Raw genomic sequence first — 220,131 nt, 5'->3', positions numbered from 1 at the left:
AATCCACGACGGTTGTGATGTGTAGTATAAAGCACGAGATTGAGGAGTTTATCTTGCTTATAAACCGTCTATGTTTACATATACGTAAAATGAGAATATCCAAGAATTCCAGTAAGAAAACCACCCTCATATCATGTTTTCTTATGAAAAAAAAACTACCATAGAAGAATAACCCGTTAAAGGTTTAAAGACAAACTTTCAGAAGAATAATCCCAAATTCCCCTGTATATATCCAAAGCCGCCCCTGACTTTCAGAACGCAAGTTATTCTGGGCATAGAATATACCCAAAAGATCAAAGAGATTTACCGTTATAGGTATATAAGTTATTGTAAAGTTCACTCCCCACCCTATAAATTCTGGGGGATTTCAGAAAAGTCCAAACGTGAAGCGTTGAGCATATGAGCATACACAGAATATGGGTTTCGCACAGTCTTGATCTTTTACATACATACCTGTGTGTGGATTATTCCAATGTCTCGGATTTTAAACTAGCGATGCATTAGAGATGCGGATTGATTGATAAAAAGCTGCCCCTGAGTGTCCCTTGTAGAAAGGATTCATTCATACAAACTAAACTATGAAATGCGTCTTTGGTTTCTGAAAACCTGACGTCTCATTTGCATAACTACCATACACTGCGTTCTACGATTAAATGAATCCTATCTTACAACATGCGCGTGCACGTTAAGCGTGCTGCTTAGAACGTTGTGCACCACTCCAGCACGTAACGTTATGCAGACCGGAATAGGGAGTTCCCCAGGAGTTTTCATTAAACAATATCCCGCAGAGTCATTAAAAGCGCCACAGGATTATTTTCCTGTTAAAGATTACACCAAGGAACTTAGTCTTATCCTTGATCTGGACAACCTACCGGACCACTGAGGCGTCCGGTCAACTTCACAGTTCTTGCATCCTGCAAACTAATATACCCACCGTATTTGCAACAGAGATTTCGAAGCCCATTGGTACACATGGTGGACACATTTAACCCTCAATGCGTCACACACGTGTGTAAAACCGGGCCAGTGGTATACTGTATTCATGGCCAACGTTATTCCGTGGCTGATGAAGTACACTTTGGTGTCATTTACTACCATACTGCAAAGAGGAGTGCTATTGCCGAACCAGTGTTCCGTATTTTTATTATTGTTCTTAATGACTGCAATGTATAATATTGTGCCATCAATGTAATGTATATTTTCTATACTTATACGCCGTAAGGCATTTGGTCTTGAATAAGATAATTACTCCTAACTGAAACTCAAACTCGGTATTCAGTTGTACTTGCTGCCATATGTAGGCCTACTACGATCAAGGAGCGTTTGTACATTACTGTCCGTCCTACCGGAAGAAGACCAGACGCGTTCGGGAGATCTATAACATTATATATGGATAGTTGCCATTCATCAGCCGTCTTCATTACCCCAGTCGGAGCGGAACAGTAGGACGTTAAACCCCATTTCATTTCATTTCACCATTCATCAGAGTTGATAACATACCATACTGTAGACTCTGGTTGCTCTCTAGATAATATCGTATATCGTTCAGCAGAGTCACTAGTGTTTTGCAGTTTTGAAATGGGGCGTAACGGAAGGTAAGAATCTTTCAATATCGGTCACATATAATTTGCCATTCAGCAAGTGATTCAGCAATCTCACAAAAACATCAGATAAACTTAACGGTGTTAGCCTTGCGTTCTCGTAGCTAGAATCGGTCCAGTGTCATTACAACTCAACACAGCGGTGTCCGTAACACGGGGAAGCAGAGGCAACTTCCCCCGTTGTACTAACAATATGGTGACAACATGACCTTTAAACTCACTGTTCATCATTGGAGGGATTTTGAATCCATTCCAAACTACAGTATTTTGAAAGTTGGGTCACTAACCTTAATATCAGTCTAAAAAGGGTGTTCAGTATTTTGATATTGTCCGAAAAATGACGAACGGCGAATTTAACTGAGTTTAAGTTACAACGTGATTCCCTAGGCCTATAGTTGACTATATCTATTTCCTTTTTATATTAGGGAATTTGCGTTCGTATAGTTTAATCTGAATTATGATTGCCGATTCATGCTGTTGTCCCCAATTACCTAGAATTTGAGTTTAGATTACTTCCTCAATTTCGACATAATATTCCAACGCATATCCGGAAAGCTACATCCTTTTGCAATGTAATCATACTATTTCTACATCCGTCAGGTTTGTGGGCAGTCAGTTGCCTAGAAGGCTGCATCTTTGGATCGTTAGACATGGTATATGTACAGTCTCTAGATGTGCTGGTGGGTTCAGGGTATCGTTTTTGGTATGTTTGCCTACCATCCAGATTAGGGATTTTGAATATAGGCAGGGCGATCTTTAACAAAATCAGTGCACTGGCCCCAATCTACACAACCACTTACAGGAATAAAAATATAAATTAAACACATATTTATTGTATTGTTATAACTTCCAACAAAATCAGTGTTTGAACATTAAAGGAGCTAAATCGCTAACATTTGGGACCTAGAAATTGACAAAAGTGGGTCGCAACGCATATAATACTGTAATATGAATGTATATAAACTGATTTACATTCAATGGTTTCCGTTTTTACTCCAATTTCAAATCGGCGAAATAAGCCAGCAGTCTCAATCGATTGCAAATTTCTAGCGTCTGGTTATTCCAGTCTACATACCCCGTTTGATTTGATGCAATGTGTCTAGCCTCGTCCCTCGAGTCTCTTGTTACAACTGGGGCTGAAGCGCGTTATGGTACACGATTCGTGTACCAATGGTAAAATGTTTATTTTGTCTTACATATTGGATATCAAAAGCCCATCTTTTTCTGGTAAGATCTCAACATCAATGTTGATTTAATTTGACAAATAAATCGTGTTTTCAATGTTGAAGATTTTGGATGATACTGAGTTAAAGACTTAGCTACTTTAAGAACAAAGATACTGTATAGCAAAATTAGTCAACACAAACGTTTGAGCGTGAGTCTTGAAAAACATAACAAGCAGTTGCCATGCAAGATACATTTTGTAAGAGATTGGCGGGGAACAGGGAAAATCTATAGGGTCTTGTCCGGAATTGTTTCACATCGAATTTTTTTAAAAATAACTTGTGATTTGATGCACACCAAACCTTACTCAAGGTCTTTTGATTCTTAACATTTGTTAAATTTCATCTGAATCGGATAACAATATTATTGTAGCCTCTGGAGAATCCGCAAACGTCATACATATTTCACGTTTTGCGTAAAAAGCAGGGATTATAACTCTAGAATGGAAGATCTGATGCGTACCAATATTGCACTCATCCAAGAACATGGAAAAAAACCCCAAAAAACACATGCAATTGAAATCTTTTTGTAATATTTCTATGGAATTATGACAAGCATTGGTAAGTTGTATGTGTCTATGCTGTGTTCGGAGAGTCTCAATTGTTATCCATCGTTCATCCAAATACATGGGGCAAACTAACAAGTAATGATAGCTGCCTTCAAATTAATGCTCACAACTACAAGAAGGATTTTGATGAATATGTCTGAGAAATTTGTGACCCTTTAAATCGGTCATATTAAGGCAGGGTTTTGAATGAATTATTTGATATTTTCTAGAGCCATGTTAAAAATAGTATGGAGGTAAAATATCAAATTTAGAGAGATCATTTTTGAAAATACTAAGATAGGGCAACTGCTCGACAGCATCGGGTAAAGAATTCCAGAGTCTGACTGCAGAGGGAAACAACGAATTATTAAAGAGCGCAGTTCGCTTATAGAATTCAGGAATATTGTTATTACGAAGATTATAAAAAATAGTTCTAGAGGGCATTACATTCTTTTACACTATTTGCGCAAAGGGGAAAGGCCATTTTCACGAAACTCGAACTAAACCCTAATTATGATATATATGAAAAAGGAAACAATTCCAACTGTTCCTAATTTGGTCACAGTCGCGTGAAAACTTAAATAGTTGCAGACTACCCATAGATTTCCCAATTGATGTCAATGTTAATTCTCTTGTCTTTGACCAACTCGAACTTTTACTATAAGGGCTATAAATAAAGGGTAATTAATGGTGGTCTTGATCCAAATGAATGTTCATTACAGATTGAAATTTATCGTGTGTTATACCTTGCATCGACCTTATAATGAACGATAAATCAACCACCGTTTACAGTTTAGAAGCCCTACTCCGCCGACCCGACCTTCAAGGCAATAGGGCCTAAACATTCGGAACCTTCCTCCTTAGCCGACAGGTGCATCAAAAAAAATCTAACAGAGGTCCGGGAGACGTCAGCAGTTTCGGAATCTCCGGTTGCCAATTTGCTTCAGATCTTATTGCCATGCCTTTCTCAGATATTCATGGAAACAAATAACATATTCCACTGCCTAAATCACTTATTTAAACCTGATAACAGCTAACAAAAGTGCAACTTCCCAGCTTAGTTTTTTCCCCTTAAAATGTAGTAAATTTAAAGATGGTGTTAGAATGAATTGAAAGGCCATATGCTATAATAATGTATGTATGTGTGGGTGAAGAAGGATGCTCACTAATGGGTTACTGAAAACTTTCAAAATGCATTAGACTAAAAGCACGGTTGCATTTCAAGCAAAAATCAACTTTTCATCTGAAAGATCACTCTAACCATAGAAACCACGCACATTAATCAAATCACACAAGATAGATACTATAATGCGATATGAAAAAAAGGTCCTCATATAACTAACTACATGGGAATCTGTGCTCGTGAAATAGAAATATAAACGCATATCAAAATGATTCAGACACCAATTTAGCAATTATGTAAGATAAAAATCAAACAAATCAATGGGCCAAAATGAAGTTCTACATCTAATTGTAAAGGATATTACGCCACTTCACTCAATGGCAAATCTTATGATTTAGAGCGGACAAGCGGTTTTAAAATGCGTAGTGAATGTCGACGTGGTACTTTACTTAAAAGAAATCTGGATAAGCACAATTATAACTATATGACAAAATTTCACTTTAAACGTGGTCTTACCCCAGCCCCATGGAAGGTAAGGGCGTTGATTTATCATAACTTATTTTTAGGGGGGGGGGGGCGAACCCTGGAACCTGGAACATTTTATTACCAAACGAAATAAATAATTACGAACAGTTTACTGTACCAGTGTTATTTCGATGAAGGCTGTAACTACTATACATGTATATATATAGGTAATATGATGACAATATGGAAAAATTGACTACCTACATCAAAGCTGCGCGTTCATTCTACGATCTGGACTGTTCTCTTTGAATGTCTTTGTGACATGAAAGGGGTCATTATGCACCGCACACGCCATCAAGTGGTTCAGTCGCTTTTGCGTCATGGAGTTGGGAGGCAAGTTTTGATACGGCGCAGAGTGGTGAAGGATCGGTCGGCTGAGCAGGAACTAGCGGGATTCAGCAGTGTGAGACGGAGAAGAGCTTTGGCAGAAGAGAATATCTGCCTCGCTTCAGGTGACATACTGAGGAACGCTTCGTGCACAAGTGAAATAGATTTGGCCGAAAACTGCCGCTTGAAGAATTGCAATTCTTGTTCCAAGTCCCGATTCAGTTCCAGATACGTAGAAACAAGCTCACCATCATGTGGATATAAACCTGAAATTCTATCCTGGCGATCCAAGTCATGTGGGGGAGCAGAGACCTATTTGTCCCCCCCCCCCAAATCCACGCCCATGGAAGAAGGCAACAACACCCCGTTTGAACAAATCTGAATTCAGTAACGCCATAATAACCCCATCAACATTCGATAGTTTTTTTTCTAAGAATGTTGACTGCGTAATGGTTAGTCAACAGCTGCTTCTCGAGGACTATCAGAGTGATCCGCGTGATTTCTAGTCACATTGTTACTCGGGGTGAAACCTGGGTTCATGACTTTGACCAAGGGACAGAAGTCAAAGTTTGCAATGGAAGCCCAAGTTCAAAAGAACATCTTCCATTGGCAAATATATATAACAATTTTTATATATATGGCATACAACTAAGGGGGCCAGAAACTTTTGGGAGACCCCTCGTATAACAACAATTGGGGCCTTTGGAAGGTCCAAGATTTTACACATCCCCAATCATCTCAAGTGCAGTATAAAAAAAAATCCTTTATAATCCATTTACTACAAAGAGTCGAACGTATAACAAGTATCATATACTATTTCTGACAAAGTGGCGAAAATGTGGCGAATAAGGAAATAGTTACTATCGGTAAAGAATATAATAATCCCTGTTTAACGACAATATCAGATTTTAAATTCATTTGCATGAATTGGGTGAAAAAATATTCAAAATTTTTAATAAAAGAGTCCAATGAAAGTGAATATATTGTGACTGTAATATGTCTCTTTGGAAATTATGGTTTGAATGGAATTTTTATTTTGCATGTTGTAATATTTTATACCCGACAGTTATGTACATTCTAACTATAGCTTGATACTATTAGCTATTCGTGTTTTGGTTTTAGGGGTGTTTGTTTTGTGAGTTTTGGTTTTGTACTCGCCGCTTTTGGGTGGGAGGGGGGTTGGATGGCTGAATGGTTAGCGTGTGCGCGCTGTATCATAAAGTCTGTCATTCAGTCAACTGGCATAGTTTCGATTCCCCGGTTGTACGTAACAAGGAGTGGGGTCGCCTGTCCAACTTCGTGGGCTTACTCCGGGTCCTCCGATTTCCTCCCACTGCTAAAGACCCCTACGCGCAAGCGAATTATTGAAATATAATTGTACCATGTGTTAGTCTCGAAATGACCTAGTTTGTGTCGAGTGGACTTTAAACCCCATCTCTCTCTCTCTCTCTCTCTCTCTTTTGGGTGACTATTGTTTGTGGCGTGACATGTTTTATAATGTGTATAGCCAGACATATGACGTATTAGACTATTTAACTACTTTTAATACAAATATTAGCACAAATTTAGCACACTAAAACACCGATCTTGGTTATCCAGAAAAAAGAGGGCTAGGAAATTACTCTCTGTGATTAGATATAAATAATTTTTAAAAGAAACACGTTAGACACCCAGATTCTTAATATACGTATCGCCTTCTAATGAGCAAATATTCTTTAGAAATATTAGCATAAATGTCGCACATTAAAACATCCACCTTAGTTATCCAGCACAAAGAGGATAGGATTTAACTCTGTGATATTCTTAACAAAATACTATATATTTAAATATAAATTGAAAAAAAACACGTTATACCTCCAGAATCTTAATATACCTATCGCCTTATTAATGAGCAAATGTTCTTTAGAATTGGATGTTTTTTAAAACAAACAAGTACATCCTTAATTAAAAGAAATCTATGAAAGAGACATTGCAACAATAAAGAACTAAGTTAGTCACAAATAGTTATCATTCAAATCTTATTCTATTGTTAATATAAAATCGCTAATGGCTATAACCTGTTAACTTATAATAATATATATCTCCTTTCTCTATTTTCATTTTTTTTTTTTTTTTTTTTTTTTTTGAAAGGCAGTTAATTTCTAGCAACTAGCCCAATCGTACTTAAGCTGGCCACCTCATATATATTCTTACTTACCTCAAACAAAGTCAAACGCCGAAGCGATTGAAACTTTTCAGCACCAAACCGGCTAATGGAAGTTCGGTGTTTTTTTACGTGAACTACTAGACGCCAAATGGCGTTCCAGAATCGTTCCACCGATTTTAACCAAAACTCAATGGTCACTGCACGTGCAATACGGAGATGAATGATGGACAGATTGTTGCGTCTGGAATTTCTATTCGGCCGAATGATTCGCCCGAATCAAACAGGTTTGATATATTCGGCCGAATTATATTCGCCTGGTGTGTCCGCTTCGCCGAAGCATTCGGCCGAATATAGAATTCATTAGCCAATCACCACTCATATCGAGAAGTCACGTGATAGATTGAAGACATAGACGCCGCCATGTTTAATCATGTGATGTGAAAGGTGATGCAATCGACAGGTTGAATCGGGCGAAGCATTCGGCTAGTGTGTCCACCCATTCGGCCGAATAAAATTCGGCGCCGATTGATTCGGCCGAACGATTCGGCTAATGTGTCCACTGCTTTAGGTTGTCAATAATTGTCAAAACTGATTTCAAAATAGTTTAAACAAACTATACAAACATGTTATTTGAAGCAAAAACTTTAGAGGTACGGGCACTAGAGGTAAACATTGTTCGCTTTGCATAAGTTTGGCCTTGCTCCGAACGAATGAAAACATGTCGACTGAGATTCTAAACAACTAACTTAAAAACATAGATAGACAGAGATGGGGTTTACAGTCCACTCGACACAAACTAGGTCATTTCGGGACTAACACATGGTTCAATTTTATTTCAATAATTCGCTTGCGCGTAGGGGTCTTTAGCAGTGGGAGGAAACCAAAGGAACCGTAGAAAACCCACGAGGTACTTAAAAATAGTCTCCGGCGGAAACATTTAAAGCCAGTGATAGTAAAATATTATTATATATAAGACAAATCTCAACAACAGTTTTTGCTATATATAAAATGATTTATTGACTGGAGACATGCGAGTATAGAATGATATAATCAACAATTTCTGTGTTTACATCACATAAATAATACAACTGTATAGATTCTGCTATTTATTGGTATCTAGATATATATAAATACTGTAGTTCTAATCTATAAAACACGATAGTTAAAGGCTTTAGTTTCTCGTTAACTCCTGAGACTCGCAACAGAACAGCGAATTTTTGTCTATAATCAATGATCTGACAAAAAGTTGACGCAATTGATCTTGAATGTTTTATTTTTTTTTCCTCGGTGCATTGCATTCACTGTTGTGGAGTCTCCACAGTTTAACATAGTGAATAAATACCGCCGTAGACGTTCTAATAATCGCTGAACCATTAGTTTCACCCTATTGATACGCCCATGTGGAAATGTGGTCGTATATTGCTGTCACCCCTGATCGTCCATCCGTCTGTCCGTCGTACACAAGTTCTCATGAACACTCTACAAACTACATTTATCATCTGATTGTTTTGAAATTGATATATTATATATGTTGTATGTTATTTACATTAGTGAAATGAAGAAGTCTATTTAATTTCAATAATTTCCGTTAATTTCTTCTGGAGTTATGACCCTTGTTTCACTTTGTTGCACCTTGTGAACGCTCTAATGACAAACGTTATCATCCGATCTGTATGAAATTTATTTTCATCATTTAAATTAGTGAAACGAAGAATCCTATTTCAGTCATTTCCGTTGATTTCTTCTAGAGTTATGGCCCTTGTTTCACTTTGTTGAACCTTGTGAATGTTCTAACACCAAAGTTATCATCTGATCTGTATGAAATTTGTATTCATCATTTAAATTACTGGAACGAAGAAGCCTATCGAATATCAACAATTTTTTTGAAAATTACTTTAAGAGTTAAGGCCCTTGTTTCAGTTTGTAGCCCCTTGTGAACCCTCAAACGACGAAAATTATAATCTGATGAGATGAAATTGTCTTGTAAATACCTCCTTCCCACCCCCATTACCTACAAAAGATTAAATATGCAACAGTCCTTGTTGACCGCTCTGACGATTTAGCTGCTGTGGGCATATGTTTCGTTGCCTGGCAATCTATCTTTAATATACCAGGGGTAGAGGTATAGTAATAGCTATAGTAATGAACTAAGGCAGAATGATCGTATACGAAATATGATTATAAAACACTTGTTATATATATATAGTTTATAGGTCTACCCTAACCCCACGTCCATTAGATATATAACACGCTGATATTAATTTAAAATAAGTGTATAAATAGTATAACATGATATAGGTCAATATATTTGTGCGGTTTACTGTCAATTAATGATGATATGGAACATATTTATTCTTTCTCATTCTAGATATGTTGCTATGATTTGTCTGAACGATGACTTATCTGCCCATCCTATCTGGTCACTGGTAATCCTTCTGTCAAACCAAGTTTCTCAGAATCCAGGTCCGCTGTCAAAGATCTCATGCTTCAAAAATCGGCTAATCTTTCATCTCAATACCCTAACGTAATGGACCATATAATTCATTGCCAGCGAATATCATAAAAGATAAATAACCGATAAAGTATAATTCATCTCTTTTTTAAACGCACGAAGGAATATCAATTTTACTTATACAGTTTAAAACTCGTTACGATAAGCCTAACCATCGTGACCAGTTATATGGAGGTTTGAATAATCAAAAATTGAAATTAGTTCTAGTTTGCGCTTGATCCCGCTTTAACTCTCCGTACATCTTTACTAAACTCTTCAAAAAAAGAACGCATAGCCTATTTTTCATACTTTTTAAAAAGGTATCATTGTTTCCATAAATCTTACTTGTTTTTAATGCCATTATGTAAGGATAAAAGAAATTCATTATTGGTTTTAAATGTGGGGTCACTAAATTGTGACTGGTCATACTTTTTATCGAAATTTGTTTTCGTTTGATTGCACCATGACACACAACTTTATCAACTTCGCACGCTTTTCGCATGAAACCCGAAACAAAGCCTTTAGAATCCTGGGGTTCTCGCTTTCAAGATGTAGACACTCAACGAGACAGGTGGTGCCACGTTTAAACGAAGACCAACGCAACAACGCTATCGGTCGGTTATAAGTAGGAGAATCCCATCCAGATGTAGAAAGGCTGCTGAATGTTTCCCAGAATACCGACAGCGAGGTTAAACACGTGACCGCAAATGCTCAGGAACCTGTTTCACGAAATTTTAACTAAGATAAAATCCAAATTTTAGTACTTTGATTGGATATTATTAGATTGATTTTAGTGCTTAGCCAATCAAAATTGAAGTATCTACTAAAATTGGATTTTATCTTTAGTTAAGATTTCGAGAAACAGGGCCCAGGCCTTCCAAGAGTGACCCCACCTGCCCGGGATAATCACATTCGGTTATACGTCATTTGCGGGAACGGTTCACAACAGCGACCTCTACTGCAGCAGAAATTCCTAGATAGCATAGGACCTCAGACCAGACAGTCGGTAACCGCCTACGTGAAGCCGGATTACTAGCCAGACGTCCCGTTAGAGTCGACACGCCGACACCGTCAAATCCATCTTCAATGGGTTCAGACACACAAGTTATGGCCACAGCAACGCTGGAGAACAGTTTGGTTCAACGACGAGTTGCGGTTCCTGTTGCAACGAGGCGATAGTAGAGCGAGGGTATACCAAATTTCACTATGCGTTTCTTTTATCTTTTTTTTTTTTTTTTTTTTTTTGAAAAGTATAGAAGGCTTGATCTCGTTTTAACTCCGTACATCTTATCAAGCTAGATGTGGTAAAACTCGTCAGACCAAGCTCGTGCATTTATATTTTTCAAAAGTGCTACAGGTGAAGACTATCAATATTTCTATTCCCGCATATTCCTGAAGCAATGGCCAGAGAAATCCCTCTCTGGCCATTGCTGGATTAGCTTCTGATACTTGCGCTTTTAAGGGAGTGTGCCTATTCTTCCCGTTCAATCAAATCTATCCCCAAGCACAGCAACATGACAGCCCTTCTTTTAATCAGGGGCCATCCCCTAAAACTTTGGTCAGTGAATAACACTTCCACCGTTTTTAATACCTTAGTATTAAAAACGATGAAAGTGTTGTTCGTCTCAAAACAGTATTGTTTACATAATATCCGTGTTGATGGCCTCGTTTGACACACAATTAGTTTTTCTGCAATATTCTGCTATGCACTGGTTAATTCATCCTCGGTTACCCAGTGTACTCATTCCGTTCTACTCCACTATACCCTGGGTTAATCCATAGGGTTTCCACGATTTCAAATTATCTGCCCTGGCCTGGAATGTAGCTACAGTCTACGAACCAATCAGAAAACAGTTTACAAACCAATCGTTTCGCCTTCGTTTTTATAAGGGTAGATAACCATATTCATGTCCATTTACTGAATGATTTATGTAAATAATGTATATATTTATAATTTATTTATATTTAATTGTATTATCAAAATCTGTAGTATGTGTTGTTGATTTCAAATATGTATAACATCTACATGTTTGACTTTTGTTATCATTATTAATATTCGTTCTTTGTCTGAAATATGTCATTCTATTATGTTTATTATTATTGAACTTATACTTGACAATTTGATTCAAAATAACTTGTCTACGATATCACGTGGACATAAAATTCCGGGAACGAACGAACGATTCTAAATAAAACTAATGGCCCTACATTATTATATGAACGTCCGGTCTTCATTAACATAATATATAATTGGTTAACTTCCCTTTGCCAACTTCCTTTCCAAATAACAATTTATGGGATTGGTCGATAAAAATAGCACAATCATCAAGGGCGGATAACTTGAAAACGTGTCTCCCCCATAGATTAACCCAGGGTATAGTGGATTAGAACGGAATGAGTACACTGGGTAACCGAGGATGTGGTTAATTGGGCATAATAAAATCGTGAGTCATGACGTAACGTTATGTAAACATATTTGCTCCAATTTGGAGCTCTATTTGGTATTGTTACGCAGTTAGCTATTGGTTGTTAATCGGACTATTGACCAGTCATAATTTAGAACAAGAATTTGCTTTCTTTACAGCAGTGAGTAGTGGGATTAGCTCTAATCAAACGAAACACTGCGAGGAGTATGCTATTCCCGGTGCATTTTCAATGACTGCACATCAACTTGACACTGACTTATACAATACCAAGATTATTAAATACTATATTTGAACAAGTAGATGTACTCTAAAATTGGTAATAAAAAGAAGCGAAACTTTCAAATTGTTTGCCCTATAGCAATCTCCCATCCCCTGCTCATCCAACGTTTTAGCCACTCCCAGGCTAGGTCACTGTCTGTAACAAACAATATATTACCAGAAATGACTTGAGGAGCTGTTAATTGATTCAATTAGACTTGTACGAGGATATTAAAAACAATAAACTGGTACGTCTCGTTAGTGTAATCCGATTTCCAGAAGTCCCGTTTCTCTTGTTTGACATAAAGATCATAGTTTCCATGTCTAGACACACTTGCTGACAAATCGGTAGTTATCAAATAGGTTATAACGTACGCATATTTGTAGTATTGCGAGTAGAGAATAACTTGACCGATCGGGAAATTTACGGACATGGCGTGTTTTTTTTTCAGGAACTTCACCAACTTGTTACTGAAAGAATTGAAAAAGAAATATGGAAACAAATTGACTAGTTCCAGATAAATTTCCATGTGTTCTGCATCCTACTGTAAAGTAAATCGCACTGATTCGAGAATTGGACAAAGATCGTATGAACTGTACTGCACGTATATTACAATCACAAGATTAGTATTTTTATTCGCCGTTGTCAATATAACCTTGCGACAGCATTAAATACTATTTACTCAAGCTAATTAGTCACAACAGGATGTCATATAGCATGACATATGCCACATGTCGGATTACATTCGCCCCTGTGGCCATTGAGTCTTAATACGGCCATGGAATATTTGACCTCTGAGAATTGTTGCCAAATAAGGAATGCTTACTTTTCAATTGTAGCCTTGTTAACATTTACCCAATGTTTATAGATACCGTGTGGGCTTTTACACTCATCCTTATATTTTTCTCGCAGTATGCGGTGGTGCCTTCGGGAAACATTGCGTAAATACACGTACACTAAATCATTTGCTTAATAAACACTTTTATAATTAGATATTACCGCTATTAAACAGAATGATGATAACAAAATTAAATGAACAGACACACCTCAAGAGATTAAAGACTGCCAATGGCTTTATTTTTCTTTACGTGAAATATTAGATAACGTCATTGTTTTGTAGCTAGGGGATAAAATTCGAGAAAATAAATGTGGAGATTTTGTGAAGATGTTTTAGTGGGAATATACGTGTTTATTTTAAGAGATCTGATTAAACAGTCTATTTAATAACCTGTGTAATTAATTTAGATAATGCATCAAAACGTACAAACACATTTATCGTATTAAAGTGTAATATCTGTCACTAAATCAGCTGGCGTGGTTTCGATTCCCCGGTTGAACGTGACAAGGAGTAGGGTCGCCTGTCCAACCTCGTGGGTTTTCTCCGGGTCCTCTGGTTTCCCCCCACTGCTAAAAAAAACCCTACGCGCAAGCAAATTTTTGAAATAAAATTGGACCATATGTTAGTCCCGTAATGACTTAGTTTGTGTCGAGTGAACGTTAACACCCCCGCCCGCCCGCTCTCTCTCTCTCTCTCTCTCTCTCTCTCTCTCTCTCATATATATAATAGACAAGATTTATCAGTTACATTATTAGGTGTTTAGTATGTATCACCAGAACTCCAGTTTGTGTTAAAGGATCAAAACCTCTTACACCTAGAACAAAATTGAATTGAGTTGATCTGATGAGTTATTTTCAATTAGGGGTGGGTTGGTTAGAATCCACACGTTTAAAATCTGTTTCCAAAGATTAAACGGCGTAGTGTGTCTACATTACACACACAATCTGTCAAATGTCAACACTGATTTTATCGAAAGGCATACCATTATCAGAAATGGATTTCCATTTTACAAAAAATTCAATGAAATTTACATTCCATTTTTATACGCCCACATTTTCATGTGGACGTATATTGTCGTCGCCCCTGTCCGTCCGGACGTCCGGACCGTCCACAATTTGTTTGTGGACACTCTACAGGTCACAAATCTTATCCGATTTTGACGAAACTTGAAATATAGGTTATCCCCAAAAGATTGTACGAAAAATCGCGTTTTTAGCTTGTGGACCCTATAGAGGTCATAATTTTTATCTGATTTAAAAAAAACTTATTATTATATCACCGTTACACCCTAAGAACGGCTGAGTTCGAATTTCGTGAAAATCGGCCCAAAATTGACAGACTAAATGGCCGCCGTTCGTTCTCAAATAGCGTAAAAATATGGTATATCAAGGTTGTGGACCCTATAGAGGTCACAATTTTTATCAGATTATGTTGAAACTTGAAATGTAAGTTTATAACCCAAAGATCTCGGTTCCTTTTGATATTCGCGCATATCGGACCATAACTTCCTGAATTATGGCCCCTGATTGTACGAAAAATCGCGATTTTAGCTTGTGGACCCTATAGAGGTCATAATGTTTATCCGATTTACACAAAAACGTATTATTATATCACCGTTACACCCTAAGGATTTCATGTTCAAATTTCATGTAAATCGGTCCAAAATTGACAAACAAAATGGCCGCTGTTTGTTCTCAAATAACGTAAAAATATGGTATATCAAGGTTGTGGACCATATATATATATATATAGAGGTCACAATTTTTATCCGATTTTGTTGAAACTCGAAATGTAAGTTTATAACACAAAGATCTCGGTTCCTTTCGATATTTGCGCATATTGAATTGTAATTCCCTGAATTATGGCCCTTGATTGTAGGAAAAATCACTTTCTTTTTAGCTTGTTCTCTATCCATCTCTCGAAAATGTGGGCGTATCCTGCCTGGCAGCCGCTGGTTTGACTCAAATGTAGCCATTTTAGATTTGTCAATTCACAAAGGTAAACGACAGTTATTAGCAATGTATATTTCTTGCATGTCAGAACTACAATAGAAATGATCTTAAACCTTCTTCTCGATTTACAGACTTAACGGGAATTTCTGGGCGCGATATAGGAGACGGTTTGAACGTAATAAAATATCACTCAACTCTAACCTTTACTAGCTGCTGCAATTTATTTACATCTGATGCTTAGACGAGAAGCATGTTATTACCTATAAGTCTCTAAATAGGATGATATCATGAGCAGTTTCAGAAATGGCCGCGGATAGACGAGAAAAAACAAGTGACTAAGAAAATCGGCTCACCATCGTCGAGACCCAGTGAGGCGATACGGCAAACGAATCCTGGCAAACAACTCGAACAGGCACCTGTTAATGTTTTGGTAGTGGTACCCCATATTTGTCTGCTGCTAGAAGGCGAACGAACTACTTGCTGGAGAGTTTTATTTATAATAATGTACTATCTGTCCCACAGTATAATGCAATCTGATTAAACTACAGATCCTATTTCGTTTCGTTTTTTATAGTTAAAAATTTCGTTTTACTTGTCTTTGCTACACTAGAAACATCAACGCCGATTGGTGAATCAAATGCCTGACGTCATTGGGTCAAAAGCCGCACGTATGACCCCTGACACGACCTTCCACTACAACCGGTCAGATCTTCATGTAGTAGAGGCCATCGAAAGTATAAAAAAACGAAACGAAATATAGATCTGTATTTTAATCAGATTGAGTATATAGAGGATATTTGTTGTTTTAGAGTGAATAACATATTTTATTTCATTGAGAAGCAAGAAAACTTATATTTTCACGAATGCGTAGCATGAGTGAAAATATAAACGTTTTCTTGCTTATAGATGAAATAAAAAATGTTATTCACGACAAAACGACAAATGTTCTATTTATTTTATGATTTTACAATCATTTTAGGTAAAAAAACAACTAGCCAGTGGAATAACACTTTTATTTCACTGATAAAAGGCGGTAATCCACTACTGATCATAAAATAAAATGCTGTATTATACATATTTTACCGTGTTTTATTATTCTACAGTTCATGGTTATTATCACATTGCTTAATTATGGGAGATTAGATAAAGAGCTAAAAACTAGTTAAAAACTAGATAATGTAAAGGCAATTTGCTGAAAATTTCAGTCAAATTGATCCATTCTTAACCGAGATTTTAGCAATTGAATATCGGGGCTAGGCTCCATCATCATTACTAAAGTTGCCAGGATAAAAAACATAGTCTCGATTATCCATTTTTAATTTAATTATGAATGGAAGTCGAACAGCAAATCGGAAGCTAATCCAATAAACATCGCAGGCTAGCAATGCCATCAAGAGTTATGATTATGGTCTGGATAGGTTAATTAATGTCTAATTAATAATTTAGATAACATTTCACGCCTAAAGAAAGACCTGCAATAGGCTATTTAGCTCTTGCATAATGTATGTTTTATCAATGACGATATTTAGCCATTTAGCCAATATATAGAACTCGTACAAATAAATTATCTTCACGAAAATTTGTACAAACATGATAGTGTCTTTAATATTTCTTTTAATAACGATTTAAGAAAATTTTATAACTGGTGTGCGCCCATCCCCATTTGGCATGCATCAGTTTGGTCAAAACAGAAATATGAACGTTTAAGATTTGTTTGCACAGCAGCTCCAAGCAAGACAAGAAATGAGAATACATTATATCATTTTATCACCCAATAATACATTCTACAGTAGATATCGCTTATGTGATATATTTCATATTTCATCCTCAGGAGATATCGCTTTACATGAATTTGATTGGTCAGGTGAAAAGGAACTACTTTTTTTTTATTTTCAAAGAACAGTTCATTTCTTATTAAAAGTAACTTTTTTTTAATTAAAAATGAACTATTGTTATTCAATTGACCTTGATGGAAAAACTGGGTCAATATAAAGGACTTTGCAATGGTTGAATTGCTGTCAAAAAATGATGTATCACTACGCCGTAATGTTCAGTAAAAGTGAAATCTACAGCAAAGAATTATATTTATCTATTTGTGCATGTAAGAAGGGATTGGGTGATCAATAAAATCTCCTACTCGTCTTTTTTGATATCAAAAAATATCAACACTCGTTAATAAAGTAAAAAAAAACTCGGCAAAGCCTCGTTTTTTAGTTACTTTATCAACTTGTGTTGATATTTTTTCATATCAAAAAAGACTGGTAGGAGATTCTCTATATATACCATACCAAATATTTGTATGATCACGTATTATGTACTATTATAACCCCTCTCTTCCACGTGAAATTGGTCTCGTTGAAAGTTACCCTAATGAGTACTTTAATTCCGTATAAACGTAGACTAATTATGACTTGAAATACAGCCAGTTTCCTAGACAACTGCCATAAACAGATCGAAAAACATGGTAATAAAATAAAAATTAAGATATTTTGTATATACCATTAGATGGAAAGCAAGCTTTTTATCTATTTATATCAAAAGAATATGAAATATATGTGTCTGGAAAAAATATATTGGTGATTTTAAAATGTCAAGAGTTGAATATTAAAGCAAAACACAATAATGCAACTTTAAAAAAAACCCAAAAACGGTCAGACATTTTAGAATTCAGAAAGCCCGTATACATAGTGGAAAAAGACTAGCATATTATTATAATGTCAGTTCAGCCAGCCAAAAACATTGAAAGCAATGAATGGTTTACAATGATCATTAATATCCAATGCATATTAAAATATGTTGTCGGGCTGTTACTACGTTTTCCTTTATGGGTTTCATAATTTTGCCAAAAGCCCCAATCTAATTAAAATATAGATCTATATTTCGTTTCGTTTTTTATACTTTCGATGGCCTACACTACGAGTGTGGTAAAGACAAGTAAAATCGAAATTTTGAACTATAAAAACGAAACGAAATTGGATCTGTGTTTTAATCAGATTGCCAAAAGCCCTTTATTAAAACACTGAGAGTTGCAGAATTCCAATTTTGTATAATCATTTTCTGAGTAGACTCCATTTCGGCTTCGACAGAGTACTGGCAGACGACGTATGCTACTGTGTCACGCGCTATGACGTACCGGTAGTAAAGAAAAACGAGTAAACTAAAGGGCATGCAAATAAAAAGTTTTATTCATCAAATGACAGTAAAATTTTGGCGTATAATGTAGCACCATAGGTCTTTTGTCTGACGTGGAGAGCGGGTAATGGGAACCGGTCGCCACATCCTACATACGACCCATGCATCTTTTCTTACTACATATTTCTGTAGCCTTGTGATCGTCTAGAATTTGTCCCTAGCTGTCTTTACTTCTGTTTCACGTTGTGTATTTACTTCTTACAGTTCTCTTACTGATTTCATAAGACGTTTGTCTTACCAGGAATAACAATGCAACAGTTCGCTTCTACATTTTATATAGCATAGCCGAATACATATATGGATACAAGCATAATAACAATACTAGCTAAAACCATTTCTCCACCCTAGCCAGCCTCGCGACTGTCTAAGAACTCAGATGGAAGCTCTCTGGAATCTAATGGAAGTCTGACTTAAAACTTTACTATGATTTAATTTATAAGACCCCTGCATATCACGCACAGAAAGCCTGTTCATGGCCCTGAACCTGTGCAATTAACGATATGATTGGTTACTTTAAGCTAAATGATGCAATTAGAATAATTCCACTCACGTGTAATTCTGGTGGTAAATTGTGACACCTGTTTTGGTTAAAAAGCTCTTTTTATGTAACAATATGTCAATTAAAGACTAAGTTGATTTAGTACAATTCCACATATGTGAATATGTTTGAAATTACTATAAACTTGCCAAAGATATTAATTAATGAAATATAAAGCCATCTTATTTCTCTATTCCTTGTCTATAAATTTAAAAACAATGTCGCAACGACGATAGTGCTACAATAAGGGATATTGAATTTTCATCGCTAACGTCCATAGAGGTAATGATAAAATCAAATATAAGGGCTATAAATGCAGACATTGTCAAAATTCAGACCGTGGGAATGTTTACAGCAGTATGCATAGTAAGTGTGTGGAACAATTCGTGACAAACAAAGTTAAGAAAAAAACTTACGTCGGCTTTGTGAAACCGGCGTAAATAAATCCTATCATTTTTCTTTCAGTTATGAACTGTCCGTCCCCTGCTCATTTACTAACAAGCATTTTATTAACATTTGATAGTCCTGCAATTAACCATTTTTCGAATCTCCCGTTGCACACGTTTGCTTGTATTCGACAAAGAATCTAATACTATGGTTTCAATCATGAATCTATTTCTCATTTTAAAATATACCCTTGTGCAAACAGGTTGTACGAAAAACCTTGTTGTCGGAAACAATGGTTAATCCAAAACCCCAACCATAGAAAGGTTATTGTATGCTCAATTTTATTCAAATGCGATCAATATAGTGTTTTATATAAAGGTTGAAGAATAATCTATCCAATAAGGAAAATATCCTATGTAAAAACAGGTTAGCGGTGAATTATAAGGTATTTTTTAAATCTGCAAATCACTTTTGTCATTTCCGTGTAGAATCGTCTTTTGTCTTGGTTGGTGGAGTCTTCGATTTGTGTTTACAGTTCTAGAATACTACAATGATCAACACAATAAAATCAGAAAGAGCGAGTCTAAGTTCAGAGCTTGCACCGGGCATAAAACAATTTAGGCAGGGAATTTAATAAGTGTTTGAAGGGTGGGGGGGGGCGTGTACATGGTAACCCATTGTTTCCGTTGTATCCGCACAAGGGTTAAGAGATTCACATATCTTACAGATATTTGGTTTTTATGTTTGGGTGGAACGTACATTTAAAAGAACCCTTGACGGTTGGAAATCGAAGAAGAGTAGGCGGGAAAACCGCTGTCCGCGGGCAAAATTCTATGTCGAGACATTAAAACTTTAATTCATCCCATCCCATTCCTATCATAAACACTACCTATTTCAATGAATTGTCTGTTTTTGCGTTGTTTGTTAATGATGTTGAGGAAGTAAAGAACAGACGACACTGATACTAATTCTACATTAATGAATTCCTCGCACAGAAGGTGCACATTATTTTACCGATAAATATTGGCATTTCACTTTAGCTAATAAGCTACCTTAATCCTAATGAGTATTATTGTCTTTTTTTACGATCTTTAGTACCATGAATTTCCCATAACATGACATGAAGACTTGTATCCGGAATCATATATATTTAACATAGAAATTACAGGCCATAAAATAACCCATGACGTTGATAATCTCAATGTAAACGACACGCCCATTTCTAATCAAAGACTGGGTGGGATTCCTAGAAAATTCGTAAATCAAAGTCGTATTAAGATCGATATTTTGCCCGGTTGATTTCCTGTATCCGTGTATTTTTTTTAACAAAATAGATGAAATCTAAAATATGAAAAGTTGGCAAAGTGTTTTAATAATATTATTACCTGTACTTAGAGGTAAGCACGAAAACAATGTCTGGTAAAGATAAAAAAAACGAAACTAAGGGAGAGAGAGAGAAATGGGGTTTAACGTCCACTCGACACAAACTAGGTCATTTCGGGACTCACGCATGGTTCAATTTTATTTCAATAATTCGCTTGCGCGTAGGGGTCTTTAGCAGTGGGAGGATCCGGAGAAAACCCACGAGGTTGGACAGGTGACCCTACTCCTTGTCACGTACAACCGGGGAATCGAAACCCCGCCAGTTGACTCAATGACAGGCCCCCCCCCCCCCAAGTCCAAACTAAGGGGGATGCAGAGAAATATTAAATATTTTGGCAATAACCATATGATTGTACTTGACAAAACAGTTTATCATTAGAAAATTTGACATTATTTTAGATTCATTTAAGGATGCCGAACATACATGTTGTCTAAGATTTTCCAAAATAATAGTTAAAAAAAACCCACATATATTGTACCATCAATTCTTACGATGTTGCTATAGCTTTTGTTCCATTAGCTGTTTTTCTAACTGCATTCAGAGCTGGTGCTCGATTTCAAAGTGAGGAGAGATGTACCAAATTATATTTGATTGGTGTGTTCAAACAGTAACTGATGAGATGACAATGTGGCAAGAATCATTTTGAAACATTGGGTATGAAAAAACAGTATATTTATATTATCCGAGAAATATTATTCAAATTCTGAAAAGATAAGTAAGGAAGACATTTTTTTTTCTGTTTTGATCCTGGAAAACAATTTTAAGCTGTTTAGGAAATTGTATGCTTATTGTCGCGATCGTGTTAATTGTTAAAGGGATGTCTATGACGTTTCCTAATTAAAGTGTCAGCATTAATAACAGCGGAACTCTCCGATATTTTAATAAACGGCAGATGTATTTATCTCTTAAACAATTTATTAAGATGAGATCATTTATTAGCAAAATGCGTGTTCACCGTGTCGCTACATTTTATAGCTGTGTGGGAGCCGCGGTGGCTCAGTGAGTAAGACGTGGGCCCGCTGACTTGGAGGTCCCGTGTTCCATCCCGGTGTTGTCCGAGATAGTTCATGGTGATTTTCCGCGTGGTACCCTCGTTGTTAGTGGTATATGACGGGGGCCTGTACACATTGGCTGGCACGTAAAAGAATTCGAAATAAGAATAGGCAGTAGCGCCGCTGTCCTGGAAAAATTTCCTTTTCTTAGATTCTATTAGCTGCTTTCATAATGTAAAGGTAACGCCTGACTGGTGCTATTTCCGAAACTTCCATATAAGCATATCAGCCCTGTTGGTCGTTCGTTTTATACTCTGCAAACTGATAATAATATGACTGATGAAGATTATAGTATAATAAAGCTAAGAGGTTCTTCGAAACCCCTTTACTGATGCTAGTTTAGCTGCTATATTGTCAAGCAGTTATCAGAAGAGGGTTTCTCAAAAGAAAAGTAAACATTGAAGTACAGATCCATACAAAATAGATCTTCGACGGAAAGCTATCAGTTTGGTATATTGACTAAGCGATAATTTAATGAATTTAAAGATTTTCAACAGTTTTGAGTGATGGTATCAGAGCAGTATAGTAGGTTAAATCCCCACCCACATAGCACACACAATAATATTATCTCCTTCCTTTATCGAATATCACTTTGATTACCGTGTGATTAAACCTACTTGGACACTGCCATTTTCTCAAGTTATCGATTCTGAAGAATACACATGGAGCTCAGGGGCTTTTCCTATTAAATACTTTAAACACTTAATGCCAGGTGTAGCGATAGTACACCCACATAACCAACAATGGCCAACTACTTCATGCGTTAATTAATACGTTTAATATAATAGTCAAATATCTCTATCAAGATTAGTTTCGATCAATATTACGAAATATTAAGTGCTAAATTTCATATATACTTCCGGCTTTGGAGATATCTTGTGACCGAATTTAAATGTGCGATTGCAATGTTTTTCCCACCAGACAAAACATATGGTTTTACGAATACGAGGGCTGACTGAAGAGTTCTAAGCCTATCCGTATAAATAAAACCATGTACAAAGTGGATGGTTTCCATTTATTTTTCTACATAGTCCCCTTCCAGGTGAACACACTTAAGCCAACGATGTTGCAAGGCCGGGATGCCGGTAAGGAAAAACATTTTCTTCAGTCACCCTAAAAAAAAGTCGTTCACAGCTGGCATGATGTCATCTTTCCACGGAAAATAACTGAATATTTTTGGATTCTGGTTGAATCCAAGTCTCATCCATTGTTCAATAAAATTGAACCATATGTTAGTCCCGAAATGACCTAGTTTATGTCGAGTGGACGTTAAACCCCATCTCTCTCCCTCTCTCTCTCTCTCAATCGGTTGACAGTAAACTGAGGTAAACGCAATTTAAGCTGCATTCGATGGTATAATGCAAGTATTTTGTGCGTAAATACCATGTTCTGTAAGCAAAAGCCTTTCAGCTATAATATATGACCTCAGCGGTAATAGAAAGATATTTAAATTACTATAGAGTGTAGAAACCTGGAATATAATCAAAATGAAATTGTAATCTCGTTTTGATTAGTTTGTCCATGAAACGTAAACTGTGGACTAACATTTACGGCATTAAGTAAACCCGTTAGAGTCTCCCATCGTCATTTGAAGGATTTTTAATCTGTTGCAAATTAATGCTAGGTTCCCACTGCCGTGCAATGCGTTACGATAGGATTGTCCTTATGGAGTCCACGATCTGGTACGTACAGATAGGTTCGGATATGTGTCGATACGATCAACACAATTGCTACGACTGACCTCAATAAATATATAAGTCCTGATAGGATCACTACGATTACTCCGCTATTAAAGCCTTAATTTCAATCGTAGCACGAATCGTGATAGTGGGAACCCAGCAAAAACTATTATGACAGCTGAATCTCTTAAGAGGAAATCCATTCTGTCCAAAAGTGGTTTAATTCCGTTCATTATTTGCAAAGATATTGTAAATTTAAAATTTATCAACAATTGACACCCTCTGCAGAAGACATAATGGGATATGGTCACAACAAGCCAGCGCTACATCTTACCATCAATAAAATCATTGATCGGCCTCTTTTTAATCCGACTGATATTTTGACTCTCAATCAAATATTATATAATAAATTTGTGTTTGCTTATAGGTGGAATAAGCCGTGGAAAATCGGATAAATCCGTAAGAGGGATCAACTAGTGTAGATTCCTGACGATTTGGATACACCAGATGATCCAGACTGGCAGAGTCTACACCAGATATTAAGTTTGGACAACATTAAATGAAATCAGCTGAACTGTAGGATTTCCTATTAGCCTGTACCAGCCATGGTTGTTTGGACTTGGTTTTACGATTTTTCCGCCTCTATTTTTGAAATCAACATAATTACATTAAAAGTCTACTTAAAGATACATTATGTAAGATTTATATAAAGAGCTGACCGTTCTTGCTATAATGGTTCAAAAATCATTAATATTAAATGAATATTTTGAAAATTGTATTCAAATTGCTTTATTCTAAGCCAAGTTATCACTGTTTGTAGTTATGATGTGTGCATTGATTGTTTATTGTCGTAACCAGAGTACTGGTTCATTCGAAACTTAGCCTTGCTTCTCCATTTTTAAATTTTATCATTTAATGACCGGACCGTTCTAATCCAGTTAGAATCTCGAGCCTTATGGTCTTGTTATGTTAAAAAATGTCTAATTAATAATTTATATAACATTTAATACCTAAAGAAAGACCTCCAATACGCAGATTTATTTCTTGAATAATATATCTTTAATAATCAGTTTTTGTCTTGCTTTGCTGGTTCAGTGTTTCCTCGAGGCAGTCCAGAAAGATTGAATATCTTCCAGGACGTAAAAGAGCTAACATACCGGATCTTTTTGTATACTTTCACAGGTGGTCATAATTATACAGATATGTTTTCACTTCAAACAACATGAACTTCATAAATGTTTTCTTTTAATTCAGACTGAAAAATATTTTAATAAAACGCATTTATTATACACGCCAACGCGAAATATTTATGGTGTTATGAGCCAAAAACTAATATCCGTTGTCTTAGCTCTAAATAAATTGTGTCTTTTAACTAATGGTTTTCACGCTAATACTTGTACCTAATAATAGAATTTATAGACTATAGAAACAAAACAATAAACTTGGGGTAAGGATTCTTTCCTGTGGCAGATCATGTTGTACGTATTAAGTAGCACAATAAAATTATGGAAATTGTTTTCCTTTCCCTTCTTCCGCTGTTTCTTTACCTACGCTTATTACAAATAGCCCAAAACATTGTAGTTGTTGACGATGAATAATAATTAACTATTATATTTTGGGAGGTTCTTTAAATTCAATTTGAGTTTGAAAATTGATTTTCTTGTCATTAGAAATATCAGATTTTCAGAATGGAAAAGGTTTTATTTTTATATTTGACTAAACATATCTTTAATTCATTAAGGTAGGTGACTGGGTCGGGCCTCAGTTCCAAATAAGGTATTCTTTTTTTTAAGTAGCGGTGAATAATTGTCACTAACGTGCGATTTAAAACAAGATTCTGTTCATATTTTATAGCGTAAATGGGATTTACGGGGTCTCTGAAACGTCCATTAAATTTTCTAAATTAACGTTAAAGCAACTGGGCCCTGTTTCTCGAAATCTTAACTAAAGATAAAATCCAAATTTTAGTAGATACTTCAATTTTGATTGGCTAAGCACTAAAATCAATCTAATATTATCCAATAAAATTACTCAAATTTGGATTTTATCTTAGTTAAAATTTCGTGAAACAGGCCCCTGATCTAAAAAAGCGGGATATAGGTCTACCTTCATATTTGTATGCCAGGAACGGCTGAAATAAATGTGTCGAGATTGGTGGAAAAGATATTTTTTGATATTCTCCCATAGATTGCCCCTCTTGGGCGATCATCACTGATAAAAAAAAAAATTAGTGGATATAAAAGGGAAATGTGCAGAACATTATTCCATCCCGAAAAATGAAGTGTCCGAAATCCGGGACTTTTACTGACCATTTTGCGGGGTGGTGCAATTTTCAATCGGAGTTCCGAGTTTCAGAAAATCACATAATTCTGATTCGGGGTGTATAGTTGTCAAACTTAAACTGCAGTAATTGTAGAAAATTCGCTCCGCTACTTGCCGTTAATTTTCGAGATGTTACTACGGTTATTTTGTGGTAAAATCATGTAGGTTCATTTTTCGGGCAAAAATGATATTCTCCCTGCCCCACAAGGACAATAGACCCGTATACGCCTATGTAATCTCTGCAATAGGGTCCCCGTCCTCAGACCTTAGTTTTTAGTCTCTTCATTTTTGGGTAAATTACGGAAATTAACTTTCCTGAAGTATAGTGTATGTCACGTGGTTATTTATCTTTTGACTACTCGAAATTTGAACACCGTGTTACAAACGTATAACATTCCCAACTCAACAGGACACCCTCGCCAACCTGGTACTACGGTTATTTGAGACTAAGATTTTAGGGTGTCGGAACGCGGCGTGGCTTTTTAAATTCAAAATTCCGATTGCCAATTGATATTTTTCGTGGCTTAATGTTCCGTAACAGTGTAACGACTATACAGTTTCCTTGTTAGCAGCACCACAAACGTTATCCCCAACAATTCGAAAAGCTGGGATTGACACGATCTCCCAGCCGATTTAAAAAAAAAACCCAGATAACCAGATACATACATTTATATGGTATATATAATGTAGAAGCGTTTGCTTGAAGTGACTATTTACATTATTGTTGATTCCTATATTTAACAAATTGACAAGGTTTGCTACAATCAGAACACAATTTTGGTGATGATGAAGAGATAGTCGAACTCTATATCAACACAAGGAACCGTGTGCAGGGATTCTGACAATGAAATAGATGACTTGCATACAACCCCGGATTAACCACGGGGCACAGTGGGGCACAGTGGGGCACAGTGGAACCCAGTCTCCACCACCCCCCCCCCCCCCCGCCCCCCCAAAGAAAATCTCATTTGCGCAAAAGGCAGTGGTAGCGACGGGGTCCTCCATCGGATTTTGAAAAGTCCTGGACTATGTCGTAACGTTACGGACTTCGGGGATATGGCATCAAGGTCTACCCGTTATACATCACTGACCAACTTTAAATTAGGTTGGATGAAGTTACATTCATATGTAGAATAATACTGCCTAAGTTCTGAAATCAACGAGATAAATATAGTTGTTTGGGGGGGGGGGCGGGGGGTGAATTTTGCTAAATCTAATTGTTACACTTAAAATGTTTGTAACGGCACGGCATTTCAAATACTTTTATTTTTGAATGTTGCAACCAGTAGGCTACTGTATCCAAATGTATGAGGGTTTGGTTCGTCTTTACTTGGCTGGTAGTTATGGTTTACTGCGCTGGAAAAATTAAGACACACAAAGTGTGGACACCGTCAACCGTCAACCCTCAGGTGCGTCCCGCCAAACAAAGACAGTGTGGAAACTGCCTACCCTCAGCTGTGTCCCGCAAAAAAAGATAGCCAATGACAGCAGCTGATCTGAAAGCAAAACCTGGATGTTGACCTAATTTAATAAGGATCCTTTATGCTTCAAGATATATTATCTCGATCATGTTCACCTGTTTTTCCGGACATGTTATGTTCCGGAATCCGGACATATCATATCTCTGGAACAGAGATTCCAAGGTTGTTGGAAATCAATATGATTCATCCTCCGGCTGAATAAATATATTCTCTCACAACAAATGAAGAAATGAGTATGAATCAAATCTGATCTGGACGTACGCGATGAGAGAAAGAGAGAGAGAGAGAGAGTATGTGAGAGAGAGAGAGAGAGAGAGACAGAGAGAGAGATGGGGTTTAACGTCCACTCAACACAAACTAGGTCATTTCGGGACTAACACATGGTTCAATTTTATTCAATAATTTGCTTGCGCGTTGGGGATCTTAAGCAGTGGGAGGAAACCGGACCCCACGAGGTTGGACAGTCGACCATACTCCTTGTCATGTACAACCGGGGATTCGAAACCACGCAAGTTGACTCAATGACAGGCCTTATGATACAGCACGCACGTGCTAACCATTCGGCGATCCAATCCCCCAACGCGATGACAATAAATGCGTATAAACTAATCAAGAACAAAACATCTTATAACATGCTATATATTTATCATTTGAGTGAAGTTAAAATAGAAAGAAATAATTATTAATATTAACTAATTATCAACAATCCAGTCTATAATAAAATACATAATCATACACAGTAGATATAAATTGCTTCCCTTGTAAATACCAATTACATATATGAATATATTTAAATATCAAAAAATGAATACTTATGTACCCCATTTATTACTGAAGGCAAAAGAGCTGGGTTTTCCGAAAAGCCTTATGGCAACCCCAACTAAGAAATCGTCCAGCAATGACCCTGGTCCAAATAGTATCGATAAAACATTACACTTGAAAAGGGTTTGCTTTGTCAAAAGCATTTCATGGGGGGGGGGGGGAGAAGAGCACTTAATCATGGACTCAATGATGTGTCTTATACAAGAACAGGCTTGTGGAATCAATACTTGAAACTTGTCAAACTTTTAATATTAAAATCCATATCAAGTACATACTAACAACAACTACGTCGGATTTGTATAATAATACTTAAACATACATTATGTAAGATTTAGTTAAAGAGCTGACCATTCTTCTTATAATAGCTCAAAAATAGATAATGCAAAATGAAAATATTGAAATTTTCATTAAAATTACTTCATCCTGAGCTAAGTTGTCACTGTTTGTAGTTTTGACAAGATGTGTTCATAATGGTAACCAGGGCACTGGTATATTCGAGGCTTTAATCTAGTTAAAATCTTGAGTATCGATGCCATCGAGAGTTGATTCTGGTCTTGTTTTGTTAATAAATGTCTAATAAATAGTTTATATAACATTTCATGCCTAAAGAAAGACCTTCAACAGGCAGATTTACCTCTTGCATAATGTATGTTTAACTTTCATTTTGAAAAAGATCATTAGTGTATAGTTCATAACTATTGAATTACATTGATACAACAAATAATTGTATAGTTTGTGACTATTGTATTACATTGATACCATATATGATACATATATATATACATGTATATGGGTATAATTGAGTGTTAAGTTCATTTGTATCTTAATACAAAACTCTGCTTCAAAGTTGAAAGATGGTGTTTTATAGATGAGGTCAGAAATCAATGGAAGAGTTCAAGAGAAAACAAGGCAGCTAGTTAAAATTATATACTATACTATTTTACTGTAAAAACTGACATTTATAATCTGATCAAGTATATACGAATACCCAAAGAACAATTATTACCATTTTCATCACCTCAGTGCAAAGAGATGGCCATGTGAAATCAAAGGAAATGAATGTAAACTTCAAATGGTCAGAATTGATTGATTTGAATATGGTTTGGTACTTCTGATTAGTTGTGGCCCTTTAGTCTATATTTAACTTTTAGTGTGCCTTGTTGTCCTTTACTTAATAATAATGCCAGCAGTAACTAGATTTAATATGGAATACTGAAGAATTTCTCAAAAGAGTCCTAAGCTCTGTATTAATACAACAGCCTTCAAGAACAGCAGCATAACTTTCACATACCTTCTTGACTTAAAATTCAAATTACAAATCGAACATTACCACAAAAATGGAAAATATTATTCCAAATGACATGATACCATGAATTCTAATAGACACAATTACAGGAATTGTTTTTGATTTGAAAAAGAATATTTTAATATAAAAAAAACCTACCTAGAAATTATATGATGTAGTAAGAAAATAGACAATTAAAATAGATATATTATGTAGATTATTGTATATATATTGTGAGCAAAATGATAGATATGTTTAACATAAACAATATACATATATTAAATTCATACATTGTAAAGCAATCAATGTTTATATTAAGATATAATTTTGAAATTGTCATGATAAAGGTAGTTAGAAAGCAGACCTTTCATTAAATTTAGACTGCTAGGTTTCTAACAAATCTTTCATTAAATTTAGACTGCTAGGTTCCTAACAAATCTTTCAAAGATCTCAATAACATTAAGTGTTGAATTGGGTCTTCTGGAGTGTTATTCTCCTTGCTTGGAAGCAAGATCTATACATTTTTGTTTTTAATGATTAAGTGGAAGTCAATTCGTGTATTAATTTTAATTTTGTTCTCAGCTTAAAATGTTGACTATCTCAGCACTGGCTTTATCTACAGGGGTAATTTTTTCTTATTCTTGCCTGAACTCAATAGTCATTCAGTGTGTGCGGACCTTGAGTGTTGAATAACCCACCATTTGAGATACAGAGTTGACAACCATTAGCTGTGTTAAATCCAAACTCATGTGTTTACAATCTAATTAAAACAGATCCTATTTTGTTTCATTTTTTTATAGTTCAAATTTTTGTTTTACTTGTCTTTACTACACTAGGATCAAGAAGAGCTGTTTTATTACCCGCATTTTGGTTGAAGTGAGGGATTAGCCAATGAAACGCTCTGTTACGGCGACTTCTTGGTGAGCCATGCACGGAACTGTGGGTAAACCACTAGAAACGTCAACGCTGATTGATTAATCAATGTCTGATGTCATAGGGTCAAAAGCCTCTCGTACAACCCCTGACACGACCTTTCAGTACGACTTGTCAGATCTTCATGTAGTGTAGGCCATCGAAAGTATAAAAAAATGAAACGAAATATAGATCTGTATTTTAATCAGGTTGATGTGTTTGTTACTTATTATCACTATTAGCTATCATCTTCCATGTGCTTAGAGCATGCAATATGGATGGAGTAAGCACATTCATAAATGTACATTATGATATTATCATATTATTTGACTATCAATGTACATTACCCTAATGGAGCAATGTCTATTTTTATAGATCTTATGTTACATATATAGCATAGTTATTAACAAAGATCTCTCTTCAAAATGCTACCAGCCATCCAATTTGTTTTGAGGAAATGACTATATTTTTTAGCATTATCTCTATGTAAATAAACTAAATTTTATGTATGTTTACACATAAAACTACAAATATTGCGTTTCTGAAAATATGTAATTATTGGTATGTAAATTGGCTGTCAGCTTAGTAACTGAAACGCTTTCAATGCCAGCCAGTCAAGAGCCCCAGGTATGATATATGGTAATTGATATAATTTATGTAGAAAAGTATAAAGTAACAATTTAAAAATGGAGATGTAATTTAATAAAATAATATGGTATACATAAATATATTAAGTGTAATTCAACTATGTGATCTTTCATAACAATAATCAATATCATTATTCAAATTTCATAATTTAATCAAAAACATTACAAATACACAGAATATGGGCTATCAGGATAAAAAGGTTTATACTTAAAGGTCAAACAAACATCATGTAAATATCATGAATTCCTGGAACAAAGACTATATCTACGGACCAAAAGTTAACATTACAGTATAGTTCAGTACAACATTATTAATAAAAAGTTAACATTACAGTAAACTGCACAAAAAAATTAAGGAGAGTTTAGTAATATAAATTCTCCATATATATATTATTTTATTTAAACAAATATAGCACTTGTCTATACACCAAATCCGATATTTTTGATACCAACACATTGTACAATTTATGGTTATATAATTACTGAATTTATTACTCTGCAACATTTGACGATACACTATTTAATCAAAAGAGCACCTGTTCAGCTTTCACGTTTGTATGTCAGTGTAATGAATTCATCTCACAGATCTATTAGGTAAATTCCACATACAACAGAATAGAGAATTTGGTGAGTTTATCATTTGGTTAATTTTGTTCAAGCGAAAAACATTAGGTATACACAGATTACAACATGACTATGAAAATCAAACAAAAAAATACTGACTACAGCCAGCTATCTTTGACTTTAAAATTTGCAGAACTGAAAACAAAAACTAGGTGCTTCATATAAAAGATATAAATTACTAATACAGTTTTGAAACCTAATATAATACTATATCATTCTGAGACTAAAAACTGTTTAGATTCCATATTGAAATATTAATCACAAAACACCATAATACTAACAATATAATAGAAACAAGTAGTTAAATCATAAATTTTATGCATAGATATTAATACATAGCAAGATTGCCTGATAACTTATATTAAGCCTATAAGCATTATATGATAAAAGGTTCTTTTCCTTTAATTAATTATACTATTCATCTATGGAATCTATTACCATACATAGCACAAAAATGCCTTAATATCCTTTATCATTAACGTATATCATCTCTCGACTACTTTAATTCAACGATCTCTACAGAAAGAATTTCTGAAAAAAAGAATCTGAAAATCTCCACTAAAAACTTGTGTTCCAAAATTATCTTTTTGATTTAACCATTTTCTACCAAAAAAATACATCAATTGTTAATAATAATTATTTCTTGCCAGAATTCTCATCAAAACAGAATCATTATTTTAACTTTTTTATATGATTTAATAGACTTTCTGCTGTTATTCATTAGTTACAGAGATTGGTCGTACAATAATGGATCTAATTTTGATCTCTGATTACAGGTTTAATTAAAGTTCACCTTCTATAATATAGTACACAAAGGAAATTATGCTTTTAGGTCATTGGTCTCAAAAATAGAAATGTTGCAAATATATGTAAGCCCTAAGAACCTGTGTATATACATTATATAACACAGGTTGCAATATTATAATTTGGCATATTTTATTTGATCTATAAGACTATAAATTAAGTAAAATTTAACATATTTCTGTTGTATGTTTTAATCTGCAAGCCGTATTGGTGTCTGAGTAGTCTTAATATTAATGTAATTTGCTAACTAACTGTAATTTAAACTACATGTACATACAACTTATAAATCACTGAGATGCTTTGCTTAAATATAATGTAAGTAATAACAATAATATAAAGAAAGCAGATAAGATTATACATATATTATTATGTTTAAGGAATACCACCAACTAATGCCATTAGAATTTTTCTATAATCCCCAGACACATCATCCTAAAAATACAAATAACAAAAAACAATGTATTATAATCATGTAGTAATATCACTATCACTATAAGTAAAAGAATTATTTTCTATTTCTGCATTGGCTGAGAAAGTTCATCTGGATTTTCCAGCATGATTCCCTCTTGTCAGTGATGCAGGATAGAGGATCTGACAATGACAGCTTTCTAGTCATTCGGATGGGCCAAAAAACCGAGGTCCCATGTACACATTGGCTTGCACGTAAAAGATTCCTAGACAGTTGGAATTCGATAAAAGAGTAGGCCGTAGTGCCACTGTCCAGGCAAAATTTCCCTCATAGCACACTGTATGCCGTATGCCAGACTTCATTAGCCCAGTTCGGAGCAGAACAGTGGGACGTTAAACCCCATTTCATTTCATTTCATTTATTTTCTATTTTACTAATTTCATTTCGTATCATTTATATTTTACTTGTTTACATGCATTTCATTCTTCGCACATTTAGCCAATTCTCAACACAATTTGGAAAACATGAACCGAAGTATGCTACAATAGCAGTACACTTGCAGATTGGATGCTTTGCACATTATCTGCCAATGATTGCAGTGATAATTCAGTATCATAAAAAAAATCCAGACTTCTAAAGCTTATACAACCATTGTGTAATCCAGATCACTATAGAAATCTGTTGATTCCAGATTATTGTAGATCTCAGTTGACTCAAGACCACTATAGAACTCAATCTATTCAAGATCACTATAGAACTCCATCTATTCAAGATCACTATAGAACTCAATCTATTCAAGATCACTACAGAAATCAATTTATTCAAGTTCACTATAAACCTCTCTTCAACTCTGTTCAACCAAGAAATAAACAGACTTCTTACTTACCCTAATAAATGACTCTAATGTCTTTCCATAACGTCTTTGGAATTCCTCTTTAATTTGCTTCATATCCACCTCACAGCGAGTTACTACAATACGGATTAATGTTCTATCATCAGTTCCTGCTCCCTATAAAATATAAAATTGCGTTCAGTTCACTATAGTAATCTATTAACAACAAATGACTAGGTATTGAAAATACGTTGACACAAAATACAACCAATATTCGTAAAGCAATGGTAACAGGCATTATCATCTCCTTAATCACTGCCACATTTGATAACAATAATAAGCCATTATTTTCATTGGTTTGATGTGAAACAGAAATTTTTTTTTACGCTAAGCAAAATTGATAAAAGAAATGGACACCGAGAAGAATCTGATTAAAAGACAAATCCTATTTCATTTCGTTTTTTTTTTTTTTCTAGTTCAAAAGTTTGTTTTATGTATCTGGTAGAGTTGTTAAATAACCCACGTTGTGGTGATGTGAAGGATTAGCCAATCAAATGGTCTGTTGAGTTTTGAATTTTGCTGTGTGCCTCACAGAACTAGTGGCAGACATAAACAGTGGTAAAAACAAATTGTAACATTGATGGGAAATCTTCCTTTGTTCTTTTCGTTGAATAGGCAAATTGTTTTCCTTCTAGTAGATTGAGTGGAGCTTAACCGCGCAATAACTAGATTTGTTCAATGTTACTGCACACTTTTGCTGGTTTACACTAGTTTTAGTAGAAATCATATAGAGAAGTGGGGTGGGTTTTCTGTGCAATAACAACAAGCATGTTGAGCAGGTGTCAATGTTACAAGTCATTTATAGCACGCTTCATTCGTTAACTCATGAAAGCCGCACTATAAATATAACATAAAGCAAAAGTTGTCCTTCCAAATAACCACTTGAAACACTAACTCTGATTGGTTAATCGAATGACTAACGGCATATGGTCAAATGAGCCCTATCGTATGAGCCCTGATGCACATTCCCACTACAACCGGTCAAATCTGCGTGAAGTGGAGGCTATTGAAAGTGTAAAAAACGGAACGAAATGTGGATCGGTATTTTCATCAAATTGGGATGATAATTAAATAGAAACACCACTTAGTAATTAAGTGTAGCAATAGTTAATGAGCTGATCATCCCTGTAACCATTGCTTCATGAACATTTGTCGGAACTTACTATAGAATGTTTTGAATTATGCATACCCAGTAATTATAATACTAGAATTACTAACCTTCATAGAATGATAGAGATTAAAACACTAAAATTACTAACCTTCATAGAATGATAGAGACGGTCAGCAAAATAACCAGATTTATTTCTTACAACACGTACTGTAAATAAACAGTTTTACATTACATATCTTACATATATCAACTAAATACATCTAGTTTAATTACACACTCCTGGCAGTGTTTCGTCTGATTATACCTAATCCCACTAAACACTGCTTTAACGAAAGCAAATTTGAGTTCCAAATGGTCTGATTAACAACCAATAGTTAACTGTGTTACAAAAGCATCACACTTAAAACAGAGCTCCAAATTGGACCAAATATGTTTACATAATGTTAGGTCATGACTCATGATTTAATTATGCCCAATTAACCAGTGCATAGCAGAACATTGCAGAAAAACTAATTGCGTGACAAACGAGGCTATTAAATGTAAACAATACTGTTTAGAGACGAACAATACTTTCACCGTTTTTAATATCACTGTCCAAAGACCTGGACCCAGATTAAATGAAGGGCTGTTATGTTGCTGTACTTGGGATAGATTTGATTGAACGAGAAGTATCAGTAGTCAATCCAGCAATGGCCAGAGAGGGATTTCTTGGGCCATTGCTTCAGGAATATGATTTAATTAGAGAGAGAACCAGAGAAAACCCACAAGATTGGACAGGCGACCCTACTCCTTGTCACGTACAACCAGGAAATCGAAACCACACCTGTTGACTCAAAGACAGACCTTGTGATACAGCCCACACATGCTAACCATTCGGCCAACCACCCCCCACCATTTAATTACAGTGCAAGGGAGATTACCACTATTATATACATGATTACATGATAAGAGTTCACCTAGAACAATCTAATCTGATGGAATTGCAATCAAGTGAACTAGAATTGAGTCAAGTACCAAAAACAGATGTGGTGTGAGCAGAATCGTGATATAATTAGACATTTCACCTACAGTGATTTGTCAAGATATTATCATATTCATTTAACACATGCCATCTTTACAGAATTCTCCAACTTGTGATTACTGACACCTTTGGAGAGAGAGAGAGAGAGAGATGGGATTTAATGTCCAATTGTCCATTCGACACAAACTTGGTCATTTCGGGACTAATATATGGTTTAATTTTATTTCAATAATTCGCTTGCGCGTAGGGGTCTTTAGCAGTGGGAGGATACCGGAAAACCCGGAGAAAACCCACAAGGTTGGACAGTGGACCATACTCCTTGTCACGTATAACCGGGGATTCGAAACCACGCCAGTTGACTCAATGACAAGCCTTATGATTGATCGCCCACATGCTAACCCTTTTGGGGGATTGAGAGAATTCATTTCCTGAAAGTTCAATCAAGTATGTATCCTCTACATGCCGAAACAATTTGAGAAAAACATGTAATCACTTTGCTTTGGTTGTATGTTAGAATGTAGCATAGCATAATAAAACAATAATCCATATTTTACTAGATATGTACAACTAAATCCAATTTAATTGATTAACGGATATGCTATAACTTGAAAGGATAAGGGATATAATATTTAAAAAAAATTTCCACAATATTTTTTTATGTATTACTATTCCTGTATTTTAACTTATTAGTATAATTTTAAATATACGGTCTGTTTAGTACAAGGGTTCTGTACAGGTCTTCCACTTCACAATTTTCGGTCATTTGTGATACGGCACATGTGTGTGAAATAGCTTTATTTAATGTCTGCTTCCACAAAAGTGATATCGCAGACAAGATAAGGCATGCAACCTTTGGAAATTAAATTCATATTTCAAGGGGGGGGGGGGGTTATTTATGGTAGGGTATCGTGAATCCATGTGTCTATACCACTTTGTCAGCATGGTGTACACAAAATAAATAAAATATTAGTATGTTTTAACAACTTTTTTCCATTATAATTTGGGTTTTTTCAATCAGAAGTTGATGTTTTATTTTGGCAGAAGTGTCCACTCAATTTCTAAATCAAACATAAATAAGACTGAGAACCCCCACCCGCTTTAGCCTTTACCAATGTTCGTTAACATGAAAGTAAATAACTTACTGATGGTTGACATTCCTCTAGCAAGATCACCAGACATCTCGCTACTAATAGCTCTCTCTATGTCATTGTTAGCTATTCTAGAATAGGCATCAAATACTGCACGTAATTGTGGATAACTCTGTGATGCCAACACCATATTGAATGTATTCTCATCTGTTCCCCATCTCTTAGCACCAGCTTGATATAATTTCTACAAATATATTAATTAAAACATAGTTAGGATGTCCCACCATAGCCCAAAAATTGGATCTAATCAAATTTGAAATGAAATGAAATGGGGTTTAACGTCCTACTGTTCTGCTCTGAACTGGGCTAATGAAGACGGGAATCCACCATAAAGTGTGCTATGAGGGAAATTTTGCCCGGCCAGCAGCACTACAGCCTACTCTTATATCGAATTCCAACTGTCAACAGATCTTTTACGTGCATGCCAATGTGTACACGGTACCTCGGTTTTTCTTCCCATCTGAACAACTAGACAGCTGTCCTTGTCAGGGCCTCCGTCCTGCATGACTGACAAGGGGGGAACTACGCCGGAAAATCCCAATGAATTTTCTCAGCCAATGCAGGAATGGAACACCCAACCTCCAGGCTAGTGAGCCAGCGTCTTACTCACTTAGCCACAGTGATCCCCCTAATAAAAATTGAAGTTATTCCTGTGAATGTTCACCCTCAAATGTCAATTTGAGGTGAAGCATCTTCATTGTTAGGCAGGCGCTTCAATGAACCTATAAACAGCCAGTAAACGTGATATCGTCTCACATATACCAAATAATAAAGCCCTAAAAAATCTAAATATTAAACAATTCTGATTATTATTTATTAGAACAGAAAAGGAATGAAATTTAACAAAATTAGTGTAACCGAAAAAATAAGTGGAGATAACAGATTATAATTTGAACTACCACAGCTATTTCTTTGGAAAGTTTGTTGAACAGTTGAATATAAAGCCAGATTCCGACAGGCATCAATCAAGTCAAATATCAGTACATTGAGTCAATCTGAGAATCTTAATCCTTACATTGAACAACCCAATCTTCTTAAAATATCCCAGAATTGGTCTATCCACGATGTAACACGTCAATCGACAATTCAAATGTTCGATTCATATGGAAATATCATGTAGCTTATTTGGTGATGGAACGAAATACATCTGTTATCGAACATAATAAATGATGCTAATGGAAATTGCACCCTAGATTAATAACTAAAGAGTAATAAAAGAAAAGATAGATAGTTACCTGTGCATCTGCATTAGCTTTATTCTGATCTACAGTTTGATTCTCCATTCTACCGCCCTACAAAAAACATATAAACATCTTACAATTAAAAGTATATTATGCAAGAGCTAAATCTGCCTATTGCAGGCCTGAAATGTTATCTAAATTTTTGATTAGACATTAATCAACTTATCCAGACTATAATTAACTCTCGATGCCATCGCTAGCCTGCGATATTTAGCAGACTGGAATACATTTTGTGAAGGATAATTAAACATAAAAATGGATAATCGAGACTTTGTTTTTTATGTACTGACTTTAGTAGTGATGATCGAGGCTAGCCTAAAATCCAAAAGCTAATATCTCGGTTCAGAGTGGAGCAAGTTTTTGGCATATTCTATTTACGTTAACTAATCTTTAACTATTATAGAGCGAACCATCAACTCTCTATCTAATCTCCCATAATGCCCCTTTAACATATCATATCTTTAACTCAAATAATATAATTATTAAATATATTTAATTAAAAAATTAGTTATATATTTTATTTACTATAAATGAATGGGAGATCGGAGAACAGGCAAAATGCTTATGTCAGACCCCTATCCCAATATATTAGTTTTATGCATTAACAGTATTTTACAGTATTTCGAGTTACTTTACTTACAACTGACATAGAAACTAAAAGTTTTTTAAAATGACCAGATGTTTCACTGATGATATCGTCCTCAAGTTTACGTCCATGCACTGAAAAACACAAAAAAATTAAACAAAGTGAAAATTGGAATATAATAAATGAAATGTTGTGAAATTGGAATATCATAAATACAATCTTGTGAATTTTTGGAATGTTGTAAATGAAGAGGTTAGTAATCTAATTAAACCTTTGAGAGTTGATTTCAATGAAGACAATAAAGGCAAACTTCTCCTAAGCACTGTATATGTAACTAGAAAGTTATAAACTTCAGTTAAAAATGATGATGTTGTACAATACTTACTGAGTTTATAAGCAGCATTAATAGCATGTATATCAGCATTGGTACGTGTACACATAATTTCAATAAGAGCACTTTCATCTGTACCAGCACCCTATATGAAAAAAAGACACTGATTTATTTGAAACGGTTCACAGAAAAAGATATTTCATCTAAGGTGAAGAGAGGGAAAAAGAGAGAAATGGGGTTTAACGTACACTAGATACAAATTAGGTCACTTCAGGACTAGCATATGGGTCTATTTTATTTCAATAATTTGCTTGTGTGTGGGAGGAAACCGGAGGACCGGGAGAAAACCCACAAGGTTGGACATGCAACCCTACTCTGTCACGTACAACTGGGGAATCGACACCACGCAAGTTGACTCAATGACAGACCTTATGATAAAACGCGCACACGCTAACAATTCGGCCATCCAACCCCACCCCAAAGAGGAGAAATGGGGTTTTAACAATTTTTTTTCGATTATTGAAGAGTCGAGGACCCGGAGAAAACCCACGAGGTTGGACTGCCGACCCTACTTCCTGTCACAAACATAAGAATATCATTTATAAACAAAACAATAGAAATTGTTTGAATTATATAATAGTTACTGATATATACTACAAACTTACCCTCATAGCTCTTCGTAATTCATAAGCATCATATTCATCTTTTTTGAATAATAAGGCAATCATTACATTTTCAAATCTACTACTTAACTCACTTCTCAAATCATTCATTAAATCCTGAAAAGAAATGAAAAAAATTAGTTTAACATTCCAATTTGGTTAGTTTAGTTCAGTGGACATTTAAGGGATTACCAGAAAGTAAACAAATCCAATTCTATTGCTCCCAATCAGTTCTAGGGTACTAAGTATTGTTTAATGGTCGAAAGCGAGACATTTAAGTAATATATTGTGACAACAAAAGGGACGTAGGACCAAGTGTTTTTACAATATATTACTAAGCAATGTCTTAAGCTCGAGACCATTAAACAACTTAAAATACAGATACTCTGCACATGCTTTTACAGTGAAATACGTCACGCGAGTCCAATATTTTACTAGTATAAATAATGTACAATTGGCAAGTTGCCCGTACGATTATTTGAAATAATGGTACGCCAAATCTGTATTTTAATTAGAAATAAGACATACCATGGAATATTTAGAGCATAATTGAGTCATCTGTTCAACCCTAAAACTTATTTTTTGAAAGTATTTATAATAACCAGGACAAAGCCAATTAGAGATTCAAATCAGTACAGAGTGTCAACTTCTAGTTTGACTAGTTAACACCCTGCGCTTGTTCATTCAGTGTAGTACATAAAGGCAATTACCTTAAAATTTCTACATTGTCAAATAAGTTTCACTTTAAGTTATATACTTGGTAACAAATATATTTCATCTGGTAAATACAATATGATCAATATTTCCAATGAACTGTGAAATATTTAGGATATTGATTGTTGAGAAAATATATCTTTTAAATATGAAAAATGCATGATTTTAAAATATTTCAGTATCTAAGATATATGAAAACAAATATAAATCTTACAAATTACATTCAAATTTTATTATAAAATAACACCAATGAAACAACAGAAAGAAACTTACTCTTCCAAAACATGTCTTATACATCAGCTTAATATTCTGTCTCTGATCACAACTTCTATAACCCAATACATCAATTATAGCTTTTTCATCAGTTCCTATAGTATAAAATATATATATCTGTATACAATAGAGAAACTTGATCAAGACAAGTTCCATGAATCGCTTAAAGATGCATTATGTAAGATTGAGATGAAGAGATGGCCATTCTTGCTATAATAGTTTAAAAATAGATAATGGAAAATGAATATATTGAAAATTTCATTCAAGTTACTTTATTTTGAGCAAAGTTATTAGGTAGTGTACAATTGCTTTCATTGTAGCAACTGTAGTGAATAAACAAGACTAAGTCTTGATTTTCCATTTTATTGTTAAATTTTTAAATCCTGCGGCTGTTCTAATCCATTTAAATCTCTGCCATCTGATAATCTAGAGAGTTGATTATGGGCTTGTCATGAGAATAAATATCTAAATAATAGTTTATATAACATTGAAGCCAAACTAAAGACTTGTGATGGACAGATTTAGCTCTTACAGAAGACATCTTTAAGCAACCTAGAACTTAGAAGTGATCATTAATTAAATCAAATGTACAAATTGTAATTGAATATTTTTTCCATGTATACAGCTATCCAACACTTTATATAAAAAAACAAAACTATTCAATGTGTATTTCAAAAACTTTCGATAGAAATCATTTTTCTTACCAAAACCCTTCATGGCTTTTCTCAGTACTTGACAGTCTGTTTCTGCATTAAAATTTGGCTGTGGCCTTAGTGTGCCTTCATCCTAAAAAATAAAATATAAAGTCTTCTATCTAAACTATTTACACTAATGTTAAGAAAGCTTGTGAACAGAACACAATTTGTTAAAATCTGATGCAGAATTGCTTATTGAATAACTTGGACTACCAGTAAACCTACCTTAATGGTATAAGAAGTAGCATTAGGTGTTCCATAACCCGGTTGACTGGCAGGCACTGAAGAATAACCAGGTTGTTGCCCAGGTAAACCTCCAGGTGCACCTGGTTGACCACCATAGCTTTGTCCACCAGGCTGTCCATAACTCTGTCCACCGGGTTGTCCATAACTCTGTCCACCAGGCTGTCCATATCCTGGTGCTCCTGGTTGTCCATATCCTTGTGCAGGAGCTCCTTGTTGTCCATAACCTGGAGCACCACCTGGAGGGGGTTGTCCATATCCAGCGGGTGGCTGGTTGTATCCTGGTGCTCCACCGGCAGGCTGCTGGGGATAACCTGGAGCTCCACCTGCTGGTTGTTGGGGATAACCTGGTGCACCACCACCTGGTTGCTGTGGGTAACCACCTGAAGGAAAGCCTCCTCCTGAGGGATATCCAGGAGCACCACCAAATCCCTAAAAGAAAGATATGCCAATCACTATTAAAGCTCAATATTATATATACCTGTGTATATTTATATACAGTATACCATATGGGGGGGGGGGATGATTGAATGAGTCAACTGGCGTGGTTTCGATTCCACGGTTGTGTGTGACAAGGAGTAGTATCGCCTGTCCAATCTTGTGGGTTTTCACGGAGTTGTCCGGTTTTCTCCCACAGCTAAAGACATCTACCAAAATGACCTAATTTTATGTATGTGGAGTCAACGTTAAACCCACTTCTCTCTCTCTCCATATACTATATGACTACTGTATGTCAATATTTTTTGATATTACAAAGAGTATATACACATTTTACCAACAGATTTTATCCTGTGACTATTACTTATAGTTTTATTTCATATTTCAGATGCATCTTAAGGATTCTAAAACATCAAGGTTTCCATACTATATAATGTCAATGGATTCTAAAACCACAAGGTTTAGATAATAATGTCAATGCAACACTACTGTAAGTTTGGTTTTTTTTACTCACACATTAATATGCTTTTAAACTACCATTGTAGAATAAAGTTATAGATTGATCTATATATAAAAGTGAAAGTTGGCTTGTTTATTTGTTCGTTAAAGGAAACTCAAGAGTTTAACTTAACAATTTTAAAATAACTTCATAATAACAAGAAAATTATAAATGGTGCTATTTATTTTGTAATTGGTGCAGTATTTAATGATGGAAGTGGCAATAAATGATTACTGACGATCTTGATGGACATGACCACGAAATCCAAGGGAGAAAACTCCATATTGCAACATTGGTTTGTGGAAGTTATTAAGCTTGCACAAGATGTTTGCACCCTTGAAAATTAATAAGAACCAGATTTATAAAGGTGGTATTATTTTTGTATTAGGTACAGTATCTAATCATGAAATTTATAGTTTTAATACTCTGGGAACAGTAGACTACATATTTGGAAAACAAGAACCTTATTCTTGCTGATTTACAACACTTGGAACTTTTCCTATTTTAATTAAGACTAAATTTAAGAAAATCTTTAATTTTTATTTTCATATCACATTTTATTTGTTATCATTCTTCATATAATTAATACATTTTTTTATAATGCATTCAAGTATTTATAATCTAGTCTAAAATTGTAACCACCTTGATTACTCTAATTGTTTGATTCTGTTAATTTTAATAATCATCTGTTTTAAAAAAACATGATGATGCCAGCAGAGATCTACCGGCCTGTTCAGCCTCTGCTACTCTTTTAAGGGAGTGTTGCTGTTCGCCCAGTTATTCATTGTGTTATTGTAGATGATACAACCGTGGAAATAAACTACATGTAAATGCGTGAAATACTGAGTAAGACATCATGTAGTATAAAGTTTATACTATAAACATAAGTCACATATACCACGGATTACTTAGATTTGAGTTAGTAAAAAACATATTTGAATGTCATTAAGGATTAATGTATACTTACTGCATTATAGGTAGCTTGACCACCTCCTGGAGCTGCAGGCATGGCTACTCCAGGGGGTTGTGGGTATCCTCCTGGTGCTGAACCATATCCTCCAGGACCCCCCATCTATAAATAAACAAAAACATGAAATATGGATTAATATATTTATAGTATGAAAGAGAGAAAATCTCCATGATGTTTATAGTTTATTTATATGACAATGAAAATATAGCCCAATCATAATCAAGACTGGCTGTACAGGTGTAACGTCCACTTGACACAAACTAGGTCATTTCAGGACTAACACATGGTCCAATTTTATTTCAACATTGGGGTCTTTAGCAGTGGGAGGAAACCGGAGGCCCGGAGAAAACCCACGAGGTTGGAAATGTGACCCTACTCCTTGTCACGTACAACTGGGTAATCGAAACCCCATCAGTTTGCCCAATGACAGTCTGTATGATACAGAGCGCGCGTGCTAACCATTTGGCCATCCCCCCCCCCCCCCCCTGGATGTATAGAAGAAAGCTATATTTTTGTTGAGATTTACTTTATTGGGTTCACTGACAATTAAAGACGCATTATTGAAGAAGAGCTGAATCTGTCTATTAGAGAGCTTTCTTTAGGTCTTAAATGTTATATTAATTATTAGTAAGACATTTATTATGATCATAATCAACTCTCTAGGTCTTCAGATTCTGATTTTCATTTGTTTTAAAAATGATTGACAGTTAATGATTTAATTAAAAAATGGAAAATCAAGACTGTTTACTATCGTAAAAATGATAGCAATGACAATCCTGACTCTGCTATTCACCAAACTGCCCTAATCTAGCGCAAAATGAAGTAATTTGATTGAAATTTTCGACATATACCCATTTCATTATCTATTTTTCAACTATCATAGCAAGAACTGTCAGCCTTTATCTAAATCTTACATAAAGCATCTTTAATAAGTCATATATATACATGTAACACACTATTTTTGTTTATTATTATACAGTGCTAGTATGACCTATATTCTGTATTAATATACAAGGCAGGTCTACATCGAGTAAACCAATGCCTATGTGGAGTTTTCAAGATTAAATTAATACGCTGAGATAGGTACTTTTTTCTTTATCCTATATCAATTTTAGACCCTATTATCCCTATCATTTGTCCTATATCAATTCTAGACCCTCATGATCCAAATGGGGTGTTACTCCTAAACAGAAGGTTTCCGGAAAAATGAGTTCATGCAACGCATTAACAGGCCAATTGGTGATACAACAGACTACAGCAGTGACAAAATAATACGTCCACATAGAAATTTGGGCAAATACCCAATTCAATACTTTTTTCGACTCGTTTAGCTCTTTTAAGCGTCTTATCACAACTTGACCAATATATGTTTAGTAACTTACATCAAACCCAATACCACCTCCTGGTTGTGATGGGTAGGGCATTCCACCTGGATTTCCTCCATAAGCTGCTGAAGAGGCTGACTCTGGTGTTGGCATGGATACACCACCTGGATAGCCAGGTTGTGAAAATCCTCCTGGTTGTTGTGGATAACCACCAGGTGGGCCTCCATATGGTGGATAACTCATAATTTATTGATTAGGTTGTTTTTTTATTGTTCAGTGATTAAAAGACGTCTCCTAAAACATATCAAAAGTAAGAAGTTTTCTGATATTGTAGTAAGTAAGTAAGTAAGTAAGTAAGTAAGTAGTAAGTAAATAAATAAAATAAAAAAAAAAAATAAAAAAAGCTGTCATCTCAAGAATCCATCCGGATCACTAAAGTAAATAATTACTGTAAGTCTCCTAAACATGCCAAAAGTAAGTTTTCTGACTGGGGGTAAAATAAGAATGATTATCTGATTAAGCTACATAATTACTGTCTCCTAAAACATATCAGAAGTAAGTTTTTTGATAATTGAAATTAAAAAGGCTATTCTGACATCTGAAGAATCCATATGATCAGTAAGCTAGATAATTACCGGTGGTACTTTTTACCGCCGACTACCGCCGATCAAATGTTTCTTACCGCCGACCGTCGTGTAATTACCGCCGACCGTCGTGTAATTACCGCCGACCAAATACTTTTTACCGCCGACCGCATTGTAATGACTTTCGACCGTAATATAATTACCGCTGACCAAATACTTGTTACCGCCGACCAAATGCTTAATGATTCCTTGTTACCGCCGACTATTTTACGGTTGTTTTTTGTTTTTTTATAAAAAAGAATACAACAAGAATGTTATTTTTTATTTGAGGTGTAATCACGTACAACTGTCGGAAAACATTCATATATATTTCAAAGAATATGGAAGGACAAAACTAAAATTTAGATATTGAAGGGCAAATATATCAAGATTGTTTCAGCTACTGGTTATAAATAAATAACATTTTAGGCCTATCTTTTATTAGTGCGAGGGTTAGGGTTAGGGTTGTCGACCATATTTATATATAATAAAATCTATATTTTTATCAAACTCTGTGTATTTAACCAAATCTATTTATTTGTCACTAATAATTTAATTAATTTTATTTAGTCGGTGGTAAAAAGGAATCATTAAGCCTTTAGTCGGCGGTAACAAGTAGTTGGTCGGCGGTAATTATATTACGATCGAAAGTCATTACAATGCGGTCGGCGGTAAAAAGTATTTGGTCGGCGGTAATTTCACGACGGTAAAAGTATTGGTCGGCGGTGGTCGGCGGTAAAAAGTACCACCCGATAATTACTGTAAGTCTCCTGAAATGTATATCAAAAGTAAGTTTTCTGATTTTGATATGGTAAAATAAAAAAGCTCATCTGACCACTAAGACTCTAATAAATCCATCGGATCGCTAGATTAGATAATTACTCAAATTCCTGTACAAGCGTACTCACTGTTATAATGGATGAATTTTAGTTTATTTCACACTTACCGGTACCGTAAGTGTTCTTGTGAACGATTTACCTACATAGATATATGGTGAACAAATCGGTGAAAATAATGCAGTTTTATTATGCCTATCGTTTTTTTTTTTTTTTGCTTACTTCCCTGTAACAAAGTACAAAGCCGTCAAAGTCAATGTTTTGTGTCTTCTTTAATCTTTAACTTGACTTTGAATAGGCCTTCGTATAACATAATATAATTGCTTACTATAACGTCTTATCTCGTTACTTCTGTCTACTACTACTACTTGGCTGAGTAGTTCCTTTCACAAACATTCGGTTATGCGTCAGCGTACTTACAGTTGTAGTCAGCTTAGTTTCAGTCAGAATTAACTTGTTGAATGTTACGCAAATCAAAAATTGACAAATTCTGAGCGGCCTACGATCATCAGATACCAATTAATCACGTCATGGACGGTATAATCTATATTATATTATTGTAATTATACGACCTCGCCCCTTATAATCATGATGTTGCAACAACTATTGTTTACTTTTATAATGTGGTAGATAGATTGCCAATTTTATCTCTTACTTACCCAACAATTTGCTATTTATGGAATTCCGGAAACAAAAATTGTGAAATAGTGCGTGTATTTAGAGTAGTCTACCCCTCCCCGAACGTCATTTGGTCTTCATCAACCAGCCCATTATGGTCTGAATTCAGTTTCGGGCTACCTCTCGAGCATATTGAACAACCACTTTTTACATTTTCTTTTTGAAAAAATAATAATAGAAATGTTTCAGATTTCTTCATCAAAATATATTAGTTGGTACTAAACTAAAATAGTTAGTAATAGCCTCATTTTTTTCCACAAACAAGTTCCACGTACATGATACGGAACCTTTCATTTTTTTCAGCATTGAAATATCAAGGGGTAGACTCATAGAGATATATAAATTGACTAGAATGGCCACGTGCTCTGGATGATAGAGACTATAATAGCTCATGAAAGTTAGTTGAAGGAATGAAAAATGTTTCGACTGCCAAGAACTTTAATCATAGCAGGAACAAAACAAATCTTTAGTAACAACCACACAAAAACATTTCAACAGCTAGCTCTTGGATATAAGAGTCAATATAACGTAGATAACATCTATACCAAAAGTAATACAGATTTTCTTTCTGGCTTGTCAAAGGTAAAGAACTAGAAGAGTTGAAGAAACCACGCTAGTAAAAATAAATGCAAGTGAAATAACGTACACAAAGTGCAAAATTCATCAAAAGAAGAGGGCAAAATGATGAATATATCAGATATATATCTAGAGTGATCATATGGCCTGTCATTGGCAACTGGCATGGTTTTGATTCCTCAGTTGTAAGTGACAAGGAGTAGGGTACTAGGGACGCCTGTTCATCCTATGGGTTTTCTCCGGGTCCTCCGATTTCCTCCCACTGCTAAAGACCCCTATTGAAATTAATTGAACCATGCGATTGTCCCGAAATGACCTAAATTGTGTCGAGTGAATGTTAAACCCCATTTCTCTCTCTAATTAAGAGACAACTACCAAAACAGAACAGCACTAGCTGGACAGCGCCAAAGTAGACGGGAAAATCTGGATGAACTTTCTCGGCCAATGCAGGGATCGAACACCCGACCTCCAGGCTAGTGAGCCAGCGTCTTACCCACTTAGCCACGTGATCCCCAGCTGTGAATGTATTACTATTATGAAGCACAAATCTGAGTTATTAAAGGCAAACAATACATTGGTTCATGGAATGACGTGTCATAATTTAATTGATTAATTTTATTATAATTGTTCTAGATATTTCATTACTAAAAATTTCTCTTATTTCCAGCATGTAACAAAATTCAGTTCAGCAAATAATGAAGAATTCTCCGGCTATATACCCACAGGTAAAGTATGTTGATGTAGCCTAAGCTGAGATGGTTGAATATCATCAAAGACATTTATTTATCTCTCAACATGCCAATTCTAGTATAGGCCTATAAATGCTTGTGGGTTAGAAAAATTGGTGAACAGATTCTTAAATTGCCCCCATATACATGTAATGCTATAGGCCTACCCTTGAAGTATCCTGCGCATGCTCAATAATTAGTTGATTATGAACTCACTTCAGTGATAAGGGTCCTTCCTTACAAAATTACAAAAATATCTGCACGAGAAGACATCTTGAAAATGTGCATCAATTTTCTGTAAGACTCGTCACGTTTGGATTGGGATTACAATAAATTAATGGGGTTTTTTATGTTAGAATTTAGATGAAAGAGAAAGTTATATTTTTTAAATATTTTAGAATTCATAATTTTTTTAGATCAACTTACTATATCATATTCAAGAAGCAGTGGACCAGGTGGTCAACATGTAAATAAAGGTGAGAAGTAATTTTATTTGTGTGAATGTGTATAAATAGATTCACAGTGAATACATACAAATCGGGGGTGGGTGGGGGGACCTGATATAAGTTGGACATAGCCCCGATTGTATGACAGTTAAAGTCTACATTATTTCTCTGTAAACTTTCAGTTAATTTTGAAGCCACATTTGTGTGATATAAGGTTATCTAATGTACTATAAGTTGGAGAAAAAATCTTACATTTATTTAAAATTATACACTTTTACATAGTTCTGCTTCCCATTTTATCTGTTTAATTTTATGAAGTTTATGATAAACTTTAAAGCCTATATATATATGGCACATGTCACTGACAATGTCAGTCAGAATTTCAGTCTTTATCAGGTACAATTACTCTGGTACCTGTCACGTTGTCCGTCACCAATTTGTATTTTTCTGTGTTTTTGTTAATCTTAAACTTAAATATGTCCTGTACAACAGACTGACTGCGTTGCGTGAATGCCACTCAGAGTGTTGGGTAAAGCTTTTAGTTTGATCCACAGCAAGATTGATCCATTCAATCGAGGGGAGAGGGGGAACTGCTTTTTATCTGATTACACTGATATTAATCATGGAAACCATTATGTTGGCAGCATAATAAACTTCAAAAGTTTTAAAAATTAAGTTTTAAATACTTATATAATTGTAATTTTTGTTATTTTTAGTCAATACAAAAGTTGAAATTCGATTCCATGTTGAAAGTGCTGAATGGATACCACAATGGGTCAGAGATAAACTTGTACAAAAGGTAACATAAAAAAAAATGAAACGTGCTTGACAGCTAATTTACAAAATAAATATTATGATCATTCAAGCTAAATGGTTAGAAATACTAAAAGTTGCATTATGTAAGATTTAGATAAAGAGCTGGCTGTTCTTGCTATAGTAGTAAAAAAAAATAGAAAATTTCATTCAAATTACTTTATTCTGAGCGAAATTATCCCAGTTTGAAGTTTTGACAAGATGTGGTGGTGGCATACATTGTTTATTATCATAACAACAGTACTTGTTATTTGAGACTTAGCCTTGGTTTGCTATGTTTAAATTATTAAATGGCGACTGTCTTTTAATCAGCTTAAATCTCCGACATGCGATGATCTAGAGAGTTGATTATAGGCTTGTCATCTGAATAAATGTCTAAATAATCATTTATATAACATTTGAAGCCAAAATAAAGACCTGCAATAGGCAGATTTAGCTCTTACAGAATGCGCCTTTAAGTTGACTGTTCATAAGTTCTGAAAAAGATTTGCTTAGTCTCAATTAAATATTTATGTTAAATAAGTATTGGTCTCCAACTTCTGGAAATCAGATCATTTCAGTGGCACGGTTGTTGTGATACCATATCAGTCCGTTAATGTTAAAATTAGTTTATTATGTTACGAATTATTGTTTGGTGGCTCTCATGAAATTATTTAGTTAGATCAGTTCAAGGGGAAAATATGATCATCCAGGCTGTTATACTATGGGTTACACAGCTAAATAACAGTACAAAAATGTATCATGTTTTTGGGTGTTTTTTTTCTTTCAGGAACAAAATAATATAAATAAAGAAGGATTTTTGATTATCACATCAGACAGATCTCGTAAACAAATGTTAAATCAAGCTGACTGTCTAGATAAACTTCGTACTATGATATTTAACAGTTGTCAGAAACCTTATGAACCAACAGAAGAAGAGATCAGGATAAAAAATAAAAGGTATGATACAAATACTTATTCCACCATGGTAATCCTTTCTCCTAAACATTAGCACTGTATTCACAGTATCGCAATTCGAAGTATGAAGTTGGTATTGCCAGGCAAGTATTTTGTGGGGTGGCTTTCACATTTTGGCACTAATTACAGTGCATAAAATGGGCAACTTTCGGCACTACACTTATCCGAAAAATTCAGGCAAGTTTGAAAATAAACTCTAATCTAGACTGTTCCTTCCATACAATACACAAACAAATTTATGATCAGAAAATGCTTTATTTTAGCAGGAATAACAGTGTGATGACAGACAAAGTAAATATCTGTGTATAATGTTGATAAGAAGTCAATCCCTGGTTTGTATGTGACAAGGGCCAGGCTCATGGGGTTTCTTCCAAACTGACCTGGTTGGTGTGCACATTAAACCCCATTTCTGCCCTCTTAAAAATTTTATGTAAGTTATATTGATTGATCGATGATGTTTAATATGATTCTTCTTTCTTTTACAGAATAGCAAAAGCACAAAGAGAAATATTAAGGAAAAAAAGAGAACATTCATTAAAGAAACAAAATCGAAGTTCACCTTCCTTTGGTGATAGCTGATAATGTTTGTGATTGAGTAGAAAAACTAAACAAATAAATATAAACATAGTGATGTTTTTATTAATAGTGTGGAAAAATGGATGATGTTTTAAGCTCTAGTGCTTTTATAAATTGAACAGAGTGAAATCTTGTATGATAAATATGAATAAGTTTTGAATAAAAGTTTAAATAGCAGGGAAAAAACTGGTGTTTAGCAAATGAAACCTTACTGACGGTAATCCGTGTCCATTGAAGAATTAAATAACATAATAGTATACAGCACCATGTGTAGTCCTTTTCCCAAGTAAATTATGTCCCAGAACCCGTCTTCATTAGCCCAGTTTGGAGCAAAACATGAGTAGGACGTTAAACCCCATTTCATTTCATGTCCAAGAACGTCAGTCCTGTAATGGGCACAATGTCAATGAAATCGGCTATATTTATGTTGTCCGTTAATGGTGACACAAAAAGGAATATTCTCTCAAATTTACGTAAGCATTGCAGTGTCATGGTTTGCTAAAAGCTTATTGAGTGTCGGTGATCATTGAATTAAAGGCAGGTTTGGTTTTAGACTTATCCTTTCCCCAACAGTAACCGATTAAGGGGCTAGATTGGCCACTGCCGTTATAATATAACAGGTCCTAAACTTTACCATCGGTCGTTCAAATGAAAATTATGAATGTGTTAAACAAACACTGTAATAGTAAGTGCAGGGGGATTGCACCGCACATAATTTACACAAAAACAAATCTACGGACCGGACTAGACACAATACCAGAAATCACAAAGAAACGTACATATCAAATTAAGTGAATGGATCCGGGGGCTAGCCGTAAGCGCCCACTGCGCTGTACAGTCTCGGGCCTGTAGTGATACGGACTTCACTCAAAATTGAAAACAATCAGGAATATAACCAAGAGAAAACTATTGTGTATTACCAGCATGAGTCATGATCTGCTATATGTCACATGAAAGTAAACATTATCTATACAAGTAGTTTTTTTTATTAAAACACAGGAGTGTTAACTAAATAAAACGATCTTAACGAAGTATGTTTGGGTTTTTAGGTATACAAATTTTAATTTCCCCGAATTATTTCTAACGGTCATATTTTTGTGTGAAGGATGTCGAACCCTGTCCATTTTCAGTGTCTGTGACCTCCAAGAAACATGTTAACGCGGTAGAGACCGTAGTCTTTAGCGGAGGTTTTCCAGATTTGGTTTGAAGCACTGGCTACATTCGAGGACGAAGTCTATAGATGTTCATCGTTCCGCGACCTCTCGCACCGAAGTTACTCCCCCTTTTCCGAAAACACTGTAAATGAACGTGTTAGAGGCAACAGTTTTGAATGATTTTTTAAATGTGTAAGAAGCATTAGGGCTGTGAGAGGATGAACTCTATTGATTTTAAAATTTGGTGTGAAGCATGGGATAGACACTGTTGAATTTCATTATCTTGGATTTTCGGTTTCAGAGATATAATATTAGGTGTGTGGAAAAGCTTTAGTACATGATAGAGATCGGATGTCTTTAAGACATCTTATCAAATCTGATCAACGTCAAAGTTTTCCTGCATTGGTCGAGAAAGTTAATCCAGTTCCCCCCCCCCCTTGTCAGTGATGCAGGACGAAGGGCCTGACAAGCAAAGCTGTCTAGTCGTTCGGATGGGACAAAAAACCGAGGTCCAATGTACACATTGGCGTGCACGTAAACGATCTCTTGATAGTTGGAATTCGATATAAGAGTAGGCCGTAGTGCCGCTGTCCGGGAAAAAGTTCCCTCATAGCACACTGTATGGCGTATGCCCGTCTTCATTAGCCCAGTCGGAGCAGAACAGTAGGACGTTAAACCCCATTTTATTTCCAAGTTTTCCTTTCAAATAAGTTACTGTCTGGCAGTGGGTTTCTGTTGTTTTTTGGGTTGTTTTTTTTGGGGGGGGGGGGGGTCCGAGATATATATTTTACTTTGTCTGGCTGTCGCCTTTGCCGTTGGGTACTTATAGTATAGCTAGCGCGTCATTGTCCAACAATGTTATGATGTCATAACACATAATAATCGCCACCATGGAGGAAGAGAGATATGTGGCTAATATTATCGAGTTTACGGGTGGATTTACAGTCCACGTTGACGAAGATGCAATCAAACCACAAAAGAGAACAAAGAAATCTATTCAAAAGTTCGGATACGTGTTGGGCGCAACCATTGGTACTGGCTCTTATTCAAAAATTAAAATTTGTCACTCAAAGAAATTAAACGACAAAGTTGCCGTCAAGATCGTGCACAAGAAGAGACTTCCTCCAGAATACATCGACAAATTTGTTCCCAGAGAAATAGCAATCCTTCAAAAATTGGAGCATCCCGGAGTTGTAAGTAAAGTTGGTTTAAAATTTCTATTTCGGTTTTTAAAGCGATCTTTTGAGATATAATTCTACAATTCTACGTCATTTGGCAGACAGTCGTGTGTGGGTTACTTCAGCATGCTAGTTTTACCCGTAGAATCATGATATAGATAATGATCTTGTACGCACTGCATCCGACGGCTTTCCGACGTGGTTTCTTCTTGTCAGTGTTGCAGGACGGAGAGCCTGACAAGGACAGTTGTCTAGTCGTTCGGATGGAACGAAAAACCGAGATCCCGTGTATACATTGGCGTGCACGTAAAAGGTTCCCTTGGCAGTTGGAATTCGATATAAGAGTAGGCCATACGCCCATAGTGACGCTGTCCGGGCAAAATTTCCCTCATAGCACACTGTATGACGTATGCCCGTCTTCATTAGCCCAGTATAGGAGCAGAATAGAAGGACGTCAAACCCCATTTCATTTCATTTCATTCGCATCCGACGGATTTAATAATGGCCTCCAGTTGTTAGATTTAGTAGTTTTGGAATTCGTTGGCAACTCACACCGGACCTTCTTTCCCCATGCATCATCCATCATTGCGCTACCTGAAATTAACAAAGTTTTTTATTACTGGGGAAATAATTATTTCAGAACTATTTTTGTCTCTCAAGGTTGTATTATATTTATAGATGCAACTAATAGAGGTTTTTGAGACGGAGAATACTATGTATTTAGTAATGGAGTATATGTCACGTGGAGATTTGTTAGATTATGTTAATAGTGTAGGTAATCTACATGAAGCTGATGCTAGACGACTGTTCCGACAGTTAGTCGATGTTGTAGCCTATCTCCATGGAAACCAAATTTACCACCGTGACATCAAACTTGACAACATTCTGTTGGATCAAAATTATAATATACGCCTATCAGGTAAAATATTTTATTCACAAATTTTCAGAATTAAATACCAGCCGCCGTCTGTTATGTTTTATGTTCATAAGCTTCTTTTAATTATTTGGTTTTAATATTTATATAATTTCTGAAGGTCACAAAACAGATTGAACCCAAACTTCACAGTCTCTGAATAAAGTTGATACGCATACATTTGGGATTTGTTTTTTAATTAAGATTTTGGCTTCTCAAGATTTAACCCACAACGTGAAGAACTACAGACATTTTGTGGATCTTATTCTTACGCAGCTCCTGAAATTCTTGATGGTGAAAAGTACAATGGTGCTAAAATAGATATATGGAGTATGGGTAGGTGAACATAGTTGTGCAGAACACAAATTTAACTTTTATTGTGTTTTCCCCATCTTGTGACATTTTACTTATATTACGATCTATTCCGCTTTTTCAATATGATTGAGAATGGGAGAAAATTTGACCTAATCTCTCACGTAGCATTTGTTCGATTATAGTCAATCGTCGGATGAGGAAAAACAAAACCATACTCACAAACCAGGAATGATTTTTTTTAAAAAAAAGATTTAAAGTAGATGACCACAATATAGAAGAATATGCGATAATAATGCTGCCCTGGCAGTTTTCCAGCAATTTTTTTTTTTTTTTTGATGGAATGTTATACGGCACTGTACAATAATTTCGTGTTTTTTTTACAAAATTGGGTACAATGCCCACTCGATACAAACTAGGTCATTTCGCGACTAACACATGGTTCAATTTTATTTCAATAATTCGCTTGCGCGTAGGGGTCTTTAGCAATGGGAGGAAACCGGATGACCCGGAGAAAACCCACGAGGTGGGAAAGGCGACCCTACTCCTTGTCACGGACAGACCTTATGATACAGCGCACACAGGGCTCACACTGCGCTTTCGATTTTTTTCCGCCAAAAATGATGATAATTTTAATAAAAAAAACAACCACACGTGTTAACCAATCGGCCATCCAACCCCGCTATAATTATAAAATATATGACATAGTGTAGTAATTTGCTTGTTATTATAAGGTGTATGTTTATATGGTATGTTAAATGGCAAACTACCATTTCGTGATACTGATGTCGATGTGCTGAGGGAAGGTATGAAAGAAAAGATCAAATTCTACAAATTTGTATCAAGAGGTATGTTTAATCTTTAAATCGCCCCAATATTACCCCACCCCACCCTCCGACTCAACCAAATGTTCTCTCTACACGGTCTAGGTTATATGTGAGCTGCTCCCACAAAATCAGGCTCTTGGTCATTTTTATAAAAATCGAGCTGGCAGCATATTTGAATAGTCCACAGCCTAAGCTTTCCAAAAATGCAATGCAATTCTTTTTTAATTTGTCATATACATTGTATATATATCATCTGGAGTTGGGTTCGGCTCATTCACAGCAACAAGAAGGCACACAGTTTATGTTTGTTTGCCCGTAGTACAAAATGAAGTTGTACGACAAGCACCTGGTTTCGTGGGAGCGGGTCACATATGATTCCATTTTATCTCAATTGCGTCCGTACTTTGTAACGTACACGCACACAGTTTTTACGCAATACACACCTCTCTCGATCTTCACACCCCTCTCACACTGTACACCCATCTTCCACAGCATACCTTTCTCTCAATGCTGCTGATTACAAATTTTATGTCTGGTCTTAATTAGAAAATCAGCTGATAGCAACATATTTTGCCCTAAAAATAAGCCCTAATTAGGAGTTACAAGGTCCTAATTAGGGGTATCAATATCTCCTTATATTATAACGTAGTATCTCCTAATTAGCACTGTATTTTGCCCAAATACGCTTCTGTGTGTAAGTATAGCTTATATAATATTGTACGTTTTGCTGTTTCTGCATTTTTCAGATGGACGTGATTTAGTACGTGCTATATTAGAGCCTAATGTTAAAAAACGTTATAGTATAAAAGATATAACACATAGTAATTGGATGTGTCGTCCTATTAAAACTGGCGGCACCATGTCAATGTCATCACTGGCCGTAGCAGCAGGTTAGTAATTACATTCAAAAATATCATCAACTTTATTCGCTGTGTGAAATTCAAAATAAATGACGTGGCATCGGATGTTTTTAAAAGAGTAAGCATCCCCTGTCTCGTGAACAAACCCCAACAGTCCTTACAGCTGAATGAAGTAGATCGCGTTATATTCTTCGAGAAGAATTATAGAATTCAATAGAGGGGGTTCAAAGTTGCCCGGTTGATACTATGAATTCGTGCAGGATCAGGGTCTGCCAAGGAACAGCGTCTTGTCGTAGGGATGGGACTAAAACCCATCGTGTACATACAGGCATGCAAGTAAAAGAACCCTTGAAGGTTGGATGGGGATCACGTGGCTAAGTGGGTAAGACGCTGGCTCGCTAGCCTGGAGGTCGGGTGTTCGATCCCTGCATTGGCCGAGAAAGTTCATCCCGATTTTCCGGCGTGGTTTCCCCCTGTCCGTCGTTCGGATGGGACGAAAAACCGAGGTCCCGTGTACACATTGGTGTGTACGTAAAAGATCACTTGGCAGTTGGAATTCGATATAAGAGTAGGCCGTTGCGCCGCTACCCGGGCAAAATTTCCCTCATAGCACACTGTATGGCTTATGCCCGTCTTCATTAGCCCAGGTTAGGAGCAGAACAGTAGGACGTTAAACCCCATTTCATTTCATTTCATTTCATTTTTGAAGGTTGGAATTCGAAATAAAGAGTAGGCCGTAGTGCCGCTATCCGGGGAAAAATTCGCCCCAACGCATACTGTATGGCGTAAGCCCGTATTATATAAAATATTCCCATAATATATTCGTCTGTTATTGTTTATGCACGATAATCAGAAGCATCCTGTTATATGGATGGTGCTTTTAATAAAAACTAGCGGAGTTGTATTCTTTATTTACAGTAACGAGTGAAACCTCCAATCAAGCTAGCTTAGATCTCAATGCCGAGCATGGATTTTCGTGTGCACAGAATACGAAGGAACAAAAACCAAATAAAGTATCTGGTGTACTCAGATCTGTTGCTATCAACCATTCGTAAGTTTTAACATTTTGTTTTCAAATATCATACCAATCCATGCATATCGGGGACTTTTGGTGATATGTGGGTTTACAATGAATGGACGAAGACGGACATACACCGTACAGTGTGTGTTTTACCAGGGAAATTTTGATCGAACAATGGTCAAGGGTTCTATTACGAGCACACAAACGAATACATTGGACCTCGGTTTTTCGTCCTATCCGAACGACCGGGCGCCGTTTCTTGACAGACCTTCCGTCCTGCACCACCGGCCATGGGCGTCACACATGGGGGGGGGGGGGTCCGGGGGGGGGGTCTGAATATACTTGGACCCCCCCCCCCCCCCAAATTTAAATAGTAGGCCGAAACTCCTATTTATTTACAACAATTATTAGGATTAGTTAAGATTCTATCTGTATAAAACCTGTACATATCCCAATATGGTTTACATTGCTATAAACACAGAGATAATCATCCTGGAAACATGTGTGAAGTGAAAAGTACCTGTGTTCCATAAAATTGTGTCTAGTTAGCCTGTCAGTAATATTTTGTTAATTTTTTTCTGCCACTTATCAGAGTGAATCGCATGTAGGTACCCAAAAACATAACCGCCTAAACCAAATATTTATCGCCCGCTCAGCCAGCAACGTAACCATAATGCTTTTGCACGCGGTGTCTTGATAGACAGCATGGCCACATGGTGTTTGTTTATATTTTTTAGGGGTTTTAAAAAATGGGTTAGGGGTTAGGGTTGCGGACCCCCCAATATATATTTCACGGCTACGCCTCTGCCACCGGCAATGCGAAACCACGTTTGAAGATCCAGAGAACTTTCTCTCCTGGTTAGTGACTCAGTTCCTGGCTCTTACACACTGAGCTTCCTTAGCTCTCTTAGGTCAGCAAATTAAAATCCGGGGTCCGTCTTCTGAAAGATGTTGTATTTGGACTCTTAGTGCATACAGGAACAATCGAATAACTATTTTAACATTCATAAATATTTTACACCAGAACTGGTGCGAGCAGTGTGAATTTGGAGAATGTAAAAATGCCGTTAAAGAAAGCTTCATCAATTGAAATGACTACTGGTGTTAGTGGACCTGCAGGAAGACGTATAAGTGTTCAACTCGGAATAATGCCAGGTTTAAATTTTAACTTATTTCACTAAGCCAACTGTTACCGAATATATTTCAGTAATATAATGCAAAGTTAGTAACGCGAATTTATCGTTGTGCTGTTCTGGCTTAGAGGTCATTTCTCCGCTACATCCAAAAATGTACTCAATTTCACTTCAAAACCTATACTATCGTACTTGAATAAAATGTTTAATTCAAGGACACACGGATCCCAAACCAAGTAAAGTGATGATCGAACATGCAACTCTATAAACTGCAAATCGAGATCTAACTGGCTGTTCTGTTTCTCTCCATATTTATAGAATAGAGAGAGAAAGGGGTTTAATGTCCACTTGACACAAACTAGGTCATTTCGGGACTAACATATGGTTCAATTTTCTTTCAACAATTCGCGTGCGTGTAGGGGTCTTTAGCAGTGGGAGGAAACCGGAGGAAACCCACGAGGTTGGACAGGTGACATTACTCCTTGTCACATACAGTGGGGGAATCGAAACCACGCCAGTTGACTCAATGACAGACCTTATGATACAGAGCACACACGCTAACTATTCGGCCATCCAACCCCCCTGTATATAGAATAATATCTACATTATATATGTATATGCATTGAGTGAAGGGTCAGTTGATCAAGATACATAGCTAGGGATATATGACAATTGTGTCAAACCCGCAAAACTGATTAGATCGAATGCCAGGGTTGGAGCAGAAGAGTTGGACGTTAAACCCCATTTTATTTCATAATAGCCCAGGCTATTAAAATGCGAAATTCAATGAAAATTTGATAAATTACGATTATATTATACAATGTAATTTCAGATGTTGCCCCTGAAGTCGTAAAAGCGGAGTCAACATTGACACCGGCTTTGGCACCTATTGCCGAAAAACCAAGTCGTGGATTAGTATCGAAGTGGGGAGCCGCAATGGGGGGAGAAGAGACTAATAAATCGGGAAATGGAAAAGCTAATTTTAAGAAAGCTCTTAAGGCACTGACTAAATTCAAGTGTGTGGTTCAAGTGGTAACCGCAACCAAAAGATTTAAAAGAGGTCCTCTAACTACCATTCTCACTATCCCGCAAGAAAAAGCAATGGAGAGGATGATAGAAAAAAGACACAGTCTACAGTTACAGGATTTCAAGCACCTGGCTCACACAGATGGTGCCAAAGTAGCCAACTTGTGCTCAGCGGACGTTCGCAAAGAAAGTTTACTGAAGAAAAAAAGTTCCCAATTTATGGAAGAGTCGGAGAGACTACGCCAAGAGAAAGTTGAAAAAATGGAAAATACCTTCAATATACTAGGTTCCAGTGTTTAAATAAATGATTATAAGTAAATTTCTATAGGTCTTAGATTTTTCAGAAATAGTGTATTTCGTGTTACTATGAGGGAAGAATTTAAAAGTATGTTTATGATGAAATAATCACTATTATAATCATTACTGAAAATTTTAATTGTGTAACAATTTTTGTTATTTTAATTAATGGTCATGTTTTAATCAATTTTTAATTTAACTAAATTTTTTCAGATGTAAACAGAGGCTAAAGAGGGAGGGGACCCTTCGGGACTAAATCTTATGAATTATCTTTCCATTTCAAAAGTTCTTAAAATGTGAATCCATTTTGATTCAAATACTTTCCAAGTGACATAACATTTTTGTCACAATCCGAATCATTCTTGAAAACCTCAATTATTTGTATGTAACATTACTACTCAAGTGTTTTTCGAGATTAAAATGCTTTCTCCCACGTTGTGTTTCTAACATAGGGAGTAACTCATTTTACGGTGTGTAAATGAATGATGGACATAATCAGCATATATGACCGAACTAGAACCCATGGCAGCAATTTAGTAGGACTTCTAATGTGCCCTGGTCCCCAATAACTATGTCTGGGACGCCTACCCGCTACTTATAGATTTCCATTTTAAAGATCCATTATGGGACATTAGATAAAGAGCTGCCAGTTCTCACTATTATAGTTAAAAACTATCCAAATTGATCCACTCTGAACCGAGATTTTAGCTTTTGAATTTTAGGCCTAGCCTCTCATCATTACTAAAGTCGGTACGATAAAATAAACATAGTCTTGATCATCCATTTTTGGATTAAACCATCAATGAGCGCTGAGCAGCAAATCGGATTCAAATCCAGTAAATATCACAGGCTAGCGATGACATCGAGAGTTGATTATGGTCTTGATATTAATTTAATAAATGTCTAATTAATAATTTAGATAACATTTCAGGCCTAAAGAAAGACCTGAAATAGGCAGATTTAGCTCTTGCATACTATATGTATAAGTTATTTTAGGACAAACATATGGTAAATCTTTATTCAGTATTTTTTCTGCTTTTTCTAGCCTGTGTAAAGGATGCTGTACATTCAAATAGGGGCAAATTGAGACATTAGGGGGAGGGGGTATTTATTGTTCTTTTATCGATTCTATCGGTTTTCAGCTTATTTGCTGTGCACATTTTAGAAAAGAACTGTCCTTAGTTATAGAAGATATCAAAAGGTCTAACAATGGTTCAAATGGATGCTAATGCCTTAATGCTTGGATATGCAGTAAGCTCATGTAAATGTAGTTGTACTGTGAATGATAAATAGAAGGGGAGAGAGAGAGAGAGAAATGGGGTTTAATGTCCACTCGACACAAACTAGATCATTTCGGGACTAACACATGGTTCAATTTTATTTCAATAATTTGCTTGCGCGTAGGGGTCTTTGGCAGTGGGAGGAAACAGGAGAACCCGAAGAAAACTCACGAGGTTGGACAGGCGACCCTACTCCTTGTCACGTACAACCGAGGAATCGAAACCCAGCCAGTTGACACAATGACAGACCTTATGATAGAGCGCACATACTAACCATTCTGCCATCCAACCCCCCATAAATAGAAGGGTTCTATCTGAAGTCTGAAACTCATCGGTATGCCTGATAGATAAATGAAATGAAATAAAACAACTTGTCATATACTTTTTTTATTAAAATTTGAGTAACATAAAATTTTGCAGCACAAATGACCAGAAGGACTTTAATTTCATGACCCCTGAGAACCAACTTACAATAAATTCACAGGGCATGTCCACCATGCATTAATACTGGCACAACAAGTTTAATTCTAAAATTATTGCAATGGATTTCTGATAAAACAAATTCTGTAAACAATAAAAAATGGCACAATATAAGATATCATCTACTACTTCTGTTCACCAGTATCAACTTCAGTATTCTCCTTTCTCTTAGAGCAATAATCTTTGATTTCTGGAGAAGACAAACAGACAAAAATTGGTAAATAAAAAAGGAACACAAGAAACCAAATCAAGTCAAAGAGAGAGAGAGAATTGGGGTGTAATGGCCACTCAACACAAACTAAACTAGGTCATTTCGGGACTAACACATGGTTCAATTTTATTTCAATAATTTGCTTGCAAGTAGGGCTCTTTAGCAGTGGGAGGAAACCGGAGAAAACCCAGGCGACCCTACTCCCTGTCACGTACAACCAGGGAATCAAAATCATGCCAGTTGAATCAATGACAGACCTTATGATACAACACACACAAGCTAACTATTCTGCCATCCAACCTCCTAAATCAGGTCAATGGTCTGATTGTAAATTCTTCCAGGGCGTACTTCATGTTATGAATCACTACACCATTCTCTTGGATTTACTTACTACAAAATTTTTAATAAGTTTGTTAAAATAAAGTGAAATAAATCATTTATTGATCAGAACTATTATAATGCTCAAGATCCGTATAGTCTAATATATTTTGTCAGGGCAGCAGGATAATCTGCCCATGTCTAAATAGACACTATTAAAGAGACATTATCACTCTCACTAAATCAACTGATTATAACAAATCGAGACACAGACTTACTATATCTAGGGGTTGACACGATAGATTTTGCATACAATCTCTGATGTAACTGTATCATCAAAACATGTTTACTTGGCAAAGACATCAAAAGCACTGTGCCTCTTTAAAAGGCATTAGGAACATGATTTTTTTTTTTTTTTTCTTAAAGGACAATACAGATGTCACAGTCTCATATAATAACTTTTGATCTTCGAAGGAATTATCCATGTGTAGAAATTCGCCCATGTATCCGTTATCGCTTGTTACTTCAGTGAGTAGAAGGATAACTCGTGTTTTCCTTTCGTCACTTTTGTTTCTTCAAATCTTCGTTACACATCTCTCTCTGTGTTAAAATTATATTTGAAATGTGTTTAACCAATTCTATCACATATGTGATAGTGACTGGCACCAATATTGTCCTTTAAATAAAACTCATTCCGCCTGTGTCAAAATGTTACTGTTGAAATACCTGGGCCCTTATTCACGAAAACTTAAACTAAGATACAATCGAAATTTTAAGAAATACTGCAATTCGATTGGCTGACCAGTAAAATCAATTTGCATATATCCAATGAAGTTGCAGTATTTCTTAAAATTTCGGTTGTAACTTAGTTTAGGTTTTCGTGAATAAGGGCCCTGATACATTAAAAATAATTTGAGCTTACAACATGCGACTTACTTTCTATAATATCTTTAAATGCTTGTGTTGCTGGTGAATCTTTTACTTCATCAAAGAATGACTTGCCTTCATCACAACATTTACCTAAAACATATAGATATCATTCAATAATAACATCATTATTTATCATATTGTAACTATGAGCTACTATGAAGATGATGTCACAAATTGATAGAAAATTAATTTCATGAAATGAACTCCGGGTTCACATCATCCACCATGATTATTAACATTGTATTCAATCGTGACTTCTGGTGCATATTGAGTTGCAGTTTTTGTCAATCTGGTTAAAGAACACATCTCAATTTTTAAATATTTTTTAAAAATTTCATACTTTCGATTGCTTCCACTTCCACGTTAGTAAAAACAGTTGAAACAAAATTTGTAGAATAAAAATTTAAACAAAACAGGATCCGAATGAGTTTTATGAATAAAAAACAGCATTTTGCTCAATAAATATGATCTTTATTTTGATCAACGAATGAATAAGTTCATATCTCACGGTATAATTACATCATATTTGCCAGCAAAGCCAATACCTGTCACATTTTATATAGCAAAAGTATTAACATCATACACATATTTAAATTTTGAATAAGACACAACAGCTATTTAAAACAATGATTGTACTATTAGTTTTCAGTCCTACCTATTCTAGGGTCTAGAGGTAATTTGCCTAAAAATGTAATATTAGCATCTGCTGCCATTTTCTCTCCTCCACCAGTTGTTGGTGGAAATATCACAGACTCTTTCTGTAAAACATAATAATAATAAAAATATTATAACCCAATACATCCAATAAAATAAGTTTTGTATACTTCAATAAAATGTTCTTGAGATACTTCTTTAGTCATGGAGTACTTCCTATTTGTTATTGCAACACAAGTTTGTAAGAAAACAGCAGAAACAGAGCCCACTTATTATTTTACTGCATATCTTAAGAATTTACTCAACTTTCAATCATTTTTTATGAGAAATATCTTTGATCCAGAAACACAAAACTTTGCACATAGTTTCTTATTGATGTATTTAATACATTAAAACAACAAAAGTTTTATAAAGGGCTATATTTTTAGTAAAAATAAGGCGAATAATTTTGATTAAATTCTTAACTTAAGTCTGAGAATGCTTTGAGAACTCAGAGCCAGATGTCTTAGTAAAAATTTATATAACATTTGAAGCCAGAAAAAAAAAAAAAGATGCAATAGCCAGATTTAGCTCTTGCATAATGCATCGGAGTAATCAACCCTGTTGAATATGTTTTCTACTTACAGTACAGTGAGGACAAACGAAACCACTCATATTCTCTACTACACCAATAATCGGTAAATTCACTTTACGACAAAAGTTGATTTCTTTTCGGACATCTTGTATAGCTACTTCCTGAAAATATTAATAATTTATTTTTTTTCTGGCCACAGTGGTGAAACAAGTCAAAAGACAGTGGGGGTACTCGCATGAAAGTTCTGGAATTGAATTCTCTCAATCCCAAAAATAGTGACAATTGAGTGAAAAGGTGGATTTCGGGCTACAACGCATACGTCGATTGAATAAGTAAATATCTCAACCAACCATGCAGCTGAAACATATTCGTTGTGTTTAATTACGTCACGATTCTACCCACACCACCTCCGTAGTCAGGACTGACAGAACTGTGACAGAACTAAATTCTGCGTCACTTGATTGTAATTCTGTCAATTCGGGATGCTCTGGACTGTGAATCGAGCATCCCCAGTAGTTTGAAAGAAGGGAAATAACTCTTGTCATAAATAGCCTCTGCTCATCAATGCATCAGTTGTAAAATTTGTTCCGATTCCTTTTGAATGTACACATATACTTATATGAATGTATTTGCAAATGAACTACATTATAGAACTTATTTTTGTTTAACTGTACATGCAGGATTAAATCAAATGAATGAGGCTTAAAACTTGGTAAACTAAGTTATCACAAACTGTCATTAGCAGTAGACTTACAATTTTACAAGAACAATAATCTAAGAAATGAAATAAAATGAAATGGGGTTTAACGTCCTACTGTTCGGCTCCGACTGGGCTAATGAAGATGGGCAATACGCCATACAGTGTGCTATGAGGGAATTTTTTTCCAGGCCGCGGCACTATGGCCTTCTCATATATCGAATTCCAACTTTCAAGTGCACACCAAAGTATACATGGGACCTCAGTCTTTCCTTCCATCTGAACAACTAGACAGCTGTCCTTGTCAGACACTCTGTCCTGCACCACTGACAAGGGGAAACCACGTCAGAAAATCCCCAATAACTTTATCAGCAGGGATCGAACACCGGACCTCCAGGCTAGCGCGCCAGTGTCTTACTCACTTAGACACCATGGCTCCCAAATAATCTGAGAAGAATCTCATGATCTGTATCCAGGAAATTGAGTGGATTATACATAGAACTAGATGATAAAATTGTACCTGAGGAGTTGTTAATAATACAGCACCATCTACATGTGTTTGACTAAGATATTGTGTTGTTGATATATGTTCATCACTAGTACCAGGTGGCGTGTCTATAACTAGGTAATCTATATCACCCCAATCTACATCCCGTAAAAACTGTTTGATCATACCTGAAAAATCATAATATAAATTAAGAACACAAAAACATATTCCGGGACTTCAATAAAAGGTGGCTTGCTATAAGTCGAGGAAGTCAGCATAGCTTCCAGCAGACTGTCCTAACCAATCCATTTCATAAGTACAACATGATTGTGAGAAATTCTCTATAGACAGTTCAGTTATTTTTTTTTTTCAAATAAAAATTGAGGTATTTCAATCCAGGTAGAGATTTATAAAATAAAGTGTTATTTTCAGATATTTTTTTGCATTGAGTCTACACCACTGTAACCACCCCAATATTTCCTGAGCAGTTATTATAAAAACCATTTATTTTTTATATGGAATAAATTATGCAATGGAGTGAACCCCTATCTAATTATAAATAAATTTTTACCATTTTTCTTTGGTCCTCTCCATATAACAGCATCATCAGGTCCCGATAAAAGAAAACCAACTGACATTACAGCAAGGTTATCTGTAACATACTATAAATCATGTGTCTGTTTAAAATTTATTTCAATATAAGTCATTATTGTCATCATTGATTCAGATTTCATTTTACGTTTCTGGTAACAAATTTTATTGACCACTACTGTTATATACAATTTACTGGGAAACAATCAGAAGCAAATAAATTTCAGTTACAGGCCTTTATCAGGCTTGTCGCTTAATGATAATCAATGATAGTATTTGTTAAACATACATTATGCAAGAGCTGAATCTGCCTATTGCAGGTCTTTCTTTATGCCTGAAATGTTACCTAAATTATTAATTAGACATTAATTAACTTATCCAGACCATAATCAACTCTCGATGTCATCACTAGCCTGCGATATTTACTGGATTTGAATCCAATCTGCTGCTAAATGCCCATTGATGATTAAATCCAAAAATGGATAATCGAGACTGTTTTTTATCATATATCATCATACTGCCTTAGTAATGATGATCGAGGCTAGGCCTCAAATTCAAAAGCTAAGATCTTGGTTCAGAGTGGATCAATTTGACTGAAATTTTCAGCAAATTCCCTTTACATTATCTAGTTTTTAACTGTTATAGTGAGAACTGCCAACTCTTTACCTAATCTCCCATAATTTCCCTTTGACTCTATCCAAAATTGTTTTCTTGCGTCCAAAAATAACTCTTAATTTCCAGTAGCTTGATTAAAAAAAAAAAAAATAGCTGGAGGCTAAAGAAAACTGAATTCAAAATTGGCTGTATATCTTAATTTTTAATAAGATTCTTCAGTGGCGTGCAAAAGTTTAGTGGTGCCTGTGGCCATTTCCTTGATTGTCTGACCCCCAAATTCAAGCATTGGGTCTAGTACTCAAAAATATGAGAAAAGAAGACATTTTAAATATGTAAAAACAGATGAAATAAGCTTTTTATTAAATTAAATACAAATTAGCCACATTACCACTACTTTTTATTATCTTATTAATCAGCATTAAAAAGAGAGATAGGGAGGGAAATTGGCTTTAACATCCACTCAACACTAACTAGGTCACATACGGGACATAATACAAACTTTGAGGTCTTTAGCAACTAGAGGAAAACTGTTGGACAGAAGACCCTACTCCTTGCCATGTAGAAGCGTGGTATCTAAACCACAATACGTACAAGCTTGGTATCTAACCCATACAGCTTGACTCAATGACAGACCTTATATTCTAAAATGCATGTTTGATCATTATACCAGCTAACACCTCTTAATCAGCATTAGTCAGTATTCAATCTAGGTGGTATAAGCATTACATGCATACCAACAATGAAATAATTCTAAAAGTTTATCTATAAATAATTTAAGAAGGAATCAAGTCTGGTAACCATGGAGGGTGGGGTAAATAGGTGTATAAAAGTGTTAAATTAGATATATATCATGTAACTATAACAAAGTAATCAACGACATCTCATCTACAAATCAACTACTTCATTTATAATACATCTCTAATGTTTCATGTAAACACTACAACATTTAATTATTTACCCCTCCCTCTTCCCTAGCACAAAATAAACCGAAGGCCAGTGCTGTCTCTACCATAAGATTAGGATATTCTATCACACACTGTTGGTATTTATTATACGCCAACCATTCCATGTGAAAGTATATTGTCGTCGCCCCTGTCCGTCCGTCCATGTGTTTGTTCGTCTTTTCAAATTTTGTTTGTGGACACTCTACAGGTCACAATTTTTATCAGATTTCAAACTAAACTTAATATATAGGTGTATCTCCCAAAGATTTCGGTTCCTTTCGAAATTGGCATGTATCGGACCGTAACTACACGGATTATGGCCCCTGATTGTACGAAAAATCATGTATTTAGCTTGTTGACACTCTAGAGCTCATAATTTTTATCCGATTTTGACGAAACTTGAAATGTCAAAATCAGATAAAAATTGTGACCTGTAGAGTGTCCACAAACAAATTGTGACCTGTAGAGTGTCCACAAACAAATTGTGACCTGTAGAGTGTCCACAAACAAATTGTGGACAGAGGTCCGAACGGACAGGGGTGACGGCAAAATACGTCCATATGAAAAAGTGGGCATATAAAAAGCACATTTATTTTTAGCTTGTTCTCTGTCCATCTCTTGCAAATTGCGGGCTTATCATGCCTGGCAACCACTGGTCATGCATAACATGGTCATATCTCATTATACAATCAATTATCAATGATTTTTAATTAGTCACGGTTTTAAAATCAGTGCTTATCTGCTGATAATTTCTCTTTTAATAGTTACTTTTTCTTCTAGCTTAAAATAAACTGAAGGCCAGCATTACATGTAACTCTACCATTCTCTTGTGTCACTATGGCCATATTTTATCATGCTTGGTCAATATTTACCATAATATAAAGTCATTATCATCTGTCAGTGATTATTCAGTAGTCATTATCGTTTACAAATTATCAGTTCTTTATATAATAACCTACTGACAATGGAAACCTGATCAACATTTGTAACACAGTGTTACAGGCAAATAAATGAATGGTGTGTGACATCCTCCCAACACAACTAGGTCATTTATCATTTAAAGGTATGATGACAGTCTGTAACATATACTTACTATCCAGAGAGAGAGAGAGAGAGAGAGAGAGAGGGTTTAACTCCACCCGACACAAACTAGGTCATTTCGAGACTAACATATGGTTCAATTTCATTTCAGTAATTTGCTTGCACGTAGGGGTCTTTAGCAGTGGGAGGAAACCAGAGGACTCAGAGAAAGCCCACAAGGTTGGACAGGTGACCCTACTCCTTGTCATGTACAAGCGAGGAATCAAAACCACGCTAGTTGCTTCAATGACTTCCATCCAACATAACTAGGACATTTACATTGTATCATCTAGAGGTATGATGATGATAGTCTGTAGCATATCCTTACTATCCAGAGAGAAAGAGAGAATGGGTTTAACCTCTACTCGACACAAACTAGGTCATTTCGGGACTAACATATGGTTCAATTTTATTTCAGTAATTCGCTTGCACGTAGGGGTCTTTAGCAGTGGGAGGAAACCGGAGGACCCTGAGAAAACCCATGAGGTTGGACAGGCAACATTACTCCTTGTCAGGTAAATCCGGGGAATCGAAACCACGCCAGCTGACTCATTGACAGACTTTATGATACAGCGGGCACGTTATCCATTCGGCCATCTAACAACTCCCTTACTATCCAGGTCCTCAAAAAAGCAGAATGGCGACATAAGACGCATCAATGTGCTGCACTTTTGATTGGCTCTGCATGTATCCCTGTGTCATCACATAATATGTGACAGCACACAACGATAAGTATCTGTTGTGGCCTGTGGGTCATGGATAGTAAATTTGTAGTGATATGTTATTGACCATGGTTATGCTAAGATGGTCATATCCAGAATAGCCCATAAAAATCATTGAGTTCAATATAATTTTGTTGCAGTGGAAGGAAGCCTTACAATCCAGAAAACAATAAAATCCCGGCATATGATAAAGAAGGCTATTTTTCTACATGGCCACATATTGTAACTGCATGATTAAAAATATCACCTGAGAATATAATGGTTGTTATCTCAAAACTAACAAATTTAAAAAAATAGAAAAAGAGAGAGAGATGGGGTTTTAATGTCTACTCAACACAAACTAGGTCATTTCAGGACAAAAATATGGTTCAATTTTATTTGAATAATTCACTTCTGCATAGGTTATTTAACAGTGTGAAAAACTGGAGGCCACAGAGAAAGCCCACGAGGTTGGACAGGTAATCCTACTCCTTGTCACATACAGATGGGGAATTGAAACCACGCCACTTGACTCAATGACAGAGCTCTTGCTAGACCCCCCCCCCCCCCAATAGCGTAAAAGGTCTTATATCTAATAGAAACTTACCACAGGAGACCATCCTGAAGCACTCTGATGAACCTTTAATGAAAAGATTGATGATAATTTACTAACATACTTAATAATTAAATATACATCGAATCAAACTTTTATCCACTGGCATACTGTTATGACAAAGGTCAACGGCAGACATATTCCAGATATTGTATGGTATGCTATCCAGGGTGTGCAAACTCGAACACTTAAAATTCCAGGAGTTTTCCAGGAGTTATTTACCAGATTCCAGGAGTCCCTGTATAGAATTCTACCTAATTATGTATTTTTTTTACGCTTGGAGAACATTTAGGCTATGAACTCGTGAACCTTTGAAGAAACATTCAATGACAACGTTAAGTTTTATATCTTAAAATATACAGCGAAACCACGAATGCTAATTTTCCAGGAGTTTCAAGGAGTAATCTTGTTTTTCCAGGATTTTCCAGTACTGGAAATAACATTTTCATTTTTCCACGATTTTCAAGGAGTTTCAAGGAGTGTACGAACTTGCTATCCAGTCCCTTAATTTAACACATGGCCTATAAATATGAATATAAATAATATTATACCTGTTCTCCTTCTAGACCCAGTATTCTAGGTATTGATGGGCCACATATATCAACATCTAATACACCAACCTGAAAAATATTTATACATAATATAATATAAATTTATGTCGTCGGAGCATTCCATAAGAAATTGTTTAAATTCAATAGCCTTCTTCATTTCACTAGTTTGAACAATGCATATTAATTTCACACTGATCAGATAATCACTTGGGTTGTTACAGTGTTCACAAGATTTTACAAAGTGATCCGATGATAAGTACAGTGTTAATAACGAACTGACAATCAGCATGTGGACAGGGGCGATGATAGTATACGTCCATTGCCATGTGAGCTTATAATAACAAAAATAAAATAGGATCTGTGTTTTAATCAGATTGCCAATCTCAGAATGACTAAAAACCTCAACTTAGTCATAGCTCAGGATATTTACAAGTTCGGAAGTGAATTGGCAGCTATGTTAAAATTTGAGTAATGACATTATACTTTTACTGCAATTTCTAATTATTTAACTGGCTTTACATTGGAATAATAATGCAAGAGCTAAATCTGCCTATTGCAGGTCTATTTTTTGGCTTTAAATAATAATTAGGCATCTATTCACAAGACAAGCCTTTTATCCACTCTTTAGACGATCGATACTAAATGATAGACCCACAATTTAAGCCTGATAGACGAGACTTCATTTTTTATCATAGCAATGGTAATTGAAAATCAAGCCTGTCTTGTCAAATCTTAAACACTCATAACTTTGCTGAGAATAAAGTAATTTGATTGATATTTTCAATATATTAAAGATACATTATGGGAGATTAGATAAAAAGCTGGTAGTTCTCACTATAATAGTTAAAAATCCTGAACTGAGTATTTAGCGATTGAATTTTGGGCCTAGCCTCGATCATCATTACTAAAGTCGGTACAATAAAAAACATAGTCTCGATTATCTATTCTTTTATTTTAATCAGAAGCAGCAGACCGGGTTCTAATCCAGTAAATATGTAGGCTAGCGATTCCATCAAGAGTTGATTAAAGTCTGGATAAGTTAATTAATGTCTAATTAATAATTTAGATAACATTTCAGGCCTAAAGAAAGACCTGCAATTGGCAGATTTAGCTCTTGCATAATGTATGTTTAATTTTTCATTATGTACAGTACATGTATTCTTGAACTATTTTAGCAAGAACAGCTGAGCTAGCTCTTTATCTAAATCTTACATAATGCATCTTTATTTATCTTAGCCATTAAACATCCATATTGTCAGTATAAACAAGCCAACAGTGAGGCTGATGTCCCCCGCCAAAATACCAAAATAAATAGATGACACATTAATTTATCGCACATTTATTTTTTTTAAAGTATCAAGCAATCAAACTGATTATCAACTATACACTTAAGTTTCATCACTCTCTATCAAAGTTATCTTGTCCTAAAGCATCAACCAACAAGGCATTGACCTAATCAACACATACACCAAGTTTGAACATTCTAGCTCAATTAGGAAGAGAGTTATCGTGCCCCAAAGTATCAACCAATCAAATTGCTTATCTCTGCTTACCCTAAGCGGAAAATGCTCATCTTCGAACTCCATCAAGGCATTGACCTAATAAACACATACACCAAGTTTGAACATTCTAGCTCAATTAGGAAGAGAGTTATTGTGTCCCAAAAAGTGTGACGGACAGACAGACGGACAGACAGACAGACAGACGGACGAACCCATTTTAATAGTCCCCTGCTTTCTTCGAAAGGCGGGGGACAAAAAACAGTGAGATTACATCAAACCACCTGTGTACTCGTTGCAGTGCACATAAAAGAACCCGTAACAGTTGCAATCAAAAAAGAGTAGGAGGAAATGATGCCTTTCGGGCATAATTTTGCTCACAGCACATTACATGCCTGTCTTCATAAGCCTCATTGGCCGAGAAATTTCGTCCAGATTTTCCGGCGTGGTTCTCCCTTGTCAGTGATGCAGGACGGAGGGCATGAGAAGGACAGCTGTCTAGTCGTTCAGATGGGATGGAAAACCGAGGTCCCGTGTACACATTGGTGTGCACATAAAAGATCCTTTGACAGTTGGAATTTGATATAAGAGTAGGTTGTAGCACCGCTATCCAGGCAAAATTTCCCTCATGGCACACTGTATGGCGTTATGCCCGTCTTCATTAGCCCAGTCCGGAGCAGAACAGTAGGACTTTAAACTCCATTTCATTTCATTTCAGTAGCCTTGTTTGTGAGCAGAAAAGTAGGATGTTAAGCGGCTTAACTTAAGCCCCATTTCAATTTCTTTGAAACAGCAGTCTATTAATTAAAACTATATTCCCTGAAACCCTAAATGTTTATTGATGAGATTTGTTAGTAAAACTCTTACGTGTGTATAATAGGTGTAAACTAATAAATAATAGACTAGTTTAATACAAGCTAGTTATACATATTTAATAATCAACGTGTGTCTGGCGTGCAATATTAACTTAACATGACAGAGTAAAACACAATAAGGTCATTAATTTTCAAGACTAACATCGTAAACATTAGGTTTTTCAGTAAGGCGAGTAAACTGGAAAATTAACACAAAAAAAATAAAATAACAAAAAACAAAAAAAGTTACATAATGTTTAATATTTTTACAAGCAACTTGAAATTCTAGTTACTAAATACTGCAATAATAGGCATTAGCTCTTTTTAGATAAGAATAAATTGTCCTATTTGATTTGACAAACTGTTCATCAGTCTGTGGGACACAGGTATTTTAAGATTAACATAATAGTTTATAATTGTATTCAAGGAGTTCAGCAGCCACTTGTGTACGAGGGCCATTATAAATGCTTAGAATTTTCTATATCACTAATCATGATCAGGTGGACTCCTGGGTTATTTTAACCATGATATAACATAAAATTAACACTTTTATTTCCAGTTGAAGTGATTGTATAGACTAATTCATTAATGAGGGGGATTCTTACTTAATAAAGGGAAATCCCTAAAATAGATCATCCCACTATCCAATGTTTAATGTACATGTCATAATGTTGTTCACTTTTATCTTATATATAAATATATATATATTTTTTCAATTTTTTATTCAGATTAATATCTGAAAAGGGATTGGGGAACAGTCATAGCCTATATCAAACCCCTCTCCCTCAATATATTTGAAAAAGGCCACCTGTTTTATTCAGATACCAAGACGTACATGTACAAAAACATTTTCATTCTTTATTAATATTTTATTCTCAATGCATATACATGTACATGTACTTCAATACAGTACTAAGTATATCCTTAATAATTTAATCTACAAAACATCAAACAGTAAAATCATTCAGACTTAATTGAGTTCTGAAAATACAAGTGAATAAATTGATATTAATACACTGACGAAATTCTCTTCTTTCATATACTGTTATAATCATTCTTTCAGTTATTCACCTGTGCTAATATCACTGTTATCATTCTATGTTAACAGGCAGTCAACCGAGTAAAAAGGGCGTGACATCGGTGACATCTTAATCCCCGAAAAAAAAGAAGAGATATTGTTAGCCTATGGTAAATAACATAGTGGGACTTATGGGTAAAGCAGACGTTTGTCGCTATGGACACAACTAGTGTTGTTTAAGTCTGCTGGTTTCATGGTAACAGTGGCTTTTATATAGGGTAGAGTGTATGAATCTACGTGTAGGTGACTTAATGTGCTCGGGCTACAGTACTTAGGAAAGTTTTCTATTCATATAGATATTACAATTAAAGGTAAGCAATAGAACACAGCTTAACAATAGCTAATGTCTTTTCACCAGTGACTTAAATCTTACTATTAAGATCATATCATTGATATATATACCTTAACTATTAAAGTCAAATAACTTATTATTAACATAATAAAAATAGATATATTATATACACCGGTAATCATTTTATTCCTCGGTAACATAACTTTTAAAAAAACATTTGTTCACATCTATAGGATATATTGCAAAGTTAATAGAAGTTTAACTGATAGGCCATTTTTTTTCCCTCGCAAAATTTCTTTTACATTTTAAACAGTTACAAAAATTGAAATTATAAACATTTTTGAAAAGAATAAAAAAAAGGTATATATGGGTGACAAGGGTACAGATGTTTTGGAAAAACTGAAATTAATATTGTAAGATTGTGTGATATTTACACTTTTATAGAACCAATATTACATGTTTATCGGTAATATCACCTATAAATCAAACAAGGGTTTTAGTGTTTATAGTTGAAAATTATACAGGTACATAAGGCAGCCTACTCTGTGTGTTTAAGGGGGTCTAAATCAATACACTATATCATAATCACATGTAATACAATAAATCTCTTTTTATATAAATACTTTTAAAATATGTACATGAACATTAGATAAGTAGACAAGTTGCTTTGTTGCATGTAATAATATAGTGTTACAATCACTGGGCCATATCTTAGAATATGTCTAAAAGTTCTGTGCTGTTTGGTATAGAGAGAGAGAAATAGGGTTTAACATCTACTTGACACAAACTAGGTCATTTTGGGACTAACATATGGTTCAATTTTATTTCAACAATTCGCTTGCACGCAGGGGTCTTTAGCAGTGGGAGGAAACCGGAGGACCCGGAAAAAAACCCACGAGGTTGGACAGGCGACCCTACTCCGTGTCACGTACAACCAGGGAATTGATGACTCAATAACAGACCTTATGATACAGCACGCATGTCATAACCATTCGGCCATCCCCCCCACCCCTGTTTGGTATAACAATATCAGGAAAGATCCCATACCAAAACTGATAAATAGTTGATTTATTAAAAATGATTTGTCAACTGATCATGCTGCTGATCACATTGCCCCCCTGTATTGGTACAATATGTTAATATGAACCTTTATCAGGGAAGTAGCAATACAATTGATAACTGTAACATGAGAATTTAATACAACCTACAAATTCATGTGATAAATGCGATCAATCATTAAATTCAATAAACCAGTGGTTTTACCCAACATAACAACCTCCACACGGAACAATAACCAGTGGTTATTAATCAATGTCATTGATAACATTAGAGTGATGTCATTATATATACTACCCTTTATATTATACATGAAAATTACAAGAATCCACTTAATTTAGACAAGAGTAGAGCATGTATGCATTTACATGTATCTTGAAAAACTTAGGTCAAATATATTTCATTATATGTACATTAATTTCAAAATGTGCACATAGCAAGAAGTGCAAGAACCCTATATTATCTGCATACTCTCATGACTTTCATGGTAGACTGTCAGATACATGTATATATACTATAGAAATGATCAATGGTATTTATAAACCCCCTAAAATTAAAACACCACCGTGAGTTGTGAGTATATGGGAGAGAGTTAAGAGAACCAAGGGGGCTAATCTAAATGAACAGTTCTTGGCTTACACTGGATTTTTAATCAAGCTCAGGACCCTAATCATAAAAATAGACCCAATTCCATAATCACTTAAAATTCCTTTTATTATTCTGTATTTTTGGTTTTAAATGGGACTCAACTTTATTTAAAAACTGACAAGTTGTATCAATAGGTTAATTGTTTTAGTTTTGAACAGCAAATGAAAACGCAACAGTTCTAATCACACCAATATATCGTATACTGATCTATAAATAAAGCCCAAGTCAGGTGCATAATACAGCCCACATCAGTTCACTCCTACTATACAGTCTTGTCAAGTTCGTTGCTTGGGGAATATTGTCTCAATCTGATTAAAATATAGATCTATATTTCGTTTCATTTTTTTATACTTTCGATGGCCTACACTACACGAAGATCTGACCGGTTGTAGTAATTAGTCAATCAGTGTTGATGTTTCTATTGGTTCACCCATACTTTCGTGCATCACACGCCATGAAGTAGCCGCACCCCACCCCACCCCCCTCCGCCCACCAGATTTGGTGAACAGCCCATTTTTCGACAGTGTATTTCCATTTTTCCGGGCACAAACCATCAGGGAGAGAGAGAGAATTGGGGTTTAACGTCCACTTGACACAAACTAGGTCATTTCGGGACTAACACATGGTTCAATTTTATTTCAATAATTCGCTTGCGCGTAGGGGTCTTTACCAGTGGGAGGAAACCGGAGGACCCAGAGAAAACCCACGAGGTTGGACAGGCGACCCTACTCCTTGTCACGTACAACGGGGGAATCGAAATCCCGCCAGTTGACTCAGTGACAGACCGTATGATACAGCGCGCGCGTGCTTACCATTCGACCATTCACCCCCCCCCCCAATCATCAGGGAATGAGACTATACATGTATATCATAGAAATATAATTGTATAATTGTAAAATGAAATCACTCACGGTTAATGTTTTGAATACTATAATACATAAGTGGAGCTTTGTCGAAAACTCATTTTAGTTAATGATTGATTCATTCTGAAAACTTGGGTGACAAATAAGCCTCAGCCCCGCAACTGAGATTGGCCCCCTCTGCCTATGGAACAGGTAAAATAAGATCTTAGCCTCCAGTTGCATAATAACCCCACAGAAAATTAGGTAATTAAATATGTAATTAAATAGATCATCAACCACTGATGAGATTTTTCTGTGGCAAGGTACAGCCTCTAGTTGTTCAGATAGGATGGAAAAACCAAGTTCCTGTGTACACGTTAGGATGCATGTTAAAGAGCCCTTGACAGTTGCTGCCCCCCAACCCATCGCCTCACACTGTGTGTTCTTGCTAACATCTTGTCTCTTGTTGTATAAGAATGATGTGTCAATTATCATGGGTCTTGCGTTAAAATCTGTATTATATAAAACAGGCTTTGTTTGATGTTTCTCATTAAGTATTATTTCACATTAAGTACTTTTCCCAGCCATTGGATCATATCTAGGAACATGTATGAAGAGGCAATATTTCTTTAAGAACATAAATTCAACCAAAAGATAAGATGAGAATTTACATGTAAAACATACATTTGGTACTTGTATTCTATTTTGCAAGAGGAAAAGGAGAATATATATTTTATGATAATTTATAACATGGCAATAATATATAATACAACAGATATTATTGATTAAACCAATAATATTAAGATCTTTTCAGTTGTAGTGGGAGATCGTATCAGGGGTCATGCGAGTGACTTTTGACCCTGTGATGTCAGCCATTTGATTAACCAATCACCGTTGGTGTTCTAAATGGCTATTAGGAAATACAACTTTTGCTTTGTTTTGTATCACTGCAAATGTTTACCCACAGTTCCACAATAAGAAATCTACTTGATTGACCATTCGATTGGCTTATCCCTCATATCACCAAGAAAGCATATTATTTAACAACTCTCCCCGATACTGAAATTTCTTCCAAAGAGAGAGAGAGAGAAATGGGGTTTAACGTTCACTTCACACAAACTAGGTCATTTCGGGATTAACATATGGTTTAATTTTATTTACATAATCCGCTTACGCGTAGGGGTCTTTAGCAGTGGGAGGAAACCGGAGGCCCCGGAGAAAACCCACGAGGTTGTACAGGTGACCCTATTCCTTGCCACGTACAACCGGGGATTCGAAACCACGCCAGTCGACTCAATGACAGACTTTATGATACAGCGCGCGCACGCTAACCATTCAGCCATCCAACCCCCCTTCTTCCAAAGAACTTTTAATGCGTGATAGACGGACAATAACAATAATCTTTTTACTGCACAATATGACTAAGAAGTCATAAAATATTAATTAGAAACAATAGTCCAAATTCTCGCTCTTTATAGTCTTTTATTTGTCTGTCCTTCCACCTGTCTGTATTGATATTTTAAACTTCTATGATACCATGAATGAAACATTGGGCTGACCTTAAAAATATCTTTGTTTCGCCTAACGCGACCGACTAACTAAAACCACCCCCGACTTAAATTATTTTATTGCACTTTTCCGCGATCTTTTTATTTTATTTTGTGTGTCAATCTGAAATATATCACGAGAGTTATTTCCCTTTACTATGGCTACGGTTTGATTCATTATTGAAACTGGTTGATCAAGACGAAAGCGTCATAGGTGTCGCTTCTCGACAAAATGGTTGCAGACGAAAGCACGTCCATTCCCACTATGGCTACGGTTTGATTCATTATTGAAACTGGTTGATCAAGACGAAAGCGTCATAGGTGTCGCTTCTCGACAAAATGGTTGCAGACGAAAGCACTTCCATTCCCACGAAATGATTCTGCCTCTATGTCTGTGGGGCGTCGTTTTAAACATGACGACGATATTTTCAATATCCGTTTTCGAGAAAAATGAAGGCACAACCCGCACGATCGTTAAAAACGTGTTGAGGGAGTTTCAAACGTGAGTTTGTGGCAATTTGTGTGCGAGTCGTGCATCAAGAAAAATCCCGATGTCATTGATTTGTTTGCCAATAAAAGAAGACGAATGTTTGCACCCGAAAAATTATCAAGCTGTCAAATTAGCTCTTAAAAAAAAAATCTGAAAAAAAAACCGACCTACCGACCCTTCTCCTCGATTGTGGGTCGGGTTTGGTGAAACAAAGATATTTTTAAGGTCAGCCTTGTGGTATTTTCTTTGGCACAATTTTCAACATATAAGTCGATAAAGGTGTAGGATGTGTCTTTGGAATTCAGCATAAGCGATTATATTTTGAATAGGTATATTTTGTGATGTTATCAGTGCTAAAGTTCTTGAAAACACTAGAACCATATTGAAGGTACATGTACGGACAAAGCAAATGGACTATCGCCTGGTTATCAAATAGACTTCAAAATCTCAATTGGCACAGAAAATGATCTTGTATATAGTAACATGATCTTTGAGGATTAAACAATTGTAAGGGATTAAACATACATTATGCAAGAGCTAAATCTGCCTATTGCAGGTCTTTCTTTGGGCCTGAAACATACATTATGCAAGAGCTAAATCTGCCTATTGCAGGTCTTTCTTTAGGCCTGAAAGGTTATCTAAATTATTAATTGGACATTAACTTATCCAGACCATAATCAACTCTCGTTGGCATCACTAGCCTGCGATGTTTATTGGATAAGGTTCCGATTTCCTGTCCAACTTCCATTCATAAATTAATGAAGAAATGGATAATCAAGACTATGTATTTTATCGTACGGACTGTAGTAATGATGATCGAGGCTAGGCCGAAAATTAGATCGCTAAAATCTCGGTTCATAGTGGATCAATTTGACTGAAATTTTCAACAAATTGCCTTTACATTATCTAGTTTCTAATTATTATAGTGAGAACTGTCAGCTCTTTATCTAATCTCCCATAATGCATTTAAAATGTACCGGTATTTTAAAAATTATCTTATTAAGTTGAAAATATTCATTTTTATCTAAGAACAGTTATACATTGTTTACTTGATAAGAAATTTTGAGCTGTAAAATGCATACATACATGTATGACACATTACTATGGCAAATAAAACAAACTTACTACTGTTTTAATTATCTATCCCTATTTCATCAAGAAATGGTTGGTTTCAGGGGGCATTTTCTTTCAAATTAGTAAATAAAACTTTGAGGACTGATATTGTTTTTTTGAAATTGGGGCTAATTTGGCAAGAAAGAGTGCAATCTGATTAAAACACAGATCCTATTTCGTTTCGTATTTTATAATTCAAAATTTCGTTTTACTTGTCTTTACTACATTAGGATCCAAAAGTGTTGTTATATAACCCACTTTCTGGATAATGTGAGAGATTAGCCAATGAAATGGTCTGTTACGGCAGGTTTTTGGCATGAGGTACACGAAACATCAACACTGATTGATTAATCAAATGTCTGACGTCATAAGGCCAAAAGTCACCTGCATGACCTCAGATTCGACCTTCCACTAACACCGGTCAGATCTTCATGTAGTATAGGCCATTAGTAGTATCAAAAAAAAATGAAACGAAACATAGATCTGTATTTTAATCAGATTGGAAAGAGTGAATATTTCGGAACTTCATACTATATAAATTTGTGATTATAAAAGTCATACCTGTTTACTTTCATCAGCTGCTAAACCATGTGCCAAGTGAGCAGTAAATGTACTTTTACCAACACCTCCTTTTCCAGATAAAACTAATATCTTATGTTTAACAGATGTCAACCTTTCTTTTATATTTGCTATATCTATAAACAGAAAAATAACAACAATTATTAGATAAGGATACAAATTTGTGAATCAATATTATCATAACTTTGTTACTGTATAGGTCTGTTTTAGCTTTTAAGAACTGTGTTGCTACCCCTCAACCTACAAATTAATTACCAATTTATTTCAAAAATAAAATCGATTTGACAATATCCCGAACTATCAATGTAACCTGTACTTTTCTTGTTCTTTGAGAAAAGATTTCATAAAATTGTCGACTGATTATATACCGTACCTGGATCAGGCCCTTGTGGCTTTGTTGAACATAATGTTTGATTAGGACATCCTTGACAAGCAGATGCTTTACCAGCTTCTCCACTACCAGTACCAGGACATTCTGTAACATAAACAAACACCTTGTAAGATTGAAATTGAAGTTTGGTGAGGATTGTTTGGGGGCGGAGGGACAACATTGCAAAATAGTAAAATAAATATACTAGCAGACTATATCTGAGAATATTTCTTAAAGGTACTTGTAATTCAATGCTTTGTTTTGCCTAACAAACCCATTAAACAGTCTAAAACCTTCTGACATCATTTTCATTGTGCAAGAGTTAGTAACAAATTGTGAAAATTCCATAAGACATATATCATGCACTCCCACCCTACACACCCCTTGACATTCTAAAAACTCTAGCAATCTTGGGCTCTTCTAATTACCAGTACTGCAAATTAAAGTACTGATATACTTAGAGTAAGGAATTGTGTGCAAACTTTCCCTAAAATTCTAGAAAATCTCTAAAAACAATTGTACACGTATACAACTCATAAATTCAGTTAAAATGTTTATGATCAAGAGATATGACTCAGCAGATTTGTCTCAACTGTTGCATGAAATCAAATTTGAACATGCATGATGTAACTGTGTACAGTCAAATCATGTCAAAATTGAAAACGTTATGTTACAAAATTCTTGAAAATCACTAAAAAATTTGTACGACTCATAAATTCAGTTAAAATGTTTATTTCTCTAGTCAAGAGATATGACTCCGCAGATTTGTACCAAATTTTGCATGAAATCAAATTTGAATATGCATGATGGAATTGTATACAGTCAAATGACAAAATTGAAAAAAAATAAACTTTTTGCCAACTTGCCATAGTCTGCGGGTTCTTTCAACAAAATTTATAATTGAGAGTAGTCTAGAATGAGGGATGTACAAATTCAAGATTATACAGGAAGTCTATATAAATACCATTTTTCATAAAGAAAGATATGATTTCTGCTTTAAAGGTCAATATTGGTGTTAGTCATTATCACATTACACATATGTGATAGAACTGGTTAACACGTTCCAAATATAATTTTAAAACAGAGATCATTGCTATGATAGATGTGTAACGAAGATTTGAAGAAACGGAAGTGACGAAAACAAAAGGAAAACATGAGTTATCCTTCAATATAAATGACTGAAGAAACGAGCAATAACAGACACGCTGATAATTCCTTCGAAGACCAAAGCTTGTTATATGAGACTGTGAGAGGATATCTAACAATTAAAAAAAACTGACTGTCAATAGATAAGAGTAAATGAAAAAAATAGAAAATGTATGTGCATTACCATGTTTTTATTTAAGTACCAGTATAAGTATAGAATGAATAAAAACAAGGGAATGTACAGACTATTTCTATTTTACTCGATTTCTCTTATCTAGTGACAATGCATTCAATTATTTTTTTGAATTGTCAGATATCCTCTCTCACAATTTCATATAACAACATTTGGTCTTCGAAGAAATTATTAGTGAGCAGAAATTCGCCCGTATATCTAGCTGTTATCAATCGTGTATCTGTTATCAATCGTTACTTCAGTTATATAATTCGAGTTTCGTCACTTCCATTGCTTCAAATCTTTCCTACACATCTATCGTAGCCTTGATCTCTGTGTTAAAATTATATTTGGAACGTGTTTAAACAGTTCTATCACATATGTGATAAAGGCTGACACAATTATTGTCCTTTAATATTTTCTGTCATGGATTTCGGCAGAGGTCTGACACCTGATGGGCATGGCTAATGCGGTTGGCGACTTATTTGACTTACTTTCAATGCATGAGTAGGGCATTACTCAAAGAGATTTGTTTACTTTGATTTATATAAATTGCTATAGTATACTAAGTATATTTTGAAAACATGATTGACATTAAATTTAGGGGCGCGGGTACGGTTTTATCAGTATTTTTGTACTTACGTTCAGGCGCATCTTGCGGAATGTCAGCCATCTTGAAACACTGAACAACCGTTTGTATTTTTATTCTACTGGAGAGCTCTTCTCTGTGACGTTACGTCCCTTTGCATCCTGGGAAAAGAAAAGCCGCTCCAAGCAACCAAAGTATTGCGGCTAAATTATTTTCACCAAATTAATAATTAAAAAAAGAGTTTGTCGAAGTTCATTTTGGGTAATATAATATAACCACAATAACAAGTGAAATGGCAATGCAGTTAGCGAAGGTTCATTCATATCATGAATGGTTAGAAAAACTTAACTCGAGGAGAGGTAGACTATTTTATTACTTATACTTATACAATAACTTTTTTGTATGTTTAACTTGTAGAAAATAGAAAAGGTGGATTTATCGACTCCAATTATGGTTAGGTAGATCTTAACCTATTATCGTAATTATAGTCCCATGGACCCATGCTTGTCGATCTTATTTTGTGATTTTTTTCTATGTTCCTAGTCATATGAGGCTCCTCTTTTAAAGCACTGTTAAATACTCTATTTATTTGTTTCATATTATTAATTATATTGGTTATTGCGGGGATTGTGTGATAAACATAGATTTCAATCCGATATATATAAAGGTGGGAAACACATGCCATCGGTTGCTTTTGATACTCACGCTGCAAGATATCCGAATGTTACAACCCCAGGGACAATTAATGGTTCAATGCGCACTATAAAAGCGAAACTATGGACTTCAGATTGAAGCTTATAATATGATTCCTCTTTGTAATTTTAAGCATGCAACAATTACATCTCGTTGAATGCGAACGTTAAGTAAACCCAGTCCTAACAATCTGCTCTCTTCACTTACACTCAAACAATTAAAACAATTAAAGTCTTATATTTTGGTCCGAAATGATCCATTTATTCGTCATAATCATTAATAGAAATGCATAGAAATGAAGCAAGAAAAGAGTGAGAGCAAACGCAGTATTTAAATATAAAGGTCAAGTTCATTTGATCGGGTATTTCAATTCGTACACCTAATGGTCAACAAAATAGTTAAAGAATCGATCATAAATACCTTTTGTATGTATCTTTTATGATAAACATAATGACTGAAGGTCTATACAGTGTCAAATTACAAAAGGGGTTCACTCAGTAGAAACGAGCCTGTTATGAGACGGCTATGCCTGACTAAATTACAGAAATCTATAAGCAAATCAGAATTATTTTCATTTGTTAACATTATTGATAATATCGTAAAGTATTGCCATGCGCCTCATGTTAAATCAATATTAGGTAATAACGTTTTCGTTTAGCGGTACGTTGCCCTGGTGTTTCTAAGCATAGTGCGCATGCAAACACGAGTCGGGCCAGGAAACGTTAAACACAACTGGAGTATATATTCTGATTGTCTAACTATGGAAATCATTGCTTAATTATAAGTAGTCAGGTGGACTTCAGTGGTGCTTTTATAGTCTGATAACTTTTAGTTCCTATTCCGAGTTCAGGTAAGGTGGTATTAACATTCATTGACCAATTGTTAAAGAAACAACATACCTTTAATAAGAAAACCACATGTGGCATTTTATTGCAGTTTAATTTGTTCTTGTGTTATCGTTTCTTCTTGGTTATTTATTGTTGGGCGGCCGAATGGTCTAACGCGTGCTTTTTGGATCATAGGGTCTTTGATTGAGAGGTTCGATTCCCAGCGTGTACGTGGCAAGGAGTAGGGTCACCAGCCCAACCGTGTGGATTTTCTCCGGGTCTTCTGCCCCTCCCCCCACTGTTAAATACATCGGGTTTATGATATAAAATTGAACCATAAAATAATATTATTTTGGAGATGACCTGGTTTTTGTCGAGTTGACGTTAAAGTAGCTAAGTCTCTTAACTGATTAGATCATCCAAAGTCTAATACATTGAAAACACGAATTATTTGTCAGTTCAAATCAACATTGGTGGTGTAATCTAACCAGGAAAAGATGGGCGTCTAATATCCAATCTTTTAGACAAAATAACCATTTTACCATTGGTACACGAATAGTGTACCATAATGCGTTTTAGCGTGATTTGTAACAGGGGACTTGAAGAACGAGGCTACACATAATCCACGAGTCAAGTCAATCGGTGACGCCATTTTCTTATCTGGAAAGCATACGCAATAAATACTATCGGTGTAGACTGGAATAACCGGACGCTAGAGATTGCCACTCGATTGAGACTTCTTGCGTATTTTACCGAACATAATTGATTTGAAATTACAGTAAAAACGGAAACGATTGAATGTAAATCAGTTTATATACATTCGCATTACATTATTATATGCTTTGCAACCGATTTGTGTCAATTTCTAGGAACCAAATATTAGCGATTTAGCTCCTTTAAACCCCATTTCTTAATGTTGTTTCGTTAAACATAATTTATTTTTGATGATTGATCAAACTTCAATCAAGGACTTGTACTCGCAGTGAATTCTTAAATTATATATTAAGAGAGTTTATGACCCATCATAATCTTTAGTCAAGGATTGAATTCAAGCAATTAATAGTCCGATTAAGTCGTTGTTTATACCGGGACATAATAAAGATTACAATATAACCAGTAGATAACACCAGGTTAAGACTACAGGTATTTGTTGGCAACGTATGTGCTTATAGTTACCGTGTTGTAAATTATTGATAAATTGCACGATTTATTAATAACCGCGTTATACAGTGTATTACACTAATTCAATAATCTGTTTACTGTACAGCATATCGGCATGTAACCCGACATGTAATTACGGTATTGGGTTATAAGTGGAATAAATCTTTAATATCTCTTGAATCTTGAATATAAAAGTTCTGTAATTTTGTGATTTTTTCAGATAATATCTGCCTTGACCCTTTTAGCAACATGGAGTATATGGGCCATACACAAACTGCCACCTACATGACTGGTCCTCGTCAGCTAACTCAGACAGCCTTACCATCCATCATGCAGTCATCTTACAAACCATTTGATACCTATCCAGCACCTTCTCCACTTAGACGATCCCTCACCACCCTACCCTGGAGGCCAAGTACCTACTATCAAACAGCACAAACCAACCCCACCACAGCAATCTCCAAAAGTATGAACGAACCTCTGTCCACTCGAAACCAACTTTCCCAACTAGATGGCATCAAAGTTCCTCCAGTGTTCGCTGCTTCCAGAAATGCCCTTTACACCCGATATACACCAAACGATTGGTCCAGTTCTAACCAAACCAATTATATGTCATCTGATAGAGTCCGAGGTGGTGCTGAACGTATCCGTTTGGACACAATTCGTCTGTGCCGAGAAACCGATGACAAGACCAGAAGAACCCAAACCGATGTTGGTAAGAAGCTTGGGGAGAGAATTGGTGATATTTCTTTCTGGAAGACAGAACTTAATCATGAAACAGATAACATGATTGCTGAAACCAATGCCTTGAACGAAGCTAAGCGAGTTTTGGAGAAAGCTCTAGCGGAAACCGAAAACCCATTACACATTGCCCAAGAGTGCCTTTACCACCGGGAAAAGAGACAAGCTATTGATCTAGTCCATGATAACCCAGAGAAGGAACTGATTAAGGTAAACTTATTATCTATTATCAGCAAGACGATCGATCACAGTCGATATCTATTGACTATACACTTAATTTAGATTCGTAATTACAAGCCACGAAACCTGAAATCGTGTAAAGTAAACATTTGGCACGCCATTATATCATAGCATGAGAGATGACTTCGGCATTATAGTCTGGCCCCGAGTTCACAAAGCATTCTCAGACTAAAGTTAAGAAAACTATATTTTGAATATTCGATTAATTTTATTTACAGGAAGTCGACATTATCAAGAGATGCCAAAATAAAATGCGAGACGTTGTTGATAAATCCAATGTACAACTAGGGTGAGTTGCTTTATTATTTTTTAAAACTGATAATATAATATAAATGTATATATATAAAGCTAAAAATGCCCCACACTAACACTAACTACAAAATCCAAGATTACAGTAAACCTAATTTAGCAAATATAGTGATTATTATTCCCATATATCCTGCTGTTTAGTTCATTTACATATATTCTTAGCAACAAATCGCATGCACGTATTATATGGAAGAAAATAGTAAAACAAGATGTTATTGTTTTACAGATTAAACCGAGCAGCCCAACACGAATTGGAGAAGGATTCCGGTGACAAGTTCACTGCACAGAATTTAGATGAAACTTGTCATGGCATGAGAAATGCTTCTCGTGGTTTAGCTTTCCATAATGGTGTACACAGAATTGATAACACGTAAGATTTCAGACTTTTTCTTAAACATTTAACTTCCCAGGTTGTCAAGTAAGACTTAGTTATCTAATCAATTTGCCGAAGTTAAACAAGCGTTTATAAATTTTTTATAAAAAATTAACCATTTTTAACTATATTTTCATTACGTTCTGTAACCACTTTTTGATAACGATAACAAAATTTGTATTGTTCTTTACAGTGTTTCAGTTCCAGAATCCTGGGCCAAGTTCACCAACGATAATATTCAGAGATCACAAAGTGAAAGAGCCGCCTCTAAGCATATGCGAAATGAGATCGAAAGTGTTCTTAACGCATGCACGAACGAAATGTGGCAAGAATGGAATGCCGTCAATGTTGCCTTGAATGGTAGAATGCAAGATACAACAGATGCTAGAAACAAACTCCAAACCCATCTGTCCAAGGTATTACCACATCAATTAGATCTTTCAGTTTTACGGAAAACTTACCATTGACTATATTATAACATGTATAGGGAGGGCCCTTGGATTTTTACAAATATAAGCGTAAGCAAACGAAATTAGTGGGGTTTGATGGCCGAATTTTCGATTCCCTTGTTGCACGTGACAAGGAGTAGGGTAGCCTGTCCAACCTTGTGGGTTTTCTCCGGGTCCTCCGGTTTCCTCCCACTGCTAAAGACCCCTACGCGCAAGCGAATTATTGAAATAAAATTGAACCATGCATTAGTCCCGAAATGACCTAGTTTGTGTCAAGTGGACGTTAAATCCCATTTTCTCTCTCTCTCTCTCTCTCTCTCTCTCTCTCTCTCTCACAACCGAAATTGATTGCAAGCAGCGTAAAGTTTAATCATAGTTCCCTAGTATCAAAAGAGCCGTATTGGGGTCATGTAACCTATTTCAAAGCTTTCTTATGAATCATCGGACCTGTACCGAAGGTTATGAAAATATTTTTCTAATATGTTTGCTTACCTATAGGTTCTACAAGAAATCTTTGATATGGAGAAGAATATCGAACTCCTCAAGAAGGCTATCCAAGATAAAGTATCTCCGATGCAGGTTGCTCAGACTCGCCTTGATACAAGAATCCGTCGACCTAATGTTGAATCGTGCAGAGATCCCGTACAACACAGGTAAACTTCTATAAATAAGTCAGAAAAAGTTGTAGGTAGATCCAATCCAACAATTGGCTGTCGACCGATTAATATGCTAAGTCGTCATCTATAGATAACCGAGGATTATTGAACTATTTAATGATTAATTCCAATTCGAATGAACTGTAAAAATAGTGTGTTTTGATCATTATTACCTAATGTATCAGTTTTAAACAATGTTTTAAATTTCTATTTTCAGACTGGTATCTGAGGTATCTGAAATCAGTGAAACTGTTGATTACCTACAAGCTCAACTCAGACAATCTGAGAACACACTACAAGAACTTCTTCGTACCAAATCAACTCTGGAACAAGATCTGTCCGTCAAGAACAACAGTTTGTTCATCGACCGCGAGAGGTGTCTAGGTATGCGTAAGACCTTCCCCATGTCCCCTCGTGTAGTATCTTTCTAAAATATTCTAACCGAGCTATGATATTTATCATTATTCATTCCCGGTTTTCGGATATTTTTCATTCGATTCGTTTTTTCGAGGAGCTTTTTCTGTGACCAAAAAGTATATCCAAGCTGTGATTGTATTATAGCCAGTATTTTCTGAAACAGTATTATTGTAAATATTAAAAAACGGTTGTATCTCATTGCAAGATTTAGATCTGCTCTCTGCCCGGTTTATTATTACATACTAAATGGAATATGTAGTTCTGATTTTAACAATACAATTATCAAGAGAAAAGCAAATAAATTAACAATACATGTAGTATAATCAGATAAAATCAACAGAATGAATTGAAAATATTATGTTCAGATGAAAAGCAACAGAATAATTCTTATAACTATGAATAACAATTTTTTACATCAGTTGAATTATTTATGGTTTTTTTATTATTATTATTATTATTATTATTATTAAAGTTAAAATTTCGTATTATCTTTAGTTCTAATCTTAACTGAACAAAGAATAGTATGATCAGATAAAATCAACATAATTTTTAACACAATTATGAATAACAAATGAAAAGCAAAATAACAATAATGAAAGGCGATAGAATGATTCTTTTAATTAAAAATAACAACAAATTTTACATCATTGTATAATGCATATAAAATTATTAGATGTTTTATTATGAAAGTTAAAATTTCATATTGTTTTTTAGTTCTGATAGCATTATCAAGAGAAACGAATCAATAATAGTATGATCAGATAAAATCAACAATTATGAATAACAAATTGAAAATATTATTTTCAGATGAAAAGCAATATAATATTTCTTTTAATTATGAATAACAAATTAACAATAATACATTCGAATGAAAGGCAATAGAATAATTCTTTTAATTATGAATAACAAATTTTACATCAATTGTATTATGCATATACAATTATTATGAGATTTATTATTTATTAAAGTTAAAATTTCATATTGATTTTAGTTTGGATTTTAACAATAGCATTACCAGTAGTATGATACGATAAAATCAACTCAATAATGAACAACAAATTGAAAAAATTATTTTCATATGAAAAGCAATAGAATAATTCTTTTAATTATGAATGACAAATTAACAATAATATATTTGAATGAAGGCCATAGAATAATGCTTTAAATTATGAATAATGAATATTACATCATTTTATTGTTTTATGCATAAACTTATTGGACGTTTTATTATTAAAGTTAAAATTTCTCACTGTTTTACTAGAATGTTGCTTTCCATTTTTTTTTACTCTGTCTGTCATCAAGTTTGTATATATTATAGTTACCTAGCGTATTATTCATTTATTATTGATTGTTATGATTTGTGTGTTAGTTTATTTGTTAGCATTTATTCAAATTATGATTTATCCATAATCAAATTTCGTCAATGGCTGTGATATGAAAAAAGAAACCAATTTAAACCGAATATATATATATATACATATAGGTTATAAAAGATGTTTTATATTTAATGTATGAAGTGATGTAACATAAAATATGGTCTATTTATTATAAGTCTCTGCTTTTTAGTGTTAATTATTTATAATTTTGCCCTTCTTCATTAGCCCGATTGGAGCAGAACAGTAGGACGTTAAACCCCATTTCATTCCATTTATGTATATTATATAATAAAAAATGAAATGAAATGGGGTTTATAACGTCCTACTGTTCTGCTCTGACTGAGCTAATGAAAACGGACATACGCCATACAGTCACATTGTGCTATCAGGGAAATGTTGCCAGGACAGCAGAGCTACAACCTACTCTTATATCGAATTCCAACTGCCAATCGATCTTTTACGTGCACATCAATGTGTACACGGGACTTCGGCTTTTCGTCCCATCCGAAAGACTATGCGTTGTCTCTTGCCAGGCCCTCTGTCCTGCATGCACCACTGACAAGGGGTAACCACGCCGGAAAATCCCGATGAACTTTCTCGGCCAACACAGGGATCGAACAAAGGACCCCCAGTTTAGCGAGCCAACGTCTTACTCACTGAGCCACCCTGACCCCCATAATAATATGCGCAATAAAATCGCGGTTGAGAGATACACTTTAATTTTGAAATTCTGAATGTAACACCAGGCACCGGTTTCACAAAGCATTCTCAGACTTTTTACTCAACTTTCAATCACTGTTTATGAGAAATATCTTTGTACATAGTTTTTTTATTGGTGTATTTGATACACTAAAACCACAAAAGCTTTAGAAAGGGCTATATGTTAATTAAAATAAGGTGAACAATTTTGAGTAAATTCTCAAGTCTGAGAATGCTTTGTGAACTCGGGGTCAGATCGTGACGATAGCACGTGAAAATGTTTTCATGATCGGGTAAAGGTGCCACAGATAAATTCTCTCAAATATGACAATGTTGAATATCGCAGACATAATGTTTAGAATCGCTATTTCATGGTGGATTCCATAATCGGGCTATTAAAGGCTAGGGTCAGAACAACACCTACAGTTCTGTAGAGGACCAAACGATATGCGAAGGTTGACACCTGAACATGAACAACGAGCCATTGATTGTGTTAATCCAACTTCCAAGAGAACACGAGTAGAGCCATTGGAAGCTACATTGCAATTACAGGAGAAGGATCCCACTATATGGATTTCGCAATAAACCATTCCATCTGGCGACATTGCGGCCCGCGTGGCTGTTAGAGGTGGATACACACTAGAATTACTGGCTTTTGCTTTTTACCCCTTGTGCTTGTGATGAAAACACAAATCCTATTTCGTTTCGTTTTTCATTGTTCAAAATTTCGTTTTACTTGTCTTAACTACACTAGGATCTGGAAGAGTTATATAACTCGCGTTGTGGTTGATGTGCGGGCTTAGCCAATAAAACGGTAAGTTGCGGCGAGTTCTTGGCGTGTGGTGCACGGAAGTGAGGGTATCCCACTTGAAACATCAATGCTGGTTGGTTAATCAAATGTCTGATGTCATCTTGTCAAAAGCCGCTCGTATGACCCCTGACGCGACCTCCCAATACCACCGGTTAGTTCTTCATGTCGTGGGGGCCATCGAAGTTATAAAGAAACGAAACGAAATATAGATGTGTATTTTAATCAGTTAAATTGTTATGGCCTCCGTGGGTTTTCTGGCGTCGGTAATGCTCAGCCGACAATTTACAATCCTGACAAAAACCACTCCCCGGCTGTATTGTCTTGTCAGCACTTCCAGTCAAATAACTGCAGTAATTATAAATACAGACACACTTGCAGCCCCCCCCCCCCAACCCCTTTGTTAATTCATTAAAAAAAAAAAATATTAAACGGTTCAAGATCATGCAAAGAAGGAATACTTACAGATTTATTAATTTAAGAAAATGTAGTGGAGATTAGAAGATTTAAACAGGATGAAAGCTCAGTCAGCACCTGCTTGCCACCAATCTGATTAAATACAGATCTATATTTCGTTTCGTTTTTTTATGCTTTCGATGGCCTACACTACATGAAGATCTGACAAGTTATAGCGTTAGGTCACGTCAGGGGTCAAAAGACCGACTTATGACCCTATGACGTCAGGCATTTGATTAACCAATCAGCATTGATATTACTAGTGGATTACCCGTTGTTCCGTGCAAAACACGCCTAAAGCTCGCCGTAACAGACCGTTTCATTGTTAAATAACAACTCTTCCAGATCCAAGTGTAGTAAAGACAAGTAAAACGAAATTTTGAACTATAAAAACGAAACGAAATAGGATCTGTGTTTTAACCAGATTGGCTTGCCATGGAATAGAGACTCTGAATTCCCTTTTCGTCCTTCAAATGTAACTTACGCTAGACTTAGCTCTCATTCATGCACGTTTATTTTTGGCAAGTTTCCTAGGAAATATTTGTAACCGATACCACCCTTGGTAGCGCACTGTATTAATACTATCTCTGGAATTTGAACAAGTTCACCACTAATCAAAGTTCATTCTGGCTGTTCATCAAAATCACCGGGATGTAATCTAGGGGTTCTCTCTAAGTACAAATAGAGTATATCCTAAGTACAAAACCACCAGAGACAGCTTTGTTTAACAATTCATCAAAAACGGAAATTCAAGGCTAAAAGGGTCCCAAAATACTTGAGAACATTCACTTCTCATGGGGCCCCGAGCCTACCATAATCACAAACAACTCGTTCTCATTCCACCCACGCAACAACAGACTGCAATCACATACATAAAAGTCAAATATAATGACTGAATAGACACCCCCACCCACCCACAATAATCATTCATTCATATGCAACAGGGGGATCACGTGGCTAAGTGGGTAAGACGCTGACTCGCTAGCCTGGAGGACGGGTGTTCCCTGCATTGGCCGAGAAAGTTCATCCCGATTTTCCAATGTGGTTTCCCCTTGTCAGTGATGCAGGAGGGCCTGCCAAGGACAGCTGTCTAGTCGTTCGGATGTGTGTACACATTGGCGTGCACGTAAAATATCCCTTGGCAGTTGGAATTCGATATAAGAGTAGGCCGTAGCGCCGCTGCCCGGGCAAAATTTCCCTCATAGCACACTGTATGGCGTATGTCCGTCTTCATTAGCCCATGTTAGGAGCAGAACAGTAGGACGTTAAACCCCATTTCATTAAATTTCATTTAATTTCATATGCAACAGAAGCAAAATAGTATACGGTTTTTGATACGCCCATATTTTCGTGTGCACACATTACAGTATAGCGAGAAGCTGAGGGTGGGTTGGTGGGGGAGGGGGGCGGTTCCAAATCTAGGGCGCCATCCACAATCCCAAAGGACAATGAATGTCAACAAAATACTAGCTATAACACTGGGCGTCCCAATAGAATATAGTTGTTCGCCGATCGGTATCTCGCTAGAAAGCAGTTTTATTCAAGTTGACATAAAGTTTATGTCATATTATGATTTTTATTGATTTTGATATTAAATTTTTGTGAACCTTGGGGGCAGTGGCTATAACACTGAGCAACCTGAAGGTGGGGAGGGGGTGGGGCATGGCAAATGGGCATGTTGGTTAAATGACACAGAATGATATGATATAAAATGGGAAAATGGAATTGAAAGTCCCACTGGTCGGCTCCGGCTGGGCTATGAGGAAACTGTGCCCGGACAGCGGCGCTACAGCCTACTCTTATATAGAATGGGAACTGCCAAGGGTTCTTTTACGTGTACGCCAATGTGCACACGGGACCTCGGTTTTCCGTTCCATCCGCACGACTAAACGTTGCCCACAAAATGACATTTCGACAATAAGGGCAAACTCTCCGTACGTGTTTCATTCTATTGCTTCTGAAATTAAATTCGAATACAAAATGGAAAATATTTCCAGGACGGCTGCCGCACTGCCAGTCGTAATAATGTCAACCCGATAAGATGAAATATTTCCCTCATTGCCTAGGATATGTATCCTGATATTGGAAATGAAATGAAATGAAATGGGGTTTAACGTCCTACTGTTCTGCTCCTATACTGGGCTAATGAAGACGGGCATACGCCATACAGTGTGCTATGAGGGAAATTTTGCCCGGACAGCGGCACTACGGCCTACTCTTATATCGAATTCCAACTGTCAAGGGATCTTTTACGTGCACGCCAATGTGTACACGGGACCTCGGTTTTTCGTCCCATCCGAACGACTAGACAGCTTCCCTTGTCAGCCCCTCCGTCCTGCATCACTGACAAGGGAGAACCACGCCGGAAAAACCGGATGAACTTTCTCGGCCAATGCAGGGATCGAACACCCGACTTCCAGGCTAGCGAGCTAGCGTCTTACCCACTTAGCCACGTGATCCCCTCCTGATATTGGCAATATGTACAATGTATAGTCGTTCGGATGGGAAGAAAAACTGAGGTCCTGTGTACACATTCGATATAACAGTAGGCCGTTGCGCGCGGTTGTCCGAACAAAATTTCCTTCATAACACACTGCATGGAGTATGTCTGTCTTCCTTATCCCGGTAGAAGCAGAACAGCAGGACGTTAAACCCCATTTCATTTCATTTCCGTTTAAGTCCGTCTTCCTTATCCCAGTAGAAGCAGAACAGCAGGGCGTTAAACCGCCCATTTCATTTAAAACACCTTTTACCTTCCTTTAGTCGTGAGGGTGGGGAATTGGGAGGAGATCATAAGTAGCATTGGGCCTCTCTTTATCTAAATTCGGCTCCGATTCTAACAAAAATAATGATAACCGTTCAATCGCTAGAGTTTATTAATGTATGCGTAAAAGACGTCACAGCTATACTACCAGACCTGAGCCGCCCCTGAGTCTAAAATTAACGAAGTTTTCAGATAATTGATGAAATATGTTTATTTTGTTAGTCAGGTGTCTATCCTTTCTAGTTAACAATTGCAAGTGAGTTTTTAGAAAGATTTTTAAAGTTGACTCTTGACATTCGCCATCGTAGTATAGAAAAAAGGAGATCATCTACTTCAGAGTTTCAAGTGCTGTCTGAAAAAAAAACAAGTTAACGGTGTTGGCATGCAGTGGATTTATGACCTATCATAATCCTTCGTCCGGGGATTGAATTCGAACAATTAATAGTCCGATTATGTAGTTGTTGAAACCCGGTCATGTTAAAATAAACGGTAGATTGCACCAGTATATAATTAAGATTATTTGTTGTCAACGTAAGGGTCTATAGTTACCGTGTTTTAAATCATTAATAAATTACATGATTTATTAAGGACCTTGTTATACATGGTGTATCACGTAAATCCAATAATCTGATTACAACGAATCTTACCGTCTGTAGCCTACTGTATTGTTGGTTCTGTTTGTGTTTTACGGTATTGTCTATTACAACATGGCGGTTTTAATCTCAACTCTCAGCGTGTAATTATTTGATAATAAGTGGAATAAATCTTTAATACCCCTCAACCCTTATGTATATAAACAGTTGCATATTTGAACATGTACATTGTCTCCGATATCACTTCTGTGGAAGCACACGTTAAATAGCTAAGGTAGTATAGAACAGTGAACTTGTGCAAAAATAACAACTAAGGTAGTATAGTATAGTTAACTTGTGCAAAAATAACAACTTCGACCGATTTAGAAACATGGAGTATATGGGCTACACAAAAACTGCTACCTACGCATCTGCTCCACGCCAGCTGACTCAGTTACCATCCATCATGCAGTCATCTTACAAACCATTTGATACCTATCCAGCACCTTCTCCACTTAGAAGATCCCTCACCAACTTACCCTGGAGACCCAGCACCTACTACCAAACAGCACAGAACAACCCCGGGACAGCAATCACCAGAAGTATGAACGAGCCGTTCTCCACTGGAAACCAACTTTCCCAACTAGATAGCCTCAAAGCTCCACCCGTGTTCGCTGCTTCCAGAAATGCCCTTTACACCCGATATACCCCAAACGATTGGTCCAGTTCTAACCAAACCAATTATATGTCATCTGATCGAGTCCGAAGTGGTGCCGAACGCGTCCGTTTTGACACCGTTCGTCTATGCCGAGAAACTGAGGACAAGACCAGAAGAACCCAAACGGATGTTGGTAAGAGACTTGGTGATAGAATTGGTGATATTTCTTTCTGGAAGACAGAACTTAATCACGAAACAGACAACATAATTGCTGAAACCAATGCCTTGAACGAAGCCAAGAGAGTTATGGAGAAAGCTCTAGCGGAAACCGAAAACCCATTACAAGTTGCCCAAGAGTGCCTTTACCACCGGGAAAAGAGACAAGCCATTGATCTAGTCCATGATAACCCAGAGAAGGAACTGATTAAGGTAAATTTATTATCTATTATCGATCACAATTGACTATACACCTATTTTATACATAGCATGGGAATCCCTGGGTATTTCCAGGGTGACATTCCCTTGTAAGAGATGCAGAACGGGGGGGGGGGGGGTGCCTTGCCAGGACAGCATCTAGTCGTTCGGATGGGACGAAAAAGAAACGAAGAAGGCTTGACAGTTGGATTTCGATATAGGAGTAGGCTGTATTGTCACTGTCTGGGCAAAAGTTCACTATATCACACTATATGGCTTATGCCCTCTTTATTAGCCCAGTCGGTGCAGAAAAGTGGGACCTTTAAGTCCATTTCATTTACTTTGTATGTGACATGGAGTAGGGTCGATTGTCCAACCTCGTGTTTTCCCGTTCACACTAATTTCCCCCAACTGCAAATAACCTGGTTAGTGTTGAACGACATTATTTCATTAATGCTCGGTACTCGAACCTAGCTCGAAAATACTGGGTCCTCCCATATACTAGTATTTGAAATACACGAATATTTTTGTTTACAGGAAGTCGAAATTATCAAGAGATGCCAAAATAAAATGCGAGACGTCATTGGTCAGGCTAATGTACAAATAGGGTGAGTAGCCTTTTGAATGACAAATAAATCATTAATTACTATAAATACTATTTAAAATGGAGTCAACTATATAGTTCATGATTACAGTAAAACTAAATTAGCAAATATAGGGACTCTTACACCGTGATATCATTCCGTTTGGTTTTATTTACACATAACATACCAATCAATAATTTACATGTACATATGGAAGAAAATAGTAAAACAAGATGTTATTGTTTTACAGATTAAACCGAGCAGCCCAACACGAATTAGAGAAGGATTCTGGTGACAAGTTCGCTGCCCAGAGTTTAGATGAAACTTGCCATGGTATGAGAAATGCTTCACGGGGATTAGCTTTCCATAATGGTGTACACAGAATTGATAACACGTAAGTCTACCGGTAACTTTTTACTATATCTTTAATCAATGCCGGATATTCCTATACAGTTGGCCGTCTGAAGCTTAGGTCCTCAAGGCCGAAACCTAAGTCCACAGGGGCGTGGTCTCCACCCAAGCTGTATAATATGTTTCACACTGTCACAAGCCTTTTTTACACACAGTGTAGGCATAAACACCCGTCCCCCATCCTCGGTTTTTCCCAGTTGTGTTTAAAACACTCTTTCATCTACCCCTTGTGGGATTATGAGGGACCTCAAAAGTGGAATAGCCTAGAGCTCCTCTTCATCTAAATCCGGCATCGTCTTTAACGCGTTCTATAACAATTTATTCTACTCTTCAACGAAAGATTTCCGATACAAAGATCATTGATAAAGGTAACAAAATGTCTATTTTTTTTAACAGTGTTTCAGTTCCAGAGTCCTGGGCCAAGTTCACCAACGACAATATTCAGAGATCACAAAGTGAAAGAGCCGCCTCTAAGCACATACGAAATCTGATTGAAAGTGTTCTTAACACATGTGTCAGCGACATGTGGCAAGAATGGAATGCCGTCAATGTTGCTTTAAATAATAGAATGCAAGATACAGCGGATACCAGAAACAAGCTCCAAAACCATTTATCAAAGGTAGGGCAAACACTTTTGATAGATCAGTCAAATATTTCCCAGAAGAGAGAATTAAATCACCGCAAACTTACCACTCACTATATTACGGGCGGCGTCTCTAACACAAGTTTATCTTAGTATTTACAATAAAAGAGTGAACATTGGTATCTGATAAGTTTGCTTTACCCCAGCATTCAGAGTAAATAAATAAGTATTTTAAAGTTTACGGGTAGTGTCTTTAAAGCTGAACTCCGATTACAAAACTACAGAAATAATCAAATAAAAAAAAATAACACCCTAAATAATCGCCATACTTAAATGTTTGCTAACAGGCATGCACCCATGTTCATCAAATATCAGTTTTAATATTTTTGTTTACCTATAGGTATTACAAGAAATCTTTGATATGGAGAAGAATATCGAAATCCTCAAGAAGGCTATTCAAGATAAAGTATCTCCGATGCAAGTTGCTCAGTCTCGCCTGGATACAAGAATCCGTCGACCTAATGTTGAATTGTGCAGAGATCCCGTACAGCACAGGTAAACTTCTAATGGAGTTAGATTACGTTGCAATTAATAAATCAGACAATGGGTCTTAAACAAAATCCATGTATTGGCTTTACATAGTGCCAACGATTGTAAGCCATCCAGAAGTTATGACATAATTCGACTACCAACCGAGAGTCAATAAATAAGTTATACTTGGAACAATATGAATGGCCTCTCAAATTTAAACCTAGGTTGCCATGCAACAAAACACCAGCACGAAGTCGTTTGGCGGCCATGTGCTAAACTACTCATACAATATATAACAATATTTTAATTCTTCTATTTTCAGATTGGTATCTGAGGTATCTGAAATCAGTGAAACTGTTGATTACCTACAAGCTCAACTCAGACAATCTGAGAACACACTACAAGAACTTCTTCGTACCAAATCAACTCTGGAACAAGATCTGTCCGTCAAGAACAACAGTTTGTTCATCGAACGCGAGAAGTGTCTGGGTATGCGCAAGACATTCCCCATGGCCACCCGTGTATTATTCTAAACGATTCAAACCGAGCTATCATTATTCATTCCCGGTTTTAGGATATTTATTTCGATATTTCTTTTCGTTTGGCATTTTCTGAGATCAAAAAGGGAAATCCATCTTAATATTTTCTGAAACAGTATTACTGTAAATATTAAAGCATGAATGTATAATATAAATAGATCTGCTCTCTATCCGATTAATCATATTACTTACTATAAACCTTGAGTGGCATTTAGCAATTGAGCACATTAAAAACCATAACACAGTTGTTTTCCATATAAATTGTGTTGTGTTTATTTTATATTACAAACTAAATGGAATATTTAATTGGAATTAGCATTATCAAAAAAACGGAATAGGTCAAAACAATAGAATCTAATTAATAATGAATAACAAATTAAAAATACTATGTTCAAATGAAAAGCAATCTAATAATTCTACTGATTATGAATAACAAATTTTACCTCAATTTGATTATGCACATAGAAGTTTTATTATAGAAGTTAAAACTTTTACATTGTTGCTTCCAATTGTTTGATACTACCTGTCATGTATATAGTATATTGTATATAGTATACCTATTGGTCTTTATAATTTATGTCTCAGTATATCTGTTAGTATTTTTTAAAACTTTATTTGTTAGTATTTATTAAAACTTCATTTGTTAGTATTTATTAAAACTTTATTTTTTAATATTTATTAAAATTTCGGCAATGGCTGTGATGTGAATGTATATAAACCGAATGTATATATCTTTTCTGATTTATTTTAAGTCTTTGCTTTTTATATTGCAAAGTGTCAATTATTTATACATTTGTATATGATATTTATTATATAATGTAAATAATAGTATGAATTATAAAAACAATTAAACTTATTTTATATTAAAACTGCTTTCTTTTGTTAATATCTGTCCGATCAATTCCAGTTGAGCAAATCTGAGTAAGCAACATCCATTCACTATACCCACCAAATTATGAAAATGAAATGGGGTTTAACGTCTTACTGTTCTGCTCCTAAACTGGGCTAATGAAGACGGACATACGCCATACAGTGTACCATGAGGGAAATTTTGCCCGGGCAGCGGCGCTACGGCCTACTCTTATATCGAATTCCAACTGCCAAAGGATCTTTTACGTGCACGCCAATATGTACACGGGACCTCGGTTTTTCGTTCCATCCGAACGACTAGACAGCTCTCCTTGTCAGGCTACCCGTCCTGCATCACTGACAAGGGGAAACCATGCCGGAAAATCTGGATGAACTTTCTCGGCCAATGCAGGGATCGAACACCCGACCTCCAGGCTACCGAGCCAGCGTCTTACCCACTTAGCCACGTGATCCCCACCAAATTATGAAAACTAGACAAAATAGAAATGTGTTTACATATCTAAATTGGCCTCTTAAAATGTTCGAACACCGCCCTTGTGGGACCGATTAACTTCGTTTGAACAAATCTGAATAAGCACTAATCAAGCAACATTTGGTTGAAATCCACCAACTGTTTCAGTAAGAGGTCGTAGGGCTGTAAAATCAATGACAGGCTATTCCTACTTCAAGAACAGATATATCCACGACTGTCAAACGCCTTCTGTGGTTAACTGTGGAAAAATATGCCATAACTTCGTATTTCAAGTGATTATAATGTTTGAAATCATATCGATCACTATCAAAACGTCCTTGTATTGGACTTTGCGTTTTATATACTATTCAAAAAAAGTAGGGGATATTTGATTTTTAAGTGTTATTAAAGTCACCTAATGAAACTGACGAAGAAACAAATGACAAAATGAAATGAATTTCACATTCATCGATTTATTCCAAATGATCGTTAGACTAAGTAAGGCACAGACCATTATAAGGGTAAAATGATACCCGGGGTCAAACAGCAAAGTTACCACAGCATCACAACCAAGTCAGTAACGGGTAAATCCTCCTCTGTTTGCCAAACAAGCATTGATCCGACGTGGCATACTCCTAATGAGACGTCTAAGGTCATTTTGGTCCAGATTGTCCCATTCCTGTTGCAACGCAGCAGCAAGTTCTTGGACATTGGCAGGACGTTGTTGACGTTGACGTAACCTCTGTCCAAGCATGTCCCAGACATGCTCGATGGGGGAGAGGTCGGGACTCAGTGCTGGCCAAGGTAATGTGGTGATGTTCTGTTGTTGGAGGTAACCTGTAACGATCCTGGCCCTGTGACATCTTGCGTTGTCATCCTGGAAGATGAAACGGCGGCCATGACGTCGTGCGAACGGCACAACATGGACTGCCAAGATGTTGTCCCGGTAGTACTGGCCTGTAACACGCCCTGCAACAACATGTTAAGCCGTTCTTCCAGCAACAGTGATGCCTCCCCACACCATAACAGAACCACCCCCAAATCGATCATGTCTGATGACGTTAACGTCTTGGAAGCGCTCGTTTCGACGACGCCACACCGTCCTACGTCTGTCCAAAAAATCAACAGTGAACCTTGACTCATCTGAAAACATCACATTGCTCCAGCGTCGATTATCCCAGTGTTGACGATCCCTACACCAACGACGTCTTGCCTGAATGTGATGATCTCTCAAACAAGGGATCACGCGAGGACGTCGGGCGCGAAGGTGACCCCTATGCAGTCGATTCCGAATCGTCTGGCCACTCACTCTCACACCAGTGTCTGTTTGAAGACGAGCGCTGATCTGATTTGCTGTGATGACACGATTTCTCAAGGCCAAGGTACGGATAAATCGATCCTGGGCTTGAGTTGTCGCCCTTGGTCGACCTGAGCGTGGTCTGTCCTGTACAGATTGTGTATCACGGTATCTGGACCATAGCCTGCTTATGACAGACTGAGAAACATTCATCGTCCGCGCCACAACCGCCTGTGTTGTGCCGATCTGTAGCATGCCAAGGGCACGTAACTTTTCATTTTGGGTAAGCCGACGCATATCAAAATTTGTTTTCTGGTCACTAAAACAATTAAACTGATGTTTCCACCCTGGAATTCAATGCCACAATGACTGTAACATTCAAAGTCAGAGTCGTGCAAATCTTGGGTTGGACCCCCATGATGATCCCAAGCATCACTTGCATTCCATGCGGTAGCTATTGGTGCGTTTGGGCGTCACATGTAACTGGAAATGTTTCTTCTGTTAGGTTCTATAGTGACTTTTTTCGTAGTCATTTGCATATTTTAGTATTATGCCCCCAAAATCAAATATCCCCTACTTTTTTTGAATAGTATATCATATATCATTTTCATGAACGGAAAAATCCCCAACTGTTTTCATTATGGTGCCAAACCATCGTTTACTTCAATATAAAAATGTATTTAAAAATTACATCGATAGGTTCTTCAAAGGGTTTGGCAAACTTCAACTTATTATCGGGTCTTGCGGTGACAAGCGCGAATATGATAATAATTAAATTCGTTGATTTCCATGAGAGATCATGTAACGTGTTCCGTGAATTTCAAAATGGAGTCTTAGTTCATTATATTTCAAATAATGGTTCGGCCAATGTGCCAAGCGTACATTATTTATTCTAGTTGAAACTTTGGACCCACGTGACGTATTTCATCGCAAATACTGTGATCACGATTCACACCATTTTATTTCCGTAATTATTTGCATGGACGTGTTATCAATAATCTCCAAGCTTATACAGGATTGTCAAAATTAACGTTAAAGATGAATCGTAGCCAAGTTGATTGAGGTAATTAGGATATAGGTGGCAACTTTGACTGGTTTCTACATCAGGTTGACGGACATCAATGGTAATAAAATGTCCGATAAAGAAGAACCAACAATTTGTTTTCAGGATTCAGATAAAAAAGAAATCACGAAGATGAAGTAGTAAATCAAGGCACAATATGTAGTGGATCAAGGTAGGTGTATAACACTTAATTACAAATCAATAATCGAGTTTTCATAGTAATATCAGTATAGTCAATATTGTTAGAATTTTTAGTTTAATTTACCTTTCATAGTAATATCAGTATAGTCAATATTGTTAGAATTTTTAGTTTAATTCACCTTGATGACCGATTGGGTGTATTCGTGGTTGGACTTATGTCAATCAACGCAGGACATGTCCAGATATACGGACAAAACGAAACCCCTGTTATAGACCCGGGACTAACATATGGTTTAATTTTATTTTAATACTTCGCTTGCGCGTAGGGTCTTTAGAAGTGGGAGGAAACCGAAGGACCCAGAGAAAACCAACGAGGTTGGACAGGCGATCCTACACCTTGTCACGTACAACCGGGGATTCGAAACCATGCCAGTTGACTCAATGATAGGCCTTATGATACAGCGCGCACGTGCTAACCTTTCGGCCATCCAACCACCCTTATGCCTATTGACAACAAGACAAATCATGTTCGAAATTCTGATAAAACTGTCACAATTTTGAGGATCTTGTAGAGATTTTGATTAGTTAGTGCTTTTGATTTGTGATTTTGATTTCCAAAATTTGATTCTGTTGTGGATTTGGATAAATAATTTACCTGTAAATGACTGACCATATCCTCCAAAGATGACATTGATATTATTATTGTACCTTTTCTTCTAAATGTATTTCTAACAAATCTCCACATCCTTTTATAAAAAGTAAAGAAAAACAGTTCAAATACTTAAAATATTCAACAAGCTATTGATCCTAACTATCTCCGGTCACATTTATATCTTGCCCATTCTGATTAAATCTGTAGTATGTTTTGTTTTTTATACTTTATACTTTCAATGGCCTCCACTACATCAATTCATGTAAAACAAAACTTTGAACTATAAAAAATGAAACGAAATAGATCTTTGTTTTAATCAGATTGTATCCTTCCCAGATTTGTAGCATATTCAAGGAGTTGCTAATTCATTTTCTAAAAATTCCAAAATCAGGTGCTTCTTTTTGCAATACTGCAAATAATTCAAACTACTGATACTCCATAATAATTACAGAGTAAACTGTAAACTGTTAAATATATGAATTGGCTGGCCCGGGTAATATGGTAGAACCACCATATCATAAATTGGAATTTTTTCAGTTTATTTAATCAATCTTACCTTTCTTGATCTGATATTGGCAGAAAAAAAAATCAAAAACATTGTGAAATACAATGATATCACGTACAATAAATATATCTAAATAAGCTTTTTTCTCCATTGATAATTAATTCAAAACCATTTCAATTTTATCTATAATTTCTCTTTAAATATAGATTATAAATGTTTACCATGTTCAGAGAGAAGAGAGAGAGAGAGAGAGAGAGAGTGAGGGGGGGGGGGTAACTCCACTGGACACAAACCAGGTCATTTCAGGACTAACATTGTTCAATTTATTTTATTTCAATAATTCGCTAGCGGGTAGGGGTCTTTAGCCCGGGGGAGGAAACCGGAGGACCCAACCCCCACTCGTGATCACAGACTTGAACAGACAAAGTGTTAACCGAAAGCTTTTTCAAAACTTAATACTAGCAAATTCCATAGGTTTTGATTTTAAAATTCTGTTGAGAACCCTGCATTATATCATGTTCGCAAGATTTCATGAGAGAGAGAGGGTTATTAAGGACCTTGTTATACATGGTGTATCACGTAAATCCAATAATCTGATTACAATGAACCTTACCGTCTGTAGACTACTGTATTGTTGGTTCTGTTTGTGTTTTACGGTATTGTCTATTACAACATGGCGGTTTTAATCTCAAATCCCAACGTGTAATTATTGGATAATAAGTGGAATAAATCTTTAATACCCCCCAACCCTTATGTATATAAACAGTTACATATTTGAACATGTACATTGTCTCCGATATCACTTCTGTGGAAGCACACGTTAAATAGCTAAGGTAGTATAGAACAGTGAACGTGTGCACAAATAACAACTAAGGTAGTATAGTATAGTTAACTTGTGCAAAAATAACAACTTCGACCGATTTAGAAACATGGAGTATATGGGCCACACAAAAACTGCTACCTACGCATCTGCTCCACGCCAGCTGACTCAGTTACCATCCATCATGCAGTCATCTTACAAACCATTTGATACCTATCCAGCACCTTCTCCACTTAGAAGATCCCTCACCAACTTACCATGGAGGCCCAGCACCTACTACCAAACAGCACAGAACAACCCCGGGACAGCAATCACCAGAAGTATGAACGAGCCGTTCTCCACTGGAAACCAACTTTCCCAACTAGATAGCCTCAAAGCTCCACCCGTGTTCGCTGCTTCCAGAAATGCCCTTTACACCCGATATACCCCAAACGATTGGTCCAGTTCTAACCAAACCAATTATATGTCATCTGATAGAGTCCGAAGTGGTGCCGAACGCGTCCGTTTTGACACCGTTCGTCTATGCCGAGAAACTGAGGACAAGACCAGAAGAACCCAAACCGATGTTGGTAAGAGTCTTGGTGATAGAATTGGTGATATTTCTTTCTGGAAGACAGAACTTAATCACGAAACAGACAACATAATTGCTGAAACCAATGTCTTGAACGAAGCCAAGAGAGTTATGGAGAAAGCTCTAGCGGAAACCGAAAACCCATTACAAGTTGCCCAAGAGTGCCTTTACCACCGGGAAAAGAGACAAGCCATTGATCTAGTCCATGATAACCCAGAGAAGGAACTGATTAAGGTAAATTTATTATCTATTATCGATCACAATTGACTATACACCTATTTTGTACATAACATGGGTTTCCCGGGTATTTCCAGGGTGACATTCCCTTGTAAATGATGCAGAACGGGGGGGGGGGCTTGCCAGGACAGCATCTGGTCGTTCGGATTGGACGAAAAACAGAAGAACGCTTGACAGTTGGATTTCGATATAGGAGTAGGCCGTATTGCCAATGTCTGGGGAAAATTTCACTATATCACACTATATGGCTTATACCCTCTTCATTAGCCCAGTCGGTACAGAAACGTAGAGCGTTAAAGTCCATTTCATTTAATTTGTACGTGGCATGCAGTAGGGTCGATTGCCTAACTTCATGTTTTTTCCCGTTCACACTAATTTCCCTCCAATTTGAAATAGCCTGTTAGTGTCGAGCGGACTTTGAACCACATTATTTCATTAATTCTCGGTACCCAGACTTAGCTCGATAATACTGGAACCTCTCATGTACGAGTTGAAATACACGAACATTTTTGTTTACAGGAAGTCGAAATTATCAAGAGATGCCAAAATAAAATGCGAGACGTCATTGGTCAGGCTAATGTACAAATAGGGTGAGTAGCCTTTTGAATGACAAATAAATCATTAATTACTATAAATACTATTTAAAATGGCGCCAACTATATAGTTCATGATTACAGTAAAACTAAATTAGCAAATATAGGGACTCTTACACCGAGATATCATTCCGTTTGGTTTTATTTACACATAACATACCAATCAATAAGTTACATGTACATATGGAAGAAAATAGTAAAACAAGATGTTATTGTTTTACAGATTAAACCGAGCAGCCCAACACGAATTAGAGAAGGATTCTGGTGACAAGTTCGCTGCCCAGAGTTTAGATGAAACTTGTCATGGTATGAGAAATGCTTCTCGTGGTTTAGCTTTCCATAATGGTGTACACAGAATTGATAACACGTAAGTCTTTTAACTATATCTTTAATCAGTGCCGGATTTGTCTATAGATTTGGCGGTCTGATGCTTGGTTCCTTAAGGCCGAAACCTATGCCCTCAAGATATAAAGGGGGCAGGGGCGTGGTCTCCACCCAAGCTGTGTAACTTTTTTAGTGTCAAATGCTTTCTTACACGCAGTGTAGGCATAAACACCCGCCCATCATCCTCCGTTTTAGCTCAGTTGTGTTTAAAATACACTTTCATCTACCCCTTGTGGGGTTATGAGGGGCCTCAAAAGTGGAATAGCCTAGAGCTCCTCTTCATCTAAATCCGGCATCGTCTTTAACGCATTCTCTAACAATTGATTTTACTCTTTAGTGAAAGATTTCCAAATCAAAGAACATTGATAAAGGTAACAAAATCTCTATTTTTCTTTACAGTGTTTCAGTTCCAGAGTCCTGGGCCAAGTTCACCAACGACAATATTCAGAGATCGCAAAGTGAAAGAGCTGCCTCTAAGCACATAAGAAATCTGATTGAAAGTGTTCTTAACACATGTGTCAGTGACATGTGGCAAGAATGGAATGCCGTCAATGTTGCTTTAAATAATAGAATGCAAGACACGGCTGATGCCAGAAACAAGCTCCAAAACCATTTATCAAAGGTAGGACAAACGCTTTTGATAGATCAGTCAAATATTTCCCAGAAGAGTGAATTAAATCACCGCAAACTTACCACCCACTATATTACGGGTGGCGTCTCTAACATAAGTTTACCCTAGCATTTACAATAGAATGTAATGAGTGAACATTTTAAGGCGTATGAGTGGCTTTACCCCATCTTCAATAGAAGGCTTGGTCTCGCTTTCGCGGTCTTTGCTTCAGGAACTGACTTTACCCCAGCATTCAGAGTAAATAAATGAGTACTTTAAAGTTTACGGGTAGCGTATTTAACATAAGTTCTTAAATGTTTGCTAACAGGCATGCACCCATGTTTATCAAATATCAGTTCTAATATTTTTGCTTACTTATAGGTTCTACAAGAAATCTTTGATATGGAGAAGAATATCGAAATCCTCAAGAAGGCTATCCAAGATAAAGTATCTCCGATGCAAGTTGCTCAGTCTCGCCTGGATACAAGAATCCGTCGACCTAATGTTGAATTGTGCAGAGATCCCGTACAACACAGGTAAACTTCTAATGGAGTTAGATTACGTTGCAATTAATAAATCAGACAATGGGTCTTAAACAAAATACATGTATTGGCTTTACATAGTGCCAACGATTGTACGTCAGTCAGAAAATTATGACATAATTCGACTACCAACCAAGAATCAATAAATAAGTTATACTTGGAACAATATGAATGGCCCCTCAAATTTAACCCTAGGTTGCCATGCAACAAAACACCAGCACGAAGTCGTTTGGTGGCCATGTGCTAAACTACTCATACAATATATAACAATATTTTAATTTTCTATTTTCAGATTGGTATCTGAGGTATCTGAAATCAGTGAAACTGTTGATTACCTACAGGCTCAACTCAGACAATCTGAGAACACACTACAAGAACTTCTTCGTACCAAATCAACTCTGGAACAAGATCTGTCCGTCAAGAACAACAGTTTGTTCATCGAACGTGAGAAGTGTCTGGGTATGCGTAAGACCTTCCCCATGGCCACCCGTGTATTATTCTAAACGATTCAAACCGAGCTATGATGTTTATCCTTATCCATTCTGGGTTTTAGATATTTATTTCGATTTTTCTTTTCGTTGAGCACTTTCTGTGATCAAAAAGGTACATCCATCTTAATATTTTCTGAAACAGTATTACTGTAAATATTAAAGCATGAATGTATAATATAAATAGATCTGCTCTCTATCCGATTAATCATATTACTTACTATAAACCTTGAGTGGCATTTAGCAATTGAGCACATTAAAAAACATAACACGATTGTTTTCCATATAAATTGTATTGTGCTTTTTTTTATTACATACATGTACTAAATGGAATATCTAATTAGAATTTTCAAATTAATGATCAGGTCAAAACAATAGAATCTAATTAATAATGAATAACAAATTAAAAATACTATATTTAAATGAAAAGCAATCTAATAATCCTATTGATTGTGAATAACAAATTTTACCTCAATTTGAATATGCACATAGAAGTTTTATTATAGAAGTTAAAACTTTCACATTTTTGCTTCCAATTGTTTGATACTGCCTGTCATCAAGTTTGTACATGTATATAGTATATTGTATATAGTATACCTATTGGTCGTTATAATTTATGTCTTAGTTTATCTGTTAGTATTTATTAAAACTTCATTTGTTAGTATTTATTAAAACTTCATTTGTAGTATTTATTAAAACTTCATTTGTTAGTATTTATTAAAACTTCATTTGTTAGTATTTATTAAAACTTCATTTGTTAGTATTTATTAAAACTTTATTTTTTAGTATTTATTATAATTTCGGCAATGGCTGTGATGTGAATGAATATAAACCGAATGTATATATCTTTTTCTGATTAATTTAAATCTTTGCTTTTTATGTTGAAAAGTGTCAATTATTTATACATTTGTATGCGATATTTATTATATAATGTAAATAATAGTATGAATTATAAAAACAATTAAATTTATTTTATATTAAAACTGCTTTCTTTTGTTAATATCTGTCCAATCAACTCTGGTTGAGCAACATCAATTCATCATACCAACCAAATTCAATTCAAGTTCATTATGAAAACCAGACAAATTAGAAATGTGTTTATGTATCTAAACTTGCCAGTTAAAATGTCCGAACTCCGACCCGTATGGGACTGATTAACTTGGTTTGAACAGATCTGAATAAGCACTAATCAAGCAACATTTGGTTGAAATCCACCAACTGGTTCAGTAAGAGGTCGTAGGGCTGTAAAATCAATTATTCCTACTTCAAGAACAAATATCTCCACGACTATCAAACGCCTTATGTGGTTAACTGTGAAAAAAATATGCCATAACTTTGGGTTTCAAGTGCTTATAATATATCAAATCATATCTATGACAATCAAATTGTCCTTGTATTGGACATGGCGTTTTATTTCATACATCATTTTCATAAACGGAAAAAATCCCAAACGGTTTTTATTATGATGATGCCAACCATCGTTTTCCTTTTCTATAAAAAAATATTTAAAAATTTAATCGATAGGCTCTTCAAAGGGCATGGCAGACTTCCACTTATTATCGAATATTGTAGTGACAAGGGCAAATATGGTAATAATTAAATTCGTAGATTTTCATGAGAGATCATGTAACGTGTGCCGTGAACTTCAAAATGGAAACTTAGTTCATTATTGAAAATAAGCTAATTGGTGTTTATAAATAGCTAATTATAGGGGACGCTTTCGTGCGGATATATCTTTAGTATATACGACATATTTTGCTGCCCAGTGAATGCTTCTTTGACTTGGAATATGATTAAAATAAGATGTGGTGGCGAATCATCACGTGAAATTATTACTGATTAAAATACTGTGATCGCCATTCACATCATTTTATTTCCGCGATTATTTCCATGGACGTGTTATCAATAATCTCCAAGCTTATACGAGATTGTCAAAATTAACGTTAACGGTACTAATTACTTGAATCGTGAACTGATTGACGTCGGACGATTGGACGCCAAGTTGATTGACATTTCAATCAACAGGTAATAATCAACTCTTTGTAATTAGGATAGGTGACAACTTTGACTGGTTTCTACATCAGGTCGACAGATATCAATGGTATTAAAATGTCCGATAAAGAAGAACCAACAAATTGTTTTCAGGATTCAGATAAAAAAGAAATCACGAAGATGAAGTAGTAAATCAAGGCAAAATATGTAGTGGATCAAGGTAGGTGTATAACACTATAATTGGGTTATCATTTAATTACTCGCGGATAATCGAGTTTTCATAGTAATATCAGTATAGTCAATATTGTTAGAATTTTTTAGTTTAATTCACCTTGATGACCGATTGGGTTTATTCGTGGTTGGACTTATGTCAATCCATGTAGGACATGTCCAGCATATACGGACGAAACACAATCCGTGGTTGTGTATATTCAATCTGTTTTTTAAAGTAGATAAACCAACAAACACAAGGTTGAAAAAATAATTTTTATCCAATTACTTGATACATAAATAAATCTGCTAAATCTGAATCTTCATTGTCAACACTACCATAAAGATGAATATTAGCTAAATTAAGAAGATCTGGATCATTTAAACAGGTAACCCATGTATCTAAATCTATGTCCGTCTGTAATAACAAATAAAGTTTGATCAAATTTATGCATAATGACAACAGGACAAATTATTTTCAAAATTCTGATAAAACTGTTGCAATGTAGGGATTTCACAATTTTGAGGATCTTGTAGAGATTTTCATTAGTTAGTGCTTTTGATTTGTAATTTTGATTTCCAAAATTTGATTCTGTTGTCGATTTGGATAAATAATCTACCTGTAAATGACTGACCATATCCTCCAAAGATGGTATTGATATTATTATTGTACCTTTTCTTCTAAATGTATTTCTAACAAATCTCCACATCCTTTTATAAAAAATAACAAAAAACAGTTCAAATAATTAAAATATTCAAACAAGTTATTGATTCTTACTATTTCCCTGGTCACATTTATATCTTGCCCAATCTGATTAAATCTATATTTCATTTCGTTTTTTATACTTATATGGTCGCCACTACATGGATTCATGTAAAACAAAATTTTAAACAATAAAAAATGAAATGAAATAGAATCTGTGTATCTTTCCCAGATTTGTAGCATATTCAGGTTGCTAATTTATTTTCTAAAAATTCCAAAATCAGGTGTTTCTTTTTGCAATACTGCAAATAATTCAAACTACTGATACTCCATGATAACTACAGCCTGAACTGTTAAATATACAGAGTTGGCTGGCCTGGTTAACATGGTATTACTACCATATCAGAAATTGTAATTTTATCAGTTTATTTAATCCAATCTTACCTTTCTTGATCTGATATTGGCAGAAAAAAATCAAAAACATTGTGAAATACAATGATATCACCTACAATAAATATATTTAAATAAGCTTTTTTCTCCATTGATAATTAATTCAAAGCCATTACAATTTTATCTATAATTTCTTTTTAAATATATATTAATGTTTATCATGTTCACAGGCTTGAACATACATAATTTTAACGGAAAGATAACTCGACAAAACCTTTTCAAAATTTAATATTAGCCAATTCCATAGATTTCGATTTAAAAATCCTGTTGAGAACTCTGCTTTATATCATGTTCACAAGATTTCATGAATTGAAATGTAACTGGGGATAACTTGAAATTGACAATTAAAAGATTCTGAAATTTGATATTGTTCTTCCATAACATGATTACTATGAATCTGACAAAACCTTTGCTTTAGCACATTCACAACAAAAGTTGGACAGCTCAACAGAATGAGGGACTAACGAGCAATGGACAATATACATCCATATTAAAAAGGGTTAAAAACAAGATCATAGGTATCACAAAATCATCTTTGATAGCATCAAAAACTTACTATCTCACAGAACACCACTATACGTATAAAAATATCCCACAAATTTCCTGTTATTTGTTTATTTATGTTAGTTTCAAATCTAGCATACATTAAACTGCTATCTTATTTTCAATTTTTTAAAATAGAAGCTTACTTTCACTTGCCAACTGTCCTTGATTAAAAATATCATCTTCTATAACCTATAAAGATGAATATACCACATTAATGCATTTTAAAACATTTATATTGTTTCTAAAAAAATTGATGTCAGAGTGACCCTATTGGTTACAGCTTCAAGCAAATTAAATCTTCATTATATAGACTTTCTACATCATTATTTTTCCTTTTAATATCTCAATTTGATATCTTAACCTCAGTCGGTCATTCTCCTGCAGAAGGAATATGTTTCTTGAGTGGGCCACATGACAGCCTGTTTAAAATTATGGATACCGCTGTTATAGAATTTTTCTATTAGACTTAAGAATAACTGATGGAAATTAGACAAAATGATATATTTATATTCACTAGCAGAATTCCCGGCTTCGCCTGGGGCCCAAATTCGATGGCCTAAAATATTCACAGGGTCATCCTGGTTAATCTGATACCTCATATGGGGGGGGGGGGGGTTGTGGCGACGAAGTGTGATGGGTGAACTCACGCAGACAACTTTGATTTTATTATTCAGATTATCATCAGCTAATTAGGAGATAAACACTTCCTGTTACGTATTTAGAGGGGGTTTATTGTCCATTTAACCATGCTTGAATCATTAGAACATGAGACCGTCTATAATCTATTGAAAATATTTTGAAAAATGAATGCAAGCGCGTGACCAAATAACGACTTTTTAAAATGAGTGTAAAAATGTTTCCTAAATAGTTCTGAAGAAAATCTCCAAATATTTGTGCTACAATTAGTATTATCTACAGACCGAAGCCCAAGCTATCAGGTTAATGTACAATCTAATTAAAATACAGATCTATATTTCATTTCGTTTTTTTTATACTTTTAATGGCCTCTACAACATGTAGATCTGACCAGTTGTACTGGGAGGTCACGTCAGGGGTCATACGGGCAGCTTTTGGCCCTATGACGTCAGACATTTGATTAACTGATCAGTGTTTATGTTTCTAGTACTCACTGCAACAGACCGTTTCATTAGCTAATCCCTCTGATGAACTAAGACGCAGGTTATAAAACAACTCTTCCAGATCTTTGTGTAGTAAAGACAAGTAAAATGGAATTTTGAACTATAAAAGACTAAACGAAATAAGATCTGTGTTTTAATCAGATTTGGTTGATGTATATTTAGATATTTTCATCTGCAGAAAGATATAGATAAACAGTCCAATCTCTTACCTGTATTCTATCATTCATATTATATTTGTCTATAATTGTTCTCTGTAATTCACAAAATGAACTATCAATCTCAACACCTGTTATTTTTCTACTGTTACTGTATAGAAAGGCCTAAAAAATAATTCAGTGGCATTTGTAACTTAAGATAGGTTGCTAAAAAACAAAATATATGTCCAAGGCAGGTAAGTTGTTGGAGTAGGCCAAAATGATTGTTACAATGTGATTCTTTAGGTAAAATATAAAAAAACAATCCAGTGGAACACTGGCAAGATTCTAAATAAAAACTAAGGCCATAACTTTATAAAATTAATCATCATAAAATCTTTCTTTAATTTAGCAATTAAATAAAACATCTTTCCATGTCAGTCAAACATTTGGTTAAGAGGCTCTATTATACGAATTTAGGATGTTTCGGCCAGTGGACATTTCGGCCTAGGACATTTCATCCTATAACTTTTCGGCCACTTTACTTTTTAGAAAGAGGACATTTTGGCCAGATTTATTTGTTTTCTCCTATAGATCTTTTCTTTGCTGTGTATTTTTTTTTTCTTTGTTTGTTTTTTACTGCGACAAATATATATTTTTTTCAAAATAAGTCTGAACTCGTTGTACAATATAGTCTAATAGGTTTTATCCTTCATGATTTACAGTTTAATGAATTAATATATTTACGGTTTCCCCCATCCAGTTTCATAATCTAATAATACATATATCTTTCATGATTTTCTGTTTATTGAATTAATAATTTTTATTTTTCTTGCATTAGCTATCACTCTTGTTCACTTATACCTCCATACATACAAACTTCTCTTTTACATATTGTTTATCTATAACTCAGGTTAATTGGTTTCCCATTAATAGTGTTAATACATATATATTTATAATAATAGGATTCCCTCACCCCCTTTTTTAATCCCTATTAAGAGTTTCCGCAGTGTAGGTTTAGTTGTAAATGGCCCCCTAATCAAAGGTGTTAAGTTTTAATTGTATTTGATTGTTATTTTGTTGCATATTCTGTATATATTTGCCTACTATTCACATGTCTGCATGCATTATCACCTTGGTGGAAGCAGACGTAAAATACAACTAACTCACACACATACCCATATCATTTGCTTGATAAAGACGAGAGTATCATGTATCCATAAAATTCAACCTTGTGTTAATATGTTCAATTACTAAATGCCAATCAAAGAAGATAATATTAACAGTCTTACCTACCCCATATAACACACCACCAGTTCTGGAACCTATATCTAATATAGTTTTATTACTAAGATCAGGTAATAAATATTGAAATATATACTTGATTTGTTTGATGGAAGTTGAGTGACTTATAAAATCTGGAAATAGAACAATTAACATCAATTTATCATGTATTGATTAAAAGTACTTAACTCATTACCTCAATCAACCCAGAGATTTTTTGTAAGGCTGATTCTAAAATATAGACTTTAATTTATAATAAAAAACATATAGAATATTCTAATCAATTTTAAAGGAGAAATCTAAGATATATTTCAGAGAATGAAATTGGTTAAGACCTATTTATTGTAGTTCAAAGAAACTATCTGAAGTTCTGTGATACATTTTCATTGGAAATAATAACATTTTATTCTCAGGTTTAAATTAGTGACAATGTCTATATGCATAGTGACAACTTACTAATATACTTTAGTTTTTTGGTGCTTCAAGTGACTAATATAAATGTTAAGTCATTCTTGAGTGTTAATATGGAATTGTTGATGGCAAACGGATGAGAGACAATATAGCCACAATAAAGTTAATATTTAAACAACATACTCAAGGGCTGTACATCCTGAGATCCACATCTTGTACAAAAATTTCGATTTAGTTTGCCTTGATCCACTAAATGATCAATGCCTTTTTCATCATAGAGAAAGGCATCAACATGAACTGTAATATCTGGATCACAATCCGCATTCTGCAACAAATATAATGAACGTCATTTGAGGGATTTTGATTTTACTATACAACTATATTGAACCTACACATACGTTACTTTACATACACTTGATTAATCAGGACCTGTGATATTATGCATATATAGTTGAGCTATTTATTTTGTATTTGGTTCAGTGTTTAATGATGAAATTGACAATTGATGAATGCTCCATTGACTTCAATATTAATTTCTTGTCTCTTTTCCAACATTTTCACTGTGAAAAACGCTTACTCAAATATGTTGCTCAAAAAGCATAAAAGAGGTCAAACATAATCAATATCCTTCCACCGCAAAATCATGCATATTCACCAAAACCTGGTAGAAAATGTAAATCAAAACCCTTTTTCCATCCATCAACACAAATTGTCAAACATAAAAGGGGGAGAAAGGGAAAGGGAGAAATATGCTTTAAACAGAAGAGTCCACTTCCATTGGCACCAAATGAGGGGAATTAATGGTGGTCTGTACCCAAACAACCAAATATGGGTTATCTCCCTTATATAGCTAATGCAACTGGCGTCTGCTACTCTACATGTGTTCATAGTTCTTGTGTCATTTGCCATGGAAGCTGTGTCTTGCAAGGATGCCACATTGTAGTTGATTTTGACTGAATAATAATAATAAAGGGAGAGAAAGATTTAATTATGGTGGTAGAATTACAAGTATGAGCTAAAAAAGGACACATTGAAAGGTAGGTGCTGCTTTTTATGTCTAAATTCTGAATATGGCTTGATATGGCTGTTATGCTTGAAAATAATATCCTCAATAAAATGAAACTATGTCTTCAATTTTTGAAAGTTAACTTATGACAGCAGGTTTTCTTCAATAGGCCTACAACAAACCCCAATCTAAAAATAATACAACAAATCCCAATCCAAAAACGTTTTCAATAATGCTTTAAAGCGATAATTTCATATTTTCTAAGAAAGTCAAAACATAATTATTTCTGTCTTTTGCTCCATAGGTTGTCAACTCACTATTATACGATCATAGGTATTATTCTCCCACTTAAAAATCCTTTGACCCCGGAAATAATAACACAATTACCTCCCTTGTTTTTCCCCATGGAATAGCTATCTTCAAACGTTTGAAAATGAATTTTTTGCCAATTTCTCAACTGGCAATAGTGAATTATAGGATTAATAGGATTATTCTATAACAAGGTAGGACTGTTCATAGATACCATCTATTTTAAGGCTTTATTTTAATAAAATTTTAAAAATATAACTTAAAAATATGAAATTGCAACTTTAGGGGCATTATATAGGTAGATTCCAATGAATTTCACAATTTAGGCCTACTCGCTCTACTGTAGGGGTAGGCCTAAGCATGAAACCCTTTGGAATTTTTTTTTTAAGGAGATACCGGTAGACATATATAAAATGCCATTTTCGGTATTGAAAGAAGTATAAAAAAGTGATTTTGGATGCAGTGGTAATTTTTTTGATTTCTGTTTCAGAAATCGAATTATAAATTATTATGTTTCCAATAACATTCAGTTCTCTGTACAGCACTACAAAGCTCAATTTATGGTATTGTATCTTGAATTCATTTGTTATCATATTGATCTATATATTGGACTAAGATAGTAAGAAATATAATTTTAGCATACAGTAATAATTATTTATTTAAATTTATTAAGGAAATATTACTTTTTGGCTAATCAAATAGCTTTCATTACCAAAATTTCTTCTTTGATTAAAGAAAAATGAAGTGCTCTATAGAAAACAGACACTGATGTTTGATAATTTGGAGTTCTATTACAATAACTTTAAAATAAGAGATCAATATAGAATCCACAACATATTTCTCACAAATATTGGTTTTTAATTTAAACCATCTCTCTCTGCATTACTGAACACAGAATCCTGACGTAACCTTAAAGATACATTATGGGAGATTTTTATGATGAAAGAAGAATATATTGAAAAATTCAGTCAAATTACTTTATTCTGAACATAGTTATCATCGTTGTAATATTTGCCTAGAAATGGTAGCGAACTGTGTCTTCACCTTCGCTGATCGTTTGATTGACGGGCGTTAACTCCACCTACATATCTCGATTATCAAGTAAAGTTTTCAATGGCATACCGAAACGCTTTACAGCGGCCTCGCTAAGTACACTCTATCATTTAGCCTCGATCTAACTGACGTATTTTCATCAGGTTACCCCTTATTTGATTTAATCAATTAGTGAAATCCTATTTAAATCCGAGCTGTAGCCGAGCCATCCGTGGGTCTACAGAGTTGATTTTGGTCTTGTTGTTTAAATAAAGATCTAATTTATAATTTCTATAACATCTGAAGCCTAAATTAAGACTTGCAATAATCAGATTTAGCTCTTGCATAATGCATGTTTAATATATTGAATAACAAATTTAAATGACAGACTAACTAACAGCTAGCAATCTTTGAGCAAAATAAAAAGCAGGCCTACAGTAGACATTAACATTATACAGTCATTATTAACCATCAACAAAAAACTCAGTATAATCCTCTGTTGACAACCTATTCTATAATAACACCAATCATGTACTGATCTAGATTCCATACGTGTGTAATATCCTGTACACTGTACAGGCCATTGGATTTTATAGGGACATGGCAGAGGTCGACAACATCCGTATTTGACAGTAGGGTTTCGAAAAATATTCTAGTTTTACCGCGTGTAAATTGACGGATGGTTCCCCCGAGACATTTTATTTCGGTAAATTTGTAACTCAATTAGTCATGACAGGCATATATGGCGATTTGAAACCCAAGATTCAGAACATGTCACTTTCAAGAGGTAAGTAAATTTAAAATATTTCTGTAAAATATAGGTAAACTTACTGGCCCTACTTTAGGTACTAATATAGTTTCTGTATTAGTTGTAGCTGTAACAGGTAATATTTCTTGTATTTCATCTCTAATACTTTCTAGTATCATATCTTCATTTGTAGACTGTATAGACAAGTCATTAATTTTTTCACCTACAAAAAAAAAAAATCACCCACAGTCTAATGATAAATTATTTTTCAACTGGTCAAACCTTCAAATAGTGTTTAATTAACAAGTGTTTGACAATTTTTCAACTGGTCAAACCTTTAAATAGTGTTTAATTTACAAGTGTTTGACAATAATTAATTTATAATACACAAGCATTTTAGGTACAGTAGAATCTGTATGAGCAGCCACTCGTTTTCAGCAACATCTCCATGTAAGCGGTCACAAATAAAAGAAACCCCAATGAAAAATCAAAATATTCATAGTTACAAGTTTCCTAATTTGATGAAAATTATTTATGACGTTTTGCATTGTTCATCAATGCAAGGCGTCTCATTACAAATAGCATTCAAGAGCATAGAGAAAACATTGGCCGATTTTAAAATGTTCATTTTGTCTTAGATACTGGGGTATTGGATAAGAGGAGCCTATATTTTCCAATATATTCACAGTAAGATAACAACATTAGAGCTAAATTTCTAATCAGTTTTGTTCATAGAAATATGTGAGCAGTCAAATTTGAATGGCAGTTGCTCGGGTCTGGTTAGTCCAGAAGTACAGTTTGACATATTGTTGGGGGTCATGGTGGGTAAGACGCTGACACGCTATCCTGGAGGTCCCGTGTTTGATCCCTGCATTAGCCGAGAAAGTAAAATCATCCAGATTTTCCGGCGTGGTTCCCCTTTGTCAGTGATGCAGGACGGAGGTGGCCCCAGGCCTACACACTGCCGTGCACGTAAAAGATCCCTTGACAGTTGGAATTTGATATATAGGAGTAAAACTAGCTTTTGTGAGTGTCGCTGTCCGGGCAAAATTTCCCTCATCATAGCACAATGTATGCCGTATGCCCGTCTTCAATAGACCAATTTGGAGCAGAAGAGTAGGACGTTAAACCCCATTTCATTTCATTTCATATCCGACAAGTTTTTGTCCCACTGGTTTTGGTCCGAGTAGACGTCATTATTCGGGCGATTGGCCAACATTGAAGTATTCTTTCTGAAATCAAATAAAAGTGACATTCTATACTGAATGTACATACTGTTCTGAAGATAATCTGTCAACCACATGAGAAAGTCTGTTCTGGATTCCTTTGACATATTATTTAAAATATGCTCGAAAGTTTTCTTAGCTTGATTGAAGTTCATTTTCACAGCTTTATGGTTTCAGAAGGGTTGTCGTAGTAATTTCTACCGGTAAATAAAACGAAACGCAAATTTTAAACCGGGGTCAAAATAGACACCTAGTCTTCTCGTAAATTGCCGTTAAACGTTGAGAAGAGGGGTAATATAGTTATTAAACTATAATTTCAAGTACTCAGTATATATCGTGGTATTCACGAATATCATTTTATTTCGTTTTGTGTTTATTCCGCCGAGTAGTTGTAAAGTTTAAATGACTATCATAAATATGTTTTTGTTTTTGTAGGCGAACGCAATATATTTCACGTGTAGAAGACTTAGCTCTATAAAAGACAAGAGAAATACATGTCGACAGTTCTTTGAGTAAAACCAACAGAAAATAATGTATTGATTTGAGGACGAAGGGGGAATTGTAACATTATTATTGTCTTATCCGTTGAACTAAAGACTTAATTATTTGGCCTACTAGACTGGGGAAAATGAATTCGATAAAACGAAGCCAACTGGAAGATATTTTACTTCAAGATTGTCAGTTAAGAGACAATAATCTTGTTCTTATCTCAGAATCAGACTGGCATGTGGATGGCACTTTTGTTATCCATTCACTTTTAAGTTTATATCAAAAGGAGAATTATAACATTTGTTTTCTCGCAATAAGTCAGTCAGTTGGTCATTATTTGTCAGTGTCCAAAAAGATTGCAACGGATCTCAAACCTTCTATTGATTCAAATAAACTGATAATGGTGGATGGATTAAAACTTCTAGGTTTAAGTGTTGTTAAAGATTGTGTGGATATAAATATCCAAAGTATTCAAGATATTGAAACGAACTTTGAAGATGTCTTTAGGAAAAATTCTTTGCAGAAGTTATTGGATTTATTGAACTCTAATGTTGATAAACTTTACAGTCAGTCAAATGGAAGCCCAACTGTTTTAATGATAGATAATATATCTTTCCTCTTAACTTTAGGAATTTCTTACAAAGACATTGTTATATTTTGTCATTCACTCTCACGACATCTAAAGGAAACCAGCCGTGGTACATTAGTCATGTTATCAAGTGTATATGGAGAAGATGACAAGTCTGAGGCCTTGACCAATTATTTCAAACATATCTCATCAACATGCCTTGAGATTAATAGTTTATCTAGTGGTTATTGTAAAGATGTACATGGCGAGGTAACTTAAAATTATTTTTACAACTTTTTCATTTGCAACTGTGCAGCTTTGAATGTCAAATATTATTTTAGTAAACAAATCTCAACCATGACTGTCTTTTAAATTATTCATGTACACCTTTATTAAACAGGCAAAAGCTAAATCTGCCTATTGCAGGGTTTTCTTTAGGCCTTTAATGTTACATAAACTATTAATTAGACATTTCTTAACATGAACAGACCACAATCAACTCTCGATACCCTCGGATGTCTCCGATATTAAGCAGATAAGAACGGGTCAGACATATTTTGATTTAATTTAAAAATGGAGAAGCGAGCTGGGCTGAGCTTCAAACACACAGTACGGTGGATACAACCAGTGCACACATATCTTGTCAAACATTCAAAGGCTAATATCTTCAGAGTAATTTGAATGAAATTTTCAATATATCCATTTTGCATTATCCATATTTGAACTGTTACAGCAAGAATGGCCAGCTCTTGATCTAAATGTTATATAATGTATCTTTAAGTGATGAAAGAATTATGGACTCTTTAAAATTGTACTTATTTCTATTGTTTTATCTTTCAGTTGAAAATAACAAGGAAGAGAAAACTTGAAAGACAAAAGAAAATAGAGAAAACTTTACAGTTTAAAATTAGTGATAAGAGTATTAAGTTGTGGGCATTAGGACTTTCGTCTGCTGTGTTATGAGAACTGAATTTACTCTTGTGGAAGAATTATAATAAATAATTATGAAAATTGAAATGTAGGGTTACTTCAGTATGCAATAAAATGAAAGTACAAAGTAAGGTACAAAATTTATCAGATTAATCAAGATAAGTATTTAAACATACATTATGCAAGAGCTAAATCTGTCTATTGCAGGTCTTTCTTTAGGCCTGAAATGTTATCTAAATTATTAATTAGACATTAATTAACCTATCCAGGCCATAATCAACTCTAGATGGCAGCGCGATCTTTAGTGGATTGTAACCCGATTTACTGCATAACTTTCTTTCTCAATTAAACGATTAAATGGATAGTCGAGACTATGATGTTTATCGTACTGACTTTAGTAATGATGACCAAGGCTTGTGGGAATTTCAATCGCTTAGTTCTTGGTTCATCGTGGATCAATTTGAATGAAATTTTCACCAAATTGCCTTTACATTATCTAGTTTTTAACTATTATAGTGAGAACTGCCAACTCGTTACTGAATCTCCCAAAATGTATCTTTAAGTATTGAATAGATCTTCTTCTTAGTGTTTAACGTCTGCTTCCACTGAAGATGATATCGCAGATCTCCAAGCCACATACACTCACACCAGGGATCGAAACCACAACTGCAAGCAAAAGGTGACCGGTCTGACAAGGACAACTGTCTAGTCGTTCAGATGGGACAGTAAAACCAACGTCCTGTGTACACATTGGTGCACGTGTAAAAGATCCCTTGGCAGTTGGAATTTGATATAAGAGTAGGCCATAGCGCCGCTGTCTGGGCAAAATTTTCATCATAGCAAAGTGTATGGCTTATGCCCGTCTGCATTAGCTCAGTCAGAGTAGGACGTTAAACCCCATTTCATTTCATTTTATTTCATTATACATCCAATTAACAATATTTAGTACATAACATATAATCCAACTGTGGTGTGTGTTGGGGGATTTTTTTTTTATGTAAGTTAGAAAGTATTTAATGAAAACATAAGTTACCAGGCCAAATTTTCCCCATAGCACACTGTATGGCATATGCCAGTCTCTATTAGCCCTTCATTTCCCCAAAATATGGATCATCATCTTTCGAAGAAATACTCCAGCTAATTAGTTACCAAAACAGAATCCATGCAATCACACTTGATGAAACATTAGACAAATGCTCTAAATCAAAATAAATCTAATACCATCTTATCTTTCTCTACTAGTATAACATTAAAATAATAAAAAACACATAATGATAATGGTTTTATATAATGGTTTATTATAAGTTATGAATCATTTCATACATATTTATATATACATGGTTATTATTATCTATAATATATAATATACATGTACTACATTTTGAATATTCTAAAATTCAATAAAATTGTTCTGGTTCTTCATGATGTGAATATAATCTTGGCTCAAAATTTGTAATTGTTTCTTTTTTGGGGGGAGTAGAAATTTGCTGTTATCAGAACAGACATTCTGGTGAATTTAAGCAAATGACTAGCATATTATTATTGCATGTTCAATATATAAATACAGCCATACAAATTATGGAGCTGAGAATGGCAATTTTCTATTGCTTGCTTATATCAGTGAAATTTCCGCCACAAAATTAATTGATTTTGAAATACATAGAGAATGACCATACATTTAGCACCAAAAATTTCGTAAATTACTGCTGAAACATTCATTATAATATTATTATGGGATAAATCGATCGAAATGTTCATTTACATTACGGCAAACTTGTTATTAAACAACGTCGTTGTTAAGCAAAGATAAATTATGAAGACAGACACATGCACATTTGACATTTTTGTTTTACATTTTGACATTCCTTTGTTATATGGACTGATAAGCTAGACAATTGTTTAAAAATTCGACATTAATCTTTAAACTTAATAGTCCATAATTTAAAACAATTCAACTGGTTAAAATACTGGTCAATCCTTGGCAAATAAAATCCGTGTAATACCCAATCACAATCCCAGACTCTTTAATGCAGACATTTATAAAAAAAACAAAACAAAAAGGCCCATAAAAACAATTTTGCTCTACATCAATATAACAACTTTTATATATATTATGTTCAAGTAAAAATGCTATAATAACTATTCCCCTCCCTTACCCCTGACAATATTAATACAAATTTAATGAGAATATGCAATAATATATTGTGTTTATGAAGATACACAAGTCATTAGTGATTAAAATATAAAATACATATCTTTTGATTGTTGATAACTGTTGATTCTCCTTAGGTGTACGTATATGCAGATTATGTTGACAAATAAAGACTCCATGCAATGATCTATGGCACCTTGAATACATGGAATGCATTACTGATTGGCACCAGTATTAGAAACATCGTCAAGAATCATTTCCTTGATGCCTCAGTACATCATGCTGCCTATCTGTATCTAGCCTTACTCTTAAATGATCTTAAAAGAGCTCATTATTTCCATTTTTCCTGATAAATTCCATTATTCTTCTGCTCATATAACAAAGTCTTTTTGTAGTTAACAACAAAGGGTCTCATTATTAAAACTTTCATCGGTCAAAATTAAAACATTTCTCGCTATTTTATCCTCGACATCACCCACTGTTATTAAGCACTTTTTTGATGATATGAAACATTTTATGTGGATCTATGTAATTAATTGTATACATTCTTATTCACAAATACAAATTCCATAAAGGTTTAAAGAAATAAATATACAATACTGTGAGATTTAACAAAGCAAAATCATTCATTTCTGTCAAATTCACAAACATAGCACCCACGGTTATCATTAATGAGAAAATTAACATCTTTTGTCATTCCCAATAGATATTTAAATTTTTCACAAATACATTTCATGACTTCAAATTCAATGGTTGGCTAAATCCTTTAAAATAAACACTAACTTGGTCAATCAGTTAGGTCTTTTTAAACCGATAATTAGCTCTAAAATGTCTCTTAAAATCTGCATGTCAAGGGTGAATTATACAAAGAACATTTTTTACGCTGCAGTTTCTTTTTCTAGTGTGGTTTTGTTTCCGTCTTCATCTGTCATTACGGTTACTAGGGTCCCCACAGCTCGACCAACTTGACCAGCCATATGAAATAAATCACCTACATTACTGCTCCCTAAAACAGAACAAAATAATATAAATGTATTATACATTCAATATATTTTTGCCCTTAATTTGGGATATTTTGAAGTAAGAAGAATCCAGTTGGCACAATGGTTGTGCAATGGTTAGCTAGTTTCTGAACAATGTGTACCATAAACAAAAACATAGTCAATTGTAGATTGCAATGGTGCTCTGTCAAGTTTTAAAGTTAAGTAAAACTTGAGATATCACGAATTGCCAGTGACAAGCACAGGTAAAAGTCACGAATAATGTGCATTATGTTATTCCAAGACATTAGCATTATATATGTGACGAGGTTGGGTAGCCAAATGGTTAACGCGAGAGCAATGCATCATAAGGTCTGTTATTGAGTCAAGTGGAGTGGTTTTGATTCTCCGCTTGTACGTGACAAGGAGTAGGGTCGCCTGTCCAACCTTGTGGGCTTTCTCTGGCTCCTCCCACTACTAAAGACCCCTACGCACAATAAAATTGAACCATATGTTAGTCCCGAAATGACCTCTTTCTCATAGATGTGACAGTGAGTTTAAAGATAAACCAATTGTGACTAATCCTTTCATTATTGCATGAAACATACAGAGAAATAGGGCTTATTGTCTGTTAAACAGACCACCCACCAAACCACAATGTAGTAATTATAATCTAATTAAAATAAAATCTGTGTGCCTACCTGACTGATGACCATGTCAAGTTTTAAAGTTAAGTAAAACTTGAGTTATCACGAATTGCCAGTGACAAGCACAGGTGAAAGTCACGAATAATGTGCATTATGTTATTCCAAGACATTAGCATTATATATGTGACGAGGTTGGGTAGCCAAATGGTTAACGCGGGAGCAATGCATCATAAGGTCTGTTATTGAGTCAAGTGGAGTGGTTTTGATTCTCCGCTTGTACGTGACAAGGATTAGGGTCGCCTGTCCAACCTTGTGGGTTTTCTCTGGCTCCTCCCACTGCTAAAGACCCCTACGCACAATAAAATTGAACCATATGTTAGTCCCGAAATGACCTCTTTCTCATAGATGTGACAGTGAGTTTAAAGATAAACCAATTGTGACTAATCCTTTCATTATTGTATGAAACATACAGAGAAATAGGGCTTATTGTCTGTTAAACAGACCACCCACCAAACCGCAATGTAGTAATTATAATCTAATTAAAATAAAATCTGTGTGCCTACCTGACTGATGACCATTTACCGGTAATGTTGATTCTAACTGAGGTGAAGAAAAGCTCTTTGAAGAATGAACTGATGAGGACATTAATGGTGAATTTCTGTCTTCATTTGGCTGTAATACAAAATTAAATTGTTTTTAGCAATATTCTGGTTCATTTGAACTTATATCTAATGTATCATGCTTAATACACAGGAAATTATGATTATAGTCTCTTTGGGTCACATTGCGTTTTGGGGGAAATACCAATCCTATTTCATTTCATTTTTTATAATTCAAATTTTGTTTTACTTGTCTTTACTACACTAGGTTCTGGAAGAGTGTTATATAACCCGTCTAGTCATTCAGATGGGACAAAAAACCGAATTCCTGTGTACACACTGGTGGAATTCAATATAAGAGTAGGCCGTAGTGCCGCTGTCCGAGCAAAATTCCCCTTATAGCACACTGTATGGCGTAAGCCCATCTTCATTAGCCCAGTTCGGCGCAGAACAGTAGGACGTTAAACCCCATTTCATTTCATTTTACTTTATATTACAGCCTTAATATTTACCTCATTTAAAAGTTGTCTTAAGCGCTGTAACTGTGCTGCTAATTGTCGATTATGATCTTCCAATATACCCATCCGTGATTCTAATCTACCTTTATGTTGTCGTAATAACCGGGCTTCTGCCAACATTTCATCATCTCCACCTACTAAATCATTCTCGGATGTGGAGAAAGCACTATCACTTGATGCATGACGTAAACGTGCATATTCTTCTTGTAACGTCCTGTAAGAAATTTTATATTATGTTTGAATGAAGCTGGTCAAGCAAAGTGACAAATAGTTCACAAGCACTAATGTATACATGTATACAGTTGGCAGCCAAATTCAACATAAAGAGTAGGCCATGGCGCTGCAAAATTTCCCCCATGGCACTCTGTATGGCATATGCCCATCTTCATTTGCCCAGTCGGAGCAGAACAGTAGTACGTTAAACTCAATTTCATTTAGAACATAGCCATATTATGCCAGTCAAGACTGCTTGTGTCAAAAATTGACCAAAATGTCTTGGGACCCATTGGTCAGTTTGGATATTTTTCAAAACCCCATTTTCAAACATGGCTACGCTCGACCTCTGTCACTTAACTATAAAATTCTAAGGCCTGTACAGAATAATGTTTATGTATAAAAGTCATATTAGCTAATGAAAGGTGTTATGAAAGTTTATGTATATACAGCTGTCAATAGAGGATTATATTGAGTGTTTTGTTGATAATTAATGATGGTAGTAGAACAATACAAATGAAAAGAACACACAGCTGGTTTTGTTTATCATTATCATGATATTAACTAAGTCTTATAATATGGATTTAATAATAAGCAAAATGAAAACATTGTTAAACAAAAAACAAAATAATGTTGAGGGAAAGTAGAAATATTTCAAGTATCCCTTCAATTAAGATTGTATTTTAGTTTTAACAGCTGCATTTGAAAATCTTGTGATCTATGAACCTCCAGGTCAAGGCAATTAACGGTGCAAGCTGACTGCAGGGGCGAATGCTGGACAGAGCGAGAAATGCATTGGAGAATGGTAGCCTACTGTGCATGTAAAAGATATGTACTTACTTATTTTCCTCCTCTAAATCTCGTATCATATCCTCTAACTCTAACTTTTGATCAACATCAACAGCTAGCATTATTTGCATTGGACTCTTCAACTGAAAAATATTTGTTTAAAAATCAAGATTGCGAAATACATTCAAATTATTGTTTTGCAGCAGGAACATCCATTGAAGCTTTGTTTAAATTTTGTATTAATTTAACTCCAATGTCTATAATTATCAATATTATTGAAACAGATTTTCAAGGACGTATAATGATCATAAATTATAGATTTTAGCTTAAATTTTGTTATCATGCACAATCCTATTTTCTAACGACATCTTTCGACAGTTTAACATAATAATTCAAAAAAAAATTTGTAATACATGTAATGGTTGTTCATGAAATGATGGTGTTTATAAATGATTATAACACACAAAGGCTAGACCATTCATTGAATGTAGCCAGTTAGTGCAGAAGTAGGATGTTTTAAACCCCCAATTTCATTCATTCATTCTGAATGTAGCCAAAGGAATTATACATTTTAAATGGTTTTTAAAATCATAGTTAACATACCGCTTGAGATGAATAGTCTCCTGTTAAACTTTGGCAGTACTGTGCTATTAGATTATGCTCTTCAAGTCTGAAATTAAATTGCAAGTCTTTAATCTGTTTATTTCATAGAACAAATTCAACAAAAGGTTCTGTGATAATAGTAGTAAAACTTTCACATTTTCCTAAAAAAAATTTGACGCCACTGATCTTCATTTGCATTTTTCAGACAATATCCAATTGTTCACTGCCTAATTGATGTCAAAAAGTACTTAGACTTATATTGAAAATTTAATAAGAAAACAGAATTAAATTATCAACTGTAGATTCAATTGGATTGTAAAGAAGCCCATGAAAAGATTTCAGCTACAATTATAGTAGGAGGTGCTGGCTGGTTTTAACCATATCCTGTACATTGTCTGCTATGGTTGCCAAATTTTCACAAATTGAATTCATCATATCTTTGAAAATACTAAACAGAATTTAACCATTTCTGGCATTTGGGGACAGATTTTCTTTTTAGTAACCCCCCTTAGTTTGTAATTGATTAAAAAAATCTGCAAATGTCAATCAGAGACTTTAATGAATTAGAAAATATTTCTAAGGATGCATGTTATATATGTGGAATACTGGAATTTTAAACATTAAAGACACTGATTCTGTCACCTTAGATTCAGGTTTTCAATTAAATATTTAATTACAATAAAGATCATATATCTTCATAAATACACAAATACTGCTGTTACCTAGATTTCACACTCTATAAGTACAATTATTTTCAAATAACTGAAATGCTCATAACATTCTGTTACATTTAGATACATACATTTACTATGAACTTTGTAATACTTACAAATCTGGACTTGAATTAGATCGACCTTGTTCTACTTCAGCTAATCTGTAAAATATTGAATAGCAATCATCATGGGTGTATTTTTAGGACATTCAAATCATTCATGAAAACTTTTTGCCAACTCTTAGACATTACGGAAACATTCAACAGTTAAAGACAGGGGTGTCAAATGTGGGCCAGGTCTGGCCGTCAAGGGTTTAAATGTGGCCCGTGGAACAAATTTCAACAAACTGACGTGTCGATAATTCTTAGAAACTAGTGGTGTAAATCATTTATTATTGTTTTCTGGTTTCAGTACATATCTAAGTTGAATGTAATACAAGAGAACGTTGTGTTCAATATTATATCTTGGCAATTTGGAAACCAGGCTAAAAAAATTACCTGTGCCAAGGAAGTTTGACTTTGTTTTTAGAATTCAGTAAAGTTCAGTATATCTCCGGCCCCCTTGATGTAAACTTTTAGTTCATTTGGCCCCTGAATGAAAATGAGTTTGACACCCGTGGTTTAAGATTTAGTGAATAAGAAATACAAAGGTATCTACAGTGCCAGGATTAAAGAAACATATTTTAGTGTTTCTAACATTAGTAAGAAGTATTGTTACCTGCTCGCGTATATTTCAAGTCTAGAATGCATGTCCTGTGATATACTGTGCATGGGAGAAGGACATGGACTGAAATAAACAGAATACTATCACAGAAAACTACATTACCTATTAAACAATAAGGTCATCTAATGCCTAATGCAAACATGAAATATAAGTCTTAAGGAAGTGACGAATGTGGTCTTGATCATTTTTTCATAACATGGAGGCAGTGCTAGTCTTTGAATAGACAAGAGTTTAGACGTGCAATTGAATTAAGTTACAAAAGAACAATAAGGGTTAGTTAAGTGCTCATGAATAATCAATTATGTTGATGAATTCTAATTTCAAAACACTATAACCATGAGATGACGTATTAATGAATATTGGTGTTTTATGTTGACAAACCTTTCTAATTCATCGCCTTCATTAACTGTTTGCACCGGTAGATATCCTATACGCTGATGTGTTTTAAAATGTTTTCTGCTTTTAAATTTGTTTCGAAAAACTTTTGAAAAATCTCTCATATCTTCTCCAGAAGTTGTCTGAAAAATAGAATTACTGCCAGTTATGCTAAAGGACATCTTTCTATTTTTACTTGTGATGGTTTTAAACAGTTGTCAAAGCTATAGTTGTTATCCAATATAATTTGTAGTCACAAAGTTTCAACTGTTATTTGAGTATTTGAAACATATGGCTGTGGCCAATTATGTATGAATGCTTGTGAAGATATTAAATATTAGTTAGATTGCATGTTAACTACCGTGAAACAAGAAATTACTGTATTAAAAGCGACCTATCACAAGTCACATTTATTTCAGTACCCATTTCTTTTCTGTAATTACTCTACAAATCTTGTCATCAAACTTAATACCCCTCTTAACAATAAAATACAAATGACAGCCCAATCATGAACCTGATAACATTATGTAATTGTCTGATAAATGGTTAAACTTGAACAAGCCACTTAGCTTCTATTTTATAAAAGATAAGTTCATTGCAGGCCACATTAATTGCATTATGCATGTATATTGATGCCTTGCAAGTGGCATTCCTTTAAAGATGCATTAATTTTGTCACCTGCAGGACAGTTTTGTCTGAAAATGAAACAATTCTGTTTAGTCACCAAATGTTATACTTACAGCTGTACAATATTCTTGCATGGGATGCGAAAGTTTGTGTGATTTGCTTTTTCTACCAGACAAGAAACAATTTTGACACATATCATAATTAAAACATTTTAAACATCTATATCTGTAAAATAAAATAAAAATATTTAAATAAATATCTAAGTGATCTTCATTGAATCTACAAGTAGATGTGGATATGTTCCATGAGTGACGGAACATTCTCAGAAAATTTTACCAGTTTTCTTGTAACTAGAAAATTGCACTTCAGTTATGAAGAAAAGAATTCTACTATAGTTGAACTCATTGTATCGAAAATAATTTTATTTAATTATGATGTACCTGAATCCAACAACTGGAAAATCTTTGCAAATATTACATTTGGCTTGATGTTTGGCTGTTTCTGCTGCAGCTACACGATGTAATACTGGTAACCATACTATAGACTGAGGTTCTAATCTTAACCAGTTTAAGAAATGGCTTGCTTGTATTTCTGTAGGATCATCAGCCTGTGAAAATAAATAAAATGAGTTTTAACATCCTTCTGTTCTGCTCTGACTGGGCTAATTAGACAGGGCCTGTGATACTAATTTGTGCATTCATTTAAAGATTAAATCATAAAATGGTGCATGCATATGACTTCCTTCTTCTTTTAACAATAATATGATTAACATTTTAGTTTTGAAAGTTCTGTGGAACCTGTATTTCAACATATCATTAACATGCCAAAGATCACAATGGCATGTTACTGCGATGGTTACTGCAGATAATTTTTTGAGTTGATGATGTATTTTAGGATACATATCTGTAATGGGGCGGCAGTGCATCAAATTCATTTCATAATTTGTGGCACAATCACAACCAGTAAGGATTATAGCTACATAACCTAACATCTCTTTCAATATTTTTTCAGAGATTGTAATATATGTCAATAACAATAATATATATTTACATTTTTAAAACAACTTCTAACACTTGGTTCTATATTACTGCCACCAAAAGCTGCCACTTCACCTAACTGTTTGGGTATTTGTATCATATAATGCAATAATAAACCCAGTTTTCTTTGATCAGCAAAGCCATTTGTATCTGCTATCAGTAGAAATAAATCTAAAAAAAAAAGACATCTTAGGTGTGATCTTTTATTTCTGTAATCATGGTTCCAATATCTTTTTCAAAATTGTAATTTCAAGGAAAATGTAATCCTAAATTGTTTGTAATTAGGCCTAAAATTTTAATTCCAGAAACTTTATAAAGTAAATTAATTAATCTTGTTTAAGTTCTAAATTTATAAAAATCCTTACATCTGTATTTATCTTCCAACTGTCCATTACATAATACAATTATACCAACTTTAAAAGATAACACTCTTATATGACCACTTCTAGACCTGTAACAAAGTCAGGAAAAATACTGACTACATTGTCGCTTAATAATATAGTTTATATTTTTTTTATTTATTGATATTATTACATCATATTTTGAAAAGTTATGAATAAAGACATCATGGTTTACCTAAGCCCCATAGAGTTATGAAATGAAATGAAATGAAATAGGGTTTAACATCCTACTGTTTTGCTTCGTCTGGGCTAATGAAAACGAGCATAGAGTTATGAACATGCTACATTATCATTTAGCACCTTTGTTAATATAATAATATAGTTTAATTTTTTTTATTTATTGATATTATTACATCATATTTTGAAATTTAAATTAAACGAATAAAGACATCATGGTAATCATATTAACTTACGAATCAAAGATATTTAGTAGCCAATTTAAGACGAGATCGACACTGAGTGGTACATTAACTAAGTTAGGATGTTGTTCGGCTACAACTTCAAACATACTGGTAACACAGTTGATTATCTCAACTACATCCATTAATCTATCATTCTGTCCTCGTAAATTATGCTGTTCAAACGTGTCAATAGCAACAGCCATATTCACTAAATCCACTAAAAATTAAAAAATAAAATAAGGACTCAAAAGTTGTCATGAATTTTAAATTGTAGATAAATTTGATCAGATACAAATTATTTATGGCTTACAGTACAAATGTACAATGGAAATTATTACCTTAGTAAACATTCAAGAAAAAGTAAGCATATCCGGACAACTAAATAAACTGATAGTTAGCCATGCAAACATCCCAAATAAATGAAATGTGGTAAAAGATGTTCTAGATAAATCATGTAACACCATGCAGGACAAGTTCATCCTTGGGGACCAATCAGAAATACTGGAGACATTGTCCTATACACTGTGTTAATAAATCAAGGAACTCGCAGTTGAGCTATAAAGACTTACAACATATCTTTTTCTGTAACATTCTTAATTTCATGGCTGTTCTATAGGCAGCAAACCGTACATCATTCAAATCGTCTACAAATACATGAAATGGAATATTTAATGAAATGTAATGAAAAGCAAATCAAATCAAATCAATATTTAAACACAATGATCGGCAAAAATATTATGTCCCCTGCCTTAATCTCAAAATAAAGGGATGACACTCATTACTTCCTTGCACATTTATCTTTCTATAATGTCTTGAGCAATCAAATTACTTATCATTTGCTTAACCTGATCAGAAAATGCTCATTCTTGACCTCAGTCAAGGTACTGATGTAATGAAACTTTACACTAAGTTTCATATGTCTCAATCAATTAGAACCATTAAAGTTACTGTGTTCCAAAGTCTCAAACAATCAAAATGCTTATCAATGTGGTTAACCGGAGCAAAAACCGCTCATTATAGAACTTAGTCAAGGAACTGATGTAATGAAACTTTAGACCAAGTATTGCCACTTGTAATCAATCTGAACATACCAAGTTTGAACTTTCTACCTCAATTAGAAGTAGGGTTATTGTGTTGTAAAATTGTGATGGATTTTAATATTCCCCATCAAAGGTTGGCGATAATAAAACATGTAACTTACTGAGAGCTTGTAATAATGTGGACATGGCAGGATGATCCCACTGTGTAGTTTCTGTAGCATGGCTAAATTACATAAATGTACATAAATTAGATATCTGAATTTGTAGTACAATGCAGGGCTTTTATTTCAGTCTTAAATGAGTCTTGTTTGAATGGCAGTGAAATTGTTCAGCTGAGGAGGGAGGAGAAATGGGGTTTAACGTCCACTCGACACAAACTAGGTCATTTTGGGACTAACATATGGTTCAATTTTATTTCAATAATTAGCTTGCGCATAGGTTTCTTTATCAGTGGGAGGAAACAGGAGGACTCTGAGAAAAATAAATGAGGTTGGACAGATGACCCTACTCCTTGTCACGTACAACCGGGGATTCGAAACCACGCCAGTTGACTCAATGACAGACTTAATGATACAGCGCGCACGTGCTAACCACTAAGCCATTCAACCCCCCGATCATCTGAGGAACTTACATGTCAGTCAATTTACCTGCCATAACATTAGTATTTAAAATAATTTAAATGTAAAACACAATAGATACTATGTAAAATACTTGAACATATATCAAAATATATCTTGCTAGCTCCCCAAAAAGCAAAATATATCTTTATGACCCACAGACAAGCAAAGGTTCCAGGCTATTTGGAATCTGTGAAACTTGCCAAGAAAGGCAAAACAATCTTGATGTTCTCTAATTACCGTGCCCTTTATTTAATTACAACAAAGTTTACTTACTGTACATAGTAAGGCACTTTATTACCAGACACACTTCTCTCCCATGGACTTTCAACAGATACTACAAATATACGAAATACTTCATAAGTTAATACAACGCAAACTGACTATAGACATGTTGCTTTAAGCTAATCATACAGTTGATTTATATCTAACCAAAAGTATTGAAAATGAACAGAATAATTTTTAACTTGAAAATTGACATGTTGCTCAAAGCTAATCATTTACTTATACAAATTATTTATATCTAGCCAGAAGTAGATTACTATTGACAAGGCTGACCTTAAAAATATCTTTGTTTCACCAAACCCGACCCACAATCGAGGAGAAGGGTCGGTAGGTCGGGTTTTTTTTCAGATTTTTTTTTTAAAGTTAGAGAAATCAATACAGAAAACTTATTAGCTGTATACTACAGATTCATTAATTTTGTTTAATGAATTTGGGGTCTGACGTAAAAAGTAACGAACTGAAAGTTTTTTTTATTAAACTTAAGAGCTAATTTGACAGCTTAATAATTTTCCGGGTGGAAACATTCGTCTTCTTTATTCAATTGGCAAAAAAATCAATGAGTGAATGACATCGGGAATTTTTCGTGATGTCGACGCGCACACGATTTGCCACGAACTTGAAGTGTGAAACTCCTTCAACACGTTTTTAACGATACTGCGGGTTGTGCCTTCATTTTTCTCGAAAACGGATATTGAAAATATCGTCATCATGTTTAAAACTACGCACCATAGACATAGAAGCAGAATCATTTCGTGGGAATGGACGTGTATTCGTCTGCAACCATTTTGTTGAGAAGCGACACCTAAGACGCTTTCGTCTTGATCAACCAGTTTCAATAATGAATCAAACCATAGCCATAGTAAAGGGAAATAACTCTCGTGATATATTTCAGGTTGACACACAAAATAAAATAAAAAGATCGTGGAAAAGTGCAATAAAATAATTTAAGTCGGGGGTGGTTTAAGTTAGTCGGTCGCGTTAGGCGAAACACAGATATTTTTAAGATCAGCCCAATCAACAGAATAATTTTTAACCTGATAAGAAATGTTGAGAGTTGGGACCAAAATCTCGAAAAGCTTCTTGTAGTTGTTTATAACGATCTTCTATAGAAATCTGTATAGCTTTCCATCTAAAAATAAATATTGTATGATTAAGTATTTTTACATTTTAAAAACAAAAGAAAATAATTCATGATTTTGAGTTCCGTTGAGTTCCCTTTATGTCATTTTATCAAAATTTATCACATGTATCTCAATCCTAAAACATATCAAAGATATTTAAAGAAGTTTTATTCCAGTTTACATTATGACTGTTCTTGATTTTGTTATTATTTTTTGTGATCCTTAGCAGCCCTTAGTATTTTCAGTGAGATCGATGTTCCATAGATTTAAGTAGACAGATATTATAATTCAATACTAACCTAGTATTAAATTCTTCTATTCTTCTTACATTAACATTAGATATACTGACATCTTCTACTTGTAATTTGTTTGCTAAATAACTAACATTATCTATTTTCCCTTGTATAGGATCAACCTGCTGTTGAAATACCTGAAATAAACCATTTAGAAAATAATTTACAACTGTGTCATTTAGCGAATGAACACAAAAAAACATCATTTACGATGGGGCTGGCACTTAAAAAAACATCATTTACAATTTTTATATGAAATGGCAGTGATGACACAGTTTTATTTATGTAAACACAGCAAAATGAAATAGGATTTAACGTCCTACTGTTCTGCACTGACTGGGCTAAATGAGACGTGCTATGAGGGAAATTCTGTCCGAACAGTGGCAGTACAGCCTACGCTTATATCAAATTCTACCTGACAAGGGTTCTTTTATGTGCATGCCAATGTGTGCATGGGGCCTTGGCTTTTGGTCTCATCCGAGCAGCTATACTTTGTTCATTGCCAGGCCCTCCGTCCTGCACTATTGACATGAGTAAACCACATTGAAAACTCCTGATATACTTTCTCAGCCAACTTCTTACTCACTAAGCCATCATCAGGATATTTATCACACAGCTATAAATGATATATTGGTGATTCCTTTACTTACTTTTATGTTATCTATTTCTTCTTGTAAATTTTCAATAATAATATCACCAATGGGATTCCATTTTGCTTTGTTTTCTTCTGCTTCTACTAAATTTGCATTGAGGTCTTCAATATTCTCCTCTAATACAGTCAACTTCTGGAAAATTCAATATCAAAGTTATAAAGCCACAACATACCAGAGTGAGAGAGACAGACAGAGAGAGAAAGAGAGAGAAAGAGAGAGAGAGTGTGTGTGTTTAACTTTCACCCGACACAAACCAGATCATTTCGGGACTAACATATAGTTCAATTTTATTTCAATAATTTGTTTGCGCGTACAGGTCTTTAGCAGTGGGAGGAAACCAGAGGACCCGGACAGGCAACCGTACTCCTTGTCACAGCCACAACATGCCCAAGGAACAAGGATTAAATATAGATTACCATATGCATTCAAAATTACTTTTTGGTCCTTCAATTATTTAATTCATCAGTTACAAGGTTATGGCCATTTCAAGTTCATTTTTTTAAACTTATACAGGGATATTACTAACATACTATATACTAAACAATACATACTTGCGCTACATCATCTAATTTTGATTGCCATTCATTGACTCCTCGGTTTAATTCTGTCCAATGTTCATTTAACAGACGAACTTTACTTCCTATTTTGCGCCCTAGATGTTGTGAATCTACTTCTAGTGATAAATTGCCCATATCATCTGAAAAAGAAAAGGGCAAAATTAACTTCTTATATTATCATTTTGTATGAATAATACATGTATATCTTCAAAAATATCCCCACAATTGTGTACCTCAATAAGAAGAAATAAGAACAATCTATTATATTTACCATTGATGTAACTATCATTACTGTTATTACTAAGCCTCAGTTCATCTTTATTCTTTGACATAAAATTTTGACCATTTCTTATACTCTGTTCCAAAAATGGTCTTTTTAATTCAATCTGTTGCATTAATTTCTGGAAAAATAGAATGAAAATGTTAGTTTTAAGAATAGAGATTTTCACATTTTAATGGTTTACACAAATTAAGAATGACACATGAAATCCAATACTACCGGTAATTTTGACTGCTTCTGCAATTAGCTATAAATAGTGAAGTGTAATAAACTAGGCAGTATATGCTTATGCATTCACTTCACTTTTATCTGAGTAGTTCAGATAGCTAACAATCTGTTTTGTACTTTCATATTTAGAAGTAAATATGTTTTGCCTTTCTGATGGTTATCGTTTAGTATCATCTGACTGACCTGGTTTTCAATAAGCTGTTTCTGCACACTAGCATAATCTTCCCCTACAGGTTTCTGAAGAAATAAATCTTCTTGTTTTTGTTTAATCCAATTTAACAGATCTTCATGAGTTCGTAACAAATGTATTTTCTGCTCTACATTGCTCTCTAATCGACTTCTATATATATAAAAAAAATAATGTGGTGAATAAAAAATTCAATGAATGTTTTTTTTATCATATTGTATATACATGTATTGTAGTCACTACATGTATATTATAATCAGTAGTTGCCATCGAAGATATAGCCACATTTAGCAAGAGATGTACAGAGAACAAATTAAAAAAAAAGAAGTGCTTTTCGTACAATCAGTAAGTTATGGTCTGAAATGCGTGAATATCGAAAGGAACCGAGATGTTTTGGATATAAACATATATATTTTGGTTTCATCAACATTGGACAAAAATTGTGACCTCTAGTGGGTCCACAACCTTGGTATCACATACTTTTCCACTATTTGCATTCAAGGAGCGGCCATTTGGTCGGGTAGTTTCAATATTTGTGGTTTTATTTCTTGCAATGTCTGTATAGTTTGTCTTGTCGTTTCTCCTGCACTTACTATTTAGTACCGAGTCGAGTCCCAACTTCACAAGCCACGAGTTCAACAAATGAGTCAGCAATTCATGGTAGATAAGGCAAGTTAGAGTTATGTTCTCTCACTGCGACTCGAGTGCTTAGCCCTTTCTAGTCCTGAGTTGTCAAAACTGCTGAGTCTGAGTCAAGTCTCGATAAATATTTCAAGTCGAGTTGCAAGTCGATCTTTGATGCGTTTGAGACTGAGCTGCGGGACTCACGTTCCCACCTCTGCCACGTGCACAGTGAGCTTGCACATAGTAAGAAAACTCGTGGCTTGACACTATAAACATACGGGTATACATTTCTTAATATGAAAATATTTGATAAAATATCAAAACAAAAAGCTTATTGATTTGTCATAGCTGTTCATACCTTATATTCATGGAGTTTAGCATTAAATTCATCCATCTTTGATCAAGTTCACTAGGTTGTTTATTGCTCGTATTTTTAAGAGATTCGTAAATACTTTGATGACTGTCAACTTCAGATTGTAGATCCTGTAAATCAATGAAATAATTTTATCAGTCAGAATGGATAATACATAATTTATAGCAACATTCTTTGTTTTCCATATAGTGCAAGGAAGCCTACACCAGTAAAATAAATTCCAAGCTTTATTGTAAAAGCCCACTGGAATATGAAAAAAAATTGGATGTTATTTTGCGAATAAAGGTTTGGAAACATATAACAAATTCATGGCCCTATAAGTTTGATGAAACTGATTTCATTTATAGGTATGTTTAAGTAATGTGTAAACTTGTGTACTTCTGACCCAATCCTAATAACTTTCTGATTTATACATTTTTAGCAAAAGTGTAACTAGAAAAGAACAGGTAGTGCCAATAGTGGTAAACCAAGTAAAAGCCTGGATAACCAGTAAGATCTCCAAATAAAATGAACTCTTTTGATGTTTCAACCATATTCCTTTGAATGACATGGGATTTCCCTAGCTTTTTTAAAGCCAATAGACAAAGCCTTGATATATAATTTGCTGTCCAAGCTTTAATTTCAAGAATAGCCTAAATTGCCCTTGATGTTTTAATTCAGACAATCAGGAATGACAGGAATCATATACATGTAAATATATAAGAAACGCCATTTAAAAAATGTTTAAGAAATATTGTTTAAAAAATGTACAAGAATTAAGAAATATTGTTTAAAAAATGTATAAGAAATATTGTTTAAAAAATGTATAAGAATCAAGAAATATTGTTTAAAAAGAGCTATCTTCTATACTCACTCGAAACTGTTCTAAATATTCCTTGCATAATTCCTGATTTTGTAGAATTTCTGGATTAGAAATTTCTCCGGCAAGATTATTATAACTTTTTTCTACACCTTTTAGCCAGTTATCAAATTCCTCCATCGTTGTTTTGGATGAATTTTTGGAATTTTCTAAAGACTTCCACTTGTTGTTTAACCTATAAACATTTTTTCATTTCATTTTTATACAAATTATAAACAGTAACCATATGTTACTGGTAGACACATACCTTTGAGACATACAAAAATCATCTATATTTATAGTACAGGTGAATCATAACTAATAAAAGGTAAGGTGTACAGGTAAAAGAACCCTTGGCAGTTTGAATTTGATATAAGAGTAGGCTGTAGTGCTGCTGTCCGGTCAAAATTTCCCTTATTCATAGCACATGGTATAGCATGTCAGTCTTCATTAGACCAGTCGGTGCAGAAAAGTAGGACTTTAAATCCCATTGAATTTCATAACTAATAAATTACTCTAAGCACACTTGGTAAGAAAACAGTTATTACTTCTGTGAATGTGGCATCATAACTGTTAGCAATATAAACAATTGAATTGACTACATTAGGGGTATTCTGTTCTGGTGTCCATTTTGTTGAGAATAAATTTAGCTATCATTTCATCATAAAATAGATTACCTATTTAAAAGCGTAGTCCATCTACTCTTTAATCTTTCCTTGCGTATTGTAATATGGTGTTTTTCTTCTGGACCATATTCTTCTTGTAGTTTGGTAGCAAGGTTATTTAATTTATCAAATTCTGCTTGATGCCTGTTTACATCTTCTTTGGTTAACTATAAAATATGATAAACCAAAACAAATCATTTTGTGTTTTGCTTTCTTGTCGCACTTTTGCTTGTTGAACACTGTTTTAAATTTTGTTGGGACATCAAAGTACACCCCCCACCCGCTGAACTGGCTGATGTGAGTCTTTTATTTCAGAAAGTTTGTCAAATGAACTTGTATGTAGAAGTCCTGGATGTTAGTAACTCTTAAATTCACAGATACATGTATAACATATATCTTGATTTGGCTTAAAATTAGTTTGTGTACTGTAGAGCAGCTTTCATTCATTGTAGATTGTCTGTTGTGGGGAATGTTTGCTACAAGTTATGAGACCACAATGAGGAATCATCATTCCATAACAGGTTTTTAAATATTGATTTAGTGGTTGTAAGATGAATATGTCCAGACTAGATGAAATGATTAAAGTTTTCTCTTGCTTCGTTCTTCAGTCTATAGCTATATTGAAGGATTGACCCATACTTCAAAAATATAAAAGTAATATATATATATATATATATGACCGACAGAACGAAATAGTTTCAGACTTTGATCAACATCAACTAGATAGGTAGGTAGGTCAACATTTCATCAAACTGCATCAGAATTTTATTATAAAATATTAAGAATGTGATCTGATCGGGTGCCCTGGCTCAACTTTATTATTAGACTACACTGAACACGAAGGACTATCTAAAATAAGCTTGTAGATTTCACTGTATTGCGTACGTTGTATACCTGGTAAACAGAATTGCATTATTATAAATATTAGACCCAGACACATGTCTAGATCGCGAGTGTGTCACGAGATTTCAGAGTTCATATCGTGTTTTGCGAAATAAACTCCTTATTACTCGTGCATTATAAATATATTGTCACTTGCTGTTTATACGAATATACGAATAACACACAACAACAATCCCGCTTTCATAAATAGAGGGGAAATTTTGGGCAACTGTGATATAAATAGCCGAGAATACTGTTCTATTTATAGCAAGGCAACAATGTTTCAGCCGTGAACGGGCGATGTATGTAATTACCGTTTGCTAGAATTAGCACGATATTTATTTACATTTAAGCTGTGCTAAAGTAGAGGAAGGAATATGAGTTACCTTAGAAAATTACCGATAGAAAGCAAGCAATTATTTCTTAATTGGATGATCAACAATAGTTCCGAGTCGAGCTTCGCGTTGCACCAAAAATAAGGTCGCCATCTTTGTTTTCATTGACAGCAGCGACGCTATCGTTATGGGCTGATTCAATACATGCCTGTTTAGGTTTACAGGTGGGATTAATAACCCAGAGAGAATAATGAGGGAATTATACCATAAGAGACCGATCAGCACACAAACAAATAAATAAATACAATGATGAGAGTCTTAAAAATAAAGTCTAAAAATATGTTTTCGGGGGTGGGGGGGGGAGTAATTAATTATCCATATTATTTATAATAAAAAATATAGTAGTTTTCTAGCTCTAGGCAAAATAATTTATAACTCCAATACTAGAAATATGAATGTTAAATACACATAAACAAAATTATTGTTACTGATAGTATTCATTTATAGTGTTACATTATTTAAAACTGAATGAAGACTGCTTTCCATTGGAGTTCACAAAGCAAACATTTAATATCATTTATATAACATACCCTCTCATAAAACTTTAAGGAAAGTGTGACAAATAGGTCGGATGGGCCAAAAAATTTAAGACTGATTATAATCATTTATTAGTTTGTGCTATTTGGTAGCAGTGAGGAGCTCCTAAAATCTTGTTCAATTTCATAGGACTTTAAAGGGACTATCCCGATTTGAACAGAATCTCAAAAATAAAAGTCCGAGTTCGTATGAAATTTAATCGCCAAAATAAGTGTTACAAGTAGCTTGGATGGGCCACAAAATGAAAGATTATAAGATTATGCTTACAATCATTTATTAATTTGTGCTATGTGTTGGTGAGCAATGTGGAGCTCCTAAATCTTGTTCAATTTCCAATTGCTTGACTAAATTACTTTCTTCATAGTAAGTTGTGATATACTGTCTATGTTTTAGTTCAGCAATTGTACTGTATTGTTTATTAGATAGCGTCATGATTGCAGAGGCGTACCCGTGAAATATATATTGGGGGGGGGGTCTGTAACCCTAACCCTAACCCATTTTTTAAAACCCCTAAAAAATATAAACAAACCATGTGGCCATGCTGTCTACCAAGACACCGTGTGCAAAAGGATTATGGTTACGTTGCTGGCTGAGCGGGCGATAAATATTTGGTTTAGGCGGTAATGTTTTTGGGTACCTACATACGATTCACTCTGATAAGTGGCAGAAAAAAATTAACAAAATATTACTGACAGGCTAACTAGACACAATTTTATGAAACACAGGTACTTTTCACTTCACACATGTTTCCAGGATGATTCTCTCTGTGTTTTATTTTAGCAATGTAAACCATATTGGGATATGTACAGGTTTTATACAGATATAGAATCTTAACTAATCCAAATAATTGTTGTAAATAAATAGGAGTTTGGGCCTACTATGTAAAAAAACAATTGGGGGGGGGGGGGGTCGGACCCCCCCCCGCCCCCCCGGAATCCCCCATGTGTGACGCCCATGCATGATTGTATTCATCATAGAATCATGGACCTTATAATAGGCCAATAGTATATATAATATCTTTCCACCACAGACACAGAGCACATTAACCTAGTTTCATACAAATCAATACATTAAATAATTTATAACGATGCATTATGTAAGAGCTAAATCTGTCTATTCATGTCTTTATTTTGGCTTCAGATGTTACATAAACTATTATTTAAACATTTATTAACATGAAAAGCAAATAATCAACTGTCTGGGTCATTGGATGGCTCTGATTTTAAGTAGATTAGAACGGTTTAATGATTTAATGAGGCTAAGTCTCGAAAAACAAAATGAAATGAGGTTTAACGTACTACTGTTCAGCTCCTAAACTGGGCTAATGAAAACGGGCTTACGCCATACAGTGTGTTATGAGGGAAATTTTGCCCGGACAGCGGCACTACGGCCTACTCTTATATCGAATTCCAACCAAGGGATCTTTTACGTGTACGCCAATGTGTACACGGGACCTTGGTTTTGTCAGTCCCTCCGTCCTGCATCACTGCAAAGGGGAAACCGCGCTGGAAAATCAGGAAGAACTTTCTCGGCCAATGCAGGAATCGAACACCCGACCTCCAGGCTAGCGAGCCGTCCTACCCACTTAGCCACGTGATCCCCGCTCGAATAACAAGTACCGTTGTTACAATAATAAACAATCAATGCCACGTTGTCAAAACTCTAAACAGTATAGTAATTTGAATAAAATTTTTAAAAAATTCATTTTGCATTATGTATATTTGAACTATTACAGCAAGACCGACCAGCTCCGTATCTAAATTTTACATAATGTATCTTTAATCTAGAACCCCAAATCTGAATTAGCGAGGGGGGTTGGATGGCCGAATGGTTAACAACCATAATGACATGAACTTTGTGTTCTGGCGAGATAATGATCGGCGAAGCCGAACAACTATATAGGCAAAAGGATCTATGTTCTAACTGGGCGCTCAGTGTTATTTTATGCATTTTATTATGTACATTTATTATAGGGTGGGATTGTTGAAGGTGCCCTAGATTTGGAACCGCACCCCTTATTCACAGCTTCTTGTTTGTATTACTTGTTTTATCTTCACACTGGATCCTTCCATTAACATTTGTTTGGAGAAAGGCATGAGATTAGCTATGCAATCCACAAAGATTTGTGTTTATAATATACATGTATATGGTGTGCACAAAACATGATGCTAATAAGAAAGGAGAGGATACATGTACCTACTATTTTATACCAATTGACCACAGATATACCCCAGGCTTTCACCCAGTATGTATTATTTGCTTTTTTTTAACATTTTATTTGTTGGAATTAAATATATTGTGAACATAAACACAAAACAAATGTAAGAAAATTTGTACCTGTCAGATGAGGTTTTAAACTTAAGTGATAATTGTTTATTTTATTTTTATGTGTCTGCTGTTTCTATTTCGTACGAATTGCGAAATAAAATGCAACAACAACAAAAACCAGACATAATAATTGCAAACAAACAGAATTTTGTTTTGAACGATCCATGTTATCGGCACTGTCAGAATTAGTCTAAGTTTACCTGGTTTAACCATCTGTGTCAGACAATGAAAATTATACCCACGAGCAGTTTCATCATTGAAATGCTTCACAAGACATTCTGATGTAGGTCTTAGGAAAAAATAACCCTTAAAAAGTTGGGTCTTCAGAAAGTTTAAATTAGAAACAAAAATAATAAAACATTAATTTAAAAACATAATGTTAGAAATTCATTAATTTGATATGACAATTATTCAGGTTCACTGAACAGTACAGCTTTACCCCATCTTGGTTTATAATCTAAACACTTGTTGATGATAACTTTAAAAAATAACATGTACAGTACAGAATGGAAAAATTATCACATTACTGGAAAACAAAAGAAAGATCTGACTGGTGTTTCTGTGTAACCAGAATGTTTTCTGTGGAGGATGTGGTCTACTGTATGATATGGGTGCAAGATACGGCAGATCCAAACTGACATAAAATCATGACAAATTCTATTCTATTAAAACTGGTTTGATGAATCTTGATAATTTGGTAAGAACAGAATAAAAGTCATATCAAGCAGTTCTTATTTAGTTTTCACATTCTCTGAGCTGGGCTGAGTAAGATTTCCTTTACACACTACTGATTAATTCTATTAGCCTTGCATACACTTTCTCTTCCACCTGCCCAACACTAGAGGAATCCCTTTGAAGAATTAGCAATTCGAGAAAAAATCAAGTATGATCGTACTATGGACCAACAACTGACCATGTTGTTGGGTGAAATTATGAATCTAATTCACTAACTAAATGCAAGATTGTTGAAAGAGGAAGCATGCCAATTTTCATGTCGATCGGACTTGAATTGACAGAGTCTTAGACTTTTTCGAAGAGCGTCACCCCAAGAAGAACTAGAACAAGATGAGTAGCAGTTAGCGACCAATTCCTGGTCCAAAAAAATGATGACAGGTAACACACAAGACGGTCTTTGGTCCAAGGGTGCTTATCTTTGCTAACAATGACTCTGTTCTACATGTATGGTTCAGTTTTATATTGGAAAATGTGTAGCCGATTCCTTCGACTTACTATGTAATTTAAACATAACTTACTGTAACTGCTACCTTTTTTAAAAAGTAAAATGCTGACTTTTTGAGTAACTATTATTAGTACTTATGTACATCCGGTTTGTTTTAATTGGTTTGATTAGATTTGATTTGAATTGGTTAATAGTTTCTGAACTGATTACACAGCAAATTCTAGTTGTTAATAACTCTATTGAAAAACTATCCTTTCTTATTTCTAATCTGGGATAATCCTTGACTAGTTTCATAAAGTGACCTTGTGTTTTTGTTCAGCATATCAGGTGTTCTGTTAAGAATCCATCCACAACAATTTCAGATAATCTGGATTCCATTTCGAATGGTTGCTTATTTTTAATATAATATAATATTGTCTTCAAACATTTGATACTTACTCTGTGTTCTTGAAGGAGTTGTTCTATTTTATCTGGTGATTGTGGTAATAATGGTTGTGGAAGTAATGGCTGGCTGGCTAACTTGTCTTCTGTTGAACATAGCCATCTCTCAAACTCAGCATATTGATCATTGAATTGTATTAGCTGTGATTTACTGTGTTTAACACTTTCAACAACATTACTTTTTACTGTGATAAACAAAAATATGGAAGATTTCTTAAAAAGGTTCTTGTTTAAATTGATTCATATTATTTTACAGACATGCTTACCGAGAAAATGACCATATAAAGCAATAATTACTATTCTTCGTTAATATAATTTAGTAATTTAAAATCTTGCAGATACAATTTCTAGTAAAATAGTTTAGTAAATTATAATCCTACAAACACAATTACCAGTTTTGATTATGAACAACAGTGTCCGAGGTTATAAATTATCTAAAGTATTTAAATTTTCTATTGGTTTCACTTTCCTTTATCAAAACTACCTTACATTCAGAATTACCTTGAGTAATTGCTTCAATCTTTGGTTCTGTTTTGGCCAACATCCTGGCTTGATGGGATTTAACTTGCTCCCAATCAGATGTAAGAGATTCGTATTGTTCAATTAACTGAGGGGGTATTTCAATATCCTGATCTTTACATTCAGTACAATATTGTTTATACGCAGTGGTCACATTATCAATATTCACTTGACCTGCCTTTAGTGTATCCTCCATATTCTGAAGTAATAAATCATAATTTCATAACAAAGTAGCTATGAGCTGAAACCAGGTCTTGAAATGTTCACATATCTAACATTTTTCACTATACTTTTGTATTTGAGAAAGAGAGAGAGAGAGAGAGAGAGAGATTTTAACCTCAACTCTACACAAAATAGGTCATTTTGGGACTAACATATGGTTCAATTTTATTTCAATAATTCGCTTATGCATAGGGATATTTAGCAGTGGGAGGAAACCGGAGGACCCGGAGAAAACACACAAGATTGGATAGGCTACCCTACTCCTTGCCATGTACAACCGGGGAATCGAAACCACGCCAGCTGACTCAATGACAGACCTTATGATACAACGCGCATGCGCTAATCATTTGGCCATCCCCCACCCCACCCCCCCACACACACACACACACTTTTGTATTTAAACCTATAATAATCTAACAATTTTCGCTATAAAAAAGAAATTTGTAAGATGTGGTAAATTTTATTTTCACAATAATCTATTTTAATTCTAAAGTTTGTAATATTTTGGGGAATAATAACATCATAAGCATAGCATTAGTAAATGCATTAAAAGAACTTGCTGAAACCAATATTTGTATATAAGTACCTGTCTACCATATATGTTCATATTATCATCATTCTTTAATCTTTCTTCAATTTCTTTCATCCATTTCTTTAGATCATCATTTTGAATTTCATATTCCTTTAGTCGTTGTAAGTATTTTTTGGTAGAAGTCTGGAAATTTGGTAAATCAGTACAAACCTAAAAGACATAAAGTGTAACAGCAATGAAATGAAATGGGGTTTAATGTCCTACTGTTCTGCTCCTATACTGGGCTAATGAAGACAGGCATACGTCATACAATGTGCTATGAGGGAAATTTTGCCCAGTCGGCGGCACTATGGCCTACTCTTATATCGAATTCCAACTGTCACCGGATCTTTTATGTGTACGCCAATGTGTACGCGGGATCTCGGTTTTTCATCACGTCCAAACAACTAGACAGCTGTCCTTGTCAGGCCCTCCGTCCTGCATCACTGACAAGTGGAAACCATGTTGGAAAATCACGATGAACTAGTTGTCAAAGTAATTATATTATTTATTTCTCTATTTTTATGGTTACCATTGCAGGAGATATCTATTTAATCAGGAAGTGATTTAGATAAATTCTCGTCAGTTTGATGAAAAATGTACTTACATGCAGTTCTCTAATAATATATTAAAAATAAATTATTTTCATTCTGTAGTTTTAATGCAACATACACAGCTTAATAAATTTTAATTCACATAATAAGCAGATTTTAAATCAAATTATAACAATATCCCCGGTTTACAACTCAATTAAATTAACTCCTGTAGATATCAACACTTACCTTTTCCCACCGAGAATTTAGATTATTTAAATCTTTTTCAATATTTTCTTTATCTGATGTCGAAAGACTTTCATCATTGATCATCTGATTACCAGTTTCATTTATCGTATCTACCATTTTCTTTTTTGTCGAAATATCTTCTTCTTTTATCTAAACAAAATAAAAATAACGATTATTAAAAGGTGACTTTTCCAATCTGTATTTCTAAGGAAAGAGAATTTTTAATATTTCATAAAATTGAATTTTGATACCCGGTAACTATAATGTAGGTTAGTGGTGCCGCACATTGTTCATTTCAGGATAGTCACCAATGACAACAGACACCATCCTTGAGGGTGGTTTCAGAAAAAAAATTAAACATACATTATACAAGAGCTAAATCTGCCTATTGCAGGTCTTTCTTTACGACTGAAATGTTATCCAAATTATTAATTAGACATTACTTATCCAGACCATAATCAACTCTCTATTCAGAGTGGAGCAATTGGACTGAATTTTGAGCATATTCTATTTATGTTATCTATTTTTTAACTATTATAGCAAGAACTGTCAGCTCTTTATCTAATCTCCCATAATGCCCGTTTAACTTATGGAAAAACAGCTACTTATTTATTTGGGCGACGTTTCATGTGTTATAGTTTATATATTATCGGCTTGTTATATCCAAGATGACTCATACAAAGCTAAAGCTTACCTTAATTCTGTCTAAAAGATCTTCTAAGTACTGAGATTCTGGTCGAAGAGGTGAGCTTATCACATTTTCAGTGTCGTCAATCAGGAAAAATATTTCATCCATATTGTCTGTAAACTCTGTAGATTGATTTGCAATCTGACCAACTCTGTTAATAAAAACAAAATATCTAAATTCTTGCTAATTTAATTCGTCACTCTGGAAGTACCAAGTGTTATGTAACACTAATATTGCAAATTGTCACTGCTTAATACTAATATTAATAAAATATAAATGCAGGCCAACGCCTAAATAAAATAGAGTATATTCCTGGACTTTACCAGGGGAATATGCCTAAGTGAGAGGAATTCCCATACCAAATACATGTAGTATCATTCCTATTGCGGAAATTGTTGAATTATATTATTGCTCTTTGTATGAAAATGGAATGTAAGTGCATTATGGAACAAAACATTATTTTCTAAATAGTTTTATGAAGCACATTAAATTCTTGAAATCAGACATGCATATTTGCCATATTGTAGGAGGCATGTGTTTTATATTTGAAGCACTGACAAATAAGTAGGCTATGTGGCAAACAAACAGCCTTTCACATAACTTCATTGTAAAAATTCTCATGACTATATTACATACAAAGATTTTCCCCTTTGGCTCACCTGCCATAAACACACCCTATTATCAGTTCGCCATAACTATATGTTGGTTTTAAAAGCCCATTACTAATCAACATTCAAAGTCCAGAGTTTGCTTTTAATTTGAAATACGAATTCTACACTATTTGCCACTACAAAACAAGGAATTAAGAGAAAAAACAGTCTTACCCTAACTTTTTCCTAAAAACATTAGTGCAGAAATTCTTCCATCGTTCATTCAAGGCTTCAAGTTTCTTAATAAGCTGTGTTTTTCCAGGTTCCATCGATTGATTTACTATTCTATTACCATTATCATTCAGTTTCTTCAAATTTTCTTGTTGTTCATGAATGTTGCTCTGTAGCTGCTGAAAATTGCACAAATTTATTGATAAAGGAATAAAGTTGATCCCATTTTTGTGATAATTAGAATCCATGTAACAGTTTACATGGTGTCAAAAAAAAATTGCAGGGAGAGGATTATATAAAAGCAACTGCATGTATTCTTACTGCATTGAATTTACCTGGTTAAGCAACTACATGTATTCCTTTATGATGCATATACTATATGCTCCCTCCTTCTAATCTGAACCTCCAGGTCGTCCTGCACTGAAGTTGCCTGGTTAATAGCTTATATGTTTATAAGTACAGCTAGCACTCACCTTGTAAGCTATGTTATTAAACAGACTAGCATGCTACAGAGGGTGACTAAAAGCTAAAAGGTGTATAAAGGAGTGTTAATAGCAGAATTGGTTATTTAAAAACACAGCAAAAATGACACACTTAAATATTGAAAAGTGTTAAGGATCTGGTTAGAATTTGGACTTCTTCACCTGACTGGTGGCCAAAAGTATACGCTGTATGGACATCAATCGTTAAGAGAGTCAGTTTTAGAGGTTGCTGTTAGTTAAGATCTAATAGAAGTAGAACAGGGATTCAGTAGATAATATGAGAATGCATTGTACATACTCATGGTATAATTACTATAAATATAAATCGTTTTTTTTTTTTAGTATTGCATAAATCTGCTGTCACGCTACAATGGAGTATATTCTATGTTGCATGTTCATTGAAGTCCCCTCATGGTCCAAACCGACAAAACATCAAGGTTTTTGCAGTCATTCAGATTATATTTTGTATTAAGCCTTTAGAGACATTTAGTAACTGGATACTTATAACACATACTTATGGAAGAACAATTACTTAATTTATTTGTGCGTTGTTTCGAAGAGTATTACCTCAATGTTTTCAAGCAAGTATTGGGATCTTAGATTCTGTAGCACTATAAAGCTTATTGTCTACAATATAGGTTTATGATTAGACAACTATGTCTAACTAGACCTCCTGATAAGCTATTCGCATTTTCAGAGGTGGGGACAAGTCGCAGAACCTCAAGTCTGAATCGAGTCCAAGTTGCTGCACATCGAGTCTGAGTCGAGTCTCAAGTCACTGATTTTAGTACTGAGTTGAGTCAAGTCCAAAATCTTCACACAAATCCCTAGTCCAGTTCAAGTCGAGTCCAAGTTCCCACATGTTGAGTCTCAAGTTCCTGCATGTCGAGTCTGAATCGAGTCTCAAGTCACTGACTTTAGTACCAAGTTGAGTCAAGTCAGAAATCTTCACAAAGCCCCAAGTTCCATTCAGGTCGCCAATTCATCAAATGAGTCACCAATTCATGGCGAATAAGGTAAGTTAGAGTTATGTCCTCTCACCATGACTTGTGTCCTAAGCTCTTTCTAGTCGCAAGTCATCACGACTACTGAGTCTAAGTCAAGTCTCGAGTTGCAATAAATATTTCAAGTCGAGTCGTAATTCAGGTCATTGACTGACTCAAGTTCCCACATCTGCTCATTTTTGTGATAAAACCATATTTTGTACTTTGGTAATAACAAGTCAAGTGCAAGAATACCTTTATCCTATAAATATACAAAGTAGCTCTTCTAAATTGTTATTTAAGGTTGTTTATTTTCTGACCTACTAAACTTGGTACATATGTTCTATTTCAGAAGGAAAACACAAACTTTCATGCAAAAAATTGCAAACCATGCAGGTGAAACATGTCCATAGAAATAAATATTTTGTTTAAAGAAGAGAGCTGGTTGCACATTGGCATCCCCCCAGTTTATTAATGTATCAGACATTTAATGTCTGTTGTATTACTTTCTGTGTAGCTTGGTGCAAATAAATTTTTTTTAATGGAACATGTATCAGTTAACTGTTTTGGGACCATTAACAAGCATTTGTCTGCGATATCATTAGTAACAGTGGGAGCAGATGTTAAACATCTCCGAGGAGAAGAAGTAGCTGTTTGGTGAAAGTTAAAATATCTTCAGTGATCTTACGTGCAAAATGATGCACCAGTTAACAAGCTGTCTTCTGGGTAAATGTCCTGCCCATACATGTATGTATATCAAATGACAAATAGCGAACTCTTGAACAACAGCACACAACAAAAGTGACAAATTTTTAAAATAAGTAAACACTAACATCATATACTTTGGATCTGGTAGCTTCATGCCTCTTTTCGTCTGCTTCTGATAGAGAATGTTCTGCTTTTGACATCCAGTTCCAAAATAATTGAAAGTCGTTCTGAAATTCTTGCCACAGTTCTTTGGTGCTACACCATTTCCTGAACAAACAGACCAAAGACAGTTAAATATAGTTTGTTAGTAAAATTATAAAGTGGTCAGTGATATAAGCAGGATCTCTGAGGGTGTGTATGCGAAACTACTTTGGTTCATTATAAGCAGTTATTGAGGTAATCTGCTAAATTCTTTACTTACTATAATTTCATTATATTTCAAATTGAATAAATAGTGACTTATCATTATTGGAAATGTCTATAATGGCAACAATTATGCAAATTAGAGGGGAAGGAAGTGAGGGGGGGGGGGAATGGAGTGGGTATGGGGAAATTGCATATTTCTTAATTTTTTCATTTTATGCTCCACAATTGCTCTAGCAATTTTGTTTTCAAAGATACATCTCATCTACCCTACTAGATTGTTTGAGCAGTCCACAAAGGTTGTCACATTTTGAATCTTTAGGTAAATAATAAAAAAAAAAAGTTTAGGGCCATAAATATGGAAATATATAATGGAATAATTCAACTTCCATAGGCTCCTTTACTTCTCTAATTTGAACAATCCTTATCAACAAGGGCCATAACCTTACAAGTAATTAACACAAATTGTTAAAATTCAATAGGTTCACAAATATAAATAACATCTATGAATTTGTAAAAAGACTGGATGATAAATGTAGTTTGCCACGTGTAGATGACGGAACAGATAGGTGTGACAGTAGTATACAATCACATTTCCATGTAGACATATAACCAGCGGCTGCCAGGCAGCATACGCCCACATTTTCGAGAGATGGATAGAAAACAAGCTAAAACGAAAGTGATTTTTCCTACAATCAAGGGCCATAATTCAGGAAATTACAATTCGATATGCGTAAATATCGACAGGAACCAAGATCTTTGAGTTATAAACTTACATTTCAAGTTTCAACAAAATCGGATAAAAATTGTGACCTCTATAGGGTCCACAACCTTGATATACCATATTTTTACGCAATTTGAAAACGTCGGGCGGCCAATTGTCTGTCAGTTTTGGGCCGATTTTCACGAAATTCGAACTCAGTCGTCCTTTGGGTGTAACGGTGATATAATAATACGTTTTTTTAAATCGGATAAAAATTATGACCTCTATAGGGTCCACAAGCTAAAAACGCAATTTTCCGTACAATCAGGGGCCATAATTCAGTAAGTTACAGTCCGATATGCGCGAATATCGAAAGGAACCAAGATCTTTTCGTTATAAACTTACATTTCAAGTTTCAACAAAATCGGATAGAAATTGTAACCTCTATAGGGTCCACAACCTTGATATACCATATTTTTACGCTATTTGAGAACGAAGGGCGGCCATTTTATCTGTCAGTTTCTGGCCGATTTTCACGAAATTCGAACTCAGTCGTCCTTAGGGTGTAACAGTGATATAATAATATGATTTTTTAAATCGGATAAAAATTATGACCTCTATAGGGTCCACAAGCTAAAAACGTGATTTTTCGTACAATCAGGGGCCATAATTCATGAAGTTACGGTCCGATATGCGCGAATATTGAAAGGAACCAAGATCTTTGTGTTATAAACTTACATTTCAAGTTTCAACAAAATCGGATAAAAATTGTGACCTCTATAGGGTCCACAACCTTGATATACCATATTTTTACGCTATTTGAGAACGAACGGCGGCCATTTTGTCTGTCAGTTTTGGGCCGATTTTCACGAAATTCGAACTCAACCGTCCTTAGGGTTTAATGGTGATATAATAATACGTTTTTTTAAATCGGATAAAAATTATGACCTCTATAGGGTCCACAAGCCAAAAAACGCGTTTTTGCGTAAAATCAGGGGCCATAATTCAGGAAGTTACAGTCCGATATGCGCGAATATCGAAAGGAACCAAGATCTTTGGGTTATAAACTTACATTTCAAGTTTCAACAAAATCGGATAGGAATTGTAACCTCTATAGGGTCCACAACGTTGATATACCATATTTTTACGCTATTTGAGAACGAAGGGCGGCCATTTTATCTGTCAGTTTTTGGCCGATTTTCACGAAATTCGAACTCAGTCGTCCTTAGGGTGTAACGGTGATATAATAATATGATTTTTTAAATCGGTTAAAAATATGACCTCTATAGGGTCCACAAGCTAAAAACGTGATTTTTCGTACAATCAGGGGCCATAATTCATGAAGTTACGGTCCGATATGCGCGAATATTGAAAGGAACCGAGATCTTTGTGTTATAAACTTACATTTCAAGTTTCAACAAAATCGGAAAAAAATTGTGACCTCTATAGGTTCCACAACCTTGATATACCATATTTTTACGCTATTTGAGAACGAATGGCGACCATTTTGTCTGTCAGTTTTGGGCTGATTTTCACGAAATTCGAACTCAACCGTCCTTAGGGTTTAACGGTGATATAATAATATGTTTTTTTAAATCGGATAAAAATTATGACCTCTATAGGGTCCACAAGCCAAAAAACGCGTTTTTGCGTACAATCAGGGGCCATAATTCAGGAAGTTACGGTCCGATATGCGCGAATATCGAAAGGAACCGAGATCTTTGGGTTTTAAACTTACATTTCAAGTTTCAACAAAATCGGATAAAAATTGTGACCTCTACAGTGTTCACAAGCCAAAAACGTGATTTTTCGTACAATCAGGGGCCATAATCCATGTAGTTATGGTTCAATAGATGCCAATATCGAAAGGAACTGAGATCTTAGGGTGATAAACCTATATTTCAAGTTTCATTGAAATCGGATAAAAATTGTGACCTGTAGACTGTTCACAAACAATTGTGGACGGACGGACAGGGGCGACGACAATATACGTCCACATGAAAATGTGGGCGTATAAAAAGGAGGAGTAACATGTCCACACTTCATTTAAAATATTTAGACCAGGAGAGATTGGCTATAGCTTCCTAATGTCAGGATATCCAAAAATGCACAGGTGGACAGAATGTGAGCCTAAGAAAAGTCTAAAGTACAAAAACCATGTATCACGAATGGGAAGAGTAGAGAAGAGAAGAAGTTTCACTTGTAATAAAGATAAAGGAGAAGTTTATGCAAGAAGAAAAGTTCATTAATGAATAACTCCTCTCCTGTTTTGTCAGCTATGGTAGATTTAAAGGAATGTTACAGAAGACTCACTCATTTGTTTCCTCATAGCAGTTTAAAGCTTCAAATTTCTCTTCTTTCAGCAATGAAAGTAACTCTTGAATCCTAGCAGCTTCATCTGAATTGGCTTGAGATAAAACATTTAATTTCTGTCGCTCCAGTTCTTGTATTGAAGTTACAGACTTGTGTATCTCTGTCTTTACATCCTACAAAGATGCATAATGCACTTAGTCCAACATTTTTTTTTTTGAAAGCCAGAATTAACAGAGAGACATGCATCCTTGCAGGCATTATTCTAAAGCATAAATCTACAGATTGCCTACAGTCTGTTCCAGAATTAAATTGTTTTGTACTCAACGTTTTATTGGCCGCTGATCTCTGTCATATCAATCACATACCCAATTTAATCGTGAAATGTCAAGTGTCTGTTGCTTTCCATCCTTGTGAAACCAAGACTATCGTATTCAATACTTAAATTGTTATTAGCCCTGGTAGAATTCATCTGATTTCTGTTGGGTCATAATTTGTATAAGCCTTATAATATTTCTGACGTGATTGGTTCCACACCTGTGATTTCTGGAGGTCGACATTACTGTTTGTGGCTGGTTGTTTTAATGAGATCTGGTAGACTAATATAGAGGCATTCAACATAACTAAATCAGTACTAGTTGATGATGCTCCCCATTTTAAATCATGTGATACAGTTTTGCTAAACTGTTGATTACTCTTGTTGACAGCTCCATAGCCTCCAATATTCATGAATGGGGCATGGTAGGCTTAATCTTTTCTATTACTTTTTAACCTATTACTGCTGTAATAATTGATAATGTTATTTACTCTATTAGAGTTTGTTTTTTTCTTTGTTTTTTTTTTTGCAAAGTGCATTTGGGTACTTATAGTCATGGAAGTTGATGATGATGATGATGATGATGATGAGGATTTAAAACAAGAATTGAAATTTAGAATAATTATAAAGGTTAGGTGTATACCTTTAGTTTTTCATCATATTCAGGTAATTTAGAAAAGTTGATGCTGCCTTTAAAACTTGACATTGTATTCCTGTTTTTTTCCAGTTGTTTCTTTTCTTCTAGTAATTTTTGTCTGTACTGCTCTGATAATAAAGATGTTATGTGTGCGGTGTTACTAGGAGAAGCTGTTAATTGAAGAAGGTTGTGTCGAGTCTGTAACTGTAGTTCTTCTCCTCTAATAGATCTCATAGTCTCTGCTTCTCTTTGATGTCTTTGTACTTCAGAATCATATGTCTGTTAAAATAAAACATGAGAAACATAACAATAATCATTCAATCAAAAATGCTTTAATTCTAAGTCCTCAACTTTCTTCCACCAATCTCAAGCTATTAAAAACATGACCAGAACAATGTTGGTCTTGTAGCTTGAAGTATGATCACTTTGTTATATTGCTATATAATCTATCCTATCTTAAATGAATAGTCCTAAATGTGTTTCAGTGACTAAAACGGGTTAATTCTGTGCAGCTGTCTTAAATACAAAAGTTTCCATCTGGAGGTCCTCAAAATCCAGTGTACCTTAATTAAGTGCCTGGATTACCATGTCTGTATACTTGCTAGAGTTATTATGGTGAGTGATCATTACAATTACCATACAGTTAAAGAATAAAAATTCCTTAAATGAGTTATATAACCCCGTTGAACAAATGTAGCCATCATTTCCAAACAGTTCATTATTATGATTTGAACAGTGTAAACAGGCTATATCCCCACATTATATAGCGTTTGGTATACATAGTTACGCCCACTTTTATTTATGGTGTCTTGTGAAATCAAGGACTTCCCAATATTTCTGTATATCAACTATAGACAGATAACAATGACACACCAACTAGCAAACTACTTCAAACAATTAAACCAAATTTCAAGGCATCCCACTCCCAGTTCATGCAACACCCTCAATTGAAGAATGTCTTTGTAATGTCACTAATGGCACCACCATTACTTTTGAATTTGACTTTTGATGTGAACAATCTGGATTTTTGCGTGTTTAGCTAAAGGCTTAAAATAAACTACTATGCATATAGGACTGCAAGTCATTTATACAAATTGAATTCAATACTGCAAATCTGAATAGTTCATATTACATTTTTATGGTAGATTGGGTGAAAGAGTTCAGCTTCAAATCACAGGTCTTTCAGCAAGAAAACTTACAATATATGAGTGTATGTATATGTACATGATTGTAAGAGAATCAGTAAGGTTGCATGCCTAATGCTGGGATTTAGCTTTTTGTCTGTCACAAGATTGTCAGACTGGTCTATTTTTGTAACTACACTTTATACTGACATGTTAATTTAATATAATTATCTTCGCTGACATGTTAATCTAATATAATCATCACATCTTTGGTGAGATGACAAATTATCTATACATAGCCAGTACCTCCTTATGAAGCAGACAAGTATGATTTGACCGGTCATTACTATTAGTAGCTGTAGCCAATAAAAAAAGGTTATATCAAACAATTTAAAAACTTGTAAAATTTTCTGCCAATTTTTGTTTATATCAGTGAATAGGGAAAGGTTTTTATATGGGATTCATGGTAAATTTACGAATAACCATGTATCCTGTTAAGCACTCCTAGCTATCATTTCTTAATATTCTATACAAGGCAACTGGGTTGTATTTTCACAATTTGGCATTAAATTTGCAGTCTTAATGATACATTACCACAAAAGTATTTATCCGGTAGTTATTTCCAATAAAAGTATGGATCTTTGTGGTATATATGGAAAGTAGAGACACACAATCCTACTAGAAAAAAAACAGATTCCGTGAAAAACACCCATGGGACACACACCATGGGACGCACAAACGACAAAAATATAAGGGTGTCCTTAATCGACAGCATGTCTCATGAAAATGGCTAACAGTTCTGAGAACATTGAGGGAATTAAACGTCTAGTAGTCTCGATTAAACAGGGGAAAAGGAAGTTAGTAGAGGATAATCCAAGGATATTTAGGCTTCGATATTTATGATAAATGGACTGCGACTAACAACTAAAACAAACCAAAAATGGATTCTTCCCAGTCAAGTCAAATAACAAACAAGATTGCTTAAAATTGATTGGAGTACTTTCCTTTCCATTAAAATTTTTGAGAGGGATTTGAAGCAACTTTTTGATAGATAAATTAGTTTGAATATGTTTTTAGTCCAAATACATCATCAAATCACACAATTTGTGCATTGGTAGGTATTTTTAAACACACTTTTATCAATGACTACCCAATGAAATCTCAGGCTACCTCTTTTTTTTCTTTTATTTATAAACAATATTTTTATTCAGGATGTCTGAATGGGATTGGGAACAGGCATAGCCTATGTAAAACCTCTCTCCCTACCTCTTTAAAAGTTATATCTACTCAAAATTTGTAACTGATCACATACCTAAAATACGATAGCTACAACATATACTTTGACTTGGACTGTGTTGAATCATTTGATGAAATTTGTCAAAAGGAATTTGTCACTGATTTAGATATTATACCTTGAGCACTAGCAAATGTGATTGAATAAGTTTAGCATAAAATGTTTTGACGCTGGGACTCATCTTTAAAGGAGTCAAACTTGCTTGATTTTTGTGATTATTTTTCCATTTGTTTTTGAAATCATTGTGTAGGGAAAAAAAATAGTAGAGCTTGTCGGAATTCTTGTTTCCGAAAACAAACAGAATTTAATTTGCAAACATTCTGGTAAGGACAGAAATTAAGTAACATATACATAAACTATATTTGTTTTCTAAATTCAAATTTATACTACTAAATACAATCAAAATATATTTACTGTTTTTAATATCCATATTCCAAATGTAAGAATACAGGCAATAAAACTGAGAAAAGCCAGTGACATCACAGCTGTTAGAGCTGTCACCAGACTGATGATGTCTGCAGACATTTTTACAATTCTGTCCTTCCAACATACAGAATTCTTCAAAAAACAAAAGTCCCTTAAAACTACCAATATTAACTGGAAACGTCCTTGACATTTAAAGTCCAACACACCAACTGTCTGGTCACTGACAGATACATATTATTCATTATGAGCTGGATTTTCACACTCCAAAATAAATTATCGAAAACGTCCGATAGAACGGAGATTTAGTTTCCAGACCACAAGATGAGGAGAAGATCTATTTACAGTTTTTCATCTAAACTTCAATAGAAAGATATTGATATCCTGTTGGGAACATATTGGAATGCTTGGCAATGCCTCACACCTGCCACAAGTAAAAATATATAGGCAGTACCTACGTAGAATCTCTCTAAACACATGCTCACGGTGTGTATAAGTTACTACCTGTTTTGCTATTTCCCACTACCTACACCTAGGTGTATGTATAATGCAGTCCATACTCTATTATTTTTCACATTACATGAATATAGCTTCCAGATTTCTAAATTTGGTAAATATATAAATACCACTGACATTAGCCTACACAAAGACATCACCAAGAACCCCGGATATCAAAGTCATGCTGAATTTATAAAAAAAACAAGAGTTAGTTTTTATAAATATTCTATACTGTTCTTAGACTAAAGCAGTATGTTACCGGCACTAGAATACTGCTATATAAATAAGCTGGGCATCAATTGACTAGTTGTCAGTCTATAATTAACAGCTGAGATAGAAACCCAACCTTTTAATAATGTTTATTTTCCTGATTCCACACCATCAACGTAACAATAGATCTTAGACATTACTCCATCTTCAAAATTACAATAGCACAATTTGTCTACCATAGAAAATGTATGGTGATGCACAACAAGATTTGTGTATTAATAAAGGAATTTAATCCATTGATTCTAGCCTACGTTAGTGTTACTAGGTGATGACATAACATTTCTTACAACCGTAACTATAGTGATTATTGATACCACTTCTCCTTCTCCTCAAACTCTTCTCCATTCTTTAAACGTTATATTTTGCCACAAAAATGTAACTTATCCTCCCCAAAAAAGGATGAGTGTTATATATAAAAAGAAGAAAGGGATGCACAAATAATTTATATATTTTCCTAGTGTTGTTCTTTGAGAAGTGAATAGGAATAGACTTAAGATGATTATCAAATAGTAAATATGTCAATTTGACAATATATTTTGTGCATACTCATCAAATTGAACCCAGACTATATCATATATAACATTATTTCTGAATAGAAATGTAGTGGGTTTGGGTTTTTTTCTGCATTAATAACATTCACAATGTGTTATACAGACAAACAATAAATTCCTCTATTTTTTATATATTATATTGGTCTAGAGTTAATATCATCTTCATTACTAAAGCCATAATATAATAGATAATATTTTATTGTTATCTATTTAATACTGCTATACACACAACTTGCAACGAATAAACTGAAAGGTATTTCATTTACTGATGGAATACATGTAAATCGATTGAGCCCACATAATGGCTCCGTGATTTGAATTGATCTTTTCTATTTGATTGATCATACCTAGAAAACGTATTATGTTCAATCAACACTTTCAGCTTGAGTAAACTTCCTATTAGCAGACGCTTCACCTGATTTTTCCACCACACCATATTTTACTAACGATCTACAAACTTCATTTGAGTGCACATTTGTTTAATGCCATCAATTTCAACTTGTTTCAAGCTCAAACCATGATGGGCATTGATTCATGAGTTACATTCCTATTAAAAAACTACCGTTAAAAAACTACTGTACTTTAATTTAATTAAAAGTTTCAGTTTGGCTGGACACACATTTTGTTTTTCATGTCATTAATTATAACAAAAGCATATGTAAATAAACTATAGATTTTAACCATTGAGAATTAATAGAGCATTATCATTACTACAGCAAGCATGGAGATTGAATGATTGATTGAAGTTAAAGAGAGTTACTCATTGTTAGTGGAACTGTGTATAGCTTATCATAGAAAACATTTCCAAGGGAAGTTTTTCAGAAATTCATTGGTATCTCTATGGGTACCAAATGTACACCTATCAATGCCAATACACTTCAACATTCTTCAGCTAGCATACCGAACAAAAGCTGTACAATGAATCGCTTTATTCTTCCTATATGAAAACTGTGTTTTACTAACCTCAAATCAGAAGAAGAGACTAAAAATATATTTGATAATCAATCATTTGAAATGAATACAGGGGTAACAGTAAAAGAATAAAACCTAGGCATAAGTTCAAAAATAACAAAATAGGTTGTTCTTATTACTAAATAAATACTTTTTTGACTTGACTGAAAATCCATAGATCACAGCTGAAATGACTTAGCTTGGCTTATTCTCCCATCGACAGCATTATAATTAACTATGTGGTATAAGAAATCCTTGACACTGGCTTTGAAATGACAACACAATCAACACCAAAAAAAAAAAAAAAAAAAAATTATTTGATGTTTTAAGAAAACTGTCTTCATATAAATAAATTGTCTCTTTATACAAACTTCAAAGATCTCTATGATTTGTGTGAAATATCAAAAGCTACAACGTCAAAGTTACAAAAGTACAACCATGGATGGATGGACCTTATAATAGTATACTCTTCAAAAAAAGAAACGCACAGACTATTTTTCATCATTTTTTTATTTGAACGGGATCATTATTTCCATAAATCTTACTTGTTTTTAATGTCATTAATGTAAGGATAAAAGAAATTCATACTTTTTGCCGAAATTTGCTTTCGCTTGATTGTACCAAGACACAGGAGTTTAACAACTTCACAAGCTTTTCGCATGAAACCCAAATCTAAGGCTTTTGAAATCCCAGGGTTCTCGGTCTCAAAATCAGTTGCACATTTAAACACTCAACGAGCCAAGTGATGCCACGTCTGAACGAAGACCAACACAACAACGCTATCGGTCGGTTACCAGAAAGATGTAGCTAGGGTGCTGAATGTTTCAGAGAGTACCATTTCTCGCCTTTGGGATAGGTACAGACAGCGAAGTACAACACGTGACCGCCCAAGCTCAGGCCAAACAAGAGTGACCCCACCTGCCCTGGATTGTCACCTGCCCTGCGGAAACGGTTCACAACAACGACCTCTACTGCAGCAGCAATACCTGAACGGCATAGAATCTCAGACAGTCCACAGACGCCTATGTGAAACCGTATCAAAAGCCAGACGTTAGAGCCGGTGTTTTGAAATATGCAGAAACAGTCAAATCCAACTTCAATGGTTTCAGAAACACAGGGCATGGCCACAGAAACACTGGAGAACAGTTTGGTTCAGCGACAAGTCACAGTTTCTGTTGCAATGAGGCGATGGTAGAGCGAGGGTATACCGACAACGAAATGTCATTATACATTTCTTTTTTTTGAAGTGTATATTATAAGGTCCATGGTACAACATAAATTGATAGCTATGTGTACTTTCCAGATAGCTTGAAAATGAAATCTTAAGAAACAGTAAGCATACCCTGTATTTTGTTTGACACCCGCCACTACTCGCTAATAGCAGCAAAATGGATTACCGTTATTTGAAGCCAAGGTAATCAACCAACAGCAGAGTTACCAGCTTTTCAGATTGGACATGTTATAGAGCACTTGCCAAGATCTTGAGATTTTAATGATGATTGTTGAAAAAATAATTTGACTATACAGTCTTATCAGGGGACTTGAAATTAGATTGTCAGCAAGTCAGTGAAAAAATAATTTAAAATTTTACATGTCTTGACTATAACAACATTTTGCATGTCATAGATATTTCTAGGTGGTGTTTACAAGTCGCACACATAAAATCAAGAGGTGTAAAATACCTAATCAGTCTTGATCATTTTGTCTTAAAAACTTTGTAGTTATCAGTTTGAAATTATAGGTATTTGTCAGGATTTTCAAACATAATGCTCATTTATTTCTTTCAGTCATCTATTCCCACTAAACTTCCATCTTCAAGTGATTTTATATTGTTTTTTTCTCTACCCATACTAAACAATAAGTCTTGAACAATAAAATCCTTAAATGGTAGCAAATATGTTTCATAATCTAGAGTTCTAGGCTTTATGATTGCAATATTCTTCTTGGCAATATTCAATGTTTTTATCCTTAGATGTACAATTTTTTCAAAAGGAGAGGTTTTGGTGTAACTCCAGATCCCAATGCTTTACACCAAGTTTGAACGATAAGTTCCAGGCAACGAAACATAAGCCCACAACAGCAGAGTCTGAGTAGGTGATCGGGGCATTAAAAAAATGAACATCAAGGGTGGTAACTCCAACAGTAATTATCTGAAATCATTTTAAATCGACAGGCTTCGTCATCATGAACATAAATACTGTGTATCAATTTCAAGTCAATGGGGTTTTCTTTACATAAAGAAGTCTAGTCGCTTTAAGATTATTATACAAGACACCGGTAACCTGATTTCCTATATAAAAGTCATTTGTAATAAAATTATGATTAATTTATTCTGTTACTAGATTTTCCTGTTGAGTGTTCAATACCATTTATATCTATGAGTACATCAGTTTGGTTTGATGTGATTTTTACATTAAACCATCATAAAAATGTCAGTCTGAAGTTGATATTTTACAGCCACATGATGCATTATGACAAAAAAGTTTTTATAATCTATTAAAGCAGCATTATAAAAGATTAGTTAAAGAGCTGACAGTCCTCACTATAATCGTTAAAAAAGAAAGATAATGTAACAGGAATATGCTGAAAATTTCAGTCAAATTACTCCACTATGAACCAAGAAATGCTTATTTCAAAAACACTGTCGCCTCGATTGTCATTGTTACCATTTTTACGGTTAATCATGAACAGCTGTTGAACTGCAGATCAAATTCAAATCTAATGAAAATTGGACCCATCAGATGGCATCGAGAGTTGATTATGGTCTTGTCATGTTAATAAACATCTAATTAATAATTTAGATAACATTTCAGGCCTAAAGAACGACCTGCAATAGGCAGATTTAGCTCTTGCATAATGTATGTTTAATGGATGTCATCATGGCTCTAGATTTAAATCACATCAAATAAATTCAACAAAAGGCCTCATTTCTTATGGAAGACCAGTTGACCAGTAGGGATATATGGATAATCAAGACTTTGTTTATTAATATCGTAACTATGGTAGCATGGAAAATTAAGACTTCACTATTCCTCAAGCAGTCATAAATTCACTCAGAATGAAGTAATTTGACTGAAATTTTCAATATATTCCTTTTTCATTGCCTATTAATGTATTATTAAACTATTAAAGTGAGAACTGAATGTCAGCTCTTTATCTAAATATTACAAAATGCCAACTTAAATCATTATACAAATAATATAATAAATACACTACACCCCACCTCCTTAAGACATTCAATTTGAGGTCTCCCTTGTAGGTGTAGGTCAAGAAAATTCATTGTGATTTTCCGGCATGATTTCCCCTCGTCAGTGGTGCAGGACGAAGGGCCTATCAAGGACACCTGTCTAGTCGTTTGGATGGGATGAAAACCAAGGTCCCGTGTACACATTGACATGCATGTAAAAGATCTCTTGGCAGTTGGAATTCGATTATAAGAGTAGGCCATAGTCCCTCATAGCCACTGTCTTCATTGGCCTAGTTGGAGCAGAACAGTAGGATGTTGAACACTATTTCATTTCATTTCATCTCATGTCTCCCTTGTAACTAAAAATATTAATTCTATCCTGTATTATATATCATTAATCTGAATCAACCACTGCCTACGCAAACATTAACTGGACAAATCTGTGAATTTTCAATAAATTTCATTTTTCCAGCCATTATATTGAAAATTGATAAAAAATAAGGTAAAATATTGTAACTGTTATCACTAGTGTCAATATAGATTTATTTTAGTCTTAGGTCACTGCAATAACGGTGGGTTGTATATACATTTGTAAATATGTTGCATACCACTGTTGGCACACTGCCAGTGGGATACCTCTCCAATTGGCGCCAAATGTGCAGACCTATAGTCTTTTGGGGGTTTATGTGCTTGTTGTCTCTCATTCTTTTCAATACAAATTTCATTCTCTAAGATGTCTTCAACACTGCCAGGTGGGATGGAGGGGGAGAATCTAACAGTTATTTTTTTTCAAACCAAGAACTTAGCAAAAATTGTTTTTTAGGTAAGGGAACAATTAGATGTTCTAATGTTTGTCCTCTGCAACATGTAGCCATAAAGATCATTGAATGAAAAAAGAAAAACCCAACAAGTTGATAATGTGCAAGAACTAGATTCTTTTCATGTCAGTTCTTCAATGTAAGTGGTCTAATGTAAGTGTGCTAGCCAGCTGTTGATATTTTGATTAATCTGCCTTGTTTGTAAATTTGTGTTTTTTTACCATCTCACTTACATACAAACATTAAGAAACCATGTTAATATATTTTTCTAACAATAAACACAAATATTTACATGACTGGAGATAAATTTAACTATATATATACATACATAAATATAAATCTAAATTCAGTTTGGTTGGAAATGCTTTTAACATCAATTTTAAGTTAGGAGTGATAACTTTAACCATATGTTAGTTAATGCTAGATTTTTCCAATAGGTTTTCCAAGAAATAGAAGTCATTATAACCTCAGGATTAGTGTAATGCTATAGATACATAGCACCATTTTAATTCAATGGTTATGATGTATGAAATTTGCTTTCATTTCCACGAATTCAAACTGCCTGGGATCTCTTTTTGCATGACCTTTTGATTTTTATCGTGGGCCGAGTTCACAAAGCGTTTTCAGATTTAAGTTAAGAATTTACTCAACTTCCAATCACTGTTTATGAGGAATATCTTTGATCCAGAAACAAATGAAATGAAATGGGGTTTAACGTCCTACTGTTCTGCTCCTAACATGGGCTAATGAAGACGGGCATACGCCATACAGTGTGCTATGAGGGAAATTTTGCCCGGACAGCGGTACTACGGCCTACTCTTATATCAAATTCAAACTGTCAAGGGATCTTTTCGTCCCATCCGAATGACTAGAGAGCTGTCCTTGTCAGGCCCACCGTCCTGCATCACTGACAAGGGGGAAACGATCCAGAAACAAAACTTTGCACATAGTTTCTTATTGATGTATTTGATACATTAAAACAACAAAAGTTTTATAAATTTTAGTTATATTATGGCGAACAATTTTTAGTAAATTCTTAACTTAAAGGAGCTAAATCGCTAATATCTTGGATCTAGAAATTGAAAAAAATGGGTCGCAACGTATATAATAATGTAATGTGAATGCATATAAACTGATTTACATCCAATCGTTTCTGTTTTTACTGCAATTTCTAATCACTTATATTCGGCGAAATACGCCAGAAGTCTCAATCCAATGGCAATCTCTAGCGTCTGGTTATTCCACTCTATACTGATAGTATTTATTGCGCATGCTCTCCAGATAAGAATATAACGTCACTGTTTGACATGACTTGTGGAATATATCTAGCCTCTTTCTACGAGTCCCTTGTTAAAAATGGCGCTGAAATGCACCATGGTACACGATTCGTGTACCAATAGTAAAATGTTTATTTTGTCTTAATTATTGGATATCAGAAGCCCATCTTTTCCCCGTAAGATCACAACATCAATGTTGATTTAAATTGACAAATAATTCATGTTTTCAATGTCGAAGATTTTGGATGATATTGAGTTAGAGACTTAGCTACTTTAAGTCTGAGAATATTTTGTGAACTCGTCTGTTTCTTTATGATCTGTTGTGGTGGGATGAACAAAAGGATACTTTAGTGTCAGCTTTATGGAAGTGGAATGTGTTCTGTTTTTATTAATTGTGATATTGAACTACAAATTATCAAAATTATATATTTTTTATAGGGTAAGACGCTGGCTTGCTAGCCTGGAGGTTTGGTGTTCGATCCCTGCATTGGCCGAGAAAGTTCATCCAGATGTTCCAGCGTGGTTTCCCCTTGTCAGTGATGCAGGACGGAGGGCCTGACAAGGACAACTGTCTATTCGTTCGGATGGGCCGAAAAACCGAGGTCCCATGTACACATTGGCGTGCACGTAAAAGATTCCTTGGCAGTTGGAATTCGATATAAGAGTAGGCTGTAGAGCCGCTGCCCGGGCAAAATTTCCCTCATAGCACACTGTATGGCATATGCCCGTCTTCATTAGCCCAGTTTAGGAGCAGAACAGTAGGACGTTAAACCCCATTTCATTTCATTTCATATTTTTTATATTGTGGTCATGTTTAGAATATACAGTATAAAAACTCATCAGTCTGAAAACAATCTGATTAAAACACAGATCCTATTTCGCTTTGTTTTTTATAGTTCAAAATTTCGTTTTACATGTCTTTACTACAATAGGATCTGGAAGAGTTGTTTTATAACCCACGTTCTGGATGATGTGAGGGATTAGCCAATGAAACAGTCTGTTATGCAATTTTTTGGCGTAAGGCGCACAGAACTTTGGGTAAACCACTAGAAATGTCAACGCTGATTGGTTAATCAATGTCTGACGTTATAATGTCATAAGCCGCTCATGACACCTGACGCGACCTCCCACTACAACTGGTCAGATCTTTATGTGGTAGAGGCCGTCGAAATTATAAAAAAAAAACGAAACAAAGTATAGATCTGTATTTTAATTAGATGGGTCTGAAAGTTGGAGTTGGATCTGAACATATTTCCTATAATTTTGAGACTCACATCAGGTTATTGTTCTAATTTGGTGATTTACACAATGCTAGGAAAGAAATGCTTGCTGTCAACATTGTTTTAAAATTCCAGCTGTCAAATACATTCACTTATGTGCATGGTAATATGCTGACCTTCGTCTTTCATCACATCTGCATGACATGGCAACACTTTCCTTGTCCGCCCTTCAAACACTACCTCTGGCTGGTAGGGAACTGAGTTTGAAGAATTCAAAAGGCTCTTCTCAGATTCATATGCTAGACTTTCTTGTTAATACTAGGTTCCCACTATCGTGCGATGCGTTACGATAGAATTGTACCTATTGAGTTCATGATTTGCTACGTGGGAAATCTGTTTGGATACGTTTCGATACAGTCAACACGATTGCTACGACTGACCTCAATATATGATAAGACCTGATAGGATCACCACAATTAAAACCACGATTTCAATCGTAGCACGAATCATGAGAGAGAGAGAGAGAGAGAGAGAGAGAGAGAGAGAGAGAGAAATGGGGTTTAACGTCCACTCGACACAAACTAGTTCATTTCGGGACTAACATATGGTTTAATTTTATTTCAATAATTCGCTTGCGCGTAGGGGTCTTTAGCAGTGAAAGGAAACCGGAGAACCCGGAGAAAACCCACAAGGTTGGACAGGTGACCCTACTCCTTGTCACGTACAACCGGGGATTCGAAACCACGCCAGTGACTCAATGACAGGTCGTATGATACAGCACGCACGTGCTAACCATTCGGCCATCCAACCCCCCGCACGAATCATGATATTGGGAAACTAGCATAACAGTCTAATATGGTCTCCCTTATAACAGGTTGAAATAATGCATGGTAAAAACATTTGAGTATTTTTTTGAGAACTTGTGCAATGGTGTGTGATAATGTGAAAGTGATAGATTGACAATTATATAATAATTTACCTTCAACTGTTTAGTGATGGCCTCCCATCTCTGATTTAGATGTGTTAATTCAGGTTCCACCATTTTGTTATACTGTTCACTTTTACTCATTAAAACAATAGCATTATCTCGTACTTCATCAACGGTACTCTTTAAATTATTCATTTCACTTTGTAGATTCTGAATAAAAAAAATTGCATGAACAAGTTAATAAAATGTGCAGATCCCTTTTCCAAAATATTTAGAAGCATTTCTTAAAAATTCCTTACACTACCCGGTATTTTAAACAACATTACTAAATCAATTCGGCTCTGTTATTATTCAAAGACAACTAAATGGTTTTCCTCCAACATGGCATCTCATTGGAATAGATTTAATGTTTGATATCATTTGAATTGCTTAATAGTTTCATTAAATAAAACTAACTTTGATTTTGTCTATTTGTGGTTGTGACATCCGTTCTTCAAGAGGTAATTTTTCGTAAGCAGCTGTGGTTATATCACAAACTATCATCCAGTCTTTAACCTGCATCATCTGTGTTTGAAATTCTATAAATACACCATCTAACTTTGTTTCTTCTTCCTAAAAATTTATTAAAGAGAACAAAGACAATGATAATAATGGAACTGGAGAAATATTGCACAACTGACCATCTTAGAGACAAGTCTACTTTTTGACACCAAAAATCATCGGAATTGTAAAGGGTACTAGATTCAAGAACATTCTTTAATTAAATTAACCTCAAACCCTCTAATAGTAAATATACAAGATAAACCTGCGGACAAGACAGAAAATAGACATTGCACCAAATAAACAAATATCAAATCAAGTGAATGGATCCGGGGGCCAGCCATTAGCATCCACTGCGCTGTACAGGCCCGGGCCTGTAGTGACACAGACTTCACTCAAATTTGAAAACAATCAAGAATACAAAAAAGACGTAACAGAAATAATGCGACCGATCTTGACAGTGGTCGTCTCCTCAATGGCGATAGTCTGCCAGTTGACGTCATGAGTTAGAACGGGTCAACAGACTTAATACACGATCACATATGTTTTCGATACTGGCAGAACAGTGACATGACACAATTCCATATCACACTGTCAATTCGGTGGTCCCAGGTAACAATTGAGCACCCCCCAAACAGACAGTTTGGTGACCAGCTTTGCAAAACTTTAGACCATTTGACCACCAAACTACCTTAAAGACAACCCTACAATCTTACGTTACATGCAGACTTTAGGCCCCTTGGCAAAAAAACATTTGAATGAAAATCCTATCTGATTTTAAGTGCTGAATTCTTGTCCTGTTTTGCCTAATCTAATATATGTATAATATAATATATTAACCTGTACTTGTTCCTTCCAGTGAGCTACATGTATAGAGAGAGCTGACCAGTCCATATTTAACTTAGTTACTAAATCAACAGCTGAATTAATCTCCTCCTCATCAACAACAATTAGTTTTAATGTCTGTAAACTATCACCAATGGATGTTAATAAGCCTTGTCTTTTTAACATTTCTGTTTCTATCACCTTAAACATGATACAAAATCGTCAAAACAATTAATGCAGTTACATGAAATTTCTTCTTCACAATATGGTCAAACAAATTATTACCTGAAATGTTTTGGTTTTTTTTAGTTTTGAGTTGACTAAAATGGTACATAAAGTTACCATGAATTGGTTTAATGTTATAAAACTTGGGCTCTAGCATACCAACCCTTACTCTGTACATGTACTTTATGTTTGTAAACATGAATTGCGTGTGAGTGAGAAGTCATTTGGCCACCCTTGTGACTGACTGGATAGCATGTGCATATGCTGTGCACTGACTTTCACAGGTTTGATTCCTGGAAGGGGCTATTTATACCTGTCATCTAAATAATATACTAATATACTAAATATTGCCATTTGTTTCTCAATATAAACTGTTTACATACATACCCTGATGTTCTCCAGTTCTTTATCAATTTGAAAGGTTTTCTGTTTTTCTTTATGATCTAAATCATTGGTTGTAACTGTTATAAAATCTTTAACTATGTCATATTCCTTCTTAAACTTCTTCGCTACCTTTAGACCTTTCTCTAGGTTAGACTTTCCTTCTGTAACCTGTACACAGATATAAATGAATGACCATCATGATACTATATTATCATTATCAATAGTGTATACTAAAACTCAATAGGTATTAATTTAATTTAAAAACATCTGAGACAGTGTTTAAAATGCTTGCTTGCAGCTACAATAAATGTAATGATGATGGTTCCATATTTTGAATGTGGAATGTATTATCCTCGAGTTGCAATTAGTGATTGAGCATAATAAAGACACAACACAGTTTATATAGAAAACAATCACTGGTTTATACACATATAGCATGATATTTTGACAAGTGCACTCTTATCGTTTTCAAGCACAAGTTGGGTTTTTAATGACAATTTAGTGCAAATTACTTTTTAAAATCCAGGGAAAATTTGGTATGACTGATTTCACTTTAATCATTCCTGTTTGTGTTACTAAAACTAAATCTACCTGTTTGCCCAAGTCATTATATTGTTGTTTTATGGCATCAAGCTGTTCATTCAATTTATCAGGAAAATCCACTTGTTTTCTATCTACAACATGACGTCCAGTTTTTATAACATACTCCACTTCAGGCTTTAATTCACTCATAGCCGTATAAAATTTCTGTAAAGAAAATTCAGTGTTACAGGAATTCTCATTTTAGGTGTTTCTTAACATGACTAGATTGTATGTTGTATGTTGATTACTTTTGTGGGATCACAATCTCTCTTTGTTGAAAACGTTATATCTGTAGATAAAGCCAGTATTGAAATACGACAAATTGTGTGTTTTCCTGTCCAAACAGTCAGTCAAAAATGAAAAAAGCAAATTAATTGTGTAGAGTTGGCTCCATCACTAAACAAAATAACACATCAGATCAATCCAATTTATTAAAGAGACTTGTCTTCTTTAAGTCCTTTATTTACATATTTTTCTTAATTATTAAACAGAAACGGTTCAATTAAACAGCTCATTATCATAGAGAGAGAGAAATGGGGTTTAACGTCCACTCGACACAAACTAGTTCATTTCGGGACTAACATATGGTTCAATTTTATTTCAATAATTCGCTTGTGCATAGGGGTCTTTAGCAGTGGGAGGAAACCAGAGGACCTTGAGAAAACCCACGAGGTTAGACTGGCGACCCTACTCCTTGTCACGTACAACTGGGGGATGGAAACCATGCCAGTTGACTCAATGACAGACCTTATAATACAACATGCACGCACTAACCATCCAACACCCCCATTATCATAGAATAAAAATAAGTGCATTAGGGCCTATACTAAAATTCCTACCATGCATTGTTCATGACGTTCCACTATGTCCACAGGGTTACAGCTAGGCACTTCAAACATATGAGATCGATCTTGTATGCTATCCATCTCTCTCTTTACATGACTTAATTTAGGATCAAAATCCGTTGGTCGTTGATATTTGCAAAATTTCTTTGATACCTCAATGAAATGTTTCTAAAAAAAAAAGGTAAATTTCATTGCTATTATAATAAATACCATACAGAATAATAATGTGACTAGAAATATATCTAAAAGAAATGAACATCGACAAATTGGCTACACATACAATTCTGTCATTACATTATGTGGTGTAAGGGGAGACAAAAGGTAAATGAAGAGTTATCTCCCATGTATATGGTAGATCTGTGGATTTAAGTGAAGTTAAAGCTGAAGAAGGTTTGGTGATGTTATATACATGTAAAAAATGTCTCTAAGGGTCCTATTCATGAGCAATAATTAGCTGATATGTTTGTATTCTGCACGACAGTCTCATTAAGGAGTATTTCAAATGTCTAAACCAGGAACTGCTATAAAGAGTGTAAAAAAATTGATTTGCACAACTGTTTGTAGTCCTTAAAACCTTTCACCCCGTTCATAAAGTGTTTACTTAGTCAATATTTAATATGTGTGTAGAGTCATAGACTTAAAAAGTAATCAGATTAAATTATCGAAAAGATAATGATGAATGGTTTTGTCACTATTACAGTTGTTTCTGTAAATATTATATTTTGAGACTCTTATCAATGACATCTGTTAATAAGCTTTTATTGTAATTTATGTTAACAGGCTTTTCACTACAGAAACTGATCACTTTCCTAACATATTTATAACAGTGGTGTTTACCCCATACGTAGGCAAATGAAAACATTATACTGAGAACTTGAAATACACATACTTTAAGGAGTTGTGTTTGCTGTTCTAATCTGACACTGGCATCCTCTTTACCCTTGAGACGATACTCCTTTGCACTTTCTTCCAGCTGTTTTAAAAACATTTCTTGCTGTTTAAATTCATTCTTCAAAGTCTATGAATAAAACAAAATTGAATTAATCGTAGTGTCATATTAATCCAAAAAACAACTGAAAAATCAAATAAATTACATTTAGCTATCTGTAACTGTATTTTAAACAGGAACACATTTTGCCAACAGTTCACTAACAATAGCCCTTTCTCTCATTAAATTCCACGTCCATCTATAAAGGTAATTCTAAACTCTGTTTATAGTCCTGTTCAAATATCACTGTTGTTTGGGTTTAACAGTTTTGGATCCAGTTCGATATTTGGAACTAGTGTTGGCACTCAGACTCAGAGTTTGGTGTCCATGTTTCATTATGCCATTGACTAAACACTTATTGAATGATCTTTGAAAAAGTTTTCTTATCCTTAGATTTAGCATATCAGGGGAAGTCCCTAAATTCATTACCTATACAGGCCAACATACCTCAAATTCAGCAGGATTATCACCAGCTAGTATATCAGCATCAAGTCGAACCTGTAGATGATCGGATATTTCTGACATCCATTGTGTCATTTCTAACATCTGACGTTCTATTGATTGAGCTTTGTTGATATTTTCTTCTAATATTTTCATCTTTTCTGTTGCCTACAAATCATTTCAATATCCTATGTAACCAATCTGCTTATTTATTTATAAAACTAAATATCAAAATATAAAAGCTCTGTCGCTTTGTGGTATAATTTAAATACAATTTTGCTGTAGTTTTATATTTAAACCACTGAAATCCAAGTCTAAACTATTGCTAAATTTAGCACATAGAGAGAGAAATGGGTTTTAACGTCCACACGACACCAAGTAGGTAATTTCGGGATGAACATATGGTTCAATTTTATTTTATTGTGCATAGGCGTCTTTAGCAGTGGGAGGAAACAAGAGGACCAGGAGAATGCCCACGAGGTTGGACAGGTGACACTACTCCTTGTCACGTACAACCGGGGAATGAAAACCACACTAGTTGACTCAATGACAGACCTTATGATACAACATGCACATGTTAACCATTCGGCCATCCAACCCCCTCAATTTAGAACAAGGTAAGGTATGCTTTTTTTCTATGATCACCCTTCTCACTTGCAGACTGAGGGTGTGTGTGTCATGACAAGGAGTAGGGTCCTCAGCCTAACCTCATAGGTTTTCTCTGATTTCTCTAATATCCTTGCACAGCACACAAAATAATAATAACTTATGTTAGTCCTGATATAATTTCTGTTGATAGTGATAGGATATTAAATGTAATTACTCAATCTCTTTTCAGTTGAGGAGCTCACATTCTTGTGGTCATTAAAATCAAAATATAAAAAATCCTGTCTTACCTCTTTTTCAAGATAATCAGATCGTTCAATATATTCACCATATTCATTTTTAACAGTATCAGCCATGATAGAATTAGTGATTAAATCATTGGCTAGATCTTTCATCTTATTTTTATTTGTTGTATCATGATTTCTCATCACTGTTTCTAAAGCCTGTAAATAATTACATAGAATAATGTTTATATTTTTCATTTGAGGAGTTCACTTCGTTAACAGAGTCTAGTTTCACTAAATTAAGTTTGTTTTAGCCAATCAGTTTCAGATTAAAATTTACAATCAGTCATTGACAATAGCAGACACCCATAATAAAAATATTGGATATTTTTATTTGTGTCCAAAGGTTAATTTCTTTATGCTAAGTTCCGACTATCACGATTTGTGCTACAACTGAAATAGTGATTTTGATCGAGGAGTAATTGTGGTGATCCTATCAGGTCTTATCATATATTGAGGTCCGTCATAGCACTTGTGTTGATCATATCGACACGTATCCGAATCGTATCTGCAGGTACCAAATCATAGACTCAATAGGGACAATCCTGTCATAAATCATCGCACGACAGTGGGATCCTAGCAGTAGGCATATACAAGGGTTTCAGTAGAACACTGATGTTGTGGACTAATGGCTCAACCTATATTGCAGAAAAAAAAACTTATTTATACCAAGGAGCGTCACCTTTATATTGAAACCCATATTCTAGTCAACCCCATGTCATTATAATGAGGTCTTAGTGTAAATATTCAAACTTACATCTAATTCTTCTGAAATATCTTCAGCATCAGAACTAGCCAGTGAGTTTTTATACAGTAATTTTTCTAATGTTTGATTATAATCCTGTTCTTGTTCCATAAGGTCTACAAATAAAATGTGTTGAAGGATACACTAATAAATATGTTAATTATTTTATAAAGAGAGTTTTAAAATCATCAAAAATAGTCACGTAAAGCATGGAAATAAGCCCACACAGCAGCTTTGTCTAAACAGGGGGTTATCCGAATGGAAAACTTGGATGGTGAACAAATTTAATAAGGATATTGGATCCTTCAAGCAATCTAATCTCTGTTCACAAGCTTTAACGGACAAATAATATATCTCTTAAACAGATAATCTTAGATTGGTGAACACCAACAGTGTTCATCCTTCCTAATTCTTCAATAGTGTTAATCGTCTCACAGTCCTAATGCTTCACACAGAATTTGATTAAAAATCTACTAAAAATGCATAACACACTAACAAGTATTCTGAAAAGGAGGTTGTGTGTCCTGAACGGAAGATCGCTGAACACTGAATATCGATATGGTTCATATCCTCTCATGACTGTAACTCTTCAAACCAAATTCGAAATAAATCTGTTAAAAACTGAAGTCACTATCGTGTTAACAAGATTTTCGGAGAAAGGGGAGTAACTCTATTGTGTTAACCTGTAGCCTCTATTGCATTATGAGCCAAATGTTGACAAACAGACCAACAAACATAGGTGACGACATAATACACTTAAATGTGAGCATATAAAAAGGTAATGCATATTCACATATTTACCTTTAAACTGTCTCCACTGATTCTCAGCCGTTTCATAAATAGTTGAATATCTGTCAACTCTCTGATGTACATCTTTCCATATTGTATTTAACTTCATCTGTGATCTAGCTAGTTCTTGTAGAGATCCTGGAGTTGCTTTATTTAAACTAGTTTTAGCCTCATCATTCAATCTAACTACTTCCTCTTCTCTCTCTGATATTTCTTTCTTTAAACTCTTAAATAATGAAAATATAAGTGGTCATATACTATGGGTTCTAACTCGGACATATAAGTCGGTCATGACCGCTTGTGTTAAAAATTGACCAACATGTCCCAGAAACCATCAGTCAATTTACACGCCGTTAAACTACAACATTTTTTAAACCTCCATTATCCAACATGGCTATGACCGACCTCTGCTGTGTAACTTTAAAATTAAAGTTTTATACACTGTAACCCGGGTATTATTTAATCTTGCGTATCTAGCACTAAATTCTTTCACATTCATTCAATATCAAATCTTTGTTTAAAATTTTTTAAAAATCGTTTAAAATCACCCCAAATCATCTAATTTGTACTTGTGTCCAGTTTAAAGCTGAACATTCAATTTTGATAATGAGTGTTCAATTTACAAGCCTTTAATTTCGTGATCACTGTTCAAAGATTAAACATTATACATCAATAATCAATTGGGTTGTTTATTTGTTTAGTTTTAAATCAACCTCTCAGAGACCTCTATTTGGATTTAATTATAGGGGCACCTTGATTCTGAGTCTAGACTTCCCAAATAAACAAGTGACATGAAATCAAGACTGTCACATTCCTTCCAGTTCTGATAAGTAGAATCAAGATGTAATCATCAATCTTATCCAAAACCGGCTTTGGATAAGATATTTTATCTGTTTACTTGGTGTAATGAACCAGACACATGCCTTGTCAACTGTTTACACAAGACAATTTAATTCCATGGCTACATGTATGTATAAATGTAATGAGTCTTATCTATCTATATATATATTTGTGACTGTCGTTTGTCTATCTGTCTGTCTGTCTGTCTGTCTGTTCGGGGTTGGCGGCTACACTAGGTCTGCCCCGAGTCTGAAATTTGGGGTATAGGGGTAGCTCGGACCGGGGAGTAACATAGGCCAGGTGGCGTTAGTCTAACACTTCCGGTTTCGGAGTTATGACCCCCGAGCGAAGCCGGTCTGTTCGGGGTTGGCGGCTACATCTGCCCCGAGTCTGAAATTTGGGGTATAGGGGTAGCTCGGACCCGGGAGTAACATAGGCCAGGTGGCGTTAGTCTACCACTTCCGGTTTCGGAGTTATGATCCCCGAGCGAAGCCGTTCTGTTCGGGGTTGGCGGCTACACTAGGTCTGCCCCGAGTCTGAAATTTGGGGTATAGGGGTAGCTCGGACCGGGGAGTAACATAGGCCAGGTAGCGTTAGTCTACCACTTCCGATTTCGGAGTTATGATCCCCGAGCGAAGCCGGTCTGTTCGGGGTTGGCGGCTACACTAGGTCTGCCCCGAGTCTGAATTTTGGGGTATAGGGGTAGCTCAGACCGGGAAGTAACATAGGCCAGGTGGCATTAGTCTACCACTTCCGGTTTCGGAGTTATGACCCCCGAGCGAAGTCGGTCTGTTCGGGGTTGGCGGCTACACTAGGTCTGCCCTGAGTCTGAAATTTGGGGTATAGGGGTAGCTCGGACCGGGGAGTAACATAGGCCAGGTGGCGTTAGTCTACCACTTCCGGTTTCGGTGTTATGATCCCCGAGTGAAGCCGGTCTGTTCGGGGTTGGCGGCTACACTAGGTCTGCCCCGAGTCTGAAATTTGGGGTATAGGGGTAGCTCGGACCGGGGAGTAACATAGGCCAGGTGACGTTAGTCTACCACTTCCTGTTTCGGAGTTATGACCCCCGAGCGAAGCCGGGTATCCTGCTAGTACTGTTAATAAAGAAAATAACAGAAAAGACAAATATAGCAACACATACCTTAAATCGCTTTGTTTTTACTAACAAGTCATTAGCATTTTGAACAGCATAATCTTTATTAGATAATTCTTCTTTAAGATCTTCCAGCCATTTTGTTAATGTTTCCATTCGGTCGTACATATTCTTACTGGTTTCTATGGAGGATTTCAAGCGGTCATTTTGTTCTTTGGCTAACTTGGTTACTTCTTCCCATTTAATATTAATACCTTCAACTTCTTTCTTCATATCTTTAGTAAAACTACTGTCTGTAGCTTCTGATAGTGATTGACATAAAGAATTGATGTTCTTAATGTTTTGCTTTAAAGTTACAATGTCTTCCATAACACCCTGTAAATAATTAGTGGATTTGTATAGAGGTATAAAGAAGATAAAAGGAGTTTTATTTATTTATTTTTTTTGTGATAAAGATTTGATAAAAAAAACTTTGATCTAGGCCAGAAATAAATATATTCATGTCTGGTGTTATTAAATATTATGCCATAATTCTGCTTCTAAACACGGACAGGAACAACGGTGGCTCAGTGGGAAAGATGTTGGCTTGCTAACTTTGAGGTCCTGGCAAGGGACAACGTATAGTAATTCGGATAGGACGAAAACATGTGGCGTACACATAAAAGAACCCTTGACAGTTGGAATCTGAAATAAGAGTAGGCCACAGCGCCATAGCACACTGCATGGCGTATGCCCGTCTTCATTTCATTTCTAAACAAGGACTGTGTGGTATATATTGTATTCTAATAATAGAATGATTAAGTTATGTATATGCTTTTGAAACTAACATGTCTTAGTGTTAATAACAGAATATAATTTTGCCTGGGTACATCCATTTTAAATCACTTCTTAGCATTTTAAAAATTAAATTCATATGGAATTAGTTATACTTGTATCATTTCCCAATAATTGATCTGGCCTTGAGTTCACAAAGTATTCTCAGATTTAAGTTAAGAATTTACTCAACTTTCGAACACTGTTTATGAGAAATATCTTTGATCCAGACACTCTTATTGATGTATTTGAAACATTAAAACAACCAACGTTGTATGAAGACTACATTTTATTTAAAATAACATGAACAATTTTGAGTATTCTTAACTTAAAGATACATTATGGGAGATTCGATAACGAGTTGGCAGTTCTCACTATAATAGTTACAAACTAGATAATATAAAGGCAATTTGCTGAAAATTTCATTCAAATTGATCCACTATGAGCCGAGAACTAAGTGGTTGGAATTTCCGCCTAGCTTCGATCGTCATTACTAAAGTCAGTACGATAAACAGCATAGTCTCGATTATCCATTTAATCGATAAATTGAGAAGGAAAGTTATGCAGTAAATCAGCTCATAATCCAGTAAAGATCGCAGGCTAGCATAACCATCTAGAGTTGATTATGGTCTAATTAATAATTTAGATAACATTTCAGGCCTAAAGAATGATCTGCAATAATCAGATTTAACTCTTGCATAATGTATGGTTAAATCTGAGAATGCTTTGTGAACTCAGGGGCCTGTTCTTTTTTTTTTTTTGAATAAAAATAAACTATAAATCTATCTTACATTACTCTCTGTTAGTTGTGCTTCTAATGTTGGAAGATCTCCGATTTGTGGATCTTCAGCATGAAGGAATATGTCCATTTCATCCATCCAACATGTTAACCCTTGTTGCTGATTCTGAAAATTAACATACAAAAAGAAAAATTATTGACATTTGTCCATATTGCTTGGAAAAAACATAATGGCTAGTGGCAACTCATACACAGTTCAATACCAGGTAAATACATTTCAACTTAATAATTATGTTACTTTTGTTAATTAAAAATTACCTTATCATAATAATATAAACTTATTATGTGTATGTTCACTATGGGCTCCTAGTATCCTATCATGGCTTTCCTCAGTTACAATTAAATTCTTACTGAATAAATATTTTATAAATTAAAAGATGGAAATTAATTCTGATGCTTGGTTTATTTGATAAGTAGTACCTTATATAGACGTAATTGAGCAAGATATGTTTCTAATTGACCATGTCGTTCTGTTATTGTAGAGGATATATTTTCCCAGTGTGAATTTAGATTATCTAAATCTTTATTTATTGTGACCACTTGTTCAGGAGAGTTTTGCATCAGTTCTGTACCAGTTTGTCTTATATAGTTTATACTAGTCTGATGATCACTGACGTCACTCTGTAGTTCCTAAAAATAACATAAAGACATAGGAAATGAACGTGGCTTTGGTATGGGTACGGCAATGGTTTCAGCCCATTAACCACTTTAATTTTGTTCCATACCCTTAAAAATATTTTGCATGTCAATAACATAATGGAATCTGGATTGAAAATCCTTCGAGTATTCAAATAGCTGACTTGCTCTTTGTAAAAATCGGGCTACATGACAACAGTTCCACTATAAGTATTATTCCTGAATTCTGTTCAAAACCAATTAATAAATCATAAAAATTTCAATCTTAATTTTTACAAGAACATGATCACCCATTCAACTTTGAATTGATAAAATTCTTACCTTGTACTGACTCAACTGTTTCTCCATAGATTCAACATCCGTTACCTTAACTTTTTCCGATTTAAGAATATTTTCCATGTCACAGATCCATTTTAACAGGGCTTGCATGGCATCAAGGTATGACTTTGGTGGTACTTTCTGCATCGCTTCTTGTAGTTTCTTTTGTCGTATACCTGCAAAATATTATAAAACAGATATTAAACAGCTGTTTACTTGTTTTTGTATATAAACCTTCTGTACATTATTTTAATTATTTGTTTGAAAACGTTGAGAACCCTCAACGAAACGTCGCTTTAATTAAAATATTAATTGTGTTCCATATTATGTTTTTGTGTTTATTACGTATGTCAATTGCTAAATGCCACTCAAAGAAGATATTAAACATTGATTATTTCTAAAGATTACCTATTTATAGTCAATCACTTGAAGTGTTATTAATCTGAATCAATATTTGTGCAGTGCTCAATTTGATATGTACGTTTGTTTGTGATTTCTGCGTATTGTGTAAATTATGTGCAGTGCAGCCCCCCTGCACTTACTATGAATGTAGCGCTATAGAAGATAATCCATTATAATAATAACAGAAATAATAATTTTCTAGAGCGCTGAACATTCAGTCAGTTTGACTGTTTTGTGTCACTTTACAAAGGATATAACATAGACAACAACAAGCACAAGTAAACAAACAATACAAAAATTTGACATGCTCCGTATAACAAATTTAATTTTGATAATGAATTCGAAAATACTCTGTTTTGAAATGTTTCTTGAAGGTAGATATAGTTATAATAATAAGGCATAAGGGATATCTTATTAAAAATATGTCAGAAACTACTTACCCATTTTTCGATACAGATCTCTCCATTTTATAATAAATTCATCAAAATCTTCCTGTACTTTTGAATTTTTTCCCCCACTGTCATTCATTATTCTTTTAACATCAGCATCAGATTTCTCTATTCGACTTTCATGTGTTTTCATTGCCTTTAATTTAACCTTTAGAAAGAAAATATTTTAAAATATATTTTTAAACATTTCTCAACATGCTTTACCATACATATTATTTTATCTCCCTTGTTCAAGATTTATTTTAACATATAGAAAGTTAACTGATGATTAAAAACTGAAAAACATCTGTAAAACAACCTAAAGTATATAACATAGAGAGGAGCTAAATATTTAGAATTTAGACCAGGGAACGGATGTACTCTACGAAGCTGCAAACCCCACATCAAACCCGTCCAAAAAATGCAAGAATATAATATCTGTAAATATCTTACATTGGTTTGTTCTAGTTGTTTTGGAATTTCTGAGGCTTCATCAGCATTGATCGTAGAGGCACTTAACCATTTGTCATAACCGGATAATAATTCTTGTAAGGCACTTAATTCCATGTAGAATTTATTTGTTTCAATGTTCAAGTGAATTATGGTCTTTGCCTTCTTCAGCAATGTCTTCAGATTTTTCTGATCTTCTTTGATCTTTTTACGAGAAGATTCAATATTATTAGTTGATTTCTCAGCTGAAAAAATAGAATCACACAAGCAGGTATATAGATAAATCTTTTTAAATATTTCAATAAGAAATTCAAATACATTAATTGCACAGATGGGATATATTATTCGTGTGCTTGTTATACTACTACTTTAAAGTATGACATAATTAAAAGAGGGGGTTCTAGGTTACAGCATTAAATTATATATAACGTGTAAATCTATATATGCTGATAAAGGTCTACCTCTTTTTAATTCATTAACAGCAGCATCAGCCAGTGACAATATATTCTGATATTCTGTATTGTGATCTTCTATATCCTTTTCACAATCCTGCAAAGAACATTTAAAAAACACCAGATACATGAAAAGTTTATAAATGTAAAGGAGTTTATTTGTGTGGCTGAACTGAATTTAAATTAGAGAAAAAGAAAAAATAATCCAATTATAATTTTAAAAAGTAGTTAAACACATGACTTCCTTTTCATTTTTATTAATTACTAGTGAAGTCAGTACAACTCTAATGACAAAATTTCCTACTTGTAACAAGACAAGAGAGAGAGAGAAATGGGGTTTAACGTCCACTCGACACAAACTAGGTCATTTCGGGACTAACATATGGTTTTAATTTCATTTACATAATTCGCTTGCGCGTAGGGGTCTTTAGCAGTTGGAGGAAACCGGAGGACCCGGAGAAAACCCACGTGGTTGGACAGGCGACCCTACTCCTTGTCACGTACAACCAAGGATTGTAACAAGACAAGCTACATGAAAAGTTTATAAATGTAAAGGAGTTTATTTGTGTGGCTGAACTGAATTTAAATTAGAGAAAAAGAAAAAATAATCCAATTATAATTTTAAAAAGTAGTTAAACCCACGACTTCCTTTCCATTTTTATTAATTATTAGTGAAGTCAGTGAAACTCTAATGACAAAATTTCCTACCTGTAGCAAGACAAGTTTTTCGTCATCAGTAAATTGTTCATCAGCATCCGTATTGGCAGGTGATGATAATAACTGTAATGTATCTTCTGTTCTATTAAACCAATCATACCATTTCTTCTCTTTAACTTGAAACTCAGTAACTGTCTTTAATTCAACAGGTGCATTCTGCAGTTTAGATGTTTTACTACGGGACACATCAAATTCTAGAAAATCTTCTGAATCTAAATCTTTCGACAATTCAACTCCAGAATTGGCAATCTGAAAGATGCATAATATGTATTAGAGTTAATACAACTAAGTTGTTTAGAATTACTGTTCCACACACAGGAAAATGTTTTTAAAATATGTGCTTGATATTGAATCATTTCATTTTTTTTATAATATAAACTAACTGCTAAATGTGGAAGACAGATGTATAATTTTAAACAAATAGCTTAACTCCATATTCTTAGAACATGCCAAAACTGAAACTTGCTACAAACATATAACTGATCTTCTACAGTGCACAGTGCTGTGATACAATATTTGTTAAGCTTTCATTCTATGCATTTTTACAATTTTTTAATTTACAAGCTATGTGAAGCTCATATGTCGTAACAGTCTAGGGATTGTGCAGTGCATTCAACAATTATGACTGATATGATTTGATATTTCTTTAATCTTACTAAGTTCTTAAGTGTGAATCTATTTCAATTTAAAATGGTTAAAATATTATCCAACATAAGATATGATTTATGTCTCAATGGGGATGAGTCATGGAAAGCCCAGTTTAAGCCTGATGATTCGAAATGACTGAAACTAGTCGATTCATGAGATAAATCTGGGACGGTTACTCGCCACTCATATATTTTTAATTTTATTTACACTTACTAAATTCATGCAACTTATTTAGATAGATTTTATTTTACTATGACTTCTGGATTTAGTTTCAAACTTTTTATATTTTGTTTCCTGTATTTTATTCTCTGCTTGAGAACGATAAGAGAACACTTTTCTAAACATTGTGCTATATGTGTAAAAAAAACACATCTGATTCTATTCCATATATATATAATGGTTGTGGTCTGTTGCCTGTTTTTGCTTGGGTGTTGAATTTGTCAACAATTTTTTCATTATGCCCCATGTCTTCCTTCAATCTTATAATATATAAAACTTAAAGTATTAGCAATTTAGGTACCCACCTCTTTACTTTGAAGTTCCATTTGTTGTACTAAATCTTCCCATCGAGCCTGTAAATCCTCTAATTGTTGACTAATCTTTTCCATGGCTGTTTTACTTTCAACTCTTTCGACAATCTGTTGACCGTGTATATTTAATTCATCAAATCTAGCAACTTGTTCTACCATATCATGTTCAATCATCTACAAATTTGGAACATTTTCAAAACATTAAAAATAGCAACAGGTATTCATAGAATAATCTAAACAGAATAATATTATTTGATCTGCATTGCCAGGAATTATTTATTTACTAGGAATATCTCATATTGAGCAATACAAGAAATCACATTTCAGATAAGATAAGAAATGAAATGGAGAAGAAATGAGCTTTAATGGCTACTCAACACAAACTAGATGATTTTGGGACTAACCTATGGTAAAAAAAAAGCAGTGGAAGAAAATTGCAGGGCTTGGAGAAAACACATTAGTTGGTTTCAAGTAGGAACCAGACTTCAATGAAAACAGAAAGTTTTGTTGACATCAATTAATTTGTATTCTGATGTTCACGATTATCAAATTCTCTAGTTGTCGATTAGACGATATTTGTATTCTCTATTTCCTAGCATTTCTAACTTAATAACTGAGTAAAGTTTTTTAAAATAATATCACAATTTCAATGTTGGAATTTGCGTGGAGAAGATCATGCCAAGACCTAGTTATAGGGCCTGGGAAATGACAGAAAACAGTTTTGGACTCATTGATTTTGGCTAAAAAATAAATAAGGTCGAGCTGGTAGCCGTAAACTCAGGTATTTTTTTATTTTGGTATTTAAGACTGTACCTTGAGATGTCTGACTTGTTGAACAACCTGATTAGAATTAGACAAATCAGCAGACTTCATTCCTTTCAAAACTGCTTCTTTAGAAGCTAACCAATCAGAAAAGCTGGTCTGTTCATCATGAAAATGTTGCCATTTTAAAAGAATATCTTTCAGTAGTACCCACTGTTCTTCAGCCCAGCGACAAATATTACTCCATCGTTTTCCTAATCTTTCAAGTTGCCGTTCCATAGTTTCACAAACTGAAAATCAAAATATTTAAAATTCATTTTAATTCTTAAGGGTGTTCGATACTCTGTCGCACAAGGGAACATTGCTTGATTATTTTCATTTTAAATAAATCTTTATGAGTACAAAAATGCATTAAATTTGGGCATTAAAAAATACAAATGTAATTTGATGCACATAAACAAAGTTACAACTAACCACCTTCTGCACTATCACCATCTTTTACAATCACCATATTATGTAAACCTTGTATTGCATTTATAAACAAATATAGATGAACAGATGGGCGGACATCAAATGTGTGCATATTAAAAGGATGCAAATGTAATTTTATATTATTTATATATAAACAAAAGAGAGAGAGAGAAATGGGGTTTAACGTCCACTCGACACAAACTATGTCATTTCGGGACTAACATATGGTTCAATCTTTTTCAATAATTTGCTTGCACGTAGGGGTCTTTAGCAGTGGGAGGAAACCGGAAGACACGGAGAAAACCCACAAGGTTGAACAGGCGATCCTCTTTCGTGTCATGTACAACCGGGGAATCAAAACCACGCTAGTTGACTCAATGACAGACCTTATGATACAGCGTGCACGTGCTAACCATTCTGCCATCCAACCACCCAATATATACTCTTCAAAAAAAGTAGGGGATATTGAAATGCAAATACCTATATGCAGGTTGTGATATGATAAATAGTTATGGACACTTGACATGCTTTGAGAGTATGTTCACAGATGAAGAACTTATCGTCCCAACAGAACCACTGAGCTGCACATGCGACACGCAATAGCGCCATACACGTGGGAGGGGTTCATTGTCAAATTTGACATGTCAATGAAGGGTTGATGAAAACTGCCGTGTGCTGGTTTATCTATCGGTTCTTGCATAAGATTTACTGTTTAGCGTATATTTTTGTTTAATTTGATCGGGAGACGTGTTCGTTGATGTCAACGTCAACTGACAACACTGCAAGAATTGGCCGTGGCACTGCAAGAGGAGTGGGTCAGCTTGACCCAAATTGTGATTGGACGGTTGATTAGGAGCATGCCATGACGAATTGCTGAATGTCTGAGGATTGGTGGAGCAATTACTCATTATTAAGACAAAAATCAAAAACATCCATTTTCACTTTTGACGGTGTATCTCTTTGCGAGTGAAATGGGGCCGTCAGATAAGCCGCCTATATGAACTGTTTATGTTCATGTGTAGGCAATTGGCCTGTTATCAACATACATTGGTTACCTCTAATAAAAACAGCAGTGCATTTCCGCAGTCTTGTATTGTTTCTGAATATTCCCTACTTTTTTTGAAGAGTATATAAACAAAATTAGAACTAACCAGCTTGTGAACTATCATCATCTATAACAACCACCATATTATGTAAACCTTCTATTACTTTCTGTTGAGATTCTAATTCTTCTTGAAGTTTCTAATTAAAACAATATGATAAAAACACCATCAGTTTACATTACATTGATAGCTGGCAGGAAGAAAATTCAACAATGAGTTACTTCAACTCTGTTACAGAACAGGTAAATCCTACATGTTTCATGTTGAGTGTTGGGTGGGGTGGGGCAGGAAATCAGCTGATCTTTCACAGGGTTAGATCTATTTGATAAGGCTAACTTCAAGTTTGGTCAAAGGCCATGAAATGTAAACAGGGCTAGTGCTAATCCCCACCCTAACCCTAACCATGGACCTAGCCCTAATGCTTACACTAACCCTAACCTTGACAAAAATTAAGTTAGCCTTAACAAATACATTTAGCCCTTTCACAGAGAGTTGTACTGTAAAATTTAGATAATTTAGAAATGAAACATAACCATTTAGTTTGTTTTTCAGACTCAAATAAATTCAGGAATGTGTGGATCTAATCCATGGAGCATGTAGAATCTGGTCAAACATGTACAAATGTATATGCACAAGTAATCTTAATTTACCTTATGTTTTTTAACTTGAATTTTAATGGATGACAAGTCTGAACCTATTGTTTGTTGTAGTTTAAGTTGATGTTCCATCGATGTCAGCCATGTTGACAACCCATCTAACTGTTCTTGTTGTTTCTTCATTAACAATTTTTGTAGTCTGTTAACAAATAAGAATTTATAATTTAATTAAATCACACCAAAACACATCTTTCCATCATTCTTACATATTCTTAAAGGGACAATAACATTCTTGCTGGCTTGACAGCTCCAGAAAATAAAAAATAGCCTTATTCTAAGTACTAGATGTGTTAGTGTCCTACCTGTTGTGTAAATTATCCATTAAATCCTATTTTACTTGTCCAGAGGGTTCAAAAATATTTTTAAATCCAAGTCACATTTGAAAAGCTTTACGTCAGGCTTTTCAAATCATTTAGTTGAATTTTTCCAATTTTTTAAATTAGGTGTGTTAAGATAAAATTTGTATCATCAATTATTTGGAATATTGTAAAATAGTACAATTTGTTGACCAGAATAAAGATTGGGACATATTATTCAGTTACAACAAGAGTGGTATTGAGCCTTTAAAGAGACCATTTCTGGGACTATTGTGGAAAGAATCATGTTGCATCACATTCCAGCATTCATCTTTCTTGTATATTGCCAAGGTAATTATGCAGGTGTGTATATAAAAGACCAAAGGCCAAGAAACAAAGATCTGTTTTTTTATTGCTTCGGCCATAGAAAAATAAATCTGTTTTATATTCAAGGTATGAAAGGTGAAAGGTGAAAAATTTTTAAAGATAAAATTGAGATTCTTTGTTTTGCTTAAGGAATATAGAAAAGGTATCCTCTCTCATATCTTGTTTACATGTTAGTATTTAATTCTTTTTAAATGTTAATTTTTGGTCACACCCGGGTTGACAAATTATGACAAAGACATAAATGGGGTCTTTGTTTTGGGGACTTAGGTCTTTACCCAGTGTGAGAGTAATAATTGCACCTTCACCTTAGCAATTTAACTTGCACCTCCACACAAGACGATTTTATGACAACATTCAAAGCATTATGCACTGTTCTATGGTTCATGTAGATATTCTGTTCCTTATTCTGGCAATTTCTAATATAATGTGTGACATTATCTAAATAGTTCTGGTTAATATTTACTTGATCAAGACTGACAGTTCTGACAAATTATCTGAATGTTCTCGGAATTTGGAAATTGTAGCATTTGAATAAACTCTACGAAAATACAAATCTGTCTTATATACAGTCTCTAAAAATAGATCTCTAAACAATTTATCAATGATCATCTGTAGATAATTTGTACAGTTGTTACTAACATGTAAAAAAATATATTTTTAAAAAAAATAAACTTTCTGTTTTTAGAAAGTATAACCTGTGCGTATTTTAGGATACTTAATAACTTGGATCTGTACCAAGTTTGTAAAATAAATAATATTGAGTATTCAGTGGATTTTTGTTCACATCTGTTCAATGAAACATGTGCATCAAACAAATTTAATTTTGTCTGTTAGAATCAGATAATACAATTTGTTCTCAATGTTTATATCTTTTTTTCTTATTCCAGCATTCAAGATGCTTGAAACAGTGAATTTATGAGGTATTTTTATTACCCTGTTTGTCTTTTGAGAGCTTGCAGACGGAGATCTTCCCATCGTTTGTTTAGTAGATTCATTTGTTCATGAATTTCATTTTCTTCTTCAGCGGTCATCTTGCCATTGTTAATTAGGTCACCACCTTCTCTTAGGACATTTCCAATACTGTCCTGATGATCAGTCAGATCTAACATAAATGCCTGGAAGAAAACTCCTGAGTATAGATAATAAATACATATGGTCATGGGATAGTGTTTGCCTCAAACCAACTATGACTCTTGTCGGCTTTGAAGGAAAATAAAAATAGTTTGGTGACTAAACTTTGAGTGACAGAAATAAAAATAATATTTTTAGTCTCAGAAAGAGAAATAAAATTTCTAGTCTCAAAAAAAAAATAACATTTTTAGTCTCAGAAACCCAACATTTCTAGTCTCAGGAAAAAAAGAACATTTTTAGTCTCAGAAAAAAAAGAACACTTTTAGTCTAAGAAGGAAAATAAGATTTATAGTATCAGAAAGAAAAATAACATTTATAGTGTCAGTTTCAGAGAGAAAAATAACATTTAGGCCTCATAGAGAAAAATACCATTTAAGCCTCAGACAGAAAAATAACATTTAAGCCCAAGAGAGAAAAATAACATTAACATTTTTAGTCTCAGAGAGAAAAATAACATTAACATTTTTAGTCTCAGAGAGAAAAACAACATTTTTAGTCTCAGAAAGAAAAATAACATTTTTAGTCTCAGAAAGAATAATAACATTTATAGTGTCAGTCTCAGAAAGAATAATAACATTTATAGTGTCAGTTTCAGAGAGAAAAATAACATTTTTAGTCCCAAAAAGAAAAATAACATTTTTAGTCCCAAAAAGAAAAATAACATTTTTAGTCTCAAAAAGAAACATTTATTATAGCACAGTATCAGTTTCCGAAAAAAAAATAATTTGATGCATTAAAAGACCATTAGGTTCATCTCTGCCAACATCTTAATTTCATGAATAATAATCAAAAACATATGATTTTCCCACTGTTGTCGTTAAATTATTAGAAAGCTGCATCATGTCTTAAATAATTCATTGTTTATTTAGAAGGTTGCAACCTCAGATGATAAATTTGTAGCTTTTATTTGCTTATATCACAAAAGGGATTGAGATTTGAGACAATACATTTTACAAGGAAAAAATCTTCTTAGGAGCGTTTTGGCATTTGTCTGCGTCAATATTATTTTAGTAATTCATTAGTGCTTACTGGTGAAAGCATTACAATCACATGGTGTTTACCTTGTTTTTAAATAGTTTTTCAAGTTGTGATAATAAACTAATAAACTCAAACATCTCAAATTTTCACAGATTACCATTAGAAAGTTAGCGATTGAGCTAAATAAAACAGTTCCATTTACAAATCAATATTCATTTTAATTCCAAATAAAGATCCCCATATATTTTAAATTCTGCTCTGTCCATGCAATACATTTTTACTCTCAGTGGGAGGCAAATACATCACAACATGCAAATATGCATGTTCTTTAATTTAATGTATCAGGGAACACATATTCCCTATTTAATTACAAATTTTATCATTAAATTTCATCATTTCTTGATATCCTTTGAACGCACTTGTAGACAGAAAACACATCCATGTTACCAAAACCAAACTGTTTATCAGTTGCCTAACGAAATAGTCTATGAGCTGGCAGAAAAACAAAAAAAAATATCTGTCTACAGGGTACGATGTTGATTAAAATATTGGCTCAGATATCTGGCCACAAAACTCCCTGTGGACTAATGTAAATATATAACTTAAAGAATAAATATACCTCATGTTTATTAAATTCTTGTTTAACATTATCGATGGTTACCAAAGATTCCACTGGGTCAAGTTTTTCTATTGTTTCTTCTGAATCTAGCAACCATGCTAAAACGTTCTCTAAGGCATCTTGATAAGATAGTAAATCCACCGATGTAGTACTGATGGTACTGTGACGACTTTCTGGAGTAGGACTACTATTTGACATGGTTTTCTGAAATAAATATAAATTCATATAAGTCTTTAAGACAATAGATATAATATTCTCCACCTGCAGCACTAACAGATTTAATTAATCCAGGGATTATCTGATTTTATTAACTGCCAGGTTAACATAATCTAAAGATCACATAAAAATGGTATGTTGAAGACCTAGGGTTTCTTTGCACCAAAAACTAATTTCATCTGAATCCATTCATAATTAATTGAGATATATTCAATCAAGGTAGCCAGTGTGGCTCTACTCAAGAAGAGGATTTTGCCAATTTCCCCTATGCATAGGACATCAAAGATATCAAATGTTTATTAGAAGGGTGTAATGCTGTAGACCTATATACATTCTATTATACAAACAAGCCAATAATGATGTGTACTGATTGGGTCTTAATCCACATGTGTAATTTGACATAGCCATTGAGCAGACTAAGATAAAAATAATTCTTTTATATGAAGTTAGGAGACATAGGCCAAGTAAGATCGTTCAAAGACCTCCGTCTAGGTAATACAAATGTCCACAGAAGAATAAGAGAAGTCGAGATAGAAATACCAAATAAAAGAGTAAAAGAAATACCCAACCTTATAGTACTTCAAGCCCACTAAGGAGACGCGAGAGTTAGAATAGTAACGCCAGGCCACTCACGGAAAGAATGCCCTCTCCGAGGCCCAGAGAAAGAAAAAGAAAAGAAACAGTTCCACCAGCAGTTAAAACAGTACAAGACAGGAAGCCAGCTCCAACGGCACCAATACTTCCGAAAAGTTTACCAGCAAACCAGTCGCCGCCAGTCCAGCCACCAGCTTTAAAAAGAAGACGAGAAGGAGAAGCTAGATCTCCAACAACACCAGATCTCGCAAATCCAAATTTCGAATTTATAAAACCACGGAAACCATCATCAACAGGAATATCCGAAGTAGAAAGCAGTATCAACATTACAGAGACCAGTATCTACACCTCAACATCAGGCATCAACAAAATCCACGAGATATTCGAATTTTAAACCGTTATCAAACATAACACGTGATTGTCTGCGATATCACTTCGGTGGAAGCGGACGTAAAATACAACTAACTAACAACAATGAAGTTAGGGAGACAACGGATATCAAAATGAATTTGCTATAAATGTGCAATAACATTTTATATTTATTTTGAAACACATAATATTACTGATATATGTTCATGTACTATTTAGGGTTCTCAACTTTGTGACTTCATATATTTATGACCTTCAAATTGGAATAAGGATGATACCACATGTTATTCCTGTGTCTGTTGACCAGTAATTCACCTACAATAATTGGGAATATGGAGGTGTCTAATTCTTGTATATAAATGACGTCAGTGATGTAAACACAGTTATAAGCTATCACTAACTCAGCAAACCATTAGGTCTATTACAAATACATTATGCAAGAGCTAAATCTGCCCAGGTCTTTCTTTAGGCTTTAAATGTTACATAAACTATTAGTTGGACATTTATTAACTTTACAAGACAATAATTAACTCTGGATGCCATCAGATGGGTCCATTTTCAACAGATTTGAATCCGATCTGCGGTTCAACGACCTAATTGATTAACAGTAAAATTGGATAATCGTGACTTTATTTATTGTCGCAACAATGGTAACAATGACAATCACGGCTACAGTGTTATTAAAATGATTTCTCGGCTCAGAGTTAGGTAATTTGACTGAAATTTTCAGCATATCCCCTTTACATTATCAATTTGTTAATTATTATAGTAAGAATTACTGTCAGCTCTTTATCTAATCTTCCATGATGCCACTTTAACAAAATTCTGAGAAATTCTCATATACATTATGACTATATTATTCATGACACACCTTTCGGCTTTTCAAGATTAAGGAGTTCGTAATTGTGATATAATATAATTTGACTTGAGATCTAATTCACCTTCATCTATAATGGATGTCAACAATCGAACATTTGATTGAATAAATGTGGCATTGGAACTCGGAAAAGATCTCCTTTATCTGTTTGCATAGTCTGAAAACTTCAATAAAGTTTTGCCAAAGACCAAAACACGCATCTCACATTACTGTTGTAACCAAAGATAGACATTTACAATCTGAATTATTAAAGATACGTTATGTAAGATTTAGATAAAGAGCTAGCCATTCTTGCTATAATGAAAATAGATAATGTAAAATGAATAATTTGAAAATTTCATTCAAATTACTCTATTGCGAGCAAAGGTATTAGCCTTTGAAGGTTTGACAAGACGTGTGCAATAATTTCAACCACCGTACTGGTTGTTCGAAGCTAAATCTCACTCCTCCATTTTTAGCTTAAATCAAAATATGGCTGCACAGTTCTAATCTATTTAATATCGGAGAAATCCGATGCCATCGAGAGTTGATTATAGCCTGGATAAGTTAATTAATCTCTAATTAATACTTCAGAAAACATTTCAGGCCTAAAGAAAGACTTGTAGTAGGCAGATTTAGCTCTTGCATAATGTATGTTTAAGTCAAGTGGCATGGTTTCAATCCCAAGTTTGCAAGTGACAAGGAGTGGGTTGCCTGTCATGTGTTTTCTTTGCATCATCCATAATGTATGTTTAATAAACACATTTCAATCCTTTCATGACAATTCATTTTTTTGGAAATCTATGAAACAACCGGCTATTGGGTGTTTTTTCTGTGTTTGAATTTTCACAACCCTCGATCACAAACACACACTGGTCAATTCTATTAATCACAATAATTATATTCCTGACCCTCCACTATAATCACATTCCTGACCCTCCACAATAATTATATTCCTTACCCTCCACAATAATCATATTCCTGACCCTCCACAATAATCACATTCCTGACCCTCCACAATAATTATATTTCTGACCCTCCACAATAATTATATTCCTGACCCTCCACAATAATCATATTCCTGACCCTCACATGCTAACCATTCAGCCATCCAACTCCACTAATTAAATTAGAGCTCCTAATTTTTCCAAATACATTCCAAATAGAAAACAGTATAGAATGACTAGTATATTATACTTTCTCAATACGTTTTTTTGTAACTGTTTATGACCACAAATCCTGTTCTGTTAATTTCAACACATCATAATAAATTAATTAGCACCTGACTGTTAAGATTGTTGATTGGGTAATCAGGTTTAGTTTGTAGATCATTAAAGATGTAAGTGTGCTCTGTAACCTTTGTCACATTGAATATCATAGCTGTTAACAAAGTGGATTGAATTTAACTTTAACTTGGGAATAAGTAATTAACAGTCTACAGAGCTAGACTTAATAAATCATCATTTTAATTGACCTATGTCTCGATGATCAAATGTATTGAATAATTTCAACGAAATTTGTGTGGAATTGCTATATAGCATATATAACAAAACTGCCTTCATGCACATACAACTTTTGATGTGTTCAATTTATGTACTCTTTTAAATGAAATGAAATGAAATGGGGTTTAACGTCCTACTGTTCTGCTCCTAAACTGGGCTAATGAAGACGGGTATACGCCATACAGTGTGCTATGAGGGCAGCGGCGCTACGGCCTATTCTTATATCAAATTCCAACTGCCAAGGGATCTTTAACTTGCACGCCAATGTGTACACGGGACCTCGGTTTTTCGTTCCATCCGAATGACTACTCAGCTGTCCTTGTCAGGCCCTCCGTCCTGCATCACTGACAAGGGGAAACCACCCAGGAAAATCTGGATGAACTTTCTCGGCCAATGCAAGGATCGAAGACCCGACCTCCAGGCTAGTGAGCCAGTGTCTTACCCACTTAGCCATCGTGATCCTTTTAATAAATATCAAAATTTTACAAATAAATGGGACTAAGTGACTTTTCTTAGTACCTGTTCTCATATAAGATTAGCAAGAGAAATACATCAATGCCCTGACAAGAAGAGATAAAAACATCAAGATTTGTTGCAAAATGATTGACATGAATCACGTGATTAACTACTTAGATACCGTCTTTTATTAGAAGATAAAGATTTATTTCAAATGAAGTGAATGGGTTTATAAACATTCTTTTACAATACATGTATATGCATGTTGGATCTCACTTTACTACTAGTTTTCATACACATGATGAATTAGATATTGTGTTTTATTAGAAGATATTAAGATTTATTTCAAATGAAGTGAATGGGGTTATAAACATTCTTTTACAATATATGCATGTTGGATCTCACTTTACTACTAGTTTTCCTACAGGTTTGTGAAAGTGTGTTTCAAACTAAATTTGATAAAATCAATAAAAGAAGTAGGTGAATATGTTAAAGAATAAAGACAAAGACAATATAATCTAACTTCTATAGGATACCACAGTAGGTCACATTATCTTAGATGATAACAAAAATATTTAGAGAATCTTGATGGAGGTCAAGTTTAAAGGAGAGAGAGACAGAGAGAAATGGGGTTTAACTCCATTCAACACAAACTAGGTCAGTTTTGGACAAACACATGCTTCAATATTTTTTCAATACTTCATTTGTGCATAGTGGTCTTAGGCAGGAAACTGGATGATGCAAAGAAAACACATGACAGGCAACCCACTCCTTTTCACTTGCAAACTTCAGATTGAAACCATGCCACTTGACTTAAACATACATTATGCAAGAGCTAAATCTGCCTATTGCAGGTCTTTCTTTAGGCCTGAAATCTTATCTAATCTATTAATTAGACATTAATTAACCTATCCAGAACATAATCAACTCTCGATGTCAGCGCTATCCTGCGATAATTGTTTAACGATTAAATGGACAATCGAGACTATGATTTTTGTCGTACCGACTTTAGTAATGATGACCGAGGCTATGCGGAACTTTCGATCCCTTATTTCTTGGTTCATAGTGGATCAATTTGACTGAAATTTTCAGCAAATTGCCTTTACATTATCTAGTTTTTAACTATTATAGTGAGAACTGCCAACTCGTTATCTAATCTGTATCTTTAATGACAGACCTGAAGATCTACAGCACACTCAACTACCCAACCATCCCCCAGTTTAAAGGACTTTAATAAACAGTGGTATATCCGATTTCTGAAAGGTGGTTATCAGAAAATTTGAAAAATAAGTCTACTGGGGATTACATTTTAATAATAAAAAAACAAGCCAACAGTGAGGCTGATGTCCCCCGCCGAAATAGGAAAATAATTAGAGGACACATATAAATTTATCACAAATTATCTTTTACAAAGTATTGAACAATCAAACAGTATATCTTTACTTATAGTCTAACAATCAAAGTAGGAGAGTTATTGTTTTCCAAAGTCTCGACCAATCAAATTGCGTATCGCTCTGCTTACCCTGAGCAGAAAATGCTCATTATCAAACTTAGTCAAGGTATTACTGTAATGAAACTATACACCAAGTTTCATCAATCTCACTTAATTAGAACTAAAGTTATCGTGTCCCAAAGCATCAACCAATCAAATTGCTTATCTCTGCTTACCCTAAGCGGAAAATGCTCATCTTCGAACTCCATCAAGGCATTGACCTAATCAACACATACACCAAGTTTGAACATTCTAGCTCAATTAGGAAGAGAGTTATCGTGCCCCAAAGTATCAACCAATCAAATTGCTTATCTCTGCTTACCCTAAGCGGAAAATGCTCATCTTCGAACTCCATCAAGGCATTGACCTAATAAACACATACACCAAGTTTGAACATTCTAGCTCAATTAAAAGTTATCGTGTCCCAAAGCATCAACCAATCAAATTGCTTATCTCTGCTTACCCTAAGCGGAAAATGCTCATCTTCGAACTCCATCAAGGCATTGACCTAATCAACACATACACCAAGTTTGAACATTCTAGCCCAATTAGGAAGAGAGTTATCGTGTCCCAAAGCATCAACCAATCAAATTGCTTATCTCTGCTTACCCTAAGCGGAAAATGCTCATCTTCGAACTCCATCAAGGCATTGACCTAATAAACACATACACCAAGTTTGAACATTCTAGCTCAATTAGGAAGAGAGTTATTGTGTCCCAAAAAGTGTGACGGACAGACAGACGGACAGACAGACAGACAGACGGACGAACCCATTTTAATAGTCCCCTGCTTTCTTCGAAAGGCGGGGGACAAAAAGATTCCTGTATTGTCAATACAGGAGTAATTGGATGTTTTGATGACCCACAGGGTCGGTGTGAGCCATGAGTCAATATGACATTGCTTATATCTTTATTTTCTTATTCCACACAATTATTTAAGGCTTTAAGTAGCTATGTCTCAAACTCAATATCATCCACAGTCTTCGACATTGTAAACACAAATTATTTGTCAATTGAAAACAACAGTGATGTTGTGATCTTACTGGGAAAAGATGGGTTTCTGATATCCAATATTTATGACAAAATAAACATTTTACCATTGGTACACGTGCGTTTCAGCTCCATTTGTAAAAAACGAGGCTTGACATTATTCCACAAGTCATGTCAAACGGTGATGTCATATTCTTATCTGGATAGCATGTGCAATAAATACCATCAGTGTAAACTGGAATAACCAGACGCTAGAGATTGCCATTCGATTGAGATTTATAGCAGATTTCGCCGAAAATAATTGATTTGAAATTTGAGTAAAAACAGAAACGATTGAAAATGTAAATCAGTTTAGATACATTCATATTACAATATTATATGCGTTGCAACCAGTTTGTGTCAATTTCTAGGTCCCAAATATTAGTGATTTAGCTCCTTTAAGTTAAGAATTTACAAAACTTTATAAAACTTTAGCTCCTTTAAGCTCGTTAGTAAAAATTTTTGAAAGAAATACGATCAGTCAGTCTTCATGTGTGGTTGATGACAAGAAAGATGTACATATATATATCGAAAAAAACAAATTATTACATAAAATCTAATGAAATTAACATTATTGTCAAAAAGTTATCTTTAATTTGATAAAACAGTAATTAATGAAATGAAATGGGGTTTAACGTCCTATTTTTCTGCACTGACTGGGCTAATGAAGACGTGCATACATCATACAGTGTGCTATGAGGGTAATTTTGCTCTGGTAGGCTGTGCAACGGCCTACTCTTTATCCTACCATCTGAACAACTAGACAGCTGTCCTTGTCAGTGCCTCCATCCTGCATCATTGACAAGGAAAAACCATAGCGGAAATGGCCAACAATGGGAGCAAACCGAAGACCTCCAGGCTAGCAAACCAGCATCTTAGTCATATAATTCAGAGAGATGGAGAGAAAGGGGGTTTAATGTCCACTCGACACAGACTAGGTCATTTCGGGACTAACACATGGTTCAATTATATTTCAATAATGCGCTATTGCGTAGGGGTCTTTAGCCGTGGTAGGAAAATAGGAGGATCTGGAAAAAACCCACGAGGTTGGACAGGCGGCCCTACTCCTTGTCACGTACAACTGGGGAATCAAAACCACGCCAGTTGATTCAATGACAGACCTTACGATACAGCGCACGTGCTAACCATTCGGCCATCCACCCTCCACCACCCACCCCCAAATAATTCAGTACTGAAAGGCCAAACCTAACATGATCATAAACAGTAACTTACTCCAAGTGTAGAAATGACAAATAATGTTGTCAACAAATGAAAATAGGAGATTAGAGCATGCGTTAAGGTAGAGATTTAATTTAAGGTTAAGTATATGGCTTATCTCAATACGGCAGATTAACACAAGATAAAGCCTTTATAAACCCTATAGGTTCTATACATATCAAGAAGTTTATCCCTCTTGCCTATAGGTAGAGTTTATTTCTGTGCTAACCATGGCTATTCATCTACATCTATAGCATGTCAATGTTATTCCTAACTTTCAATTAGAAATGAAATGAGATGGGCTAATGGAGATGGGCATACGTCATACAGTGTGCTATGAGGGAAATTATAACCGGGCAGCGGCACTATGGCCTACTCTTATATCGAATTCCAACTGGCAGGGGATCTTTTACTACACGCCAATGTATACACGGGACCTCAGTTCTTCATCCCATTCAAATGACTAGACAGCTGTCCTTGTCAGGCCCTCTGTCCTGCACCACTGACAATTAGATGTAGGAAAAATAATGGATTTCATATATAGGATGGTAATTTCCCAGAAATCCAGTTGATATGATAAAAGTATACTTTCAGACAAACTCATTATTAATAATCAACCTCAACATTCTTTCTATAAAAAAATTTATTTCATGATCAGTAGTGGAATACCGCGTTTTATCAGTGAAATAAAAGTGTTATTCCACTGGCTAGCAGTAGTCCATGTTGTTTTTACCTAAAATGATTGTAAAATCATAAAATAAATAGAACATTTGTCGTTTTGTCGTGAATAACATATTTTATTTCATCTCTAAGCAAGAAAACTTTATATTTTCACTCATGCTACGCATTCGTGAAAATATAAGTTTTCTTGCTTCTCGATGAAATAAAATATGTTATTCACTCCAAAACAACAAACATCCTCTACATATTGGTTCAAAAATGATTTAAATTCATGGATCAATTCTAACTGAAGAATAGAAGTTTATTGTTTCTATTGATTTTACATACACTCAAACCCCATCTGAAAAAAACCCCATCCTATTCCATTTTGTTTTTATTCATGTAGTTCAAATTTCGTTTTATTAGTCTTGGAAGGATTTTTTTTATAAAACTATGGTCTCTTTGATATAAGATATTTGGTGGTGCAGGAACCCATATAAAATGTACAGCCATAAGTACATATCTAGTAGATATATTCCTGCAGATATACCAGAAAATGACTCTGAGATATAGCAATTCCAAAAATTTCCCAAGACAGAATGAGAAAACCCCCTTCTCTATAATTTAAAGCCTGCCAATCTGCTTAAAAATATAGTTAACATCCCATTGAAGAGATCAGCGAATGAAATTGTCTGTTTAGTCCATCTTTAGGCAAGAAGTTCACTGAATTATGGGGAGACTTCTACAAAGCAATAGAGAACAAAACAAAATACATGTAAAAGTTGAATATAAATAGTTTAAACCATTCAAACTTCACCTATGTAACCCCTGACTTGACCTTCCTCCAAAATTAGTCAGATCTATATAGAGTAGAGACAGTAGAAGCCAGAAAAGTATTAAAAAAAAATAATTAGATTTAGATAATTGAAGTCATCTCATTATTTACAAAAGTATATTTTGTATGGTGTATCTTGTGGGTTTGAGTAGAGGTGATGGTCAGTTGGCTTGGGCAAGAAAGTGTTAAAATTACTCCTAATAAAGTCAAAATATCAAAATTGTCTCGGGGGCAAACCGCTTGCCAATTTAATATATCTTATGATTACAGGTTTTAATTTCATTTGTCTTAAACATACATCATGCAAGAGCTAAATCTGCCTATTGCAGGTCTTTCTTTAGGCCTGAAATGTTATCTAAATTATTAATTAGACATTAATTAATTTATCTAGACAATAATCAACTCTTGATGTCATCGCTAGCCTGCGAGATTTAGTGGATTAGGAACCAATTTGGTGCTCAACTTTCATTCATGATTAAATCATGAAATGGATAATCAAGACCGATTTTAGTAATGATGATCGAGACTAGGCCGAAAACTCAACCACTAAATTCGCGGTTCAGAGTGAATCAATTTGACTGAAATTTTCAGCAAATTCCCTTTACATTATCTAGTTAATAACTATTATAGTGAGAACTGCCAGCTCTTTATCAAATCTGCCATAATGTATCTTTAAGTAGGCCTATATATGTGTCTACTTGACATTTAAAAAACAAAAAACATATCATTCAGAATGATGCTGGCCTAACAACACTGTGCACTGTTAGCCTTCAAAATAAAATTTGATTTGTGACACAAGGTCAGGAATTGATAAAAGATGCAGTCAACAAGTAATAATAGTGTGACAGACAAGATCAATGTTAATCTCTGATCACATTATTCAACATTACTGTAGTGTGAACTTCACCACAATATATACTGTTATATCAGATGGCTGATAGACAACTCCATTGTAAACATAATATTATGTCATTTACATGCTAATGATTCCTAAATATTATGTTAATCGCAAATTTCATAGATTTTAATATTTTTAAACCATTTTAGTCTAAAATATTGTGGTGTGTATTTTTTACGTTGATGATTCCATAATATTATGTTAATGGGAAATTTCACAGATTTTAATATTTAAAATGGTTGACAGACAAATCCACTGTAAACAATCTTATGTCATTTACATCCCAATGATTCCTAAATATTACGTTAATCAGAAATTTCATAGATTTTAATATTTTAAACCATTGTCTAAAATATTGTGGTGTGTATTTTTTACATGTTATTGATTCCTAAATATTATGTTTATGGGAAATTTAACAGATTTTAATATTAAAAAAAATATTTTAGTCTAAACTATTGCGGTGTGTATTTTATCTGAGAATACACACACAACTAAAAGGATAATATGGGCAAAGAGGCAGAGACTTAAACAGTCTTTAAGTAATTACTGTCTAATATATACACTCCCGCTAGCACCACAATGTTATTGTGATTACCTATATTCCTATAACCTACAAAATAAGATACCTATATATATAATAATATACAGACTAAGTTAAAAACCAGACTTCTCTTCCTACCACGTTCTATACCGTACATCTGTTTATCTATCTTAAGTATGTAAATTGTTGAGCTAAATATGCCAGCACACCGAACCAAAATCTAATTAGTAAAACGCCATTTTGGACAGAGAAAACAGTTACAACACATAATAAAGTCGTAAAAGCCTCAAATACCCTTATAATATACATTGTTTACATGATGTAATCCAAGATCTTGTAGCCTACCTTTTTTATTTCTTTTGTCAATAGAAAACATATTTCTCTACATAAGTATGGTTGCCTTATGTCTTGATTATGTTAACAGTCAAATAAAATTGTGTCTTGATTAATTTGTAAGCCTATAAGTAAATAACTTAAACAACTTTCTACTGATTTAAATGTTTGCCATGACAAATTTCAAAGGCTTTACTTGAAATAAAATAATAAATATCAAGACCTGTAAGTTCACACTTATTCTTAGGTGACATTATTTATGAATGAAAAGCTATATATTCCAATATAGAAATTATCAAACATCATAAACATCATAATGTACCTAGATAACTTATTCCACAGGTACATGTAATTAACAGGCACGCTGCTTCCATACAGTCTTCTAATAGCTGGCTTTAAAGCATACCAATACTCTCTAGCTAGCTATTGATCTTAAAAACGAAAGCTAACATTGATCATATTATCTAATATTACAAGATAATCTCATCAACTAACCAGTAATTGTACTATATATGTCTGGTTGTACTGACCTGTATGTAATAGCATCTGGGAATATCCAAAGTTCTTACTTAGCTCAAAGACCTTATGGTATACACATCTCTCAATATACTGTCAGTCTCTCTCTCTCTCTACACAGATACTCTATTTAGGTCAGCTCAGGCAGTTTGCTTTAATTATACTATAGTGAGGTTGGAATTTGTGTGTTGAGTAAAAGATGGCTGCTACATTTCTGGGCTATCTATCAACATGAGCACATGTAGGAGGTTAATGGTTAGACAATTATATACCTAATGTGTTGACAGGTCACCAATTACATCCTTCCAATATCACACTATAATATTAGTGTAAAATTCCTTATTGGTTTCTTCCAAAATGGCATAAATAAAATATTAAGCAGAAGGTGGGACTGGGAACCAACCTACAACAGAATTACCTGACAAAAGCATGCCATAACATCATAACCTGGTCTACACAGGTCTGGATTTAGACCTTGAGGGAGGGGGCTATTGCAAATAAAAAAGTGAACTAAAATGAAAGACAAATCCCTTTCGTTTAAAAAAAAAAACCCAGTTAGATCCTGAAATAAGATTATCTTTCTCAATTTTATAAAATAACATATTCAAAGTAATGTTTGTTTTTTTAAAAAGGAAGTCGATTGAAGGGGGAGGGGTCACCTTTACTCCCTTATTAATGAAGAACAAATTTAAATACAGTTTGTCAATCAATGGATAAAATTCCATCACCAACCTTGTTGTCCATGTCACAATAAAATCTCTTCATAAATTGAAGGTTGGATCCAGAGGGCCTAGTGCAGAGGGACAGTGCCCCTTTTTAAAAAAAAAAGTCACTAAAACCTATCCATCAGAAGGGCAAATGACCCTATCATGGCAAATATTGGAGGGGTTTTATGGGGCGAGGGATGCAAGACAAGGTATCTAGGTAATAAATGATATAGCCACCTCTATGGGGAAATGGGAAGAAGGAGAATTATAAAGCAGAGAGAGAGATGGGGTTTAACGTCCACTTGACACAAACTAGGTCATTTCGGGACTAACACATGGTTCAATTTTTATTTAAATAATCCACATGCGCGTAGGGGTCTTTAGCAGTGGGAGGACAGGTGACCGTACTCCTTGTCACGTACAACCGGGGAATCGAAACCCTGTCAGTTGACTCAATAACAGACCTTATGATACAGTGTGCACATGCTAACCTTTCGGCCATCCAACCCCCCGAATTATGAAACAGTTAAAGGACATATGAATATATAAGAATAATGTACGGAAATAAAAATTGCCTTATTTAAAACCTGATTTATTGATTCAACTGACCACTTTGACTCTTTCCCATACTCATTTTGTAAGTGAATATACAAGATGTTTATTCTTTGTTTAAGACATGGAGTAAGAGTTGCCATATTACCATCCATTCACTTCGAATTTCCCCTTTTCAATTTCAAGTAAAGCATTGTCAGCCACTATAATGAATGACAAAACCCAAGAGTAGACACTTTCACAAACCTCAATAGATTTATTACTCAAATTAAATTAAATGACTGAAGATTTGTCTCTGTTGTAACATATCTCTCATTTATCGACATTACATTCAGGTCTATCTGGATATCAGACAATAGACTAGATTATCAAATAGCCAATATATAGAGGATATTTGTCGTTTTAGAGTGAATAACATATTTTATTTCATCGAGAAGCAAGAAAACTTATATTTGGAATTTATCTACATATACATCACACATCCTTTGACACCTTACAAGGTACAAAAAAGTACAGAACACATGCCCATACAAAACAATATTCTTGAATAGTACATGTTACAATTTTATCATTTCATTTAAACAAAGTTCTAGTTCTTAAGATTGAATTTTTATTTGTCCACATTTCAGTGTGTGTATCATGTTGTCACATCGGTCCATTGGTGCATCAATAATTCGTTCGTTAATTTAGTGTGAAGCATTGCGGTCAAATAAGGATTGAACAATATTAATATTCAGCACTTTACGATCTTTAGTTCCAGAATTACACCCCTCCCCCCTTCTTTTCTGAAAACTTTATTAAAGCCAAAAAGCAAACAGTTTTTAACAGTTTTTTTTCAAATTAGGTGGAAGCATTGAGCCATGAGAGTGACTTTTCATTTTGGATGAAGGACCTCTTTTTCCCCAAAACATTGTTAATGTAACAGAGGCTACAGTTTGTTACACATTTTTTTTTTCAAATTTGGTGTGAAGCATTGGTACATGGGAATACAAACCCCATTGATATTCAGCTTTCCAGTACAACCTCACAACCTCTCCCTTTTCCAGAAACTTGGTTAACACAATGGAGGATACAACAAATTTTTAGCAAATTTGGTGTGAAGTGTTGGGGTAAATAGAGGACATGATCTATCTTTTTAATAGAGTTTTTCGAATTTGGTATGAAGCATTAGGGTTAGAAGAGCATGAACCCTATCAATTTTCAGCATTGGATTTTTATCAAGTTTGGAGTGAAACATTAGGATTGGAGAGGATGAGACCTATTGATTTTCAAATTAGGTGTGAAGCATTAGGATTGGAAAGGATTCCCCCTGTTGATTTTCAGCATTCTAGGACATACATGTTCATATTTCTTGAAGGCAAAAGGCTGCTTTTCTGGTCAACGGATGAACTGCTAAGGCTATCTTTTTTGGGAGACATAGCTGCTGTACAGATGGGCATATTTCCATGCTTTGTGTGGCTATCTGTCTTTATTAACATTGGTTGAACAATTAGTAGACTAAGTATTTATCAATATAATTATCAATATAATTATGTCATTGTATTTGTATTGTTTCAGCTGTATTTAGTGCTGTTTGCTCTTTCTGTGTTTTGAAGTGCAGACTCTGAATTGTCCAAAATAAAGTGACATAAATTTGTGAACTAGTACATATAAGGCGTTAATGTGGTATATTTTATATATTGCTCCATTTAGCAACAATAAGAAATGGTGTCATGCATGAGGCAAGGTATGCTTATTCTTATTAAAACATCAGAAACTACTTAGCTTTTGCACTGTTAACCTTTGTATTATATGTCAAAAGAAAACAGGTGGTAGTTAGATCTAACTAATGTGTTGGTTATTTGAAGCCAGACCAGATTAGTAGCTGATTGTTGAGTGTTTATGGTGTGTGTGTGTGTGAATTGTAATTCATTTAAAAATAAATTTCTAACGAGACGGTAGTTGATGTCGTACGTATTTACAGAAACCCCTAAAGTAGTAATGAAATCAAATGACATTTCATTAAGGGGTCCAAAAATGAGACATCTATCTTTATTAGTGCCAGAGATATGGTGTACCTACGTTTTTCATACTTTTTCCAAAAAAATGTGTTACTCTGGCAACAACTTTTTATTTTAATGTTATTTTTTCTTTGTTTATTACATTTCCTAACCACTTATCTTTAAAATTCAATTTTTTTTCAGGTAGCTTCTCTCCTTAAACTATTTCAATCCATTCACATACATTTCTGAGTAATTTACATGAAACAGACTACTTTACATACTTCCACTGTTAAATATTACTGGGAATTAAACTCCATATGTCAGTGCCCCCCATCTGTCTGTCTGTGGGAATATATTTCCACATAGTCAATTAGTTGTGATTTTAACCAAGAATTGGTACTCGAATTAGAAATTGAAATTTTTACCTTTACATGAATTTGTTTTTCTTTGGTTATCTTAGTTTCTTTAATAGCAACTTGTGAATGAGGTAAAACTTGGAAAAAACACATTAAATATGTCATCAATGATTTCTTATCTGGACTCAATCCTATCATATCTGGAAAAACAAATTAATTAATTACTTTTTAATTGTAAACAGTTTTATATAGTAATTAAAACCAAATTTCAGTAATGATGATGTCTAGTGAACCCTAAGTAAAACTAACAAGTTCATATTTGTGCGTGATATCCGAAATTAATTAATTATTACAGAACCATGTATCTACCCTTCACACGGTGAAACTTCTCAAGAGTTAATTATTATTTACATGCTTTTGACATACAACTAAAATATATGAAATTTAAATTACCCATCATTGGCAAAATTCCAGTGTACATATTTTATGAGTCAGATTGATTGGACTTCTGAACTTAAAATTTATTGCAGCACGATTATTGTAAAAAAAAAAACTCAACAACATTACTTACCTTCAGGATCTAAAAGTCGATATATTGATAAATATCTCTCAGCAATATCAAACGCATGTTCTAAACATTCTTCAGCACTTTTACTCAATAACGATTTGAAGTTAAATAAATCTGGTCTATAAATACAAATATACAAAAGCGTACATGTACAAATAAGAACAGGTATGTTTTGTCCTTTTCAAGTTGAAAAAAAAACTTGTAGCTAATAGAAATGTTAATAGAATCTCATACATAGATGTGTGCAGATAATCTTTAGTTTTATATTGTTCTCTCCCCTTAATTTAATAAATTAATTGTCTTATTAATTCATATCAGAGCATAATGCATCTCAATTTTTAAATTGTAGAAAAATTACATAAATATATCTAATCTCCCATTCAAGATGATATATAAGTAGTGTTCAATATGATTTATTTCTTAAATATTAGGCTGATGTGGCCATTTGTCTAAATGGTTACCCATTTCAATTCAAGGGAGATAATTTAGTCTTCAGAAACAAAGTAATTTTTAACCATCTGATTTTCTTTTAAAGGACAATATTGGTGCCAGTCATTATCACATATGTGATAGAACTGGTTAAACACATTCCAAATATTATTTTATCACACTCACAGAGATCATTGCTACAATAGATGAGTAATCAATGTTTCAATAATAGCCTGAAGTGATGAACGCAAAAGGAAAACACAAGTTATCCCTCTATTTAACTGACTGACGTGACGGGTTATAACAGATACATGGGAGAATTTCTGCTCACTAATAATTCCATTGTAGCAATGATCTCTGTGAGTGTGATAAAATAATATTTGGAACGTGTTTAACCAGTTCTATCACATATGTGATAATGACTGGCACCAATATTGTCCTTTAAAGTCCAAAATACACAGAACCCATGGTACTTTCAGAATATAATAATATTATATACAATCTGATTAAAACACAGATCCTGTTTCATTTCCTTTTTATAGTTCAAAATTTCGTTTTACTTGTCTTTACTACACTAGGATCTGGAAGAGATGTTATCATTAACATGTTCTGAATGATGTGAGGCATTAGCCAATAAAACAGTCTGTTACGGCGAGTTTTAGGCGTGTTATGCACGGAACTGTGGGTAATCCACTAGTAACATCAATGCTAATTGGTTAATCAAATGTCTGAGGTCATAGGGTCAAAAGCTGCTCGTATGACCTCTGACGTTAGGCGTGTTTTGCACGGAACTGTGGGTAATCCACTAGTAACATCAATGCTAATTGGTTAATCAAATTTCTGATGTCATAGGGTCAAAAGCCGCTCGTATGACCTCTGACCTGAACTCCAACTATAACTTGTCAGATCTTCATGTAGTGTAGGCCATCGAAAGTATAAAAAAAAAACGAAACGAAATATAGATCTGTATTTTAATCAGATTGTGTTATATAACACATCAATATATATATAGTATCTTACCTGTAGTGATGTATCAACGCATTAAAAGCTAAACCATCTTGCCAACTAGAACCAAAATTGACAACATTCACTCGCTCATACCTGTAAATAATTACTGCTCTTAATTTTTTATAATTTGATATTTAATTATCACAAATGTGACATATAACTTGACTATCAATTTTTATAAACTTGACTATCAATTTTTATAAACTTGACTATCAATTTTTATAAACTTGACTATCAATTTTTATAAAATTGACATTCAGTTTAATAAATTTGATCTTTATTTTTCACGAATTTAATCTTTCATTTTCATAAATATAATCTTTTATTTTCATAAACTTGATCTTTCATAAAATCGGATCTTTAATATTCATAAATCGGGTAAAAATAAGCTGTGAGTAAAATATTTGACTTATTTTTCTTTCAGACAAATGGTGATTTGGTTTTTTTGTTTTAAGTAGATTTCCCTCCTACAATCAAATTACCTGCATCCTAAAATTAAATATTTTAATATGTACATACCCAGCTGTTGACTGTTTGCACCAACTAAGTAATGTCTTTTCTAAATTTGTTTGTTTCAAATCTTTCATGACATTTTTCATGATGTCTTTCACCTGAATTAAAATCAAAACAAAAGATTTATTTCCCAGTAAATTAAACTTTTGAATGGTTTTTCATAAAACTATTAATTATTTGTGTTCAAAAATCTATTTTATAATTAATATATATATGTAAGTTTATACAGAGAGTAATTAACCTCTCATTTGTACATATCACACATGTACAATACTTCTGGTTAAGAATACAAAATGTAAAAAAGTCTATAGTACCTGCCAATGAAGTATTATTAGCCATACTAAAGCCAATATTAGTTTAGGATTACCATCAACAATATCACTACTACTTATATTTACCAGTTTTATCTGAAATTATATATATTTATATTTTATATTCTGATAAAAATCACAATTACCCAGTTTTATCTGAAATAATATATATTATATATTCTGCTAAAAATCACAATTAACCGGTTTTGAATAAATACGTAAAAAATATGAAATTATCTCTTTTTACATTTGTTGCTTGCACATCGAGACAGTGTTAATATCAGGCGAGTTTTAATTTATGGCTTATGGCCAATTTCAATTGAGTAAAATAAATGCATGCAAGTAAAGACCCACTATCAATTTGATCAGGCAAGTACCTCATCTGTCAAACTACAGCTTCTCAATCGGTAATTCATTTGAATACTTGTACACAGAGGTTTCGATACAATTGAAATATAAAAGGTTTATTACGTATATTGGTAATTCATTTGAATACTTGTACACAGAGGTTTCGATACAATTGAAATATAAAAGGTTTATTACGTATAACCCCTAAATTTTTCATTAAGGAAATACATATCTGTCTCAAAGTGATGCCATCTTTAGAAATATACAAGTTTAAGAGACATGAAGACTTTTTATCAATTTATTGAGATTATATTATATTCAAGGTATATTTCATTGTAATCCTTGAGTGGCTTTTAGTAATTGAGCTCAACAAAACACAACATTTATATGGAAAGCAATCACTTGCTGTTATACATTTAGAACTTTCCCTCTAGTGCTCGCACTATACATCGCGATTCATTTTCTCACAATTTGCATATTGAATCGTAAGACAGTGAATCGATATATCGTGATTCTTTTTTATAAGTTTTTTTGTCGCTTTAGTAAGTAACCTGTTACTCTTAATTATCCATTCACACATTATCCATAGATACACAAACACCCTTAAATAGTCTTGGTCCTTATTTTGATCCACATCAATATCGTGATATGAAACAGTTTTACTTCTTTGACATCGGCAGGACTACTTGACACAAACTAGGTAATTTCGGGACTAACATATGGTTCAATTTTATTTCAATATTGGTTTGCACGTAGGGGTCTTAAGCAGTGGGAGGAAATCAGAGGACTCTACTTCTTGTCGCATACAACCGGGGAATCGAAACCATGCCAGTTGACTCAATGACAGACCTTTTGATACAACACGCACATGCTAACCATCCCGCCATCCACCCCACTGAAAACGATAAAAGAATACACTTTGTGCTATATGTATAACAAGCTGTGATTGTTTTTCCTATAAATGTTTGTTGAGTTTTATTTATTATCCTACTATAAAGTACCCCTTTAGTTTTATTTCATTATGCACTCTCAGCTAAAACTGTGAGCTATATTGTTCAACTTGATTGATTATACACTCTGTGCAACTGCACTTGTTAGTGTTTCTGATGACACGATTTAAATCAATTGAGAACTGCTGGAAAAGGTTAATTTCCCAACCATTTGACATTTCAAACTTCACAGTAGAAAATCTTACATTATAATTATGCTCCATTATATACAGTACACGATTGACATTATTTATATGATGGACTCGTAATCGACCTTTCTCCCGGCCCTGAAATGACAATGAATTATATGTCTGATATCTGGTATGGTAAACAAGAAATGGAATAATGCATGCAATGATATTAGCCACAGCATTTACATGGTATCACAATTCACAATGTTAACTATATCTAAAACAATGAAAATAGCTTTTAAAACAATCCTTGCCAGTTGCCAGCCCAGCTCAGGCCCGTAACTAAGGCCCCCCCCCCCCATCCCCCGCCTGTGAAAAAATTGTCGACCATACAAATACATTGTCCGTCAATTTTACAGCACTCCTAAGAACACTTCCCGCCTCCCTCGTTGCTCTGAGCTAGTTACGGCCCTGGCCCAGCTAGTTGGCTTTGAATTTACAGATTTTTTTCCCCTTTTTTGAGATGCATATAACCATTTTTGGTTATTAGCCAAGGCTTTGACCACTGATACTAAACATAAATTTAAATACATATACCGGTACTTACAATGCTTAAAGCACTTAAAACCTCTAATAGCGATAATAAAGCATTTCCATCTTTAAGATCATTAAATAAATCAGAAATAAGGGGACGACCACCCTGGAACAAAAAATACAATCATTTAAAACTTTGACAAAAATTAAATTGGAAAAAAAACCTGCATGGTGACCAACTCTGGCTATCGGTAGTTATAAATAAATTTCATTATTGTCTTCCTTCCATAATCTTTAAATGACTGAGTAATGCATTTATCTTTAAAAATGGCTGTGTTTTTTTAGTTTTAAGATGCTATATGCCAAATTAACATTAATTTTTAAAAAAAGTGATTAAAAATGATTGAAACAAGGCAGTACTAAATAGCAACCAAATACAGCAAATTTTGTGTATTTTCCTTTAGAGTGTTTGGGATATAAAAATAGAGTCATTTTTGAAGACAAATTGGTAAATTAATGTCATAACTGCTTCTTTTGGCCAGAGTTGGTAACATATATATAATTTTAGACATTTTATACAAGTCATCTATACTGTTTTTGTCTATGTTCTTTAAACTCAAACAATCCAGCTTTGATGGCCAAGAATATCTAAACAGACCTTTGACATCACAATAACAATATAAACCAGATGATATCAACTGAACCATTCCCACTTGTGAAAATAGGTTTAATTAAAATCAGCCACATAAATGAAGAACAGGTCAGCCTTAAAATGTGACCACTTCTAACAAGATGCATTAAGCAGGTTCCCTATTTGAGGTACGGAATAAAACACGTACAAGAAGAGTTTCGAGTATATGTGTATTCACAATTGCATTTTTTCCCCAAATGCTCAAATGCAAAATTTGTGGGTTTTGGTTGATATTGAGTGTTATTTTGTTTGTTTCAATAACTTTCAATAGCTTTTTACTTTACTGAACATTAATGGTATTTTGCATAGAAGCTAAATATATCGTCCATTTTTATCTCAACATTGATGAAAGTTGCTGAAAACAAGATATAGCAGTCATATTTCCAACCCTTGTTTCAACTTTGGACAAACCTTAATTAAGACTGTTTTTGGTTGAAGATATTTTCAAGATCTTCATGAAATCTTTATATAACTTCAAGAAAAAAATGCTTCAATACAATCCATTGCTGAAGCAAAATGTAAAACTCCTTGTTCTGCAGGAACTTTTAACTTAGCGTTTTGAATCAAAATAATCGACTCTTTTATGAATCTTTCAATTTCTCTTAACATAGAAAATAGATCGAGTTTGATGGATGCTTAATCACTTAAAAAAGGGGGATAAGAAGTGGATGCATTGATCCATTTTGAAACAAACTGGCCAGAATTGGGTTAAATGAGGTCCTGGTAGGAAATAGGGAAATTATAAGCTTTCATTCCCTTTAATATAACCCGACTTCAACCAAAATAATTCTTGGTAATTTGTTATGGAGAATTCATGTACTGGCATGGAAATTGTCTGAGTAGACGCGAGACAATAGATTGATCAGGAAGCTTTTGCAATTTCTTTCAGATAAATGAATCTGTTGCATACCATTGTATTCTAATGTATGTGATTACCACAAAAATAACGATAAATAGGTACACTTTTCGGAAAATTTTCCATATTTAATTCATGTATTGGCTACAGAATATAAATTTATAAATAGTTGTGTTTCAATCTGTTGACCTTTTGTTTTATTCAGCTAGAGCTGTCCCCGAGTTCACAAAGCCATAACAGACTTAAATTAAGAATTTACTCAACTTTCAATCACTGTTTATGAGAAATATCTTTGATCCAGAAACACAAAACTTTGCACATAGTTTCTTATTGATGTATTTGATACATGCTTTGTGAACTCGGGGCCTGGTAATAAATGGTTGAACTAAAATGAAGTGTTAATTATGTACCAAGTCTGTATAGTAAAATAGTTGGTAATATAAGGAATTGGAACAGATTACCAGGCCTGTGATATTTATTGCACCATAGTCTGTTTACACTAATGTCCATATCTCCTCAGAATACAATTTTACTTGTTTATATAATTGATCAATGTTTTTCATTTCATCTAAACAAGCAAATAAGGTGAGAACAAAAATCCTTTTGTTTTCTACTTTAGTAGACACACTACAAAATTTAGCTATGAATGCTAAATAAATAAGGATGAAAATTTAAACTTAAAAAAGTGGTGTTTGTTTTTTTATTAGGTTTAAAACATATAAATACCCTCTGTAGTTGTGAATTTATCCATTTTGTAAAAGTTTTCTTTTGTACATCTTCTCTTTCATCTGAAAAATAACATACATACATGTACATGCATTATGTAGTTTTATGAAATTGTTATCACTTTGCTTGATCAAACCCCTCTAGTCATGACTGATGGTTCAAATAATCGTTTTTTCTAACACCCCAAAACCTCAAAATCATACAAAAGTGTATCACCAATATCAAAAAATTCTAAATTTATAACAATTGATATTTTATATACATGTACCTAGAGCTTGAGAGCTATTTATAGCTTTCTAAATAAAATGTACCACCAAATAATAAATTGACATTCGGAGACTTACCTTTTCCTTTGTGGTATTTGACAAATGTGGAATCCATTGTTGAGGACATAGAGGGTACATTTATTCCTTAAATCTGGTCATCCTAAAATGTTAAAATCAAAATAATAACCAATAAAACTTAACTCCATTAATTGTCATTAACATTTTTCAGAGCAATCTGATTAAAATACAGATCTATATTTCGTTTCTTTTTTTTATACTTTTGATGGCCTGAAAGATCTGACCAGTTGTGGAGGAGGGTCGCGTCATGGGTCATACAAGCGGCTTTTGACCCTATGACATCAGACATTTGATTAACCAATCAGCTTTGATGTTTCTAGTAGGATACCCACAGATCCGCGCATCGCACGCCAAGAACTCACTGCAACAGACCGTTTCATTGGCTAATCCTGCACTTCAACCGAAACACAGATTATATAACAACTCTTTCAGATCCTAGTGTAGTAAACACAAGTAAAATCAAATTTTGAACTATAAAAAACGAAACGGAATAGCATCTGTATTTAATCAGATTGTTTCAGAGAATATCAAATTCTTCACAGCTTAATCCATGTTAAAATGTATTCAACTTGATTCTTTAACATTTAGTTAAAACAAAACCAAAATATCAATGAGAGAGAGAAAGAGAGAGAGATAGAGAGAGAGAGAGAGAGAGAGAGGGTTTAACATCCACTTGACACAATTGATGGATAATCTCCTGACTTAGATTCAATTGGATTAAAAAGAGAAACATATCAAAAGCGTTTAGCTGGCTTGTTTATATGGGTTATAAAGAAAAAGACCTTAAACCAAAACCACCTAAACATTTGCTCAAATAGGCCCTAGATTGGTCATAAAAATATCAGAACAACTGATTCAATATTTGTTATTTATTATGAATCCTCTGTTATATATTTACATAAATCCTGACCAAATTTTTGTCCGTTTGGACCCTAGTGAATTTTGGTTGTTTCGGTTTGAGGCCATTTTGACCATATCTTGTTTGAAGATTAAATTCATCATATCTTTGTAAATACTGAACAGGACTGAATCATGTTTTGGACTGATATTATGTGTAGGATAAAGCATGAGACTGAGGTTATGCTGGGGAAAGAAAGACTGAAGAAAATAACCCGAGAAAAAGAAAAACCGAGGCCTAAAGACTTTCTTCCCCAGCATAACCGAAGTCGGGGACTCTTATAAACCGTCTATGTTTACATGTATGCAAAATGAGAATATCCCAGAATTCCCATAAGAAAAACCTTTTCTTTTGGAAGAAAAACCTACCCTGGAAGAATAAAACGTTACAGGTTTAAAGAAAAACTTTCAGAAGAATAACACCAAATTCCCCTGTATATATCTAAAGCTGCCCCCCCCCCCCCCCCCCGACTTTCAGACCACAAGTTATTCTGGGCATAGAATATACCCCAAAGATCAAAGAGATTTACCGTTACAGATTTATAATTTTAGATATTCACTATATTGTAGTTTGTAAGGGATTAAAAATACCTCAAATGATGATCAACAACCTTAAACAAAAACCCTGTCCCAACATGTTTTATAAAAATATTGTATCAGATTTTAAATTCTAATGTCATCTATCAAATTTTACACAAGACAGGAATACATGTGGTATAAATTAGTTCTACCTAAATATACATGTATATGCACTTTACCCTTTCAACCATTATACATGTACTTGTAAATTGTCTGGAAAATTGCTCATTTATTTTGGATGTTTGAGTTAATGACTGTTCAACTACTGGTTTTCTGGTATGGCTTTATTCTCAAGCCTCAGGACAAGTGTCTGCATATTCAGATGCAAATTACATAAATATAGGTTGCCAGGCAACAAAACATATAATCCTCCATAGTCCATACACAAGCTTGGTTGTCTGGACTTTCTATAAATGTTACATTTTAAGGTTAAAAATTTTGAGAAAATAAATTCCTGAGAAGCACTGAAACTTTGAAATTGTCAAACAATACAAGCAAGTTTGAAATAATTTTTTTTAAAACCATATCTGTAAGCCAGTGGTTACAGTCAATAAATCTGCAAATAATTGATACACAAATCTTAATTTTCAAAATGTATTCTTATCACTAATCAAACAATGCCATTTTGAAATTCAGGGCAATTATAAAGTATTGACAAGGGCGACAACTATCTACTGTATGGACAGGAGAGACGATAAAAGACATGCTGTAATGCCACTGTAATGCCAAATTTCCCCAAAATGAATTAATTTCTCGGTATAAGCCATATATCTTTACAGTTCCCTTATGTTATCAACTTGAGAGTAAAATATTCTCCAGCCTATATCAATTAAGATATTGGTGTTTGTTTGTAGTTTACTTTGTCATGAGTGACAAAATACTTTGTACCCATGTGTGTGAATTCTATATAGATGTAATATTGGAGTGGATATAACTTCATTACCATAATGATTCCTTTATTATTAGAGTGTCCTGAGAGACATATAATAACTACAAATTGATGTTAAAACACTGAATAATAGACCATACAATAACCAAATTAATATACTAATCAGTGGGAGCAGTGAACACAGACACAAACATTTATTTCTGAGCTATTTTATTTACACATCTGCATGCATAAAGAATTCAGCGGGTTTTAAAACTTCATACCAATTTTATTACCATATAAATACTTTATAGCCACAATGATAAAGAAACTGTTTCAAAGGATAGCACATTTCTGAATTTATGTCCTACATTTAGATACATTTATATCTTATAGTACAGTAGATTTTTATAATTTTTTTATATATCTCCTTTTCTAGTTTGTCACTGAAAGAGGAAACATGACAGAAGAGCAGGCCAATAAAAAATTCACTTATTCAAAATAATATGGAATATAATATGGAATAAGATTTTTGTCTCTTAGTCTTAAATTCCTTTTTATTTGAAATGTTCAGAGAGAGAGAGAGAGAGAGAGAGAGAGAAATGGGGTTAACGTCCACTGTCCACTCGACACAAACATATGGTTTAATTTTATTTGAATAATTCGCTAGCGCATAGGCGTCTTTTAGCAGTGGGAGGAAACCGGAGGACCCGGAGAAAGCCCACGAGGTTGGACAGGCGACCCTACTCCTTGTCACGTACTACTGGGGATTCGAAACCACGCCAGTTGACTCAATGACAGGCCGTATGATACAGCACGCATGTGCTAACCATTCGGCCACCCAACCCCCCAAAATGTTCATAGACACTGCAGAACTGAATGATATTTTAGGTAAATAACTGTTGATAATTAAAATTTCTATTTCTACTCAGAGGAAGTGCTTGTAGTGTTTATTATATTACTAATTAGTGCAACCTTATTTAATTACTTAATTAATACATGTATACTTTGTATCTCTTTATATTCTATCAGTTTTATTAAGTAGTTATTTCCGCATATTTTCTTGTTATAACATGGCTCATGGCTACATACTGATACTTTTGCCGAATTACCATTTTCATGGTTATATTATACTCTCCAAACTGTTTATCTATCAATATTTGTTTCGTCAAAGTGGGGTTGGGTGGCTGAATGGTTAACGTGTGTGCATTGTATCACAAGGTCTATCATTGAGTCAAGTGACGTGGTTTCTATTCCCCGCTTGTAGGAGTAGGGTCATTTGTCCAACCTCGTGGGTTTTCTCCAGGTTTCTCCCCACTGCTAAAGACCCCTACGTGCAAGCAAATTATTGAAATAAAATTGAACCATGTGTTAGTCCCAAAATGACCTAGTTTATGTTGAGTGGACGTTAAACCTGATTTCTCTCTCTCTGTTTCGTCAAAACTATGTTTTCTGTATCAATTTTACAAAACTTCTTACAGGTATATTTTTATATGCCAGGTGTCACGCTAAGAACACCGGATTCACCACTATAGGGACATATTTCAACATATAGGGAATTTCCCTATATAGCTATTACCTGCATGAACACCATTAATTTGTTGTTCCTTTAAGGTAGACTAATTTCAAAACGATTTTGTTTTGGTGTAAAAGGAGGATGCCTATATAGTTATCTAGCATTTAGCAGCCATTACAATACTTGAACCCATCACTGGTGTCATATAGTATCATAAAAAATTAATTTATAAACCCTAAAATAAACATTTGGTCTTGCTCTATTCGTTACATGATACCATCTTTGGCCTACCCGTATTTGAAATAGCTCCCATGCTGGAGGCTGTATCAATTTATTTTAAGTAATATTATATAATAGGTCGGTCATAGGGTTGACCATATTATTTGCCTACATATTTTTGTTATTATATATTGTTTGAATACGCCAATGTTTTATAAGCTTGAAACAGGACTATTCATGCACCGTTTTACAAGGAACAATATGAATTTTTGTAAACACACACACCCATACATAAAATGTAACGGGATCTGTCGAATGTGTATTCTAAATCATAAATCCAGTCGATCATCGCACGCGTATCTATGACGAACCCCAATGTTTAAGGGTTAAAGCCTAAAAATAAAAGTTAAAAATCAACTTGTCATTTGTACACTCACAATAAAAAATGCGTTGGCGTCTGGATAAAACTAGCAGAAGTGATAGAAATTCCCTGAACTACTTCTTTTATGTGACATTGGCGTGTACCCCAAACTCTAAACTAACATTCAACTTTTGTATGCAGCTGCGACAAAACACGTCGCTATAGCACACCTTTGCCACCTGTACGGTCAAACCACTTACCTTAAAAGAAAGTTTAAAAAGTCAACTTACCAGAAGGTACACAGAATTCTTAACATTTAAATGCACAGAAGTTTATTTAGATGCTCCATACATCAGGCTGGTCAGCGAACCTGTCACCAATTTTCTGAACATGGTCGTATTTACTCAATTATTTACAACGACGAGCTGTGACAGGGAGAATCTCAAAATAACACACACTGTTCCCGCTCTAAAGAGACAATTTAGCCATATGTGTGCAGGCGGTTGACAGGGAAACATGACATTTATAATGCATTTTTTGATCTAGATATTATTTTATCATTAATAGAAAATGAATATAAGCCATATATTTTATGAAACTGGAAAATGTGCAAAATTCAAATTTTGTGAGTGCAGTGCGTCCAAGACTAATCTTCATGAGAGTTGATGGCCTGCCAGTTTTTACCCCACTTTATAGACAAAAATGAAGATATTTTCCCTCAGCCTACTATAATATAAGTATAATGAATGATTAGATCATATAAGAATATTTTCTCAGTTTTTGACCCCCACTTTAGTTTCACAGCAAAATTATTTTGCATCCCGTCACTGTTAAATACTTATTAAACTATTATTATTTTGACGAAAAATGTTATGCCTGGTGGATGATCGGAGGGGGGGGGGGCTTTTTTTTTAAAGTAAAGGAAGTTAAGCTGTCAGTTGATCAGGCCATCGTCGTAATTATGTGTAATTTCCCTTTAAATAAAAAGTGTTACTCTGATCTATTCAGTACATGTGCCATACTGAGAACTAGTTAACATCAGTTTGTTATACCTTAATTGGTATACGACCGTCTGACCACGTGTTACAGTAAGTGTATATCTGGGAAAGGGATTGTAAACCACATAATGTAACGGTTTCCATTAGCTTTTCGGTGCCCTGGTAAGTAGGACGTCAAACCCCATTTCATTTTCATTTAGTATCTCATAAATAAAACAATGTTGGCCTATCTAAAAGTAATGTTGCTATAATATATTTTAATCAACGGCCCAATGTCCGTAAAACTTTTTCCCATTTTATTACCGTTCCCCACTCCCCGTAATGTCAGAATATTGAGGCTGCAAAATTGCACATCTGGATGCAATATAAAAAAATTTAAAAATAAGTGGAAAAATATTATAGTATCTTTTTATTTAAAAAAAGAATTCCCAAAATAACAACTGAACGACTTTAATTTAACACAATCAAATATAAATGTTCGATTTTAAGTTGGAAATGGAGGTTTTTCTGAGATTTGACTTTTCACCGCTGACGACCGCCGATGACCGGCGACAACCACCGACAAGTACACAGCGTGACAGCGACGACAAAATAAGATCAACCTTCATTAAAAATTAATATATTTTATAGCATAAACACATAAACAATAAAATGTAAGATATTATGATCATTGCACAACAGAAATGAAAAGTACAGTACAGATAAACATATGTCACATCGGCAGATAGTACAAAAAAACATTGTTATCATGAAAAAAAATAATAAATAAAAAAAATCGGGACTGATTTTACATTAATAACAACATTGTATTATGTATTGTGTTTTATGTATAATATTTAAAAATATATAATATTTTAATCGAGATTATTATTATGCCATTCGTGGTAATAAATATCTCGGCAGGGCATTCTTTAAGGAATCTGAAGCACTGAGGGAGTCCCAGGGAGATTGCCCCCCCCCCCCCCCCGGGCGCGGGAAGCTTTTGGATTTCTAAAAACGGGAAGCTTTTGGATTTCTAAAAACGGGAAAACTTTTGATGAATTTCTGCAAACCATAGTGGAGTTTGGGTATGTGTTTTGTGTTAGAATTGTAACGTTACCTTAATATACTACTTTCACATAGTAGGCTACTATAATAACGTGTGATTTTCACTTAAGAGAGAGAGATGGGATTTAACGTTCACTCGACTCAAAGTAGGTCATTGTGGGACCAACACATGGTTCAATTTCATTTCAATAATTCGCTTGCGCGTAGGGGTCTTAAGCAGTGGGAGGAAACCGGAGGACCCGAAGAAAACCTTCCTCCGTGTCACTGTAACCGGGGAATCGAAACCATGCCGTTTGATCCAATGACAAACCTTATGATACAACGTGCATGCGTTAACCATTTGGCCGTCCAACCCCCCCGATTTTCACTTGACATCATCTGTATTGCCCCACTGATTTTGTATTTTTGTTCCTCATCATTGGGACATTTTTGTCAGCAATGGGACATTTGCCCCACTAATTACTGTGTTAAAAAAAAACTGCCCTGCTTTTCGAAGTTCCCCAGCGGTTAAAAGTCAGTCCTCACGGTCAGTGGCGTACCTAGAGTTTGCCGCGCCCACCCCACCACCACCCGCATAAATATACAACAGCATA

The 220,131-nt window shown here is 34.6% G+C and overlaps 9 protein-coding genes across 14 annotated transcripts; 5 read left to right on the top strand and 4 right to left on the bottom strand.

The window, feature by feature from the left end:
* Positions 1-28,117: 28,117 nt before the first annotated feature.
* LOC126810403 (annexin A4) lies at positions 28,118-47,363 on the bottom strand. 4 transcript variants are annotated; one of them, XM_050535439.2, is made up of 14 exons: positions 47,265-47,363; positions 45,204-45,440; positions 43,819-43,923; positions 41,897-42,346; positions 41,681-41,762; positions 40,977-41,071; positions 39,993-40,106; positions 39,382-39,472; positions 39,051-39,130; positions 38,405-38,461; positions 37,164-37,353; positions 35,149-35,207; positions 33,884-34,006; positions 28,118-33,020 (listed from the first exon to the last, which is right to left on the bottom strand). In XM_050535439.2, exons 2-14 carry the CDS (start codon positions 45,387-45,389, stop codon positions 32,961-32,963), a joined length of 1,692 nt encoding a protein of 563 aa, XP_050391396.1. In that variant the 5' UTR covers positions 45,390-45,440; positions 47,265-47,363; the 3' UTR covers positions 28,118-32,960. The 4 variants fall into 4 exon arrangements, with proteins under 4 accessions (XP_050391396.1, XP_050391397.1, XP_050391394.1 ...); XM_050535440.2 differs by lacking the exon at positions 47,265-47,363 and adding an exon at positions 47,220-47,240; XM_050535437.2 differs by lacking the exon at positions 47,265-47,363 and adding an exon at positions 47,026-47,149.
* A 282-nt stretch (positions 47,364-47,645) lies between these two features.
* LOC126810407 (peptidyl-tRNA hydrolase ICT1, mitochondrial) lies at positions 47,646-51,565 on the top strand. The gene is made up of 6 exons (XM_050535443.2): positions 47,646-47,865; positions 48,527-48,584; positions 49,004-49,063; positions 49,750-49,832; positions 50,616-50,785; positions 51,289-51,565. Exons 1-6 carry the CDS (start codon positions 47,701-47,703, stop codon positions 51,380-51,382), a joined length of 630 nt encoding a protein of 209 aa, XP_050391400.1. The 5' UTR covers positions 47,646-47,700; the 3' UTR covers positions 51,383-51,565.
* A 1,858-nt stretch (positions 51,566-53,423) lies between these two features.
* Positions 53,424-60,135, top strand: LOC126809693 (uncharacterized). The gene is made up of 8 exons (XM_050534420.2): positions 53,424-53,726; positions 54,390-54,630; positions 54,829-54,960; positions 55,671-55,784; positions 56,468-56,653; positions 57,542-57,674; positions 58,669-58,799; positions 59,610-60,135. The coding sequence occupies exons 1-8, from the start codon at positions 53,424-53,426 to the stop codon at positions 60,101-60,103; spliced, it is 1,734 nt and encodes a 577-aa protein (XP_050390377.2). The 3' UTR covers positions 60,104-60,135.
* A 1,616-nt stretch (positions 60,136-61,751) lies between these two features.
* On the bottom strand, positions 61,752-83,312 carry LOC126810416 (cytosolic Fe-S cluster assembly factor nubp1-B). Its single transcript, XM_050535473.2, has 11 exons — positions 83,155-83,312; positions 81,198-81,299; positions 80,807-80,940; positions 70,827-70,895; positions 70,270-70,302; positions 66,303-66,393; positions 65,765-65,919; positions 64,598-64,708; positions 63,975-64,077; positions 63,326-63,409; positions 61,752-62,050 (listed from the first exon to the last, which is right to left on the bottom strand). The coding sequence occupies exons 1-11, from the start codon at positions 83,183-83,185 to the stop codon at positions 61,986-61,988; spliced, it is 978 nt and encodes a 325-aa protein (XP_050391430.1). The 5' UTR covers positions 83,186-83,312; the 3' UTR covers positions 61,752-61,985.
* Positions 83,271-99,157, top strand: LOC126809694 (tektin-3). The gene is made up of 6 exons (XM_056098931.1): positions 83,271-83,460; positions 86,003-86,733; positions 86,982-87,052; positions 97,549-97,692; positions 98,106-98,328; positions 99,146-99,157. The coding sequence occupies exons 1-6, from the start codon at positions 83,394-83,396 to the stop codon at positions 99,155-99,157; spliced, it is 1,248 nt and encodes a 415-aa protein (XP_055954906.1). The 5' UTR covers positions 83,271-83,393.
* Positions 99,158-105,270: 6,113 nt separating this feature from the next.
* LOC130010770 (tektin-3-like) lies at positions 105,271-108,695 on the top strand. Its single transcript, XM_056098784.1, has 6 exons — positions 105,271-105,966; positions 106,489-106,559; positions 106,786-106,929; positions 107,346-107,568; positions 107,938-108,092; positions 108,391-108,695. Exons 1-6 carry the CDS (start codon positions 105,271-105,273, stop codon positions 108,599-108,601), a joined length of 1,500 nt encoding a protein of 499 aa, XP_055954759.1. The 3' UTR covers positions 108,602-108,695.
* A 2,355-nt stretch (positions 108,696-111,050) lies between these two features.
* LOC126809738 (uncharacterized) lies at positions 111,051-119,983 on the bottom strand. The gene is made up of 9 exons (XM_056098782.1): positions 119,826-119,983; positions 118,634-118,773; positions 115,639-115,780; positions 115,057-115,178; positions 113,836-113,946; positions 112,631-112,676; positions 111,936-111,996; positions 111,409-111,499; positions 111,051-111,206 (listed from the first exon to the last, which is right to left on the bottom strand). Exons 1-9 carry the CDS (start codon positions 119,929-119,931, stop codon positions 111,066-111,068), a joined length of 960 nt encoding a protein of 319 aa, XP_055954757.1. The 5' UTR covers positions 119,932-119,983; the 3' UTR covers positions 111,051-111,065.
* On the top strand, positions 119,759-123,799 carry LOC126810417 (elongator complex protein 6). 2 transcript variants are annotated; one of them, XM_050535474.2, is made up of 3 exons: positions 119,759-119,979; positions 120,212-121,103; positions 121,674-123,799. In XM_050535474.2, exons 2-3 carry the CDS (start codon positions 120,405-120,407, stop codon positions 121,794-121,796), a joined length of 822 nt encoding a protein of 273 aa, XP_050391431.2. In that variant the 5' UTR covers positions 119,759-119,979; positions 120,212-120,404; the 3' UTR covers positions 121,797-123,799. The 2 variants fall into 2 exon arrangements, with proteins under 2 accessions (XP_050391431.2, XP_055954758.1); XM_056098783.1 differs by lacking the exon at positions 119,759-119,979 and having other exon boundaries at positions 120,168-121,103.
* Positions 123,039-217,889, bottom strand: LOC126810408 (utrophin). 2 transcript variants are annotated; one of them, XM_050535444.2, is made up of 69 exons: positions 217,784-217,889; positions 213,054-213,135; positions 212,710-212,771; positions 210,510-210,602; positions 209,978-210,058; positions 208,438-208,530; positions 208,130-208,221; positions 207,623-207,703; positions 206,177-206,292; positions 205,675-205,805; positions 190,495-190,698; positions 188,700-188,881; positions 187,078-187,222; positions 186,476-186,566; positions 184,905-185,143; positions 184,086-184,265; positions 182,905-183,162; positions 182,206-182,293; positions 181,748-181,989; positions 181,307-181,463; positions 180,468-180,640; positions 179,931-180,140; positions 179,503-179,616; positions 177,947-178,273; positions 175,978-176,191; positions 175,189-175,292; positions 174,438-174,590; positions 173,548-173,709; positions 173,002-173,130; positions 172,107-172,280; positions 171,277-171,432; positions 170,689-170,853; positions 170,092-170,277; positions 169,168-169,323; positions 168,763-168,921; positions 156,177-156,449; positions 155,221-155,393; positions 151,967-152,108; positions 149,672-149,847; positions 148,854-148,998; positions 148,160-148,309; positions 147,393-147,548; positions 146,567-146,783; positions 146,063-146,250; positions 140,315-140,469; positions 139,653-139,833; positions 138,785-138,909; positions 137,799-137,955; positions 137,379-137,508; positions 137,102-137,247; positions 136,548-136,682; positions 135,904-136,034; positions 135,518-135,612; positions 134,475-134,535; positions 133,743-133,804; positions 133,111-133,185; positions 132,554-132,758; positions 132,105-132,190; positions 131,753-131,910; positions 131,143-131,309; positions 130,816-130,927; positions 130,082-130,218; positions 129,695-129,763; positions 129,094-129,138; positions 128,265-128,331; positions 127,713-127,804; positions 126,654-126,873; positions 126,106-126,214; positions 123,039-124,921 (listed from the first exon to the last, which is right to left on the bottom strand). In XM_050535444.2, exons 2-69 carry the CDS (start codon positions 213,100-213,102, stop codon positions 124,794-124,796), a joined length of 9,834 nt encoding a protein of 3,277 aa, XP_050391401.2. In that variant the 5' UTR covers positions 213,103-213,135; positions 217,784-217,889; the 3' UTR covers positions 123,039-124,793. The 2 variants fall into 2 exon arrangements, with proteins under 2 accessions (XP_050391401.2, XP_050391405.2); XM_050535448.2 differs by lacking the exons at positions 205,675-205,805; positions 206,177-206,292; positions 207,623-207,703; ... (5 more) ...; positions 213,054-213,135; positions 217,784-217,889 and adding an exon at positions 202,023-202,117.
* Positions 217,890-220,131: the final 2,242 nt, after the last annotated feature.

The sequence above is a fragment of the Patella vulgata genome, chromosome 2 (genome assembly GCF_932274485.2).
Source record: "Patella vulgata chromosome 2, xgPatVulg1.2, whole genome shotgun sequence".
NCBI lineage: Eukaryota > Metazoa > Mollusca > Gastropoda > Patellidae > Patella > Patella vulgata.
The sequence above is the reverse complement of the archived record's forward strand: the minus strand, read 5'-3'. Positions and strand labels throughout refer to the sequence as shown.

Bases quoted from the DNA above. Each gene is read 5' to 3' on its own strand.
- LOC126810403 (XM_050535439.2), bottom strand. From the start codon at position 45,389: ATGAGTTATCCACCATATGGAGGCCCACCTGGTGGTTATCCACAACAA. The intron at 41,763-41,896 runs GTAGGTTTACTG...TTTATTTTTTAG, and splicing joins CTACTTCTTATACCATTAAG to GATGAAGGCACACTAAGGCC. The intron at 39,131-39,381 runs GTAAGTATTGTA...TGTGTTTTTCAG, and splicing joins TAATGCTGCTTATAAACTCA to TGCATGGACGTAAACTTGAG.
- LOC126810407 (XM_050535443.2), top strand. From the start codon at position 47,701: ATGTTTCGACTGCCAAGAACTTTAATCATAGCAGGAACAAAACAAATC. The intron at 49,833-50,615 runs GTAACATAAAAA...TTTTTCTTTCAG, and splicing joins GAGATAAACTTGTACAAAAG to GAACAAAATAATATAAATAA. The intron at 50,786-51,288 runs GTATGATACAAA...TTTCTTTTACAG, and splicing joins ATCAGGATAAAAAATAAAAG to AATAGCAAAAGCACAAAGAG.
- LOC126809693 (XM_050534420.2), top strand. From the start codon at position 53,424: ATGGAGGAAGAGAGATATGTGGCTAATATTATCGAGTTTACGGGTGGA. The intron at 53,727-54,389 runs GTAAGTAAAGTT...TTATATTTATAG, and splicing joins AATTGGAGCATCCCGGAGTT to ATGCAACTAATAGAGGTTTT. The intron at 55,785-56,467 runs GTATGTTTAATC...GTGTAAGTATAG, and splicing joins CTACAAATTTGTATCAAGAG to CTTATATAATATTGTACGTT.
- LOC126810416 (XM_050535473.2), bottom strand. From the start codon at position 83,185: ATGGCTGACATTCCGCAAGATGCGCCTGAAC. The intron at 66,394-70,269 runs GTAAGTTTCTAT...CATGATTTATAG, and splicing joins CTTCAGGATGGTCTCCTGTG to TATGTTACAGATAACCTTGC. The intron at 63,410-63,974 runs GTAGGACTGAAA...TATATGTTTTAG, and splicing joins ACCTCTAGACCCTAGAATAG to GTAAATGTTGTGATGAAGGC.
- LOC126809694 (XM_056098931.1), top strand. From the start codon at position 83,394: ATGGCAATGCAGTTAGCGAAGGTTCATTCATATCATGAATGGTTAGAA. The intron at 86,734-86,981 runs GTAAACTTATTA...TTTTATTTACAG, and splicing joins CAGAGAAGGAACTGATTAAG to GAAGTCGACATTATCAAGAG. The intron at 87,053-97,548 runs GTGAGTTGCTTT...ATTGTTTTACAG, and splicing joins AAATCCAATGTACAACTAGG to ATTAAACCGAGCAGCCCAAC.
- LOC130010770 (XM_056098784.1), top strand. From the start codon at position 105,271: ATGGAGTATATGGGCCACACAAAAACTGCTACCTACGCATCTGCTCCA. The intron at 105,967-106,488 runs GTAAATTTATTA...TTTTGTTTACAG, and splicing joins CAGAGAAGGAACTGATTAAG to GAAGTCGAAATTATCAAGAG. The intron at 106,930-107,345 runs GTAAGTCTTTTA...TTTTCTTTACAG, and splicing joins GTACACAGAATTGATAACAC to TGTTTCAGTTCCAGAGTCCT.
- LOC126809738 (XM_056098782.1), bottom strand. From the start codon at position 119,931: ATGAACTTCAATCAAGCTAAGAAAACTTTCGAGCATATTTTAAATAAT. The intron at 115,781-118,633 runs GTAAGTTTACCT...TATTTGTTGCAG, and splicing joins TAGTACCTAAAGTAGGGCCA to AATGCGGATTGTGATCCAGA. The intron at 112,677-113,835 runs GTAAGAGATTGG...TCATCTTTATAG, and splicing joins ATATGAATGATAGAATACAG to GTTATAGAAGATGATATTTT.
- LOC126810417 (XM_050535474.2), top strand. From the start codon at position 120,405: ATGAATTCGATAAAACGAAGCCAACTGGAAGATATTTTACTTCAAGAT. The intron at 121,104-121,673 runs GTAACTTAAAAT...TTTATCTTTCAG, and splicing joins GTAAAGATGTACATGGCGAG to TTGAAAATAACAAGGAAGAG.
- LOC126810408 (XM_050535444.2), bottom strand. From the start codon at position 213,102: ATGTCCTCAACAATGGATTCCACATTTGTCAAATACCACAAAGGAAAA. The intron at 148,999-149,671 runs GTAAGACTGTTT...TTTTATTAACAG, and splicing joins GTTTTTAGGAAAAAGTTAGG to AGTTGGTCAGATTGCAAATC. The intron at 129,139-129,694 runs GTAACAATACTT...AATATTTTACAG, and splicing joins CTTGAAATATACGCGAGCAG to ATTAGCTGAAGTAGAACAAG.